Raw genomic sequence first — 288,358 nt, forward strand, 5'->3', positions numbered from 1 at the left:
CTTCTTCTATATGTTATTCTCATTCTTCTATTTGTTGTCCTTGGTGTTGTCTACTTGAGGATGATGCAAAGCATTGAGATCTCTCAGTCTCTCTCATGTTGACTCAAAAGACACATGTGTTCACTTCTTCTAGGTGACCTTCCTTGATTGGGGAATGAAGAACAATTATGCATACATACATATGATATATATACATGAATTATCATACAGCATACTGACCCCGAGGAAAGTGAAGTCACCTCGTGCTTTATGTTTTGTGTCTATTATCCTTGGGTTTATCTCACACTTGGGGGCTAAATCCTTGCGATAACGTGCTCCTTTCTCATTTCTTATGTGTATCACTACGTTAAAACAATCACCCCCGGTGAGGCGTGTGCGATCGCTTTAACGTAGGGGGGCATACATCCCGTTCATATCTTTTCAAGATACTTGAAAATTTCTTGGTAAATTTAACCTTGCCTTGAAAATTTTTGATATCTTTCTTGCATGACTCATAGTGAGGGAATCTTACTACTGACAGTCATGGTTCTCCCTCATGATCTTCCCTTTTACTTTGTCAATCGAAGTTGTAAGATCCTTAGTCCACTGGGGGCTTGGTGTATCTTGCCTCCTTGACGTGGTGAAAGTCTTTCAATGTTGTTTCCTTGTACTTTACCGGAAGTATGAGCATACATACTGCCGCTAAAGTGGGGGCTAAATGTAGCGTCCTAAAATTGCGACACTTGCAATTTCAACTGCATTTCGGTCTTCACGATGGCGACGCAACACGCAACCTGAATGGAGACCCCAAAACTTGCTCATGACACTGAAAACTGCATTTTTCAAGCACCCTGGCCTGAACCTCCTTGCACTTTGCTGTCCCGGGAGGTGGGACCAGAGCGCCCAGTGCCCTGGTCCTTCAGGACCAGGGCGCCTAGCGCCCTAGTCCCCAGGACCATGGCGCCCAGCGCCCTGGTCCCTGGGTCCTATTTTGGGCCCGGTCTCCTAAGGGGCTCGGGTCTTTTTTGTTTGCAATTTGGAAATTACATTTCCTGGTCGGCCTAAGGTCGGGAAAATCAGTCTATCAGCCCTAAATGACAAGTATATAAACTACATTTTTCTCTCTCATTTGGTATGAGAAGGATATGTGCACAAAGCATGGAAATTATACTCAAGCATTCAAGCAATTGATCATTTCAAGTCTCCATTCAAGGCTAAGTGTTGCATTCAAGTCAAGGATTCAACCATTGAAGAGGAGATCACATACTACATGCTACAACATACAACATACAACATCTATACCTTCGCACATAAGGATACAAACATCCTTAGAACAAGGTATTAGTACTTGTTTTACAGTCATTTACATTTACAGCTCTTGCTCATTTCTTGGTTAATTCCAAAACCGGGGTTTGACCTAAAGGCAAACCCCCAATCCCTAACCCCCCAATCGTCTTCGCTTTTCTGTGTGTAGGTTGCAGGTACGCGGCTGAAATTGAAGATCTGGAATCCTTGTGCAGAGACGAACAGATCCCCCTTCGTTTCGCGGATTTTTCGGAGGATCGTGGCGCCGGGTGCCATCGTCCCAACAACTTTTGCTCAAATTTGCAGGACAGCCCCGTATCAACATTTTACTGCTAATTCCAGGTCCACAGCTTCATCCTATAACCCGAACTCAATTTATAAGCGAATCTTTATGACTTTCTATGTATTCTTAGCTTAATTTCCTTAACAACATTCTTTACAAAAGAGGGTAGCCTTGCTTTCCTAACCCTTGAAATTCATTTAGCATCCAATCTTACATTGTGTGGGATTGGATCTTATGAGTTTCAACCCCTCTTTTGAATTTAAAGTCTCTCCCCTAAGTGAAAACCATCAAATCCTAGCAAACCTCCCTTCTCTCTCGTCGGAGTTGGAAGAGGGGAGAACAACTAGGGTTTGATCACAATTTTCCACTTTACAATAGTCAACTTGATTAAGAAGGAATTATTTACCTAGTTTGGCCTACAATCATTTTTTCACCCCAAAATGATATGTATATAACCAAGTTGTCATCCCTTATTTTAAGAGATATGACAATATGATACCAATTTGATATCTCAAGTACTATGAAGAATGATGTAAGGCATCAAGGCATTGAAGGTTAGGAGTAATCTATAGATTATTGTATTTTTTATGGCATGCATGATCATCTAATGCTAAATTCATTTACAATCAAGTCAACATGAAACATTGTTTTGAAAACTTTGACATAAATAAGGTTTATAAAGGTATAATCATTCTATTTTTAGTTCTATCCTTTTCTCCCTAACAAAACACTTTTAATTCAATTCAATTTCAAGGTTAATTTCTAAATCAGGATTTGACTTAGCAAAACCACTTTCTATAAATAGGTGGAGATTTACACTTCAATTTATTCAAGCTAAAATTATTGAGAGTGAGCTGAGATGGGTGCCTTATTCCTTGGAGAAAGGCGAGCTATGCAACCTACTCCCTCTTTTTTGACTTGAAATTCAATTTGCAAGTTAGTTACAGTATAGTCTACCAGTTCATCTTCTGGAATTAATTTGTCAGTTAACTAACATTTTCTATGTGGATTTAGGTAAGGCCTCAATCCATACACATAAAATAGCTAACATTATTTACAATCATTATTTAAATACTTCTCATAATGAAGATGACTCCTTAATATAAGTGTCTCCTAACCAAGTAGGAAATCTTGTTAATGATTTGAAAACAATGAACATTGGATGGGTCAAGAACACTCAAATAGTGAGGAAATCCATTTAATTGAGGGTTGACAAAGATGGTTCAAACTGATGGAGATGGTGTGGATTTGTTGCATGAAATATCTCATATTGTGATTGATAATATCATGTCAATAATTTTTTTGCCAAAACCCTTCAATTTCCTTATCCTCATGATAATGTTGAAAATTCCATTCCTACCCCAACATAATTTCTTAATGTGCCTACTTATACTTCACCTATCATGGCCACATCTATAAAAACTATCAAATCCTACATGCATTTTTTTTTGGTGACTTAGGGTATCCCTGCCACGCATGCCCAATACGCAACCTACCTTACCTTTGGTTTACTTGCTACCAAGTTTAATTTAGGAGGGGTAGAGCCTGAGGTGAGACTTATCCTTGGGTATGTACCAAGCCACCCATATGGTGGGCGCATCAAGTTATTCCAAGCCTTAGAGTTGAACCCGAGACCAATGGGAGCAGAGCCATGGTCTAAGCCAATTCTACTACCCGTCTGAGATGTGTATTCTACACGTGTTATTATTGGAGGAATTCCTACCATACATCCTTTTGTGAGTGTTCCATTTATTTTCCAACCATCTCCTATACCTACTTACTAAAATGTTACACTTTCATATTCAAATACTCATCTATTTCCCATAATATTCCATATCCTTAATTATCAAATATGTTCAATACCAACCTATCAACTAAAGCAACAATTAGTAACCTACACCAAAGTGCTTCATCATTGCAACAACAACTTTCTTCCATGACACAATCCAAATTCAACATTCCCACTTGGGATATTGCTAGCCTACTTTCCAAATAGAGCATTTGTACCATTGTCTCTAAATACATGGAAATCCCTCACTTGGAGATATATAATGAAAAATGTGATCCCATGACTCATGTGAAAAGATTCCAAACATTTTGTAGTGACTTTTCAAATGATTATATACTTGTAGCTAAATTGTCTACTAAGACATTTAGAGATAAGGTCACGCAACAGTTGTTGAACACTACTAAAAGATAAGATGGGGGTTGAATCAACATTCACAAAAACTTGAACATATTAAGTTATTTGACCAACAACAATTATCCTAATACATGTGCATTAAAGTAAACAAAAAAACATCCTAATACTCTCACAGTAAGACCAATATATTTATGTGGTTAACCCAAACTATAAAAAACCATGGTGAGATTTATCTCACAATATATAATAACTATTTTACAATAAACAAGTCTTCTGACCAGAAAGAGTTTACTACTCTAGACTTCCAGATTGAGGTGCAAAACCTTGGAGAGGATACAAAAGAGAACTTTCTCAATTGAAGACCACTTCTTTAGAGAACAATACAAAACTTCTCTCCCAATATAATATAAAGAGTAGATCAAACTGTATACAAAATATCATCTTTTAATATATGCAAATAATAGTTCATAGTGTATACTCATCTGTTTGCTCAATACATTTCAGAATCTTCACACGATTTTTGATTACTTTCACATCATCTCACACCCATACTTGTCTTAGGTAATATCAACCCATATTTCTGTACTTACATCCTTAACTAACACAATGAATTCATTCAATATATCAATTGGATACATATAACCTTCACTAGGTCGGTCAAAAAAGTATGAAACATATACATAGCATCTACCCAAATATACATTATCCAAAAGGTATAAAAAATATGTGAGGGTTCATACCAAGTCAACCCATGTTTCAAATAATAATTCCAAAATTCTATATGCACAATCGATCCAACCAATATGCAAAAACTGGCATAACAGTTGATCTAATATACACATATTATCTTATTTCATACCCAAAAAAGAAATGGTTCATCCCAAAGGAACCATAACATCTTGATCAACAACATATTCATTACAAATTATAATCAAAGAAATCCAAATGGACAACATTATAATCAAAGATAAATTTGGTACAAATATTTTTCCAAACCACAATAAGTTTCACTAGAGTAGATACAAAAGAGAATTAAATTTCTTTGAGACTAGATAAGGAACAAAAAACTCTTATTAAATCATAACCATACTTTATTTCATCAATATAACATGAATCCACAAATAGTTTTGTGTCACAGAAACATAAAAATAGATATATTTTCCAATAACCTGATACACCATATAGTAGGTGAACATATATACATATATCTGGATTACCAACAACAAAGGTTTCACATCAATGACAAAAATGGCATCCATATGTGCAACAATATCCTTCTTTTTCATTAATGGAAAACCAAAACTTTTGCAACAAACTCATTCCTTTGTTTCTCCCCCTATCAATATTTTCCACCCTTTGATAACAATGGAAAAAGATAACTCCTTAAGTGAAGAACAATACCGATTATAAACTACAACTCTAGAAAGAAAATAGAAATACTTTTCAAACATTGTAAGGAAAAATATCCTTGTATTTTTTCTTCAAATAAATAAAAGAAGAGTTCCACGCACAAATAGTAGTAGACAAAATCTTGCTCTAACAATTGACACATAGATTTATTGCAATATGAAACACATCTATATTAATTTTTGTAAAGCCTCCCAAAATATCGTGGAGAAATCTAACCAACTAACAAACAAATAGAGATAATATTTTTTATTTATTTTTTATTATTTTAAGTATCCTATTTGAAGATATAACTTGAATAAACATAAAAAATAATCTAGGCATGATCTCAAATATTGCATACACCATCTAAGCATGCACATAATATTTTCTATACATAATCATAATAACACAAGTACACTAGTGGAAATATCATCATCACATAGATTAACATTCCCTAGGGTATCTCAACGCCATCACTTAACATGACACTAAGAAAATAAACATCATAAAACTCTACGTCATTAACCATTATTCTAAGCCATCATACTTGTATAAGATATTTTTCCATCAATGTATCCATTTCCTAGAAGGTAAATCATACAAATACATTAAGAAGATTACTCTTGGTCTTTATTTAAGATTATATCTTAATTAAAAATTTAGCCCACTACACAAATTTTATTTCTTTATGATCATAGCCTAGAATATAAATTATGTCAATAGTCGAAGAAGATCATCTTGGGATAAGTTGTTTGGAATACAATTTTTGAAATGAGATTTCTTTGGTTAATAATAAATGAAAAATGAGCTTGAATTATCTAGGAAAGAGTGTAAATTAACAACCTAGATCAATAATACCATACAAAGCTTTTGTAAACAATAAAACTTTGAAAACAAATAAAAACTTGTGAACAAAACTTAAGATGAAAAAAATATGTAATTTGTGGTTTTTGTGTGTTTGCCCGATGATGTGGTGAGTAGTTATAAATATATATTTAAATGTTGATTTTAATTCCATTGATGCATTATCACTTGCTAGCAACAATCATTCATATTAAAATAGAAATATTAATATTGTACAAAATGTTATTTTATTGTCTTGGATTGTGGCAATATTAATCCAATAATATATGAAAATTTTGACTAAAGAAAATATCAATAAGTACTATTCATGAGTTTTAAATTTTTATTTTTTTAATTTTCTCTTTAATTTAATAAAAGATAAATATTTTTGTTGTTTAATATGAAAACAAAAATAAAAATAATAATAATTAATTACAAATATACATGTATTTATCTAAAAGACATGATATTTATTTATAATGCACATATTTATTATAATATATAATTGGATAATGCTTTTTAACATGATATTCATCATTGGTTATATTGCATTTATAATCCTGCCTAATTCTCATGCCATTCACACATACGTGATGAACTACTTTAATGAACGCCTATTTCAACACACGAATTTGTCTATGCGAGCAGTACAAAGGTAAGGGATGTTTCTCTGCACCGAATGCTCAAAACTGGTCTTTTGCCATCGTTTCAATCACCATAATTTATTCGTGTCATATTGCATGGAATTTTCGTACTTCAACATGCCTTTAATACTTTTCATGAATGGAAACAAACAGTTTTGTAGTGCATTGCAATCAACTATTTATCCCAGGTTCAATTGGAGAACTAGGCATGACCGGAGGCTTTATTAATTCTTGGGCTTTGTTCATGGAGCACAACCCCGTGTCTGCACTCCCTGGCCCAGAGATATGTGCAAATACTACTGTTTTTCCAAAGTACAACTAAAAATACAGTGCGTCTCAATTCCCTTAAAGAGGAAATGTGAAGAATTTGTTGTTTTATATGGTAAAATTATTATAAAGTAGTGATGAATTCCTCGCATAAGGCGTGACACGGATAAAGTTATTAGTGTTAATAATGAGGTATTGGAGGTATTGGGAAAAAAAAGTTTTGAAGCATATCGAGCTGTTTAGTACGTATGTTTAGTGAAGCTCTTTCCCGTCCCACATATATCTCAGGCCTTTACCTAAAGGGATTATCCGGTGTGGGTTCGAACGGTGGAGAACACCTCGATGAGAAAGTCTTACCTTTGGACACCATGATTCCGTCTTCTACATAGAACCAATCCTTCCGAATACCAAAATCATTTACTTCTAATTAAAAGTTCAATTTATTTTTTGTTTAATATCATGTAATTTGAATGAAAATTGTAAGGATGCAATTTCATACATTCTTCTTAGAAAAATTTAAAATTATCTTATTAAAAAAAAAAATTGATTCTAGTTTTAACATTTTCTTAACTTTTAATAGTTCTAGTTTTTTTTTAGAATATTCATTTTAACAAATAAATTGGTGTACTTTTGTAGTATTAAGTTTTTTTCAAAGTAAAATCTTTGTTGTCTATTAGAAATAAATTGTAATATTATAAGATGCTTTTTTAATTCTTTCTCTTTTTCCACATCAATACCACTTGTTCTATAAACATATCTTTTGTATGTAATATATTAGGGTTTTGTTTGAGTTTGAACATCATATTATTTTAATATTGTTAAGCTGTTTTTAAACACTAAATATTTGGATTATAATTTTGTAATAAAAAATTGTCAAATCTTATGATCATTTTTTAATTTTTTATAAAGGGGTTTGAATCTTTGGAAAGAACAACACCAATAGCATTTCCAATCATCCCTAACAGCCTCCATTACATTTAGACTAGATCACTTAGTGGTTCTATCTATCACAGTGAACTTCAAATTTCAGTTCTAGATTCCTCTTTGTATATCCATCTTAGATATGCCATCCTATTTCTATTTTTTATTTTGTATCTACTACAGATTTAATCATTTTACCATTATTCAATGAGTTTACTCGCACACACTTCACTATCTCAATCTTTCACAACAACAAACCAAGATCACTCACAGACACTTCACTATCTCAATCTTTTTATTCAAACTTATTACCAAATAAATAAATTCTAATTATTATGCAAGAATATTTCTAATTTCTTTATTTATCTACCAGCCTTCCATATATATATATAAACACAAATCGATTAAATGTACATGTCATCCCTTAAGACCATGGCAGACCTGCACAAAAATGAATGCATAATCTTATATTTGGTAATTTTGTTTTATTAGTCAAAGCAAGATGCAAGATGATCTTATATTATATCTTTCGTTTTGAGTCGCTTCTTTCAGCAATGCATATCAAATATCCTTGGTAGTTGGTAATGCAGTTCAACTAACTGGTAAATAAACTAGTAAGTTACAGAAACTAGTAAATTACAGGCAAGTTTCAAGAACAGTACAATACAAACGAATAAATACAATTCCAAAATATTCGAAACACAAATTTATTTATGACTGTCAAGAGCTATTTACAGCATCTCTGCAATTCTTCATCAAGTTCCAATGAGATTTAAAGGCCAATTTTGTGCCCAAAATCTTTACCCTATTTTGTTCTGTTCTTGAAATTATATTCCTCTTCTACGCACTGCACACAACAGTGCAACCACTGCTTACCGATTTAGGCCACTTACTTTATAATTTTTTTATTCTCAGCATGGACACTACCTTCGTGCCCAATCTACTTCAGCTGGTACAAACTTCTATTGTCTTACTCTGCTTAAGTAGCTGTTGGATTCAGCTTACACCCTAACTTGTGATTTTTTCTCTACCTTTGGCCCTAGCGTGCACCATACCTTTTATTTTCTGTTGTTACTGTTTGTTATCACCCGCCCAGCATAATGTTTGTTTTTCCCTTTCTCTAGCGGTTCTCACACACTTTCTTGTTTTATGATTTTTATTCATAGATTGAGTGGATAGTTAGTAAATTTAATGTTTTTATTTATAGATCTTATGTTTTAACTTAATTGATTGAATTGAATATTTACAAATTTATGGTTTTACATCAATAAATAAAGTTAGAAATTTTTATTAATATTTTGAGTTGTTTAAAAGAAGATTTAAACATACATTATAAAAATAAATGAAGAGATATCTTTTTGAAGTGCTTAAAAATACGTCTTAAAGAAAAATATCTTTGAATTTATTTTATATATATTATTAAATATATATAAACTAATAATGATAAATTGATTCTCTAAAACGAAAACATGAATTTTCAGCATCCCCCGAAATAAATGATTATTCCCTGGATGAATATTTCTGGTGCCTATTATTGCATAAAACACGCTCTATTGAAGGGAGTTCCCCATTCTGGTGTCGCACGTGTGTTTTCTAGAGCTGCTCATGATAGGACCCAAACATAGTTTCTAAGAAAAAAGGCCAATTAGATCAACTATATAATAATTGGGATTGGAATCAGAGTTTTCATACACTACTATATATATATGTAGATATAAAGATTAAAAAAATATTCCATGCTATATCTACCTCAACACCAACACTCTTATTTCCTTAATAACTATTATCATACGGCCAATAAACCCTAAACTGATTGGAACTAGAATTTGTCACTTTGAGGTGACAGTGGCCTCTTTCTAGAGCACTGATCCCTCATTTTAGATTGGTAGTCTCTCATGATATAAATAAGATTTATAAGGAAGACATATTTTAGTTTATTTAATAATATATCCATAAGAGGATAATCATGTCTACTTTCTAATGATAGTGACATAGAAAATAGACGAGCATGATTATGAAAAAGATTTAAATTTTGTATGGACTATAATTCTAAGTTTGAGACAATTGTTGAGTTTAGGAATGATAATTTCAATTCATATAAAGATCGTCTGTTCATAAAATATATTTTTATGTACTAAATTCACATTTTATGAATCTATTTGAAATTCTACATAACTCTTATTCTCCTATTAACAATCCTTTTGAATCTTTTTTCAAAATTTGAGTTGTAATTTATGATCCATTTCATGATTAATCGTGTTCTAGAATATATAAAATGTTAGTATCTCAAGAAGATCAGTTTAATTAAATTTCTTAAGAAGATTATTCTTAGTCTTTATTTAAGATGATATGTTAACTTAAATTTTAAATCATTTCACAAATTTTAATTTTTAATGATCATGACCTAGAATATAAATTTTGTAAATAGGTCAAGAAGATCATGTTGGGATAATTTGTTTGGAATACAATTTTTGAAATGGGATTTTTTTAGCAAGTAATCAATGAAAAATGAACTTGAATTATCTTGAAATAGTGTAAATTAACAACCTAGACCAATGGTACAAGTACAAAGCTTGACTAGTCATTAAAAATTTGAAACCAAATAAAAACCAATAATGCTTAAGTGAAATAGAAATCAAGGTTTATCCTCTTAAACAAAAAGTTTAATGAAAAAATATATAATTATATAATTTGTGGCTTTCAGTGTTTGTATGATGGTGTGATGAGCAGTTCTATCACTTGTTACTAGCAATCATTTATATCAACATTGAAATATTAGTATTGTACAATATATTAATCTATTGTTTTGAGTTATGTCAACATTCCACTAATATACAAAAGTTTTAACTAGATAAAATACCAATAAATGCTAATTAATTGAGTTTTTAATATTTATTTTTTTTTTAATTTCCTCTATCATTTTATATAAGATAAATATTTGTTATTTAATATTGAAAAAATATAATTAATAAAAATTAATTACAAAATCAGAGATACAAAAGCATTTATCAAAAAGACAACTACTCATAAGATAGAAATATATTATAATATAATTGGATAGTGCTTTTTAACATGATATTCGTTATTGGTTATTACATTTGTAATGCTGCCTAATTCTCATGCCATTCACACATACGTGATGAACTACTTGAATGAATGCCTATTTAAACACATGAATTTGTCCACGTGAATTTTTGTGTTAAAGGTACACATACCTTTAACACTGTTCATGAATGGAACCAAACAGCTTCCACTGCATTGATATCAATATTTATCCCAGGTTCCATTGAAGAACCTTTAACATTGTTGGGCTCTGTTGATGGTGAAGCACAACCGTAAGTCTGCATTGCCAGGCGCAGAGATATGCGCAAATATTACTGTTATTCAAAAGTACAACTAAAAATACAGTACTTCTCAACTGAGTAAGGAAAAATATGAAGAATTTGTTGCATTAGATGGTAAAATTATTATAAAGTAGTCATAAATTCCTTCTCTAAGGCGTGATGAGGATAAAGTTATTAGGGGTAATAGTAAGGTATTGGAGTTATTGGAAAAAATGAGTTTTCAAGCATATGTGGAGCTGTTCCTCACGCATGTTTTGTGTAGCTCTTCCCGGTCCCACTTAAAGCATTGGCCCCGGCTCTATATATATCTGGTCTTTACCTCGACACGAGTATCAGGTATGCGTCCAACCGGTCGACAACACCTGGATTACAAAGTCCCACCTCCTCGACAACAGCTAACCCTCGAACAAACTAGGAGCCTTATGATTCCCTCTTCAACATAGGACCAATCCTTAGAAATACCAAAATCTCTTTCATCTACCAATTCCATAAAAAAAGTAAAAGCCACTGTTTTATCTCTCAATTATCTTTTATGTTATCTGTATTTTAATATTTTATTCATTTACATTTTGATATTATTTGGAATGATAAGAGACTTTTAAGTGATGCTATATACAATTGTTTATGTTTATTAAATTTAATAATAAATCAAAAGAAAAGTTTAATTTTGTTTAATATCATATAATTTGAGTGAAAATTGTGAGGATGCAATATCATATATTCTTACTATTAAATTGTGAAATTATTTTATTTATTATTTATATTTTTATTTCATTACAGTTTTAACATTTTCCAAACTTTTAATAGCTCAAGTCTTTTAGAATATTTATTAAAAAAATAAATTGGTGTTCTTTTTATATTGTTAAGTTTTTTGTCAAAATAATTTTTAATTTTTTATTAGAAATAAATTCTAGTATTATAATATCCTTGTTTTAATTCTTTCCATTTTTTCACTTCAGTTTCACTTGTTTTTAAAAAGTTATAAGATTTCATAAACATATATTTTGTATATAATAGATTCGAGGCTGGTTTGAATTCATTTATTTATGAACATTATATTGATATAATATATTTAAGTTGTTTTTAAACACTAAATATTGTGATTATAATTTTATAATAAAAATTGTTAAAGCTTATGATCTTTTCTTTTAGGGAAAAAAGGGGTTTGAATCTTGATGGAAAGAACAACAACATCATCATCTAAAATTATGTATCACAACCTTCATCACCTCTAGACTAGAGCACTTAGTGCTTCTATCCATCATAGTCAACTTCAAATTTCAATGCCAAGTTCCTCTTTGTATCTCCATCTAGGATATGCCATCCTATTTCTATTTTTCATTTTTCATCTACTACAAACTATTAGATTTAGTCATTTGACCATTATTAACTGAGTTCACTCACACACACTTTTATATCTCAATATTTCACAACAACAAAATAGAATCCTAACATCTATCTCTCTCTTGAGGATAGTACCTGTAGAGGGGAAAATTTGATTTGGCAATTTGTAACATAGAAGGTAGAAATAACCAAATCAATTTCACTTGGAAAACCTTTACATTCAAAAGAGGGAGGGGAATCCACTAGATCCAACCCTAAATAAGATAAGAATTGAATACTAAGTGGATTGGATTGATTTGGGTTTTCCTTGTTTGTAAATTGAATTGTTAAAACAAGTAGAATGTTGAAATTGAAGACAAAATAGGTGGATATAGTGAGTTATAGGTTTGGGATTCCATCATGCACCTAGATCTGAGTAATATGAGCGATTCAGAACTACCCTGTGAAAACTGCTAATAATAGCAGGGACCGAGTGCAAGGACCAGGATGCTCCCTCTTGGTCCTTCAAAATTTAAAAAGAGTTTTTCCATCTCTGTGTCTAAAACTTAATTCTAGAAGTATAATTGTGCACTTGTTTCCTACACAGAGAAGGAAAGGGGGATTTTTTGGGAATAGGGGTTTGCCTAAGTCAAACATTGGTTGAGGAATCAAGTCTAAATGAAATATTGCAAATACTGAAGTAAATAATGGAAAGTTATACCTTATATTTGCAATTATTGATAATGTTGCTTTGCTTCTTTATTGTAATCACATATGTTGTATGAAATGGCATGAAGATGACAAAACCCTAGCACACACATGCTTGCAAATGAATGATGTAATGTTTCTCCAATGAAGAATATGCATCTTTGATGAATAATTCTTGAATTCTTGATGTATTTTCCTTGTCTTTTCCACCTTGATCGCCTATATGCTCCTTATGCTTGTTGTCATGCTATCCTCCTATATCAAAATGAGAGAAGGAGACCTCCTTATATACATGCATGTCATCAAAATTTCTAATTTTTTAACATGTGCCGACATGAGGGATTTTTTACCCACTCAAACTTGAGATAGGGCCTAGGGGCCAAAAAGGGTCCGAATTAGGGAGGAGTAGGGCATGGTACCTTGGTCCTACCCCAAATTAGGTCAAGAACATAAGGCTATCCAAGGTTCAAGATAGAAAAATGAAGCTCGGTTGCATGGGAGAGGCACAAATAGGTCCTGATCAAGCATGAGGATGAGACCACTAAGGTTAGGGCCCCAAATGCGATCAAAATTGCAAGGGGTACAATTTTACGATGCTATATTTATCCCCAACTTTAGCGGGACTATGAGCTTATGCAAATACTCATGGTAAACTAGAAGAAATAGAGATGAAAAAGATGAAGAATATGGAGAAAAATCAAAATAAGCATATCATGTTGCTAATCTCAAGGAACTAAGCCCCTAGTATTAGGATCTTAACTCACTCAAACATATGCAAGGGCACACAAAAAAAAAGACAAACAAAAAGGTAAACAAAGATGAAAGGAGAAACAAATGCAAAAGACCAAGGCTAAAAATCAAAACAAGACCTCAAGTCAACTAGCCAAAGAGACATCAATATCAAAATATCTCAAAAACTAATATCATTCTTAAAAAAATAACATCTCGTGAACAAAAAAGATCACATAAAAGGGAAAAGAAAGCATCATCCATGAACTATCAATAGAAAAACTATGCATCAATGAGAGGAAGAAGATAGAACATGAATACAATCTAGAGGTGTTCATGAAAGTGATCCATGAGAAGAATGATGAGAGAGGGCATGGACTACTCATCCCTATATGTTTTTATCTAGGTGATCAATGGTGGGAAAGGATGTCATCAACTCGCCCATATATGTTTTTATCTAGGTGACCCATTTAGGGAGGAGAGTAAGAATAGTCTAGTTGTTTTTAGCTAGTTCCACCCATCCTCATGTGTGTGTGCAAGTGATGTCTGGTTTCAAGTTTATAGCACCTTGTGTAAGACTCTTTTCTCTATTTTTTAGTGTGCTTCAACCTGTTTAAGACATGTAATATAAATATGAATGCCAAGTGTGAATGATAGATACATGCCTAGTTTTAAAGCCAATCTCATTTAAGAGTCTTTGCTCTGGTTTTAGTGATGTGTAACCCTGTCTAAGACATATATCAAATGTTGCATCTGGTTTCAAGTGTAAAGCATATCACTCTAATATTTTTACTCTAGTTTCAAGAATGAAAATCCCATTTAATAAATGCAAGTATGATATGTAAAAATATAGTACACTATGACACAAAGGGAGCGATATGGGTGCCCTCCCTTAAGATGTCAACATAGTTTAATGTTGATGTCCTAAGGAATTTTAGCGACAAGGACACCATCCTTCAACACAAATAAGATATCCTTTAGGAAACAATATCATAAATCCAAGAAAGAGAGGGAACACTCTTCAATCAAGGATAAGATAGTTGAAAAAGAGATATCGTGCAACATGTGTAAAGGAGATCCTTGGAGGAGAAGAGATATTTTATCAAAAGAAATCTACCTCCAAGAGGAGCTATCTTGAATAAACATAACATCTTTTACCTAAAGAAAGGAAGGAGAATTTATACCTTCCTACTATTGCTAGGTGAAAGAGACTCTTGATGAAGGATGACACACCTTTTGACCTAATGTGAAGGGTAAGTTTTATGATAGATATACATTCCCAGGTGAAGAAGAGGTTGTAGACAAGGACTTACACCTCTTGTATAAGAGAATTCTTGAGAAAACAATAATTTCACACAAGGAATGACACCAAATTATGAAATAAACACCTGTCAACAAAGGAAAGCTGGATCCTTAGAAAGGAGAGAAAGAGAAAAAAATTATTTACCCCCAAGTAGGAGGACAAAGAGAAGAATTACACAATCCTCTAAGGAGATATTATGCATTAACAAATGCACACAATACCTAAATGAATAAATATCCAATACAAGAAAATACATTAGCATTTATAAAATGCAACTCAGAAGAAATGATAATCTTCAAAGAGAGAGAGAGAGAGAGAGAGAGAGAGAGAGAGAGAGAGAGAGAGAGAGAGAGAGAGAGAGAGAGAGAGAGAGAGAGAGAGAGAGAGAGAGAGAGAGAGAGAGAGAGAGAGAGAGAGAGAGAGAGAGAGAGAGATCACATATTCCCCTAAGGAGGTATTTATCATAAGAGACATACCATTGCAAGAAATCATATCAACACATAAAAAATACAACCCCTAAAGAGCATAGTGATACATTAGATAGAAAGAGAGAGAGTGAAAAAGCCATCCTTGCTCCCCAAGGAAGAGGACAAGGAAAAGAACTACATATCTTTGAAAGAGAGATTATTCATAAGAGATGTGTCATTTCAAACAAGGAATAGATCCTAACCAAGGAACAATCATGTTCTTGTATGAAGGATACCCCTATGCAACAAATAAAATCATGTTATGAATAATGCAACAGAAAAAGAAGAGATAATACTTTCAAAGAGAAAGAGGGAGATAGAAAAGGGATCACAAAACCTCTCTAAGGAGAGATTATTCATAAAAAATGTACCATTTCAAGCAAGGAATAGGTCTTGACCAAGGAAAAAGAATGTTCTTACATGAAGGATAATTCCATGCCATAAAGAACATGAATTTATGAATAATGCAATCCATAAAAGGAAATGGTGAAAAAATTAGAGATTGGATAGAGATAAAATAGGAGTATGATGCTATCCCAAGATGTTTGAAGTTGAAAAAGTGCCACCTCTAATGAAAAAGAGTCCATAATTAAGTTAACTACATGTATCATAGGGTGAGGAGCAACATGACCGTGAAAGGAGTTCTAAGGTAGTACCTTTTCACCAATAAAGTGAGAAAGATCTATTGAAAGATATATACAAGAATGATCATATTGTTCTTGAACAAATTCCTTAAATTCTTTACACTTCCAAGAGAATGAGAACCACCATGATGAAAAATACAATATTCATTTCCTTGTTTATGTATATTGCTACACTTCAAAAAAAGAAAAACAACATGCTTGTCACACTTCAATTTCCAAAATATTCTAGTTATTAATCTTTCTTGATGATTAATGAGTGTAGGCTTATTCTTTCGAGATTGATGACAAGAGTTATTATTATAAGAATAAACATTGTCATCCATGATTTTAATTTTACCACTATCAATAAGTTCGTTTATTGAATTTTGAAAATTGAGACAATCGTCGACATGCTGATCATGAGTTTGATGAAATGAACAAAAAGGAGCTTTCGAAGAAGAACTTTTAAGAGAACGAATGGCTTGTTGTCGTGCAAGATCATATTTGAAGTCTTGAATCCTAAGGAGTTCATCTATAGGAGATTTATTATTATTTCCTAGGCCTTTTGTGGTATCTTATGTAGGAGGGTTAATGGGGACTCGAATTTGTTGATGGTGTTTTGATGCACTATCAAACACATAATAAAATATGAATGGTTCTCTATCCTCTCTTGATAAAAAGACTCTCAAAAGATGAAGATTTGCATAAGGACCATTTGAGATGACTCCAAGGTTCTCTTATGTCAGGTCTTGACTGGTTAGATAGAATCAGTTATATTCATGTGATTTGTTGTACCTACTAGTCAACTTACATTGAATACCTAAATGCTTGAATTACTTTGGATATCTCTAGAATGTGGGACTTCACTGACTTGATTTTAAAAATAGGGAAAAAAGGATAAGGGTTAGAGAGACTATTCTAGCTCTAAGAATGTAGGAATAGTGAATGATCTTTGATGAAACTATAACAAAGTCTTTCTTCAACATGCAATGTACATCTCCACAAGACTAGTGTGATCCTCTAAGGATAGCTTTATCATTTTCAAAACATCACTACAAGCATGGACACCATAAAGTTGATGCATATTGACAAAGAAACAATAATTAAAGTTAAGCTTAAGCTAAATGACTCCCATTGACTACACAAGGCACGTTAGCATCGAAAAGGTGTTAGTAGTATGGATATAAAAATTTCACCATTAATCATACAAAGTTCTTCCATTCATCTAATTAACTTGAAATCAAATTGAGAAGTATAGAGACAATGCAAATTGTTGAATCAACACATAGAATTCACCATACCTTCAATGAGGTTTACATGTCTTTTCCAACAATGTCTTGGCAACAATCTTAGCCTTCTCTTTCTACTCTACTCTAAAATGCTATCTATCGAATGCCTATTGACTATTAACTATTCTTGAAATGTTGACTATTATCCTGACAAATGAAGAAGTGAGGATTTTTATAGTGCTCCCATTATATTTAGTGGCTCAGATTGATTTAATATCAATGGCCAAGATTACAAGATAGAAACCCTAATTAGGGTTTATTGAACACATTACAAAACATTTAATGCTTGACCAATGGTACAATTACATTTAATGGGAAATGTGTCCTTCTTGGAAAATTCAACCAATGAATGACAATGGTAGGTACATCGATCTTTGCACCCTTGTAGTTGCTATCTGGATGAGCTAGGTTCATTGAATTTGGATGCCTTGCCTTGAATAATGTGATTGGATCTAATGATGACTAGGCGCCACCATAGCTTCAACCTTTGGTAACTCATCGCAAGTGTGTAAATGACTAAGGGAATATCTCTTGATAATCAACATGTATGAGTGCTTGACATGATGATGACTCTGCTCATGTCGATCTTCTAACTTTGATTAACTCTTCTACAACGATTGCAGGTCTTGATCACCTGTATTTGCGAGCTTTCATTTGTCTATACTGACACTAATTCTTGGATTTCCGAAGGAAATTCAAGATTGTAAAACTTCTTCTCATCTTGAGTGCGTGACACTGACGGTTCCTCCTTACATTGATTGCTTGCATTTGATACAAACCTTGTCTTGCTTATGCACCTTCAAGATTTGGCTAAGTTAGTATAACGTAATGATAGTTGATTATATTAATCAATTACACATAAAAACCTTAATGAGACTTTACATTCTCAAGTGACGTGCTTAACCACTGATCGAGCATAATCATCTTAAGTCAATAATAATCCTTTCAAAGCCTCTAAGATGATCAAAATAAAATAAAGGAAACCTTTATGATTGGTCAAGTTAGAATATATCCAAAATGCAATATGATCTGATCCTTGTACGTCAAAATGCCTAAATAAACCTTCTCAGATCTGCAATCTTTCAAAATAATCAGATATATGTATTTTGATCTAATTTAATGATGAAAATAATTGCAAACTCGCTGATCAAAGGCGTCCAAAACAACTAGGTAGGCTTGTTTCAACACGTCAATTGGGTGCCTCTTAATGAAGTCGCTGTTCACTTGTGAATTGCTGATCAAAATTTGCTGGTGTTCAAAGTCGTCTTCACAGATAAAAATTACCGCTTGGGTGACTTAATAGTTACCGGCCTCAATGAAGCCTCTTTCCTGAAGATAAAGCAATACGTTTTGTGAAACACTCATGATACTCAATATCGCTGCCCCTGTCAAAATTAAAGGCATAAATCGTTGCATTCAAAATCGCAATGGGTGAAATGAAGTCGCTGAATGTCTCTTGTGAAGTCACCGATATCAATTTGGAAGGGTTTTGATGAAATCGCCACATGTAATTGAAATCGCCCCATTTAATTGCTGATGTATCAAGCTGAAATCGATGATGTCAAAAAAGAGTCGTAGAATGAAGAGATTCGTTAATGTTTGGAGATTATACTTAATGTCTAGATCGCCTCCTCTTCAATATGAACCGCTGTCCAATATATTAATTTCAATTCACCCTCCACATATTAGAATTATCTCATGATATGCGATTGCCATATATCAACGTGTTGCAATCAATACCTCAAGAACTTCAATCTTGGCAATTCAAATCATTAAATGGGATCGCTGGGCCCAATAGAATTTAATAGATTGCATTCATCAAATCGATTCATCTTCACATATTGAAGACGTTCTTTTGGTTTAACAATTTTCATTTAATGCGATGTCATCTTTGCATTGGTTGAATAAGCTTTGTTCATATTTTGCTATCGACTTCTCTTGTGCGGCGACCCGTATTTGGATAATGATTCGAATTTAGTCAATGTGCCACCGTTATTATTTTTTTTGTCAAGAGGCCTCAAATCTTGCTTTTAAGCGTCCAATCATAATTGCCTTGCAATCTTCCCACAAAGATAAGTATTTCCTCTTAAATATATTGTGACCACTCATTTGCCACATAACATTGAACTTGAAACCATTTAATTAAGGACCTTGCATCACATTAATACTTGAAATCTTCATTGAGTTTTAAAATTTGTTACTGAATGCACTCCTGAAATTGCATCATGGAAAACTTCCATGTCTCGAGATAACACCATCGATGGTTCACCAAGTCAAACTTACATTTGCTTCTCGCTGATTGGATAATAAAAATCATTTTGGGGTGATTTGCATTGTTAGGAGTAGTGAGGAGCAATGCATAAGAGTGCAATGCTTAAAAGTAGTACTTATTTTCCATGCCTTAGTCAAAATTTTATTAATTTCAATTTCATTTTTGGCTTTTTGAAATTTTAAGTTTTTTGTTTTTAGTTTTGAATTTTTGATTTTTTTTAATTTTTGAATTTTATTTGGATTTTTTAAAATTTTAATTTTTTTTTGTATTTTTTAAATGTTTTACTTTTTTGTATTTTTTTATTTATTTTATATTTTATTTTTTTCTTTATTTTTTATTTATTTATTTTATTTTTTATTTTAAGAGACACTAATTATAAATTAAACTAAACTAAACTATGACATCATATTTACAACTATGCCAAAAAAAAGTGGGCATCCCCATTTGCAATGGGGTGATGTGTGAATACGTCACAACATATTTTCTTGTTCAAATTTTCCAAGTCCTTGTCCTCTAAAACCTTTTTTTGATATTATGTTAAAGCCACTCCTATAAGGGTCTTTTAATTGATAAGGTGAGTGAACATTATAATAAGTTTCTTTGAAGTTTGTAGTGTAAGGATGTTTGGAAAGAATGAAAGTATTAGCAGATGAAGAAGGAGTATCTTGTAGACTAGGATTTTCCTTTCTTTCATCATGCATATCTTCTTTGGTAGATTGGGAAGGAAGAACTTATCATCTAAGGCCTCATATTTGCTTAATCTTATATGGGGAGAGAGATCATGAATGAAATGTGTGCCATCATCTTCTCTACAAATGTTTTGATGCTTAAGATAGGCTCTAGGAGAATAAGGAGGATCTAGAGAGATAGAAACACCAATATTTTGACCTTGCCCCCCTTGTGCAAGGGTATGTGTATGAGAAGAAGATGGGGCCATGTTGCTCTCCAATGCTTGCTCTCCATTAGAGAGATCATTGATAGGAATATTAGATCTTTCTTCATTCACATTAGATACCCTAGGAGAGGTACAAGTACTACGTGTACTGCCCCTTCATGTTTTTCTTCAGATACATGCTACTTCTACCATGTTTGAGTTATTTGGGTGTGGTTCATTTTAGTGATCTATGTGAATGATTACATTCTTGAGATCCATTTTGTTATACTATGATATGTTACTTATGTATTTCAGGACATGATTATTGCTATCTTTCATTGAGATGGATATTCATGTTAGATCGAGATACTTATGACATGGATTCTAATTTGATGATATATTATGATGCATTATATGATGTTAATCTATGTTTTTTATGATATCATTTCATGTGAGATTATATGTATGGTTTGCATGGGGTTTAGGGTGATAGGAATGATTTCATATTACTCATTCATGAGCTCCATAGGGCTTCACGATTTCCTGTCACTAGTTGAGGATTAGAGATTTATATGTATGTTTGTATACATGTTTTGAGTGCAGGTTTGCAGGTACTAGACATCAACTCCACCTAGTTCCACAAGTTTAAGTGTGTCTTATGATTACCAATGGTGGTAAAAGGAGATAGTGCAAGGCCCAAAATATACCTAACCCTAGCCATTGTCCTAATTTAGGGACAATTATCTAATTTTTATGAATCTCATCAAATTTGTCATGTGGGCAATATTTGATTACCCTATTGTTAGTAGTGAGTCTTGTTTAGATGTTGGCACTATTTTATAATTTTCTTGAGTGTGATGTATTTTATGCTTATGTATTGTAAATTAAATTAAAGATTAATTAAGGGTTATTGTGACTTTAAATGTAATTTTGATTTATTAAATTTATTTATTGTTGATTATTTAATTTTTTATTCATTATTTCTTACTATGGTTTATTATTATTGTTTATAACTTATTATTTATTATTTATAATTTATGATTTATTGTTTACAATTTACAATTTATTGTTTATGATTAATTATCTATTATTTATTTTGTTTAACTATTTAATTTATTTATCATTTAGTAATAGTTTATTGTTTATTATTTATTATTTATTGTGCAAGTGGCTATTTTATTATTTATTTATTTTTCTTTGAGGTGAACTAATTATTCAATTTATGGGGCGGCTAAGGGTAACCTGGGGCTTGCTGGGAGTGGGGGAGTGTTAAGAGACAATTATGGCAATTTTGTTTCAACTGTGGCACTCTCCTTGGGCTCACAGTCCAATCACATAGCTGAAGCCATAGGAGCTTTCCAAGTTATTTATCTTGCTAATAAAATGAATATAAAAAACATATCGATTGTGGGGGATTAAGAGAACATTATCGAATGCCTTTAGGAAATTCTCCCCCATCATGGACCATAAAAAGTTTGATTGATGAGGCTAAATCCCTCTTGTCCAACTTTGAAAAAGTTAGAATTTCCCATCCTTTTAGGGAAGCTAATGCAATGGATGATTATTTTGCCAATGATGGGGTCAAGCTTATAGGATGATGAACATGGCGTACCTAGAATGAATTAGGAGTTGATGTCAAATCCTTATTCAACTATAATGTCACACATGGAAAAGTTGTCATTTTTGATAATGATTAAGCTGAGCAGAGAATGGTAGTGTTTCATCATTGAATATAGTGGTGGTGCCTTAATTATCTTAATGAGTTGAGAAGCTTGACACATTTTGTGGGTGCCTTGGTTTCGGTGTTGGCTTACTACTAAGCTTATTAGCTCTGGTATTGAGAGAAGCAAGTCTATGTAAAAATGTAGGGAAATAGGAAGAGGGTTGAGACAAAAAATTGTGAGAAGCATAAAAAAAATTAGAATTTTTGAGGCAAACTGATAGGGGGGCTGAGTCCTTTCCTTGAGAAACTCCATGGTGCTAACCTCGAAACTATAAAGTATTTTACCAAAAATTTGAAGGATGAAGGAATTGTTGTATCTGGGAGAAAGGTGAAGATAGATGAGAATCTTATTGGGAAAATTATTGGGCTTTCTACAAAGGGGGTGGAGTTCCTTTGTGATAGAAAGTTTTCAGATGAAGCGGTTATCAAATTTTTGAAAACCGATGAGGAAAGGGAGGTTCTTGTCAAATTTTTGAATAGCTATTTTGATGTTGGTAGCATCAAGAAGCTTTGGAGGTAGGCGTTTAGAGTGATTATGGAATACATCACTGTGGACGACATATTTACCACAGTCTACGGCTACCATTTTGTTCTTCTCAATCACTTCTGGCACAAGGTTAGGATTTCCTTTCCCTACTACTTGTTGTACTCTCAGAAACATTGTCTTCAAGAATACCATAATAGCCCTATGAACTACCTTGGTCTGCATGCTAGTCTCATTCAGTGAATTCATGAGCACTCTGTAAACATGTTGGCTCCATCTAATCCCATTTCGGCTCTGACCTCAGAAGGGTACGATACTGATACTTGTTTGTCTGAGGGTAATGATGAATGGGATATTCAATTAGAAGAGGAATATTCTCTATCATCTAAGAAGGTGCCTAAGAAAATTCGTTTGAATAAGCCTTCAAGAAAAAATGATTTCTCTGTGAAAACCCTTTCAAAAGCTAAAAAAAAGGTGAAGTCCCCTCCTAAGAAGAAGTTAGTTTCTTATTCTGAGGACATACTGAAAGATTCCTTTGCTACCAATAATCCCTCTAATGGATCCTACTCTTCTCACCCTGCCACTGACAGAGAGAATAGGCTCAGATTCCCTAAAGACCTCAAACCTGAAGACCATTACTTTAAACTGGTCCAAGAAATTCCAAATGATATTTTGGCAATTGCAAGAAATGGTGTTGTGGATTTCTTTACAGTTTTTAAATGGTTTTTCATGAAATAAAAGATATTAAAATAAAGAAAAGGGTGATGTCTTGCAAATTGGATGAAATGATTGCAAATAGGTAGCCTTAGAATATTGTAGGGGTAGTGTGTATTGAAGAAGAGAATTTTTTGATGGCAGGATGCCTCCAAAGAACTGTGGAACTAATGGATAAAATGAAAAAGGAAAATGAGAAAAAGATCATGCAGCTTGAAGGGGAAATTGGTAAAATCAAGGAAACGATGAACACCATTATGAAGCAAAGCCACAAAATTGTGAATAATTTTGCTGTCGTTATGACCACATTGGTGGATAAGTTGGATAAAATCCACTAGGGTACCATGTTAGTGGACTTGGATGCTGACAAAGATAAAAGCCAGAAAGAGGATTCCTATCCCTCAAAAAGAACAAGAGCCAACCTCAAGAGAAAAGTAGATTATTCCATTCAAGAGTTCCATGACTTGAAGAAGGTGGCTCAAGAGATGAATATCCTGAAAGCTGAGATTGCAGAGACTTAAAATTCCTTAGGTTAGTGTCTATCTTGTTTCCGCTTTTTGTCATCTTTTGGTTCGGATTCCTATCCTTTTTCTCTTTATTTTAGTGGACTTTGGATGTTTATTTTTATGTAGCCTGTAACTCTGTGGATGTTTATTTTTAGTGGACTTAAAATTCCTTAGGTTAGTGTTTGTCTTATTTCCTATCCTTTTTCTCTTTGTCTTATTTTGTGGATAGTTGTATTTTAATTATTTATTCCTTTTTTTATTGATTTGTGAGGAATTAACTTTTTATAAAAGAAATTTGTGATTGGTGTTTTGTTATTTGTTATTTGTTAATATTAATTAATTATTTATTTATTTAATATCTTTAGGTTTAGGTTTTTTTCTTTTTCTTGTGTGCTTTATTTAGGAAATTGTGTTTTATTTATTAGGATGGATTGAGAGGTGATTATCATTATTTTTTCTTTCAAGTTTTGGAAAAAATTGAGAACAAGAATTTGCAGTTTTAGATTTTATTTGAAGTGTAATTAGAATTTCTTGAGCTTAATTAATTTGAATACTTGGTAGTTGGTTGAGAAGATTTTGTATTTTCAGAATTTGTCATCGACATTCTCTTCTGTTTCTTTAATCTTTCATAGATTTTCAAGTAGGTATTCTTTTTTTTACTCTTGATTTATGTAATTTGATTCTAAATTATTATTAGGTGGATTGGGGTTTGATTGAATTATTTTTGTCATATGTGATTGTGTTCTAATTGTTGTTCCAAGATTTGGGTTTGCATGAAGTTATAATTTAAGTTTTTTGTAAACTATGTATGATTTCCAGTCTAGGTTGGTCCTTTTATTTGTGGATTGAATTTTTTCCTGAACCCTAGGTAATAGGTTATCTAGGAACACATAGTGGGAGTGGATCACTATGGAAGTCAGGGTCTGGATGTGGCTACCGAGGTAACCCATAGGTGAGTTTTGTAATAAGTGATAATATTAATACATTTTTAGTTTATTTACACACTAGCAAGATAATTATATGCCGACCTCGTGTGCTCATATAGGTAGAGGGTGAGAATGGGAAGGCATGGCCATCTGTTGATACATGGAGCTAGTAAACCCGAGTGTCTATTAAGATGTTGAGTTGGCTAGATAGTGCATTGCCTTGTCCTCACAAAAGCAATGTACAGTTCCACATTAGTTGTTGAGACTATGTGATGAAACTATTCCCCTTGTGTGCCCTAGTTGACTATTGTGTCAGTTTTAAGTGAAACCCTCAAGGAGTTTCTTTGGATTTCTTTGATGGTCTTGTGTTTTGGTATTTTTTTTTTCATTTGGAATTGTGTATGTTAGTTTAATTATCCCTGTCCTATAAATTGTGTTTGGGGCCTTGTGTCTATCTCCTTGCATGAAGGGTGGGCCTACCAATTCCACATGGTTGGGTGGTGATTCTTTTTCCACCAATTCGAAATACTTTAGAGGAATTGCATGTGAGTAGCTAAGTGGACCTATACCTTATGCTCAGAGTCTTCACATCTCTGTTATGAGATGGTCTACCTTTATGATGTAAATTTAATGTATTTTCCAGAATATTGTAAGAGACATGTAAATTTCATAATTTTATTTTTATTCCAGGGTTATTGTTGTTATTTCAAAAGAAAAGGATGGAAAATATCCATGTGTTTTAATGGATGGTTTGCATGTTATGGATTTATGTGTTTGCATGTGATCATGTTATCAATATACTATTATCATAGGAATCTTTCTTTTGGTATTTTAAAATGAAAATAGAATAGATAATTATTTGTGAAGTTAAAAATTTAAATTTAAATTTATTTTTTTTTGTAAAATTACATTATTAGTTGTTTCTTTTTAGAGCTCCCGAGCAAGGTGTTACACTAGGTTTCTCATTGCCATCTCTAGGATTAGGATTTACAAAATCTTTTAGGTGATCTACTTATGAAATGCATTTTCCCAAACACATCACCATAACACAACATGCATGATAAATGCAAGCTTTGAGATCTAATCTATGAAAAGGAATCAACTCAAAAATTCAAAGAATACAATGTCCAAGAACTATGAATGAAAATAAGGAACATGGAGTGCAAGAAGTCATTATCCAACACATGATTATAATAAATATACATAAAAAGAAATGTAATCATATGTGAAATAACATATAGATCAAATCCATTAATTTCCACGATGAATATTGAAATTTAAGTCCAAACAAATAAATCAAGATTTTACAAATAAAACCCCTTAATTTACGTAAATTTATGAGATTAAAATTTGATTGATTTTTTGGTTTTTGAGATTTAAATTTTAAAAATGTAAAATAAAATTAGAAAATGAGATCTTGAAAGTCGAGGTTTGGAAATTGGAATTTGGAAAATAATCGAATAATGCAAAATTTTAGAAAAATGATTATTCAATTTTTGAAAAAGTATGCAATCTCCTAAGAAATTTAAATTTATAATTAGGGATTTGAAACAACCTCTTAATTTAAATTTAAATTTACCCACTAGAAGATTTGAAGTTTAAAATTAAAATTAGGGCTAAATATAACCTCTTAATTTTTAAAAATAAAATTGAATTGAAAGTTATCTAAAAGAAAATTTAAAATTAGGGCTCTCATAATTAAAAATTTAAATTTGAAATGATCCTCAATAAATTAAATTTTAAATTTAGGTCTTCTAGAAAGAGCCTCCTAATTTTGAAATGTTATAATTAGGGGCAATGTTGAAAATTGGAATAACTAAAGGAAAATGGGGAAATGCACAAGATTAATTTAAATTAAAAAATTAGGGTAATTTTAATTAACCATTTAGTTTGAAAATTTAAATTTTAAATTGGAGTTTGATCCAAGATTGCAATTTTAAATTTTGAATTGAAATTAACAACAAATTTAAAGAGGGAAATTCAAAATTTAAACAACCCACAAGGTCAATTTTAAATTTTTTGAAAATTAGGGTTTTTCAAATAAACCACTTAATTTTAAAAATTAAATGTGAAATTTGACTTGCAAGTGAAAATATGAATTTTTAAAATTGAAAAATACTTAGATCCGAGTCAATTAATCCAAATTGTACAATTCACAAGCTCAATTTTGAAATAAAAAATTAGGGTTTTAGTGAAATGAACCTCTAATTTTTTAAAAATTTGTAAGGAAATCAAACTTGTAAAAGAAATTTTTAATTTTAAATTGCATACACTCAAATCTGAAGACAAAAATCAGAATTAATGGAATAAGGAATCGAGTTCACCAAAATGTAAAGGGGAAAATTTGATTTGGCAATTTGAAACATAGGAGGGAGAAATCACCAAATCAAATTTTCTTGGAAAACCTTTACATTCAAAAGAGGGAGGGGAATCCACTAGATCCAATACTAAATGAGATAAGGACTAAGTACTAAGTGGATTGGATTTATTTGGGTTTTCCTCTTTTGTAAGTTGAATTTTTAAAAATAATTAGAATGCTGAAATTGAAGATAAAATAGGTGGAAATAGTGAGTTACGGGTTTGGGATTCCATCATGCACTAGAGATAAGTAACATGTGAGCTGATTCATAACTACCATGCGAAAATTGCCAAAAATAGTAGGGACCAGGATGCCCCTTCTTGGTGCTCCAAAATTTTTGATGGTTAAAAAGGGTTTTTCCATCTCTATGTCTAAAGCTTATTTCCAGAAGTATAGCCATACACTTGTTTTGTGCACATAGAATGAAAGGGAAATGTGTTGGGAATATGGGTTTGCCTAAGTCAAACCCTAGTTCAGGAATCAACCTTGAATGAAAAATTGCAAATATTGAAGTAAATAAAGGAAAGGTATACCTTAGATCTACAATGATTGATAATAACGCTTTTCTTCTTGAATGTAATCACATATGTTATATGAAATGACATGAACATGACAAAACCTGAATACATAGATTATTTCAAATCAATGATGTAATGTTGCTCCAATAAAGAATATGCAACTTTGATGAAGAATTCTTGAATACTTGATGTAGTTTCCTCACCTTCTCCACCTTGCTCGCCTATATGCTCCTTATGCTTCTCATCATGCTATCCTCCTATATCTAAATGAGAGAGGGAGACCTCCTTCTATACTTGCTCATGTCAAATATTTTAATTTTCTGGCATGGGCCGACATGAGGAATTGTTTTCTTACTCAAATTTGAGATAGGGACTAGAGGCCAAAATGGGTCCCAATCAGGGAGGACCAGGGTGTGGTACCCTAGTCCTACCCAAAACTGGGTCAAGAACAAGGGGCTATGCAAGGTGCAAGATGGAAAAATGAAGCTTGGTTGCATTGGGGAGGAACAAATAGATCTTGATCAAGCATAAGGATGAGACCTCTGAGATGAGGGCCCTAGATGCGGTGAAAATTATAGTGGGTGCAATTTTTGAATGCTACAGTACCTAGGCTTATTTATGTTCTAATTCTATGAGAGAAATTTGGATCTTTAGATTTTATTTTTTACCCTAGAAATCCATTCCCACTACCTTCCCCATTTTAATATAGCCTATAAAAATTCAAATAAGGGATCGAAACACCAAAGGAAATAAATATTAACTAACAATGAGAAGATGGACAAACATGGGTTCCTTAATAGTGGATCCAAGGGTTGGGGAGAAAGTGGTGAAGGATACCATGGATGTACAAACCATTTTCTTGCTAGATAGAGCACTTGAGGTGGTTGTGAAGATTTGAGGGTTGAATTCCAAGATCAATGACCTTATTGCTAGACATAGCACTTCGAACACCCCTTCCTTAGACAATACAAACAACCTACTAGACCTCAACGAAAAGCTAGTGATGGTTGTTAAGGCTATAAAGATTGATCATGAAGAAACTGTTATGAACCTAGAGATGGTTATGAATAAGATTAATGAGAAGCTCTGAGCTATTATTGATGTTAGTAGAACAACTATGACTAACAACACAAAGGGTCTTTTCAGAGAGTTAATAAAAAAGCTCAATCCCTCAACCTCCCCATCGGATACTCATTCTTCCCCCTCCATCTCATTCTATGGAAAGGGAAAGGAGAAAGTCTCTATTCTAGAAGGTGATATGTAGACGAATTAGGCAGCATCGATTTGCACATGCAGTAGGGATAAAACTAAGCAGGTGAATACCAGTGATATAGAGGATCTTGCTGATATTAATAGGATTTTTTTTGATAAGAATGTTAATAATATTCAAATTTTGAGCAATATTGTATAATCTCTAGGTTGTTTGACCCTTTTTTTGGTTTCTATTGGCCTATTGTGGCTTGCCATCTAGTTTGTTCTTGATGATGGGTTTTGTTTGTTTGGGTTTCAAGTTTTTGTAAAACTTGTTTTACAATAATAAAAAATAACATGAAATTAGGGGCATCATGAAAACAACATAAATAAATGGCAACTCTTGGAGAAAATAATAACAAAACACTAAGAATATAGAATATCTCATGAAAAGAGAGAAATAAAATAAAATAAAATAATTACATCCACAAAAACTAACTATATTTGAATGACACCTCACTTGCAAAAATAAAGAATTACACTTTCTTAAATTAGATCATGTGTACATGTGATTCATGTGATCTTCTCAAATTTAATGATGACTAAATTCATGAAAAATTAATTTAGGTAAAAGAGTACAATTGGTGCAATCACATGCCATGTATTGCTCCATTGCCATCTAAGCATCTATAGTCTTGATAAATATATCTCTAACCTCATCAAGGCATAGCTTGATTGTTAGGAAAACATTCATATTCTCATTAGGGATGCTTGAGTCAACCAAAAAGGATTTATTACTAATATTTTCTTTTTTCGTGTCTCAATTCTTATCCTTTATCAAGATTTTTTGTTGACTCTTTTCTTCCTCTTTAAGTAAAAAATATTGGGATCTAAATCGTGGATTATAATTGTAATGTGAGGGGAGCTATTGGAAAATAAGAATCCTAACTACCTAAATCTATAATGGATCATCCCAAATTATAAAAAATGCATGTTCTTAAGTGTTTGTATTTAATAGAATGATCATATATATTAGTAAAATTTGTGTAAAATTTAAATAAAACCTATAATATTTATAATTTTATTTAGTTTAAGGATTACCTAGAAACAAAGAAGAAAAATTTAGAACACATAAAATATTATCCTAAAAAAGATCTATGGGGTGACCAAGAAACATATCATTTTAGGGAGAAGGTTCAAAATAATAAAGTTTTTTTTCTAAGAAAGGGGTGGTATATAGGTTCAATACACTCTAGCCCTAGTATGGATGGGAATATAGAGATTTATGCTTGTCCAAAGAGCTTGTTTGTGGTTTGTTTCAATTTTGACTCTATTTAATATGTCATTCTTAACTATTTCTCATATTTTAGGGGTATATACATATTCATTCTCAAGCTTTGGGTGGCCCCTTTTATCTTCACACCAAGTACTTCAACCAACCTATAGTTTGGATTTACCTCCCTAATATCTCACTTGATTTTTTGTTGTAATTGTTATTACACGGGTATTGGTAATTATTTGGGATATTTTGTTATGGTATATATTGATATTGCCATATTCTCTCATACTACATGTTCTTGTATTATAGTGGAGTTAAAGGTGTATTCTCCTATCTAAAAGGAAATTTATTTATATATTGGCAATTATTTGTGTTCCTACTCTTTAGATTATGTAGACATCTAATTATTTTGTAGGTAATTATTTTCTATAGGTCACATGGTTTTAGATTGTCCCTTATAGAATGTTTAATATTCTCCTCCCAATGAAATAATTTTAATCATGAACATCTTATTATTGGATATTGCTGCTGGTAGGATATGTTGTTGTTATTGATGTCAACATATTTTTGTGTTTTGTTATTGTAGTGAGTTGTTTGGTGATCCGATGATTGCAATGAGTTGATATGGTTGGCTTTTCTATTTTTTTATTCTAAATCAAGTAGAGATACTTCATTCTTTATTGATTTTATGATGATATGTGGTGATTTGATTGAACTGAGGATTCTGATATGGAGATTGGTTTTTAGTGTTTAGTGTTGCAGTGTTTTGGTATTTGATCAGTTGTGCTCCGGTATGATCATATCTCATGTTGCAGATTTGGGTGAGTATTTGGGATTTCCATGTGTATCTTCATTTTAGGTGATCATATCTCGTGTTCTTGAGTATTAGCATGTTAATCAATGAATATTTGATTAAGTGGTGTTGGTGCAGCTATTGTAGATAATTTTAACATGCTTGTTGGTTTTTCCTAATCATGTCCTATTTATTTTGGTGATTCACATTGATCATTGTGTGAGCTCTTGAATATCTTATGGGTCTGGTGATATTCTTTGTGTTTTGCAGTATTTTTTATGGTGTAACATGTTGTAGTTGATCTTGGTGAGATTTCCTATGGTGGTGCATGTTCGAGGAGTTTATTTGGGTCCATGTTATGTTGTTTATGACATTGTATTAGTCTAGTGGTTAATTTATGTATCGTGTGATGTAATTTTGTTATTAGGTGTTGAGGGTTTGGTGGACCTTGTAGTCAAGGTTAATGATTTGTATAAGTAGGTGTTATATTCATATAATTTGGGTGTTGGTGTTGAGTTTTCATTGTCAAGGAGTGGTGTATGCATGAACAAGTGAATTTATCCTTCGGTGTGGTGTATTAGGTAGAGAGTGTTGTAGAACAAACATTTGTGCTTAACCAAAATAGTTATCAGGCATTAGCAGATGCTATTTTTTAAATTAATTTTAACCGGATTATTGTCCAAATATCTTTGTAAGGTAGTGAACCTTCCCTAAGGGTTATAACCTTTTGGTTTATTGTATTTTGAGTAGTGAGCTCTAGGCAGTGTGCTTGAATGAATGTGCATTCCCCATTGCAATATTTACACACTACTAAAGAGTATCATCTCATTGTGGGTAGGTTCCTACTGTGGTTGTTATGTGTTGTTATTATTGTTGTTATCTTTCTTTTAGCTACAATTGATGAGATCTAAGATTGTGCTTAAACTGTTTAATCTGGTGAAAACTAATTCACACCCCCCCTCTCAGTTTTCCTTCACTATTGTTTCCAACACTTATGAATATAAATTATGAGGTTAAAATTATTAAAGAGCTCTTATTACTCTTATCCTTTTTAAGAAATTGGTTCTTGATATACCCTTACAACAAGTTATTACTAGTTTCTCATTGGTTCTTGGTGTTGTTATGGGTGAGCTTCTTATATATTTCTTAATTTCATCTCAATGGTGTACATATCTTTTTTTTAATTCTCTTTGTAATTGTCTCCTTCTAGTTCCAATGAAATGGGTTCTCCTCCCCACTCCCATATTTGGTGGTGATGTTGATGGATTTTCTAAGATTGTTGTTCAATGTAGGAAGAAAGGTTTTCAAAGAATGTATCACAATACCTTGCTCAAATTAAGGGTGTCGTCCTATATCTAGGTATAGATATATAATATTTTAGTTGTGTTTATTGGTTGTTATTAGCTAACTAATTTATTAAAGGGCTTCATCACTTGTTTTACTTTAGCTTGTATTTCCCTATTCAACTACTTTTGTGTTGTTGATCTTTTTTTTTTTTGCATGCTATTCCATTTTTTATTTTTTTTTGTCTTTAGTAGTTTTATAAATGATTAGGACCCTTGTTTCCTACATTTTTCTAATGAAAAAACATAAATTGGAAAATAAGATAGACCATCACAAGGATCAAATTAGAAACAAAAAAAAAACTACATGAAACTCCAACAAAATAAATTTTTAAAATAAATTTTTTTATAAAACTAATGACATAATATAGAATCAAAGAGCCATGAAAGCAGCTATCAAAATTTTATTTAATAAGTTTATTTGGATTATTTTAGTATAGAGGCAATGATTAGATCCTTTAAATTAAATATTTGGAGAGTATTTTGATTTGGTTCAAATTTAAGTATGCCATCTTACAAGATAAAAAGTAGAAGTAACTCATCACTATCATGCTCAACCTATATGCATCTTCATTTTTTTTATAATTATAATAATAAAAGTGGAAATTAAAGAAAAACAAGGATAAGGGTGGAGAAATAAGATAATTTATGGTATCATAGCTACAATTTCAAATAAAATGATCGAATAGAAATTTCTCCCTCGTTATTTTCTCTTGAAGAACTCATTGGTTCTTCTTATACACATGAAAACCATAAGAAAAATTACTAGCTAGTACTAGATTACCATTGGTATCAATAAGAAAATAAAATACACTATAAAAAATGCAACGCAAAATGATTGGTAAGGTTACTAAATTTCATGGTTTATTAAAATATAAAAAATAGAAAAGTGGAATCCATATGTGTATCCTTAATTTAATCCAAACTATTGAAACTTGGCATAAAAAAAAAATTCTTGCTAGGACCAAAATTATTATAAGCTAATTAGAAAGTAAGAGAATGAATAATAAATTTATATATTTAATATTAATGAGATAAGATAAATAAAGTAATAAGCTAATGTATAAGCTCATTGGATATATGCATTAAGGAGATGGCAATAAAAATAAGTATGACATAAATCATAATATTTTAGTCAAGAGTTGAGTCAACATTGTCTAGTTAAGAAGTCGAGAGTTGAATAACCAATTGGTGGATTAATTTACACAACTCGAGTAAGAATTTATAGATGTGAAACCTAACTAATATTAATCATGACAGAACATGAGATAGCAATGACACTTGTGTACATCAAGTCGAGGTATACCCATGTCTTTATTAGACACCTAGATGAGAATAAATAAATTAAATGGTTACTTTAAATAAGCTTATGAATGTGTGGGGGAAAAAGTGAGGTTATGTATGGAAACCCCACTCCCACTCCCATGCACACTCATGGAATACAAAAGAGCCTAGGGAGGTAAGACATGTTGGCTACTTCTTATGAGAAAGAGAGAGTCGTGGATTACCTCTTAGGTTTTCTATTCCTTTGGTGTAAATGAGAGAGATGAATGATGCAAAATGCAATCTAACCTAGAAAGCAACTAAGCAAATAAATCCTGGTCTGAGAATGCAGATGAAAGAACAACTGATACACTATTGAAAAGTATAGATCAAAAAGAAAAATCAGAGGTGCACCTATGTCTAAAATTTGAGCAGAAATGTTCGGGACCAAGGTGCCACACCACTATCCTGATTTTGCAATTCTGAAGCTGCAACTGAGAGGAGTGATTATGAGACCTGTGAATTGTTGTTTTACCAAGTTCTACTAACAGAGGGTAGGACCAGGGTTCCACACCCCTATCCTTGATAGGGTTTATGCACTTTTGAATTTTCTGGGTGATGTGGATGCCTATTCCAGATCTGTACCTGCTTCCAGATTCTTGTTTCTACACCTACAATCTGAAAAGGGAAGTTTTGGAGTGGCTATATAGGGTTTTTTCATATTCAAACCCCCATGTTGTTGATTTCCACCTCCATGAATAGCCGATAATGTACTGAAAATGCATGTACAAGAACCTTGTGTATATGCAAGATCCTAAGAATGAAAGTAAACAAACTAGAGCAACCCTAAAGAGTAAAGCCGAATTGCTTATAATTGAAAAAGTAAATGATCTAAATCCATAATGAAAAGTGATCTAAAGCATGAATATGAATTGAAATGAAGCTTATGCAAAGATCTGAAAACAACATGAAACCATACCCAACCCCAAGGGAGAGGTACAAGCCAATTGTCAGTCAGTGACCTCCTATTATTCTTCTACATCTTCAAAAGCCCCCAAATGATAAAATGATGCTTGATGAATTTTTGATGGACAAATGATAAATGTTGTTGAAGACTTCAAAGATCTACTCTTTCGCTACAAAGAAGGCTCTAAAAATTTAAAAACCTTCTCTTAGATTCTTAGAAGAAGACCCCTTTAAATGAAGAAAGAGAGCTCTTAAGTATGAAACCCTAGACCTTAATTTCATGTTTAGGCCGACCTAGGATTTAAATTTTCTGCTAATATTTTGGGGTTAAGCATTATCATATAATAAGATTGTGCTCCCGAAATTTTGGGAATTGGACCATGTGCATTCCCACCACGGTCTTACCAAATTTTCATTGAATTTTTCAAGCCGTTAGATATGATGATATTAGAGCACATCCCAAAGTTATAGCTGATTTTGAGGTGTTTTGATAGGCAAAATTGGGCCTAAATGATCAAAATAAGACATAATTAGGGTTTATGATTAAATGATTCATTGAAGGAAGAAAATGAAAAGGGGCACGCTTAGAGTAAAGAGCCCAAATTTGTACTGTGTAAAGTGATGAGACAAGAACTTAGATTTAATTAAATTAATTAATTAAATTCTTAAAGGGGAATTAGAAATGTAAGATGCAAGACACACTAAGGCGTGTGCTAACCTAAGTGTGAAATTGTACCACCCTAGCAAGAGTGTACAATTTACGAAACTACATTTAGCCCCCACTTTAGCAGTCATATGACACTATGTGCATATGCAAGCTAAAGTACAAAAAAGTAAACATCATTTGAAAAAGGATATATCCACAAGTTGTCGAATGAAGCCCTTAGCGGTATCTGTAGTACACAGTTAGGAACTACACCCTACAAAACCACATGTTAGATCACAAAATCACCTAGTGCTTACTAAGGACGGTAATGAAATTCGTAGGTAGCTATATGCCCCCCCTGTTTCAACTTTCTTATTTGTGAGGTGAAATAGGGCATCATGTTTTCCATAGTGAATTATGATAAAGATCATGATGAAGCAAGTTCACAACAAGGCTTGATGATGGGATTGGGTATGGGGTAGACTAGCCTAGTCTATGCTCTTTGATCCTCTCCTTGGATCACCAGGTGTTCTAACCACACTCTAGGGTCTCTAGGACTTCCCTTGCTTGTGGAATCCCTTGACCTTGCCCAATCCACCCACCAAGAACTTGCAATACTTCTCCTAAGGTCTCACCTACTCATGAGATTCAAAAGAACCCTTATTTAGGCTCATAAGGGTTTTGCTTGTCCTACACCTTCTTAGGTACTAGCAAGGATAGGATAGGTTTTAGGCATGGTTTACCATCCATTCATGTTCCCCCAAGAGGTTTAGGCCTTCCTATTTGTTACCGATCTCACAATTTTGCTCTTTCCCTACAAAATAGGGCTACAAGGAATGAGCCCAATTAGGCCTCCATTACGGACTTTTAGGGCTCTCTCTTGCAAACGATGACCCAACTTGTGAAACTCCCCAAAAGGACTGCTATTGAATTGGAAAAAGCTCAACTATTTTCTAGGTTTTGGGACTCCAAGTGCCCGTACACTGCCCTAGGTGAATTTTGGGGTTTTTAAGGGTTTTTAAGAGGGTTTTTAGACCTGCTAGGGTCACAGTGAAGGTTTAGTGTTTTTACCACCATGTCTAGATTAGTGGAAGCTCCTCCTTCTCACCAATGGTTCTCCGCACACCCCTCTACAACTCCTCCAAAGGGTGCATCCTCCTCTAACCTTCCTTGCTCTCATGGACCTCTGCAACCTTAACCCTTCCTAGTCGGGCACTGTCCAGTCTCGCCTAGGAGTGGGTCTTTGGATGGCTTCCCTGCATCTTCAAGGGCCCTGCTTTCTTTGAGGTAATGTACAGGGTCTATACTCCTATTCCCCATGGTTTCATGGTGATTCCACAATGGGGATAGGAGTTGTTAACCCATTGACACAAAACAGTCCAAAACTGGATAGTGAGAGAGTGTTTTACAAAATATTTACAAAGGACTCAAAACTTGCACAACACACTAAAATTAATTGCTCAAAATGGAAGAGTAAACACAACACAAATCTCTCAACATAGTTTAGTGTACAAAACAATCCATTATCACTCTCTGATGCTCCATTTGTGTCGACTAGCAACAAAATCACTATCACAGTCAAGGTCTCTTTTCTTGGGCCGTACAAAAACTAACATCCAACCCATCATTTTAGGGTTTTTAAATATATATAGTATCCTTTCCTTAGTCTATGTGCCAAAATTAGGGTTTTGCATGATAAAATTAAGGTTTTTGACCTATTAGGTGGAAAAGTTGCTTGACAACTTTCAAAAGTTGTCATGCAACTTTTGAGCAACTTTTGCAAAGTTGCTTTTCAAAAGTTGCTTGACATCTTCAAGGGCCCTTCTTGCTCTAAGGTAATATAAAGTGTCTGTACTCATATTCCCCATGGTTTCATGGTGATTCCATAACGGGGATAGGAGTTGTTAACCCATTGACACAAAACAGTCCAAAACTGGACAGTGAGAGAGTGTTTTACAAAATATTTACAAAAGACTCAAAACCTGCAGAACACACTAAAATAAGTGCTCAAAATGGAAGAGTAAACACAACAAAAATCTCTCAACATAGTTTATTTTGCAAAACAATCCATTATTACTCTTTGATGCTCCATTTGTGCTGACTGGCAACAAAATCACAGTCACAGTCAAGGTCTCTTTGTAAGGAAGTTAAGTAGCGGAAACAACTTCCTACGCTAACCTTGAGAGGAGGGTAATGCAAAACTTTTTCAGATCATTACAACAGTTGTAGAAAATAGAAATAGATACAATAGCATTCATACCACAACACAATGATTTACGTGGGGAAAACCCTTTCGGGAGAAAAACCCCACCCTCCAAAAGCAGCTCAATATTTTATTCAGCAATCAAAGACAGATTACAACATACTTGCAGAGCAAGCTCTTCACAGGAGTATCATTAATCAGAGATCCAGAGGCAACTCAATAGCCATAGGACTCTTACACACAACCTCTATCTCACACACCTCATAAATAGGAGATACAATACAAGAAACCGTCAAACGGTATTACAAAACCATGGGCTAAAACCACCCAATAAGGTGTAGCCGACCTTATCTCCCTTCTAGATGCCCTATGACATGTTAAAGCACACATCAACACGTGTCGCTCCCTTTTATAGCTCATTTATGTATCCTATACAAATTATTTTTCCTATTTCAGGAGTACAAACTTCCGGAGGCCATAACTTGAGAACCGGGTGTCTGATTGACGAACCGTTTGAAGCGTCGGAAAGCTCGCGAAGTGCTCTATCACCTCGTAACCCGCTTTTCCAGTTACAGCCACTTTTCAGGGCGTTTCAGAGCCTCTAAAGTCCCCAAAATTAAGTTTAAACATTTTATTGCACCCCTCCAAGACGAAAACTTTAATATCTTCAAAACTAGCTGTGACCTTGCGATGAAACTTTACCGGAATGCTTATCTAGCCAACCAGAAGCTTCAGGGAGAGTTTCGCACCATTTCATGCTCAAATGAAAACTTACTATAAATAGTAACCTCACATAAATGCAAGGTTGAGACACCATTTTTCCCAACAAATCTCCCACTTGTCGAACACCTTGCATGAGCGGAAGGGAATGTCAACACAATGAATCAATTGCTAGGGGCCATAAGGCCCATAGACTCTGAACACCATCTGAACTTCTCTATGCTCACAGCCTTAGTTAAAGCATCTGCAACATTCATCAAAGTTTCCACCTTAACCAGCTTCACCCTACCATCTTCGACCATATCTCTAACAAAATGATACTGAACATCAATATGTTTGGTCCGGGCATGAAATGTCGGGTTCTTAGCTAGGCTAATTGCACTCCGACTGTCACAGTAAATTATCACTGTACCTTGTTTTATTCCAATATCCGAACACAGTCTCTTAAGCCAAATGGCCTCTTTACAAGCATGAGTAGCTGCCATATACTCTGCTTCAGTAGTGGATAGAGCAACCACAGCCTGTTGCTTACTCATCCAACTAATTGCACCACCAAACAAAGTAAACACATAAGCACTGGTGGATCTTCTTCTATCAATATCACCTGCCCAATCTGAATCCACATAACCATGGATATCAAGGGAAGTCATGTCTCCAACTGAATTACCATGATAACACAAAGAATACTCTGAAGTACCCTTCAAATATCTGAAGACTCTTTTGACTGCATCCCAATGAACTCTACCAGGATTAGACATATATCTAGAAAGTACTCCCACTACTTGGGCAATATCTGGTCTAGTACAGACCATAGCATACATCAAGCTTCCAACCGCACTCTGGTAAGGCACTCTACTCATGTCTTCCATCTCCAATGGCGATGTAGGACAATCTGAAATAGATAGTTTCATTCCAACTGTAAAAGGAACACTCAATGGTCTATAATTCTGCATGTTGAACCTCTGTAACACTAAATTCACATACTTACTCTAGCCTAGCCATAGCTTTCTGTTTATCCTATCTCTTCTAATTTCCATCCCAAGAATGTGCTTTGCTGCACCAAGATCTTTCATTTCAAATTTAGCAGCGAGCTGAGACTTCAGTTCTAAAATCATACCTTTCCCTTTACCAATGAATAACATATCATCAACATACAATGCAATGAATAAGAAATGATCACCATAAGATTTATAATAAACACAGTGATCTGATTTAGAACGTTCAAATCCCAAACTCAACACATATGTATCAAATTTCTGGTACCACATTCTAGGACTTTGTTTGAGGCCATACAAAGATTTCTTCAATTTACAGACCAAATTACTTTTGCCTTTCACCACATAGTGCTCTGGCTATGTCATATAAATATCTTCCTCCAAATCACCATGAAGGAAAGCAGTTTTCACATCCATTTGCTCAACCTCTAAATCATAAGTAGTAGCAATAGAAAGCAAAAATCTAATGGATGTCATTTTTGCAACAGGAGAAAATATCTCACCGTAATCAACACCCTCAACCTGAGAGTAGCCTTTTGCAACCAACCTTGCTTTATACTTCTCAATGCTTCCATCTGAACCAATCTTTTTCTTGAACACCCATTTACAACCAACAGGTTTTCGTCCTTCAGGCAATGGTACAAGATCCCATGTATCATTCTTTTTCAAAGCTATCATTTCTTCCTCCATAGCAATCTTCCAGGATTCTGCATCATTCATACCTAATGCCTCTTCTACAGATTTCGGTTCATCCACACTAGTATTCAGAGCAAAAATACATCTCCAATCATCAGGTGAATACCTTTCAGGTGGTTGTCTATGTCTTGTAGACCTTCGAACAAGCTGAGTTGGAGGTTCTTCCTCCTCTTCTGAAGATTCAGAGCTAGATGAGCTCTCCTCAAATTCTTGCCTATCTAGGGGTCTTGATTCAACTCTTTCAGGTGTAGAAGGAAGTTGAATCACATCTTCTTTTTTAGTCTGTTCTGGCTGCAATGTAACAGAAGGAGACTTAATTTCTCTAAAAATAACACTTCTACTATGAATTACCTTTTGTGCAACAGGCTCCCAAAGCTTGTATCCTTTCACACCATAACTATACCCGATGAAGATACATTTCACAGCCTTGTTCTCCAACTTTGTTCGTTTCTCCTTTGGCACATGTGTATATGCTTCGCAACCAAAAACTCTAAGATGTCTCAATGAAGGCTTGTGACCTGACCATGCTTCCATAGGCATTTTATCAACAAGAGCTGATGTAGGAGACCTGTTAATCAGGTAGCAAGCAGTGGCAACAGCTTCAGCCCAAAACTTTTGTTCGAGACCTGCACCACTCAACATACTCCTAGCCTTCTCCATCAGTGTCCTGTTCATTCTTTCTGCAACTCCATTCTGCTGTGGAGAATACGGAGTTGTCTTCTGCCTGTTAATTCCACAGTCTTTACATAATCTATCAAAATCATTAGAGAAAAACTCACCGCCATTATCAGTTCTCAAACATTTTATTTTCTTTCCAGTCTGCAACTCAACCATTGCTTTAAATTCTTTAAAATGACTAAAAACTTCAGATTTACTCTTTAGAAAATATACCCATGTCCTTCTACTAAAATCATCAATAAATGAAACATAATATGTGGATTTTCCAATCGAAGAGACATCTACTGAACCAAACACATCAGAATGGATAAGATCCAAAACACCACAAGTTTTATGAGAACTCGAGTAAAACTGAACGCGGTTTTGTTTTCCATAAATGCAATGCTCACAGAAATCAAAGTCAAGATTACAATCATTCAAACCTTCAACAAGATTTTTATTTTTCAAGGTCCTTAGACCCTTTTCTCCAATGTGGCCAAGTCTCTGGTGCCATAACATAGTCTTCTCTGCAGGTAACTTTGCTTCAGACGAAAGAGCACCCTTAGGTACCCAAAAACCATTTCCATCTGCTGAAGGTGAAACCTTCAAATCTTCCAGTGAAGTATCCACAGATTTACTTTTTACAGAAGTGCTATTACACTCAACAGTGTATGCTTCAAGCTTATACAAAGTGCCAAACCTGACACCTCTAGCAACTACCATAGCACCCTTAATCATCTTACATCCTACTTCAGAAAAGACTACCTGCACACCCGCATCTATCAGTTTGCTCACAGATAACAAGTTTCATTTTAATCCAGGGATATGCAACACACCATTAATCCTTTTTATTCTACCATCAGAAAACCTGATTCTAACTTTACCTCGACCAACAATGTCTAGATGTGAATCATCACCCAAGTACACCTTACCTCCATTAAATCCTTCATATTTAGAAAACCAATCTCTATTGGAGGTCATATGAAAAGATGCACCTGAGTCAATTAGCCAGGCATCATTACCTGTATGAGTCACCAAAGCCACAATAAATGCATCGCCATCTTCCTTGTCGGACTCAGAATCAGAATCGAACTTTTTCTTTTTCTTCTTCTTTTCTTCTTTGTAGTCCTTACGGATGTGACCCGATTTACCGCAATTCCAGCAAATGACTTTGGACTTTCCAGGAGATTTCGATCTCCCTTTGGATTTGGACTTGCCACGCTTCTCATTCTTCTTGCCTTTCTCCTTAGGTCTTCCACGAACAGTTAGGGCTTCCTTTGAACTGATGGATACCTTCCTTCGCATCTCTTCACCGAGTAGGGCACCCACCACATCTTTAGATTTCAAAACAACAGAAGTACTACCGATAGCCATAACAAGAGAATCCCACGAATCAAGCAAAGAGCAAAGCAAGATCTGACATTTTTCCTCCTCATCCATCTTAACACCGACGGATACTAATTGAGCCACAATCATATTGAATGTTTCTAGGTGGTCTGCAATTCGTCCACCCTCTTCCATCTTCAAGGAATACAATTTCTTTCTTAAGAAAATTTGATTTAATAAAGATTTCACTTGATACATCTCACCAAGCTTAGTCCATAGCTTCTTTGCAGAGTTTTCTTCATGGACATTGATTAGAACAGAGTCTGCCAGGCACAGTCTGATTAGACCCTTGGCTTTTCGGTCCATAACATCATACTGAGCTGCCGTAGTAGGATCTGAGGGCCTTTGGACATTCGCATCAACAGCATCCCAAAGATCTCGATCTATTAGCAGATCTTCCATCTTCAGCTTCCACATCTCAAAATTACTTCCATTAAATTTCTCCACCTCTATTCTCCCTGACGAACTCACCATCTGAATATTCCTGCAACAAGATCACAAAGTGTCTTCTGCACAAGCTCCCACTCAAATCTAGATTAGTTCAAAAAACCCAACTGCCCACAATTGAAACCAAAGGTGATCAGGCTCTGATACCACTTGTAAGGAAGTTAAGTAGCGGAAACAACTTCCTACGCTAACCTTGAGAGGAGGGTAATGCAAAACTTTTTCAGATCATTACAACAGTTGCAAAAAATAGAAATAGATATAATAGCATTCATACCACAACACAATGATTTACGTGGGGAAAACCCTTTCGGGAGAAAAACCCCACCCTCCAAAAGCAGCTCAATATTTTATTCAGCAATCAAAGACAGATTACAACATACTTGCAGAGCAAGCTCTTCACAGGAGTACTGTTAATCAGAGATTCAGAGGCAACTCAATAGCCTTAGGACTCTTACACACAACCTCTATCTCACACACCTCATAAATAGGAGATACAATACAAGAAACCGTCAAACGGTATTACAAAACCATGGGCTAAAACCATCCAATAAGGTGTAGCCGACCTTATCTCCCTTCTAGATGCCCTATGACATGTTGAAGCACACATCAACATGTGTCGCTCCCTTTTACAGCTCATTTATGTATCTGATACAAATTATTTTTCCTATTTCAGGAGTACAAACTTCCAGAGGCCATAACTTGAGAACCGGGTGTCCGATTGACGAACCGTTTGAAGCGCCGGAAAGCTCGCGAAGTGCTCTATCATCTCACAACCTGCTTCACCGATTAAAACCACTTTTCAGGGCGTTTCGGAGCCTCTAAAGTCCCCAAAATTAAGTTTAAACATTTTATTGCACCCCTCCAAGATGAAAACTTTAATATCTTCAAAACTAGCTGTGACCTTGCGATGAAACTTTACCGGAATGCTTATCTAGCCAACCAAAAGCTTCAGGGAGAGTTTCGCACCATTTTGTGCTCAAATGAAAACTTACTATAAATAGTAACCTCACATAAATGCAAGGTTGAGACACCATTTTTCCCAACACTCTTTTCTTGGGCCGTACAAAAACTAACATCCAATCCATCATTTTAGGGTTTGTAACTATATATAGAATCCTTTCCTCGGTCTATGTGCCAAAATTAGGGTTCTCCATGCTAAAATTAAGGTTTTTGACCTATTAGGTGGAAAAGTTGCTTGACAACTTTGAAAAGTTGTCATGCAATTTTTTGCAACTTTTGAGCAACTTTTGCAAAGTTTCTTTTCTCGACTCCTAGGCCTTCATTGGGCTATCCTATGGACACCACCATGCTAAAAGGACCCCAAACTCATCAATGGCACACATAACCTCTCCTCCACAAGAAATGAGAACCTAGAACCTAATTAAGACTAATGAGCTCATGGCTCTTATTACATTTACAATGGCTTCTTAAAGAAGCAAAACACCAACAATATGCAAAAGGAGGAAGACCTTAGAAGGGTTCTCCTACACCATACTCCCCTTCTGCACAAAATTTAAGGAACTAGGGGAGAAATGAGAGCTGGGTCAATACAAGGTTTCTTGAACCTGCCCTCTTCAACCCAAGTGGCTTTAGACTTAGGTTGACTTGCCCACTTCACCAAGTGTTCCATATAGACCTGGTGTCTAGTAGACTTTTTCATCCTTGAATCCAAGATCTCCTCTGCTATGGGCTACTTCATTTGAGGTAGGGCATTCAAATCCAAGTCCTACAGTACCTTGTCCTGATTCTCAGTTTGCCCTGCTATTTCACCCTTGTATAATATCAGATCAACAACATTAAAGACTGATGATATAGCCAAATCTGAAGGAAGATTAACCTTGTAGGCATTCTCACCATATTTTGACAGAATCCTACAAGGTCCTAACCTCTTCATTTGTAGTTTAGTAGGCTTTCTGCTTTGCATTCTAGCTTTGCTCAGATGGAGCATCACATAGTCACCCACTTTGAATTGAACCTCTCTCCTTTTCTCATCCACTTTAGCTTTCAATTTTTGAGTAGACTCTAGGATGGCTCTCTTGACCTATTCTTGGACCTCCTTGATGGTTTGAGTGAAGTCCTCTACTTGGCCACTCTTCATATCCATGGAACCAAGTTCCCTTAGTTCACACACTCCCCTTGGATGTCTACCATAGACAACCTGAAAAGGACTCCTTCCGGTGGTCTTATTTACACTATCATTGTAGGCATACTCCACTTGTGGAATGAATAGATCCCATGTCTGCCCATACTCCTTGGTTAGACACCTCAACAAGTTGCCTAACACCCTATTAATGGCTTTAGTTTGACCATCAGTCCCTAGTCTTTTCCATAAGGTTTGCCAAAAATGGCCCATGAACTTGTTGTCCCTATCTGAAACAATACTTAGTGGGAGTCCATGAATCCTTACAATCTCCTTAAAGAAAAGATGTGTAACATAGCTAGCATCATGAGTACTTTTACATGGAATGAAATGATTCATCTTATAAAACCTGTCTACTACCACATAGATGCTATCCATACCTGTCTTTTTCGTGGGGAGTCCTACTACACATTCCATGCTCACACACTCCCAAGGCCTATTTGGGACCGGTAATGGTTGATATAGGCCTCCATTACTTGATCCTCCTTTTGCCCTTTGACACACACCACATTGCTCCACATACTTTCTCACATCTGTTGGCAACTTAGGCCAATAGTAGTACCTCTGTACTAGATCCAAAGTTTTATTGACTCCAAAGTGTCCACTTAGACTACCATTGTATTTTTCTTGTATGATATTTTCTCTCATGGATCCTCTAGGCACATATAACTGATTACCTTTGAACAAGAGACCACTTTGAAGAGTGTATTCTACATACTCACCATGAAAATGATTCTCAAACTCCTTGCAAACCTTGTAGGCTGATGAGAAGTCTTCATCTACTTCATAGAGGTCCTTGAAACCTTCTATTCCTATGCTCTGCAATTGTAACTCTTGGACAGTCAACAACTTCCTGCTTAAAGCATCTGCGACCTTATTGAGCTACCCCTTTTTATGCTTGATGGTAAAAGTAAAGGATTGGAGGTATTCCATCCATTTCAAATGTCTATTTCTAAGCTTCTCTTGAGTGTTAATGTAACTCAAAGCCTAGTTATCTATGAACACCACAAATTCCTTTGGGAGTAAGTAATGCTTCCACTATTTGAGAGATTGAACTAGTGCATACAACTCTAGGTCATAGGCTGAGTACTTCTTCTTTGCCTCATTAACCTTCTCACTGAAATTGCCATAGACCTTCCCTCTTGACTCAAAATATCCCCTACTGCAATGCCACTTGCATCACATTCCAATGTAAATAGCTTGTCAAAAGTAGGTAAGAGTAGGATGGGTTTTGTGGCTACTTCTTGCTTCAATAATTGGAATGCTTTATCAACCTATTTAGTCCACTTGAATTTGGTTTTTAGGCCTCCTTTTATGGTGTCAAGTACTAGTGCACATATGCCACTGAAGTTCCTCACAAACTGTCTATAGAATTGGGCTAAGCCATGGAAACTCCTAACTCCAGTCCCTGTTTTAGGGGCAGGCCAATTCAAGATAGCCTCCACTTTGCTTGGATCCATCTTCAAGTTTCCCTTAGACACCACAAATCCCAAGTAGACCAAATCTTTCTTCAAAAAGTCACACTTCCCTAAGTTGATTTCCAACTTCTCTTCATGCAACCTCTCTAAGACTAACCTCATATGTTCTAGGTGCTCCTCTTTGGTTCTGCTATAGATGAGTATGTAATCTAAGTACACCACCAAAAATTGCTTGTGAATTCCTTTAACACCTCATTCATCAACCTCATGAAGGTGCTTGGGGCATTAGTAAGTCCAAATGGCATCACAAGCCATTCATACAACCCTTCTATGGTCTTAAAAGCAGTCTTCCACTCATCACCCTCCTTAATTCTAATCTGATGATAACCACTTTTAAGGTCCAACTTGGTAAAATACATGGCACCTCCTAAATAGTCCATTAGATCCTCTATCCTAGGAATAGGAAATCTGTACCTTATGGTGATCCTATTGATTTCCCTTGAATTAGTACAATGTCTCCACTTGCCTCCCTTCTTTGATGCTAGGACTATCGAGACTACACATGGGCTGATGCTCTTGTTGATCAGTCCTTGATCCAGCAACTCCTACACCTACCTTGCCACCTCCTTGTTTTGATCAGGTATGAGCTTATATGTAGCTTTATTGGGTAGGGATGCACCGGGAACAAAGTCTATTTGATGGCTTATAGACCTTCTCGGTGGAAGTGTTGTAGGTGCTCCATCACTCACTATGTCCTTATACTCTTGCAACATTTGCTTCACCTCCTTGGGTACCTCTCTCTGCAACTTGTCTTCCTTTTCCTTTGGCTTCACAAAGATGGCACACCTCACTATCTCCTCCTCATGTAGCAAGTGTAAGAACTCTTTACTAGTAGTCAGTAAGACACTAGGTGTTCTTGAGGTTCTCTCATCATTCTCTATCAGAGATTGAATCTTAAAGGTTATACTATCCTTCTTGAAGGAAATAGAGTTCTCCTCTCCATCATAGATCACCTTCCTAGCAAATTGCCAGGGTCTACCTAGCAGTAGATGATAGGAATCCATGGGTAACACATCGCAAAGGATCTTATCCTTGTATCCTCCAATAGATAACTCTACCCAAGTCTGTTCATTGACAAGCACACTGTGCTCTTGATTCGACCATGTCACCTTGTAAGGGCTAGTGTGGGGTATCCTTGTGAGTTTCAAATTCTTGGCTACCTCATCTGATATGATGTTATCAGTTGACCCTGAATCAACTATCACCTTGCAAACTTTACCAAGGATCTTGCATCTCACCCTAAACAATGTTCTCCTATGCTTAGGTTCATCCTTAACCGGTTGTCTTATTAGGACTCTATTGAACATCAGATTCTCCCCAATCTCTAATTCAATATGGTCCACCTTAGGTGTTTCGCTGCTTGATGTGTCTTCATGAGCATAAGCAACCCTCTTTCCACTGTTTGATGAGGTAGGTTTGTCAGGGCATCTATAGGCTAGGTGTCCCAATTGACCACAGTTGTAGCATTTCATGGTTGCAAACTAGGAGTTACCCCTACCAGTACCTCTACCCCTACTTGGACCCCCTTGTGCACCTCTTCCTCTAGAATGGCCTCCTCTGAGATTGGTTTCACTGCTATGTTTAGTTAACTTGGACTCTCCTTCATTCCTTTGCTCATTTGCCTTGCTTTGGTAACCACCTCGGTGATTCATTTGATCTCTACCTCTGCCTCTACCCCTATTGTTAGAGTCTCCCTTCCTTTTGTTCCTTTCTTCCACCTTAGCAGCAAGCTGATGACATTTTTGGATAGTGGTAGGAGTCCATAGGCTTATTTCCTCTTGAATGTTCCACTTTGGGCCACTTATATACCTAGACACCTTGATAGATTCCTCTTCTTGGACTTTGGATCTAAGACAAAGCTTTTGAAACTCCTCTATGTAGGAGGTCACATCAAGGTCTTTTTTCTTCAATCCCTATCTCTTCTTATGAAGTTGGACTTCATAATCCTCTGGTAAGTAGTTCTCCTTGATCTTACTCACCATGGCCTTCCAGTTGGCTATAGGTAGCTTTCCCATGCTAACTCTCTCTTCTTGCAGGTACTTCCACCATGTCAAGGCTGTTCCCCTTAGTCTTGATTTGGCAACCTTAACCTTTTGAGGCTCTGTCACACCTTCACACTCAAAGTGGTTCTCCATACCCTCAATCCATTCCATGACGGTGTCAATATCCATCCTTCCACTCAAATGTGGCAATCCTTTAAAATATTTAGTATTCAAAGCCTTGATGGCCTTTACAAAAGGTTCTTCATTGATCAAGGGGTCTGGTTCAGGTATAATGTCATCTATGTCAATAGTTTTCTTGCCTTTATCCTTGGTGTCCTCACCCCTTATCTCACTCATAGCTTCTTCAAGGAGTCTATTTTTCTCCTTCTTCTCTTCTACCTCCCTAACCAGCTCTACATTAGTGACCATTATGTTCTCCCCTACTGATTCACCAAAATATAGAGACATGCATGGTCCACCAAATCTTTAACTTGCTCTGATACCAATATGATGGGAATGGGTATTGGGTAGACTAGCCTAGTCTATGCTCTTTGATCCTCTCCTTGGATCACCAGGTGTTCTAACCACACCCTAGGGTCTCTACAGCTTCCCTTTCTTGTGGAATCCTCTAACCTTTCCCAATCCACCCACCAACAACTTGCAATACTTCTCCTAAGGTCTCACCTATTCATGAGATTCAAAAGAACCCTTATTTAGGCTCATAAGGATTTGGCTTGTCCTACACCTTCTTAGGTCCTAGCAAGGGTAGGACAGGTTTTAGGCATGGTTTACCATCAATTCATATGCCCCCAAGAGGTTTAGGCCTTCAAATTTGTTACCGATCTCATAATTTTGCTCTTTCCCTACAAAATAGGGCTACAAGGAATGAGCCCAATTAGGCCTCCATTCCGGACTTTTAGGGCTCTCTCTTACAAATGATGACCCAACTTGTGAAACTCCCCAAAAGGAATACTATTCAATTGGAAAAATCTGAAATATTTTCCAGGTTTTGGGACTCCAAGTGTCCGTACACTGCCCTAGGTGAATTTTAGGGTTTTTAAGGGTTTTTAAGAGGGTTTTTAGGCCTTCCAGGGTCACAGTGAGGGTTTAGTGTTTTTACCACCTTATCTAGATTGGTGGAAGCTCCTCCTTCTTACCAATGGTGCTCCACACTCCCCTCTACAACTCCTCCAAAGGGTGCATCCTCCTCTGACCTTCCTTTCTCTCAGGGACCTCTACAACCTTAACCCTTCCTAGCCGGGCACTGTCCAGTCTCACCTAGGAGTGGGTCTTTGGATGGATTCCCTACATCTTCAAGGGCCCTTCTTGCTCTAAGGTAATATAAAGTGTCTGTACTCATATTCCCCATGGTTTCATGGTGATTCCATAACGGGGATAGGAGTTGTTAACCCATTGACACAAAACAGTCCAAAACTGGACAGTGAGAGAGTGTTTTACAAAATATTTACAAAAGACTCAAAACCTGCAGAACACACTAAAATAAGTGCTCAAAATGGAAGAGTAAACACAACACAAATCTCTCAACATAGTTTATTTTTCAAAACAAGCCATTATTACTCTCTGATGCTCCATTTGTGCTGACTGGCAACAAAATCACAGTCATAGTCAAGGTCTCTTTTCTTGGGCCGTACAAAAACTAACATCCAATCCATCATTTTAGGGTTTGTAACTATATATAGAATCCTTTCCTCGGTCTATTGGCCAAAATTAGGGTTCTCCATGCTAAAATTAAGGTTTTTGACCTATTAGGTGGAAAAGTTGCTTGACAACTTTGAAAAGTTGTCATGCAATTTTTTGCAACTTTTGAGCAACTTTTGCAAAGTTTCTTTTCTCGACTCCTAGGCCTTCATTGGGCTATCCTATGGACACCACCATGCTAAAAGGACCCCAAACTCATCAATGGCACACATAAACTCTCCTCCACAAGAAATGAGAACCTAGGAGCTAAACTAGGACCTAATGAAGACTAATGAGCTCATGGCTCTTATTACATTTACAATGGCTTCTTAAAGAAGCAAAACACCAACAAAAACCAAAAGGAGGAAGATTTTAGAAGGGTGCTCCAGCACCACTTGATTACTCATCCAAGCACATTATGGATCTAACACAGAGTGAGAGGGTGAAATCATGATTCCAACACTATTTATGGTGCAAGAATAAAAGTTTCCTAGCTGAAGATATGATAGATTGTAGAAAAAAATGCAGAAATTAGGGTTTTAACTTAGAAACATAAAGTCAAAATGTGCATAACACATTAATATGAAAGTGACACTGTCGTTTGTCACTTTCTAAAATTTTGTCACTATTCACTACAAAGGAGCCCACATACAAGCCATAATGCCTCAACACTAACCTAAGCGACCAACGCGGATGGAGATCTTGCACCAGTCCTCCTAGGGCGCCATGGTCCCCTCTAGGTGCCATGGTCCTAGTAGGGTGCCATGGTCCTAGATGGCACCCTAGTCCATACAGAGAGACTTGGTCCCTGTACAAGGTGACCAATGACAAAACTAGATTAGGCAATGAATGATAAGAATGATAAAATGATTCCTTTTATTAGATGATGACAGATAATTGATCAATTTCTAATGAGAGATTTCTTTGTGTTTTACAGACACTACCTTACATTCACGAGCATACCATTGACCTCACCTTTTAGAGCCTTTGAGAGCAAATCCCAAGACTGATAGTAGGAGAGAGGGATTTTCTACATGCAATGGGTTTGTGGGATGTGATGACCATGCCGACCATCCAATTCTATTTTGCTATGCTAATGGAGTTGATGGAGAGGTGGGATGTAGATACTTCAACATTCTCACTACTAGTGGGGGAGATGATGGTCACCCTAGAGGATTTATACCATATTTTTCATCTAACCATCAGAAGAGAGACTGTTAGATATTGATCCGACCGCACAAAGGAGGAATGGGAGAGAGCAGGTATATGCTGTGGGGAGAGTGATATGCAATGAGATGCGGGGTCACATTATGGTCAGATGCCTCCTACACCCTAGAAAGGAGGTTCCATTCATGGGGCAACTCATGATTGTGACCCATGCATTAGTTGTGTGCCCCAATGGGTGCTACACACATATGCATAGTGGACTTGTCTACACCATATGAGCTATTGAAAGACACAGGAGAGTATACTCTTGGGGTCAGAGTATGCTTGCACATCTTTATCATGACCTTGGAGAGTATGTATTCAGACAGGGATGCAGCCTTATGACATGCACACTACTGCAGGTGTGGATGTTTGAGCATATCACATACACTAGACCTGGTGGAGACCCTATAGAGTTGGTCCCAGAGCAGTTTAGGGTATATGCTTATCCTCTTACCCATGAGTGGTGATTTAGCGATCTCCTCTATTAGAGATTGAGCATGGATAGATTGACAGTGGGTGAGATCATATAGAGACCCTACCTCAGGATGTCTATGTGGGTAGGGCTACATAAACAGATGTTCAACATGTAGAGGAACTATCTACTAGAGGGATAGTATAACCAGATAGTCATTCCTTTCTACTTTGACTGAGCTTGGTAGTAGCTTGGGTTTGAGCAGTTTGTTCCTACTTACGTGCCTATATACATCTGACACTCATGAGTGATCAAATCGACATCATAGATTCAGATCAGGACATAGCGATAGATTATAGAGATGACTGAAGTGCACACCCACGATACATCACATGGTGGAGGAGGACATACCATAGAGCCATCTTCCTAGTAGACTTTCCTAGAGGCAATCCTAGACAATGGAGATAGGCAGGCGATAGAGAGGGATCTGATGCATCAAAGGAGGATTTAGATGATCGGGGTGACGACATAGAGGAGCAGAAGGTAGGTGGAGGCAGAGCACACCAAAGAGGGAGATCAGGATGGAGATGATGATGAGGATGAGGATGAGGATGAGGATGAGGATGAGGATGAGGGTGAGGATGAGGAGGAGGAAGAGGATGTAGAGGATGAGGATGGGGATGAGGAGGACGAGTCAGGTGCAGTTCATCACTCTAGAGAGGATACTAGAGCCATAGATCCTCTGAGTCTCCGATGACAAGAAGAGAGGGGTCCCATAAGGGGTCATGATCTTGATCCTCATCAGCCTATACTGACTATACAAAGACAGTACGAGTGGGGAGAGCCAATAGATCCTAGGCTTAGGCAATCGCTATCCCCAATCCTCACTAGGGAGAGTGAGATCAAGGTAACGTGCTATTTTATTTATTAACATATGCCTTCTACCTAATTTAGATTTGATGATATAGAATGTTACTGATAAAACATTTCTCTCTATCCTATTGCTAACATCCAAGAATGGCATTCTCTGATTGAGAATGCAGTGACAAACCTTCTTGTGAATGAACACATACAGATATTGCATAGACCCTAGAGGAGTGTAGAACGTCACGAGGACCTTTTCTCCCCTATTTGAATGGAGGTGGAGGACTTACGAGATAGATTCTGATGGACAGAGTGTGACATAGCAATGGTGGAGATAGAGATAGCCACATACTGAGGGATCATGATGAAGAGAGATTGTAGGAGATCCTCACAGTCCATATCATGGTACACCCCCATGGGGCCACCTACATGGCCTGATTAGGAGGGAGCATCTGACCACCATTCTCCTACTACTAGTCCCAGGGATAGGAGATGATTTTGATGTATTGATGTATATATGATGATATTCATGATTACATTATTTATAATGCTTAAACAATGTACATATGGCTTACATTAGAAGTAACATAGTGAGTAATGAGCATGTATATCTGATTTAATTTCCATGTGATCAATTTCTCAATACTTCATGATTAAATTGATACATGTGTGATTTAATTAAATAACTAAGTATTTAATCAAATGCTACTATGATGATGTAAAGGAAGGATGCGTTAAGCATGCAAACTATATGACTAATTTAACTTTATTTACTTAACTCTAATTAAACACAACATGATATAACTATACTTAACACATAATAAATTGTATAATATGCTAACACATATCAAATGTAAATCCATTACAATTTACATAAAAAGAATCCGGGACAAACAATATAGTAATAAAACATGTTTGTAAAGAATTCTTGTAAAGAATCCAAGACAAACAAATTAGTAATAAAACATACTTTAATGAAGATATGCTAACATATTACCCAATTTTGAAGAAAAAGATATAGAGAGGACATAAAGAAGACTAGAAAAAAAGAGAAAAAAAGAACTAGGCATAGTATCTATGAAGGTGCATAGAATTTATGGGTTCCTTGAGAGGCGTACCTTCCACATCTACTATCCTATAAGAACCTAATCCATAGACATCCATGACGATGTATGGTCCAAGCCAATTAGGTCTGAACTTTCCTTTCTCCTCAAATAAGGCATTCATGTTACGTTGATTCTCATTAAGAATGTTGAATAACCTTATCATTGTAGCTTCATTGCAAAGTTTTATGATAGGCTTGAATATGTTCACGGGCATTGATACACCGTTCATAGAGCATCTCAAGCTGTTGAAGTCTTTGCTCTCTATAGAAATCATGATCCACTATACCCTTAAGAGAGACTCTTAAAGAAAGAATTTCTAACTCCAAAGGCATAATGGCATCAACACCATAAACTAGATTATAAGGAGTACAACCCATAGCAGCATGTACACTTGTGTGATAAGCCTAAATAGCATAGGTTAATTGAGTATGCCAATCCTTACCATGATTGTTTATAGTCTTCCAAAGAATTTGTTCAATTATCATATTAGAAGACTCAACTTGATAATAAGGTGTAGAAAATTTATGTTGAATATGATATTTCTCGATAAATTTCTCCACATCCTTATTTTTGAATGATGTTCCATTATCTGAAACTAAGATGAAACATATCCCAAAGTGAGAAATGATGTTTTCTAAAATGAATTCATAAATTAATTTAGTGGTAGTAGATCTAAGAGGAACGACTTCCACCCACTTCGTAAAGTAATCAGTAGCAGTTATGATGAAAGTATGTCCTTGAGATGAAGGAGGAGATATTTTACCAACGAGATCCAAACCCAATGTGGAAAAGGGACAAGATGCTACCTATGATCGAAGCTCTTGGGCAGGGGCATGGATCAAATTTCTATGTTGTTGACATTGATGACATCATTTAACAAACACAAAGGAATCCTTTTCCATAGTTTGCCAATATTATCCCATTTGGAGAAATCTTTGAACTAAAGATCTACCCCCAAAATGCCCTCTAAAAGCACCTGAATGTGATTCTTCAAGAGCAATAGGGGCCTCAGCTTTGTTTAAGCATTGAAGGAGAAGACCATTATAACCCCTCCTATAGAGAACATTAGAAAGGATAATGTATCTAGCAGCCAATTTGCGAACCATAGCCCTAGTATTATTATTCACAGAATCAGGAAAGGTACCATCACTCAAATATCTACGACATGCGAGTACCATTCATCAGAATCTATAATGTAACAATATGCCACATCACCAGGGTTATCATCAATAGTCGGGGAAGTAAGGTTATGAATAGTGAATTGAAGATCAACCAAGGGGTCCTCTAGAGACATAAGAGAGGTGACACATGCCATCGCATTAGCATGTCGATTATCCTTTTGAGGAACGGGCTCCATAATGTAAGAATCAAATTTTTGTAACAAGGATAAAGCTAGATCTTTATATTGTGATAATTTATCTTGTTTAGCTTGATAAACTCCTATCACTTGTTTAATGATTAGTTGATAATCTCCAAAAATATGTAGATTCTTCACACTTAATGATAAGGATACTTTAATTCCAGCTATAAGAGCTTCATATTCAGCAATGTTATTGGTACATAAGAAATTGAGATAATATGATAAAGGAATAGGCTTCTTTCTAGGAGAAATTAAGACCAACCCTGCTCCCGATCCTATACGACACTTAGAGCCATCAAATTATATTTCCCAAGTCTCATCAACATAAATGGAAAGAATGTATTCATCAGGAAAAGAATCCAAATTAGGTAGAGAGAAGGGTGAAGGAGCATCAACAAAATGATCAGTCAACGCTTGACCCTTTATTGCCTTTTCTGAGACAAACTTAAGGTCAAACTCGGACAACATCATAACCCACTTATCTAACCATCTAGAAAGATCAGTTTTGGAGAAAAGATGTTTAAGAGGATGAAATTTAATGATAACATGAATCTCTGCATTCAAGAGATAGTGCCTCAACTTCTGGGTTGTGAAGATTAAAGCAAGAAATTGTCTCTCTATTGCAGAATATCAGACTTCATAATCGAGTAGAATACGACTTATGTAATAAACTAGGAATTCTCTACCATCCTTATCACATTGTGCCAATAAGACTGCAAGAGCTTGAGGGGAAGCAACAATGTATAGAAGAATAGGCTTAGTAGGATCAACAGGTTGAAGAATAGGAGGATTGGCCAAATAGGTTTTTAGGTCTTCAAATGCTTGATGATAATCCTCATTCCATTCAAAAGTGATATTATTTTTAAGCAATTGTGTGAAGGGAAAGGTATGATCCACAAGAAGAGAGACAAACCTATGAATAGCTTGGATCTTTCCTTGAAAACTCTTTAGTTGAGAAACATTATTAGGAGGTGGCATGTTAACAATAGCATCTATCTTTTTCGTGTCCACCTCTATGCCATGATGTGAAACTATGAATCCTAATAATTTTCCACTATCCACACCAAAAGCACAATTTTGGGGATTCAAACACATGTTGTACTTACGAATTCTCTCAAAGATTTGAGGAATGATCTTAACATGATCTGTATGAAGGACAGATTTGGCTAAGATGTCATCAATGTAATATTCAGAGGTCTTATGCATATAATCATAGAAAATTAGAGTCATAGCAAGCTAACAGGTTGCACCTGCATTTTTCAATCCAAAAGGCATCACAATCCAACAAAACGTACCCCAAGGAGTTGTGAAAGCTATTTTATATTGGTCTTGGGGATTGATGAAAATTTAATTTTATGTCATCCATAAAGGATAGTAAAGCATGCCCTGCTACCGAATCTACTATCATATCAATATTTGGGAGGTGAAAGTCATCTTTTAAAGAGGCCTTGTTCAAATCATGAAAATCAGTACACATCCTAATATTTTTTTCAGCTTTAGCCACCACCATGATGTTCAAAATCCATGGGGAATAGGCAATAGTACGAATGGATCCAACATCCAACAATATTTCAATCTCAACTTTAACAATTAATGCCACTTTAGGGTGAACCTTTCAAATCTTTTTCTTCATAGGTTTGGAATCGGGAATTAGGACAATGTTATGAGTGACAATCTTAGGATCTACACCAGCCATGTCAGAATATATCCAAGCAAAGATCTCAGGGAATTCATGTAACAACTCAGCATATTGGTTTTTCTCTTCTTCATCAAGATATTTCCCTATCTCGATGATCTTATCTTCAACACAACGATCCATCTTGATATCAATTGTTGGACACAATGGATCACTAGGAGTGGGGTGGGGTGAATCAATGATTTAAACACTTTTTACTTAATTAGAGCTATACTGGTTCAGTGTGAGATACACAAGATGTAAACCGATTACCAAAGAAATGCAAACAATATGTGTAGAAGGAATAACTAAAGGATTAATACATCACACACATGAATATGCAAAAAGTAACACCAAATGTATGAGGAAAAGCCAATGTGGGAAAAACCTCAGTGAGAATAGCTGCTAGAGATCTTCTGCTCCAATCCAGCCTCACAATGTAAAAGATTTGATTGCAATTTTATGGCACCAAACCAAGGAGTACCAACCCCTGATTATGAGCACCAACCCCTGCACAATTTATATGCTACAACCTAAAGGAGCTACAACCCTTGCACTAAGAACCTACTCAGTGAAAACAATATTAACGCTCAAATATACAAATGAGATCCTTGCTGCAAATGAAGTTTTGCAACCCTTCAAAGTTCTGCACTATCAGTTTTTAACTTACTGGTTTGTATCAGCTCAATACACACTACCACTTAGCCTATCTATTGGTTATAGCTTTGCTTAATCTTCTCTCCCTTTGTTCTCCTAAATTCAAATCACACTTGGTTACTCTCTATCATATATTGCTTCCTTTAGTTTTCCACCTTTGCATTCTATGCTCACTCTATTGATATGTTCCTTACACCGGTTTGTCCTACTTCTCCTTACTGATACAGTCTTCAGTCATAAATAATTGAAGTGTTTATCTCTTCATCTCTCAGATAACAATTTCATACTCTCCTTGACTCTTCAGCAACAACACTATCTGTCTTAGGTCACAATATGTAAACTAAATTTTTCTTGCCAAAAATCAATTTAAATAGAGGGTGGATAGGGTTTCCTTCTGTAAGTTATGATACTTAATGTAAAGTACAGATGTCAATAGCTAACAAGATGAGAGGGGGGGGGGAGTGAATCATACAAACTTAATCTTCCATAAAATCAACAGATTCAACCTCAATAACTTATACTTCAGCAATATAACCAAAACTACTAAACATGCAAACTCATAAACACATAATCATCATAACACTCATAACACTAGATTTAACGTGGAAACCACTATGGGATTTTAGACCCACTAACAAATATACTCTTCTAAAGTATGCTTGTTTAAAGCGAATCCTGTTAAATATTATAAACACATTGCTAGATGTGACCTGGTTAAGGGATTTCCCTCAGATCTATTAGGATCTTCACTTTGTTAGAAGTGACCTTGTCAAAGGATTTCAAACACTCATTTAGAATGTTACCTTGCTAGAGGGTTTACAAATAAGACTGTTAAGTCCACTCAGTTAAGATATTTTCTATCACTTACAAAATAATAGTAATAAAAATATATCTGCAACTTCACATCTGAAATGCTAAAGCAGATTCTTATTTGCTCAAAACAATCTAGTCATAGGACTTATCTTGTCCCTCTACTGGGCTCTCTACTCTGTTAATCAAATAGGTCTTCAAGCTTCTATGCTTAGTAATCACTATGTAGCATCCCTGTGCTTACACTTGCTCGCATACATTGTTTATCAAAAATTCCTTATTTATAAACAATTGCTAACCGCTTAATCTCCTTGATCACATTTCCCATGATCAATCTTAGCCATCAAATCTTCAAACTTGACTAGGTTCAATGTATCCTTTCGATCTAAAAATGTTTTACCTTGCCTCGAGACTTGCATTCCTTTCTAGGAACTTGCACAAGGTTATTGTGGTTCAATCTGTGCTGTAGATCTTCCTATCGATTTTCCTTTGCCATATATCCTTAACAAACTTCATGCACGACATACCAATCATTTATACATCTCCAGCTAATCATTGTCCTTCATTAAATAATGCTTTTATCCATCCAATGCGATCGGTCATAGCTCGGTTGCAACTCGGTAAATACTAAACTTTACTCGGTAGACTTTCCACATTCATTAACCGATATCGATAACCTTAGGGTTTACCGACTAGGTTCTTTGCTCGGTGACATAGTATAGTATTAACCTTACAATCAACAACATATGTAGGATATCAAAACAATCTAAACATCATAATCTCATCATTGTCTAACTCGGTAATAACTGCCCATTGAATAATTTATTCCTCCTCTTATTCATCACATTCTTTTTGTGTCTTTTACCGACATCTTAATTCTCTTCAAATCAATCTTCTCAAGATATGGCAACATCATACTGAATCAAAAAATCAATTTCTTGACATCAATGACAAAATAATGTTATAAAAATAGTTATCATCCTTCATCAGTTATATCAATAATCATCAACAACCTTCTCAATATACTTAATGAATATCAACAATCTTTCTTACTGTAATGCCAACAATCTCCCCCTTTGGCATTGATGGCAAAAGAACCAATTAAATGGTAATACCAACAATATATTCAAATTGATTCGGATTCAGATTGCTATTAGACTTCTCCTATTATCCTTGAGCTATTAAAATCTTCTGAAGTCTTCATTCGGCTTCATAGTTGTTGTCTTGCATTTAGTCTTCTCTGTTTTGCAATCTTCTCCCCCTGTCATTAGTCTTCTGTTATTTCATCATTCAGGGCTTTACCATTCAGTCAACCATTTAGTCTTCCAACCATTTAGTCTTCTCCCACTTTGACAACAATGCCAAAAAATAAAAGAACTAAATCATGATTTCTTCCTCTGTGAAGTGATTTACCTTGCCATGTATCATCTCAGTCTCGGTCAGAGCAACTTGTCTCTATTCACTGTTTCTTGCATACTTTTAGAAAACCTTCTAAAGTGCATAAATTAGCATCAATCCACACATAATATTCTATAGATTCATCGAATTGATGCTTTCATCGAACTCGGTCAGTGAGTAGAAGATAGGGGTAGGACCCCTAACTTGCTTCTGAGATACTCAAAAGTGTCCCTTGGCAATGGCTTTGTGAAGATGTCTACTAATTGCTTCTTTGAACTGATATATTCTAGCACAACTTTCTTCTCTTGAACTTCTTCTCTAAGATAATGATACTTTATAGATATATGCTTTGTCTTAGAGTGCATTACTGGATTCTTTGAAATGTTAATGGCACTAGTATTATCACAGAATATAGTTACTGGCTCAGTAACTCTCTCATTTATACCTTCCAATAGTTGTTTGATCCATGCTATGTTGGTACAATTCAATGCTGCAGCAACATATTCAGCTTCTACTATTGACTGTGAGATACATCCTTGTTTCTTGCTAAGCCAACTTACTAGTCTTTCTCCTAAAAAGAAAGCTCCACCACTCGTGCTTGTCCCGTCATCTATGTTGTCTGCCCGATCAGCATTAGTATAAACTTTTAAATCAAAATTCTTCTTCTTTTCATATACTAAGCCATAATCTTCAGTTCCTCTTAGGTATCTGAAAATTCTCTTGATTGTTGTCATATGTGTTTCCTTGGGATCTACAAAGACTCTTGCTACAATAACTACTGCATGTGCTATATCTGGTCTACTATGCACAACATATTGCAATTTTCCAATCATAGATCAGTAAAGTGTCTCATCAATAGATGTAGATTCATCATTCTTTGATAGTTTACAGTTAATAGTCATAGGAGTACTTACTGGTTTAGAATCCTCCATTCCAAATTTCTTCAAGATTTCCTTTATGTACTTGGATTGAGTAATGAAAATCTCATCTTTCATTTGCAGTATTTGTAAACTTATAAAATACTTTATCTCACCAATTAGTGACATCTCAAATTCTTTGCACATTTCATTACCAAAGTTCTTGCATAGAGAGGGGTGAACTCACAATAATGGTTCCCACTTTTTTGCCACTTTTGACACTAAGATGTACATTTTTAAAATAATCTTCAACTTTCGAGAACTATAACTTTTAAACTATTAAAAATTTGTAGATTATGTAAATTAGTTATTTCTAGCATTTTGTTTCTAGATTCTATATACATTTTTTTCAAATTTTTTTGAAGGATTTTTAAAAAAAATTTCCATCTCCCTCGAAAAGTAGTTTTTTACAACAAACTACATTTTTTAAGAGTGAGGTGCCTCCCGAAACATATAACTTTTTTTCTATAAATGATAAAAACTCAATTCTTTCAAATTTTGGTTTGTAACATCAATATCCAGGGCTTGCATTTGGTTTTATAGTGATATGTTCAATATTTTTCATTTTATAAAGTTTTGAAGTCCAACTAGTCATAATTTAGACATAGGTTTACGTTTGAACACATAACTTGTTCTATATAAATAGAAATTCAATTTTATTTTTTTTGTTAGAAATAAGACATCAATACCAAGGGCATAGATGTTTTTCAAAAAAATTTTGAATTAGTTTATTATTTTTCCCAATGCATTGAACAGAGAAGTTCATGTTCGATGAAAAACCAATTTTCCATAAAATTAAAAAAACAAGAACATAATAAATTCAAAATATAACAAAATTATACTCGTTGGAAAGCTTGCTCTGAGTACTATAATCTAATATTTTTGGATTATCAAGATTATTTCATTCTTTCTTTGAACCAGAGCTCCAAAGTCATTAATTCTTCAGAATTCTAAAATTTTTTGGGAGAAACCTCAAATTAGAGGGTTCCAATGAATAGTACTTCGAGCGAATGGGGTTTGCTCGAATCCATTTTGGTTCAAGAAAACCCCCATTTGCTCAAACCAATAGGATTGATTTCAGCCTGTACAAAGTCACCCATGATTCGAGTGAACCCAGGTCTGCAACGTGATTCACTCGAACTCCCAGGGGTAATTCGAGCGAATACCACTATTTCGCTCGAACACCTAGAAAATCAAAGTTCCCACTTTCACCAAATTCCTTCATTGGCAAAAGTGGGAACCAGCTTTGTGAATTCACCCAGAGTCATTTCCACAAAATATAATGTCATCAAAAAATATGGTTGAGATCAGTATTCCATTGTCCTCATCTTTCTTCATGTACATATTGTTGTTTTCACTTGTCCTTATAAAACCAGTCTTGATTAAGTAAGAGTGCAGTCTTTCATACCATGCTCTAGGTGCTTATTTCAAACAATATAAAGCTTTGTTCAGTTTGCATACCTGATCTTTACTCTTGTCTTCAACAAATCCTTCAGGGTGTTCTATATAAACTTCTTCTAGTATACCATTCAAAAATGCAGATTTAACATCCATTTGATATACCTTAAAATTTTTGAAAGCAGCATATGCCAACAATGATTTTACTCCCTCAAGTCTAGCCATAGGTGCAAAAGTCTCACCATAATCTATTCCTTCTTCTTGAGCATAACCTTTGCAAACTAGTCTTGCTTTGTTGCAAATGACCTCACCTTTTTCATTTAGCTTGTTTCTAAAAATTCACTTAGTACCGATTACACTTTTGTCCTTTGGTCTTGGGATCAGTGTCCATGTGTCATTCTTCTTGATTTGATCAATCTCTTCTATCATAGCATTTACCAAATCTTCACTGTTAAATGCCTCTTTCACCATTCTCGGTTCAAATTCAGATATTAGACATGTGTTCTATCTCAGTTTGTTCCTTGTCATCACTGGATCATCCTTATCTCCTATAATTTGACTTGATGCATGATGTCTTTTGACATATTTGGCTAATATAGGCTCGGTAGGTTATGTATGATCTTCTTCATCACTCGATAACTGGACATTATCTTCGTTTTCTTCAACAGCTTTCTTGGTAGGACTTCTCGGTTGAACATAAACAAATTCTTCATAATCTTCTAGTTCTTTGGAATTTCCTTCATCATTTCTTTCTGCAAATTCATCAATTTTCACATATGCACTTTCCACTATTTTGTTAGATGATTTGATCAGACATTTAAATGCTTTAGTTCTAGAAGAATAACCAAGAAATGTTCCTTCTTCACTTTTTTGATCAAACTTTCCATTTCTATCATCTTTGTGAACATAGCATCTACTTCCAAAGATTTTAAAATAACTTACATTAGGTTTCTTGTCATACCACATCTCATATGGTGTCTTCATAGTTTCTTTCTTCAATTGAACTCAGTTTAGGGTGTAAATTGCAGTGTTGATTGCTTCTCTCCAAAATGTTTGAGGTACCCTTTTTTCTATCATCAAGGCTCTGGCATAATCCATAATTGATCTATTTCTTCTCTCGGCTATTCCATTTTGTTGAGGTGTTCTCGGTGTAGATACTTGCCTTTTTATACCGTGATCATTGCAGAATAAGTTAAATTCATCAGAAGTGAACTCTCCTCCTCTATCAGATCTAAGACATTTCAGTTGTCTTCCTATTTCATTTTCAACTCTTGCCTTGTACCATTTAAACATTTGAAAAGCTTATGAGTTTTCTTTTAAAAACATGACTGACATCATCCTTGAGTAATCATCTATAAATAATATGAAATACTTATCACCGTAATAACTTTGAACTTTCATGGGACCACAAATATCAGTGTGTATTAGATCTAAAATTCCTTTAGAAGCATAGGACATACTTGTAAAGCTTGATCTTGTCATCTTACCCATCTCGCATCCTCAACACATAACATTCTCAGGTTTTTCAAGACTCAGTAGACCTCTTACTCAATGCTTCTTACTTATTTTGATCAGATTATCAAAATTTACATGACAAAACCTTTTATGCCATAACCAGGTATCATCCGTCTTAGCATAAAGACACTTGTTCCGAGTTGAGTCAAGATGAAATGTATTACCTTTTGTTTGTGTCTGAGTAGTAGCTAACTTTCCATGCTTGTCATTCACTTTGACAATTCCTTTCAGAAATTCTATTTGATATCCTGTATTATTTAGCTGTGCTACACTCAACAAATTGTATTTCGAACCTTCAACCCAGTATACATCACCACATTTAGCATTGTCAAGAAGTGTTATAGATCCTTTACCTTTCACCAGACATGGTGCATCATTACCAAATCTTACATAGCCTCCATCATAGTCTTCTAATTTAACAAACTTGTGTTTATCACCTATCATATGATGTGAGCATCCATTGTCTATGATCCAAGAATCATTATTATTTGGCTTTTTCTTCATACCTTTCTTCATCAGATCCATCTTTAATAGCCACATAAACAACTTCGTCAGTATCAGTTTCATCAGATTTGTCATTGTTGGATTCCTCATCAGCTACTAGACATGTCTTTCTATCTCTCCTTCTGAAGTCTCGGTGTCCTCTATATTGGTTGTCTTTCTACCTGTTATCTTGGTATTCTCTCTTTTCACTAGATTCTTTGTCAGGACAGTTAGAAGCCATATGTCCTATTTTATCACAATTGAAACATTTTAAAGGTAGCTTTCCTTTATACTTACCTTTGCCTCTAGATAACCTTCTGGCTAATAATGCTTCAAACTCTTCTTGCTTCTTGATTTCCTCATACAGTTTGTGCACTTCTTCCATGTTCTTACGAAATCTTTCTCTTGCTCCACTTTGATTCCCTTCAGAGTACTTACTCATTCTATCATCGTAATCATCAGATTCACCAATATGAAAAGAACTGAATACAGATTCTACTTTATTTACTGAAGACCCACTATTATCAAAATTACTTAACTAAAATGCATGTAGCTTACTAATAGTAGCATCCAAAGAAACTGGTATGTTAGGTATAGACCTCAATTCATTGATTGTAGAGAATCAAATAGCATAAGATGTTAGAAGGGTTCTCAACTACTTACTTGTTACATCCTTTTCTTGAATAGTCCCTCCTGCTCCTTTAATTTGATTGACAATCTCCTTTAGTCTTGTACTATATTGGTTATGTTCTCACCTTCATTCATTCTCATGGATTCAAGTTGTCCTCTTAGACTATCTACTTTTGCTCTTTGAACATGTTCATCACCTCCTTACAGAGATATGAGCTTAGTCCACATTGCCTTTGCATCATTACAGCCTTCTAGATCATTAAACTCTGAGTCGGTCAATGCTGATGTTATTTCAATCATAGCTTGAATATGTTCTTGCTTTACCTTTATCTCTTCCAAGGTCATAGGGTTGGTGCTCAGTGCAATGTAATAATTCTCCAGATAATATGTTGCATATTCTCCAATTCCTAATAAATGCAGCTTCATCCTTTTCTTCCATGTGGAGAAACTTGACTTGTTCAGTTTATACATCTTCGGATCTTTGCCTCAAGTACCTTTAAACTTTTTTTCTGGAGTCCAAGGCTCAGATACCAATTGTAAGTTCTGATACTTAATGTAAAGTATAGATGCCAATAGCTAACAAGATGAGAGGGGGGGGGTGAATCATACAAACTTAATCTTCCATAAAATCAATAGATTCAACCTCGGTAACTTATACTTCAGCAATATAACGAAAACTGCTAAACATGCAAACTCATAAACACATAATCATCATAACACTCATAACACCAGATTTAACGTGGAAACCCAAATAGGGAAACACCACTATGGGATTTTGGACCCACTAAGAAATATACTCTTCAAGAGTATGCTCGGTTAAAAGCAAATCCTATTAAAGATTACAAACACATTGCTAGATGTGACCCGGTTAAGGGATTTCCCTCAGATCTATTAGGATCTTCACTTTGTTAGAAATTACCTTGTCAAAGGATTTCAAACACTCATTTAGAATGTTACCTTACTAGAGAGTTTACAAATAAGACTATTAAGTCCACTCGGTTAAGAGATTTTCTGTCACTTACAAAATAATAGTAATAAAAATATATCTGCAACTTCACATCTAAAATGCTAAAGCAGATTCTTATTTTCTCAAAACAATCTAGTCATAGGACTTATCTTGTCCATCTGCTGGGCTCTCTACTCTGTTAATCAAACATGTCTTCAAGCTTCCGTGCTCGGTAATAACTATGTAGCATCCCTGTGCTTACACTTGCCCGCATACATTGTTTATCAACAATTCCTTATTTATAAACAATTGCTAACCACTTAATCTCCTTGATCACATTTCCCATGATCAATCTTAGCCATCAGCTCTTCAAACTTGACTAGGTTCAATGTATCCTTTCAATCTGAAAATGTTTTACCTTGCCTCAGAACTTGCATTCCTTTCTAGGAACTTGTACAAGGTTATTGCAGTTCAATCTGCACTGTAGATCTTCCTGCTAATTTTCCTTTGCCATAAATCCTTAACAAACTTCATGCACAACATACCAATCATTTATACATCTCTAGCTAATCATTGTCCTTTATTAAATAATGTTTTTATCCATCCAATGCGATCAGTCATAGCTCGGTTGCAACTCGATAAATACTAAACTTTACTCGGTGGACATTTCGCTTTCATGAGCCAATATCAATAACCTTAGGGTTTACCAACTAGGTTCCTTAGGGTTTACCGAGTAGGTTCTTTGCTCGGTGACATAGTATAGTATTAACCTTAAAATCAACAACATATGTAGGATATCAAAACAATCTAAACATCATGATCTCATCATTGTCTAACTCGGTAATAGTTGCCCATTGAATAACTTATTCCTCCTCTTATTCATCACATTCTTTCTGTGTCTTTTACCAACATCTGAATTCTCTTCAAATCAATCTTCTCAAGATATGGCAACATCGTACTGAATCAAAAAATCAATTTCTTGACATCAATGACAAAATAATGTTATAAAGATAGTTATCATCCTTCTTTAATTATATCAATAATCTTCAATAACCTTCTCAATATCCTTAATGAATATCAACAATCTTTCTGATATTGAAATGCCAACAATCTTTCTTACTATAATGCCAACACCTTCTATCGACCAAATCTGTATCCAATCTGATCCGATACGACTTGGATCACACACTTGTATTGGAGGAATAAGCCATCACACACTTTTCATCTCTCTAAAGTGTGTTTGCCAAAAATAGCAAACTCGACCATGATTTTTGGCCTTGAAATATGTCGACTCATTTATGACCTAGTTGTTTCCTTCTCAAGGTCCTCCTACAATCAGATTTGCTTGCTTTGATCCATGTGCCAACAACTCCTCGATCTTTTTCTATCTTTGATTCTTCCTCAAGCCGCATTTATATGTTATCAACTCGTGATTTGTCATTGTTTCATTTAATATCGACAAAACTACTCCAACAACCATGTCAATAGACACTTTACCGAGTTCTGCATGCTAGCCACCTCAACTCCGTGTGGCAACACATTGACATACACTCAGCTCATCGACAAAAATTCAGTTTAAACTCGAACATACAACAAACTCATACCAGTACAAGCCCTTACCGGTGAGACCTTCTCCTTCTACTAACCGGTAGTGCACACTACACTGGTAGCATAGCTTCACCTCTGATGGTTTGTGATCTCTTTGTCATTCTACATCTTTATTACAAATTATCACAAGCAAACAACTAACCTTTATACCGGTTATGACTTGTCATGCCAACACACAAATTCATATCACCTTTTACTAGTGATGTCACTGACAGATACAGTATCTTCCACCATACCGGTTGACAAGCCTTCATATCAATCTTCCTTATGTCGGTTCAATCTTCTTCATACCGGGTTGACAAACCCTGCTAGTATCCTGCAATACCAGTTGACATCAATGAGAACTCAATGCCAATAATCTCCCCCATTGGCATTGATGTCAATATTATATGTTTTGGTTTCTCTAGTTTCTCCCCCCTTCTAACACCAATAATCTCTCCCTTTTCTACATCCGATTAGGACACATACTCCCCATATATTAATGCTTCATGATTGAAGAGTCATAAGATAGTAACAATTGTTGACTCCCTCTAAACCATACATCCTTCTACACATTTAAGTGTTGTCAGATGGCAGGACTACTCCCATATTTTGCCTTAAGTACTCAAATGGGCCCAAAGGAAGTGGCTTGGTAAATATGTCAGCAATCTACTCACCAGTGGGAACATATTTAAGAATGACCTCCTTGTGAGCTACCTTCTCCCTCAAGAAGTGATACTTGATTGCAATGTGTTTTGTTCTTGAGTGCATTACAGGATTCTTGGAGATGTTGATTACACTTGAATTATCACACCGGATTGGAATAGGATCCCGTATCTTCACTTCTATGTCCTTCAATTTTTGCTTCATCCATAGAACTTGTGAGCAACATCTAGCAACAACTATATATTCGGCCTTACCAGTGGATAATGACACTGAATCTTGCCTCTTGTTGTACCATGATACTAACTGGTCTCCTAAGTAGAAAGAACCTCCACTTGTACTTTTTTGGTCATCAATACTTCATGCCCAATATGCATCAGTATAAGCCTACAAAGAGAAGTCTCCTTTCTTTGGATACCACAACTATAGCTTATAGTTCCTTGCAGATATCTGAAGATTCTTTTGACTGCACTTAGGTGAGACTTTTTTAGGAGCATCTTAGAATCTTTCTACGATGCAAATAACTTGTACAATAGATCCGGTCTAGATGTTGTTAAATATAACACACTGCCAATCATATACCTATATAGTGTTTGCTCAACTTTTGGTGACTCATCTAGTTTTCTCAAATTGCAACCAGTAGCCATGGGATTACTTACCAGTTTGCTATCCTCCATTTGAAATTTCTTCAGCATGTCTTTCGCATACTTGGTTTGGGAGATGAAAATTCCTTTCTCCTACTATGGTACCTACAAACCAAGAAAATAGGACAACTCACCCAACATGGACATATTAAATTCTATCTTCATCTGATCTACAAATTATTTGTACGTGATGTCATTGTCTCCACCAAAGATAATATCATCCACATATACAACCACTATAATCATGTGATCTCCATTTACCTTGTCATACAAATTACTATCTGCAATCCCTTTGTGGATCCTTTCTCCTTCAAGTATTTATCTAACTAGAAATACCATGCTCTAGGAGCCTGCTTCAAACCATACAAAGCTTTCTTGAATCGATATACAAAAATTTCATCATCATGTAAAACATAACCCTCTGGTTGTTCCATATATACCTCTTCTTCAAGGTTACCATTCAAAAAGGTAGATTTAATGTGCATTTGGTAGACTTTGTAACCTTTATAGGCAGAGAAAGATAAAAACATTCTTGTTGCCTCTAACCTAGCAACTGGTGGAAAGGTTTCTTAGAAGTCAATACCTTCCACTTGAGCATAACCTTTGCAAACTAACCTTGTTTTATGCTAGATTATCTTGCCTTCTTCATTCATCTTATTCTGGTAGACCCACTTGGTACCTATGACATTCTTGTGTACTGGTCTAGGAACAAGTTCCCATGTTTGATTCTTCTTAATTTTTGTCAACACTTAATCCATGGCATCTACCCATTTCTCACTTTTTCTAGCTTCATAAAAAATTTAGGTTCTAGTTCTGCCATTAGGAAAAAATTTACCTCCTCATCATTTCGCGCTATTTTTCTTCTGGTTTGTACACCTTCATTTTTATCTCCTATGATCTACTCTTCTGGATGGTTCTTCTACACATACCATTTGGATTTCTTAGTTGGTGCTTTCTCTACTGGTCCATTTTCAGATTGATCTTCATGCTCATCATTTGAAACATCAATATAGGGGTGTTGATGCAGATTATTTCTTATGTAGGTCTTCATCTATTCTCACATTTATATTGTCAATCATTTTTCTCAAATTCTTGTTGTAGCATTTGTAGGATTTTCTCTTGGTTGAGTAGCCCAAGAAGATTCTTTCATCACTTCTCAAATCAAAACTTCCTAATCCATCTCCATCTCTCTTGATGAAGAACTTACTTTGAAACACTTTAAAATGCTTGAGTGATGGTTTTCGATTGTACCATAACTCATAGGGAGTCATTCTACTATTCACTATTAGTTGTACCCGGTTTAATATATAGACAACAATATGAATTGCTTCCTTCTAGTATGTATCTTGTAAGATAGGTTCATTCAATATTGTTCTAGCCATTTCTTTTACTATCCTATTTTTCTTTTCTACCACACCATTCTCCTATGGTGTTCTTGTTGTTGAATACTGTCTCTGGATTCCATGTTTCTCACAGTAGTCAATAAACTCATTTCAAGAATATTCTCCAACCCGGTCTGATCTTAAACACTTTAACTGGTGTCCACTGTCATTTTCAACTATCCTTCTAAAGATCTTGAATCTTTCAAATGCCTGTGATTTTTCATGCAAAAATGTCACCCAAGTCATCCTTGAGTAGTCATCAATGAACAACATGAAGTATCTCTCACTAGTCAGAGCCCTTGTCCTTGATGGCTCACACAAATCTATATGAACTAATTGTAGAGGTCTTGAGGTATTGTACTCTATTTTTTTGAAACTTACTTTGATTTTCTTTGCTCTGATACATTCATCACAAAAAGTACTTGTTGGTTTTGTTATTTTTGGAATGTTTCTTACATACCGGTTCTTTCTTATCTTCACAAGATTGTCAAAGTTCACATGACCTAATCTCTAGTGCCACAACTAGCTTTCATCAAATTTTCCTATCATGCATTGGGACTCATAGCATTCCTTCAGATTGTAGATAATACCATATGTTCTCTTTCCTTGTGCCACAACCTGACCAGTACTCTTCTTTCTTATCTAACAACTTGTAGAGTCAAATGTGAACTTGTACCCTTTGTCACGCATCTGACTTACACTCAGTAGATTATTCTTCCTTCCTTCCACGTAGTACACATCATAAGCCTTAAGCTTTCCATTGATATTTAATGTACCATGACCTTTAATCTTTATGGAGTTGTCACCAAAACCGACAGAACCACCATTTCAATCATCAAGCTTGATAAAAAATTTCTCGTCTCTGGTCATGTGATTTGAGCAACCACTATCAACTACCCATAAATTCTTCCTTTTAGCATGTAGAGCAGTTTGCACAATCAAGCTTGACTCTGTCTTGTTCTTCTCCTTCTCTATCCAAACCTGTTTCTCATCTTTCTTCTCCTCTTCTGTCATCTTTTGTTTCAGTTTAGTCTTTATCTTCTGATCTCGCACTATTTTCTTTTGCTTGTCAGTTCTCAGCTTACAATGCCTTGCTATGTGACCAAAATTTTGACACTTGTAACATTTTACATTAGCACTAAAAGATGTATTCAAAATATTCTTGTAGGACATCTACACATTTCTCCTACACTCATAACTCTTATGATCAGACTTATTACAATTATTACATGTGACATTTGTACTTTGTAATGTAGTAAATGCATTTCTACTCTCAAAACTGTGGTTGACAATCATTTTCCTAAAATCTGCCATTTTATGACCGAACTTATTACACCGGTGACAATAACCATGAAAATTAGAAATATACCAGTTGGATTGTCTTGGTCCTACAGATGACTGCCTTACCAAGGGTCTTCCTTTCATGTTGTTGACTCTGGTGAATCCCTCATTATCAACTCTTGCATTCCTCCTTGCATATGCATGTTGGTGAATTGAGTATGGCCTCCATTTTATTGATTGTGTATACCGATATGTGTGGCAGTTCTTAACAACATATGCATATGTCTTCTTACCAGTATCCTTTCTTACCATGAATTTCTTCTTCTCTTCACCTTCATTTGAAGAAGTAAACTATATCTCTTTGCTGGATGTATCTTTTCTATTTGAACTTTGACCCTCTTCAAATCCTAAGCCACTGGTATCCTTAGATTGCTTCTATTTTCTCAACATCTTGTCTAAATCTTCGGTGTTGCCTTCATATTTGCTTCACACTTTCATTTCTTCCTTTCATTTCTCTAATTCCTTCTAGAGCTTGACAATTTCCTCTTCTAGGTTCTAATGCTCCTTCTCCTTTTTACTCAAACCGGTGCTAGTAACTTCACATATTCTCTTGGCTTTCTCCAATTGAAATTTTAGATCTACAATTATTTTCTTGGACTCTTCAAGATATTTCTCCAACATCTCTTGTTCTTCAGCTGCAGCCTTTTTCACCTTCTTGAGATCTCTTCTTGTTTTCTTTAGCTCTTCCAAGGTATTGATGATCTCTTCTTCAAGATCTACTTCTCCTTCTTTCTCTTCCTCTTCTTCTTCTTTAGGTACCAGAACCTCTTGGGACATGAAAATGGTTGCACTGACATCACATTCACTACAACATTCATCTAAGACACTCTCCTCATCTGTGGTATCATTTTCATGTGTGTAAAGACTGTTCTTATTTTGATTTCCTCTTCTACCATACGAGTAGTCATTCTTCTTCCTGTCCTTACCATATGATCTACTACCACTTGATTGATCATCTTCATTCTTATCACCATTGGGACATTTGCCAGTAAAATGTCCAATCTTTCCGTAGCTGAAATATTTCAAGGGAAGTTTGCCTTTGTATTTGCCTGAACCCATCTTGAGTCTTTTGACAAAGTTTGCCATGATATCATTAGTCTTCACTGGTTCTATCATGAGAAAACTCTTCTTTTCCTTTTCTTTATGTTTTGAATGTAGATTCTTTCTTCACAACCTCAGTACAAGCAGTCCTCATTTCATAAGAAGTTAGGGAACCATACAACTCCTCCATTGTAAAGACTTTCAGATATTTTTCTTCTCCTATTGCTGAAACCTTTGTATCATACTTAGGGGTGAGGGATCTAAGTACTTTCTTTACTACCACCTCATCTTTTATTTCTTCTCCAAGCCTTCTAATGGTGTTTGATGTTTGATCAATCCTTCGGAGATAGTCAACAATCTTCTCTTCATCTCTCATATTCAAACCCTCAAGTTGTGCTCTTAATGTCTATAACTTGGATTCCTTGACTTTAGCGTCATCTTCAAATACCTTCTATAACTTATCCCAAGTTTCTTTTGCAGAGGAGTAGTGCATGACTTTAACAAACTCATTATCAGATAACCCACTAAGAATGACATTTTTAGCTTTAGCATTGTTCTCATATTCCTTCTTACCATCTAGATCAGTCGGGGGATTATTAGGGACTATATACCCATTCACAACTTATATCCATGTATCACAACCTAGAGAGGACAAATAGGTTTCCATTCTTCTACTCCAAAAGGCATAGTTGACACCATCAAATATAGGGGCTTTTAGGGAGGCTGATTCATTTCTTGCCATTGTGAACACTTAACATGTTCTACCCAAGCTAGATAATGCTTTGACAAAATAGAGTACCTAGGCTTTGATACCAATTGTTGGACACAATGGATCACTGAGAGGGGGGGTGGTGAATCAGTGATTTAAATAGTTTTTACTTAATCGGAGCTATACAGGTTCAATGTGAGATACACAAGATGCAAATTGCTTACCAAAGAAATGCAAACAATATGTGTAAGAGGAATAATTAAAGGATTAATACATCACACACATGAATATGTAACACATAAAACCAAATGTATGAGGAAAACCCAATGTCAGAAAAACCTCAGTGAGAATAGCTGCTTGAGATCTTCTACTTCAATCTAGCCTCACAATGTAAAAGATCTAATTACAATTTGAGGGCACCAACCCAAGGAGCACTAACCCCTGATTTATGAGCACCAACTCAAAGGAGCACTAATCCCTGCATAATTTATAGGCTAAAACCTAAAGGAGTTGCAACCCCTACACTAAGCACCTACTCAGTGAAAACAATATTAAATCTCAAATATACAAATGAGATCCTTACTGCAAATGAAGTTTTGCAACCCTTCAAAGTTCTGTAGTACTGGTTTTTAACTTACCAGTTTGTATCAGCTCAATAAACACTACAACTTAGCCTCTCTTCTGGTTCTAGCTCTGCTTAATATTCTCTCCCTTTGTTATGCTGAACTCAAATCATACTTGGTTACTCTCTATCAGATATTGCTTCGTTCATTTTTCCACCTCTACATTCTATGCTCACTCTGTCGTTATGTTCCTTACACCGGTTTATCCTGCTTCTCCTCACCAATATAGTATTCACTCATAAATACTTCAAGTGTTTATCTCTTTGGGTCTCAAACAACAATTTCACACTCTCCTTCACTCTTTAGCAGGAACACTATCTATCTTAGGTCACAATATTTAAACTGAATCTTTCCTGCCAAAAAACAATTCAAATAGAGGGTGGCTAGGGTTTCTATCTACTGACCAAAACTACATCCAATCTGATCTGATCTACCTTGGATCACACACCTATATTGGAGGAATAATCCATCACGTGCTTTTCATCTATCCAAAGTGTGTTTGCCAAAAATAGCAAACTCGACCACAATTTCTAGATTTGAAATTTGTCGACTCATTTATGACCCAGCTATTTCCTTCTTGGGGTCCTCTTTTAATCTGATTTTCTTGCTTCGATCTAGGTGCCAATAACTCCCTAATCTTTCTTTGTCATTCATTCTTCCTTGAGCCACATTTATTTGTTATTAACCCATGATTTGTGGTTGTTTCATTTAATGTTGATAGATACTTCACCAACTTTGGTATGTTGGCCACATCAACATACACTCAGCTTACCGACAAAAGTAGGTTTAAACTCAAACATACAACAAACTCATACCATCATAAGCCCTTACTGGTGAGACCTTCTCCTTTTGCTAACCAATCATGCACACTACACCGGTAGCAAAACTTCATCTCTGATGGTTTGTGATCTCTTTGTCATTCTACCTCTTTATCACAAACATTATCACAAGCAAACAACCAGCCTTTATACCAGTTAGGATTGGTCATACCAACACACAAATTCATATCACCTATTACCAGTGATGTCACTAATAGTCCCAATACCTACTTATCTTCCACCATACCAGTTGAAAAGCCTTCATGTCAGTCTTCCTTATGTTGGTTCAATCTTCTTCATACTGGGTTGACAAACCCTACTAGTATCTTGCAATATCAGTTGACATCAATGAGAACTCAATGCCAACAATAAATGGTGTCATTTATTAGTGATTGCTTTGTTAAGGAGTATCTCTCAATTGAGGAAATTCTTTAACTATCTCATCGTTTTTCCTTCCCTTCCTAAAGTAAGCTTTCACATTTAAACAATAGGGAAAACTATGACTATGGTGATAACAAGGAAGGTTGTCATAAGCTCCCAAGAATTCAACTAAGGAATCATCGGTAGAAAAAAATCCAAAGCAAAGACACAACAAGGATCAAAGTCAATATATTTTGGATATTTTAGTAAGAGAGAAGAACAAATGATATTAACAATAATAGATGGTCTCTTAGAGACTTTAGAACACTTGAAAGGATCATAACCAAGCCCAAATGTCATATCATAAAGGTTGTTTTCCAAGGGAACTTTAATCCCTTGTTCTTGACCACCACATCTATTTCTACTATACCCACACCTAGGTAGGATGTGAAAACTAGGACTATAAAGGTTAGTCATTTCCGAAGAAGAAGGAGGATTTTCAAAAAGTGAAGGATCAAAATCCTTTAAACTAGAAACTAAGGGAGATGAAATCTAAGAAGCCACCAAAAAGTTATTACACAATGGCCCAGATAAAGTAGATTTATTTTTAGGTTCTCTAGGGGGAATTTTGTATTCCCCTAAAAAAGTAGGATTGAAATCAAGGGTTCCCCAATCATCTTCTACAATAATTTGTCCAGGAGAGAAAGTATTCTCAATCGTAGAGTCAGGTTGAGAAGATTCTTCCTCAAGAACTTTAGGTCCACTTGAGGAAACATCAAGGATCGATCCAGATATAGGAGACAGGTTTGATGAATGATTCTCACTAATCATAGTAGAAACTTTAGAGGAATTGTCTAAGATAGTTGGTGAATAATTGATTGAAGAGGATTTAGAACTTGATGTTTGTAAACAAGCCTGAAATCTCATGTCTTGTAACAAGGTATATGTTATATTGTTGTAAGTGAATTTGATTTTCCTATGCAATGTAGAGGGAACAATGAGCATCCTATGAATCAAAGGTCTTCTGACCAACAAGTTGTATGTCAACTCTCTAGACATAACATGGATAGGAGTAGGTAAAGTAACAGGACCTACCTTAATAGCCAAGGTGATGATACCTAGTGAAGATTTAGCAACATTATCAAAGCCATGGATATTGAGAGAATCAGGCTTGATAAGAGATGTATCAATATTAATCTTATACAACATGTTAATGCTACAAACATTAAGGATAGAACCATTATCCACTAATGTTCATCTTATCGCACTATCATTTATGATAACCACAATCATTTAGGGATCATATTGTTGTTGAATTTCACTAGAAGGCAACTCATCTTAAACACAATCTGAGCCTTAGGTGATGTAATAGATCGAATCAAGGAGGCCATATTATTGGATGTCACTATGGGTGGGACATTCAATGTTTTCAAGGCATCTTATAGCATTCCATGATGAGTCAAGGAAGTTTGAAGAAAACCCCAAAGGGATATCTTGGCAGGAGTAGCTTTAAGTTATTCGACAAGATCATATTCCTTACCAAGGGTTTGTGAAATACAAGGTACTTGAGGAAGAATGAGTTGAGGATCAGGTAGAGGAGTTGGAACAACTGGGGAGGGTTAGGTTGCCTATTGTTTCTTGTGTTATAGGTATGGGTAACTGCATTATAACTCTCCTTAGTAAGTTATCTAGCATTGCTTAAGGACTCTTAGTGGGATTCCTTCCTTGAACCGTAATGGTGGGTTTGTTTGGAGTGCTATAAGAATCATGACCATATCCACCTTGAACCATGAAAAGAGGTTGATTAGGAATAGGTGAAGTTGGAGAAGCACAAGTGCCTTGGACAACAAAAAGTGGTTTTCTATGTTCATTCGCGTTGATCATGTTGATTAAATTTTTAGATGCATTATTCTTGTTTTGGAAGTTTAGGTACAGATATAAAGTCATCAAGGGTATCATCCAATAAAGCATGGTCATAGTGATCGAAAGGATTATCTTTGGATTCAAAAGGATACATAACCATGGGAATAAACTATGTGTTGGCAATGTGGGGGAATTGATTATGTGTTACATTGATGTTTTGTCATTGATGTCAACACTAGCTATTATGGTTGGTTATCAACATATAGGTTTTGGTTACCGGTAGAAGAACTAGTGTTACTGGTAAGGGTTTAAGGTTTTACTGATAGAGCCTTTACTGAGAATCTTTGACAGGATGCACAAGTGGTGTTGGTGCGGCTTCTAGATGGAATTCAGGATACAGAAGGTGATCCTTGATCGTGCCTCGACTGATTGGAGACATCGCTTTGGTGTGGTGGACCCAGATTAGGTCCGATACCTATCTAGGTTATGGATTGGTATCATTTTAACGTGTTCTCTACATGTTACCGGGATGATTTATTGATTGGTTAATGTTGTTTTTGTCTTAAGCCGACATGGCATATCATTGTAAAATGGATGTATGTAATGATCTTATTGTAATATATTTTAGGTGGCCGACCTAATTGGTTTAGGCCTTAGAGTTTGTATAAATTGATATAAGATCTCATTGCAGATCATGTGTCGTGGTCGTGGAATGAAATATCATATGCAAAGGAGATTTGGTCGATCATAGGTGATCAAATTGGGTTTAAGTAAGAAGTCAAAGGTCTCCAGTATTGAGCTTAACTAGGACTGTAATCAGGCATGGTAGATGCTATCTCTGGCAGTTCGTTCTTCTAGATTGTTGTCCAATTATCTTGAGGTGGTTATAACCTCTCTATAGTCAGTGAGACTCCTTTGTAATGAGCAGTACGCTCTAGGAAGTGTGCCTTCCTCCATGTGCAGGCCCCTTATTGTATCACATACTTTCTGCTGAAGTATCATCTAACTGTGGGTAGGCTTCCCACCATGGTTTTTTCCTTTACTGAGTTTTCCACATACAAATAATGGTGTTATGTGGTATGGTTGCACTAAGTTAATTCTTTGTTTCACTCTTAAATTTTATTGCTTACTAGTATCTATTTCTATTATTCTGGTATTCAATGTTTATGGGCTTCGGTTAAAGGTTATAAAGTGGTTTGATTAATATAATCTATTGAAAATTGATTTACCCCCCCCTCTTAGTTGTCCACTAGTTATCCAAATAATTGGTATCAGAGCCTTGGTCATATTTTATAGAAGCTTAACTACATGAGGTAGATCCTATGGTGGCTAATACTTCAAATCCACTAGCAACTAGTTTCAGAAGAGAAATTCCTAAGCTTGATGGAACAAATTATGGGATATGGAAAATCTGAATGGAGAGCTAGAGAATCCCTCTTGTGTGCACTTACTGACCATCAAATCATGGGATTGAGTGATAAATCATCGGTAGAGGTTATGTGGGATAAATTGCAAACTCTGAATGAAGGTGACCCTACTATCAAAATTACTAAACTTGATGTTTACCAGGTAAGGTATGAAAACTTGAAGATGGAAGATAATGAAAGAATTTCTATATTTATGGAAAGAGTAAATGAGATTGTTATGGGAATTCAATATTGTGGAGGATCTCTGATTGAATATTAAATAGTTTCCTAAGTCTTGAGAGCCCTTCCACTAGCTTACAAGATGAAGGCAACTGCAATAAATGAACCGAGAATAATGGAAAACACTTTAGTTAACAGAGACATTTTGATTGGGAAATTATCTACTTTTGAGCTTGAAGAATTTGGACCCTCTAGAGCTGCAAAGTCTGAACCTACTTTTCTTGCATCAGCATCTACTGGCAAAAGTGATTGGAAAGCCTTATATGCAAAGGAATTGGAAGATATGAGGAAAGAGGATAAAGAATTTGAGAAACTTGAAGCCTTATTTGCTAGAAGAGTGCCAAAAGGACTAACAGGAAGTAAGTATGAAGGAAAGAACCTTTTAAATATTTTGCATGTAATAAGATTGGTCATTTTGCATCTAGATGTCCTGAAAGGAATGCAAGATTTGAAGAAAGAATTAAGAAATTATTTAAACCTAATCAGAACAGATACAGATTCAAGAAAAGCAAACAATGCTACATAGCAGATGAGGAAGGAGTAATTGATGACTCTAAGGATGAACTGGCCGCAAACTCTGCTAGTGGATCCGGAAATGGAAAGGAATGGGGGATCTATTCTTTAAAGGAAGATGAACTAGAACTGGCTATCAAGAATGAAGAAAAGGCCCTAGCAGCAAAAGTTAAAGACAAAGATGAATGGGTAATTGATAGTGGATGTGTTGGGACCCTAAATTCTGGCAAAATTTAAAGTCCCATGAATATGATAATTTTGTGAACGTTTCCAAAATGCATCCACAAATCCTGATCCCATGAATAATTTTACAGTCCATAAATAACCTCAAATATTATGGTCTATATGCCTTCTACACCTTTGATTCGGTTCTAATGAAATCCACTAAGTAGCTCATAAACTTATGTAATCAAGAAAGAAATCATATCCTGCAAAGAAAATGAAAGTTGATTTATCGACATAAGTTACCCTGATAAGATCGCCTGAAGAGAAAAGGGGTGCATGTTGATCGGTACAACTTATACTGATGAATCCGATGGCAGTTTCCCAGGGTGCAAACGATAGGAAAGGGTTCGACAAGTTACACCAATGAGGATGGTCTAGCTGGGCTCAATGAAGGAAATTTGAGCAGATTATGTTACCCCGAGGAACGCAAAACATTGAGCAAGGTAAAAGAGAAGCCTATGGGATTTAAGCATAAGGTGTTATCCCACATTGGTTGTGGGGAGAGAATATTTTGCATTTAAGTGCAAAGCCACACACAATGATAGTGTTGAAATATAAATAGCTTTTGGAGTGAAGGAAGCTTGATGATCCAATGGACCCCACGTGCAAGCACCCCTCCCAAACAAAATTGAAGTTTTATAGACTGGCAAGGATGAGAGCTAAAGGTCGAGTGAGTTGGGAATATTAGATAGTGATTGTGGATAATCCAACGACGGTCGCTATGGCGCAAGGAGAAACAACTCACTAGATATGGTGGTCTAGTGGTAGGTCAAGGTGGTGAACAAGTGGATCTGTGAGTCAAGAACAAGGTAACACGTGGTAGGGCATTGAAGAAATAGGAGAGATTTCCATCAATAACTTGTTATCAATCGAATATAAGAGATCAAAGGACGGTTTTCTTCTTTCACCGTAAGGGGAATTTCATCTATACCGGTACAAAGGCCAAATAGTGAAACTATTTTGATGAAATTCTAACATCAATAAAATAATGGAGAGACTTGGGGAGGAAAGGATTTCATCAAAAGCAAGATTTTGATAAAATATTACATCCACACAGACACTTGAAGTGAAGATTTGGCAAAGATAAAGATATCGATGAGATCGAGAGATGCGTCGGCGATGATGTCAATTTCACTGAAGTAAAGAATGATTATCGATGGAATATGATGTTTTAGAGAAACAAAAGGTTATCAAAAGAAATTGTGCTGAAGTCAAATGGAGCAAAATGCATGTTGAAAATCCATCGGGTCATCGGAGATCACCGTTTTGCACTATCTTAATACCCGATGAGTGAGGCGATATGGGCAATGTTATCAGAAAAACCTATTCTGACTAGGGCAATAGAGAAGATAAATGATGATCCATTGGGAAAGGTTATAGCGATAGCATATCAGGAAGGCTGAATCATCGGTAAAGGGATCACTATCAAAAGCACTAGAAATTTGTTATGCCGATAACCGATAAAGCTGTCAATATAACCTTCGCTAATAGAAAGGAGTGCATGGTCAAAACAACAAAGTCATCAGATCATTACTAGGCATGAAAAAGAGTCATCCCAGTGCCCGATGGGATTAACATTCAAGAATGCAATGTCATCAGTGTAATGCACATTATCGGGAAGAGGTAAAAATAGTTATTTCGATACCCGATGGACAGAAGAGGAAGACATATGCCGATAGATGGGAAAATAAGAAAGGAACCTATGTCATCGAGCCATCAAGGAAACATAAATTGAGTCATTCTGATGCCCGAAGAGATGACCCAACAAGGGAAGAAAGGTGCAGACCATGAATAAAGACCTATCGGGGTAACATGCATCATCGGAGAAACATTTTCAGAGTTGTGCCGATGCCCGATGGGTAGAATGCCATAGAGGGATAGAAGGTGGATGTACCAGAATAACTTGTTCCAATAGACATAAAGGCAAAAGTAAAACCCAACCGAGGGAGGATTCATCAGGATGACTTGGTCCATCAAAAGAGAGATGAATATGTTGTGTCGATGCCCGATGAAATGATTGGGGAGACCTACACCGATAAAGTAAAAAAGACTTCGGATTGAAATATTCAAAGGGATGAAACCTAAAGGTGCTGCACTAATGATAAACCTGTTGGGATTAATTAAATACTTCCAGTGGTTAATAAAATATAATCAAATGTCCAAAGGATGTACCTCTTCAGGAAGGCATATTTTGGTCTCATATATATATAAGAACTTTTGTAAGAAGAGATTGGGATAAGAATTTTAGAATAATAACTTTTGAGACATTTTGTACTTACAAAAACTTGTATCAATATAATCATATGCATTTCTTTCTATAGTGTTATAGATTAATCCTCTCCTATAGGTAGTGCTTTTGTGGTATTATCTCAGAGAGATAAAGTTACTTTAAAATCTTAATAGTGAAGTTTATTTCCTTCTTGTTATCGATTTGAATAAAGAAGTGCCTGTGAAACATAATTGTTCCCTGCATTTCTTCCCTGAATGGTCTCCTAGGATAGGGGTTAAACTCATTTAGGAAAACTATTGCAAAAGTCAATTGAAAGAGATCTATTGGACGAAGGATAGCTGACACATTCATCTAGAGGGTGTGTTTAAACATTGTCGGATAAGAGTTACACATTAAGTCCTAGTAGAAATTTAGACTTTATAGCCCAACAAGAGGTAAGGCATTGATCATTTGAGAGAGACAACCTTTTCAGATCAATTACACTTTTACTTTCAAGCATAAAATAGTTTCCATTAGGATATCAGGTAGGAATGGGAGTAACATAGACATTTAGATTTATAGAATAGATAACAAAGACCGAATAGCTTCTATTAACTGACAATCTTGAACTCATCTTCTATATCTCTATCCCAAAACACAATGCCATTTTGAGGTAGGAGTGAAGCTTGAGTAAAATCACACAATCTTCTATAAACAACACCAAGTGAACAACTAGTGAATAGGTAGACCCGCCTAGGTCTTGCAGAGTCTAAAGTGAGAGAGTTAATAACTTTATAGTTGAAAAAGTTAGTTGGGAAATTTAAATATAGAATTTGGCATATTCTTAGAATCCTCCAATCTGCTGATTTGAGATCCAACAGATTGGAGACTCTTCTTGGGAACACATTCATTTAAGAAAAACTCTGCTGTGGGAAAGAACTCATATATAAAATACAATTTCCTTTCAAGGAGAAAGGTGGCAACTCTGAAATAAGAAATTTTATGTACGGAAGGAGGTCAATAACACAAGGCCATACAATTAAACTTTGATTAGAAAAGAAATAAGAAGAATCCAAAGAAAGAATTAATAGACAATCTAATGGAACATAGGAATGACTTCATGAATGAAATGTATAATTAGTATTACTTTGAAAAATCATTCACATCTAGCTCTGAATAAATAGAACCACATAGTTCCTACATAACTAGGAAATGAGGACTTGACAACTGTAGATAAAGCATAGAAAGGAAAATTCCCTCCTAGTTTTGAAAATCACCGCCCGAATTCAAGGACAGGTACATCAAGTTCCTCAGGTTGAATCAAGATGGATGCATCAAACCATATGAGAGATTTGATGAAACAAACATTAGAAGTAGCTACTGAAATGAAAGATAATGGATGGATACAGGAGTGTGTATAATTATGTGCTAATTTGGGCATGAATGTCAATGAAGATGACATTGATCATGACCTGAATAAGTACAAGGTGAGGTGTGAACATGCAACCCAAGGATCAAACAAGGGGGGAAGCAATAAAGATGAAATCAATGTGAAGAACAATACCTATAAGATATCTAAAAACCCCTTATATGATCATAAACGCAACAAATTTACATACACCAATATACCTCCTGAACACCAGCACAATCATTTCAACAATTTTACATACACCAATATACCTCCTAAATATCAACACAATCATTTTAACAACTTTGCATATAAAAACCATTTCCAACCTTAAAGCCAATTTCCCCCTTGTAATAAAAATGTGGGTAAGAACCATGGGAATTTCTTCTAGGGAGGATATGGATTGATTTATACAGAGTGCATTAGACAATTTGATTTTTCAAGAATGATGGTGTATCCTCATCCCAATCCAAATAAAATTAGAACTGCAATACTAAAATTCACTAGGAGTAATGCTATCATAGGAGAAGCACATTGCAAACCTTTTGATATAGTCATGGAAGATTTTTGCCTCCCATACAAAGATGTTAAAATGAAGTTATTCATGCAGTCTTTAACAGAAGATGCACGAGATTGGTTCATAACATTACCTGATTTTTCAATAGGTAGCCTTGCAGAGTTTAATAGACTTTTTCTCGAATAGTATGGATATCAGAATAGACCCGAGTTTGCATTGCACGAGATCATAAGTATCAAGAAAGAGTAAAATGAAATAGTGGTTGAGTTTAACAAAAGATTTAATAAAGTTATGAGCAGAATACCCAATAGGATAAAGCCAGTTCCTGAAGTAAGTATTCTTTATTACATCAATGCTTTTGATAGAAAAATGAATTATGAGCTTAGGACAAAAAATATTACAACCCTTCAAGGGGTAGTGAGGGTAGCTATCACCATAGAGAATAACAGGAAGGCTACTGGAAGGACTAGGAAAAGAGATGATACAAGATTATTCAATCCTAGAGCTCCCAAGAAAGTTATAGATGAAGACAAATTTGATAAAGTACTCAATGCCTTAAAACATTTGTCCATGAAGGTGAACAAGATAGACAAGCATCAATTTTTCCACCATGATAGACCCAGACTGCATGATATGCCTTACAATACAACTTGGAAGGACGGAAAGCCTATGGAAAAAGGCCAAAGAGATAACATCCAAACCTCAGATCCTTTGAATAGACACACAAATAACATGGTAGATGATGGTATGTGGTGGTTTGCCAGTGACATGCCACATTCTCTTTCCCAGTGCATAGTAGCAAAAATGTTGTAGGAAGAAGAAGAGAACTATGAGGGGTACACTGATGATCAGACTATAAACATGATATCATTTGGAGAATATGACTCATCCAAAGAGAAATGAGATTATGATATAAAATCGAAATGCATTGGTCAATAGTGTTATGTTCAACAAGTGTATTTAGATGAAGAGGATGAAGTCAATCTTAGGATTCTTACTGAGGAAGAAAGGGAGAAAATTACAGCAACTACAGTCAAACAAGCTAAAAGAACTTATAATTTAAGGAATAGAACCATAAATTCTGAGTAGAGGAAGCCATCTGGCATGTTCATGAAAGAAACTAACAAAGTATCTAAACCAGTAAGTAAGCCAAATGATATCCAAGACAAGGATTCAGGAGAGACAAAAGAAAAATATGTCCATATAACAAAACCATAGAAGGGAGAAAAGGAGGAAATAGCAAAAGTCTCCCCAGTTCCCACCAGCACATCATTTGACAATGCTACTATCTTGACACAAATGAAGGTTACTGTCCCTTTGCTGGAAATGATGAGATTTCCTAAATATTGGGAGAAAGCTCTGAAAATGATCACTGATGTCCCAAAAAAAGCAAAGGATTGAGACCCTTTTTATCTAACTCTAATGATCAATAATAAAACGATAAAGAACTGCATGATTGATTCGGGTGCAACAATAAATGTTATGCCTGTAGGAGTTATGAGAGAACTCGGAATGGGGGTGTATACAATATTTGGCAAGTGTTATGCTTTGGACAATAGATCTATTATAGTGGTAGGCATCATGAAAGATGTGGAATTCAAGTCAGCAGCATGCCCTGAAGTGTCTTATAAAATAGATATCACAATGGTGGATGTTCCTCCAAATTATGGGATGCTACTATCTAGATAGTGGTCTAATCTGATAGGTGGATATGTCCAATTAGACTTATCATATGCTACCATACCAGTAAATGGACATGAAGTAAGGATTGATAGAGAACCTCATTCTTTGCACATTGTTGATGAGGTGGAATCTCTTGAGTCAGTATGTTTCATTCAGTTGGATGTGGATAACTTTAAAGTACAACTAATGAAGCCAAAAGTAGAAGAGTTATCTCCAATCAAATCTTGCATCCAAGAAACTGAGAATCAATTGTGGTGCATGTATTTTGATGGGTCATGCAGTAAAGAAGGAAGTGGAGCCAGGATTTTGTTTATTTCACCAAATGGGGAAACATTCAAGTATTCTTTCAGACTAATATTTGAATGTATAAATAATATTGTTGAGTATGAAGCCTTGCTCACTGGATTGAATCTGGCAATTAAGAATGGAATCAAAATGCTTAGTGTATTTGGAGATTCAGAGTTGATAGTATCTTAGATTAGAGATAAATATGCTTCTAAACATCCCAGGTTAAAGAAATACAGAAATGCAACATGGGATACGATAGAACTATTTGATGCTTTTCAAATCAGTTGGATTGATAGGTCAAGGAATATAATGGCGGATCTCCTAGTGAATATTGTGTTAAAGGAAAATGATGTAAGACTGAATGGAGTATCAGAGGTAGAAATAAAAGTCAGACCCTCTATTCCTGACAATCTGTATAATTGGCAGATTTTCCAAGATGATGTTGATTTACTAAACTTCTTGCAATGTCTGGATCACTACCAAGTATAGGCCATTAATTTTAACAACTTCTTGGAAAGGATTGATGGGAAAGAAACTTTGTTTGGACAAGAAATTATATAGTTAAAATGCAACAAATTTCCAAGAGGCTTGGTTGCCTAAGAGAGGAATTTTAATGTACAGGATGAAATAGAAACAAAAGTGACTCCAACTAAGGGAAGTGACATTGAGCAAGTTAATCTGGGGAATGAAGATTCCCTAAGGCATGTGTACATTGATAAGAGGTTGTTCACATTTTGATGATGTTTTGATTATCATTCAATGACACACACTTTCTTGATGTATGAGTTATGCTCAACCGGTATTGTATGTCATTGAATCTATAGTCTTTAGACTATCAGTGTTTTACAAAAAATGGTTTACTGGTCACAGATTGTATGAAGACCCCAAGTGGTTTGAGGGTACCAAGCAGTTCAAGGATCTCAAGCAGTATGAAGGATCCAAGCGGTAGTTAACTTTTGATCAGAACACTATGATCTCCTAGTCTTCATTTTGACAATCGGTAATTGGTATATTGTATTAACCAGTATTCATCTATGATGAGTTACTAATCGGTATTACTGTAATGTGTGATTAGTTATCATCCACCGACACTTTGGCAGTGTGTTTGTGACGTGTTACCAAATGTGGCTAGATGCACTGTACCTATGAACTTGTAGTCTAATCCTATTGGACCGACATGAAATCAGATTCCTTTATAAGGACATCATGTCTAGGGTTTGTGTATGTGAGATATAGAAGAGAAAAGGTTATATGTGATCATTGGAGAGAACATTAGGTCTGTGTGAAGAAATAGAGTGTGGAGATAGTGAAGACTAAAGTAATGCTGAAATGCATTAACAAGGAGTTGTCAAGGATCTAATTAAGCATATTGTGCTATTATCTAGATCATTCACTTGCTGATTACTAACATCTTTGACAAGTCTGCAACCCTTAACTGGGTAGGCTCAGCAAAGCCTTTGTAAATCCTCTAACAAGGTAGTTCATAACTGTGGATCTTAAATCCTCTAAATGGGTAGTCTTTAACATGACTTATCTCCTAAGAGAGATCTAGATTCCTAGCAGGATCTATTCTGGTGAAGAACATTGTATGACCCTTTGACCTTAACTTGTCTAGTTACTATTCTGTAGATAGTTACTTCTGAGTTTCTGCTCACCATGGTTTTTCCCATTTGGGGTTCCATGTCAAATATCTTGTGTTATGGTGATTGTGCTCTTGTGGGTGAATTATTTGTTTCCTATTTGGTTTGCATTTATCTTAACTGGTTTATTAGTGAATCTGCTGCACCGGTTATCTGCTAAACTATTTAGGAATTTGTTTATAGTAATTTTTGGCATACTAATTCCACCCTTCTCTTAGTATTTATAAGAGGTTAACCCCTAAGATAATGAAAGAGTTGGTGATTTTGCTCAGGAAGTACAGACATGTGTTCACTTGTTCGTATGATGAGATTAAAGTCTATAGCAAGGACTTATTCCAACATGAAATACCACTCAAACCGGATGCTAAGCCATTCAAGAAGAGGCAAAAGCCCATTAATCCTACATTGTTAGCCAAAATGAGAGAAGAAATAATTAAAATGAAGGATGCAGGAATAATTAAACCCTGTAGGTATTCTACTTGGGTATCAAATTTGGTGTCTGTAAGAAAAAAGAATGGGGAAATCAGATTACATGTGGATTTTAGAAACCTAAACATATCATCATTGAAAGATAATTATTCTTTACCCAATATGGACAGGATGTTGTAGAAAGTAACTGGATGTGAGTTGTTATCCATGATGGATGGATTTTCAGCTTATATTCAGGTAAAAGTCAAATAAGCTGAACAGTACAAAACAACTTTTACAACTCCCTGGGGTACCTATGTATATTCTAGAATGCCCTTCGGGTTGACTAATGTAGGAGCCACTTTCCAAAGGGCAATGGATGTAGCATTTGCAAAACTTATCGATGTAATCATGGTGATATATCAAGATGATATGACTTCCTATTCAAAAAGGGCAGAGGACCATTGCACTCACTTGGAGAAAATTTTCAAAAAAGCCTTGTAGTATGGGATATCACTCAACCCAAAGAAATGTCATTTTGATGTTGAGAAAGGTAATCTCTTCAGGCACATTGTATCCAAAGAAGGGGTAAGAATTGATCCAGAAAGAGTGGCAGAAATCAATGAGGTCCCTATTCTAAAAATGGTCAAGGCCATCCAATCATTCCTAGGACAAATAAACTTCGTTAGAAGATTTATATTGAACTTTGTAGATATTGTAAAACCCATAGTTCATATGCTGAAGAAAGGAGCTACAACCGATTGGACTATTGATGCATTGGATGAATTTGTTGCCATTAAAAGGGAAATCACTGAGGTGCTTGTCCTGATATCACCAGACTTCGCTAAACCCTTTTTAATTTTTTCTTTTGCCTCTCTTCACACTATGGCAGTCGTGTTGCTACAAAAGAATGCACATGGTCACAAGAAGCCTATTTCTTACTATACCAAATATTTGTCACCCACAAAGGTAAAGTACCAGATAAATGAAAAAATGTCTATGCATTGGTGAAAGTGGTTAAACATTTTTGACCTTATCTAGTTGGTGCGGAGGTAATTGCCTAGGTCCCTAATGCAGCGGTGAAAGACATTCTCAGATAATCTGAAGTGGTAGGGAGAAGGTGTAGATGGATCAACCAAATTCAGGAATTCAGTATTGATATTAAGATAACATAATTTGTAAAGGGACAGGGATTGGCTAAATTCATAGCTGAAGCAGACATGGAAAAGGCTCAAGTAAATGAATTAGGATGGGAAGAAACTAACCTTAGTATTGAAAATACATCCTAGTATACAAATATAGTATGTTACCTTAAGTACATGAAGTGTCTCAATAGTATGAATGACACCCAAAAGAGGACTCTAAAGCTACAGTCAGCTAAATATGTGATAGTCGATGGAGATCTATATTGGAAGAATAGAGACGAAATCTTATTACTTTGCTTGGATGAGTCTCAGGCTGAAAAGGTATTGAAGGAAGTGCATAATGGACTATGTGGAGGACACTTCTCTTCCAAAACCATTGCTCACAAGATATTAAGGGTAGGGTACTACTGGCCACATTTTTTTAACGATTCTTATAAATATGTCAGTTGGTGTGAGGTGTGCCAGAAGTTTTCAGGGAAAATGAAATACCAAGGGGCATTTCCTCTAAGACCTATGCAAGTGGAAGAACCTTTCCAGCAATGGGGTCAAGATTTCATTGGAGATATAACAGATCATTCGAGTGGAGGGCATAGGTGGATATTCGTGGCCACTGACTACCTTACTAAATGGGTAGAGGCAATCCCTACCAAACAAGCTACTAGTAGGGTGGTGATTAAGTTCATGATGGACAACATTATTACCAGGTTTGGTGTCCCTACAAAAATAATTATTGATAATGGTATGTGCTTCAGATCTGAAGAATTTAATGCTCTTTGTGAGGAATACGACATTAAGGTATCACACTCATCCCCATACCACCCTTAGACCAATGGACAGGCAGAGTCTAGTAATAAAAAACTTCTTAAGATCATTAAGAAAACACTTGGACATAACAAAAGGGCTTGTGATTCAAAGTTGAATTTAGCACTTTGGGCAGACATGATTGTAGTGAAAAGGTCTAGGGGAAAGTCTTAGTTCGAGCTAGTGTATGGAAAACAAGCCAGCATTCCTCTTGACAATTTGTTGCCAGTCCATAAATTCATGATTCAGGAGGGAATCGATAATTTTGATCCTCTACAGGAGGGGTTTGTACAATTGGTTGACTTAGATGAGGTAAGAACCGAAGCTCAGGAGCAAAATATCAAGGCTCAAAGGCAAATGAAGAGCTTATATGACAAAAATGCCTGAGACCAAAAATTTGAGGAAGGAGATTGGGTTTTAATGTGGGATGCCAAAAATCAGGACGATGACAAGCATGGGAAGTTTGAACCCTTATGGTTAGGACCATACATAATTATGGTTAAAGCAGGAGAGGATTCCTATTTTTTACAGAATGCTACAAGAGGAATTTATGAAATACTAGTGCATGGACAGTTCCTAAAAAATTTCTTTTCTTGAATAACAAGATATTTTCCATGTACAATAGATTAGGACCCATTTTTGTATATACCATGGCCTTTTCATTTGTATGTTTTCCTTAAACCGAAGATACTAGATTCTTGAAGGTACCCGTAGCATACCCCCATCCCTAGACAGAGCCACTGTTGGAACCCTAAATTCTAGCAAAATTTAAAGTCCCATGAATAGGATAATTTTGTGAACATTTCCAAAATGCATCGACAAATCTTGATCCCATGAATATTTTTATAGTCCATCAAGCACCTCAAATATTATGGTCTATATGAATTATGCACCTTTGATTCAGCTCCTATGAAATCCACTAAGTAGCTCCTAAAATTATGTATTCAAGAAAGAAACCATATCCTGCAAAGAAAATGAAAGTTGTCTTATCGGAATAAGTTGCCTCTATAAGATCCTCTGAAGAGAAAAGGGATGCATGTTGATCAGTACAACTTATACTAACAAATCCAATGGTGGTTTCCTAGGGTGCAAATGATAGGAAAGGGCTCGATGAGTTACACCGATAAGGATGGTCCAGCTAGGCTCAAGGAAGGAAATTCGAGCGGATTATGTTACCTCGAGGAATGCAAAACAATGAGCAAGACAAAAGAGAAGCCTGCGGGATTCAAGCATAACGTGTTATCCCACATTGGTTGTGGGGAGAGAATATTTTGCATTTAAGTGCAAAGCCACACACAATTATAGTGTCAAAGATAAATAGATTTTGGCGTGAAGGAAGTTTGGCAATCCAATGGACCCCACGTGCGTGCACACATCTTGAGGAAACTGAAGTTTTACTGACTAGAAAGGATGAGAGATAAAGGTCGAGCAACTTGGGAAAATCAGATGGTGATCGCAGATAATCCAATGGCAGTCAGTATGGCGCAAGGAGAAACAACTCGCCACATACCATCGCGACTTGGCGACAAAGGGGGTGACCTAGGTCTAGTGGCAGGTCTAGGTGCTAAACAGGTGGATCTATGAGTCAAGCACAAGGTAACACGTGGTAGGGCATTGAAGAAACATGAGAGATTTCCATCAATAACTTGTTATCGATAGAACATAAGAGATCGAAGGAAGGTTTTCTTCTTTCACTGAAAGGGGGAATTTCATTGATACTAGTATAAAGGCCGGATAGTGAAACTGTTTTGATGGAATTCTAACGTCGATAAAAGAATGGAGAGACATGGCAAGGAAAGGATTTCATCGAAAACAATATTTTGATGAAATATTACATCGACGCGGACACCTAAAGTGAAGATTCGACAAACATAAATATATCAATGAGACCATGAGCTGTGTCGGGATGATGTCAATTTCACCAAAGTAAATAATGATTATCAATGGAATATGATGTTTTAGAGAAATATAAGGTTATCGGCAGAACTTGTATCGATGTCAAATGGAGTGGAATACATGTTGAAAAGTCATCAGGTCATCGAAGATCACCATTTTGCACTATCCTGATACCCAATGTGTCAGGTGATATGAGCAATGTTATCAAAAAAACCTATTCTAACCGAGGGGAGAGAGAAGATAAATGATGATTCATCAAGAAAGGTTATAGTGATAGCATACCAGAAAGGTAGAATCATTGGCATAGAAATCACTATCAGAAGCACTAGAAATTTGTTATCCTGATTGCCGATAAAGCTGTTGGTATAACCTTCATCGATAGAAAGGAGTACAAGGTAAAAATAGCAAATTCATCGGATCATGAGCAAGTGTAAAAACGAGTCATCTCAATGCTTGATGGGATTGAAATTTAGGAAGGCAATGTCATCAGCATATAATGCACATTATCAAGAAGAGGTAAAAATAGTCATTTCGATACCTGATGGATAGAAGAGGAAGACATATGCCGATAGATGGGGAAAGCAGAAAGGAACCTATGTCACTAAGCCATCAGGGAAACATAAATTGAGTCATTTTGATGCCCAAAGAGATGACCCAACAAGGAAAGCAAGGTGCGGACCATGAAGAAAGACTTATCGGGGTAACATGCATCATCAGAGAAATATTTTTAGAGTTGTATCGATGCCCGATGGGCAAAATGCCACAGAGGGATAGAAGGTGGATGTATCAGAATAACTTATTCCGATGGACATAAAGGCAAAATTAAAACCCAACCAAGGGAGGATTCATCGGGATGACTTGGTTCATCAAAATAGAGATGAATATTTTGTGTCGATGCTCAATGGAATGATTGGGGAGACCTATGCCGATAAAGTAAAAAAGACTTCAGATTGAAATATTCAAAGGGATGAAACCCGAAGGTTTTGCACTAATGATAAACATGTTGGGTTTAATTAAATGCTTCCAGTGGTTAATAAAATATAATCAAACGTCCAAAGGATGTACTTCTTCGGGAAGGCATCTTTTGGTCTCATATATATATAAGAACTTTTGTAAGAAGAGACTAGGATAATATTTTCAGAATAATAACCTTTGAGACATTTTGTACTTGCAAAAACTCGTATCAATATAATCAGTTGCATTTCTTTCTATAGTGTTACAGATTAATGCTTTCCTATAGGTATTTCTTTTGTGGTATTATTTCAGAGAGATAAAGTTACTTTAAAATCTTCATAGTGAAGTTTATTTCCTTGTTGTTATAAACTTGAATAAAGAAGTGCCTATGAAATATAATTGTTCCCTGCATTTCTTCCCTAAATGGTCTCCTAGGATAGGGGTTAAACTCATTTAGGCAAACCATTGCAAAAGTCGATTAAAACATATCTATTGGAGGAAGGATAACTAACAGATTCATCTGGAGGGTGGGTTTAAACGTTGTCCCATATGAGTTACACATTAAGTCCTTGTGGAAATTCAGACTTTGTAGCCCAACAAGAGGTAAGGTACTAATCATTTGAGAGCGACAACCTTTTCAAATCAATTACACTTTTACTTTCAAGCATAAAATAGTTTTCATTAGGATATCAGGTAGGAATGGGAGTAACATAGACATTTAGATTTATAGAATAGATAACAAAGACCGAATAGCTTTGATTAAATGACAATATTGAACTCATGTTCTATATCTTTATCCCAGAACCCAATGCCATTCTGAGGTAGGAGTCAAGCTTGAGTAAAATCACATAATCTTCTATAAACAACACTAAGTGAACAACTAGTGAATAGGTACACCTACCTAGGTCTTGTAGAGCCTAAAGTGAGAGAGTTAATAACTCTATAGTTGACCAAGTCAGTTGGGGAATTTAAAGATAGAATTTGGCATATTCTTAGAATCCTCCAATCTGCTGATTTGAGATCCAATAGAATGCTCACATCATATGACTAGAGATAAAATAAAAATTGTGTCCTTGCAAGAATATAATAGTGGTCAAGTCAGATTTGGGGATGGCAAAGCATGTATGATCAAAGGTAGAGGTATTATTTCTCTAGATGGCAAGAATAATACTATTAATGTCTATTATGTAGAAGGTTTAAAGAATAATCTTTTAAGTGTTGGTCAATTGGTGGACAAGGGATTCCAACTTCAGTTTAAAGATGGAAAATGCAAAATCATTAACAATACTGGTTTGGAGATTGCAACCGGTACTCAGATTGGTGGTAATATCTTTCACTTGAACACTGGTAATAAGACATGTTTGATTGCTCATATTGATGAGAGTTTGTTATGGTATAAGAGGTTGTGTCATGTTAATTTTGGTTGTATTGTTAAGATCATTTCAACAAAGGCAGTTAGATATATACCTCAGATTATAAAGCCTCGTAATCTGGTATGTAAGGAATGTCAATTGGGAAAGCAAGTTAGAACTTCTTTTAAGAGAATACATGATAAATTTAATGATGTGCTTGATTTGATTCATACTGACTTATGTGGTCCAACAAGGAATACAAGGTTTCAAGGTGATAGATACTTCATGCTGATAATTGATGATTATTGTGGAATGATGTGGGTGACTTTTCTAAGGGAGAAGTCTAAAGCTTTTGAGAAATTCAAGATCTTTAAAGAAAAGGTGGAAATAGAAACCGGATTGAAAATCAAATGTTTGAGATTAGATCAAGGCAATGAGTTCACTTCTCATGAATTTAATAGTTATTGTGAGACAAATGGAATTAGGAGACAATTATCTGCACCTCAGACTCCTTAGCAGAATGGAGTAGTGGAAAGGAAGAATAGAACCATTTTGGATGTAGAAAGAACTATGATAATGGAAGCCAAATTGCCTCACATCCATTGGAGAGAAGCAGTAAGTACAATAGTCTACACATTCAAAAGAGTTCATATCAAAGGTGAAACTGGTAAGACCCCTTATGAATTATGGTTTGGACGTGCACCTACTGTTAAATATTTCAAAATTTTTAGAAGTAAATATATCAAAAGGGATGATTCAATTGGAAAGTTTGATCCTAGATGTGATGAAGGGATATTTCTTGGATATTCAATTCAAATAAAAGCATATAGATGTTATAACAAAAGATTGTAGAAAATTGTGGAGAGCGTAAATGTGAAAGTGGATGAGAAATACAAAAATCAATCTATATCATATGACAAGGAACTGACAGTGGAAATGATCATAACTAAAGCGGAAATGCCTCAACTGGCACAAGACACTAAGATAATTACACTATTACAATCATAAAATTCAACTATGACTGATGATCAACACAGTATACCTAAATTTTAGAAAACACCAAGGCATGTAAGGTTAAATCATTCTTAAGATCAAATCATTGAAGATAGGAACAAGGGAGTTATGACAAGAAGAATACTGGCAAATGAAGAGGTGTGTCTTATTTCTCAAATTGAACCTGCATTTGTTATTGAAGCTTGTAAAGATAAACAATGGTCAAAGGCTATGGAAGATGAATTAGATCAAATAGAGAATAATGAGACTTGGACTTTATTTCTCTGACCTAAGAATAAGAATGTTATTGAAACTAAAAGGGTTTTTAGAAATAAACTAAATGAGGATGGTCAAGTTGTAAGAAACAAGGCTAGATTGGTTTGTAAAGTATATTCTCAAATGGAAGGAATTGATTATGGTGATACATTTGCACCTGTAGCTAGAATTGAAGCTGTTAGACAATTTCTTGCCTATGCAGCATATAAGAACTATAAGGTCTATCAAATGGATGTTAAATGTGCATTTTTGAATGGTCAACTTGAGGAAGAAGTATACATTAAGCAGCCCGATGGATTTTCACTAACAAATGACAAAGATATGGTTTACAGGTTAAGGAAAGCATTATATGGATTGAAACAAGCTCCCAGAGCTTGGTATGCAAGGTTGGATAAATATCTTTTGAAGCTTGGTTTTACTAAAGGAAGTGCTAACAGTAATTTATATTACAAGATCACTAATGATGATATTTTGATTATTCAAGTATTTATTGATGATATCATTTTTGGAGGTGAAGATAAATTGTGCATGGAATTCTCTAATAATATGAAGAATGAATTTGAAATGTCAATGATTGGTGAGATAAGATTTTTCTTAGGTTTGCAGATTACTCAAACTAAAAAAGGCATCTTTATGTCTCCAACTAAGTATCAAAGGGAATTGTTGAAGAAGTTTGGTATGGATAATTCCAAAGCGGTAAGTAATCCTATGGTGACAAGTGAAAAATTATCTATCAAAGATACATCTGCACCAATAAATTCGACAAGGTATAAGTGTATGATTGATGGCTTGTTGTATCTAACTCAGACTAGATGAGATATTATGAATGCAATAAGTATTGTTTCAAGATATCAAATTAATCCTAAAGAAAATCATCAATGTGCAGTAAAGAGGATATTGTGGCATTTGCAAGGAACAACAGAATATGGCTTATGGTATTCTAGAAATGATAACTTCACTTTATGTGCATATACAGATTCAGATTGGGCAAGAGATACCGATGACAAGAAGAGCACTTATGGTGGAGCTTTATTTCTTGGAAATAAATTGGTTTCATGGATCAGCAAAAAACAATCATGCATTTCTTTATCTACTACAAAAGCTAAATATGTTGCAGCAACAACTAATTGCACTCAAGTCTTGTGGATGAAGCAAATGTTGAAGGATATCAAGGTAAATTGTAGTGAGCCAATAGTTATCTATTGTGATAACTCTGCAGCTATTGACATGTCTAAGAATTCGGTATTTCATCTAAGACTAAGAATATTTCAATAAAATATAACTTTCTAAAGGACAAGGTGGAAGAAAAGAAAATCAAATTGGTTTATGTGAACACTAAAGAGCATATTGTAGATATATTCACTAAACTACTATCTAAGGAATTATTTGAGTATTTGAGAGACAGGGTAGGGGTATCTACCCCTCCAACAAAAACTTAATTGATGGAGAAGACCATCAGTCTAACATGCATCATCAACTTTATCCTTTGCTCCAGGTTGATGTAGCGGTGCTACCACTCAGGGGGAGTAGTCAACTTTGAGATTCACAAAAATTTTATATCTATGTCATATCTTTGGTATTGATGTCAAAGGGGGAGAGTTATATGTGAAAAATATGTTTATGGGGGAGAGATTCAAATTAGTTTCGGATTGGACTGCACTCCTTAGGGGGAGTTGGTGGGATTTTTTAGTTTTTCATTGTTATATCTTCTATGAGAAAGGTTTGGCACTTCTAGGCACTTAAATGTTTTCATTTTCACATCTAGTGTTGCCATCAATGCCCAAGGGGGAGATTGTTGGCAATATGGGGGAATTGATAATGTGTTGCATTGATTTTTTGTCATTGATAACACTAGCTGTTATGGTTGGTTACCGTCAAATAGGTTTTGGTTACCGGTAGAAGAACTAGTGTTACCATTAAGGGTTTAAGGTTTTACCAGTAGAGCTTTTACTAAGAATCTTTGATAGGATGCACAAGTGGTGTTGGTGCGGCTTCTAGATGGAATTCATGATGTAGAAGGTGATCCTTGATCATGCCTCGACTAATTCGAGACATCGCTTTGGTGTGGTGGGTTAGTGCAGGATCAAGAGGAGCCAAAAAATGGCGATGTGAAAAAAATAGCTTTCTTCACTCGCCTAAAAACGCAAAAATCCGTGTTGACTTTTTGCTTGGCCTAGTAATTACCTATGTAAATCAGATATCCGACAAAATCGGATATCTGATTAAATTGGATTTTTATTTCTAATTTTAATTTAAAAAATATATTATATATTACATATTATATAATATATTATTATATTATATAATATGTATTATATAATATATTATTATATTATATTATATTATAATATAATAGTATATTATATAATATGTATTATATTATATATATTATATTATATTATATATATTATATAATATATAATATAATATAATATTATATATTATATAATACGTATTATATAATACAATATTATATTATATATTATATAATATATAATTGGGTGAACTCACAAAGCTGGTTCCCACATTTTTTTACGTCCTGAGTTTTGCTGAAATCGTACATTTTTTAGAAAATATAATGATTTAAGCTTTAAGAGGTCCCATTTGAAGTAATTAATTTAAGAGAGTTAAATCAAAGGCTCTTAGATCAAAATTTCTTAGATAGAACCTCTCTACTTCTAAATCATACTTACAATGGAGTCTCCTTTGCATCTATCAAATGCTGATTAAAAACCAATTTTACATTAGCTTTTAGGGGGTCAAATTATTTCATTTTAATTTATTTTTTAATGTATTTAGTCCTTATTATAAGCTTTTCAAATAGTATAACTTTTAATATATTTAATTTCATTAATATATTTTTATTTTATTTCTTATGAATGTAGGTTTTTCACCGAACATGAACTTCTTTGTTCAATGCATTGGGAAAAATACTAAACTAATTCAAAAAAATTCTGAAAAATATCTATGCACTAGGTATTGGTGTTTTCTTTCTAAAAAAAGAAAAGAAAATTCAATTTTGATATACATAGAACAAGTTATGTGTTCAAAAGTACACCTATATCTGAATTATAATTAGTCGAACTTCAAAACTTAATAAAATGAAAAATATTCAACATATCACTATCAAATGAACTGCATGCCTTGGGTATTAATGTTACAAACCAAAATTCAAAAGAATTAAGTTTTTATCATTTATAGAAAAAAAAATTATGCATTTCGGGATACACATCACTCTTAAAAAATGTTGTTTGCTGTAAAAAACTACTTTTTGAGGGAGATGGAAAAATCAATAAAATTTTATTCAAACAAATTTGAAAAAAACATATTTAGAATCTACAAACAAGATGCTAAAAGTCACTAGTTTATATCATCTTCAAATTCTTAACGGTTTAAAAGTTATAGGTGTCGGAAAGTGAAGGTTTTTTTCAAAATATTCATCTAAGTGTCAAAGTTGGTCAAAAAGTGGGAACCAGTATTATGAATTCACCCAATTATATTTTATAATATAATACAATACATATTATATAATATATAATATTATATTATATTATATATTATAATATATATAATATATAATTATATTTTATAATATAATACAATACGTATTATATAATATAATAATATATTATATAATATAATATATTATATAATATAATATATTATTATATTATATTTGTTATTTTAAAATAATTGAAGTATAAAATCGGATATCTGATTTTCTGAGACTTTTATATTTCGACAGTGACAGCCTATGAGTCATTTTTAACTCATGGGTTGCGCGATTTTATCAAAATCCGATATTCGGTACACTCGATATCCTATGTTTTGGCAAAAAACTGCTAAAAAATAGATTGAAAGGTAAGAATTTTATCGTTTTCAATCATTCTCATTCATTTTATTTTTATTTTTTGTTAATGTTTATTTTATTTTTCATTTAAAATATGGTTTTTTTATGAAAACTAGATTTTTTTAAATCAAATACCTAATTGTTTGAATTTGTTAACTAAATTTAATTGTTTACATTCAATTAGGTTAAAAATGGGGGTTAACAATGAAAACACTGACCAACCACAACTGCAACAACCAAACCCTCATTTGCCAAACCCCCCCTCAATTTAGGATTTGATTGTACAAAATTTAAATGAATTGAGGGGGATTGCAGAAGTATATCGTAGGATCCCTTGTCTAAATCCAATGTTTGATCCTGTCACGTCGATCATAAAGAGTATGGAAACCATGACTGAGGAGCACAATGCCACCCTTTTGTGGCGAGATTCTATGAGGGAAAAATATGCAGATGACTTGTCATATAAGGATATCAAGGATCTCGAGATATCCAAAGTCGAAATCACCTCATTGTTTGTCAATCCCCCCACTAGTCAACCCGTAGATCCCAAAAAAACAAAACTTTCTATTAAATGGTGCACAAATGATGGGATTGTGAAAAACTTTTGGGATCGTTGGTGGGTGGTTTTTGACAAACCAGCCAACAACAATCTTGATATCCCCTTCTATTTCATAAAAAAATTGTATGTTGAGCTTTTTTAACATAAACATGTGAACTACTTTGACATCCAACCTTTCCACGGTGTAGGTTTAGGTATGCCCCAAAATAGACCTAGGGCAGTCAGAGTAGTCCAGGGACCATATGTCCCACCTCCTCCTGTTGATGCCCCACCTGCAGTGTAGCATCCTGATATCATTTGTGAGGCAGCTTCACAGACCATATCGACTATTCACTCTTTGAGTAGCCTTTTGGTTTCTTAGGCTGCGTCAGTAGGTCAGCCTACTCTTGATGGTAGTGGTGCATCCGGTGGCGTTGACATATCATCCTCGGCTCCACACATATGCGTGCCCCATAGTTGTGTCATGTGTGGGCACGTATGCTTGGGTCCAGTTGGACAACCCGTTGATCCTCCTATGGATAGTGTAGATTATGAGGTGCATGAGATGCATGATGCACCAAATATTATTACACAGACTGGAGGATACCCTGGGGAGTCCTTGCATGCTAGAGGAGAGGAGGCATCATCATCATACTTTGATGATGTAGTGGTAAGATTTGTATTTTCATAGTTAATGTTATATTTTACTAAAATATTTATAAATTAGATAATATTAAGTACTAATTTTTATTTACATGGTCTATTTAACAGTTGATGACTGAGGATGAGTTGAGATAGATTCAGGAGGGCACCTTGTCGGCCATTTCATTTGGCCTTGTTAGCTTGATGGTACATATATTATTGCATCTAGTCATTTGTATTTTATTGTACATACATGGTCATCATTTATATTGGTATTAATTAGATTATGTAGTAACTTGCATGTATATCTTATTTTACTCTTGTAGGGCACGAGTGCGGGGCAGTGTGATTTAGGATCTGGTAGTGCAGTTGGAGATAAGGGAAAGGTAATTGAATGCAAATATGATTGAATGAATAGTTTAAATAACTTATAGTGATTATACATGTCTAGACATAGATTGATAGTTGCATATACTTGTTGTGTATATATACAGAGAATTCTTGGCTTCACATCCTTGATGACTACACCCAGTATACCTGAAGAAGAAGAAGAAGAAGAGATGCCTCGAGTAGATGTGTGTTTATTTTATTTTTTGATTAGTAGATATAATTTGTTATTATCAGTGACAATTATATGTTGACTTGTATCAATGTCATGTTTCTGAACATATGTAGGTTGTGTATGAAAATATTCAAAACATACCTCCTCTACTGAAGACATACATCAAGAGTCTTGCAAAGCTAAAGAGAAAACGTGGAGATGAGGTAAACATGAATAGTTCAATTATAGTTCATTTTTATGTTTAACTTTTCGAATGTGAATTATATAATATAACTAATATTAATCGTGGTTTGTTTTTCTTATGCAGGATCCTTCAGAGTCGAGCAGTGCGGCGAAGAGGATCTATTTTGATGATCCATCAACAACTTAGGATGTTATAGATAGTTTTGGGATGCTTACATGTCTAGTTGGCATGTAAATTTTGTATATGGACATACATTCATGTATTTAGACATACATTTGTAATCATTTGACATTTTTATACATACAGAAGTTGATATTCGATCATATAAATTATTGCTCATCTATGTGTGGTATTATCATGGAAACCTTTAATCTTCATTCCAATAATTACCAATGGTTAATAATGGTTATTTAATGAACAATACAATTCATTTCATTTCATCATAACTGTTGTTTTTATAATGAACAATATAATTCATTTAATGAACAATACAATAAAATTTATTTAATGAACAATACAATTCATTTAATCAACAATACAATACATCATTCAATGAATAATACAATTCATGAACAATACAATTAATTTAATGAACAATACAATACAATTCATTTAATGAACAATAATTGATACAATTCATTATTACCCTATGCATGGTCCTATTTTTCCTCCCACCTCAGTCGAATGTTTGGGGTTTTATTAGGGCAGCAATTTTTCTGTTGGCAAAAAAATCGTCAGTCTCACTTGATCAAATGTTGTCGCATGGCCAATTTCTCGTTCAACTCGTTGTGATGACAAACCATCAGCTTCGACATGTCCAATTAGGCATTATTACCCTGTGCATTCTCCTATTTTGCCCCCCACTCAATCGAACGCTCGGTGTCATACCCTACCGACGTCGTCCTTTGAGCGCCCTAAGTGCTCAAAATTGTCAAATTTAGACAGCCCCTAACTTAGAATCAATGGCACACGCGAATGATCCATTTGAACTTACGGGTCTGCAACAGGGGTCCCTACAAAAGTCTATCTTGATTTTTCAAGTTTCCCTACAGTTTTATTAGGGCAGCAATTTTTCTGCTGGCAAAAAAATTGCCAATCTCACTCAATCGAATGTTGTCACGTGGCCAATTTCTCGTTCAGCTCGTCACGATGATGAATCATCAACTCCGACATGTCCAGTTAGGCATTATTACCCTATGCATGCTCCTATTTCTCCTCCCCACTCGGTTGAACGCTCGGGGTCATACCGTACTGGCGTCGTCCCTTGAGCCCCCTAAGTGCTCAAAATTGTCAAATTTTGATGGGCCCTAACTCGAAATCTGTGGCACCTATGAACAATCCATTTGAACCTACAAGGCCACGAGAGGGGTCCCTACAAAAGCCTATCTCGGTTTTCAATTTTCCCTATAGTTTTATTAGGGAAGCAATTTTTTGGTTGGCGAAAAAATCGTTAGTCTCATTTAATCGAATGTTGTCTCATGGCCAATTTCTCGTTCAGCTCGTCATTATGATGAATCGTCGGCTCTGACATGTCTAGTTAGGCATTATTACCCTGTGCATGCTCCTATTTTTTTCCCCCACTCAATCAAATGCTCGGGGTCATACCCTACCGACATCGTCCATTGAGCACCCTAAGTGCTCAAAACTGCCAAACTTTGACGGGCCCTAACTCCGAATCCATGGCACTTGCAAATGATCTGTTTGAACCTATGGGGCCATGAGAGGGGTCCCTACAAAATCTTATCTCGGTTTTTGAATTTGACCTATGGTTTTATTAGGGCAGCAATTTTTCAGTTGGCAAAAAAATCGTTAGTCTCACTCAATCGAATGTTGTTGTGTGGCCAATTTCTTATTCAGCTCATCTCAATGATGAACTGTCAACTTCAACATGTCCAATTAGGCATTATTACCCTATGCATGCTCCTATTTTTCCCCGGCACTCGATCAAACGCTCGGGGTCATACGCTACCGGCATCCTCCCTTAAGCACCTTAAGTGCTCAAAATTGTTAAACTTTGTCAGGCCCTAACTTGGAATCCATGGCACCTACAAACGATCTGTTTGAACCTACGAGGCCACAAGAGGGGTCCCTACAAAAGCCTATCTCGGTTTTTCAAGTTGCCCTACAATATTATTAGGGCAGCAATTATTTTGTTGGCAAAAATATCATTAGTCTCACTCAATCGAATGTTGTCACATGGCCAATTTCTCATTCTGCTCATTGCGATGACAAACTGTCAGCTCTGACATGTCCAGTTAGGCATTATTACCCTATGCATGCTCCTATTCCCCCCCCCCCCACTCGATTGAACGCTCGGGGTTATACCCTACCGACGTCATCCCTTGAGTGCCGTAATTGCTCAAAAGGGGACATTGCCATGTGTATTTAAGTATTGTATATTTTTATGGTGTTATTTGACACTTGTGTTGTAAAGTGATTTGGCAATGACATGTCCCTTGGAGGTAATTTGTATAACCAATGTATTTTTCATAATACCTTAGTATAGTCCCAAGAGAGTCTTGGATAGAGAACCATTAGAAAGGTCAACTCAAGCCATAGGTAAAATTTAGGTGAGTTTCTAGAGGGTCAAACTAACTCCTAAAGTTAGGTTAGGGGTATTTTTAAAGGTCCATATGTTATACCTATGGGTAAAAGTCATTTTTAACCATGTGTCCACTCACATGTGACTGTCAAGTCACCTCAAAAGTTGAGTTTTCCAAGATGGCCGAAATTTAAATTTTGAAGATTTCTCCTAGGTTAGACAATCTTCCAATTGTGTGATAGTTGCTCTTCCCCATTTTCTTTTACCTTTTTTAGCTACCTTATTTACAGAGTCTGTAAGAGGCTGGGAAGACCAACCTATGAAATCTCACACCATTTTTAAAAGGTTGGAAAGTGTGAGAAGAGTCTACTTAGGGAAGGGATTCAAACTTAGGATTTTGATCACCCACTCTCCATTTTTGGAGACTGAGAATTCTTATTGGAAGTTTTAGTTTTTGGAGTTGTATTTTTTCTAAGTTTTCTAATCAAAAATTTAGTGTTAAAAACTATGTTAGATGCATTTAAATAATATCAAATAGAATTTTCATAAAATAACAAGTTAAATCCAATTCTTGATCTATTACATTCAAAGAGAACGCTCATAGAATCTTCTAAAAATATGAAAATAAGTGAAAATAAAATAATTAAAAAAAAAAAAATCAAATATTGGTCATCATTAGAATTTCAATTATTATTATTTTTTAGATAAAGAACATAGACCTAATATATATATTAGGTAAAAATAGAAAATATTACATAAAATAGATAAGAAAAGAAATAGAAGGGAAAAAATATCAACTCTCCAAATAATAAACTTAAAATCTATCAATAAGAGTGCCCAGCCACAAAATGAAATACACATTTTTTACAAATCATTTTTTTACAAATCATTAGAAGATTCTTTGAAGTAGCCAAATCTGAAGGAAGAGGAAACAAAGATGGAACCCCATGTGAGTCAACTTCTGCATGATCAAAAAGCTCATGGATAGCATCAAAGTATTTCAATGCAGCCACTCTATAAGTATAAATCCATTCATGAAAGGGACCAAACATCAGACCATTAATAATACATATAAGGAGTGACCTCAGAATTGAATTTTCCAAAATTTTATTTCTGTTGAGGACAACTCTATAAGTATAAATAACAATTTTACAGTTATTTCTTCAGGTATCTTGAGTATTTCATGTCAAGAAAACCAAAAACCTAGAAAACTATAACATGAATTCTGCATCATTTAAACCTTGTTCTAATCTGTTTATATGAGGTTTTTATTAGTTTCCATTCGGACACTACAGTGTGTGATTAGTCTAACTTGGTGTCAATCCTTAATTTCATGTACACGATTGTATAGGATTCAAAAAATTGCAGTTAATTTTACATATATTTTTAAATAACAGAGTTTATCTTAACGTGTGCAACTATAAATTAGTTTCTATTTATTATATATTGGAATTCATTTAGGTGGAGCTGTTGGACGGTTCATCCTTTTAAGCTTGTACACTTAAGATTTTTCTTTTTTTAAGATTTTTTAAGAAGTAATTTAATTATGGGTGGAGACGTAAAGGAATTTCATTATTTAATATTCATTTTATAATGATATATCTATTCAATATGAAAATAATTTGAATGTGAACAATTTAAGTGGTTTATTTCGAGAAGTAAGATTTAGCAAAATTAAAGTTTTCTATCAAAATCTATTGTAGAAAATCTTAAATAAAAAAGAATTATTAAATATCTTAAGACTGCAACTCTTGATCTTTTCAACTATTTTGATCCGGTAGACATTATTGAATTTTTATTTTTTTTTTTAATTATTCATAAAATCAAACTATACTTGATTATGTATTTATTATTTCATGTGTGGCCCATTTCCTTTGTAACATGAATGTGTTTATTTGTTGTAACACTTGCAATCACCTTCCTCTACTTTCCAACAAAGAAATATTTAAAGGATGTGTAGCCTATTTCTTCTAACAAAAAGGCAACCTCCATACATTTGTATGATTTAGTAAAAGTGTTTTTCTAGTTTTTCTAATCTATTTAGAATTTTAGGTTCAAATATAACAAGGTTTACTTCTCAAAATTGAGTACGAAATAGTTCTTTAAAACCAAATTATTTAAATTATTGCAATGTAGAATCATTTGTGTTGTGCATTACATTTCTATAATTTTCTTTAAGTAGTGTGAAGAGCTTAAAACACCTTACAATCAAATTATTTATTATTTTTGTGAATATTAAATACTTTCAAATTTGATATCTCTTGATATATTTTATAAAAACATGTTAAACATGTCATATCATATACATACCTATATTAAGCTTGTAAGAGATCATGTATCACTAATGCACAATATACTTGCATTTGTTGTGCATTTCAATCATTCTTCTTGATTTCATCTTTGGCAAGAAAATAGAAGGAAAATAATACTAACTTACTTGACTAACTGGGTTGAGAGATTGTACTACTTAGTCACAACCTTTCAAAAATATATAATTGTTAAAGAAAGAAAAAAAGGTGAAAATATACAATTTCCACGCAAAGAAAATGTGGTATATTAATTAATTGAAAATTATTTTGAAAGAAAAAATAATCATGAAGAAAATTATTTTGAAATACATATAATCATGGTTTCAAAAATGAAAAATAGTTGTTAATCTAGATTAGGAACGAACTATATAGTGAGAATATCCCTATAACCATTTTGTGTTTTTCAAAAACAAATCACATTTAATAATCATTTTGAAAAACACAAAATTATCACAACAAGACTTTTACCACAACAAAAATTCTAAACAAGCTTCACAAAGATCAGACCATCTTATGAAAGACTATCACACTAATGAAGAAACAATATAGAATTTAGTTGTGGTGGTATTGTTCTTCCGATCAAGGTTTAGACCCCACTACGAAATTATTGTTGACTGTTTAAATGGAGAGAAGACTCCCCATTTGTGACCTCACCAATTCATAACTCTAGTTCAAAAGTCTTCTCCATTTAAAAAAAAAATGTTTACAAACTTTAACAATTTTTTTATAAAATTATAATCAAAATATTTGTTGTTTAAAAACAACTTAGATATATTAGGTCAAAAGTGTTTTCAATTAAAAAAAAAACAAGATCACAAACTTTAACAAAATTTTTAATAAAATTATAATCAAAATATTTGATATTTGTTGCTTACATATATTAAAAGAAAAAGATATTTATAAAACATTGAATTTAAACAAATCTCTAATCTATTAAATATAAAATATTTGTTTATGGAATCTTCTAAAAACATTTAAGACAAATGAAATTGAAGTGAAAAATAAAGAATAAAAATAACTATTGCATAATATTAAAATTATAATCAACAAGAAGTTTTTATTATGCAAAATATTAAAAATATAAAAAATACACCAATTTATTTTTCAAAATGTATATTCTAAGTTATTCTATATTTTTTATGAGTAAATTGTTAGAATAATGTTAAAAATATAATAGAACAAATATTTACTTTTTGTATTTAAAATAATATAATTTTTTTTTGTACTAATAAGAAGAATATATGAAACTATGTTATCAATTTTTTTATTCAACAAAAACTTAACATTAACTTTTTACTGAATTTAATAAAAAAATTTATATAACACCACAAGAATCTCGTTACATTCAGAATAAGAGCACAATCTAGATGAATAACAAATCTACAGAGGATAAATTTAACTTAGTTTCTTGCACCATCACAATATCACACTTCATTAAGTCCAATTGTGACTTAATCAAGCATCTTTTGTTAGGGGCATTTAAGCTCTTAACATTCCAAGATATAATCTTCATTGGCCCAAAGGGGAGGCATCAATTCTGCTCTTTTCACAAAAAGAATTTTGAGAGACCTTTCCCTCAATAAACGCCTTATGAAGACTCCTTTTACAGGCCAAGGCTCTTGTAACCAGTGGGCTAAAGGCTCTTGTAACCAGTGGGCTAAAAGGCTTTGTGGACCACTTATTTTTGGAAGACTCCAAATAAGAAAGAAGGGTTGATTGGATGCTAGCATCAACTTCCAATTGAGTCTTGACATATTTAGGCTTTCGGCCCCTCTTACCAGGAGTAGTAAAAGGAGAAGCGGGGGAGAGGGGGGACTGAATCAAGGGTAAACCATTGAACCCAAGAGTTGTAGTATCAACAAATGCCTTATACTTACCTTGATCCAAACCACCAAGCTTAATGGAATCCGTGGGAACCCCAAGATCTGATGAAACAATTGCCCTCTCTAGATTAATCAATTCAAAAGAGTTATTTGTAGGGAAAGTAGCTAAGTAATTATCCAATCTGCCCAAATCAGGTGAAATCAAAGTAATTACTCTATCAGCTAAAACAAAGTTTAGAGCAATGTTACTATTGCTAAGAATATTTTGCACCCGAGCAATAAGATGATCATCCGAAACAATAATAGAATTATCAACCTCCTGGGGAGTTCACCGTTTTTCTTAACCAAAATAGAAGGACTAACAGACAAAGGAGTACCCTTAGTAACCTTCTTATCTTTCTCCAAACCCCCAGAATGCAAAGATAAATTACCAACATTACACAAGCAATTAACAATATCCACATCCACACTGGAGACCTTATAAAAGCCCTCAACAGGACAAGGAACAGAGCAATTAGCTAAATATGAATTAAGCCTAGCTGAAACATTTTTATCCAAAGGGGGAATAACAAATGCAATATGTGACTCTGTAATACCTGCTTGCACCTTATTCCAAGAGAAAAATTCAATATTTTTATCAACTCGAGAATCAAGGGTTCTTGAAGCAAATTTAATCTTCTTCATATCAAAAAGTAAAGGTGAATCCATAACAACAGAAGTGCGACCAAACTCCTCTGAATCCCTAACAAGGCCTCGATGCCATATACCAAAAGAGGACTGAATATTACAAGTTCTAGGAGGAGAAAAATTCACAGCAACTAAGACACAAATTTTGACCACAAAATAGCCATCCTCAAAAACAAAATGTGACAATAAAAATTTGCCAAAAGAGTCCCCAATCCTCCTCAAAATATCAGATTTAACAAATTTGAAGGGCAACATAGGGAGTTTAAGATAGGAAGGAACCTATTTAGTAGAAACCCCAGAGGGCTCAAAAAAAGGTTTCCAAGTTTCCACAAAAATCAAAATTTTTCCTAGCAAAAAAATGGAACATCCAGAGCCTTATCCGTAGAGCTTCAGCAGAATCGAACATAATAATAAAAGAATTTGTAGATAAAACTTGAAAATGTAGGGTACAATAGTAGTGTGAATGGATCTTACACTAGAGCTTTGAAAGAGGAATGGTGTCACCCCAAACCTGAATAATGACCGTCAGAGCCTGAAGATCACGAGCCTTCTTTCCCAGAACAATATCAAAGGCATCAATCAAGGGAACTGGAAGCCAAAAAGAGTGCAACTGCGATGACATTTCAGGGTTTGGCATAGGGCAAGCAACTTCCCCTGAAATTGCCTTCGGCGAAGGAACACCCAACTTTAACCTATTTTCCTTATTCACTGTTCCTTGTCGTGCCTTATTTTCAGGTTAAGAAGCCCTAACATTTGCAGGCTCCCATTTCTTGGCCCCGATCCCCCCCGCTAATGAGAAAACCCTCGAAAATAACCAGAGGAAGGGAAATCATGAAAATCTCGCCTGAAATGTTTACCCGAAGACAAACCCTCATTACCATCACAAGCACTAGAGCGAGGAAGGCCAGAAGAAACCATTTGTTTGACTGCTATATCCACACATTGCTCACTTTGAAATACCCATTGAGACACATGGTTTGTGTTACGGCCAAATGGATCCTTGGGGGGAAGCAGGTCTGTCCCTGCTTCATCACCCCACAACACATTCTCTTGCATGGCACACTTTAAAAAAACCCTAACTTCGCTCCTTCGAAAAGTCGCTGTGTGAAATGGGATATTATCATTTCTAAGAGTTAATTTATTTTTTTCTTTTTAAAATAAAATAAAATTTTTTTAACTAATAAGAAGAATATATGAAATTGTGTTATCAATTATTTTATTCAAATTAAATTATATTCAACAAAACCTTAACATTAACTTTCTACTAAATTTAAAAAACAATTTTATATAACACCACAAGAGTCTCTTTGCATTCAGAATAAGAGCACAATATAGATGAATAGGACATTTTAAAAGAGACTCCAATACCCTCGAGACAATTTTGTGCCACGTCTATAACCCTTCACCGGTCGCTTCTATTACCTTGCCTCTCAAAGGAAAGGATTTTCGTATTTGTAAGAAAGAGTTTTATGAAGCCTGTTTTATGTGGAATGAGTTAACATATCTGAAGCCAGCACATTGCGATTAGCGACAAAGAAATATTTAACGGTGTGATATACATTAGAAAAAATCCTGATCCAACACCCTTGAAATAAGACATCACTGATCTTTTCATATTTCAAGAGATTCTGATTCTTCTCTCCATTTATGCCAAGTTCAAAATCTCCCTTTTCCCAATACCTCCGATACCTACCTTGTTAACTCTAATCATTAGATACTCGCTAATGTCTTAGAGAATGAATTTGTCACTGCTTTATATTAGTATTACCAAATAACATAACAAATTCCTCATATATGCCTTTTCTCACTTACGAACTACTACATTTTTACCAATACTTTTGTAAAATAGTGATGTTTGCAGATATCTCGAATGGCCAATACCATCAGCAAAGCTCAACGAAGGTGGAAACTAACTCTGCAAACCACTATCAGTTGTCTCCTTCTTGTTTTCCAACACCTCCAATACCTTACTTGTTAACTCTAATTAGTATCACCACATAACATAACAAATTCTTCATATATGCCTTTTCTCACTTACGAACTACTGCATTTTTAGCAATACTTTTGTAAAATAGTGATGTTTGCAGATATCTCGAATGGCCAATACCATCAGCAAAGCCCAACGAAGGACTATTCACACACAATAAAGCCTCACGCTTACTTTTCAAATGGCACCTCTGGATAAATAGTCGATTCCAATGAATTCATGAACAGTGTTAAAGACATTTGTACGTACAAAAATTCCATCCAGGATAACACGAATAAACTATGATGACTCAAACAATGAGATTGACAAATATCGAACATATGCTGCACATAAACATTCATGTACCTTTGTAATGCTCGCATGGTCTAATTCATGTGTTAAATAAGCGTTCATTCGAGTAATTCATCACATATGTGTGATTGGCATCCGAATCAGATGGTATTATAGATGTACATGAGCAAACACAAATTTCATGTTAAAAGGCATTATCCAATAATATCCTATAGCATTTTTGTGCATTATTGTAAAAAAGAAATATATATCTCTTATTAGTACTTGTGTATTAGGTAAATACTTTTGTATCTAAATTTTAATTAGTAATTATTATTAGTTATATTTGTCAATTAAAAAATATATAAATTTTCAATGTAAAAAAAATATTTATCTTTTATCAAGTTAAAGTATATGCTTTTAATAAAAATATTTAAAAATTCAATTAATTGTACTTATTATTGGAAGGTTATGTAATCAAAGAGAATTAAAATAGTATCTTATATAATAGTAATTTTACAATGTTCAAATGCATGATTGTTAGTAGCAGTGATAATGCATCAAATGAACTAAAATCTTTATTGATATATTTATTTACAATTACTCACCACATCACCATACAAACACAAAAAAAACTCATAAACTATATAATTTGTTTCCTTTTTATTTTTGTCCATGAAGGTAAATGTTTGTTCATACTTCAATTAAGCATTCTAGTATTTTCTATGTGCTATTTGACAAAATATCTATTCTAGAACATGATTGATTAAGAACTAAAATTTGTGGGCCAACCTAAATTATCTATTAATATTTTAAAGGATCTTAAGAAAAAGACTAAGAAATTCTTTTAGAACTAAAATTAAAATGATCTTCTTGAGATACTAACATTTTATTTATTGCAAAACATGATTAATCAAGAAATAGATCATAAACTACAAGTGAGAATCAAAAGAATATTTGATAGGAGATTTTATAGGTGATTAAGAGTTAGATGGAATTCTAAATGGATTAGTAATTTTTTATTATTTCAAGTTTGAGACACTATTTTCCTAACACATTCTTCACATTTCATATGCACATCATTATCACATTTGATCTATACTATATTTATATATATTATTGTAAATTTGTGCTAAATTCTATTTGATCTCTTGTAGAAATATATTTTAGTTTTTGTATGTGATCCTAGGATCTTGAGTCCTTGAATCTAATATTGAATTAGATCTTTGGATATGAAAATCCCTTTCTTAGATTTGAAAATGAATTTAATAGCATTCCTATATTATTTTTTTCCAGTTTTGGTCAAAGAAGAAATTTAATAGAATTCCTATATTGTTTTTTATCATCATGAAATAGAGTAGGCAAAAGTAAACTTATTTTTTGTTATAATGTTTATTGAAAAAAATATATATAAAAATGAAAGGGTAGATAAACATTTAATTAAAATGCAGCTTTATTTCTTGACTTGGTTTTATGGTGCAAACTAGCTTAGTATGAAACCTAAACATGTAGTGCTCAATAAATATATATTTGCAATTCATTTATTTATTTGAGCATATTCCTATTAAAAAAAAAATGCTAGTAATAAATCTACAGTAGGAAGTAAATATTTAGCATAATGGGTAATCAAATAAGTTAAAGTTTATATTTAAACCTAGTGATTTATTCATTATGTTCACTATGTGTTAATGCTGGTTGGTCTTAAATAAAATAAAATTATTACTATTATATATAAGCTATTCTAAGGAAGATAAACATTTTACTTGTAAAGAAAATGATGTTGTAATTCTAGAAAATACATTTGTACAGGAAATGAATGTTGTTGTAAATGTAACAATACCATTCATGTTAATAATTTAAATAATACTACTAGTATGCAAGCTGTAAAATACTTTGGATATCAATGAATGTATTTTGTTGCTCAACTCTATATATATATATATATATATCACGTGTATATATAAGCTACTGTACATTTTTAATGAAACTACTCTAAGACTATGAATCTCATCAATTCAAATATTATAATTTATAAATATGGATAAATACTCATATATATATATGATTCATTTAAATGTGAATCCGTTAAATAAAATAAACTGGTTCATTTACAGAAAAATATATTCATTGATACATTTGTAACCACAAAAGATAACATCTCCTATGCCTGAGTATAGTTCCGGTTAAGCTCAATACTTGAGGACTAAATCCTCTTACATAAAACCAATTCGATCTCCAATGATCAACCAAATCCTCTGCCTGAATGATATTACATTATTCGCACATTGCATTCCTTGACCATGACCTCTAACAATAACCATGATGATCTACAATGAGATCTTACATCTATAAATACAAACCCTCAACCATAAATAATCAAGTCGGCCACCAAACAATAAACTGATCACATAATTACAAACCATGTCGGCCTAAGACCAAACAAATAATATCCAACACATAAGACATCCCAAAAAAAAACATCAATAGGTGCTATCCACATGTTACATTAAAGTCAGTCCATAACCTAGATCAACCTAGACCCATTATAGGTCCACACGCTACAACAATGATCTCCATCCACCAAGTCTCAAACATGATCACCAACAAAATATTGGAACGCCGCTAGATATTGCACCAACACCACTTACACAATTCATCAAAGATCTCCACCAAAAGCTTTGTTGGTGAACCCTCGCCGAAACCAGAAACCAAGCTTCTAAGCAAGCAGGATAGCATCTAATCTCCAGAGAAAAACCAACTATCCAAATATGAGCATGAGTATCATGAATATGCCAATTCCATCACCAAACTATACAGGAGCCTACTAGATCATGTCGGATCCAAGTTAACCATCCGACATGATCTGATAGGCTTCGGTATAGTTTGGTGCTGGAATTGTCTTATTCTTGATACTCATGCTCATATTTGGATATTTGGTTTTTGTTTTGAGATCAGATGCTATCCTACTTGCCTAGAAGCTTCGTTTTTGGTTTCGGGGTGGGTTTCACCGACAGAGCTTTTGGTGGAGATCTTTGATGAATTACATAAGTGGTGTTGGTGAAACTTTTGGTGGAGTTTCAGGATGTTGTTGGTGATCATGTTCGAGACTTGGCCGATGGAGATCATTATTGTAGCGTGTGGACATATACTGGGTCTCAGTTGATCTAGGTTATGGACCGACTTTAATGTAACATGTGGAGAGGACTTATTGATGTATTTTTCGGGATGTCTTATGTGTTAGATATTATTTGTTTGGTCTTAGGCCAACATGGTTTCTAAATATGTAATCGGTTTATTGTCTTGTGACTGACCTGATTGTTTATGGTTGAGGGTTTGTATATATAGATGTAAGATCTCATTGTATATCATCATGGTTATTGTTAGAGGTAATGGTCAGGGAATGTAATGTGCAAATAATGTAATATCAATCAAGCAAAGGAGTTGGTAGATCATTGGAGATAGAACTGGGTTTAGTAAGAGGATTTAGTCCTCTAGTATTGAGCGTAATTGAAACTGTACTTAGGCATAGGAGATGTTATCTTTTGCAGTTCATTCATACATTTGTAACCACAGTGAGAGGCATCACTACCACCACTGTGAGTAACCATAGTGAGAGGCACCATAGCCGCCACCATGGGTATCCACAACGGTGCTTGCATGCCCACTCGGTCTCCATTCCTTCTCCCCGTCCGTCGTTCGACCCTGCAATCTTCCATCCAAACCTACATGCAAGCTTCCATGGAAATATGGAAACATAAACTTAAATTTCTTGAGTAATGAAAACCCTAACTCGACTTAGGGTTAGGGTGAGTATAAGTAAATAAAATAAAAGAAGGCCCTAACCCAATTTTGGGTTAGGGTTATGATATTAGGTAAATAGGGAAAGAGTAAGGTTAAATATGTTTCGAAAAGAGAGAAAAAGCTAATCAGGGTTATATAAAAAATATATATATTATATTAAGAGAGATTTTAAAATTTGGATTAAAGTGAATGTGAAAAGTCCTCATTTTAAATAAAGTAAGATTTTTATCATAGAGGGGTTTCTTTTATTTTATATGAGAGGTTAATTAATTTTTACAAAAGTATAACTGAAGTTATATTTTCTTATGTAAATATAATTTTTTGTTAGGCAAAAGTGGCAATCCACTCGAATATATATATATATATATATATATATATATATTTATATATATTAATAAAAACTAGTTCAAGAGCTCAATAGGGAAAGAAATAGAAAGAAAACCCTATATTCTTGCTCAATTACAATGAACAATGGGGAATCATAGCTCTAAGAAGAACTGCCCCCACTAATAGTTACCATTAAACTTGAGCACCGGTTTTCCATTTTGTATGCCAGTTCACTATAGATCTACCTCGACAACCAGACACCGGTGAGAAAATTCCAGTTTGATATTCTATATACTAGTTCATTGTAGATCTGCCTCGACAACCGGACACCAGTGAGCAAATGTGTATAGTGGACCGCGGCAACTTGAGGATCCCATTTATCGGTTGACTATGTAGCTAGTTTTGTTGTCGGTTGGACTACACCAGATTGGGTAAACTAGTAAAGGTAAACTGGATAGGGAGCTAAATGAGCCATACTGACAAAACTATATTTGTTAGGTTGTGGAGGTTTGGAAGAACCGGATATGGTAGACTGGAAGGGCTGAAACTTGCCCCCCTTAGTCTTCCAAAAAGAGCACAATCAAAGGAAGAACCTATTGTAAAATGAAACATTGGGATCTTTGAAAAGTACTCTGTATTTAGGCCATATTTTTTGGTGCAAAATTGGAAAAAATCGGCATAATAAAAAAAAAAGCAAAAATTTTGAGCCATATTGGTTGCCAATAGATTCCTTATACACCAAAATGAAGCATATTCAAAGCAGCAAAAAATAGATCCAGAATCAATCTACTCTTCCATGGCTACGCCACCTAGGATTTGATTTTTGGAGGCTTTGAAGGCTGGAATATCTTTCTCCCATTCCGTCAGCTTGACTTCTTCTTGAGGGCAATGAAAGACCTCCTAGAGATTAGCCTCTGTGTGTTGTTGCAGTCAGGAATCTCTCAAAGGATTTGATATAAATTTATCCCACTCCTTTGCCACTTTGGGTTGAGAGGAGCTAGTCCATCCTGAGGCCCCATCTTGCACTAGTGCATTAAGGTTTGGCACCCTATGTGAAGCCCATCCCATTTCCTTCAGTTGCGAAATTGGCAGGCTGGGATCAACATTTTTTAGTTCCAAGATCACCATGAGAGCCCCAACTTTGATTTTGACTCTATGCACAATATGCTCATCTAGTTGTCTACCAAATTGCTGTAGACCATTCTTCACATGATGGAAGTTTTTCCTTTCAAGGGCATGCTTGATTCGGTCATAAAGCACTATGTATGCATGGCTGGATTGAATAAAATGTCATGGAAATAGCTGCCCTAAGAGAGCCAACCTCTACCATAGATTATAATTGACCAGGGCTTCATGGAACGAGGTAGGAGCAAGCACATTCTGCCTTACTGGCTTATAAAACACTAATTCGAGCAGGGGGATCAATAGCAAGAGGTTAAGAGCGTTGGATAGGAAAGAACTAAGTCAAAGTTGGTGGGGAAATAGAATTCTTTTGGCTGGAGGGGCAAAATATCCTCACCAATGAAATCTTTGACTACTCTTCTTAGTTGTGGGTTATGCAGATGAAATAGTTGATCAGGGTCCCCATTGTTGATATGTCCATGGAATGTCACCAAGGGTTCTATAATTCCCATTTGATCACAGTCATTTCATGGCATGTACTCCTAATGAAATTGCCTGCACCCTTCTTAAGAGCCATTCTCCATATTGCTAAAAACTAAAATCTTGAAAGGCAATAATTAGTCAGTATTTAAAATCAAGTTTGAGATTTATTGCATTAACATGTAACTGAATTACCATTCAGAGGATGTGTGAGAGGCCAAAATCTTCTTTACCCCATGTGAAATTACATCATGAAAATCTCAAAGTACTCACACTAATATTTCATTCATACCATCCGCAAGATACAATTAAATACATATATGCAATTGTCCCGTCAGTCATCCTGATTGCAGGCTTCAGGTTAAAAGCATACATGCGAGTACTTAATAAGATGTAATTTGTAATTTAAATGTTGTACTTTCCTTTTGTACCAAATCAATCAGTTTGGGGAATAAGGATAGTTTGATGGGAGATGCAACCGACTCAACTGAAATGCCATCACAACCCATATTTGCTAATTTGACAGCTATAGAATTGCCTTCCCTTAATGTGTGGCTGACAATGTAATCCAAAAATGTGTCAAGTAAATCCAAAATACGCTTCAAAACATATGATAGATGCCAAGTCATAGATCTTTTCGAGGTAATTGCATTGATGATAACTAATGAATCCCCTTCTATATGAATGTTGGAGAGACCACATTTCCTTGCTTGCACTAGGCCAGCTAATAAGGCATTTGTCTCTGCCAATTTATTATTACCTGAGGGGATGGAAGATGCTAGGAAAGTACACATTTTGCCAAAATGATCTCGAATGCAAACTCCAATTCCTGACTTCCCTAGGTTTCCATGGGAAGAGTCGTCAAAGTTGATCTTAAAGAAATTAGGTGTAGGGGGTACCCATTATATGGAAGCCTTATCTCTAACATGAGCTGCTGACCAATTTGGAGGAATCCCTATTGGAAAAATAATACTATTCCATGATTTTACCATTACCTTATCCCACTAGGTGAAAGACTGAATGTCCTTGGAATTAGTGAGAGAAGAATTTATAATTTCTGCAATCAAATTCTCCAAATTAATCAAAACTTGATCCACAGAAGAGGATGTTTTTTTTAAATTCTTTTACTCCCACCGGATGGCTCAAATGATGTGAGCAGGATCACATTTCCAGATGCCTAAGAAAGTTGATGAAAAAAATAAAAGAGGCTAGGAGTTAAACATATCCCATAAAGATTTCGGGAAGGGCATCATAACTTGGAGTTTATTCATGATGAAGAACCAACAATGGGAGGCAAAAGTGTAATGTAAAAATAAGTGATCAACTGATTCTTCCTCTAAGCCATAAAGTACATAGTTAAAAGTTTGTGAAATGCCCAATTTTACTAGTCTATCTATTGTTAGGATTCTTTTGTTCAAAGTTAACCATGCAAAATTACCTGCTTTTGGTAGAACAATATCATTCCAATAGAATGAGTATGCCTGACTACTCACCTTACTACTACAACCTTGTTGTATGGCTTTGTAACCTTCTCTAATTGAATATTACCCTAATTTAGAGGCTACCCAAATTAACACATCTTCCATGTTAGACATGAGAACTATCCTATTCAATAAGATATTTACCAAGGAAGAAGATTGTTGAGTGGATATTGGGAGAAGAGTTGGGTCTTTCTAGATTATTTTTCCTGAAAAAATATTTCTAAAGTGGACATATAGTCACTCAATTTTGTACCCCAATGAGCTATAGCTTTATCCATAATATCTTCCATATTATCCATTTGAGCAATTGGAGGATGCCCACACCATGAGTCTATCTAGAAGTTCACACTAAGACCATTATTGACTTCCCATGAAACATACTTAGATACTAGATCTCTTGAATCCATCATAAAATTCCAAATAGTTGACCTCTTTGGAGGATCCAAAATTTTCAATACTCTAGATGATTGATTGTTGTTCAGATATTTAGCTTGCATAATCTGGCACCATTTGGAAGCAGAATTAGTGTACATTTACAAAATCAGTTTTCCTCCAAAAGCCTTGTTGTGATGCTTTAGATTATGAAGACCTACTCCACCTTGTGATTTTTGACATGACATATTTTTTAGAGAGGCTAAGGGGATTTTCCTTTCATTTGTCATATTACTATTCCAAAGCAAATCTCTAACAAGTTTCTGTAATTGTTGAATGACAGATGAGGGTGCTTTGAGAACAAACATGTAATAGTTCATTATTGTTGTTAACACTGACTTAATAAGAAGAATTCTACTTGATAATGAGAGCCACCTTACTTTCCAAGCTAAAATTTGAGCCTTGATTCTACCAATAACAACAGACCAATAAGTAGATTTGTTTGTCCCCATAAAAAAGGGAATGCCAAGGTAAGAAAATGGCACATGATCCATTGGGAAGCCCAAAGTCTTGGATATTTTTAGTTATAAGATTGGAGGTGTGTTGAAGATGAAAATCTTAGACTTGCCAGCATTAATTTTCTAGCCTGAAGTAGAAGAATAGACTTCCATAGTTTGCTTAATGTGCCTATCTTCTTTTATAGAAGACTTACCAAATAATAATGTATCATCAGCAAAAAGAGACTAAGTTACTACTATTAAAGTACCTAGAAGACTGGCTCCAAGCCAAAGCCCTTTTGAAGACTGAAAATTGATGTATCTACTAAAGGCATCTGCCATAAGAATGAAGAGAAAAGGTGATAAAGGGTCCCCTTTTTTTTCTCACTCAGTACCCTGAAAAAACCATGAAGGATGTCCATTTATAAGAATCGAAAAGTGTGCACCTGAGACACAATATTTGATCCATTTGCACCATTTGTTTGAGAGCCAAATTTAGATAACACCTTGAAGAGAAAATCCCACTTAACCCGGTCATATGCTTTCATTATATCAAGTTTGACAACAAAGTTTTCTTGTTTGTTTTCATGGAAAAAGTGTAAAACCTCATGTGCTACTAAGGCTCCTTCCATAGTCTCCCTAACTGGAACAAAACCCCTTTGTTCTTGCAAGATGATCTTAGGTATGAGATAATGCAGTTTGAGGTAAATGGCCTTAGTGACAATCTTGTAGATCATGTTGTAGAGTGAAATAGGTCTGAACTCTACGAATGTTGATGGAGAGGGTGTTTTTGGGATGAGAAAAATATTTATTGCATTAAAGCTTTTTAAAATTGCTCCCCCTTTCTTGGATTCTTCCATGACTGCCAAGAGGTCAAACCCTATAACATCCCAACAATTTTAGAAGAAGAGGGCAGTGAACCCATCTGGACATAGAGCTTTATCTAGGGAAAGAGAGAATACCACTTTGTGGACTTCCTCCAAAGTGAAAGGGTCTAGTAAAACTCTATTATCCTGGTGGGATATCAAAAGAGGGATAGATTGCAATAAAATCTCAACATTATCCTTCCAAGAAGGATCTAAATCAGAAGGTAGAGGGGATAATAGATTCTTGACAAATTTTACTACTTCATCTTGAATATCAACTAAAATTTTTATCAATACCCCTGTGTCGGCATGCTTGATTGAGAATATAACATTTTATGCTTTTCTTTGTTTTGTGGATACATGAAAGAATTTTGTGTTCTTATCTCCCTGTTTTAGCCAAAGCTCTCTTGATTTCTGTCTCCAATATTCTTCCTTTAACTTACAAACTTCTTCCCACTTGCTTTGAAGACCCTTCAGTGTAGAATGCAGAAGCTGATCCAATCCCTTGGAAATTATATTTTGGTTAACTTCTTCCAATTATTGTGCAATGATTTTTTTTGGGCAAAAACATTCTTGAAGACCTTTCCATTCCACTCCTTAGCTTGAACCTTAAAAAAATAAAGTTTCTTAAAGAATTGGTACATCTTTGTTCCACTACATGTAGGGGCGGATACCAACCACTATCTTAATAAAGCCTGGAAGTGTGGATGTCTAAACCACATGTGCTCAAATTTAAAAGAATAACCAAAACAAGACATGGAGTTTTAATTTAACCATTCAAGAAAAAATTAAACTGCAAAATGGTCTGATTCTGAAATAGGAAGAATATCTTAACAATAACTGAACTGATTAAGGCACCATTCCAAAGGAATAAAAAACCTATCAAGTCTCTCTACAATATGAAGGAAGCCTGATCTCCTCTTAGTCCAAGTGAAGAGACCATTATTGGGAATCACATCCAATAAGTTGTTTTTTGTGGTGAAGCTTATGAAATCCTCCATAGTTTGTGGGGGTGGGCTGATTCCTCCTTATTTCTCCTTATGAGATAAGATTGTATTAAAATCTCCCTCAATGATAAAATTTTGTGCTTCTTCTTGTTGGAACATAAGAGTCAGTTTGTCCCATAGATCTTTCTTTTCCTGACAGGGGGTAGGACCATAAACATTGAATACCATAAAGGTCATGTCATAACATACTACTTTCTACATTTGCCAATTATGATCTTGATCTAATAGGTGAACTTAAACTTTTTTGAGATTCCATAATGTAAGTAGTCTACCTGAGGCCCCAACACCTTGCCTATGGGCCGATCCAAATTGTGTCCATTTATCAACTATTTTGTGATATATTTTCTGTGATAACTTCATTTATTGAAGTAAAAGGATGTCATCCTTTGAAGAATCAAGATGTGACTTGATTCTCCCTCTTTTATTAGGAGCATTAATGCCCCTGACATTCCAAGAGATCATTTTCATTGCAAATAGGGAGTTCCTTTTTCACTCCTTGTAAATATTTTTGATACCTTGAATTTTCCATCTAAAGTACTCTGAACACCTACCTCTATTTCTTCTCGAATCTTCACAGATTTAGGTTTTCTACCTCTCTTTTTAGGGGTTGTAAACACTTCTAATTTCAAATTGGGGCTCTGCTCAACCGATAAGGATTGTGCATAGTCAAAAAAAAAATTCTTTGTCTCACCATCATGTGGAGGGTTTTCCATTTCTTCCTCCCTAATTTCATGCGAGTGGAGATCTAAGTGAGGGTACATGAGAGAGAAATTTTGGTGGGTCTTGATTGGAGGATTTAACTCAACAGGTTTACTCAAAATAGGAGATTCATTCACCAAGGGAAGTTTCTCTTTCTCTAAGAAGCCAGTAGATGAAAAACAACACCTCACCTTTCGTAAGGGACACATTACATTTTTCATACTAACACCTTCCACCTCTGCAATTTCCTCAATCATAGTGGCAGCTAAAGTGGATAGGATATCATCTACTAATTCTTGAATATGATCTTCTTTATCTGAAATAGTGACCCATGAAACTGATAAAATCTGCATTAAACTCTAAATGTTAATTGGGGATTCATTAAACATTAGGTCCTAAATTATAACTTCTCTATCATTAGATGTTTTGTCACATAATTAGAGAACTGGTGTGGATGTGAAGGAAGAATTATAGCTATAGAAAATCCAGCTATACATGATAAAGAAATTGGTTAACTGAATAATCCACTGAATGTAATATGGCTCGAGACTTGAGTCATCATAAGGCTCAGAGGGGTCATTACATGGTTGTGTAGAGTTAAAAGAAAAAACTGCCTCATGTTGGTGGATAGTGCATAGTAGAGGGTCTAAGCAATGATTTTTACAAACTAAAAGCTCTGAGAACTTGAGACCACTACATGCATTAGTAAAATGTCCTAGTTGATGTTGATAATTGCAAATGAACTCTATGTTATCCATAACAATGTCTTGGGACCATAAACCCCATTTTGATGTGATAGAGAAGTGCCTTGGCATGGTTTTATTTGAAGCCATAAGAAGGAAAACTCTAACATCTCTCTGGATTACTTCAAAGGGTATAAGATCATGAGAAACAAATATTCCTAGTGTATTAGCCATGATCTCAAAAACATCTGGATCTGTATATTCCAAAGGCAATCTTAGGAAAGAAATCTTGTAAGGATAAAATATATAAAGATTAGTATCTGGTTTAAATTTTGGAATCCAGGGTAAGGTAAAAAGACCAGCCCCCTGACAAAACCAGCCTTTGTTTTTATGAACTACGTCTGTATCTTTAGATGAAGAAAATAGAGCAATAAAAAACCCCAAATGACTATCAATAAATAAAATATCCTGAAGGCCCAACCAATGGCTATTAGCCCATTAAAGCAGAGTTTCAAAAGGGATCGAAGAACTAAAGTTACCGATGAGAGCCGACTTTCAGAGAAATGAGACCAACTGAGAGAGAACATGCTCAAGAAAGGTTATCTTGATGGAGGAAGCATTCTCTAGTGAAGCCGGATTCAGAAAAGGGTTATCCACCTCCTTGAAATTGGCCTATTTTCTTTTCCACACAAGATGCATAGGTTTTGACTTGAGGGGATCTCCGTGGTCACCTTGCTGCTCTAGTTCATTATTCCCTTCCGCAAGTTTTGACTTGAGGGGATCTTTGTGGTCACCTTGCTAGTCTACTTCATTATCCCCTTTGGCAATACAACGATTGAGTAAAGATTGTTAGGATACAAATGAAGTTGGTTTACAAATGTCAAAAATCGGTTGTTTTTCTTGATGTTTTGACCGACATTCTTTCGAAGGTGGAAAATTTTTGATAGGGTTTTGAAAAAAATTTCCTGCCCGGATGATTTTTTAATGGATGGGAAGTGGCCTGAGTGTTCTTTGGAATCCTTATGAGCCCCTTAGATGTGTGAAGCTCCCTGATCATAATTGTTGAAGTTCAAATAATTCAGCAGATTACCTTTTTCTTTGTGAGGTTGTTTATGAAAAGATTGGGTCAATCAAGCAAAAGTTCAATTGAAAAAAGTGTCAGGGATATCTAATTGATGTTGGAGACATGCAAAATGATTCAACCATTATTTATCTAGAGGTAAGTCTGAAACCGGTTTGATAAAAGGTTTATTTCTAAAGATTTTTCCAAAGCGATTGATATCCAAATTTGAATATTGGGCGAATCGGAGGGCACCCTTTGTCTGTCATTGATGATCCTGCTAAAGATCACTGAAACCTTGCCGCCATCTTCCAGTTCCTGCAACCCTACTTTGAAAACCTGCTGCTTCTTGCAACCCTTCGCTGACATCTTGTCGCCATCTTCCCTTACCTACAAACCTACTCTGAAACCCTACTACACCCTGCGACCCTCCTCCCATTTTTTTCTAGTTGCTTGCATTGTTATCCAATTCCATGGAGGAAATTTATGACATAAAATCTTCTTATGTAAATAATTACATATATATATACAAATATATATGTATATTTATATTTAATTTAGATTAACATTTATTATTGGGTATTTCAATTATAATGATTATTTAATCCCCAAAGGGGGTAATCTAATTGGATATGACTAATTTATATTTTAAGGGGTTGATATAATTATTAATGCTCATCTAGGGGAAGATTTAACTTCTAGGAAACTTTATTTATGTTTTAGCTAAATAAATGAGGTATGGTACCTTGCTTTTATTTTCTTTTTAACAAGCATTGACACAATGATTTGGTATTAAATATTAATTTAATAGATTAGTTAATTTAATGATGATTTGGAAACTTTGCATTCCTATTCTTATTTAATTAATTAATATTAATACAATTAATTTGTATTAATGTCAATTAAAGAATTTTGGAGTTATTTAAAAATTGTATGGGATATTTAATTAATTAATATTAATACAATTAATTTGTATTAATGTTAATTTAAAGAATTTTGGAGGTATTTAAAAATTGTATGGGATTAATGATAATTCATAATTAAAATTGAAGTATTTAAATCAAGCGAATCAATTAACTAAGAAAGTTGTGATGACTTTATAGGCTTAGTGAAGCAATTTAAGTAATGGTGATTATTGAAATTATTATGTAAAATAAAATAAATATGATCGCTTAGGAGTTTGAGATAAGACCTAAGTCTTCTAGTTAGAGTATATTTTCATCATTCACTTTAGAAACCCATTCTTATTGTCTAATAAGATTTCCTTTAGTGCAATTTATCACGTTGTCACATCTAAGTAAACGTAGGTCACTAGTAATTAAGTGTTTAAAAAAAAAATTGTTGTTGTCTTTTTGTCCAAAAAGTTTGGGCATGACATTTTGATTAAGCAATTTAATTAATGGTGATTATTGAAATTATTATGTAAAATAAAATAAATTTGATCGCTTAGGAGTTTGAGATAAGACCCTAAATCTTCTAGTTAGAGTATATTTTCATCTCTCACTTTAGAAACCCATTCTTATTGTCTAATAAGATTTCCTTTAGTGCAACTTATCATGTTGTCACATCTAAGTAAACGTAGGTCACTAGTAATTAAGAGTTTAAAAAAAAATGTTGCTGTGTATTTGCCCAAAAAATTTTAGCATGACATTCTTGTAAATAGAAATTTGACATTTTGAAATGAAAATTGCATCAAACTTAAACACACAATCCAAGGAAAATGAAAGAAACCTATCTCTTTTCTTTGTCTCTTTTTTTTCTATTTTTTTTCTTTTATGTTTTGAAAGAAAATAAAATTAACTAGATCTACATCTAACAATACAATACAATGCAAATGAAATTGGATTCACATCGGGTTCACAAAAGATGTGTAGGGGAAAAAGTGAGACTAAGTATGGAAACCCTAATCCCACTCTCATACACACTCATGGAATATGAAAGAGCCTATGGAGGTAACGCATGTTGGCTACTTCTTATGAAAAAGAGAGAGTCATGGATTATCTCTTAGGTTTTCTATTCCTTTGTTGTAAATGAGAGAGAGGAATGATGCAAAATGCAACCTAACCTATTAATCAAGTAAGAAAAAAAATCCTAATCTGAGAATACAGATCAAAGAACAATTGATACACTGCTGAAAAGTACATAACAAAAAGCAAAATAAAAGGTGCACGGGTGTAAAATCTAAGCAAAAATGTCTAGGACCAGGGTGCCACACCACTGTCCCAATTCTATAATTCTAGTTGCAACTGAGAGGAAGGATTCTGAGACTTGTGAAATGTTATTCTGCCAAGTCCTGCTGATAGACGGTAGGACAAGGGCGCCACCCCCTAACCTTAATAGGGTTTCTACACTTCTAAAGTTTCTGAGTGATGTGGATGTCTATTCTAGATCTATACTTGCTTCCAGATTCATCTTTTTGTACCTATAATCTGAAAAGGGAAGGTTTGGGGTGCCTATATAGGGTTTTGTCATAGTCAAACCCCCGTGTTGGTGATTTCCACCTCCATGAATAGTCGATAATGTACTGAAAATGTGTGTGCAAGAACCTTGTGTATATGAAAGATCCTAAGAATTAAAGTAAACAAACAAGAGCAACCCTAAAGAGTAAACCCTAATTGGTTATAATTGAAAAATTAAATGCTCTAAATCCATAATACAAATTGATCTAAAGCATGAATATGAATCAAAATGAAGCTTATGCAAAGATCTGAAAAAAACATGAAACGATACCCAACTTCAAGAGAGAGGTACACGCCAATCCTGAGTCGATGATCTCTTATTGTTCTTCTACATCTTCAAAAGCCCCCAATTGATAAAATGATGCTTGCTAAATGTTTGATGGATGAATGATGAATTTTCTTGCAGACTTCAAAGATCTACTCTTTCACTATAAAGAAGGCTCTAAAAATCCAAAAACCTTCTCTTAGATTCTTAGAAGAAGACCCCTTCAAATGAAGAAAGAGAGCTCTTAAGTATGAAACCCTAGATCTTAATTTCATGTTTAGGATGACCTAGGATTTGAATTTCCCACTAATATTTTGGGGTTGAGTATTATCATATCATAGGATTGTGCTCCCAAAATTTTGGGAAAAAAGTTGCGGACCATGTACATTCCCACCACGGTCTGACCAACTTTTCACTGAATTTTTAGGACTGTTAGATATGATGATGTTAGAGCACATCCTAAAGTTACAACCAATTTCAAGGTGTTTTGATATGTGAAATTGGGTGTAAACGGTCAAAATAAGACATAATTAGGGTTTGTGATTAAATGATTCATTGGAGGAATAAAATGAAAAGGGGCATGCTTAGAGTAAAGGGCCCAACTTTATAATGTGCAAAGTGATGATACAAGACCTTAGATTTAATTTAATTAATTAATTAAATTCTACAAGGGGAATTAGAAGTGCAAGATGCAAGACACACTAAGGCGGTTGCTAACCTATGTGTGAAATTATGCCACCCTAGCAAGGGTGTAAAATTTATGACACTACAATGAAATAGATATTTATTATTGAAATTAGGATAGAATGTATCCAACTTATTTAAAATATTTCATAACAAACCCATGAGTTCAACTTAGAAGAAGACATAAAAAATAAATGGATCCTTGTAGCTAAGCATTTTTGTGTACCCATGTATAAGATAGAAAACCACAAAACAAGATAAAGACAAGAATAATAAGGAAATAATAAATCCCCAAGAGAGAATATAGATGTGATATTCACTAGATATTAAGTTATAAGAGATAGAATTATAAATAAATTCATCCACATTGAGCCTATAGTGTCATAAATTATAACTCGATACAATTTTACACTCATTTTTTGATCCTTTCTTTAGTATGTCTTCTTTTGGGTCTTTTTGTGCTTATTTTGGCCTTATATCATCTAAACTATCATTATATTCTCATGAGATTACTAGATCCTATGTCTTGTGACTTTCTACTCTATAACCATCCTTAGTTTACCCTTTTTGAGGTGGACTTAGGTGATTGGGAAGACAACATTATAGTATCAATGAACTTGGAATATTTACTATATTATCTAATTCCTATCTAAGTGTGGTAAATAATATAATTAGGGATTATTAGATCACTCTCCTAGAGATTAGACCACTTCTTGATACACAAGCCATACCCTAGGTTGTATGATGCTCAATAATTTTGCCAATACCATTGATTGAATAGTCATGATGTCAAGCATTGTGTGCATCTACATTATGTGATGCAAGGCTACATAGATAAACCTACCATCTTACTCGATGATAGGAAGTGGGGTTTGAATAAATCTATTGCTATGACAAATAGTCAGTAGATTTCCATAGATCCCTTTCTAGCTCATTCTTAAAATTTCATAAATGAGCCTTCTACTACTTCTATTTCTGATAATTTTTAGTATGTCAAAATGACAACCATTAATATGATTTACATGCTTTAGTTTTAAGATTAATATGCAATATGATTGATCCCACTAACAGTGTTAGTGTCATAGAAATAAATACACTCTTCATTAATGCATTGCATAAGATGAAATATGATGAGTCTAAGGCCACTATTATTAGTCATTTTTTTCTTTAGTTATCTCCTCTTAGTTTTATCTCATAATCAATCACTGTGTGATGCAATATAATGTCTACTACATTTTTCATGATTTTGGAGTTTTACTTGTTTAAAGTGAAGCTAAGAATTCCTTAGCTAGTTTCCATGAATGTGGTCACTTTAGTGGTTTAGAAATCGTTAAATTTTCATCATGAGGGAAATGTATACACTATCTATGACACTAGACAAAATCCATTGGTATCACTTGGGAGATTTTATCTTGATCTTTTCTCACCTAATTTCTTAGGTCCCATGCTTCCCTATAGTGATTTGTTATACAAGGTATATTATAGATATAAGACTAGTGCTTATTTATCCTTCTTTTGTAATTTCTCCTTCACAATCAACTCCTACATCATATGTTCTTTGGCACCTTTTCCTTCTTCCTCATGGGCTAAGGATAAGAATTCTCTTTTGAGTAAACCTCCCCACCTTTCTAAAATTTCACAACCTCCATTGGTATCTGTCTTTTCTTCAACTATGTCTAACATAAGAAGGAAAAAGGAACTCATGTTGCTGAAATCTAGGTCACAAGTCTTTCAATTTTCTATTCTTCTCATCACCCCTTTCTTAATCTGTATAGGTACTTTCTATTTAACTCCTACAACTCAACCACGAATAGCCACTCTTATTCCTCCCACTTTCCCTAAGGTAGGAAGATGAAAGGATCCCATGGATGTGGCTAAGTTCTATGCTACTACAATACCTCCAATTCCATCCATGGAGCTTGTTCTTTAGATGGTAACAACTACAATGATAGATTCACCAATGGAATAGGATGGTTTAACATTTTCTCAAATTTTTGCTCCTATTCCTCAACTTTGTCAAAACTATCTTGTGCCTAATTATGAGCATTTCCAGGTCATGCCATGGCTTGTGAACCTAATTCTATATAGAAGATTGATGATGAGTCTCCTACTTCAGCACACGAGTTCTCTTCTATTTATGTTCCAATTTCTTTTTTTGTTGTCGCTTCCCCTATTTCTTCTCTTTTCGACTACTTTTGAATAGTTTTGACGAGCCTCACCCCAAAAGGATTTGGGTATTGATTGATCTCTTTTGAATTATACCTTATTATGTTTTTTCTTGATGCATCTCCTTTTGTATAGCACATAGAGATACTTCATACAAAGGGTTTTACTAGTGTGGCTCTATCTACTCCTCCCACTTTTTAGAAAGCTCTTCATGCTAGCTTTCCCAATATCATTCAACCTATCATATTTAATGTAAAGGTTTTACAACAACAACCTAAGTGCAAGTTTGAGGAGGTCCCAATCATTTAACTCCACTATAAGAAGTCTAGTTTGACTGATCTTCCTCCTACTAGCCTATCTTTTTCAATCCCTTTAGTCAAGGAGGTTTCTCCTTCTCTAGAGTTTGTCATTTCTCCTCTCCCATCTAGGTTTCCATTAAGGCCCATATTATTCCATAGCTTATAGTTGAGTCACCTCATTCCTCTCAAGAGAATTGTATGTTTAAATCTCTAGAGGATTTTTTTACATTGTCAATTATATTTACAAGATCATTGGCACTCAAGCCATATGAGTTCTTGGATGAGGATACTTCATCCCTAGACCCTACTATGGTTAACTATAATTTTATCCTTCATATATTTAGATTAGAGTTTGTACATTTTATGTGTCCACATGTCCTTTCATGTATTTATTTTTGTTCTCTCTTGGAAGACACAAGATACCCTCACATTTATTTGGATATAGGAGAGACAAACATTTGTTAATTCTTCTTCTATTTGTCCCATCATTATTCTCTTTGTATTTATTTGATTAGATTTTTGACATTTGAGGATTTTGCAAAATGTTGGGGCATTTAGGAATCCTTCATGTTGTCAAATTTTTTTTTGGGGTTTTATGTGCCCTTTCTTCATTTTCCTACATATTTGGCAATATGATGGCGATTAATATGTAGTTATATACAAATAATTACATGATATGAATCTTATTGACCCTAATTACTAGGATCTCTATGTCCTCTTTTGTATGTTGTTGTTGATGTTGTGAGTTTTTATGAGTTATATTAATCGTAAGATAGCATTCCATGAATACATCTTGTTATATATTTTGTGATATAAAATATATTCTCCTTTAATTGGTTTGTGCTTGTTTATATATCAACATTCAAAGGAGTTGTCATAACCATATCATTTGAATTACCATTCTCATTTTTTTAAAATTGTGTCTTATTGGATAAACTTATTCTACCATGGGAGTACCATACAAAAAAATTTCTATATATATGTGTGTGTGTATATCTCTTTTATGTGATTGCCTTGTAGCTTATTTTGTAGTATTCATAGGTTGATCAGATTGTTGTAGAGTCTCTAGATCAGAACAAAACTATCTAGCCATCCTTATCAACATTTTTATATGTCTAATGAACTTTTGATGGTTGTTTTTTATTTTTTGCTCAAGATGTTTAACTATGACTAACTTGTCTATGGTGATTTTAAATCTTCATAATTTTATGCAAGATCAACTTAGTTTTATTCCATGGGTTAAACTCCATATAACTAGAAGAGTCTACATCCCCATTGCATCTCTGGTAAAATACTCTTAAGCCATTCCTGTATACTTTCTCTGGTAGTTTTTCTAGAACACACATGCTTACTGAAATGGATAAAAAATATAATGTCGTAAGTTGCATCCTATACAATTTCACATTATTGGCATTTGATGTTCCTGTGATGCTACGGTGAAGATTGGTAGTCTTTGATGATTGCAGATGCTAAGGAATTGGCATTGATGGTAACTCAACTTGTTGCTTTGATCTGGTATAAAGTTTTGGTAAACCAGTAATCTAGAATATGTCTTCTATGACCAGCTTGCTTGATTAAGCCCATTGTACATGTTTGAGAGCACTTTTTCAGTTTTGGTGAAGTAGATTTTGGTTTTTGCCATTAGGGTCAATTGGTTAAGTATTAGAAGCTTGTTATCATGCAAATATATCCTCTGATATTTATTATATCCCCTGTTTGAGGATCCAGTGTCTGATAGAGCAATAAAGAAGAGTATTCTTCATGTTTGTTGATGTAGTATGTGTCTGGATTGTTTAAGTTAATTCTGGTGGTTGGAATCGTGTTTGGGAGCTATTTAAGACCTATAGGAAGAATTTGATAATATATTTTGTGTCCGGTACAAAGTTTTTGATAAAATTGAAGATGACTTGCAGCTACATGTTCCATGTTGTGTGTTATGCAATTTTTGGAATTTGACCTATGGACGATTAATCTTGCTAATCAAATATATATATAAGACCGATTTGGATGATGCATTATGAACATAATGTTATAAGGTAAACTATTTTGGATTGATTGAGAATAGTTTCACATGTGCACTTTGATCTTAGTTGATCTAGTCAGTAGTTGCAGATCTGAACAAAGTAGATAAATATAGCAGTGCAACAGACCATTTTGTGTCTAATCAAAACTAATATTTGGCATCGTCAAATGCTATTTTCCAGTTCTTTACCTATTGTAATTAGTTTGTAATCTCTAATAAGGCAGTAAACCTTCGTTTGGGGTTGTAGCCTTATTTTGTAACATGAGTAGTGAACTCTAGGCAGTGTTCCTGAATAAAAGTGCATTCCTCTCATGTAATATTGTTTTGCTACTAACCATAGTGAAATAATATGTGGGTTCAAATGCCACCATGCTTTTTCCCATTTGGGTTTCCATATAAAAATCCCAATGTTATGATTTTGTGGTTGATCATGTTGTATTTCTGCATTTTAGTTTCTTGCATATGCTTCTAGCGGTTTCAGAATAAGTCAGAAAACTTGTTTTCCAATAGATGAATGATTCACCCCCTCCCCCCTCTTAGTGATCCTTGAATCCAATAATTAGTATCAGAACATAGTTCCTCCAAGGAAGACTAACCACTTGAGGAAGGTCCGTGAGATTGAATCAATGGATTCTAGTTTTTCAGAGAGAGCTTTGTGTGGCACTTGAGGATCTTGATACAACAAGAAATGAGATAAGATCCTTAAAGAGAAACCTAAATGTAGTAGAAGACTTCATTGATGATTTGAAAGATCAGGTGAGAACTTCAAGAGGCAAGATAAAAGAGATGATGGACAAGCTAAAAGAGAAGGAAGAATAATGCATGGAGAATCAGGACAAAGTTGATGAATTTGAAAAATTTGCTAGAGAGAATGTTGCATTGAAGAATGATATGCAATCCATTGTAATGAAGTTGGCTAAGGAGATTGAAGATCGGAAGAAGAATGAAGAAATTTTGACTCAATCATTGAAAAATAGATTAGATGAGTGCTTTAGGATTACCTATGAAAATGACCAATTGAAGGTTGAGTTGACACAATCAAGGAATGATGGACAAGAAATTGAAAGACAAATTGTTTCTCTAAGAGATGAACTTGCTAGTGCAAATGAATATAAAGACAAATTCAATGCTAGCTCAGCAAGGCTTGATGAGATATTGGAAAGTTAGAGACATGGAAAATACATGCAAGGACTTGGATTTGAGAAGGAAGAATCCTATGGATGAAGACAAGGCAATGCAAAACCTAATCACAGGAAAAGAAAGAATCCACTTGTAAGACAACCTAATGCTCATAAATTCAATGGTAGATGTTTTACTTGCAATAAATTTGGTCATATGGTGAATCAATACAGAAGTAAGATGAATAATGGAATGAATAATATGAAAAATGGTCCTACCTTTATTGGTCAATGTTTCATATGCAATAACTTTGGTCACAAGTCAAATATGTGCAGAGCTGTAATGAATATTTTTTAGAATAAGAGATGTTATGATTGTGATGTTTGGACATATCTCTAACCAGTGCAAGATGAGACCAAATCAAATAAATTTTAGACCTATGCAGAGCAATATCGTTTGCCATACATGCAATAAAATTGGTCATCTTACAAAGTATTGCTAGAAACAAGATTAATGATCCTATAAACAAAGGAAAATCAGATGACAAAGGCAAACCGAAGGTAGAAGACATCAGAGAAATGCATGAGAATATGTGTGTTAGAAATGATGAATCCAAGATAGACAATGGATCTACACCTAAATCCAGTATAGGATCTTCATCTGGTAACTAAGGTTTTTTGGCCTTAGGGGGAGTTTTTCATGCAGATTCATAGAACCCCCTCTTCAGACATTTGTGACCGATTTTAGAAGGTTGTTGAAATTTAAAATCATGTATGCAAAAGTATGAGGTAAATCAAACTCAGGTTAGAACCCACCCAATAGAAGACATTCCCAAAGAAACTTTCATTCTGGAAGTACATGTAGAGGTCTTCAATGGTTAGATGGATTAGCCATATATTGAGAAGGTTGAGAAAGAAGATGGCAGAAGATGTAAATCTAGTTGCAAATGTCTTTGGTGATGCTACACAGGATCCTCATGAGATTGAGGTAATTGACAAAATGATAGAAGAGGAGATTGACAAAGGTGAAAAGGGTGAAAGGGTAGAGGTACAGAAGGAGAAGAGTGATGAACCTTCAAAGGAACATCCCGTATACATGACTATGGCCAATATCTGTCACAAATGTAAGCAGATTGTTATTGAGGATGAATTTTCCCATGGTTTGGTGGACTTAAGCACTCTTTCCCCTCTTCAAGAATCAAGACTTGCTACCCAGTCTCAAATTAAGGAAAGTGAAGATCTATTGAAATATCAAATAGAAGAAAATGATGTTATTACTCTTTCCACTAAGGTTTTGGAGAAATTCTTACTATTTTTCTCAATATTTTGGTGCTTCTCCATCTGGAAAGCTTAAGAATTTATTAAGTATTGTTAATACCAATTTTGTATCATTAGAAAAATTTGCAGATGAAACTATATGAAAGAGGTTTAATGAGATTAGATTGCAAGAAAAGTTGAAGGAAGTAGAGACAGATAAAGCGAGCCTAAATTTAGTGATGAAGAGTGTAGAAGAGGCATTAGATAAAGGCAGAAATTTTTTCAAATCATGTCTATTTTTTCCTAAATTCATTGCAGACATTGATCCGAAGATAAGAGAACTTGAGGGTAAACTAGCTAGTTTAGGACATTCCTTTACACCTCAATCAACTTTCCCTAGTACCCTTGAAGCCTAAATTTTGGATTACACAGCTAAAATAAAGGGTTTGAATCAAGACAAGGATAGAATTTTGAGCAAAGTTGGTGAACTGAGGAGTTTGATAACTCCCTGGATGGATACCTTACTGGGAACACAACAAGATGTAATTAGTGCTTTAAGTAAACTAGTATTATCCAATCTACTAAGTGTTGAGGTTCATGCATTCATGTATAGTGCTTTAGTAAATGTCTTTGATTGTTTTCTAAGAGGATGGACTGAGTATTTGAAGTCCTTAAAGGTGACTTACTCAAACATCTTTAAGTTTATGTAGATAAGTACATTCATTCATTCATTCTTTTGTTCATAAGTGTTGGTGGATTCCCACCCTTTACCATTAATGTCAAAGGGGGAGAGAGCACTAAAAAATGGAGTAATCAATTCATGGGGAGTCAGTGTAGATTGATTGTAGAGAATTCAGATTCAGATTTTTGGTATTGGCATAATTTTGGCATACTTATCATTTTTCATCTCTATTGCCATCAATGCACAAGGGAGAGATTATTGGCATTTGATGTTTCAGTGATGCTCTGGTGAAGATTGGTAGTCTCTAATTATTGCAGATTCTTAGGAATTTTCATTGATGGCAAATCAGCCTGTTGATTTGATCTGGTATGAAGTTTTGGTTAACCAATAATCTGGAATATGTCTTATGTGATCAGTTTGCTTGGTGAAGCCCACTATATAGGTTTAAGAGCACTTTTTCAGTTTTAGTGAAGCAGATTTTGTTTTTTGTGATTAGGATTGATTGGATAAGTATTAGAATCTTTTTATCATGCAAATCTACCCTCTGATATTGATTATCTCACCTATTTGAAGATCTAGTATCTGGTAGAGTAGCAAAGTAGAGCATTCTTCATGTGTGATGATGTAGTGTGTGTATTAATTGTCTAAGTCAATTCTGGTGGTTGGAATCATGTTTGGGAGTTATGTGAGGCCTATAGGAAGTGTGTGATAATATTTTTTGGGTCTGGAGGGTACAAATGTTTTGATAAGGTTGAAGTCGACTCACAGCTATAAGTTTCATCTTGCGTATTATGTAATTTTTGGAAGTCGACCTATGGGAGATTAATCTTGTTAATCGGATATATATAAGAACAATTTGGATGATGCATTATTAACATAGTGTGACGCGTTACATAATTATGGAGCAATTGAGTGCAATTTCACATGCACATTTTGATCTTGGTTGATCTAGTGAGTAGTTGAAGAGTAGATATATAGAACAATGCAGCATATCATTTTGTACCTAACCAAAACTGATATTTGACATAGTTAGATGCTATTTTATAGTTCTTCACCTATTGCAATCATTATGTAATCTCTTGTGACACAGTGAGCCTTCCTCTAGAGTTGTAGCCCTATTTTGTAACCTGAGTAGTGAACTCTAGGCAGAATCCCTGAATGCTAGTGCATTCCCCTCATGTAATATTGTTTTACTAATAGCCATAGTGGAATAATATTGTGGGTTCAAATCCCACTATGGTTTTTCCCATTCGGGTTTCCATGTAAAAATCCTACTATTATGATTTTAGGGTTGATCATCTTGTGTTTCTACATTTTACATTCTTGCATATGCTTCTGGTGGTTTTAGAATAAGTTAAAAAATTTGTTTTCCAGTAGATCACTAATTCATTCCCCCTCTCAATGATCCTTTACTCCAACCCACATCACGTAAGCCTTCCCTTCAATTAAATTTAAAATGATTATGATCATTTCTCTTTAAGCTAAGAAAAACAATTCCAAATTTTCTAAGGATGTCTAATTCTAAGACTATTAGTGTAATGGTATAAAAATTAGGGTTTCAATACTAAGAGAAATAAGGCTACTAATTTTATTAGACTGCCAGACATTAAGGGAAGGAAATTGAATTTGATTAATCCAACTCTAGAAAGATTAAATATAAATTAGATTAATTCCTCCCTTTAAAACTAAATTTAAATTAGGGTTAAATTGAAATACTAGATCTACGAGAAACAATGATAAATTGACATAAATAATAATAATACAATGTTCCAGATATCATGTAGAGCTATAAACCTAAGTTTAAGGATGGGAAATAGATCAAAATCTATGATGAAAAGTTCAAGAAAAAATATTGAGACTAGGTGGAGTAGGTAATCTGAGTCCTTTTAATATCAAGGGTAGACAAATTCATTGTTTCCAACATAGGATGATATACAAAATCCACTAACAAAACATTTTCCAAAATTCTTAGGACCAAGGGGAGAAAATCGTCTTGGTCCTTCACTTTTCTTTCCCAGAAAAGATAATTTTCATTATTGCCATCAATACAATCAAATTAATCACTCACATATCCTAAGATATTTCCTTGCACATAGAAGGAGATGAATAGTTTTTATTGATAGGGGTTTGCCTTAGGTCAAACACCTGTTTAGGAATTAAATCTGAAATTGAAAAAGAATTCAAACAAAATATTTTCGTTATGATGGAAAGGCTATATATTATCTGTAAATTCTTGAAATTAAACTTGATACCTTGATTAAGGTTCCTCGAATCCTCATAGAAGGGCTTTGAATGCAATGCAGATTGTCTTCATAATAGGTTGATCATAAATTCTTGAACCTAAACTGACTTCTCTTTCACTGGTTAATGAATACTTAATTTCTTTCTCACTCAGGCTTGAAATATTTTGTAATTGAAATCTCACTTATAATTCCTTTGAGTTTTAGGTTACCAAGTGGGGTCAGTTAGGCTTCCTTTTATGGTTGATCATACATCAAATATTTAAATATTAGATTAGGTTAACATGGAGCCAAATTTATGTCCCATAAGAGATGGTTGTCGTGAGGTCCTATTTTGGGTCCTGATTGGGAGGACTAGGACACCTAGGACATCCTAGTCTAGAGCTAGGACTAGGGTTCCTAAGGAATCCTAGTCCTATCAATTAGGACTTAATATTGGACAAAGGATGGATATTTGTTGAAAATAAAAATTTCAAGAGGGTGTGAGCAACATAAAATAAGGTATTGAGTACTGGAGTTTAGAATATGATGATGAACGATAGGTGAGGATGAATTAGATAAGGATACAATTTATGATGCTATAGTTATGTCTATTTTTCATCTAGATGAATGTGTTGTACATAGACGTTCATGCAACACACTACCATCTTGTAGAAGAAATTGACAGTAGTACTCATTGAGACATTACACTTGCCATGTTTTGACAATGTAATGCCTCTTCCTTGACCCAAGCCATTATAATAAATCCTCTAAATGTACTATTCTAGACTTTTGAATGTTCCTTGTTCCTATACGTTTCACTTTTGAACTTCATTCTCACATTCTAAATATTATAATATTGTTTCTGTCACTTACAACAACATTCTCACATTCTCACATCATATTTTCTACAACTTTTATTCTCTCTTAGATAACAATGCAAAAATCTCTATTGCTTGTATTGAAGAACACTTCAAATGAATTTTCAAGGCAATTTTTACTTCCTAATGGTGTTTATATGAGAGAACAATTATATTGTAGTATATTTAATCTATCTCTTTCCAAGGAAGTGTTATCTTTACCATATTGTTATAGTTTTGCATTCGATAGCTTATTATTTATTTAGATTACATGTTTATTATATTTTCATTTGTGTTGGCTATCAATGGAGGTAGAAATAACAAAATGTGGGTATGACTATGGAAATACCCTAAACAGTCACCCCAACAAATCTATTTGGTCTTTTATGTTTAGGTTTTAGAGAGAAGCTAGCTAGTGAAGGTCCATGAAGTTGTTTAGCATTCTTGTTGATTTATGTCTTCTCTCTGTCATTTCAATTCTTAGCTTCATTTGATGTACACATTTTATTTTCTACAATCTATTTAATCTATTGTGCAATCACACTTTAGCATTCTATATATTTAGGACATTATGTATCCTATTTTACCATATTCCCTATTGGTAATCTTTATTTTTTTCTATATGAAACACGAGTGTAACACAATGTCTTTTTCACCTCTTGAAAATTTCCTTGACAAAGAGTTAACATGAGACTACAATTCTCCATACTTTCTAGTCCTAAAGACCCAAGGATTTAATTAAAATCTATAATATTTGAAACTACACATTTTTATAATATTTGAAACTACACTTTCTAATAGTATGAATCTGATCTCTTGAAGGACTAACCATCCTTTGTAGTAGTTCCCTTCTCTCTCTCTAAACTATGTTCTATCTTTCTATAAATTTCTATTATTGTTTAAATAATTCATTTTTCTATCATTTAACCTAGCTCAGTCACACACACACACACACACACACACACACACACACACTCAATTCCAATCACATTTAATGAATAGCAAGTGAGTGAATATAGAATACCTTGGCTCTTAATGGATGCATTAGTCTAGGATCACTTTTCCTATATTCTAGAAACTACTAATGAAGAGGGGTTACATTGAATGACTATTGTACTAATTGTCATTTGGTCATAAAATTTAAGAAATTAATAGCATGTAGAAAATACTAGAATGCTTAATTAAGTATGAACAAACATTTACCTTCATGGAAAAAAATAAACAGGAAACAAATTACATAGTTTATGAGTTTTTTTGTGTTTCTATGGTGATTTGGTGAGTAATTGTAAATAAATATATCAATAAAGATTTTCGTTCATTTGATGCATTATCACTTACTACTAACAATCATGCATCTCAACATTGTAAAATTACTATTATATAAGATATTATTTTAATTCTCTTTGATTGCATAACCTTCCAATAATAAGTGAAAGCTTTAACTAAAGAGAACATGAATAAATACAATTAATTGAACTTTTTAATATTTTTATTAAAAGCATATACTTTGACTTGATAAAAGATAAATATTTTTTAAATTGAAAAATTATATATTTTTTAATTGACAAATATAACTAATAATTATTATTAATCAAAATCATAAATACAAAAGTATTTACATACTAAGCAAGTACGAATAAGAGTTATATATTTCTTTTTTACAATAATGCACAAAAATGCTATAGGATTTTATTGGATAATGCCTTTTAACATGAAATTTGTGCTTGCTCATGTACATCTATAATACCGTCTGATTCGGATGCCATTCAAACATATGTGATGAATTACTTGAATGAACGCTTATTTAACACATAAATTAGACCATGCGAGCATTACAAAGGTACATGAATGTTTTTAGGGACATTCTCACTATATAGTCAGTTCCTAATCTAGATTATCAACTATTTTCATTTTTATTTAATGATCGCATCTTGATTTCTATGAAAATTTGTTTTCGTTTTAGCATACAAGAAAATTTGTAAAACAAAATAAATTTATACCACAATGACTTCTAATTTCTCTTAAAAATGTACTTTTGGTTTTTCTTTTAAATAATGTTTTGATTTCTAATTGTACCGGTGATTATTATTATTTTTTCTTTCAAAATAATTTTCAATTAATTAATATACCACATCTTCTTTGTGTGGCAGTTGTGTGGAGTTGTATATTTTCACCTTTTTTTCTTTCTTAAACAATTATATATTTTTGAAAGGTTGTGACTAAGTACTACAATATCTCAACTCAGCTAGTCAAGTAAGTTAGTATTATTTCCCTGCCAAAGATAAAATCAAGAAGAATGATTGAAATGCGCAACAAATGCAAGTATATTGTGCATTAGCGATACATGATCTCTTAGAAGCTTAATACAGGTATGTATATGATATGACATGTTTAACATGTTTTTATAAAATATATCAAAAGATATCAAATTTAAAAGTATTTAATTATCATAAAAATAATAAATAGTTTGATTGTAAGATGATTTAAGCTCTTCACACTATTTAAGAAAATTATAGAAATGTAGCACACAACACAAATGAACAAAATCCATAAATCAATGATTCTACATTGCCATAATTTGTCTAATTTGGTTTTAAAGAACTATTTCGTACTCAATTTTGAAAAGTAAAGCTTGTTATATTTAAACCTAAAATTCTAAATAGCTTAGAAAAAATACAAAAACACTTTTACTAAATCATACAAATGTATGGAGGTTGCCTTTTTGTTAAAGAAAAAAGGCATTACATAGAGAAAATTTCGACCACAAACATTTGTGGGCATGAGGAAATAGGCTATAGATCCTTTAAATATCTCTTTGTTGGAATCTAGAGGAAGGTGATTGCAAGTGTTACAACAAATAAACACATTCATGTTACAAAGGAAATTGGCCCCACATGAAATAATAAATAAATAGTCAAGTATAGTTTGATTTTATGAATAATTAAAAAAAAAAAAGATTTCAATAATGTCTACGAGATAAAAAGACCAAGAGTTGTAGTCTTAAGATATTTAATAATTCTTTTTTATTTTAGATTTTCTACTATAGATTCTGATAGAAAACTTAAATTTTACTAAATCTTACTTCTTGAAATAAACCACTTAAATTATTTACATTCAAATTATTTTCATATTGAATAGATATATCATTATAAAATGAATACTAAATAATGAAATTCCTTTCTATCTCCACCCATAATTAAATGACTTCTAAAAACTCTTAAAAAAAGAGAAATCTTATGTGTACAAGCTTAAAAGGATGAGCCCTCCACCAGCTCCACCTAAATCAATTCCAATATATAATAAATAGAAACTAATTCATAGTTGTACACGTTAAAATAAACTCTGTTATTTAAAAACATATGTAAAATTAATTGCAATTTTTTCAATCCTAAAGAATCTTCTAGAAGAATACATATTCATATGCTAGAAGAATAGATTTCTCATCCTAGTTTAATAATTTAATCAATTTTTCGTAATAACTACATATCATATTGTTGACTAATTTTGATTGATAGACTCTTTTATGGTTGACTTATATCTATAAGAAGCTTGTTTACAATCTTTTTTGTGCTTTCTCCATATTTTGACTAAAGTTTCTTATAAAGAGAGGAGTAACCTTTTATTACTTTGAAAATCAAAAACCATAGCAAGCATTGGCAGAGGTGAATTATATAATAGTTTATGCTCTATAAATAAATATATATTTTTTTAACTTATTAAGGTTATTCAATTAAATTATTTAAAGAATAGAGTTTAATTTTATAACCAATATATTGTTACAATTTCAATAAAATATTTAAATTTGAAAACAAAATCATCTTCCTATGACAACAATCAAGGATAGATTTACAATAAACTTTAAAATTTTATCAAAACTACAACACACATGCATAAACACATAATAAATTAATCAATATGAAACATAACACATACATATTAAGAGAAATATATATTAGGAAAAGAATATCACAATCTAAAGTAATCCAATGTATTATTTAATCAACAAGATTATCACCACAAACTTGAAAAAATAAATTAAATAGATATCACCAATATATATTCTTGATTGATTTTCTTTACATTCTAATAGTCATAAATTCCTACAGCAGAATACAACTACTCAATAACCTAATTTATATGCATATGAATGAATAACAGATAATAAATTAAGTTTGAATAAGAGAGAAATTAACATAAGCCATATTAATAATGATTTCATATACTTTTATTCTTTAAATTTTGCATTTCTACATGAGATCACTATTTTCTATTTTATTTTTCACAAAGGTGGTAATTCATTTTGAATCATTCTCTATCATAATATTTGTGGGAATTTCACATAATCTTAATGTAAGATTTTAATTATAATATTTTAGTTTACAATTATCCAATTATCTATTTTCTAAAAATTAAGAAAATATTTAAGAAAAATATATGTTTCCATAAATTCATTTATATTAGCCTTTCACTATATTTTGAAAATACTTTAACTATTATTTGCATAGAACCTTAAGTATTACTTCTCTTGATGTATTGTTTTTGATATAGATAAATGAGTTTTACATAGAACCGAAAGCAAAAGTTTTACAAAAGTCAGCCATCAGCCAAACATACATAAACCAACAGCGCAATAGGAGAGCACCCCAGAGCAGTCATGACAGAAAAACAAAACAAAAGAAAAGAACTCAATAAAGAGAGTGCACTAGGTCCTTGTTCTTCTGGATGGAAATATTGTTGATTTCCTCCAGCTCCTGCATAATGAATCTGGAGGTGTCCTTATTGCTGCTCTTGCTTCTGGTCCTAGAACTAGGGCTTGTGGTTTTATTATCTCCAACAGCCATGTCTTCACCTCCAAGATCTTTCTCAGGTTCACTACGAATGGATCTGTATTCCGCAACCATGGCATTGATCTTTTTGAGCCCCTCTATAATATTTTTCATGGCTTCTTTGCTTATGTTGACCAGGTTCTTGAGGTTTTCCCTTATCTCCGCCATAGACTGTTCCACCTTTTCAATTATTTGTTTGTGATTTCATTTCATGACCTTGACATCTTGGGAGAGCTTCTAGGTCATAATCATGAGTTGTTAGGTTTGCTAGGCTCAGGGGAGGCTGTGAAGGTATCAATAAAAACCTTAAGCCCCACTTTGAGGGTATCAATTTCTCTCTCCACCCACTTCCAATAGCTCTCCTGGCTTCTGGTTACTTCCATCACCAGGTTCATGCAAGTACTAGTCCTCTAGAACCCATTGTTCTCTTCTTTCACCATGGTCCCCTTCTTTTCCTTCAAGACATTGATTGGAATGTCCAGTTTAATTGAACCTGATCTGAAGTCTTTGGACCATAGTCCTTAGCCGCAAGCTTCTTCTTTTTAGAAAGGGGGTCGGCCTTAAAAATTAGTTTGTTGGTAGATTTAAATTTACTGGCCGCCCATCTAGGAGGATTCTTACTGCTAAATGTCCTAGGGGTGACCATCATCTCCCCTTCTTCCATAGGCTTATAATCAGGGTCGTCAAAAGGAATGGCACCCCCACTATCCTCCAAATCCATTTCTGAGTCAGAGACATCTTGAATATTAGTATGTTGTCCTTTCAAAGATAGAGAGGGCACAACTTCAAGGGCGTTAGCGTACTCCATGATGAGAATAATAAGCCCTTCATGAAGAACAAGATTGTTTTGATTCTCCATATGTTTTTCAAAAATATTTTCTAAATAGGAGGCGAGAAAGAAAGGAACAAAAATGATTTTACCATGCCTAAAATGATTCAAAATGGTAAAATGGTAGAAAAATATATTGTCATATCTACCATCGAGTGTAATATACCTCATCATGAATTCATCCATGTCTGCATAGGGAGCCATAAGATATTTTTTATTGTAGCCACCATCAGCCATCTTGTTAACTCTTGAGCGCTCCTTGTCTTTGTCAAAAGAATTCGTCAAGTCCTCCTTAGTTTTCCTGTCCCTATATAACCTTCAACCATTAATTGCTAGACTAGTAAACATTTCTACCAGGGTTTCATCTAGCTAGTACTTAGCACCATAAGCCCTCAGGATGCCTTTCTTCCACCCATTGACAAATGCTTCCGTGAGTAGAGGAGAAGGGCCATGAAGTCTATCCAAGAAGGGGACAATTGCCCCATCAAAAATTTCCTGCCACACTTCCATATTTTTCTTCCATTTCTCACAAGTAGATGGTTCTTTCCTATTGTTTTCCTCACCCATTATGCTCTGGGTCACTGAACAATAGGAAATGGGCCACACTAGAGAAGTCCCTAAATAGTTGCAGGAAATGGGCCACACCAAAAAAGTCTCCAAATAGTAGCAGGAAATAGGCCACACAATTAGATAAAAAATCCAGGCACAAGGGAAGTTTCTAGATCTTTTGTTAGGGAAAACAAAAAGGAGTCGTTTCCCCATCAACTTAATAAAATCATGATTAAATATCATTGATTAATGCAAGTGGGTGGAACCATCATAAGCCAGATCGCATAGGATTTTTTGGAATGAATCCCTACTACTCCACCATTTAGTCACCATGTAGCCCTCCACTAGATTGGCCAATAGATCCTCCACTTTGTTGCCTTCCTGATATACATGCAAAATTTTGAATTCTTCCAACTCATTTATTATATCTTGACAATCCTTGATCAGATTAGTAATTGTCCAACTATGATCCATGCACCCATTCAAACAATTGACAGTGTTTAGTGAGTCAGACTCCAACCAGACTTTTGTAAAGACTTCTCTTTTAGCCATGTGTAACCCAATGTGGGCAGCGTTGGCCTTCACAAAGTGGTTAGACTGGGTGCCTAGATATCCATTCTATATATTGTTTTTGTTGTCATTTCAATTTAATTTTGTGTTATTTTGTAAGTATAATATTGTGTTTCTTTTTGCAAGATCCTCATTTTCTCATAATGAATTATGTTTATCTTGTTGTCCTCTTTTTTTAATCTACTCATGATATCTAGATTCTCACTATTCCATTATGAGATACATATCCCAAATAAGTGTTAGACTTAATGTGATGTCCTAATAATTTCTTATACCCCAATTCATAGTGAAGGGGACATAATTCATGTGTTAAGTTTACTTGGGTATTATTTGTCATAAGTAGATTCCATGAAGTTACTTTGTGTAACTTGCTATTTAATATTGTTGAGAAGACCATGTTAGTTATCCTAGGTTAAATTCTAGAAGCTAATTAATAATAGGGACAAGTATCATTATTTACTTTTAGATCATAGGAATTTATTATTATGCATGGGACATTTAATGTTTGTATCAAGGGTGATTTTCATCCTACCTTATCACCTTACCTATATTAGAAATTCCTATTGTATATTCTAACATATCAAGTCTTATTGGATGGAAAGGGAGGGTAAAAGTATGGTATTATCTCTCTAGAAGATGGTTATGTAAGGAAGTTAAGTAGCGGAAACAACTCCCTACACTAACCTTGAGAGGAGGGTAATGCAAAACTTTTTCAGATCATTACAACAGTTACAGAAAATAGAAATAGATATAATAGCATTCATACCACAACACAATGATTTACGTGGGGAAAACCCTTTCGGGAGAAAAACCCCACCCTCCAAAAGCAGCTCAATATTTTATTCAGCAATCAAAACAGATTACAACATACTTGCAGAGCAAGCTCTTCACAGGAGTACCACTAATCAGAGATTCAGAGGCAATTCAATAGCCATAAGACTCTTACACACAACCTCTATCTCACACACCTCATAAATAGGAGATACAATACAAGAAACCGTCAAACGGTATTACAAAACCATGGGCTAAAACCACCCAATAAGGCGTAGCCGACCTTATCTCCCTTCTAGATGCCCTATGACATGTTAAAGTACACATCAACATGTGTCGCTCCCTTTTACAGCTCATTTATGTATCCGATACAAATTATTTTTCCTATTTCAGGAGTACAAACTTCCGGAGGCCATAACTTGAGAACCGGGTGTCCGATTGACGAACCGTTTGAAGCGTCGGAAAGCTCACGAAGTGCTCTATCACCTTGTAACCCGCTCCAAAATTAAGTTTAAACATTTTATTGCACCCCTCCAAGATGAAAACTTTAATATCTTCAAAACTAGCTGTGACCTTGCGACGCAACTTTACCGGAATGCTTATCTAGCCAACCAGAAGCTTCAGGGAGAGTTTCGCACCATTTCGTGCTCAAATGAAAACTTACTATAAATAGTAACCTCACATAAATGCAAGGTTGAGACACCATTTTTCCCAACAGGTTAGGCATATTGATCACATGAAGACTAATTATAAAGATCGAATTTCAAGGCTAGAAACTAAATACAAAAAGACTAATGACAATTTGACCACTCTAAGTAATTTCAATTATAATGTCATTAAGAGTAGTGAAGAGAGTACAAGGGACATGATTGGAAAATTTGAGAGTGTAGAAAGCTAGAGCCCAATTTATTGATCTTGATGTTTTGGATTAAGGCAAAACCAGGTTTTTAAGGGACCCTGAAACCCTTTATAAAATGATTCTAAGGAATAGAATCAGAGATTAACATCCAAAACAAAATGGGCTACAAGAATAAGAATAAGAAACAACAACCAAAGAGACAACAAAATCCTAGCTAGGCACAAAAAGATAGCCAAGAAAACAAACCCAAACATAGACAAAACTAGCAATCAGAAAACCCGAAAACATGAAAACATCACAACCCAATTACATAAGACTATTGAGGGTCTCACCGCCTTCAGCCTCAAGGACATTCACCAGATCAACAATAGTCTCAATATATTTGTAGTCCACATTCTAAATGGCCACCATTTTCTTCATATTCCCACAGGTCCTTTTGTAGGGTCCTTCACCACTTTGAGCTGCCTCAGCATCATCCACAATAATGACAACAACCCTATCTTGTTGTTCCAGACTATTCACCATAGTATTCATAACATTTGTAGTCTTTTTTACAATCTTTTGACTACTTGCCATTATATTTTTCAGGGTGTCTTAGATCTTGTTATAGCCTTCCTCAACATGGGTGATATGATCCTCCAACCTTTCTTTCAGCTAATCAACCACTTCACCTATCTTCTTGATGTAGTACAAAGCTAACTTTTTGTCATCCTCACTCCAATTCCCCACATTCGCCACATTGTCCTGATTACCTTGAGTAGAAACAATTAGGATCACTTCCATTTTACTTCCCAGGTCTCTTTGGTTGATCCTAATCTCCTTAAGTACATGGAACAACCATTTGAACATACTAAAAGTGTCAATAGCATATTCATGAGCCATGCCCAACACATTATCATAATCCTCCCTCTTATCATTAAGCTCGACACTCTTGAGATGAAGGTCTTCAACTCCAGCTGCACCCACATTACCAGCCTCCTTATTGGATGAAGGAGAGGTTGGGACATTGTGGCCCTCATGGTCTGTGCCCTCTTCTTCCTTCGTGCTAGAAGAGGGGGAGCCAATCTTAGCAAAAGTAGAGGAGGGGGACAAAAAAGATTATTTTGCCCTTTTAAACCCTTCCTCACTTTAGGTTTGGAACTTGAAGGTTTTTTAATTTTATCCTTTTTGGGAGGGGCGGGATTCTCTTCAAAACTAGATCCAGAAGCTTCATTGTCATATTCACCCACACTAGTATCTTCATTCTTAGAGGCATTGTGGAAAAAACATTAGGGGAGGAAGAGAATGAAAATGGGCATCAATAAGGACCAACAGGCCTTCATGCAAGATAGGGAATTTGGAAGGGTTCTTGTGATGGTCACTAAAATTAACCCTAAGAGCAGACATAAGATAGAAAGGGAAAGACATCTTCACACCATAGTGAAAATGATTCAATATAAAAAAGTTATGACCATAAACCCTAGTATAAAGACCATCTAGAGTAAGGTAGCTCATGATTACCTTAAGGATCTTCTGCCAGAAAGATTTAATAACCGCAATACCATAGTAACTAGCCATCTTTTTAACAATTTTGGCATGCTCATCCTTAGGAAAATTTTGCACAACTTGCTCAGTATATGCTTTGTCTCTGTAATACTTCATACCCTCCATGGATAACCCTATGACCTATGCTATAAGGGCTTCATCAACTAGGACCTTCTGACCATGAAGAACAATCATTCAATCCTTCTAGTTCTAAGCAAAATAGTTCATGACATCTTGATTATACTATTATAGCCTCTCAATGTAGGGAGTAAACCTTCTTTTTTCAAAATCTGCCATAGCTTCTTTTCATTCTTCAACTACACATAGCTAGCAGGCTCAATTCTTTTTCTTGCACCACCCATTCTATCTTGTTCTCTATAAAACTCACTACAAATAATTTTAAGAGTGAAAGTTAGACTCCATAAAATGTTATAATCGCCCACAAAGCATGCAAAAAAAGTTTGCATCGATTCTTATGTCCTCTCTTGCCACCTGTCTCAATAACGAAAGTATCAATAATTTAGGAAACACCCAAAATCATTATGGAACGAGTTATCATTAAATTTACTCCCCAGACTTCGCTTGTGTAACAAATGCATCACAAATTTCGAGTCCAGTCTGTCACCTCTGCCCCAACTATGTTGACCCTTATACATCACCCCTCTATAGGCAAGAAGTCAGCTGCCACATTGCCTTGTCTGTAAACATGAACAATAATGCATCTATCAAAGGTTCTTATAATATATTTTTCCTTCTTCATCCATATATCAACATTCCAATCTAGTGTAGATTTTCCCTTTACGTAGTTGATAATATTATTTGAGTCCCCCTCAAGCCAAACAAGCTTATAGTTGTGCTAATTAGCGAGTTTTAAGCTGTGATAGGCTCCTATAGCTTCAACGACATTATTAGTCTATTTACCAAGAGGGAGAGATATAGCAATAACGAAGTTGCCAAAGTGATCAAAAGCACCCCCCCACAGTCGGCCTCACCAGGGTTCCCTCTAGCCTCACCATCAAAATTAATTATCACCCATCGTTGGGGTGGGAAAATCCATCTAATGTTGTCCCTAGGACCGATCTTGGGTTTAACCAATTACAGAAGATGACCAAAATCCCAATACATGACAATGTTGGTTTCATACTCCTTAAGGATGCTACTTTGAAGATGAACACTAGTCCTAACAATCGAGAGCTTATCAGAGATGGCTCTAGAGATTTTATTGAAAACAATATTAGGAGGGAGATGGATATTTTAGAAGAAATGATTATTCCAATCTTTCCATAGACCCCACACCATGTGAGGGAACACAAAGGACCATATCTTCTTCAAGAGAAGTTTTCTTTAGGGTGGGTTCCATTGGTGAGTGAACTTCTTTATAGCCCTCCAAAGAGTCCAGCAAAGACTCCATTTCTAAAGCACTAGTCCCCAAATCTTAGAAGTGTAAGAGTAGTGTAAAAATAGATGATCAACCGATTTATCTTCCTTCATGCATAAGTAGCATCTATTTGGGATTGAGCTTGATGTTGTTGATATAGGAAAGTAGATTCTTTAGAAGGAAGACAAGGGACCCAACACTTGAACTAGAGCTCATTGCAATAAAATGGCCAGCCAATGCATCCAAGATCTAAAGGATGTGGTAAAACTATCTATGAACATTTTTCAACGTTAAGTCAAAGTTGTTGAGTTTTTGAATATCTTAGAGTAGGTGCGCCTTATTGTTTTCCTATTTTTGCTTTCTAGTTCCCTCTTTTGCTTTGTTGAGGATTGGTTGCTTCTTTCTTGTTTGTTCGCTGATGTTTTGCTAATAGAAACTTCTTGTAAATAGGGTTGTCAATCCCTTCAAAACCCGTTCGAACCTTAAAAAAAACATATCATATTTTTATATTTTATTGAGTAGTTCAATCTCATTGTCCGTGCAAGCTCATGTTACAACATTCTCTTATGACTGACATCTTTCTTGGTTGATCCTTTAAAGTCTATAGCTTCATGATGGGTTCATTAGACAATTAAAAAATGCTATCAAAGCCATTTCCTGGTAAAGTTCTTGTCATAATGGAGGATCGAGCTATTTCAAGAATAGATTTTCCATTTGTGATACTTCCCAAATAGAGACCCAGTGTTTCTCATTATTGTATTCTCTTTTAAATTTACATTTTCTTCAATGGCTTTGACGATGCTTCATTATCAAGGCACCATGTTACCTCTATATTTCCCTTTATTGGAAAGTTGATTGTATTGTATCTTTTTTTATGAATGTAGTAATTAGAAGGTATTAATGTTGAGATCTCCATACATAACTTGGTATATCACTTGTACATGATTTTCATTATCTCTTTTATTGAAAATATTTGTGTCCCATAGATTTTGTCCCTTTTCTCTAATTGTAAGAGATTACTTACATAATTATTTGTGCAAGGGTACCTAACATTACCTAGTTGTCAGTACCCATATTTTATTTTCATTTAGTCTTTCATCCTTTGCATAATAATTTTTCAGCCAAAGTTTCAATTAAGGGAGATGTTAGATTGTATAACATGTACCTTTATTCCTAATGAAGGGGACATATTTCACATGTTATGTTTACCTAACAATTACTTTTCATACATTAGATGTCATGAAGTTAATTTATGTAACATATTATCTAATATTGCTCATAAGATCATGTTAATTATCTTAGATTGCTTTCTAGAAGCTAGCTTATAGTAGTGGCATGTCTCATTATTTATTTTTAAATCATAGGGATTTATTATTATGCATTGGGCATTTAATGTTTGCATCAAGGGTAGTTGTCACCCTACCTCATCACCTTGCCTATAAAAGAAAGGCCTATTATATACAATAACATGTACCATTATTGTATCTCATTATGTATGCAAGCTCATGTTGCAACATTATCTTGTGGTTTACATATTTATTGGTTAATTCTTTGAATTTTCTAGCTTGATGATAGGTTCATTATGATTCAAGGAATAATAACTAATATTTCTAACCACATTGATTATTTTAAATTATCCTTCTACCCATATCATTTCATTTATCATTATTGAGATATTTAAACTTCCTATATAAGAATACCTTTCGTCTATTTCACAACTTTGCCCCTTTTTCCTATTTTAATGTTAAATTTTTCTTTTCGAATATTCGTTTCCTTCAAGATCAAATTTTCCTTTAGTTTTTCATGTCATCAAGAGTTTTATTTCAAGTATTCCTATAATTTGAATGCTAATGTCTAGTACTAAAAAATTTCATATCAAAAGTATCAAAAATGCATGTGAAGCTATCAAAGCATGGTTGAGATGGGTCAGATATGGTTTCTTCAAAGTGGTATTCATTAACCAATAGCACATATAGGGGTCTCACATTTTCATTTATCAAGGTTGACCTTGATTCAAGCTACCTTGGATCCATTTGATCTTCACATTGTAAAATGCAAAGTGTGGACTCTATTAAATCTTATTCATAGAGTCACCAAGAATTTTCTTAAATGACCTAAATTTAAGATTAAATTCAGGCTTACCTATTAAGACAAAAATAATATCCAAGCTATTTTTGTTTATATTCTCTTGTATATACCTCATAAATTATTTGATCTTTCAAACCCTATTGGAAGGATTACAGGCAATATGAGCAAATACCCCTTTATTAAATGAAAAGACCTATAAAGTCTACTTGTAGATTTCTCCACATCTTCCCATGGTTGAACAACTCACCCATTCTTGGTAGCTTTATTATTCCCCTAGAACTTTGTATCATTATATTAATTTTATCTGGTCTAGATTATGGTGGAACCTAAACTAGATCATTCTTCTTGGTGCATTGTCCACCAAAATATTTAGATTAGAAAATGAATATTAAACATAGATATCCCTTGCCCTTGTATCAAAACTTGGAGAACCTCAAGCATTACTTCTAGCTTTGGCCCCATGTGGAAGAATCTTATAGTTGGATTAATAAAACTTGGAGAGCCTCAAGCATCATTTCTAGCTTTGGCCCCATGTGGAAGAATCTTATAGTTGGATTAATGAACTTTTTAAAAAACATGTTCCCTGCTCACTCTCTTTGCATATAATTTTGGTTGTCGATTGACCTTGTTTCCAAGATAAATATGCCTAGCTCTGGCATCCTTTCAAAGTGAAGAGTTTATTGTATATTTGGAAAGATAAAAATTTTGTTTTATTTTCTAATTATAATTTAGATGTTAATTTATATCTTTACAACAATGTTATGATTGTTTTAATACTTTAATGTAGACTCAAGTGCAAGATATTAACATTGTACTTGATTTTATTTACCTATAATATTTGTTCGGCCATTATGGATCACTCCATGTACTACTTCTAAGGTGCCTCCAAAAAAAATTATTTTAAGGGGCATCAACATGATTGTGTTCAGTTTTCCAAGATAGGTCATAGACCTAAATCCTTTGGGATTTAGGCTCATAATTCTCAAGGCTTTGATACTCACAATTATCCCTAATCTCATAAGTATTTCTCCAAGAAATCTTTTCCCTCTTCAAAGGTGTGTGGAGTTTGGTTGGCCTAGTTATAGGAAATTCCCTCATATCCAACCGACTATCTCTCAAGTCTACATGCAACAACTTATTGGAGACACTCTTGAGGAGAAAGATGTGCTCATTGGTTTGAAGCCTATAAATTATACTACCTTTGTTGGTGATTGGTGTTGAGATCTTGATGATAAATATCTACTTAATTTTGGAATAGCATTAGCGAGCTAGTTATGTTGTTTATTTTCATCTTTGTCATGGAATTTAACTATTTGAATTTGTGGGTGTGCCTTTCTACCACCCTAATTGTCTTTGTGAATAATGCACTATTTTTAATTTAATAAAACATGAAGAAGGAATATTCATTAAAAAAATTGAAAAATGCATAGGTATATAGTTTGTAAAATAATGCAAATGGTAGGAACTTGGCAGAAATGACTATCTAAAAATGTTATTCTTTATAACTTTCAATGATTTCAAACAACTTTATAATACTCCTATCAATGTGAAATCTAAGGGTGGATGAAGGTGGTGGGTGATTTCATTCTTGTTTTCTATGGTAATGTCATTTGTGATTGATAAGATATTTTTTCAAGTTATTTATATCACGATTCATTAGTTTTTGATAAAGATAAATGTGTTTTACATGGACCTGAAAATAAAAGTTTTACAAAATCTGGTCATCAACCAAACAAACATAAACCAACAAAAAAATAGGGGAGCAACCTAGAACAGTCACGAAAGCAAAAGAGGCACAAACAACAAAACAAAAAAAAAAAAAAGCACTCAATTAAGAGAGTGCACCAACTCCTTGTGATTCTGGATGAAAATCTTGTTGATTTCCTCTAGTTCCTCCATAATGAATCTGGAGGTTCCCTTATTGCTGCTCCTACTTCTGGTCCTAGAACTAGGGCCAGTGGTTTTGTTGTATTCAACAACCATATCTTCACCTCCAATATCTTTCTCAGGTTTACTATGAAAAGATTTGTAATCCGCAACCATGGCAGTGATCTTTTTGAGCCCCTATATACTATTGTTCATGGCTTTTTTTGTTATGTCAACTAGGTTCTTGCGGTTTTCTTTATCTCTTCCATAAACTGTTTGACCTTTTCAATTCTTTGTTCATTGTTGCATTTCATCACCTCGACATCCTGGGAGAGCTTCTAGGTCATAATCTTGAGTTTCTCGGATTTTATAGGCTCAACGGAGGCTGTGAATGATGGTATCATGAAAGAATAAGTATCAGGTAGATTACTGAGTTGGGGGGGGGGGGGGGGGGGGGGTGAATCAATAAACTAAAAAATAGATACAAACTTCTTAATCTCAAACTCAAACCCACAAACTAAAATTTCACTATCAAGATAAATACTTAACATCAACTAGTCAACTATTATAACAACTTAACAGTAAACAACATTCAATATTGTAAAAATCCAAATGCTTAATCATAAATCATCTCTCAATGTTTCCAGTTATCATGTCTTATCAAAATAGTTAAGTAGTCAATCAAATCAACAAATAAGATCATAACCTCAAAAACATTCACCACATGACACAAATGTTTATACGTAGAAAACCAAAATAGGTAAACACCATGGTGAGATGAGACTCACAAGATAGCTATCTGAACTCTTATGAAGTTTTCCTTGTTAGGAGCCAAGCCTGTTAAAGCTTTTATAATAAGTCTTGTAAAGAACTGATCCTATTAGGAACCACTCGGTTAAGGGATTTACAAAATGCCTTGATGAAAAGAAGATACCCTGTCAGGAGTAAACTTGGTAGAGGATTTGAGAATCCAAGCTAATGGACCACCTTGTTAGAGTATTTAAGAAGTAACCAAGCTTGTTAGAGCTTACCTGGTTAGGAGATTTCAATTCAGCTGTAATTGTTAGAAAACAATAGGTTTTCTTGATATGTCTAAATAGCACTACATATGCTTGATTAGATCCTTTTAAGATTCAATCTGCCTTTACAAAAACTATAGATCCATTCTCCAGTTAGGCAACCACACACTCAACTAATTTATGCCAACACTTTGCCAAAACTTTTACAAACAATTTCATTGACTTTAAATACAAATCAATTAGGTCGGTAACACAACAAAAACCTAATTCCCTCATAGAGATTACAAATAAATTGGTTTAAGTGTGATCGTTTGATTTACATAGAAGTCTATACACATTCTTCAAGAAAATTCCAACCACTGTATGATCACTGCTTCATCAAACTTTGTAACTCATCATGCGCTATGTAATAGATGTAGTCCACTTTGCTCATTCCCTAGACAATAAAACAAATGAACAAACAGGCCAAAACAACCTGAACTTATCCTCATACAATGATCACACGTGTCTCCATCATTACCGCTCATCATTAGATCTTAAACCAACAAACTTGATTGGTTAGGGTTTAACAAAAACAAAACAATTGGTAGGTTTTACCAATTACATTGCATAGAAAGGTATTAACCTTATGCACTAGTTTACTAGTTCAACTCAAAAACTTACATACCGGTTTACAACATCTTCCTCAAATCTCTTCCTACTGGTTACAAGATAATATCAATAACAACAATAATATCAGCAATATCATAAATAACATTACCAGTTCAATTGACATCAATTACAACATAACATATCATTAATGCAATCTTCATGCAAATTCCAACAATCTCCCCCTTTGGTATTGATGGCAATATAAATATCAACGCCTTTGATTGATGTTGTGATTGGTGAATAGGAATTGTAATTTACATTACCAAGTATTCACCATGGTCTTTCTGTCTCCATCCTGTCGCTGGTTTTCCTTTGTCAGTCACTTAATTCTTCTCCCCCTTTGACAGCAATTCCAAATTGAAAGTAAAACATGTAATTTACAAATTTTCACTATGCATAAACAACATACTGCAACTTGATGCTCCCCCTGTGGAATACATCCACTTCTTCATCAATCCATGTACAATTCTACAAGTGATTTCGGGACTGATGCAATCAACATCATGCTCAACTAACTTCATGAAGAGGGACAACCCCCAACTGACTTCTAAGATACTCAAAAGTGGTCTTAGGTAGAGGTTTGGTAAAGATATCTGCAACCTACTCCTTGGTAGAAACATGCTCTAAGATAACATCTTTACTTTGAACTTTTTCCCTCAAAAAGTGATACTTCAATTCAATGTGCTTGGTGCAATCATGCAAAATAGGATTCTCAGAAATATTTATGGCACTTGTATTATCACATAAAATATTTATAGGTTCTGAGATCTTCATCTTAAAACCTTCCAAAATGTGCCTCATCCAAATAGCCTATGTGCAATTCATATAAGCTGCAACATACTCAGATTCAATAGTAGATTGTGAAGTACAACTCTTCTTCTTACTACTGCACGAACCTAGCCTTCCTCCTTGAAAGAATGCTCCACCAGTAGTACTTTTCTAGTCATCAATATTTCCTACCCAATCAGCATCTGTGTATGCCTTTAAATAAAAGTTTCCTCCATATGGATACCATAATCCATAGTCACCTGTACCTTTCAGATACTTAAAAATTCTCTTGGTTTCTATCAGGTGTGTTTCCTTTGTATTATTTTGAAATCTACTAACTATACCAACTGCATGGGAAATATGTGGTCTGCTATGAACAACATTGTATAATTTTCCAATCATTGACCTGTATTCCTTTTCATCAATAGGCTTAGATTCATCTTCCTTGGATAACTTACAACCTCTAACCATTGGTGTTCCAATTGGTTTACAATCACACATGCCAAAAGTCTTCAAAACCTCTTTCACATACTTAGATTGAGTAATGAAAATACCATTCTTCATTTGCTATATCTACAAGCCTATGAAATTTTTTATTTTCCCTACTAAAGACATTTAGAACTTATTTTTCATTTCATCTACAAAACTATTGCTCATGACATCATTACCTCCAAAAATAATATTATCAACAAATACTTCACTGACCAATATTTCAACTCCTTCAGACTTGAGATAAATATTACTATCATGTCACTCATTCTTACAAATCCTATCTTCATCAGATGTGTATGAAGCCTTTCATACCATGCTCTGGGTCCCTATTTTGATCCATACAAAGCTTTATGCAATCTGCATACCATGTCTTTCTCATCACTCAAAGCATAACCATCTAGCCGCTCTATGTATACATCTTCTTCCAATATACCATTTAAAAATGCAGATTTAACATCCATCTGGTATACCTTGAACTTCTCATGGGCTAGAAATGCAAGTAAAGTTTTCACACCTTCCAGTCTTGCTACTGGTGCAAAAGTTTCTCCATAATCTTCTCCTTCTTTTTGAGCATAACCCTTGGAAACTAATCTTTCCTTGTTGTGAACTACAACACCATATTCATTTAACTTGTTTCTGAATACCCATTTAGTAACTATAACATTCTTATTTACCGATCGGGGTACCAGGGTCCAAGTGTTGTTCTTCTCAATTTGATCTGATTCCTCCTCCATAGCTTTAACCCAATGATCATCACCAAATGCCTCCTTCACACTTCTACGTTCAATGGTTGAGATCATGCAAGATTTCTCTCTTATTCTCCTTCTATTTAGTACTCCAACATCCTTAACCCCAATAATCTACTTGGGACTGTGGTTTATTCTCAATACCTAGGAAAAACATGATCATTCTCTTCAGGTTCAACTTCTTCATTATAATTTTCTTCTAAATTTATTTGTTTTGATTGAGTGAGAACAACCAAATTTGCTTTATTGTTTTCTAATTTCATAGTTTTAGGTTCCAAAAGCAAAATGCAAGGATCTTCATCCATTTTCTCTAAACTAGTTCCTTTTGAGACTTCAGGATATTCATCTACTCGAACATCAAAACTCTCAACAATTCTTTATGTTTGGTTGTTGAAGCATTTATAGGGCTTACTCTTGCTAGAATAGCCAAGAAATATGCCTTCATCACTCTTAGCTTCAAACTTTCTTATGTAATCACCTCTTTTCATAAAACATTTGGTACAAAATATCTTAAGATAGATAACATCAGGTGATCTTCCATACCAATATTCATAAGGGGTCTTGTCCTTACCTCTTTTCATTAGAACTCGATTCATAGTATAGATAGTTGTACTTATAGCTTCTTTCCAAAATGTTTTCGCTACATCTCCTTGTATCAAAATTGTCCTAGAAGCTTCAACCACTAACTGGCTGTTCCTCTCTATTATACCATTCTGCTATGGTGTCCTTGGTGCTGAAAGATGCCACTCGATACCATTCTCATCACAGTACTTAGTGAATTCCTTAGAAGTAAATTCACTGCCTTGGTCTATTCTCAAAAATTTTATCTTTTTGCCAGTCTCTTTCTCAGCTAAGGCCCTGAATGCCTTGAACTTACCAAAAGCTTCATTCTTATTCTTCAAAAATCTGACCCACATCATCCTTGAACAATAATCAGTAAAGATCATGAAATATCTATCACCTTGAATTCTTTTTGCTCGTATTGGTCCACATAGATCTATATGAACCAAATCTAACAAGTGCTCTACTGAGAAGGACCTTCTCTTTAAAGTTGAAGAAGTCATCTTTCCTAACTGACATTCTTTACAAAGGGCATTAACCGGTTTGTCTAGCTAAGGCAAAACTCTTATTGTCTTGGACTTGCTCACTTTAACAATGTTATCAAAGTTTATATGACAAAATCTCCTATGCCAAAGCTAGCTATCATCTATCTTTGCAATCAAATAGTTGCTAACTTTCAGATTCAGATGAAATAGATTAATTCTAGTTTGTTTCCCAGTTGCAATCAGTTTGCCTTTGTTGTCAAAGATTTTGCACATACCATTTCTAAACTCCAGTGGGTATCCTCTGTCATTAAGTTGTGCCACACTCAAAAGATTGTGCTTTAGACCTTCAACCCAATAGACATCATCAGCACTGCTCTTCCCATTAAGAGAAATAAATCCCTTACCTTTAACCATATAGGGTGAGTCATTGCCGAATCTGACAACACCCCTATCAAATTTCTTCAAGGAAATAAATTTGCTCCGATCACCGGTCATGTGATGTGAAAAACCACTATTAATGATCCAATCATCAGAGTTATCCATCATGGACACTAGTGCCTTCTAATCTAATATCTCTTCCCTAATAGCTACAAACACAATATCTTCACTAGCATCATCATCAGATTCTTCATCAGTAATACCATTGTGAATCACTATAAGACAATCTCTCTTGCCTTTTCCCTTATACTTCTTGAATTTGTCTCTCTTGTATTCATTTTTACCATTAGGATAGTTAGCTGCTACATGACCAGTCTTCTTGCATGCAAAACATTTTAAAGGTAGTTTACCTCTGTATTTCCCAGTGCCTCTAGGTATTCATTTTGCCAACAATTCTTCATGTTCCACTAAGTTGTCTTCATCATGAGCATCTCTGCTGGATCTAGATTCATAACCATGACAAGTATCTCTACTTTTTCTCACAGATGGGTTAGAGACAGAAGCTTTGAATGCAGATTCTAATTTTTGTACACTACCATCATAGTCATTCAATTCAAAAGAAGTAAGTTTGTCAATGATAGAGTCAAGAGTTATGCTAGTTTTGTCAATGAACTTCAGCTCCTGAATAGTTGCAACTTGGATAGCATAGATTGGTAGCAGGGTTCTCAGTACCTTACTCATCACTATGGCATCTTCCACTTTCCCTCCTACACTCTTTATTTCATCTATCTCTTTTATCCTTTTACCATACTATTGGATATTCTCATCTTCAAACATTCTCATGTCATCAAACTTTCCTCTTAGGCTCTCCTCTTTAGTAATTTTAACATGTTCATCACAGCTATAAATATCTTCAAAGTTTTTCCATACTTCATATGCAGTTTCAAGACCATGAACATCTACATATTCAGCATCACACATGGAACTGATAATAACCTCCAATGTTTGATGATTTTCTTGTTGTTCTTTCTTCTGGTCATCAGTCAGAGTTCTAGTAGCTGTAACATAAAGAGTTGCTACATGATCTCAATACTGACTTCCCAGACTCTTAATTCAAATCTTCATTTTGTCTCTCCATATCCTATAGTTATCTTTGTTGAACTCCAAACCTTCATTCTTCATCATGATCTACAAGATCTTTTCCTCAAGTTGTTCAGCTTTTAGGTTAAAGAGGACCTAAGATGCTTTGATACCAATTGATGGTATGATGAAAGAATAAGTATGTGGTAGATTATTGAGAGGGTGGGGGGTTAATTAGTAAACTTAAAAATAGATACAAACTTCCCAATGTCAAACTCAAAGTCACAAAGTAGACTTTCACTATCAAGATCAATACTTAACATCAACCGGTTAACTGTTATAACAACTTAACAGTAAACAAAATTCAATCTTGTAAACATCCAAATGCTTAATCATATATCAACATATTTCATCTCTCAATGCTTCCAGTTATCATGCCTTATCAGAATAGTTAAGTAGTCAATCAAATCAACAAATAAGATCATAACCACAAAAACATTCACCACATGACACAACTATTTATACATGGAAAACCTAAATAGGTAAAAACCACGGTGAGATGAGACTTGTGAGATAGCTATCTGAACTATTTTGAAGTTTTCCCTGTTAGGAGCCAAGCCTTTTAAAGCTTTTACAATAAGTCCTATTAAAAACTGATCCTATTCGGAATCACCCGGTTAAAGGATTTACAAAATGCCTTGATGAAAAGAAAATACCCTGTCAGGAGTAACCTCGGTAGAGGATTTGAGAATCCAAGCTAATGGACCACATTGTTAGAGGATTTAAGAAGTAACCAAGCTTGTTAGAGCTTACCCGATTAGGGGATTTCAATTCTACTGTAATTGTTAGAAAATAAAAGGTTTTCTTAATCTGTCTAAATAGCACTACATTTGCTTGATCAAATCCTTTTAAGCTTCAATTTGCCTTTACAAAAACTGTAGATCCATTCTCCAGTTAGGCAACCACACACTCAACTGATTTGTGCCAACACTTTTACAAATAAATTCATCGATCTTAAAGACAAATCAATTAGGTCAGTAACACAAAAAAAACCTAATTCTCTCATAGAGATTATAAACAAATCGATTCAAGTGTGACCGTTGGATTTACATAGCAATCTATACACATTCTTCAAGAAAATTCCAATCGCTCCATGAGACTACTTAATTGAACTTTGTAACTCATCACGTGTCATGCATTAGATGCAATCTACTTTTCTCATTCCCTAGACAATCAAACAAATGATCTAACATGCCAAAATAATCTAAACATATCCTCAAACAATGATCACATGTGTCTCCATCATTACCGCTCATCATTAGATCTTAAACCAACAAACTTGATCGGTTAGGATTTAATAAAAATAAAACAACTAGTAGGGTTTACCAATTACATTGCATAGAAAGGGTTTAACCTTATACATCGGTTTACTAGTTCAACTCACAAATTTACACACCCGTTTACAACATCTTCCTCACAACTCTTCCTACTGGCTACAAGACAATATCAATAACAATAATAATATCAACAATATCATAAATACCATTACTGGTTCAATTGACATCAATTACAACATAACATATCATTAATGTGATCTTCATTCAAATGCCAATAGTGAAGATATCAATAGTCTCCTTAACCCCCACTTTGAGGGTATCAATTTCTCTCTCCACCCACTTCCAACAACTCTTTCCTAGCTTCTGGTTGCTTCCATCACCAGGTTCATCAGATTACTAGTCCTCTATAACCCATTGTTCTCTTCTTTAGCCATGGTCCCCTGCTTTTCCTTTAGGACATTGATTGGAATGTCTAGTTTAGTTTCCTGATCTAAATTCTTCGGACCATAGGCCTTGGCCACAATCTTCTTCCTTTTAGAAAGGGTCTCGACCTTAGAAATCAGTTTACTAGTAGATTTATATTTGCTTGCCGCCCATCTTGGAGGATTCTTACTGCTAAACGTCCCAGGGGTGACCATCATCTCCCCTTCTTCCATAGGCTTATAATCAGGCTCGTCAAAACAAATGGCATCCCCACTATCCTCCAAATCTATTTCCGAGTGAGAGACATCCTGAATATTAACATGTTGTCCTCTCTCAGATAGAGAGCGCACAACTTCAAGGGTCTTAGAATACTCCATGATGAGCACAATAAGCCCTTCATGAAGACAAGGATTGTTTGGATTCTCCATATGTTTTTCAAGACTATTTTCTAAAGAGGGAGCCAGCTAAAAAGGAACAAAAATAATTTTACCATGCCTAAAATGACTCAAAAATGGTAAAATGGTAGGACAAGATACTGACATATCTACCATCGAGTGTAATATACCTCATCATGAACTCAGCCATGTCCACCCATGGAGCCATAAAGTCTTTCCTATTGTAGCCACCATCAGCCATTTTGTTAACTCTTGAGTGCTCCTTGTATTTGTCAAAAAAAATTGTCAAGTCGTCCTCCCCATTTTTTTGTCTCTATAGAACCTTCTACCATTCTTTGCCAGACCAGTGACCATCACCACCAGGGTTTCATCAAACTGGTACTTGACACCATAATCCCTTAGGATCTCTTTCTGCCACCCATTAATAAAGGACTCCATGAGTAGAGGAGAAGAGCCATGAAGTCTATCCAAGAAGGGGACAATTCCCCAATCAATGATTTCCTACCACACTTCCTTGTTTTTCTTCCATTTGTCATAAGTAGACGGTTCTTTCCTATTCTTGTCCCCACCCATTATGCTCCAAGTCACCGAACAATAGGGAAAGGGCCACACTAGAGAATTCTCCAAACAGACGCAGGAAATGGGCCACACCAGAAAAGTCTCCCAACAGTAGCAGGAAATGAGCCACACAATAAGACAAAAAATCCAGGCACAAAGGAAGTTTGTAGATCGAGTTAGGGAAAACAAGAAGGAGTTGTTTCCCCATCAACTCAATCAAATCATGATTAAAGACCATTGATTAGTGGAAGTGGGTGGAATCATCACAAGCCAGATCGCATAGGTTTTTTGGGAATGAATCCCTACTACTCCACCATTTAGTCACCACGTAGCCCACTGCCAGATTGGCTAGTAGATTCGCCACTTTGTTGCCTTCCCAAAATACATTCAAAATTTTGAATTCTTCCAACTCATTTATTATATCCCGATAATACTCGATCAGATTAGCAATCGTCCAGCTAAGATCCATGCACATATTCAGATAATTGACAGTTTTTAGTGAGTCAGATTCTAGGCAGACTTTTCTAAAGCCTTCTCTTTTAGCCATGTGTAACCCAATGTGGGCAGCGCTGGCCTTCGCAAAGTCGTTAGACTGGGTGCCCAGAGGGAGTGCCACCATAGAAACCAGCAAACCTGAATGATTCCTAGCCACTCCCCCGCACCCAGCTGGCCCAAGATTCCCTTTAGCCACCCCATCCACATTGATTTTGATCCATCCCATAGGGTGGGGATGCCAAAGAATATTTTTTTGCACTACTTTGTTTTGTGCACTGGAATGGCAATATTCTAATCAATTTTCCACCGACTGATAGTATCCCATTCCTCCTAGAGAGTAGGGAGGGGATGGTCATTCTTTTTGCTAGGGTAGGAGTGCAAAATATTCTCCTTAGTAGAAATGCAAATTTTATTAGCCACAACAAGCGAAGGAGTTTCCAAATCTCTAAAGACTCTATTGTTTCTTTCTTTCCAAATACCCCAGACCATATGAGGAAGAGGGAAATTCTAGAGGACTCCCAAACCCTGATTGTCAAAGGGGCACTTCCATTCAAACTACATTCTTGGAACTTATTTAGCGAAGACCCAATTAGTGTTCAAGATGTTAGGGAAGAAATTCTAGATATCCCTGACAAAAGAGTAGTGAAGCAGTAGATGGCCATCATTTTTCTACACCTTTTTGCAAAGAAAACATCTATTAGTAAGAGAAAGACCTCTTTTGTAAAGATTATCAATGGTAGAGATCTTACCCTGCATAAACAACCAGAAAAAAATGTTAATTTTTGGAGTTAAGTGCTTATTCCATATACCTGCCCAAAAGGGAGAGGGGGGAGTTTCTGGATATGAACTTATAAGCATCGACAACGTTGAACCTCCCAGAAGAGGAGAAATTCCATAACACTTCATCCTCCACATGGGAGTGGGGGATGTGTATACAATTCAACCAAGGTTGCATAGGTATCAAAGCATTATCCATAGAATTGAGGTCCAACCAGGCTCCATCTCTAAAATAATAGCTACCCAGGCGCTAATTTTTTTGAGACATAATTCTTTGAAGGGAGAAGCTCAAATAGAATCCAATAGGGGGCCATCACCAATCCACCAGTCATCCCGAAACCTGATTTTGGTGTCATTCCTAGCACCCATCTACAACCATGCAAAATAACTTTGGAGGAGCCAAAGAAGTTACTCCATAAATCAGAAACAACATTGGTAAGATCATAAGATTTGAGAGTATTTTGGATATCCAAAATGTGGTATTTATGTTTGCAAATGTCAATCCATTCATTATTCTCTTTAAGACATCTCCATAATTGCTTGGCCATAAGGGCTTTATTGAAATCTCTCAAATTCCAGATGTCTAGCCCCCCCATGGACTTGGGAAGGGAAACCTGATTCCAAGCCACAAGATGTAATCTATTCTTAGATTTATTTCATGTCCACAATTTTTTTTTTGTATTCTTTCCAGTTTATTAGCAATTTTGGTTGGGATTTTGAATAATGTCATAGCATAAACTTGGAGACTCTGAAGCGAAGCTTTGAGCAATTGGAGCTTACCAGCTTGGCTTAACAAAGCACCTTTCCACCCAGCCAACTTATTCTAAAATGTATCAATAAGGTTCGCCCAGAAGGAGTCTAAGGCTGGACCATGGTAGAGGGGGAGACCTAAATAAGAGTCGGGCATAATTCCAACTTTACAACCAATAATCGAGGCAATCTTCTTTTTCCTGTGCTCAGGGGTGTTAAAAAAAAATTGAGCTTTTAGCTAGGCTAATTTTTTGCCCAGAACCTTGTTCATAAATATCCCTAGTCTTTTTTAAACTCTTAGCTTCTTTAACCAAGCCCTCCCCCATCAGCAAAGTATCATCTATGAATTGTTGATGAGAGCATGAGGAGGCCTGAGAGAAAGGTCCTAATCCCATAATATTGCCTTTTCTAACTTCCTTGTGAATAGTTTTACTGAGAGCTACACTCATCAAAATGAAAAGGAAAGGAGATAGAGGATCCCCTTGTCTAATGCCCCTTTACAATAGGTCCAAAGCCAGTTTTTTATTGATAGATAGGGAGTGGATGTTCTCATGCACCACAATAATGAAATCTCAGATTTGCCTCCTGGGAACAAACCCATTTTGATGCTTAAAAATTAATGAAGGGATGAAAATCTTAAGTCTGAGCACCAGAATTTTGGTGAAAATTTTATATAAAGAATTGCAAAGACTAATAGGTCTAAAATCATGAAAAAGAGCAGGCATCAGATTTCTTGGGGATGAGGACAAGGAAGGTGGCATTCAACTCCTTTAGGAGAGAGCAGGATCCAAAAAATTCTTGAGAAGCAATGACCACATGAGAGAAAATAATCTACCAAAAATTTTGAAAGAAAAAAAAGAGGGAAGCCATCAGAGCCAAGGATTTTGTTACCTTCAAAAGAGAAGACCGCATTGCAAACTTCACAAGGAGAGGGGATTCTAGTAAGCTCCAAGTTCATATCCTAAGAGATAATGGTGGGAACCTCCTGCAAGATTTCATTTTGAGCTAGAGGATCAAGAGGATCTTCCACTAAAAGGAGATTAGAGAAAAAACTGATGGGTTCCTAGCAAATCTCTTCATTCTTATCAATCCATCTCTAGCCAATCTGAATTTTGCTTATTCTATTCACAGCCCTATGTTTAAGAGTCATCATATGAAAGAAATTAGTGTTTTTGTCACCACTTTTAAGCCATAAAGCTCTAGATCTGTGCTTACCAAATTCCTCTTCTTTGGAAATAATGTCGTGCAATTTAGTCAAAATCTCAATTTCTTTGTTTGAGACATCTTTATCAAACTTGAAAACTTGAGTATGGTTTTGAACCTCCTTAAGATCTAGTTTGAGCTAATTTTAATTTTGAAGATATTGCCAAAAGAGGACTTGTTCCAACGTTGAACATTAGACTTGACATTAGATAGCTTCTTAGCTATACAAAACATGGCCGTACCCTGGATATCAAAATTCCACCACTCCATAATTTTATCTTGGATGTTAGGGGCCATCAGCCACATTTTCTCAAATCTGAAGGGGTACGCCTTTCTGCCAGACAATGGAGTCACTGAACGGGAAATAGGGAACTGGTCTAATCCAACACAGGGCAAGGCATTGAGTCTACAAGAAGCATTCTAAATCCAATCAGGAGAGACAAGTTCCCTATCAAGATTAACCTGAATGAGATCCTACCCACTGCGTATGTTGGACCAGGTGAACTTAGCACCAATAAGATCTAGATCCAAAAGGCTCAAAGAGTTGATCATGTCAACCAAGTCTTGTCTACTATCAATAGAGATAGGCATACCCCCAGATTTCTCCAACTTTGAGAGTGGGGTGTTGAAATCACCCAGAAGAACCCATTTCTCATTAGGGAAGAGCGATCTAGCATGGCAAATGGAAGACCAGAAGGCTATCGTAATAGATCTTCCATTAAGAGCATAGATGTTGGAAATAATCCAGGAGGATCCATCTTTAAAATTAAAGAATCTAGTAGCAATGTTAATCTTAATATAATCATGGTATTAAGATTATGAATTTAATAAAGGGGAAAAATACATCTTATATTAAGATTCTATTAACTAACAATTAATTTTGAATCATGATATTAAATCATAACTTGACACATTATAGTAAAATATCTCCTATTTATACATTGATAAATTAAATGTTGTTCACAAGACACAATACTTGTCGAATGTTGTACAAACATATTAACAAATTAGCTAGACTTGAGCTTATGGAAATACTCATGGTTTCAGATTTCATAATTTATTCGTGTCATCTTGAATGGAATCTTGGTACCTACACATGCCTTTGACACTGTTCATGAAGGAAATATGTGCAAACAGTACTTTTTGAAAATTACAACAAAAAATACAGTAGTAGGCAAGTCAAATAAACTGAAGTACGAAGAATTCGTTGTGTCATAGGGTAATACTATTATAAAGTAGTGCTACGTTTAATCTCAAGGCATTGCCATTAATACAGTCTTCACAGTTTATTCATGTCATCTTGCATTATTAAAGTCTTCATAGTTTATTCATGTCATCTTGAATTGCGGTACCTACAAATGCCTTTATCACTGTTCATGAACGTAAACCAAAGAGCCTGCAGTGCATTGGAATCTACTATTTATTCCGTTGGGCTTTGTTGACGCTGATGCACAGTGGAGGCAATGACAATTCGAGGTATAGACAACCGCAAAGAGATATCTATAAATGTCACTATTTTACAGAAGTATTACTGAAAATAGAGTAGTCCGTAAGTGAGAAAAAGCGAAATATGAAGAATTGGTTGTGTTATCTGGTAATACTAATATAAAGTAGTTATAAATTCGTTCTCTAAGACGTAAGGGAGCATCCAATTATTAGAAACAACAATAAGGTATTGGATGTATTGGAAAAAGTGAATTTTCAGCATCTATTTATTCTATCTTCGAGATCGCTTGACCATATGTCCCGAATCAATAGTCCTACTTCCCTCAAAGTAAGATTGACCTGTCTGATTGGATCACAGTAAAAGTCACATTCTCTTTCAGGTATGAGATGATCGCACATGCATCTGCGATGATCTCATAACTCAAAGTGATTTTCTGTCTGATAAAATCACTTTCCAATGCACAAGCATGGGCTTTTATCGAAGAAGATGCGGCCGCCTAACAAGTTCCCCAATATGATCCAAACTGCGTTGTTATCATCGATCTCATCTGCTTCTACTTGCATTGCAATCTTCTTATCTGATCTATGGACGTCGAAATTCAAATAGCTCAGTAATAACGGTGATGTTGATCTCACTCTGAAAATGAATCAACAGACTTTAAAGGACACACACATTTTTAAACTCTTCAGAAGGTCATCAACATGGCACCAAAACCCATTCTTATCCAAGCTAAGCTATGATAGAAAAATGTTTGGAGGCTGGTAAAATCTCTATTAAAATATTTTATTCATTTGATTGTCTTGTTATTTCAAATGAAAAGAAAATTTTGAGTGGTGTTATCTAAATTTGTTTCTTAAATTTAATAAAATATAAATGTTTATTTTGACAATTTCGTATCTTCTTTTCATTATAAAAACATTAAATTATCTTATTTAAAGAAAATAAAATTACCTTTGTTCTATTATAGTTTTAATATTCTTTTTATTTTTAATTCATAAAAAATCCTGATTATCCAAGGCTTATTGAATATATGCTTTAAAAAAGTACATTGGTGTACTTTGTAAATTATAATTTTTTTGGACTAAAAAAAAATTATTTGAAATAAATTCTAATATTATCAAATGCTTGTATTTACTCTTTCTTTTTTCACTTCAATTTTTCTTGTTCTAAAAAAATGTATAACATTTCATACATATATGTTTTGTATGTTCGTAGTGCCCTTGTCCTATTACATCGACCCAAATTTGTAGGAGAAAGGTATTTAAAGCTTCCTAGTTCCATTTTTTACCATCTCTCAAAGCCTTCATCACACCATACTAGGGTTCCCACTATTTTTTTCCCATTAAATCAACTTCAAATTTTGGTGTCATGTTGCACTCTATCTCCATCTCTCATCTTTTTTATTGTTTCTATTTTATTTTCAATATCTATTGCATATCAATAAACTTATTCATTTTATAGTTATTAGCCTAGTTGACTCTCACACACTTCATTGTCACAATCTTTTAGAAAAAAGAAACTAAAACCTAATAATTCTACTTATCGATTTCTTTAAAAAAATTCTACTACGGTAAATAATTCTTATGGTAATAGTCTTAGCACCATTGTGCCACATTATTGTTATGCATTTAGGTAATGATTTGGATAATATAGTTGAAATTGGGAAAAATCATTTAGATTAATCCTTAATATTCTCTCACGTAGTGACTCTTGCTCCTATGGGCACACATAGTGATCCTTTATTAGAGAGTGATCTTTCGTGTACGTAACTAGATATATATCCTTATACTAGACTTGTAGATCTTTTATTATCTTTCTCACAATCTCTTTATGTTGAGAAAGACTAGGAGGTAAATGATTTTTTTATAGATGTGCTTGTAAGTATAGTACCATTTTTCTTTTATGTTTACTTACATGTACCATTTCCCCAAATAATGCGTTACTTTGCATGTATTTTATTTGTTAATTTTTATTTGGATGACACTTGATTCTTTTCTGGCACAAATAAATAAATGGAGAAACCCTATTGTGGTATTATTATATATGTATCTTCTTTCTTATATTTATTATAAATTCTTTTATTTTGTCTTTTGGAAATGATGTAAAACATTGATACATTTAATTCTCTTCCATTTTTACCGGAAACCTTTGTTTCCTTTTATGTATCATTTCCATTTTGTACCTTTAATTCTGCTATATATCTAGGGAATGAGGAAAATTATACAAGTATCATGTTGGTATCAATTATTTATAAAAATATTAAAGTAACCATAGATACATGGATCTCTTATGTTCTATTGTATGATATTGTGTATACATTACATCGTGGTGACCTACCTATGCTGGGGTCAATTGGTGGTTGTGAGGGTTTCTCCTAGTTGTCATTACTAATTATGAAATAAGGTGGGGTTATAGACTCTTCTATGCATTTTAGTTTGTGTAATGTAACTCCCCACTAGGAATTCCTCAGTAATAACAACTAATAAACCAAAAGACATTAAAAAAAAAATTTCAAAGAAAATATCATACATCATTAAACTCATTGCAACAATAAGTAAATATGCAACAGAACATAGATGAATCACAACAATATTAAACGTAAAATTTAATCACATCTCATAACAAATCTCTAAGGTTTCCCTAATGTCGCTACTAAGAAAAACTTCCTAACATGTACTAAAGATCACTATGTTAATCAAATGGAAATAGCTAAATTCCATTATATTATATCAAATCATATAAATATCTTTAATAGGATACATTGTCTTACTTCATCACATAAGCCCCCAATCATAAATAATTTAACTCTTCATATATAGATCTATACCAAGATCATTTTAAAGCACCAAATGAAAGATTCCTAGGATAACCTTCACAAAGAATAAGAACATACATATAATTCACATGAGAACAATCACTTACAAGATATCCATTATTAAAAATACTTCTATCACAATAGTCCTACTACAAATCATCCACTTGGAATATCTAATTTATAAATAGAAATATACGATTTCATGAAAATAACTAAAATCCATTACAATATATAAAATCATATAAACATCTTTAATATGATACAAACTCCTAATCAAAAATAATTTTACTCTTCATTTAAAGATCTCTGGCAAAATCATTTTAAAGCACCAAATCAAATATTTTTAGGATAAGATTCATAAAGATAAGAATATACATATAATCCACATGAGAAAAATCAGTTACAAGATACCCATTATTACAAATACTTCTATCATATTTAGAAGTACAAACATACAATTACGTGTTCTTTTACAACACTTTGTAAGACACATGACAAATACATCATAATGAAATAATAATTTGCATATGAATGTAAAAACAATGGCATAAAAGGTAAGATTCATCTAACTGATCATGAACAAGAACGTCAAAAAAACTCCAATCGATGGTAAACACTACTTGTTAGACATTGTTATTGTTAGGATATGTTGTTGGCATTGATGTCAACATATTTTTGTGATTCATTTCTCTAGTGGTTTCATATTGGTTTATTGAGATCATGGTTCAGTATATGGAGTATTTCTAGTAGCATTATATCTTTTTTGTATTGGTTTCAGTTATCTAGAAGATTAATTGATCATATCATATGATTAGGTTTGTTGTTTGATTATTTTGATTAGTACTTTGCAAAGTTCAATATTTCCTCTAGTATATTTTGGTGTTATCAGATCTTGTGGTACAATTTTTGGAGAATGTTTTGGATGTTCATGTGTATCTACATTTCAGATGGTACATGATTTGATGTTCTGCAAGCTATCTTTCTAGTCTGAGTTTTTGTTGTTTGAGTGTTCTTGAGTTTCAGGTGTCGATCAATGAAGAATTGATAAGTGGTGTTGGTGCGACAATTGCAAATGGTTCAAACATGCTTGTTAGAGTTTCCTAATTTTGTCCTATTTTCCTTAGTGGTCTACATTGACTCTTGTGCATGTTCTTGGTGATTTTGTTTATCCGATCTTATTCTTCATGTTATTATTGGTGGTGTAGCGTGTTGTGGTTGACCTTGGTGAGATTTCTAGTTGTGATGCATTTTTGGAGATTTGGTTTAGGTCCATGTTATATCATGTGTATCATTATTTTTTTCCGATGGTCAATATTTGTATCATTGATCAATATAATTTTGTAATTGTGAGATGATGGTTTACCCAACCTTGTAGTCAAGGTTGATAAATTATATAAATAGGTGGTATAGTCAAGTAATTTGAGTGTCGGTGTAGTGTCTACATTGTCAAAGAGTGGTTTATGTGGTTCTTAAGAGAATTCATCCTTCAGTGTGGTATATTGAGTAGAGATCATTGTAGGGCAAATAAATGCTCTTAACCGAAATTGTCATCAGGCATAAGGAGATGCTATATTTGTAGTTCATATAATCTAGATTTTAGTCTGATCATTATTGTAAGGTAGTGAACCTTCCTTAAGGGTTGGATGGGTCATCTTATTTTGAGCACTAATCTCTAGGTAGTGTGCCTGAATGCATGTGTACTTCCCATTGTAATATTTACACATACTATTGCAAAGTATCATGTTATTGTGGGTAGGTCTCCACCATAGTTTTTCCCTTAACTGGGTTTTCCACGTCAAAATCTTGGTGTTGTGTGTTGTGCTATCAATTTTATTATCTTTGTTAGTGCAGTTTATCAGATTTGCATTTGAGGTTAATTTTGATAATTCGGTGAAAATTGATTCATCCCCCTACCTCTCAGTTTTCCTTCATTGTTATTGCCAACAATTGGTATCAGAGCTAGATCCTCCAAAAGAATCTGAACCGCTTGAGGAGATCTGGAATGCAAATGGGAGCTATGTTGTTTAAGAAGGGGAGTCTGAGATTTGATGGAAGTAACTATACTATATGGAAGAATCGGATGGAGGTGCACTTGAAATGTCTTGGAGAGGATTACTGGAAGATTACAAAGGATTCCTATTCCATTCTTCAGAATGGATAGGTTACTCCTATTTAGATCAAGGATGCTGAAAATAACATTAGAGCTAAGGAAGAATTGCTAAGTGCCCTAATGGATACATAGATGACTAATGTAATGGGCCTTCAGATTGTACATGAGATTCGGGAGAAAATTGATACCTTGTATGAAGAAGATAAATAATTTAAAGTTGCCAAGTTGAAATTTTGAAATGAAAGTATGAGATGGTGAAGATGGGAGAAGATGAGAACATATAAACCTTCATGGCTAAGGTTAATGACCTTGTCCAAGGTATCAGTTGTGCTGGTGGAACCCTTGAAGAAGCTGAAATTGTTGCTCAGGTCCTAATATTATTCCCAACTACTTACAAATATAAGGTAGCTTCTATTGATGAGATATGGAGTGTGACTAATCTAACAAGAGATGTGTTGGTTGGAAAGAATGCTACATTTGAACTAAGCAAATTTGGTGAATCACATAAAAAGTTTGAGACACTATTTAGAGCATCTATATCCAAAAAATAGAAGTATCATCCAGAAGAATGGAAAGTATCAAGATATGAGCAAGCGAGAGAAAAGAGAGATAGAAGAAAAAGAAAGAGAATTGGGTAAGCTTGAAGCATTGATTTCTCAGAGATTGCCTAAAGGAGTTGCTAAGTATGATGGAAAATTGCCTCTAAAATGTTTCTTTTCCAGTAAGATAGGACATTTTACTTCTAGGTGCTTGGAGAGAATTCTAAATATGATAGGCTTGATAAATATTATAAGCATGATAGGAATGATAGATATGAGAAGCATGAGAAGTATGTTAAGCCTTACAAGTCTAACTAGAATTTTAAACATCACAAGAATTGTTAATATGCTACTGATGAAGGTGTTATAGATGAAGAGTTTGAAGGAGATGAAATATCATTTATTGCCATTAAAAAAGATGGATGGGTACCTATTTATTCCACAAGCTACACTATTGAGGAGAAAGCTTTAGTTGGTAAAGTTGAAGGGAAAGATGAATGGGTGATTGATAGCAGTTGTTCACATCATATGATTGGTGATAAAAGAAAACTTGTATGGAAAAGTATGATGGTGGAATACTAAGATTTGGAGATGAAAAAGCCTATGTGATTCATAGTAGAGGTTCTATTCCCTCTAATGGTAAGCCTAACATCGATGATGTCCTGTACGTTGAAGGTTTGAAGCATAATCTTTTTAAGTGTTGGACAAATGGTTGACAAAAGTTATTATTTGTAATTAAAGAATGGAAAATGCAAGATCCTAAATCCACCTGGCATAGAGATTGCATCGAGAACTAAGACTGAAGGTACTATTTTTCATTTGAATGCTGGTGAGAAAAGTTGTTTGATTGCTCAGATCGATGAAAGTTGGTTATGTCATAGGAGAATGTGTCATGTAAATTTTGATTCAATAATTAATATTAGTTCTACTCAAGCTATTAGAGATCTACCTAAAATTGTTAAGCTTGCTAATCCAGTATGTAAGGAATGTCAAATGGGAAGGCAAACAAGAATTTCTTTCAAGAGTAAGCAATATACATCTGATGGATTGATAGATCTTGTGCATATTGACCTATATGGACCTACAAGTATAAGAAGTGTGTAGGGTGAGAGATATTCCATGTTATTGATTGATGATTATTCTAAGATTATATGGGTTACCTTTTGAGGGATAAATTAGATGCATTAGACAAATTCAACATATTCAAAGAAAAGGTTAGACTGAGACAGGACTGAAGCTGAAATGTGTCATATCAGACAAAGGAGGAGAATTTTATTCCCATGAGTTTGAATTATTCTGTGAGAAGCATGTAATTAGAAGACAATTATTCTCTGAGAAGCATGTAATTAGAACATGACTATCTTGGATGCTACAAGGACTATGCTAGTTGAAGGGAATATTCTGAAGATTTATTGAAGAGAACTTGTTAGCACTATTGTTTACACATTCAATTGTGTACATATAAAAGGTGATACTAGTAAGACTACTTATGAGCTATGGTTTGGTCATGTTCCTACTATGAGATATTTTGGAATCTTTGGAAGCAAGTGTTATATCAACAGAGATGAGGATATAAAAAAGTTTGATGCAAGAAGTAATGAAGGAATTTTTCTTGGCATATTCAACAAATAGAAAATCCTATTGGTGCTACAATAAGAGACTAAGAAAGATAGTGGAAAGTGAAAATGAGAAATTTGATGAGAACTATAGAAAAGAAATCAGAGCATGTGGCTATGATGATCATCAGAATGTTGTCTTAAAGGAAATTCAGATAGAAGAATCGAAGCAAAATGATCTAGTAGAGATGGTTAATCTAGATGTTTATATTGTTGGTGAACAGGTATAAGAACCTGGAAATTAGAATAATTAGAAGGCTCCAAGGTATGTGAGATTGAATCATTCTAAAAATAAGATCATTGGTGATAAAAATAAAGGTGTGATGACTTGGAGAAGACTAGCTTCTGAAGAAGTATGTTTGATCTCTAAAATTGAACCTAAAGATGTTGTTGAAGCTTGCAAAGATGAAAACAAGATAAAAGCTATAGAAGAAGAATTGAATCAGATTGAAAAGAATAACATATGGGAACTTGTGCCTAGACCTAAAGACAATAATGCCATTGGTACTAAATGGGTATTTAGGAACAAATTGAATCAAGTCGATGAAGTTATCAAAAATAAAGCAAGACTGGTATGCAAAGGATATTCATAGAAAGAAGGAATTGATAATGAGGAGACTTTTTCTCTAGTAGCTAGACTTGAAGCTATTAGACTATTTCTTGTATATGTTACTTATTAGGATTTTAAGGTATATCAGATGGATGTCAAGTCAGCCTTTCTGAATGGTGATCTTGAGGAAGAAGTGTACATTGAGCAACCTGATGGATTGTCATTATCAGATGATGGAGATATGGTATTGAAATTGAAAAAGGCTCTTCATGGACTAGAACAAGCCCCTAGAGCCTAGTATGCTAGATTGGATAAGTATTTACTGAAATAGGGATTTAATAAAGGTGTTGTTGATAGTAATCTATATCTCAAGATTGAGAATGATAACATTTTGATTGTTGAAGTTTTTGTTGATGACATTATCTTTGGAGGAGATGATAACTTAAGTATAAAGTTTTATTATGATATGTAGAAATAATTTGAGATGTCTAAGATAAGAGAAATGAAATTTTTCTTAGGATTGTAGATTTCACAGACTGGAAAAACTATTTTTATATCTCAAGCTAAATATGTAAAGGAGTTGTTGAAGAAGTTTGTGTTAGAAGATTCTAAATAGTTGGAACTCCTATACTGATTGGATGCAAATTTTCTAAGAATGATGAATGTCTGAAAGCTAATCAGACCTTGTATAGATCTATGGCTGGTAGACTTCTATACCTAACTTAGACTAGACCTAACATTATGCATGCTATGTGCATGGTTGCTAGATATCAAACTGATTCGAAAGACATTCATGCCATTGTTATAAAGAGGATATTTAGATATCTAAAAGGAACTATGGATTATGATTTATGGTATCCAAGGAATGATGATGTCATGTTATGTGCTTATACTGATGTTGATTGGGTTGGTGATGTTGATGACCGAAAGTGTACCTCTAGTGGTGCATTCTTTTGTGTAATAAATTGATTTCATGGACAAGTAAGAAATAAGATTAAGTTTCCCTATCTATTATTGAAGCTGAGTACATTGTTGATGTCAGTAATTACACTCAGCTAGTTTCGATGAAACAAATATTGAAGGATATCAAAGTTATGTATGATGAGCCTAATGTCATTTATTATGATAACTCCCGTAGTATTAATATGTAAAAGAAACTAGTGCAACATTCAAAGTCTCAACATTTATCAATCAAGTATCATTTATTGAGAGAAAAATTCATTTGAGAGGAAGTGAAGCTAGTGTATGTGTCTACAAAGCAAAAAAAAAGTGATATTTTCACCAAGCCTTTGCCTATAAATACATTTGTCTATTTGAGAGACAAGTTAAGGGTATCTACCTTTTCTGATGGGTAGATGAATTGAGTTGCATCAATCTGGTGGACTTCACAGTCTTATCTTTTTGTCTAGATTGATGAGTTTATGTTTCTCCTCTGATGGAGTAGTCTATTTGTGGTTTAGTTGAGCTCATTGTAATCATGATTTGTTTATTCCAGGGGGGAGAGTAAGTTTGGTTTTCTATTTTCAAAACATTTGTCATTGATGTCAAAGGGGAAGAGAAAGCATGCGAAGGTTTTTCTTAATTGTTGTTGGTAAACCTGATCTTAGGGGAAGCTTGTTGTAGATATTTTCCATCTTTTCATTGATTGTTTTTCACATCCATATGTTGTCATCAATGCCAAAGGGGGAGATTGTTTGATATTATTGCTACTAGGATATGTTGTTGTCATTGATGTCAACATATTCCTATGATTCATTATTTTAGTGGTTGCATATTCATTTATTGGGATCATGGTTAAGTATATGGAGTATTTATTGTAGTATTATATCTTTGTATATTTTTTGAGTGATCTTGAAGCTTAATTGATCATATCATATGATCCAATTTGCAGTTTTGTTTTTTTATCAGTACTTTGCAGAGTTCGGTATTTCCTCTGGTATATTCGAATGTGACCAAACCTTGTGCTAAAATTTTGGGAAAATGTTTTTTATGTTCATGTGTATCTACATTTCATATGGTTTGTTATTTAGTTTTCTACAAGCTATCTTTCTATTCCAATTTTTTATTATTTTAGTGTTCTTGAGTTTCAAGTGTTGATCAATGAAGATTTGATAAGTGGTGTTAGTGAACCTATTGTGGTTGCTTCTAACGTGCTTGTTGGTGTTAATTGATTCTGTCCTATTTTTTTGGTGGTCCACATTTATTCTTGTGCATGTTCTTGGTGATTTTGTTCATTAGGTGATATTCTTTGTGTTATTCTTAGTGGTGTAGCGTGTGTTAGGTCATGGAGATAACTGAGAGGGGGGGTGAATTAGTTGTCAAATAAATTCAAACCAAAAACAACTTAAGCAACTTAATGCTTAATACCGGTAAACTAGTTAAGTATGTCGGTAGATAGTTTTAATAGTTAATTGCTATATTGGTAAAGATTAATGCATGAAACATAAACAAAAAGTCATCCACAACACATAACACCAATATTTGTATGTGGAAACCCTACAAGGGGAAAACCCATGGTGGGAAACCTTACCCACAATCAGATGATACTACTGTAGATAGTAAGTAAATAAATGGGGTTTGCACATGCAGAAAGGCCAACAGCCTAGAGCTCACTACTCAATCACAAAATGGGAGTCACACTGACTATAGTTGGATGGTTAAATTAAATAATAATGTACTGCACAAAATAGCATCTTCATATACTGGATTCAGTACCGGTGTAATGTTGATATGCTTCCACGAAAACCTAGATTCACCTTTGAATGATGTCTTCATGTATAGCTCTGCTTAAACTCGCATATAGCTTCACACAATCCTTTTTCCCATTCCACATTTGATCTTACAAATAAGATCTTACATTTATACCATAACCTAAGACCAATTTTAGTAGGTTGGCTCTACAAGATATTACAATAAAAGCATTTTACAAACAATATAATATCCAATGCAATAACCGATTGAACATGTCATCTTAATGCATTTACAGCAATAAGTAATCATCTCCATAGCGTGCCATGCTGATTTGGAAAAGATAAACCTGCCGGTCTAACCCTAGACCTATTTGCCAGTAACAACAAATATGCAATTGTGAATATACCAATGAACAAAACACGAGGACAAGATGTCCAGATGATGTCTTCGACATAACCATGTGTCTTCCATGCCATTCCTAGTGTCGGTGATCATTATATCTTGTCAGTGAACCATATACCAGTAACTGTGCAATAGTTACTTGTTTGTCGGTGAATGTTGTTGGATCTCCAAAGTGCTAGTGTTTTAGTAGGTGTTGACATCAATGACAAAACCATACCAAAATACCAACAATCTCCCCCTTTGGCATTGATGGCAACACAAGATGGAAAAACCATCAAAGTGCCAAAACAGAAATGCCAAGTATCAAAAACCAACAATCTCCAAAAAGATCATAACCAAAAAGTAATAATCTCTCCTAAGTAACAATCTCTGCCCCCGGGAGCAACATGTGTTTTCCAAAGCTTTTCATACCAATCTCTCTTTAAAAGAACATGTGTTTTTCCATATATCTCTCCCCCTTTGACATCAAATGCCAAAGTTATATTAAAACCAAGTTCATATACAAAATACCAATCAATTCAATATACCAACTACTCCCCCTGAGAAGTAGCTTCCTCATCAAAGACTGGAATAAAAAATTTCTTTGTTAATTTTGCTGGTTGATGACAATTATGAATTGTCTAAGTCTCTACTAGTGGTGGTATGACTCCAAGCTGATCTCTGAGATATTAAAAAGTCTCCTTAGGCAAAGGTTTTATAAAAAATATCTGCAAGCTACTCTTTAGTATTCACATAAACCAGTTTTATCTCCTTTGCTTCAACTTTTTCCCTTAGAAAATTCAGTTTGATAGAAACATGTTTGGTTTTAGAATGTAATACTGGATTCTTAGATATATCAATTGCTGTAGTGTTATCACAATAGATAGTAATAGGTTCTTTGCATTTTACCTTTATGTCTTTCAACATTTGCTTTAGCCATAGTACCTGAGTATAGTTAGTTGCTGCTGCAACATATTCTGATTCTGCTGTTGATAAAGATGTATAACTCTGTTTCTTACTTAACCAAGAAACTAGTCTATTTCCAAGAAAGAATGCTCCATCGGTGGTGCTTTTCCTATCATCCACATCTCCTACCCAATTTGCATTTGCGTGTGCACATAATTCAAAGTTTTCATCTCTAGGATACCATAATCCAAGATTTATAGTGCCTTGTAAGTATTGAAAAATCCTTTTTACTGTTGATTCATGATTTTCTCTAGGATTACTTTGAAATATTGAAACAATACATACTGCATTCATAATGTCAGGTCTAGTTTGTGTCAAATATAGTAAACCTCCTATCATAGATTTGTATCTAGTTGGATTAATAGGTGTAGATTCATCCCTTTGTGATAATTTGTCATTTGTTGTCATAGGTGTGCTTGCCGGTTTAGAGTTCTCCATCCCAAATTTATTTAGTAACTCTTTTAATTATTTGGATTGACTCAAGAATATACCTTTTTTAGTCTGTGAAATTTGCAATCCTAAAAATAATTTTACTTCTCCAATCATAGGCATTTCAAATTCTTGTTGCATTTTAATAGAAAATTCTTTACATAAATCATCTTCTCCTCGAAAGAATATATTATCAACAAATACATCTATAATCAAGATGTCATCATTAGTTATTTTGTAATATAAATTATTGTCTGCATTTCCTTTAGTAAAACCAATCTTTAAAAGATACTTATCCAATCTTGCATACAAAGCTCTTGGGGCTTGTTTTAGTCCATACAGAGCTTTTCTTAACCTGCATACCATATCATTGTCATCTGTCAAAGAAAATCCATCAGGTTGTTCAATGTATGCTTCCTCTTCAAGATCTCCATTCCAAAATGCACATTTAATATCCATTTGATAAACTTTGTAGTTCTTGTGTGCTGCAAAAGCCAAAAATAATCTTACTGCTTCAATTCTAGCTATAGGTGCAAAGGTTTCATTGTAATCAACTCCTTCTTTCTGAGAATGTCCCTTACACACTAGTCTTGCTTTATTTCTGACAACCTTACCATCTTCATTAAGTTTGTTTCTAAATACCCATTTGGTTCCAATTACATTTTTATCTTTGGGCTGGGGAACTAATGTCCAAGTGTTGTTTTTGCCAATCTATTCTAATTCTTCTTCCGTGGTTTTAAACTAAAATTTATCTTCACATGCCTCATTAATAGATGATGGTTCAATTTGAGAAATAAGACATACCTCTTCATTTTCCAATCTTCCTCTCGTCATAACTCCTTTAAACTTGTTTCCAATTATCTGATCTTCAGAATGATTCAGTCTTACATATCGAGGTGTCTTAGTTTGTTGTTGTTCCTCAATTACTGTGGAATCCTCAGATGGTACCAGGGTAACTGGATCTTCATTCTGTACTAGTGGATTTAGAGTAGGTTCATTTTTCAAAATCTATGTTGCCGGTTTAGAGTCTATATACCTTGAAGTTCCTCTGAATTGTTCATCAATCTTTACATTTGTACTCTCAACAATTTTCTGCAATCTTCTATTAAAATATCTATATGTTTTTCTCTTAGATGAATAACCAAGAAATATTCCTTCATCACTTCTAGGATCAAATTTGCCAATATACTCATCTCTTCTAATATAACATTAACTTCCAAAAATTCTGAAATACTTAAGAGTAGGTGTATTACCAAACCATAGTTCATGAGGGGTCTTACCAGTTTCACCTTTGATGTGACTTTTGTTGAATGCATAGACTCCTATGTTGACTGATTCTCTCTAATAAACATGTGGTAAATTTGCTTCTGATAACATACTTCTTGCTGCATCCAAGATAGTTCTATTTTTTCCTTTCAACAACTCCATTCTGCTATGATGTTCGAGGTGTTGATAGCTTTCTTCTGATTCCATTCACTTCACAGAATGTATTAAACTCCTTAGATGTGAATTCTCCTCCTTGATCTGATCTTAAACATTTGATTTTCTTACTGGTTTCATTTTCAACCATTGCTTTGAACAGTTTGAACTTTCTAAGTGCTTCTAATTTTTCTCTGAGAAAAGTAACCCAACATGTTCTAGAATAGTCATCAATAATTAGCATGAAATATCTATCACCTTGTAAGCTTTTAGTTCTAGCTAGACCACATAAATCAGTGTGAATCAAATCAAGAGCATTATTTGATTTTTCTGGAATACTTTTGAAACTAGCTCTAACTTGTTTTCCAAATTGACATTCCTTACATAATGTATTCTGAGGTTTGACAATTTTAGGTAAATCTCTAACTGCCTTAGTAGTACTGATCTTTACCATGCAATCAAAGTTTACATGATAGAGTCTCTTATGCCATAACCAACTTAAATCTATATGTGTAATTAAGCATGTCTTTTCACTGTTATTCAAATGAAAGATATTACCTCTAGTCTGATTACCGGTTGCAATTTCTAAACCAGTTTTATTCATGATTTTGCATTTTCCATTTTTAAATTAAAGCTGAAATCCTTTCTCAACTAATTGACCAACACTCAAGAGATTATGCTTTAATCCTTCAACATAGTAGACATGTCAGTGTTATGCTTACCATCAAGAGATATTGTACCCTTACCTTTGATTTAACAAGCTTTGTCATCTCCAAATCTTACTAATCCTCCATTGTATTCTTGAAAGTTCAAGAATTTACCTTTGTCTCCTATCATATGATGTGGGCATCCTAAGTCAATGATCCATTCATCTTTTACTCCAACTTTAGCTGCAAGGGCCTATACTACCGGTTGAGCAGTAGGTGCCAGTTGATCTTCTGTTATAGCAACAAAAACCCATCCATTATCTTCTAGATCCTCATCAGAATCATCAGTAACACCTTCATCAACAATATAACAAGAGTTTTCTTTATTCTTCTTAAATCCGTATCTCTGATATTCAAGATTAGGCTTGTATATTCTTCTAGCTTCTTCTCTTAGTCTAGCATGTCTATCAGGGCATCTCGAAGCCATATGACCAATCTTATTGCAGTTAAAACATTTAAAGGATGCTTTACCTTCATACTTACTTCCCACTGGACCTTTAGGCATTTTCCTTGCAAATAAGGCTTCAAGTTCTTCAAGTTCTTCATTTTCTTTCTTACTTTCTTCAAGTTCTCTTGCATAAAAGCCTTTCCAATCAGATTTGGCAAATGATGGAGTAGATGATGTTGATTCTTTAAAGGCCAAATCTGTGTTTATAGTAGCAACAGGACCAAATTCTTTAATTTCAAAAGCTAAAAGTTTTCCAATCAATGTATCCCTAGTAACTGATGTATTAGGCATTGTTCTCAACTCATTTATAGTAGTAACCTTCATTTTATATGCCGGTGGCAATCCTCTTAAAAGTTTTGAAACAATTTCATCCTCACTTAAGGCTCCTCCACAACATTTAATACCCAAAACAATTTCATTTACTCTTTCCATAAAAGAAGAAATCCTTTCATCTTCTTCCATTTTCAGATGTTCATACCTGACTGGGAAGCTTTCAAGTTTTGCAATTTTGATTGTGGAATCTCCTTCATTCAGTGTTTCCAAATGATCCCAAATAGCTTTAGCAGTAGACCTATCTAATAGTCCCATGATTTGTTGATATGATAATGCACTCAAAAGTGCTTCTCTTGCTTTGCAATCATTTTCCTCATCTTTTGTCAAGTTAGCTGGACTGGGCTGATCAGGTGTAGCAGCAATATAACCATTCTTTGTAACTTCCTAGATGTCCTTTCCAATGAAATTTAGATGTGTCTCCATTATGATCTTCCATATGCCATAGTTGGTTCGATCAAGTTTAGGACTGTCCTTCCTGAAATAATTAGTAGATATTGGATCTCCTCAAGTTGTTAAACTTTTGCAAAAGAGGACTAATCTCTGATACCAATTGTTAGGTCCCAGACACAACTGAGAGGGGGGGGTGAATCAGTTGTCAAATAAATTCAAACCAAAAACAACTTAATGCTTCTACTGGTAAACTAGTTAAGTATGTCGGTAGACAGTTTTAACAGTTAATTGCTATATAGGTAAAGATTAATGCATGAAACATAAACACAAAGTCATCCACAACACATAACACCAATATTTGTATGTGGAAACCCTTTAAGGGGAAAAACCATGGTGGGAAACCTTACCCACAATCAGATGATACTACTACAGATAGTAAGTGTACATAAATGGGGTCTGCACATGCAGAAAGGCCAATAGCCTAGAGCTCACTGCTCAATCACAAAATGGGAGTCACACTAACTTCAGTTGGATGGTTAAATCCAATAATAATTTACTACACAAAATAGCATCTTCATATGCTGGATTCAGTACCGGTGTAATGCTGATATGCTTCCACAAAAACCTAGCTTCACCTTCGAATTATGTCTTCATGTATAGCTCTGCTTAAACTCACATATACCTTCACACAATCCTTTTTGCATTCCACATTTGATCTTAGAAATAAGATCTTACATTTATACCATAACCTAAGACCAATTTTAGTAGGTCGACTCTACAAGATATTACAATAAAAGCATTTTACAAACAATACAATATCCAATGCAATAACTGATTGAACATGTCAACTTAATTCATTTACAACAATAATTAATCATCTCCATAGCATGCCATGCTGATCTGGAAAAGATAAACCTACCAGTGTAACCCTAGACCTATTTGCTGGTAACAACAAATATGCAACTGTGAAAATACTAAGGAACAAAACTTGAGGACAAGATGTCTAGATGATGTCTTTGATATAACTATGTGTCTTCCATGCCATTCCTAGTGCCGGTGATCATTATATCTTGTCAGTGAACCATATACGAGTAATTGTGCAATAGTTACTTGTTTGTCGGTGAATGTTGTTGGATCTCCAAAGTGCTAGTGTTTTAGGAGGTGTTGACATCAATGATAAAACCATACCAAAATACTAACAATCTCCCCCTTTGGCATTTATCTTGATGAGATTTTTGGTGGTGGTGTGTATTTTTAGATTTGGTTTAGGTCCATGGTATTTCATGTATATCATTATATTGGTCTGATGGTCGACCTTTATATCGTGTGATGTAATTTTGTAATTATGAGATTAGAGTTTACCCAACCTTTTAGTCAAGGTTGATGAACCATATAAATAGGTGGTATAGTCACGTAGTCTAAGTTTCAGTGTAGTGTGCATTGTCAGAGAGTGGTTTATGTGGTGCTTAAGAGAATTCATCCTTCAGTGTGCTATACCGAGAAAATATTATTGTAGGTTAGACAAATATGCTTAACCGAAACTATCATCACGCATAAGGAGATGCTATATTTGTAGTTCAAATAATTGGGATTGTAGTTTGATCATTATTGTAAGGTAGTGAACCTTCCCTGAGAGTTGTAGCCTTCTGGGTGATCTTATTTTGAGCAATGAGCTCTAGGAAATATGTGTGAATGCTTGTGCATTCCCCATTGTAATATTTACACATACTACTACAGAGTATTATCTTATTGTGGGTAGGTTCCCACCATGGTTTTTTCATTAACTAGGTTTTCCACGTTAAAATATTGGTTTTGTGTGTTCTTCTACCAATTTTCTTATCTTGTTTGTTAGTGTCATTTATTAGATTTGCATTTCAAGTTTAGTTTGATAATATGATGAAAAATTATTTAGCTCCCCTCTCAGTTTTTTTTCACTGTTGTTGCCAATACTACCACCCGATCATGTGGAACTCAGAGGTACACCCCCTATGCTAGAGATAAACACAATGCTCCAACACAACAAGCAAGAAAGCTAGGGATAAAAGAATCAAGCACAAACCACAACCAAGATACACAAGATATGATTGCACAAGCTAAATAAGTAAAGATAAGAACCAAAGAAACATCTAAAGAACATTAAAAAAAATAATAACAATCAAAAACCTCCAAATAGCTAAAAAGAGATTCCTAGAGGCTTTCACATAAAAAGTTAACACAATAGGATACGGGGGTACATAAGGAGAGAGTGTCATCACATAGATTGTAATGAGTTACCCTGGTCATATAACCCTCTCCTAACTCCAGACCCAAACCCCCATGGAGAACTAATGTGGTACTGTACAATCCTTTCATGAATACAAGGTATTGTACAATCTCTTTTGATGGATAGGGCTTCTCAACCTCATCCTGTGTCTATAGATGAGTACATGAGGCCATGAGTGGGGAATAAAAATATATATTATTAGTGTATAAAACCCAACCCAAATTTTTATTATTAATGTTATCACATATTAATCTACTCTCCTATAGGTTATCCTGGCAACCACTATTGGTTATATTGGCTTATTTTATTTTATCTTTAGGTAGTTTTGTAAATGGTTAGGACCCTTGTTTCTTATGTTTTTCTAATAAAAACATAAATTGGAAAGTAACATAGAAAATTACAAGGACCAAACTAGAAACGAAACAAGACTATCTGAAACTCAAACAAAACAATTTTTTTAAAATTATATATTTGTTTATAAAACTAATTGCATAATATATAATCAAATAGCCATGAAAACTTCTCTCAATATTTTTCATATTCTTCCTTTTCAAGGAGTTCATTAAGGCTATATGGATTATTTTAGTAGAGAGACAATGATTAGATCTTGAAATTAAATATTTAGACAATATTTGAATTTGGTTCAAATTTTGGGATGTCATTTAACAAGATAAAAAGTAGAGGGAACTCATCATTATCATGCTCATTCTATATGCATCTTAATTTTTTTAAATTATTAGAATCAAAATGAAAATTAAAGTATAACAAGGGTAAGGGTGGAGAAATAAAAGAATTTATGATATCATAGATAGAACTTTATATAAAATGATCTAATAGAATTTTTTCCCTCACTATTTTATGTTTGAGAACTCTTTTCTTCCCCTTATACACATGAAAACCACAAGAAAAAACAATAGCTAGCACTCAATTAATATATGTATCAATAAGAAAATAAAAACCACTATAAAATGGGTAGCAAATTTTTTTTTGTATGGTTATTAAATTTCATGATTTATTATAATATAACAAATAGAAAAGTGTAATTAATATGTGTTCCATTAATTTAATCCATACTATTAAAAATTGACATAAATAAGAGTTCTTGCTAGGAAAAAAATTATTAGAAGCTAAATGAAAAAAAAAAGAAAGAGAATCAATGATAAATTTATAAATTAAATATTAATGTGATAAGATAAAAGGGTTTGTGCACCAAGATGGTGGAAAAAAAGTGGACATACACCATAAAAAAATTGAAAAAATAGATAGCACGTAAGTGGTTTTTGAATTTTGAATAACCCCATACATGCTTTGGTTCATTTATGTTGAGCCTAAAGGGAAGGAACCACGCACATGGTCCTTAAAAAATAAGATCACGTACATGGTCGATTAGAAATTAGGACCACGTACATGGTGTTAGTGTTTTAAGACCACGTAGGCGCTGCTTGTCAATATATTTTTTTTTGACACTGACTGGGTCTCATTTTCAACTTGCGGTCGAAAGCAATTTGGAGGGGCCGTTTCTTGCAAAACAGCACACAAGCTCCTGATTTCCACTTCCCAGTGCCATGGAAAGAGGTAGGTTGTGAATTATTTTTATTTATTTTGCATATTTTATAAATTTAATTCACATTTTGAATTTAAAACCATTGAATTTGATTAGTTTTTTTAATTTTTGTTACAAATTTATCAGATTCTCAAAATTGAGAACCATAACAAGATAAAAACCCATAGGGAACCCCATAGAAAAACCCACAAAATACACCTCCAACTCCTCCTTTAGAGCGTATACCAGCTACACAAGAGCAATTGCTTAATCAATTACAAAAAACCACTAATAAAATAACTAGACTCATTAATAAATTTAAAACATATAACCTTGCGCATCATTTATCCCTTACCACTAGAATAGAAACATTAGCTAGTGGTGCCACTGTAGTTTCCACTTAGATTACAAAATGGGGAAACTATAGGGATATGTGTCATATAATTAATGAGAATGGATTATCATATGAGGGAGTGAAAAATGAAACCATAAGTAAAGCACAAATATGTGCTCCTTTTATTGATCCTAGAACCAGTGAGTCCTTACCTCTCAATGCAAAGAGGTTTCTCATACATTGGTGTACCAATGTGCAAATGAGGAATTTGTTTTGGAATAGGTGGTTGATGGTTTTTGACAAACCACCTTGTAATAATTATGAGGTTCCATTGTATTTGTTGAGAAAACTATATTGTGATTTTTTCCTTAATGAGAAGTCTAATTATTTTGACATAAGAGAGTTCCATGGTAGAAATGGCAGCTCTGCCCAAGATAGACCTAGAGCTCGTAGGGTAGTAGACCTGTAGAGTCGTCATCCCCTAGCACCCAAATCAAAGGTGCATTTGACTATCCTGGTAGCCCTGAAAGATTCGATGGAGCTACAAACTCTTCAGGCAGCCACAACATTGATTGATTCGATCATCCAACATGGAACACAGTTAGTACACCCTCTTGTACTAGATGATGATCCATTAGCTAGGACAGCTGGCGTTGATCAGCCCATTTAGCATGTGTGTCCCACTTCCTCAGGAATATGCATAGTGATGGATGACAAGACCACTACAGATGGCTCCACATTCCATTCATGCATGATTTGTAGGAGCAGATGTAAGACTAGCATGACTGAGGATATGACATTGATGGATGAATTGTTGGACATGTTGTTTTCTAGTCAGCCGCAGACACAAGTGTGTTGATTTGAATTCATAACATTTTATTTATCATACTTAAAATTTATTATTATATATAAATTTTCATTTATAGATCAATTTAAATTGATAGAATAAATATGAATTCCAGGATGCAGCAATGACATCTCTTATTCCTCCTATAGTTATTGCAGTTGCAACTTTGATGTCTGAGGTATAAATTTTGTAACATGTTAAAATAGAATAGTACACTTTGAATTAAAAAAAAATACAAGATATACTAGCTCTCTTTGATTCTTGAATTTTTTTAGTTTTGTAGGCATTGTCAAGGGACCAAATATCCCAGACTGACAATGTCATACTCTCAACAATCGATTTTGGCCTATAGAGCTATGCGGTATCACATTTTGTACACCTTATTTTATGTATTTTTGTGATGAAATTTATGCAAGTCTTTTAATTTTAGATTTATTAGATTATATTTAATATTATCCGTAACTAATATCTCATGTTAATTTTGGTTTTTTAGGGTACCCCCTCTGTGTCTAGGTCTAGTCCTCACCGAAACAAATCCTCGAGGATGCCTAAACATGGGAAGAAGGTAATTTAATACTTTTTAAGTGTACAAATGTTTGGAAATGTTGAAATTGTCTTAGTTGGAATTTGTAGATTAATTAGTGTTTTACATGCAACGACCATTGAGCTTTGTAGATATGTTTAATGCACCTAATACGCCCAAAGATCAAGAGAGGGCAGAGGTATGTATCTCTACTTTATTTTATTGATTTGATGATTGTATGCACATGTACATGTGAACTTGTGATGAATTATAATCTAATCATTTTTCATATAAGAAATATCCATAGTTGCTTCATGAATGGCAAGCCCTCCTCCATGTACTAGAGAAGCATCTTAGGCTCCGATACACATTTTTTTAATAAATTACATTAATTGTTTTGAACCTACAATACTTATCATTATATTAATTGTAGTTAATCTTGATCATTTTTCGTACGGGTGATGGCGAGAACTTCTCCATCGATGGTGAGCCCTCCTTAGTCTATTGGAGAAGCATCTCAGGCTCTACTTTTGTTCTCTATATCATAGATTTTTAGGTTTTGATGCATATATGTTAGTACATTGGATTAATTATATTTAATCGACAATAGCCCCCTTCATGGTTCGACCATAACTCAGAGCCCTTGAAGAAGGTATTCAAGAGAACTCCTAAGGTTGACAAGGAGAAGATAGAGAAGATAGTAGATCCTAGAGCAGTAGATGAGGTAATCTACATTTCTATTGCAAATAAATTGTAGTTAAATGCATAGTTATGTTGATAATTATGAACTTTTTTCTACAAAAGGATTCTAACTTAGCTTTTTAATTGTGGTTTTCTAGCTATCTATAGAGTTGTGTACTACATCGAAGAGGCTCAATTTTGATGATCCACCATAAACTGTATATGATTATATAGTGTTAGTTGTGGTCATTGAACAACCAAAACATGTAGATATATTTTACATTTTTATTCTATATCGATTTGGACATGGAATATGCCATATTTTTGTAAAACTTGTAATTACTTGACATACCTTTTTAATATATATATATATTGATATTCAATCCAATAAATATCTATTATTTTCCTTATCAGGCATTTCATTGATATTGATAGAAATTCTTGATACATACAAAAAAATTCATTATGTTGATTATTGTGTATTTTGATATATATATATATATATATATATATATATATATATATATATATATGATTAAATAATTAGTGATACAGTTAAATGAATATTTGTCTATGTAATAAAAAATATGAATATAAACAATAAAAATCTATAATATAAAGTACTGCAATCATTGAATATGATTTGATTAAATTTCTCAAATATTGAATTAACCCTACAAAACTCCTTGTCTCAGTGAAAATGAAATTTAATGGTAATGGTCAGATTTGATCCATGGTAATGATCAGTGGATGCTTTTGATTCCTTTCATTAGTATTTGTCAATGTGAGTTGTACGATAGCACCCTCATGCTCACATTGGTCAAATTTTGGTTTTCATATTTTTCTCCATTTTTTTATCTAAATAAGGTGATTTGGGACCATTAATGGTCATTTGAAGTCATTTGTGAAATTTTGGGGTCATTTGGATAAAAGATGTAAAAAAATTTCATTTGTGAATGTGAGAAGCTGAACATTACTTTCTTGTCTACAAATTCAAAAAAGATGAAGATAAAAATGGCAAATGATGTTTCTTTTGTTCCCCTCAGACGTATTACTAGTGTTAAATTTATTTTATCCATTTTTGAAGAAATAGTAAGTCTCTTCTCTTTTCTTATGACCTTAATTTATGCCAATAAAATTGAAAGATGTTGTCAAAGTTGTTGTCAAAGTTGTAAGGTAGGCTAGAATTGTTTTCATTCATCATGGACACAAACCAATATCACAAGAATATTTTGGTGGGTAGGTTTATGCTAGGCATACTCATGTTGTGCCTCCCAAAGCATCGTAATGTCGAGAGCCATACCCTACTAGTGCGATCTCTCAAGTGCACTAAGTCCAAAAAAATGTTAAACTTTGATGAACTATTTCTCCCAATCTATGATGCATATGATCGATCCATTTGAACTTGCAGGATCATGTAAGGCTATTCTACAATGGTCTATTTTGGTTTTTGATGACTAGGATTCATTTTCAAATGGTAGCCTTTTTTGCCTGCTGCAAAAACCATCAATCGCATGCAATGCAAAGTTGTAAGGTACGCTAGAATTGATTCCGTCTATTGTGGGAACAAATAAAAATCACAAGAACCTCCGAGTGGTAAATTTTATGCTATGCATGCTCCTATTGTGTCTCCCAAAGAGTCAAAACATCAAGAGCCATACCCTACCGATGCAATCTCTTAAGTGCCCCTGAGTCCAAAAAATTGTCAAAATTTGATAGACTGTTTCTCTCAATCCATGACAAATATGATCAATCTGTTTGAACTTGTAGGGTTACATTTGGCTCTTCTACAATGTCCTACCTTGGTTTTTGACGACTTGGACCTATTTTCAAATGGTAGCAATTTTTCGTCTATTGCAAAAATGGTCCAAGCACAAACAAACATCATGAGCACATCTAAGTGGGAAGGTTTACGAGAGTCATGCTCCTGTTGTGCCTCCCAAAGTATCAAAACATTGAGATTCATACCCTACTGACATGATCTAGAAGTTGTTTGACAATGTTTTTGACAACTTTCTTCAAAATAATGACATTTTTTTCTCAAATTCTATCTAGACTCAATCTATGACTCCAATGACCCAATAATGACCCAAATAATTATCCATGATTATACAATATACAAAATAGATCTCCATGATTATTTCTTACATCACATAAAATTAAATTCCTTAAGATATTTAAAACATAGACACATATATTCACATTTATTCAAAAAATAGTCACAAAACATAGTCACATGATATATTAAAAAACTTACCTCTAAATATGGACAAATCAGCTCTTGGCTATTTAAATATACAAAAAAATGTATTACAAATCATCTCATGGGATTTTATACAAAATTTGGTATTTAAATATGTGCGAATCAGGTCATCGCCATTTAAATATGCAAAAAATTAATATAGAACAATTCACTGATTATAAATACAAAATTCTCAAAATCATTCTACCTAGAACCGTAGAATCAATCAATTCAGCCTTATCAGCTCTAACCCATATTGTGTCAAGTAATGCCTCGTGGTCAGATTCATGAACTTTCCATAAAATTTTGTTATGAGGTCTACCACGATACATAATCAATAGAATATTTGTTGCAACAATAAGGTTAGAGAAATGAAGAATATGTTTGTGTGTTTCAATGTCCTCGAAAAACCAAACTTCAAAATTCTTGATAGGGTATCTCTTAAGCTATGTTCCTTTCATGACAATAGACCCTACTAGATACTGAATACCCTTTCCGTCAATGATTGTGGTAGTCATTTTTCTCCTAGGCTCAATACAAGACACAAAAAGTAATTTGTTCCTTCTTCATTATTCTCTTCTGCAACAACTATGTACACATGACCTGCATATTATAAAATGATAATTAATACCAAAAATAATGTTTGATGCCAAAAAATGAGCCAAAAATATTTCTACAATAAAATTAACCCTAAAATCACCTGCTTCCACTACATGGGTTACATGATCGATATCAACTGATGCTTCAATTTGGTTCAACTGCACTGCTCTGGGAATTTGATAAGTATCAATGAGAACCAAGAGTCTACAAGACCATTTTTCAACCCAGTCTTGTGATTCACATTCTTCCCACAAAAAATACATACATGAAGAGAAAAAAACATACAATCTATCTAGCATTAATTACTAGTGAACTTGCATTTGAACTTGTACATGAGTGCATGTCACTAGATCCTGCAACTGTACAACAAGCTTTATATTTTTCAATGTCAAATTTAGTGATCAACAAAAAATATCTATGAAACATTGACGTACCTACATTACCTGGTCCCATTGTAGAGTTACACCATCGCACAATTGTTACTGTAAACACCTAAAAATGGTCTAAAGATAATTAATTAAATAAACAATTATTTAATTAATCATCCTCCCCGATTTAATTGAATTCATCAATAAATTTGATTAAATCCTCCACTTTCATCTACTTATTAATAAATCTAAGGATTTATTAAATAGGTTCATTCCAATAATTCCTTTTAATTAATTAATTCCCTCCATCAAAATCATTTCTTCTAAATCTCCTAATTAATTAAAAACAAATAAATTATGAGTTGTTGAGATTAATTAGCCTTTTCCTATTATTTGAATTTTTAAATTTAAATTCTCCTAACTTCTACCATTCCTAAACCTAACCCATTCTACCTACCTTCGTGTCTCCTTTCATCCAACCTCTTCTAGAACCTTTGTGACACTTGTCACTAAGTGTTCCCTTTCATCTTATCCTTCTAGATTCCTCTTGACACTTGTCACCATAGAGATGGCCGGTGCTCCCTTTAATCCAACCCCCTTTGCCATCCTCCTCCAATTTAACCATTGATATCTTCAGATTGATCTTGACCATTGATTGCTGCCACCTCACACATAGCCTTGAAAAATCCTATAAATAGACCTCATTTTGGAGCAATATGGGTCCCAATTTCATATCATTTTTGCATCCCATCTCATTCTTATCTTATGCATTGTTATTATAGACATCTAGCTTCTAGTTTATCATTCTTAGCAATATTATCATGTTCAATTTTAGCTTAATTGCATCTTAATCTTAGTTCATTTTATAGATCAATCATGAACTCATATAGCTTAATCATTATATTCTTGCTAGATCATGCATTTTCATCATTCAAATCCTCCATCTAAGTGTAGTCAAGTCACTGGAATATGCATAATCAGATTTGAGAGAATTTTTCATACTCGCATTTACGAGGAGGCAATAAGTTGATTAGCTATGGTTTTGTCTTTCATTGTTTTAATTTACTAACCATTGCTTGTAATGATTTATTGAGTGCATTGTGGTTGCAGGTACAGGTGCACTTCACAGAGCATGACATTTTGGCACCCACCGTGTGGCCGAAATCATCTCTTTTGGCCTCTTAATCTTCAGCAAACTTCATCTCTATCCGAATCTATTTTAGAAATTCATACGAGGTGCTTTTCCAACTTGTACAAACTTCCTTTCATCACAGGATGACCGACCATCCTGACTTGTATGAGGTGATTTTTCTGTCGCACGACATCATTTTAACCTTCACAAATTGTTGATCCTATGTCATACGAGCTCCTTTTCATTGTCATACAAGAGCTAAATCTTTGTCGTACGAGTATCTACTTTAGCATTTTCTGACTCATTCTAGCTCATTCCTATGTCATACGAGTGTGTTTGTATTCCCATGTGAAATCTAAAGTTATTTCGTACTAACTGGAAATTTGTGTCGTACGAGTCTCTAGCTTTCTGGTTTTTAACAGATTACATTTTAGGGTTTTCTGGTTTTAATCTGAAATTTTCTAACACTAACCCTGACTGGTTTGTGAGATTTTGGTAGCCTAACTCTTTCCTACAAGACGATTGATGAAGATACGCTTGCCAAAGATATAATTCAAAAACACAATCATGACTACTAATGAATTTATTTTGCATGTTGCCTAAGGATTCAACAAAAACTATATGTATTCTTTAAGATTTTTAGGCACATTTCAATTTGGGATAAAAAATGAACTATCATGTCTTATGTGTATTTGATGATAGGCAAGGATGCTCTAACCTTTCTTAGGTCAATAGAAAGAAAGACTCACCTTTTTCTTTCATTAGTACATTTCTTTAGCTAGCTTGCCCTCCCAAGGAGTAATAAATCTTAGCCCTTAAGGCTGGTGAGAGGGGAATGACCTAAGTGGGAATGGCTAACGCTAAGTAATCCAACCCACTATAAAATAAATGTGTTTTTGATGAAAATCAAAGCACTAACAATACTTGAAAATAACTCTCCTCCATACCTTCAAGTATATCAAACCTTGGTTTTCAAGTCTGGGAGACCTCTTAATTGAGTTTATACCCCGACACGCCGAACGGATCCCTTACTAGTTCCGATTAAAATAGAATCTACCCAATTCACCTCTGAAAGGGTGATAATATTTGTGCAAGAGAGATAGTAACTCTCCCAAGACACTTGCCATATCATGCACCCATTAGTGTTTGGAGTCAGATAAATGGCATTGAGAATCCATTGCGTGAGACTCAGCGGCCATATTCTAATTAGCTATTGGGTGTGTACCTAAGTCAATAAGAAAAGCTTTTCATTCTCAACCAACTTCCTTAGGGTTTAGCTTGATTGGAGTCAATTATCACATCATGTGTTTACTATGTATTCATCCCTAAATGAGAAAATCAAACACCTCAAAAACTGGAAAACATCAGCAAAACATCATCAGAATTCAAAGATCAAAATCAGGAAAATAAACACTTTGTATAATTCTCTGGAACTTGTTGCACAAGCTATAATTCTCTATAGCATGAGTCATAATCTCTGTCAGATAAGTTAAGTTGCATAAAATCATTTGTGATACTATCTGCTATCCTGTGTTGTACGAGATAGGTGTTTTGTCATATGGTCTATAATCCCAAGTCGTACAAGTTGATATTGTTTATATGAAAAACTTTGTTCTGTCGTATGACTTTGTATCTTGTGTCATCCTAAGCTAAATCTTATGTCATACGAAACTCTGCATTTGTCAATCCAGAGCTATGTCCTACATACCTGTTTCAAATTTATTATTTATGCCTGATCAATTTGCAGTAAGCATAAACACCTATTATCTGTCAATCTGTGCTTAAATTGTCTCCTTGGTTCACTTTGTCAAAATATCACCCATCAAAATCAAACTCTAGAAGATAAACACCCTAATATTTTCAAGTGCTCACCCACAACAAGTTCAAGATCTAAACATCTCATAGTCCATTATCACCCTCTTTGATAAACAGATCACTCAAACATAGTTTCTCATTAGGATCAATCATCCTTTATCATGAAACTAAAATGTTTGGTCAGGATAATCTTGTCCCACATCATAGGATATATCATTCCTACTGGACTTGGTTCTTATCAAACTACCATCATTGCACTCCTAAATAAAAGATCGAAAAACTTGCAAAATTTTAAACACTTGAATTCTCTTTTAGTGTCATATCACTATGTTGCCTTGAAATTGATAATTGATCACTTACCCAAAACAAATTTTAGACAATCAAACCCTTCAAATGGAAATAGAAACATTTTCAATGGCTGAAGATCATATCAACATGACATACCAAAGCAAAATAAAAGTAAAAAGACAACATATTAGAGAAATCAAACAAGTTCAAAATAAAAATCCAACTATGTTAAAACCTCACAAGGATTCAAATACATCTCAAAAGAAAGGTGTCTCTTTTATGCACCTCTTAAAGAGATGCCTAAAGGATTTGGATAAAGAAGATAAAAATCATGCACCCATGTCTAACAATGATCCATCCATCCATAAGAAAAATGACTCTCCAAGGGCATCGATTCCTACACCTCCTGAAAGCTTGCAAGAACCTTCCATAGCATCCTTGCCAAATAATGCATCCAGAGCTGAAGTTCCCCTAGGGATATCCATAATTGCCATCAAACCTATTTTAGAGGATCTTATTCAAAGCTTATCTCCCTCATATCCAAGCATTAATTCATTGCAACATCCCCATAGCGCTTCCTTGCAAATTGAAGTCCTTATTCATAGAATACTTATTAAACATGTCCTAATAGATGGAGGAGATGACTTGAATATTTTCTCTATGAATCTTGTCCATTCTCTAGGATATTTAGAAGATGTAGTTGATCCCCAGAAAAAGATAAAAATCAAAACACATAATGAAGCAGAGAATTCATCTAAAGGAATGGTGATATTACCCATCATAGTGGGTCCTTTGCAGAAGGACATAGCATGCAAAGTTATAGACTTGGACCTACCATGCAATATACCCTTGGAGAGACCATGGATACATCATATGCAAGCTATACCATCAACAGGTTATTAGTGCTTAAGATTTCCATAGAATGGATAAGGAAATACAATATCAACAGACTCAAATCCATTGCAGTGTTGTAATAATCTTAAATTAACTCAAGAGATCATAATTTTGCATAACAAAGAGGCAACATCTTCAAGAACACAATACAAGGAACCATCATTCACATCAATTTTGTCAAACATGGAAAAAAAAATACAGCTAAGAGATCAAGGGACCGGAGAATATTTGCTATCATGGAAAAACAAACTAGAGCAACTTGAAATTGAAAGGGAAGAAGAAGATGTAGAAGTCGATATAGTTCACACGTATCCAAAACAAATGTTAGGAAATAGCCTACTTGAATCAGAATCACATTCGACTGACATGGACTTAACCGAGGGTGATCAAGATTTTCTTGTGCGCAATCATTCTGATGAGAGTACCGTTCTAGATGGTACTCTCTTATGATGTCTTGAACAAGAAGAATCTGAGAAGGCGTTAGATGAAGTCCATAACGGAATTCGTGGCACTCATTCAAGTGGTCTTACCCTTTCAAAAAAACTCATACGCTTGGGTTACTATTGGCCGACTATGGAACAAGATTCTTTTAAGATAGCAAGAACATGCAAACAATGTCAAATCCATGGGAATTTGATACATGCACTAGCACAAGAACTACATTCTTTAGTAACATCTTGGCCTTTTTGCCAATGGGGTCTTGATGTGGTAGGAAAGATAAATCCTTCTTCATCTAATGGACATAAATTCATCCTGGTAGCTACTGAATATTTTATAAAATGGATTGAAGTTGTACCTCTCATAAACATCACAGGAAAACAAATTGCTACATTTATCTTGAACTACATCATCTGTCGCTATGGAATATCAATGACCATTATCACTGATAATGGGCAACCATTTAAAAATCAAGATGTACCAGAGCTATGTGAGAAGTTCAAAATACAACACAGATTATCCACAACACACTATCCACAAGGAAATGGGCAGGCAAAAGTATCTAACAACACTATTATGAAAATCCTCAAAAAGACAGTGAACGATGCTAGGAAAGATTAGCATATTCAACTAAACCCTGTTCTATGGGCCTACCGCACTAGTATCCACACACTGATAGGTGCCACACCTTTCTCTCTTATATATGGATCATAAGCCATATTTCCAATCGAAGTAGAGATACCCTCTCTACGTGTATCACTAAAAGGTCTCATCGCATATGAAGATCAAAGAGTATCTAGACTACAAGAGTCAGAACTGATCCATGAATGCAGAAAAAATGCTTTTGATCATCTAAAGGTATATCAACAAAGAATGTGTTAGAGCTATAATCACAAGGTTAAACCAAGAATATTTCAAGTTGGAGAACTAGTACTAAAGGAAAATCCACGCAACCAGGCAGATCGAGAAAACAAAGGAAAATTTGAACCAAACTAGTTAGGTCCATTTGTGGTCACAACAGTATTTGGGTCAGGAGCATATTAGCTATCAACACAAGACAATGATCAACTTGAAGAACCTATCAATAGCATGCACTTGAAGAAATTCTATGTCTGAAAAATCAGAAAAATCAAAAATAGTGAAAAATCAGAAAAAATCAACAATAGTGAAAAATTAAAAAAAAATCAAAAAGAGTGAAAAAGCAGCAAATCCAAAATAAAAATCAAATATATGAAAAAGTGCAATAAAAACAGATGGTGAAAACTTGGCAAACAGGTGCTATCTGTCCGCTAGCTCTTCCATCTATTAGTCCATGCATTTTTCCACTTGCATTCATTATTCCATCAACGCTATCGATATCCATCATAAGCATTTATACAGACGCAAACATCCCAGGTGGCTTCTTGCCATGGTTTGGATCATTGGATATATCATAACGACTTTGTTTCTAGGCTTCAGGCAAAATCTTATACCTAGCTAGGAGCAAAACTATTGATCACTTTAAGCTTAACCAAATAAGTAAAACAAAAGTTAGACAACTCTTATCAAGTGAAAACTGAGACACATCCAACATTGAACATGAGATCAAACTATCAACTATCAAGCTATCACGAAATCAATCTAAGAACATCACATACTTTTCAATGGATAATATCTTTTTGGATAATGATTGTAACATGATGTTTCAATTTTTCTATATTGCTTTTTACTATCATGATTTTTGAGTGACTCCAGGATGTCATTGACTAGAGGAACAAACAAGAAACATGATATTTTTCTTGTCTATTGTCTAAAAATTAATCATTAATATGTGCAAATTTGTCTCAAGACATGATCATCAGAATAACATAGAAGACATTTCCTATTTGCGTATTGAAATGATTAATACTACCTATTTTATGCAAGCAACACTCTGGTCATCTTGGTTCAATTATACCTCGATGCTTGTGTGAACTTGCTATATCAAAATCCAGGAAAGAAGTGCCCAGGTCATCATGGTTTAATTATACCATCGATGTTTGCACTCACTTTCCACATTTCAAAAATCTCAATGAGGACAAAAATGCAAAATAATCCAGTGACTGGTCCAGTCATTCCATTTCATTTCATTTGCATTTTAGCTTGCATTTCATTCTTGCATGGGATCCAACATGCTCCTTTTATCCAAGGTTAAATCTATCACAGGAATCATCAAAGTATCATCACAAGTGTATACACAATCAGAATAATGACTCACATTTCTCTCATGATATTGTTGACCTAGCCCAAATCTTATGCTATCTCTCTCAACAAAATCAACAATCAGCATATCTAAAATATTTTTGTAACTTGATATCAACAAACTGTTAGTTCTTTATCTAATCAACCTTATCAAATCAAATCAATCAATCAAACCTAATCTATCCTATCACGTCTTATACAGGATGAATCCTTCCTGAAACTAGACGATCTGATTCTGATTCATGTCTTATATAGGATGTATCCTTCCTAAAACTAGACATTCTGATCATGTCTTATACATGATGAATCCTTCCTGAAACCAGACACTTTGATCATCTTTGTCTTATATAGGATATATCATTCCTGAAACTAGGCTGAATCTCGACCTTATCAATCTAATCAACCAATATTTTTCAATCTTATCAAACTAAGCAATCAAGCTAATCAAAGAACTCGCATTTTCATCAAACACACTAGTAGAAATAAAATCAAATGTATTGGGATATCAATCTCGCAAAAACTCCAAAGATCAATTATCTCAATTGATCTCCCGAGGGGGCATCATTGTACCAGAATTTAGCAATCAAGAGCTCGGGCATCCTACCAAATCAATATCATCATCAAAATGAGATTATTCTTTGAATGAACATGTCATCACACCTTACTTCAAAGAGGGGTAAAATGTATACACCTAAAAATGGTCTGAAGATAATTAATTAAAAAAGCAATTATTTAATTAATCCTCCTCCCTAGTTTAATTGAATTCATCAATAAATTTCATTAAATCCTCCACTTTCATCTACTTATTAATAAATCTAAGTATTTATTAAATAGGTTCATTTCAATAATTCCCTTTAATTAATTAATTCCCTCCATCAAAATCATTTCTTCTAATTCCCCTAATTAATTAAAAACAAATCAATTATGAGTTGTTGAGATTAATTAGCCTTTTCCTATTATTTGAATTTTTAAATTCAAATTCTCCTAACTTCTACCATTCCCAAACATAACCCATTCTACCTGTACCTTCATGTCTCTTTTCATCCAACCTCTTCTAGAACCTTTGTGACACTTGTCACTAAGTTTTCCCTTTCATCATATCCTTCTAGAAGCCTCTTGACACTTTTCACCATAGAGATGATAGATTTTCCCTTTAATCCAACTCCCTTTACCATCCTCCTCCAATTTAACCATTGATATCTTTAGATCAGCTTTGACCATTGATTCTTGCCACCTCACCCATAGCCTTGGAGAATCCTATAAATAGATCTCATTTTGGAGAAATATGGGTCCCAATTTCATATCGTTTTTTCATCCCATCTCATTCTCATCTTATGCATTGTTATTATAGGCATCTAGCTTCTATTTTATCATTCTTAGCAATATTATCATGTTCAATTTTAGCTTAATTGCATCTCAATCTTAGTTCATTTTCTAGATCAATCATGAACTCATATAGCATAATTATGCTATTCTTGCTAGATCATGCATTTTCATCATTCAAATCCTCCATCTAAGTGTAGTCAAGTCACTGGAATATACATAATCAGATCTGAGAGCATTTTTCATACTCGCATTTACTAGGAGACAATAAGTCAATTAGCTATGGTACTGTCTTTCATTGTTTTAATTTACTAACCATTGCTTGTAATGATTTATTGAGTGTATTGTGGTTGCAGGTATGGATACACTTCATAAAGCATGACAGTTATTGCATTTGTCAATTCAACACCACCTTCGTAATTCAATTATTCTCTAGCTAGTCCTCTTTTTAGTCATGCTCATGCACCATTGTGCTCTCCCTCTCTCTATCTAGCCTTAGTAAAATTCCAAAAAAGTTGTACATCACTGGTCACATTTTTCCTACTCAACCAATATAATATCCTTGAATTATTGAATTATGAGGTGCAATTATCTGACCTTATTAAGTGTTGGTTGTATCATATGTTCCTTTCCCTTAAACTATAATAAAAAAATTGAAAGAATCCTTGCACAAAATCTGACAAATATGTATGATCATCACTTATGTAGAAGTGATACTCTCTTACAACCTTTCTATCCTCCTATGTGTTATCATTTGAATGTATGAATGCTATGTGTACAAAAAAAGAAACTTGTGTAGAATGGTAAAACATAGATTGCACTTGATTTTGAGGTTGTACTATATAATTTTTAGAAAAATGAACTATAGAGATAATGGTACCAAGAGGAAATGTGTCCTTGCATAACTTGAATTTTTCATATAACCACCCAGCTCTATGTGTGTGTATTATGTACTCATAAACTAGTTTCTCTTGAAATGTTCTCATAAAATCAGCTACACATGTCATTTTTTGCTAGCTCACATCTCTTCACTTCTTTTCAATCTACTCATATGTCACTGTCTTGTACTTTCCCATAATATGGTGAAAATTGATGAGAGGAGATAAAGTGGAAATCTTTACTCCCCTCAAAACTGGAATGAAATTTTCACAAAGGATTTCCTTTAATTTTTCACACATTACATTCAAAAGAGGGCTTGAATTTGCTAGATCCAATCCCCAATGGTAAGAGATTGAATACTAAGTGAATTGCAATAAATTTGGAAAGTATTAGGAAATTAAATTAACCTTCTTTTGTAGTAGACTAGTTGAATTAAGAAAATTGAGACTAAGTGCAAAAATGACAAAGAAACGATTATATCTTGAGATAGAGATGCGGGATGAAGTTGTGCACCTCGAATTAGCAGTAGAATGTCTAGACAAAGCTTCCCTATAAATATAAGAAAATTTTGCAGGGACCATGCATAAGTTATGCACGGTCATAAAAAAATTTGTGTACCAAAAAAGGTTTTTCCATCTTTGAAAATGAAGCCTAAACATGTAATTATAGTTGTGCACCTATAACCTACACACATAAAAGAGAGGAAAATGTTGTTAGGATTAGGTATTTGCCTTTACATCAAACCTCATTTTGGAATTTACCAAATGGTTTTAAAATGCTACAAGTAAATCAAAGGAAATGTCTAAAGTAAAATCCACCTCAAGAAGGGGATGTAATTGAGATGTTGATACCTTTGCAGATGAATTTTCCTAAATGGATATGTGAAATAGGATGTCTTGAGTGTTGATATAAATCTCCTCTTCAATGGTTGAATCCTTGTCTTCAATGCAACACCTACCCTTGAAAGGAGACATGAAATGCTCAATGCTTGAATGAATGCTTGAATACTTGATGGTTGATGATAATGTCGCCTTGTAATTTCACCTTATGATCCACTTATTTTCTCTTATGATAAACTTATTCTCACTTTCCCTTTCACCTATGTAAATAGGAGGTTAATTTCTCGTTATATACTTTCCAATTAGGGGTGTTTAGATAATTTCCCATCTTAGGCAGACATAGCAAAAAAATTTCCCGCTTACAAATTGACAAGCCCAATGCAAGGGGGGATCAAAGGGGGCCCAAAATAGGGCCGGGACAAGAGTTCCATGCCTCTATCCTAAGAGGACAAGGGCACCATCCCCTTTCCTAGGGGGGACATGGGCACCATGCCCTTGTCTTGCATAAATTTAGGACCAACAATAGCAAAAAGGAAATGCAAAATGATGAAAATGTAAGTTTTTGATGTCATGAGAATGTTTCAAGTCTCCAATTAGGCTTAGGGATTCATCTGCTAATACAAAGACTGAAATGTGGTCAAAAATTACAAGGATCCCAATTTTATGATGCTATATTTCTTGAAGAAACTAGTTTCTTACCAATTTCATGTGTGCTATCCAAATGTACACATCTTGGCAAATTTTGTAAACCACCACATGTAGCACAAGAACCTTTCAAACACAACAACTTATAATAACTGCAACCATCATATCTTTTACATAAAATAGAAGTAAATTCTCTTGATGACTTAGGAGGTGTTTGTATATTGCATTCCTACAAAACACTATTAGTGTGCAAAGTACAACATATATGACGATAAATATCTATTGGCATTGTGTTGTCATTGATGTCAACCGGTATAGGAGTACCTACCAGCATGACAGATGTATTTGCAACATTTTCAAGAAGCAGTATAGGCTGAGATATCTTAGATATCACCTTCTATTGTAGAACACCGGTAAGGTAAGGAAGATGACCCCGAGAGTCATTGGGACATGATTTAGTGCTTGACTTATGTAGATAAGATGGTAAGGTGATCAATATTGGTATACTATATCACAAGTAAGGAAAGGATGTCAACTAGTAAGTGATGTGTTGACATGGGGAAGGCATATCAACCAAGTGATTGGTTGTTAGCCTGAAAGGTCATGACTAGTGTACAAGAAGGATGATCAAGGTGTTTGAGTCGTTGTTTATGATGAAGAGGCAGAATGTTACCTAAATCACATCAACACAGGAGGAGAAGAATGAATAGGTATTATGCTATAAGGTTTCAGGACAAAAAGACTCCCACCTGATGCAGATCCAATCACCATATGAATAGATGACTGATAATGAATGTGTCCACACTGCATCACATGTACTTGCACAAATAGGGAAGTCAAATGAGAAGACTGCAGGATGCAAAAGGCAAGATGCCACTCCCCGGTAAGTGGAAATTCTCTCTAGGTATGCATGGTGTGCATCATGATTTTTTGAGATAAGAGAGAAGAGGTAAACACATGTTGAAATGCCAATACAGAAGGAATGTGATGTGTTTGTCATCTTGAAAAACTGATTGTGATATAGTCCTAGTTGATCAAGGAAAAGGCAAGGCTGAGTAGATGCAAACAGAGGAAGTGGCCTGACTGAAGATGGTGTTTGCTGAAGCTTGATCATAGAGTGTCATCAAGAAGGTTTACCAATATGTAAGTCCATGGGTAATATGTGCAAGTTCCAGATGTAGATGTCTTCCCACCTCGTGGGAATGAGCATGCTCAAGAGAGACATCTCTGACGATCGGTCAAGGTTTTCCACTGACAGTTAAGCAGAGAGCAGACATAATGAGTTAACCAGTAGAGTGTGAGATGCCGACAGGGATTGTATACTAGTAGAGAAGAGAAATGGGTAGAAGGGTTTGGTTGGTGATCTGATCTGGACTGTCATGAAGAGCCAAGATGGCAGTTGGTTGACATAGATTCCACTTGGAGTCAAGCTTGGATAAAGATGGAATGTACATAGACAAGGTAGTTGCAAGGTTGGTTGACATTAATGGAAGATCCCACAAATCATGAGATATGTTTCAGATCTATTGCAGTGGTTAGAGGCTTGAGGTCTATAGGACAACTACGAGCCAACTAAGAGTGATTGAGGAAATTGACGTGGATGAAGGAAATAGTAGAACCAAATCTTGGTGTTTAACCAAGAGACGAGTCGATAGGGTAAAAAGCATATCACCAAAGATGGAAGGCATGATCTAGGAGTTGTGTAAATAGAAAAGTTGTGCAACTCACAATCTAGAAGATTAGATCGGATAGGATCTGATTGGATTTGGTTTTCCTCGAGGATGGTGAAGGAACCCTAACCACCTAGAATTTGAATTGGCTTTTGGAGGGAAAACCAGTCTATAAATATGAAGGCAAAAGACATAGTTAGGTGTTGTTGCTGAAAAGAAGAAATATATTATGCTATTGTGAAGTGACTAAGTGTTAATTCTATATGTCTAATAAAATTAGCCGAGTGCTCAGAGAGAATCTAAGACAAGAGGGAGAGTGAAGAGAAGAATCGATTGTGGTTATACCAATAGAGAAAAAGTGAAGAGAGTTGTAGAGAAGGTAGATAGTGGATTGATAGAGTTTAGCACTAGTAAAGTGTAGAGAAATGAGGAGGATGTCCTACAGAGAAGAAGAGAAGAAGAGGTGTACTAGTAGAGAATTAGTAAGTGAAGAGCAGCAAGAGAAGTGAGTCAGTGTTGCAAAGAATGTATCTCACCAGGAGAGTAAGGTATATGAAATGGTTGAAAGATTCACTTGTAACAAGATAACTACTTTTGTATTTGAAGTTTACTTTAAGAACACTAAGTTGTAGCTCAATGCAGGGGTTGGTGCCCTAAAGTCAAGGGTTGGTGCTCCTTTGGGTTGTAGTCCATAAGGTCAGGGGTTGGTGCTCCTTGGGTTGGTGCCCTAAAATTTGTAACAATGTTTTCATTGTGAGGTTGGATTGGAGCAGTAGTCTCCACTAGCATTGCTCACCGAGGTTTTTCCCATCTTGGGTTTTCCTCGTATATATTGGTGTTATGTGATGTTCCTTTTGGAGTTGAGAAACACAACACCATAGGAGCCTAGTGATCTTCTGCAAGCTAAAACAATCTATTACAAGGAGAAGAAATGAAGCAAAAACTAATTTGAAGAACAAAAACACAAAAAATATGCTCAAAAGAGGAGAGCTCAATATTCACCAAAAAATGTGTAGTTTCATAATGATACAAAGAAAAGAAAAATAACCTCTAATAGGTCAAGAAACCCTAAAAGAGAAAACCTAGTCTTTCACATAATAATTAATAAAAGAATTAATTATTATGCATCTAATGGTAGATTAAGTCTAAAAAGATAATAGGGAACTTAAAGAATTAAACAAATATTGTTTAATTAATCAAGTAAATACCCAATTACTCTAACACCCCCTTAAGCTACACTTAGGGAGAAGCTCAAACCTAGAACAACTACTAAAAGAAGGAAACATGGGTCTTGATAACAAGGCCTAATTAGGTACCCAAATATAATGAAATCTCTATGAAATGGAGAAAGAGGAGAAAACCCAGTGGGAAAAAAATCCACTCCAAAAAGAGATAAAAGAACATGCTAAAATAAGAAGGAAGGAAGGCCTCATAAAGACCCCCCAAGGAAAATTTCCTTCACCCCAAGCATAGAGCACAACTGAAGATAGCGTGGCGATGCAAGAGGTTTCGTAAAGATGTCTGCAACTTGCTCGGTAGTGGGAATGTACTCTAGAATGAGAACACCATCCTGAATCAACTGGCGGATGAAATGCATGTGAAGATCAATGTGATTCATCTGCTAATGCTCTAGCAGGTTGCGGGAAATATGAATATCACTCGGATTGTCACACCAAAGAATAGTGGGACTATTAGGAGGAAAAGCAAACTTAGTCATCAACTATCGAAGCCATAAGATGTCCTGACTAGTGAGCACATCAGCTCGGTACTCAGCCTCTATAGATGATAATGTTGTTGGTATTTTGGTATGGTTTTGTCATTGATGTCAACACCCATTGAAAGCAAGCACTTTGGAGATCTAGCAACATTCACCGGCAAGCAAGTAACTATGGCGTAGTTACTAGTATATGGTCCACTGGAAGAATTAAAAGACAAATCTTTTACTCCGGTCTTTGATGAGGAAGCTACTTCTCAGGGGGAGTAGTTGGTATTTTGTATGAACTTGATTTTTGTAACTTTGGCATTTGATGTTGAAGGGGGAGAGATATCTATGGAAAAACACATTATCTTTTGAGGCTAGATTGGTATTGAAAATAAATCTTTGGATAAACACATGTTGCTCCCAGGGGGAGAAATTGAGATTGTTGGTTTTTGGTATTTGGCATTTCTGTTTTGGCACTTTGATGGTTTTTCCATCTTGTGTTGCCATCAATGCCAAAGGGGGAGATTGTTGGTATTTTGGTATGATTTTGTCATTGATGTCAACACCCACTGAAAACAAGCACTTTGGAGATCCAACAACATTCACTAGCAAGAAAGTAATTATGGCACAGTTATTGGTATATGGTTCATCGGCAGGATATAATGTTCACTGGTACCTAGAATAATATGGAAGACAATTGATAATGTCAAAGGTATCATGTGGACACTTTGTTTTGAAGAATTAATCATTGGTATATTCATATTTACATATTTACTTTTACCAACAAATAGGTTCGAGGTTATCTAGGGTTACACTGATAGGTTTGTCTTTTCCAGATCAGCATGGCATGCTATGGAGATCATTTATTATTGATGTAAATGCATTAAGCTGACATGTTTAATCGGTTATTGCATCGGATATTATATTGTATGTAAAATGTTTATTGTAATATCTTGTAGAGCCGACCTACTAAAATTGGTCTTAGGCTATGGTATAAATGTAGGATCTTATTTGTAAGATCAAGTGTGGAATGCGAAAAAGAATTGAGTAAAGGTATATGCGAGATTAAGCAGAGGTATACACGAAGACATCATTTGAAGGTGAAGCTAGGTTTTTGTATAAGCATATTAGCATTACACCAGTACTGAATCCAGTATATGAAGATACTATTTTGTGTAGTACATTCTTATTGGATTTAACCATCCAACTGTAGTCAGTGTGACTCCCATTTTGTGATTGAGTAGTGAGCTCTAGGTTGTTGGCCTTTCTGCATGTGCAGACCCCATTTATGTACACTTATTATCTACAGTAGTATCATCTGATTGTGGGTAAGGTTTCCCACCGTGGTGTTTCCCCTTACAAGGTTTCCACATACAAATATTGGTATTATGTGTTGTGGATGACTTTATGTTTATGTTTCATGCATTAATCTTTATCGGTATAGAAAATTACTATTAACACTGTCTATCAGCATACTTAACTAGTTTACCAGTATTAAGCATCAAGTTGGTTAATTGGCTTTTGGTTTGAATTTATTTGACAACTAATTCACCCCCCCTCCCCCCCTATCAATTGTATCTGGGACCTAACAAATTCATGAGCAATCTGCTTCTTGCAAGACCATGTGATAGGACAAGAGACAAGACAGAAAACAAAGCCAGAAGTAGATTTTTGATCAGTGACATCACCAGCCTAATCTGAGTCAGTGTAGCCAATAATATGAGGGTCCCTTGATGTATAGTGAAAGCCATGAGAACTAGAGCCCTGAATGTACTGTAAAATATGTTTGGTTGCTTGCCAATGACTCTCATGAGGATCATGGGAGAATAGAGAGACAAGACCAACCACAAACAAAATATCAGGACGGGTGTGAATCAGGTACAACAAACTACCAACCAACTACCGGTAAAGTGTAGAATCTACTAAAGGAGTGGGGCAAGTGGTGATCAAAGCAACCCCTGATAGAAATGGAGTGGGAACAGGCTTTCAATCAAGCATGCCAAAGAGCCAAAGCATGTCAAGAGCATACTTCTGCTAGTAAATCTAGATCCCATCAGAAGACTAAATCACCTGAAGACCAAGGAAATAGTGCAGAAGACCAAGATCTGTCATCTCAAACTCATCCATCAAGGCTTGTTGGGTATGTTGAATCATAGAGGATGAGCTACCAGTGATGAGGAGATCATCAACATATAGCACAAGAATCATGATCTCACCCTCAAGAAGCTGAATGTACACTGTGTGATTAGAGTGACTGCAGGTGAACCCAGTGGAGAGAAAGAAAGAATCCATTTTCATAGTACCAAGCTTGAGGGGCCTGTTTGAGACCATACAATGAACGTCAAAGTCTACAAACCAAATAACTATCCTACAAAAACCCTTGAGGCTACTCCATGTAGATTTCCTCCTGTAGATCCCCATGCAAGAAGGCACTCTTCACATCCATCTCAAAAACAAGCAAACCGCGAGAAGTTACAAGAGATAGTACAAAGTGAATGGATTTCATCTTAGCAACAAGGGAAAAGGTCTCGAAGCAATCAATACCCTCAACCTGTGAGAAACCCTTTGCAACAAGACATGCTTTGTACTTATCAATGGAATCATCAGCAACATACTTGGTGTGATATAACCAGCAACACCTAACCATCTTTCTGCCCTTAGGAAGAGGACAAAGATCCCAAGTATGATTCCTCATCAAAGAAGAATACTCCTCCATAGCACAATCCCACTTAGGATGACCGATAGCCTCTAAAAACTTCTGAGGATCATCTGAAATAGCATGAATCAAAAGAATAGAACCCATAGTATGAGAACAGGTTTGACGAGTATCTGAAGGATCATCGACTAGAAGACCCACGACCTTAATAGTAAAGAGAGCCCACTTGGGCATCTGAGGTGGAGCAGGTGGAGGTGGAGATGGTGGATCATCAACACCATCATCAGAATCATCCTCAAAAGATCCTGAAGAGATGCAGTTGAAGGAGTAGGTAAAGGAGTAGATATTCGAGTCGAGGTATCCACTGTGGTAAGGCACTCATCAAACTGAACATCCTGTCAAAACAGGAGCTCTCTTGAATTAGGATCAAACAACCTGTACACCTTAACATCCTCACAGTAGCCAACAAAAATGAGTGGTTGGCTCTTCCACTCCATGGCTTTCCCCTGAGAATCAGGAATAATAGCCCATGCCTCAGTACCAAACACTCGGAAAAAAGAAACATCAGGCTTGTTATGAGATCAAGCCTCCTCAACAGTCATATGTTGAATATCCTTGTAAGGCATCCGATTCTAAATACAGTTGGCACAATTGACTGCCTCAGCCCAAAAAGATGAATCCATGGACCTAGACTGAATCATGCAATTTTCCATCTCCCATAAAGGTGTATTCTTATCCTCAGTGACCTCATTCTGCTAAGGGGTGTAGGGAACAGTAAACTGATGCTGCAAACCATGCTCAGTGCAAAAATATCTGAAAGCCTGATTCACATACTCCCCCCCATTATCTGTATGTATCCGCTGAATAAAACAACCTAACTACTTCTCAAAAAATGTCTTGAAGATTCAAAATGAATCAAAGACATCAAACTTGTACTTAAGAAAGTACACCCATGTACATTTGGAGAAGTCATCAATAAAAGTGAGCATATACTTGGCGCCAGAAAAAGGAGTGGGAAATGACATGAGATCACTGTGAATAAACTCAAAGGGTGCCAAAGAATGATAGGCTCTTCCCTTTGGAAAGGGATCTAGGTGATGCTTGCCAAGCACACAACCATGACAAACACCATCAGTGCAGGAAATCTGTGGGAGCCCAAGAACAAATGCCTGTGTACTCATCTGCTGAAGATATCTATAATTGACATGGCCCAAGTGCTTATGAGAAATCTTACTCACTCAATCTGCATGTGCTATAAGAGATGAACCATCACCCCCAGAGGGCTCAAATCCATCAAATATGTACAAATGAGAAGCAATATCAACAATCCTAGAAGCAACAACTAAATCAGAATCATGGAGGTCCTGAATAACCACATCATGTGGTGAGAACTCAATTTTCTTTCTAGAGCTAGAGTGGAAAATCTAATAAATGGATAGGAGGTTCGTCGAGATGTCAGGAACAACTAGAAAATCCTACAGAGTACCCCCATCCAATGAGACAAAACCTAAACCCAAGACTGAAAGCTGAACTAAGTCACCCACTACAATCTATGAAGTACCACAAGAGGCAAGAGAAATAACCAACTGCTGAGTGTGAGTCATATGGTGAGAAGCACCAGAACCTAGTATCCATGTGGACCCATAGGTCAAAGCTCGAGAAGTTAGAGCATGACCTTTCCTTGTCGAAGGAGAAGATGCCTGAGGTGAGGAGATGTGATGTTGCTGCATGGCTTCCTCTAAAGCCTCCAAACATTTCCAACACCTAGAAACTGGATGTCCTTCCTTGCCACAAAAACTACAAGTATCTCTTGATTTTTTCTTAGTCTTGGAGGAAGACTCACCAGACTGTGAAGACTTCCCATGCTTGGGAGGAAATGATGGTTTAGATTCAGACTTAGAAGTAGGCTTGGAGGAATGCTCACTTCTTGCAAAAGGCTTCTTCGGCTTCAGTTTTTGCTTTTGTTTCTCCTTAGAGGACTAAGCAATCAATGCTTTGTTCTTGGATCCTGAAAGAATATCTTGGTGAGAAAGATGAGACTACTCACAAGACAAACACTCACAAAAGACATCAAAGGTAGGCATGTTGACATGAGCACCTAAGCCATCCATAGTGGAGTAGAAAGTAGAGGCAAAAAGCTGAAAATGATCCAGAAGCTTTGAAAGAATCAAGTGAATGCACTCTGTGTCTGTCTTGATCTTGCCATAGCCCCGAAGAACAAATTTGGTAGTCTTAAACTTGTTCAAGAAATCCTCAATGGTGGGAAAGGAATCAAGGGATAAAGAAACCAACTCTACCTCAATCTGTAATGCTTGAATCTCACTAACCCTCCCAAAGAGAGAATCAAACTTCAACAACATAGCCCGAGCAGTGCACAACTCATCAAGGTGAAATAATAGACTATCTGAGACATGCAAGGAGAGAAAACCCATGGCCTCATCCATCTTGTTCCTATGCTAAAGAATCTCATAAGGACACTGTAATACATGTTGAACCTCGTCCAAATAAGACCACAACCCTCCTGCCCTGAGAAGCCTCATGGTGCTGGGATTCCAAGTGTGATAGTTGTGTGAAGTAAACAACTCAACTGAAGGATCTTCCATGAGAACAAAACTCTGTACCTGCACCTCCACTTGCTTGTTGGTTTTTTTTATTATGTGATCTTTCAAAATAGACAGAAGATGCAGAAGGGTTTGTTTGTTTTGAGAGTTTTGGTTTTTGTGATTTTTGATATAAATTATAGAAAGCAAGAAAAAACACCCCCCACAATAGATAAACCCAAACCCTAATACATACTGATGAGAAGGAAGTAGTGCATATGCAAAAAAAATTCAAACTGATATCTCATGTACCTAATGAAAATTCTAAGAAAAATGATCCCAATTATGAATAGAGCATGCTGAGAGCTTTCCAACACCTATTCATTTTCAAAAAATAGAGTATGTTTGCCCATTCTATGCCCCTGGAAGTGCAGAAAGGAAGCCCAACTTTCACTGGAAAAATTACAGTCAAAAAGAAGATTTGGAAAAAAAATCCACCACCACAAGGTCTGGCTTGGAATCAGCTTTCTGATGCCTATTCATTTTCCAAAAAATGACTGTAGATGCTCAAGATATGACCAAAAAAAAACCCCCCTTCAAAAAGGCTAGAGGGTGGTGGTCTGGTGGAGGAGCCAAAAGGAGGTGGCAGGATGGCGGCGGTGGTGGTGGCTGGGCTGGGCAGAGGCAATGATTACCAGGCCGAGTGGAGGTGGCGAACTCACCAATGGTGGTGATCGGAGGGCCAGTGGGGCGGAGGGCCGGTGGGGGCCGGAAGGCAAGAGCTGGCATGGGCCAGAATGTGGGGGTCGATGAGGGGCCGGAGAGGGTGCCACCGGGGACCGGAAAGGGTGCTGCTGGGGGCCGAAGCCAGCAAGAATACTGTCGAGGGCCGGTAGCTTGCAGGTAGGCCAGACTGGTAGGGTAGGTCACCATATGGCGGCTAGACTGTCGGTCTCGTACCTTGTGCAAGCCCTAGAAAACCAAAAAAAACTTGTGGAAACAACTGCCTTTTTCGTCTATTTTCTTTTTTTTGATTTTTTGATTTTTTTAAATGATTTTTTGAAAAATCAAAATCTGGCCTGTATGCCATAAAAAGGCAAAAAAAATATTTGAAATTATTTTCTCGATTTCCATGCTAGAGTGGTATGGCCTAGTTTTGGAGAAAAAATTCACCCAAATGCTCAAGAGTAAAAAATAGACAAATTTTAAATGACTATAGGGGTTTTTGGGCCTTGTGAGCACGATGGTGAGGTCCTTTTAGGCCCAAAGTGCTCAAAAAAAAGACCTCTCCCTAAACACACAAAAAAATTGCTTGAAACCCTAGATCTGCTTCCAATGCAAAAATTCTCAAAAAAGAGAACAAATAGTTGTAGATCTGAGCTCTGATAATATGTTGGAGTTGAGAAAAATAACACCATAGGAGCCTAAAGATCTTCTGCAAACTAAAAAAATATGTTACAAGGAGAAGCAATGAAGCAAAAACTAATCTAAAGAATAGAAACACAGAAAATATGCTCAAAAGAGGAGAACTTAATATTCACCAAAAAATGTGTAGTGTCATAATGATACCAAGAAAATAAAAATAACCTCTAATAGGCCAATAAACCCTAAAAGGGAAAACCTAGGCTTGTACATAATAATTAATAAAATAATTAATTATTATGCACCTAATGTTAGCTTAAGTGTAAAAAGATAATAGGGAACTTAAAGAATTAAACAAATATTGTTTAATTAATCAAGTAAATACCCAATTACTCTAACGGTTCCTTGTGTGATTTCTCTTGTGTAGGTCTCCCTACTAAAATGGTAAATATGCACAGAGTTAGATCCATTAACCAACATGCTCACAAAGGACAACAAAAGAGAAAAGTTTGAGAACCACTAATTCACCCCCCTCTCAATGGTGCATTGTGTCTAACAATATCATACTGCATGAAAAATTCAATATGCATCTTACAACAACACGTGGTGCGTACATGATTAATCTTAACGTAAAATGGTTTTCCCATTTCAAAAAATCTTTGACTAATTCTTATTTGAGGAAACTTTTCAAGGAATCTTTTAGAAAATTTTGTTTGAGTCATATCCAAATAGTGTTTAGCATGTGGCTAATGATTTCTATATCTGATTCTCCTTCTAACAACATCTCTTTGGTTAGGCAAAACCCGTGTGTTGTCATGCCAAAAATTTTGAATTAATGTTCTTAGTGAATCAACAACAACCTTGTCTTTGCGTGGTAGTCTACCCAAGAATACCCAAAGAGAATTATTGTTAGAATCCTCTATTTTATCCCGCCTATCTACTACTTTATGTAATGTTGCTCTACTAATGTTTACTGACTTACATATTTTACCTATCAAATGATTTTATTTTATTTTCTTGCTCATTATGGTTAATGTATTGACATCTAGAGTAACATGAGAATGTTTAGTACGTGATTTTAAACCAGTATCTTGATATGCATCAAATAGAATTCTCACAATAATTCTTTTGCTATTAGTTTTGAATGATCTTAGGCCTAGAATCCTCATTGTCTCTCTAAAATTCAAATTTTTAATCATTTCAACAATTAATTGGTATCTTATAGATTGATTTAAGTTTTCAAAATAGTTTTTCCATATTCTTTAAACCATTCTCCTACAAGTTCGTTCTTTCAATTTATCAGGTATTGGCTTCAAAATATTCTCATTGATGTAAATTAGATACTTTGGTTTCCTACGAATGATTATAGAGATGTTAACATCAATGCATTGTGTGCATTCGGTACATTCAATTCATCAAATAGAGTTGGTGTGTGTTCACAATTTAATTGATTATTCAATGTGTTCTCTTATTCAATTGCATTAGGTTCATATGGTAAATAAAATATCTCTTCTTAAATTGCATTAGGTGCATTATGTTGTAAATAAAACTGAGATGTTGAGAATGATGTACCTTCTTGTCCCATTGTTCTTATGTCACACAATTTCTTCATACATTTCCTTTGTCTTTCCCTTTTAGCCTCTCATTGTTCCATCGTTCCTCGCTTGTTCTTTCACATCGTCAATACCATTATCCTAAATAGAATCATTTTACATATATATGTAAATTTAAGTTCTTAAACAATCAAATAATCATATAATTGAGCATTATCAATATTTTTTTGAATCAAAACTATTAAACAATCACAATATCATCAACCAAACTAATAAGAACAACAATTCAATCATTTGAAATCATGTAAAATAAAAGATCACTTACTTCAACATATAAAACAGTCACATAAGCATAGTAACAGTTGTAGTGGGGCCTTCAACGACCTCAAAAACTTCTTTTGAGGTCATTGAGGCTATTGGGAAACTAAAAGTATGCCCAGAACCACCCACACTATAGTTTTAGTAACCCCATAAGCACTTTTAGCAAGCCAACATTAATATTCCTAGGACCTCGTACACAGTTTTAACTCAATAAAACCCTGTACGTGCTTCCTTTAGTAAAGAAAATTTGAAGGAAGGGAGGCAAGGAGAGGGAGGGAAGGATAGGGAGAGGGAGAGGGGGAGGAGGAGGGAGCGAGAGGGAAAGGGGGAGAGGGAGACATAGAGCGAGGGAGAGAGGGAGAGAGGGAGAGAGGTGAAGAGATAGAGAGGGGGAGAGAGGATGGAAAAGGGAGGGAGGCAGGGAGAGGGAGAGGGACATAGAGAAAGGGGGAGAGGAAAATAGAGAGGGGGGCAGAGAGAGGATGGAAAAGGGAGACAAAGGAGGGGAGGGAGATAGGATGGAAATGGGAGAGAAAGAGAGAGGGGGGATAGGACACCATATGACCCCTTAGGGAAAGGGAGACAAAGGAGGGGAGGGAGAAAGAGAGAATGTTGGTCATGTTGTATCTTATGACCCCTTAGGACACCATATGACCCCTTACGACACCATAAGGTGTTGTTATGGGATGTATGTTGTCCTTAGGGGTCATGTGGTATCATGTGACCCCTTAGAACACCATATGACCCCTTAGGTGTTGTTATGGGTCATATTGTGTCATATGATCCCTTAGGATACCATATGACCCCTTAGGTATCGTTAGAGGTCACATTATGTCCTAAGGGGTCATGTGGTATCTTATGACACCTTAGGACACTATATGACCCCTTAGGTATCATTATGGGCCATAATGTATTCTAAGGGGTCTTATTGTGTTCTATGGCCCCTTAGTATACCATATGACCTCTTAGGTGTCGTTAAAGGTCATATCATGTCCTAAGGGGTCATATGGTATCTTGTGAACCCTTAGGACACCATATGACCCCTTAGGTATTATTATGGGTCAAATTGTACTCTAAGGGGTCATATTGTGCACTGTGACCCCTTAGGATACCATATGATCCCTTAGGTGTCATTAGAGGTTGTATTGTGTCCTAAATGGTCATGTGGTATCCTTTGACCCTTTCGAACACCATATGATCTCATAGTTGTCGTTATGGGTCATATTGTGTTGTATAACCCCTTAGGATACCATATGACCCCTTAGGTGTTGTTGGAGATCATATCATGTCCTAAGGGGTCATATAGTATCCGCTAACCCCTTATGTGTCATTATAGTTCATATTATATTCTAAAGGGTCATATTGTGTCGTATGATGCCTTAGGTGTTGTTAGAGGTCATATTGTTTCCTAAGGGGTCATATAATGTCCTATCACCCCTTAAGACACCATATGACCCCTTAGGTGTCTTTATGGGTCATATCATATTTTAAGGAGTCATATTATGTCATATGAGCCCTTTGGTGTTGTTAGAGGTCATGTCATGTCCTAAGGGGTTATATAGTATCCTATGACCCTTTAGGACACCATATGACCCCTTAGGTGTCATTATGGGTCATGTAATGTGTCGTTAGGGTTCATATTGTGTCCTACGACCCCTTAAGGCACCATATGACCCCTTATGACACCATATGGTTTTTCTATGGGTTGTATGGAGTTTCAAGGGATCATATGGTGTCCTATGACCTCTTAGGACACCATATGACCCCTTAGATGTCAAATTTTGTAAGTAGTATTGGCACTATTTTTTATATTTTAATAAAGGTTCATCTTGCTAGCTCAGGAGACCGTAAGACCCCTTAGGACATGATATGATCCTAAAGGCTTATGTGGTGTTATGTTGGGTCCTAAGAGAGAGAGAGAGAGAGAGAGAAGGAAGGGAGGGAAATGGGGGGAAAGAAAGAGACGTCCCATGATGTCGTTAGGGGTCACGTGGGGTCCTAATTGAGCCACACATGTGTTCAAACACCATATTACCCCTTAAGACACTATTTGACACCTTGAGATATCATACATGGTCCAAAGAGGTCATATGGCATCATTCGGGGTCATTTAGGGTCATAATGGGTCTACATGTGTTATTATATCATATGACCCCTTATGACATCATCTGACCCTTTAGGACATCATATGGTGTTAAGGGCTCATATGTGTGCTAAGGGACCTTACATTATGTCATTAGGTGTTATGTGGGGTCCTAAGAGAGAGAGAGAGAGAGAGGAATATAATGTACAATACGATATTAAAAGACAATAGTATCAATATACATGTACATATACATACACATATACAGATAATACACATAATTTATCAAAAGATAATACACATACATACATATTATATATATTGTACATGTATATATTATAAACATACATATATGTATACATATGGCATACACATATTATATACATATACATAAATATTACATACACACACATGTGTGTATATATACACATATTATATATACATACAATATATACATATTTTACATATTATACATATACATATATGTATGCACGCACACATTTTAAACACACACATTAATATTTTTACGATGGACTATCACATGTAGAACCACGTACATGCTATTTTATCTTTAGAACCGTGCACAGGTTTCTTATTGAAAAAACACCCCATACGCAGTTTTAGAAAGAAAAAAAAAACCTAGATGCGGTCTCTATACAAAAGAAAGTCATACACGCTTTTGACTATGTCAAAGATGCGGGTTGGAAGTTTGATTTCCCTCCATTTCCCTCCTTTTTAGCTTGTATTGTTTTATCAACTTGGTTTCTTGACTTTGTCATCATCAAGTTTACACTTCATAAATTGGGTATTTCTAAAATTGCCACCATATTTTCACCTATCTTCTAATCTTTCTTACCATAATTTTTTTTTAAATTTGAACAACAATTACATATTATAATTGAATTTCTTTTACTAGTGTTTCCATAGTTCTCAGAGACATACATGTAGCATTTTTTTAATAACTTTTGATCTACTTATTCAAATTTTAAAAATGTTGTATATTATTGTAGTGCACTTGATTATTCATAATTTAAAAAAAAAATTGCATTTTTGATTGTTTTGGTGTAAGTTATATTTCGCACACGTATATGTACCTAATTTTTAGGATGTGCTCGTTTGGAAAAATCATTAAAAAACCAAATACTCAACAAAAAATTACAAAAAGTATACAACTTCTAGTACTCACTCTTAACTATCTTTCTGCCAAAGGATTTGTTAAAATACTAAGTCTAACTATATGACTTTTTTGATGCACACCAAGGATAACTTTAAGAAACCACCCCCTGGGCAACTGTGTAAAATCCTAGTGAATCAAACATTATTTTCGGGGTGGAATTTTCATATTGATGGCAAAAAAAAATTTTAAAAATAGGAAAAAAAGTTATTTCGTATTGGCGATTTTTTTCTAGGGTACGAAAATTCCATAAATTTATGGCGAATAATACCTTGTTCTATGGGAAAAATATTTTTTGTGGGAGGCGAATATTTTTTGTTAAAAGGAACAAATATATAATTGTATGAGAATTTTTTTTTACTTCGAAGGAAAAATTATTTAAATGTATTGGCGATTTTTATCTACTGCTTGAAAATTATTGAATTTGTTTTAGTGAATATTTTGTTATTTATGGAAAAATATATAATTTATTGGCAATTTCATGAATTCATTGTCATTAATAGACAAGGAAAATCACATCAAATCACTACATAATATCACATAAATTCACAATACATTGAGTGCGGACTCTGCATGATGTATCAATAACTGCGGCCTTTTTGACACGTGAAGGATGACACATACCTAAAATCTATCAATGATTTTAAACCGTTCGATTATCGTAGATCAATGGTTGAAGTTTTATTTCAACCCAATTTTTTGAAGAGAACATAGCTCACCAAAAAGTGCCTAGAATGGAATTGGATTTAATAGACATGTATCAAATGTCACAAATCATGATCAATAATTTCATTCATTTAATAAATATCTTTTCAGTAATTGCAATCCACTCTTTCTCCATGACTTCCAATGTGATACTTGCCAACTTGGTACTAGTTTATAGTTGTTTCCATTTTCGCACAATAGTGCATTTATGGGAAAGAGTTGCAGAGATAAGAAAGATTTTAAAAAAATTAAAGCAACTAATACGGTTTAACAAGTAATTATCACAATCAAGAGCTTAAACTATTTATATATGATCTCTACATCTTTCATCTTCAATTAGCCTTTGCCATTTGGTAGATAAATCATCAGAGTTGTATTTAAATTCTTCCTTGGGTTTAGGTTTATAGGCTTAGGTTGTTTAATTTATTAATCTATTTTCTCAAGATGGACACTCCCATCTGCTTGAGAAGCACTTTTGCATAGGACCAGAGGGCCTTTCTAGGCTCCATTAGAGATCCAACCCTCCAATCAGTCTGCAAGGAGGTTGGGTCATTCACCAATGAGGCTTTGCAGATGGTGCTAGGCAGAGAGTTTCTGTGAAACAAAAAAATAGGTATCATGTTAACACAGACAATACATCCTGTTTCTTAGCATCTCTTCTAGACCTTAGAGGAGACGAGGTGGATATGCTAATGCTATTGAGGAAGGTTTTTATGGAAGACTTCCTTGGAGATGACATTACTGTTTTCATCCTTGCAAAAGTAGGGGTGGGGATCCCTTGGGCGAGTGAATTATCCAAGCTTCTCCTCCCTGACCAATCAGTGTCAGTGGCCAGGCAACCATTTCTCTTGAACTTGAATGTAGAGCAGTTAACGCGTCATAGGAAATGGGCATGGATTGGCAGGGACTTCCTCTAAAAATGGTTTCTCCTAGATGACTTTCCAAACTACAATTGGCTTGAAGAATTCTCTTAGCTTATGTTGTCTGAAGAATTCTACATGGAAGGAGGGCTGGATTCTTAGTGCTAAGTTGTAAACCATCCACTTCCTATGCCCTAGCCCTGCCCCCTAGGCCCCTAGTAGTTTCTTTTCCCTATGTCCTCGAAACATAACAGGCTAGGTGGCTCACTCAGTTTGGCTTTTAAGTTTTTTAGGGTCTCAAACTTGAGATGAAAAAAATTGTAAATTTTCAAAGCATAAATATTAATGATAATTTTTGAAATTCCAGTTTGTTTAAGTTTGCCTCTTATGGTGTTATGGATATAATAATTCTTTCTATAATTCTATTTCATTTTTATTAATTAATTTATTTCAAATGCATTTTGTATATGACCTACGTTATTTCAATTATTTGTTAAACAAAGGAAATAAATTTAATACTATGAGCTTTCTTATGTATTGCTATTAAAAAAAAATTCAGTTCGTTCCATTAATTATTAATTATAATTTTATAAATATAGTCATTCAAAATATAAAATTTCAAAAGTTTCAAGACACAAAAGTTTATCGGTAAAGGTTTTTTCATTCTATTAATTCAAAAGTTTCAAGATACAAAATTTGTAGTCATTCATGCATAAACACAGACAGAGAGAAAACCATACTGCCCACAACTTATAGAGAGCAAACAAAAAAACCAGTTCATTGCTGGATATCCATAACAAATGTTCCAGTAGTAATAAATTATTTGGAAGCAAATTAAAAACAATGGCCGATACAATAGGCCTCTCATTCACTAGTCACTATCCCCCTAGGTTGCCTCCTCGTAGTCCCTTCCCTCCTCGGAGGTTGATGCTTTCCCTTTTGCCACTTGAGATTTTTTTGGAATGTGGTTTAGGCACCCAAAGTCAAGGTCGCTCTCCAAGCTTGCCAATAGCTATATGGCCCTTCCTTCTTCAGCCCTATCTCTCAATTCCCTACCAACCTCCATCCTTGCTACCACATGCAAAGCCTTCAAGACTTCATCCACCCTGGTTAATTTCACAAAGAGTTTCATCGCTTCCTACTCCGCTCGGGCACATTCATAACACTGGTATTGATTTCATCCTCTGGGCCATGAATAAAAGGAAGCAACTCCTCCTAGTCATCCCCTTCCTTAATTCGAATGCCAACTCTCGACACCACCCACTCCAAGATTGAATGCAGGTTAGTCAAAAAATACCCATCAATCAATTTGATCAACGTAAGTTTTACCTTTTCCACCTTCGGTTTGAATTCATAAGCCCAGGCTAGAATCAGAGAGTAAACATCCATGTTAGTTCGATACTGGTGACTGATATGTTCCACCTCCTTTGCAAGAATCAGTCAAGTTGTCACCCACAACTTATCCTCCTTAAACCTAAACAGTCCTTGCATTTGTTTATCAGATACTTTTTCTCAAAAAGGGCACCAACTTCTTGTATGTTCGTAGTGTGAAATTGGCCTCCATGGTCACCTACAATTTCAAAAGAAATTTGTGCAAAAAATGTCTTACAAAAGCTATGAACTACAGATTTGTTCTGCCTCAAAGTAAAAACTAGCACAAAGATCAAAAGGTTATAAATTTTGCCTTCATCTTATAGGTCGGGTAATGAATGTGTACGATAAGGCATTAATTCCATGAGATCAAGAAAAGATTTCTTGTCATCCTCCCCTTCCTCTATTCGTGCGACCTGCCACAGGAAACTCCTTCTGCAACAATTAATCACCACCTTGGCATTTGTACTTTCCAAATTTGCTCGCCTTAACAGGTTGAAGATTGCACATTTTTTTAAATTAATACACTAAGTTTATGTTGAACTTTGATATATATTTTTAAACTATTTTTTAATATTATATATCATAAACATATTTTGAATGTTTTCATTTTTATATTAAACTTTTACCTTTCAAATTGTATATAAAAATTTATATTTTTATTTATTTATTTGTTTTATTCTAGAAACTAAGTTTCATGTTTTATACTATTTTTGAATTTCAATTTTTTTAAAATAATATTAACATTGTATTTAATAGTTATCTCAAACTATTGCACATCTTTAAAATTTAAATGTCTCTTATTATGGGACTGACAACATCTGACAACACTCAAGTTCTCAATAGGTATTATCATCCCTTAGATGAGCAAAGATCAACGGCTTAGGGTGGATTTCGGCCCAAATGTGGGTAGTGAACACATTGGTGAGAACTTTGGCCAGAATTGAATATTTTAAATTTAATTAAATATAATTAAGTCTATAGTCTATAGACTATAACTCTCTTTTTTGGGTGGAAGTTTAAAATGATTAAATATAAATAGACATAAAAAACAAAACTAAAAAGTGAGTCGTGATACAAGTATGGTGACGTGCAAGAAAAATGGCAGAAGTCATGGGACCCACTACATCTGTAAACAAATACCATCATCTGTTGGATGAACAAAGATCAACAGCTTAGGGTGGATTTCAGCCCGAATGTGGAAAGTGAACACATTGGTTAGAACTTCACTTGGAATTGATCATTTTAAATTTAATTAAATATAATTAAGTCTATAGTTTATAGACTATAAATCTCTTTTTCGAGTGGAAGTTTAAAATGATTAAATATAAATAGACTAAGAAAACAGAACCAAAAATTGAGTCGTGACACGAGTATGGTGACGTGCCAGAAAAATGGTAGAAGTCGTGGGACCCACTACATCTGTAAACAGATAGCATCATCCATTGGATGAACAAAGATCAATGGCTTAGGGTGGATTTTGGCCCGAATGTGGAAAGCGAACACATTGGTGAGAACTTCGCCCGGATTTGAACATTTTAAATTTAATTAAATATAATTAAGTCTATAAAGCTCTTTTTTGGGCTGAAGATTAAAATGATTAAATAGACTTAAAAAATGGACCCGAAAAGTGACACGAGTATGGTGACTTGCCCAAAAACTGGTAGAAGTCATGGTACCCAAGACAACTGACAAAAGGTACCATTGTCCATTGGATGAGCAACGATCAACAACGAAGGCTGGATTTCGGCTTGAATGTGGAAAGTGAACACATTTGTGAGAATTTCACCAAGAATTGAAACGTTTTAAATTTAATTAAATATAATTAAGTCTATAAAGCTTTTTTTCAAGCAGAAGTTTAAAATTATTAAACAAACTTAAAAAATAAACCCGTTACATCACAACAGGTACCCTCGTCCCTCATTCATTTGATGAGAAAAGATCAATGACTTAGGGTGGATTTTGGCCTGAATGTGGGAAGTTAACTCATTTGTGATAAATTTGCCTGGAATTGAACGTATTATATTTAATATCCTAAAAATTTATACTGAAGTAGTGAATGTTTTGTCCATCGGCATCGAATAGTTATTAATAATAATTAATAAAATTACAACATGATTCTTAATATCCTCATAATTTATACTGAAGTAATGAATGTTCTGTCCTTTAACATCGAATAGTTATTAATAGTAATTAATAAAATTACAACATTATTCTAGATATTTTTCCCTTTAGGTATTACTTTTCTAATTTTTAGAGTTTTCAAAATAAGAGACTCATAAATCATAATCGTATTTCATTTCATGGACAAACCTGTAAATCGAGGGAGATTCAGAACTAGCTACTAGATTGAGGAATGCAAGTTGCAATAGAGACTGTCTGTGCCAATCTAGTGAAACAGAAATTCTGAGTAAAATCTAGAACACTTACATCCCGCCTTTTCTTCTTTTGGTAATCTCGTGGTCCAATTTGAGGACTAGCATTTTCAAGTTTTTATCTAGCATTATTTGGAATTATTAACAACAATAGTGATGGGGAAAACGGGAAGCAGTAGTTCAACAAGAAGCCAAGTAAAAAACTAAATGTACCTAACCGAACTGGTAAAAACACCAGGTTTCACTGATGAATACCATGATATTTATGAGCCTGCTATCCATGCTAAAAGGTGTATCATAGATATTAGATATGCATTGTCTAGTAAGGTGGCAGATTCATGTAGGGAAAAAATTTATTATTTTCAACCCAATGTTAAAGCAAAGAACATATAAAATCGCATTGTGGGATGTTGGATTGGGAAGCGTGGTGTTACCTGAAGTATTCCCTTGCTGTGATTTTGTCATGGTCTGCACCAAAAATTATGATGAAGATTAAAAAGAAATTGTCAATAAAAATACAAAAGAGGAAATTCTATCCATAAACAAGGAAGAATTTGATCATTTGTTGAACCGAGGATTTGAAGCCCAAAACTCAAATGTCCAAATTAACCTTGAAAAGATGGCAGGGCATTATTAGAGTCTCGATCCAAGTCGCAAAGATTCATTTATCAAAGGTCTAATAAAGAGTGGTACTGGTATTTTGTTGGATCATAATCATAAGCCTCCTTCTGATTCTAAGATTTTTGTTCCATGGGTTGGGGATACTATTTCCTTGCTGTCATTTTGCCTGGGATTGGAAAATGATAGGGAAGTGGGTGCAAGCCTTCTTGAAATGATTAATAATATCCATTGTGTAGGTCAGCTAGTAAGATATTATTTTATTGAGCACATTGTAAAATCAATGCAAAAACAATTACTAATGATCAAAAAAGGTTCCTGTAAGACATTTAGGTTCTCATCCTACTTGTGCTATCTCCTTCTATCCAAGTATTGTGCAATATTCAAGACCAACAAGCTTCAAATTGTGAGCTATAAGATTGATGAGAAGACTGGGAAGAGAACAGAGTGTCCAATATATGATTGGGCACCAAAGATAAGGATGCATGATAATAGAAAGAACTACAACCATTTTGTAGACTTCTTTTTAGTACCAATGTATAATGAAATTACAAGCACTCCAATGCCTAGGTTGCCTATGTCTTCTAGAGATTGCATTCAACTCGAAAGTCAAATAAAATTGCCTAACTGGTTCTTCGTGGAAGAATTCACTGTGTCAAGGTTTTACTCATCGATAGTAAAACCATATAGACTTCCAATACATGTGACAGAGAGGGTATTTGCACTAGAGTATGTATGACAATTGGAGAGCATAGATAGGCATTTCCATGGTCAGCAAAAGAAGAGCATATTTCCTTCCTTGCCTTTCTCATGTGGAGGGTTCACATTTGATAGAAAAGCATTCAATGTGGCATATGATTTTTTGACAGTTTTTAGATGAAGGTCTATGGCAGTATGGTCCAATCAGTGTAGTTCATGCAAGGCTTAAGAAAAATGGGAACCCTTCAGCATTATGTCAACATGAAAGTAAACCATTGCTAGAAAAGCTTAGAAACATGGACTCCTAGAATGAGATTAAAAAAGAGATGGAGAAAATTGCAAATGACAATAACATTTCAACTAAAGAAATTTCATCACAAATGATGGCCTTGCACATAGAGGACAACAGAGGAGGGCCAGGGCATCCAAAATAGGAGGTCCTACAATTTCTACCTAAAATCTGATAATCCATCTAAGAAAACTATTCCCAAATCAATTTTGCATGAATGTAAAGAGAATTATTGGACTCAAACCAAAATAAATGATTTTTGGACTATGAAGAGTAATCTTGGTGAACCAAAGATAAGTGTAGAATTTGAGACCATCAACAAGGATAAAGAGTTTAGAAAATTGTGGAATATGGAGCATCCCACAACAACACATGACAAGAGTGAAGATGATGATTAGTATGAGGTTGAGCCCACTCAAACAACTACTATAGTCCCTAAAATATTAGGTGTTGTCACTGAGGCAATAGAAGACAAATATAGAAAAGGGGCAAGCATTGTGGAAAAAGTGGGTTTTGAAGGTGGTGGTCTAGCTCCCATAGGAGAGGGCATTTTGTATCCACTTTATGTACAACTTCCATCAGGGTCAAAATGAAAAGGTCTTGTTAAACCATTCATTGGACTTGATTCTTCAGATTCATCACTGATAGGTACTACTCATTACCCTCAGGTTCCACCTACATTTGTTTCAGGTTCAAATCCACAACCACCACCACATCATGGTATTCCCATTGCTAGTGAATCAAGTGCCACTTCTACTAGTGGGGAATCTGGGGATAGTATTCCTATTATTGTTCAGTCAAGTACCATTGTGATTGGTGGGGTTGGCATGGGTACTACTATTGATACTAGTTGTATTGGTGTTGGACAAGGGCAACAACAAAAAATCTCTCGCAAGAGGCCACTAGTGGTAGATACTCAATCTCATACTATTGAGAATCCTATATCAAGTGCCACTGGCACTACAAATCAATCATTTGTAGCTTCAGATATCACACCTCAAAAGATTATGAAAACTACACATGAAAGTGTCAATGGGAGTGGTACTAGATCAGGAACTATTGTTGGTAATCCTAGTCAAGCATTAGTTAAAACCACAGGAATAAGTGGAACTGGAGCCTATGGTATTCCTATGTCACCTTTCAAACATTCAATTGCTTCAGCAAGCCCAAATTTTCAATTTTGTGATTACTATAAAAATAATGAACACACAAAAAAAGCAAAGAAAGAAAAAAAGAAAGAATTTTATAGGGTTTCCTTGACTGAAGTTGTAAATGAACAACCTACATGGAACAGGGTATTTCCAACATATGACCCACATAAAGATATGATCAAGTTCATGGTTGTTATGCCTCCGGCCACAACTAAAGATAAAAATCCACCACACAGTCAGATAGATCCCTTTGAATTTCAAGTTAGCACCCTCCAAATGGATTATTCCAAAGTACATAATATGGACAAAATTAGTGTATCAAAAAGGACTAATGAAGTGGTCTACACTTCACTGCTAAAGGTAGAGAGAGAAAAATAAACTGGAGAAACAAATAGAAAAGTTACAGGAAGACCTGGAAAATGAAAAAAATTAAGGATGAAAGCAACAGATAGCAAGTGCAATGATTTACAGAAAAGGATAAAAAATTTGGGCTCTACAGTAGAAATTGCAGAGTAGGAGAAGATGGATGCAGAATTGAAGGACCTGACATAAAAATTGGTGAAAAGCAGTAAAAAATTTGATGAGGAAAGAGCTAGTTTTCAAAAATTATACAAAAGTTATGAGACTATTGCTGCTGAAATGAGAAAATTATAGGACCTATTGGATCATGGGAAGGAAAAAGAAAAACATTTGCAAGAGGAAGTAGAGGAAGAAAGAAAAAAATGTGCACAAATGAATGAAGACCTGCACAATGCAAATGATAAAATAAAAACTTTCGAGGATAGATTGAAAGATAATATGAAAAATACAATGAAGTATAGACAAGAAAATATTTGGTGGCAAATAATGTAGAGGAGTGACAAGATGTGTGAATGGTTTCAATTGACTGAAAGTCTGAGACTAATTTATATGAAAATCAAAGGGCACTATGAGAAGAGCATAAATGTTTATTCAAAAGAGGATATGGCAAAAAATATTTTGAAAGTAGTCTACAGTTCTAGTGACAGCTACTTGGCATCCAAGGGATTTAAGAGCCGCATTGATGTCACAGTTGAGACATCATCTATCATTCAAAAATTCTAGTAGCTAAGGGAAACATCAGAAGTTATGGAAAATTATGGAAAAAAGATCTTGAAGCTGCAAGAAAAGATAAATAATTTGATTAAACTTGGTTTGCCTAAGACTATTGACCCATCAAATAAATTCATTGGAGAAGAAGCTTACAGAAAAAGCATGGAGATAAAAATTAAGTCTAATTTAGACTTGCTTCCAAAGGACACAACTCCCCAAAGCTTTCTGGAATTCATCCAACCATTTACAACTCTAAATTCGGTATTGGATGTAACAGTGATGTCAAGTAAATCTTCTAAATATGGAATGTTGATGAAGTTGGAGTTGACTTTCCATAGTTTACAGAATATTGACCTTCCTTCAGATGAAGAGTGTAGCACCCTATAAAAACTGGCATAGAAAGCTTAAGAATCATAGTATGTATTGCACAATTTTCTTCTTTTACTCTTAATTTCAAGGTTTTATGTTTTTTCTGTTTGCTATTTTGCTAATCCAGCCTATGAATCTATGATGCACAGTGTAAAACTTCAACTAGTAAATTTGTATTCTCAAATTCTCCCTTGCTTTAACATTTATGCATTTCTCTATTTATGATTAGTAGGTTTTCGACACTGCTATTATCTATGTTTAATTTGTCATGGCGTGAATTAATATTTAATTTTGAACTCTATTTTTTGAACAGGAGATATCAAACATGTAGCAGATGTTAAATTGCTAATATGGCCTATGATGGTCATATAAATCTATGCTGAGTTTGTGATTTTGACGTTCAGTCTTCACATGTTGCAAACTTGCAATTCGACCTGAACCTATTGTTGCTCCCTTGTTTCTATAAAAGGGAATTCGGGGTAATTTGCAAAGGGTTCTGAAAATTTGTATTCACTTTTGCATGGACATTGGAGAATCAAACAGGAGTTGTTGTTGCTCTCTTGTTTCTATAAAAGGGAATTCAGGGTCATTTGCAAAGGGTTCAGAAACTTTGTATTCACTTTTGCAATTTGCATGGAGAATCACATAGATTGGTGTATTACTATTGAATGAATTGTATCATATGGCTATATTTTGAAAGAATTAATGAAAATCTAAGTTCTTGACATATGTATTACTATTGGATGAATTGTATCATATGGTTCTGAAATGTATCACATAGATTTGAGACTCAACATGTATAAATAAATAAGAAGTTCATCTATGTATCAATAAACACATTATGGTTTTTTTTTTATTATGCTATTTTAAATCTAGAAATAGAAAGTTGGAAAATACAATTACAAATCAGTATTAAATTCTAATTGCAAAATGTAATATGCTTTTGTAATATGAATGATGAGATATAGTAATAATTTTAATAAATACCACTCTTTTACAGTTGCCATTCATCCTCATCAAATTCAGAGCTTTCTTGATTCTTGTCTATGGTTTGAGTTTCTTCACTCTAAGTCTACATACCTTCATCAAACTGCATCTCAATGCTACCATTAGGCCCAGTAAATGGGGTGATAGTCCCACTGGCACTTTGGTTTCAAGTGTTTCCCAGACCTCTTCTTTCACATTTGGACCTCCAGCTTTGCAGTGCCCTATTGTAAGGAAAAGTGTGGACATCATACCTAGATGTATAGAGACTGAAGCAATTTTCCAAATTTTTGTCTAGTTTGTTTCTTAGCTTTGATTTTAAGAACCCCAAAACACTGAAAACTCTCTCATCTTCCACCAAACCCTATATCATGGTAAGACATAAATCAGCAAGCTTCACATATTCTGGCATTGAATCACGTAACATTTTGTTCTCAACTATAGTTTTTGAAAGCCTTGTTATTGATCTCTCTTCACGAGGGTTCTCCATTTCAGCATATTGTTCTTTCATATTGTATGCAAAATGAGATGATTGCTCTCAAAGATGAGTTTCATCTAATATTTCAGTTATAGTTACTCCATTCAATTCTGTGGATGTGCAAAACTGTTTTATCAAAATCAGTAGCTTACTTCAAAAATTAGATGCAATGTTGAGGCTCCAATAATGAGGAAACAGAATAGACATGGCTTCGAGAAGATTGTCAGGAGGGAATCTACTTCTAATTTGTGAGGAAAGATCATATGCAATTTTCTTCACAGAAGTAGTTACAGTGTCAAAAATCTTGTCGAAATCTTCCCTTGTGACTCTTGCTAGTTGCTTCCTGGGGCGCTTTCCTAGTTCCTTGGGGTTGATTGTGGCATAGAAGTGAATTGGTACCTCAACTCCCCATACATTGGCACATACCTTCCCATCTGCACTGATTTGTAAAAAGTTATCAGGATTATTCAAATCTATGAGTCTCTGCCACTTAACAAATTTTTCATCAGGTAGTGTTGGTTGATTTTGATAGAGATTATTGAGGGTCATGCATGTCATGTTACGTAGCGTAGCATATTCTACAATATATAGAGCTCTTTTTTGGCTAGCCTTCATAATATTCCTCATTTTCTATAGTATGGGCAGAAGAGCTAGTAAATTTAAGAGTGTCTCTAAATTTCTTAACCTGTGAAGAAGTTCAGGAAATTTCAGTTCATTTTATTCGTCATGAGGTGTGTGAAATAGTCCAATGAAGGATGGATATTCTGAAAACACTCAATGTGTAGGACCATCCAAAGAGATCCATCTGGTATCATTATCCTTGATAAGCTTGTTCCCATCAGTTATTCCATCAGCAAAGTGTTGAAATTGCATAAATCGCTTGGGACTTCGACATAAGTGTGAGTAGAGGTCTCTAATTAACTGATCTGATTTATGAAAACCAGATTACAATACCTAGTGTGATACCTATGGTATTGTAGATTTCAACACAAAAATTGACAACAAGAAGATTGCAAACCAAAAACTGTCTCCATTCTATTCAAAATTGTAGTTTATACAAGTCGAATGTATCCCAAGGGTCACACAAATCCCTTGGAATTGAAATGAAGAGTCATCATAATGTTTATTACAATTAAACTATTAAAACTATCAAAATTATCAAAAAACTAAATATAAAATTTCAATCCACTTTGAGAAGGCATAACTTTCTCATCCTAGCTCCGAATTACAAACCGTTTGATGCATTGGAAAGGTATTCAAATAATCTAGAACCAAATTTCGGAAACATCACCATATTTGTCCAGAAATGCACCGAAGACCCTCAAAATTGCAATTTACTAAAACATATAAAATTTTGGAAAAATTAGATTTCAATATTTTCCCAATTTAATCCTGATCATTCCTCCCCGCTTAAGAGGCAATGGGCCCCATTGCACTAATCTGCTGCAACAGATGAGGAAATTGTTCTTCAATTTGTTCCTTAGTAAGCCACTTGCCTTGATGAGAATGTTGACCAACTCGAACCACCCGATACAAAGGAATTTTCTGATTTCTCAAAGTCTTTAAAATGGCTTCAGTAACATGGTCACACTGGACTGGAGCAGTAGTAGAGGGGTTTAACTCTGCAGCTTGAATGTATTCAGTAGCTTGGGAGATATCCGATAAAGGAGGAAAATAGGGTCTCAACAACTCCACATTGAAAACTGGATGCAGTCCCAAAAAGGATGGCAAATTAAGTTCAAAAGCATTCTCACCAACTTGTTTCACAATAGTGTATGGTCCATAATGAAGAGGTCGAAGCTTCCTATTTGGTCCATGCAGGCGCTCTTTCTGAAAATGTAACCATACCTTGTCACCAACCTAAAACTGATGGGGAGTTATATGTTTATCATGTCTTTCCTTATACTTCTGATTACTCTGCTCCAATATCTCATAAACTTGTTGTTGTAGGTGTCTAATGTTATCAATGAATTTTTCTGCTTTATCTACCTCCTTGTCACCATTCAATGGACTACTAGACTGTATAGATGGTATTGCTACATCCATAGGTGCCAATGGCTGGTACCCAAGAGAAACCTCAAATGGACTGTGCCCTGTAGTACTATGGAGTGCACGATTGTAGCTGTGTTGCACATAGGGTAAGCTTTCATCCCACGTGCGAGGATGTTTTGAATGATACATCCATAAAATATGAATAATCATTCAATTCACCACTTCTGTCTGCCCATCTATTTGGGGATGGAATGCTGTGGACTTTGTCAGTTTCGTGTCCATTTTAGCCCATAGTGCAGACCAAAATTTGCTGATGAACCTGCTATCCCTATCAGAAATAATGGTTTTTGGCAAACCAAAATGAACCCACACATGTTCAAAAAATAGCTTGGCAGTATCTTCTGCAGAAATCATCTTTTTACATGCCACCATGATAGCCATTTTAGAAAACCTATCTACCACAACATATACACAATCATGCCCCTGCCTGGTAGTTGGAAGCCCAGACATAAAATCCATTGAAATAGACTGCCATGGCTTATCAGGAATAGGTAATGGTAAGTATAGACCCAACTTACGGTTTGTTGGTTTTGCAATCGCACAGGCTGCACAAGCTTGTATATGTGAAATGATATCTTGCTTCACTTTTGGCCAATAGAAATACTTTTGAAGGATAGCAGTAGTCTTACCAATACCAAAATGTCCTGCAACACGACTGTAGTGAGCTTCCCATATCATTTTCTTCTGTTCTTCGGTGGGTACACATATGTGACCATTATGGCAAAGAAACCCATCCTGCAAGTGAAAATCAGAGACAGATTTTCCTTCTACCAAATTACTATAGATGTTAGCAAAATCAGGGTCAGTACTATATAGTTGTTCCCAAGTGGATGATTGATGACCGCATGAATCCAACACTATTGTCAAACCTGCAATTGGAGGCCTACTCAAACAATCTGCCACCTTGTTATTGCTTCCTTTTTTATGACGAATGTTGAGGTGAAATTGTTGTAAATAGACTGACCACCATTGATGTCTATCATTCTGTAGCTTTCCTTGTGTTTGCAAGAATTGGAGTGGTTTATGGTTTGTATGTATAACAGTTTCTTTTCCCAGTATATACTGTTTCCATTGTTTGCAAGCCTGAACAATGGCATACAACTCCTTATCATAGGTGGGATACTTACGTACTGTATCAGAAAAAGTTTCACTATGATAGGAAACAGGATGCCCATTTTGTGTGAGTACCGCACCAAGAGCATAATCTGATGCATCTATTTCTATCTCAAATGCTTGGTGTAGATCTGGAAGGACCAATACTGGTGCTGAACATAGTCTTTTCTTTAACTCCTCAAATGCTTGTTGTTGTGCCTCTGTCCACTGAAATTTTGCTTGTTCTCCACCCCTAAGTGATTGATTAAGAGGCCATGATATGTGTGAGAAACCAAACACAAATCTACGATAGAAGTTGGCTAAGCCCAAGAAGCTGCGAAGCTCTGTGAAATTTTTAGGGGATGGCCAATCTTGAATTATTTGAATCTTTGCTGGATCAACATGAACACCCTCAACGTCAATGATATACCCTAAGTATTGAATACTTTGCATACCAAAAGAACACTTCTCAATGTTGGCATAAAGTTTGTGTTTTTGCAGAGTTGAAAGAACTTGTTCAACATGCTGCAAATGCTCAGACCAAGTTCTGCTAAAGATGAGTATGTCATCCAAATAAACAACTACAAAAGAATCAATGAATGGTCTAAGCACATCATTCATCAATCTCATAAATGTGGCTGGGGCATTTGTTAGGCCAAAAGGCATGACCAACCATTCAAACAAACCTTCCTTAGATTTAAATGCAGTCTTCCACACATCTGCTGGATCAATTGGTACTTGGTGGTATCCAGACTTCAAGTCAACTTTTGTAAAGAATTTAGCCCCCCTAAGTTGGTCCAACAAATCATCAATTCGAGGGATTGGATATCTATTTTTAACAGAGATTTTGTTTAATGCTCTATAATCAATACAAAGCCTCCATGTCCCATCTTTCTTTTTAGCAAGGACAATTGGACTTCCACAAGGTGAAGCACTTGGATGAATGTGTCCTTTTTGAATCAACTCCTGAATTTGTCTCTTAATCTCATTATTTTCCAAAACTGACCTCCTATATATTGGCTCATGTGGTAGCGGTGTGCCTGGAATTAAATCAATAGAGTGCTTGACTTGACAGTGTGTTGGTACTCCCACTGGTGGTGTAAACACACTGTGATATTCTTTCAAAATTTTATCTATTTGATTTTGTTGATTCTCTGTTACCTTAGCATGTGTATTAAGAACAACTGACTTTGTTTGTTCAGGGCGAATCATGAGTACAATAAAAGCTCCAATTTGAGCAATCAAGCATTTACATTGTTTAGCACTAATTAAAGATGTAGTTTGTGTTGGACATACCTCTGGTATTCGGTACCTCTTCTCACCAAGCTTGATTGTAACACTACGTGGCCTGGACTCATACACCCCATGCCTCTGATACATGTATGGCTGCCCCAGCAAGACATCGCATACATCCAATGGTGCTACATCACATATCACTTCATCCTTGAAAGGCTTGATTGAATATGGCAAACGACATTGTTGATTGATTTGAATATCTTGTCCCTCATTCACCCATCCCATAGAGTATGGTTGTGGGTGTCTTGTCACTTTCAAATTTAATCTTTTGACTGTCTCCCTAGAGGTCAAATTCTTTTGACTCCCAATGTCAACAATAAAATGTAGAGGCTTTCCATCAACCCACATCTATGAATGAAAAAGTCTCTCTTCATATTCACGGGAAAATACTTTAGCAGTTCCAACTACGGCATATGGGTTTGCTTCTATGATGGAATCATTCTCCTCTTTCTTAGAATTATCTATTGGTGATGATTCAGGTTCAGCTTCCTCCCCTCGTATTTCTGTCATCAAATTTTTAATACTTCGACAATCCTTTGTATTATGGGTTGAGGACTTATGCATCTCACACCACATGCCTGTGTCTGTCTTTTTAGTAGACCACCATGTGTTCTTGGGTGAATTTGAATGAGGTTCCTTAGTCACCTGTTTCCCTGCAAATTTATTGCCACCTTTAGCCCTTGGCTTGTTGTTTGCAAAGTAGTCCCTCTTCCCTTTTTGCTTGGATTTTTCTTCAATTTTTGTAGCATATTTATAGGCAGTTGCCAATGTCTCAATATTTAAAAAATCCATCTCTGTTTGAATATACTTGTGAAGTCCACTCTGATATTTCAAAATTCTATGCTTCTCTGAATCATTAATACCGATTTTTGCTGAAAGTGAATGGAATGTATTGGTGTAATCTTGCACAGACTGATCCCTCCTTTGGTGAAGAAGCTGCCATTCTATGTATTTTTGTTCATATACATCCTCCGGGAGGTAGGATTCTTTTATATATTCCACAAATTCTCCCCATGTGGGCTTCTTATCAAGAGATAGTATAAAACCATCTTCAGCAACTGATTCTTGTTCTTTATTTGCTACTTTGGTTTCCCATGCTAATTTCACATGGGTTTCAGCTTTGAGGACAGCAAATGTTATCTTTTCAGCATCTGAAAAATTATTTACAGAAAAGTACCTATCCAACTTTGATAACCAGTTATCAACAGCTTCAGCATCAACCTTTCCTTCAAAATTTGGGATGTCGAAATTGACCTACACTTTGAAAGGGGTATTTCCATGAAATGGTGTTTCAGATTCAGAGGGTTTTTGCTTCTATAGGAGGTATGAAAATTGACTCATCATCTCCTCTCGTTGCTTATTTAAAGCTTCCTCGACCAACTTCTTAACATCATTGTCTGACATCTTCGATTGTGTGCGTCTCAAAGGTGGGTATTTTGACAAATCTTGTGTATCCAATCCTAATCTTTGGTAGGAAGACCTCGTGTAAATTGGCATAAAGGAGTGTTCCCGCTCTGATACCACTGATCTGATTTATGAAAACCAGATTACAATACCTAGTGTGATACCTACGGTATTGTAGATTTCAACACAAAAATTGACAACAAGAAGATTGCAAACCAAAAACTGTCTCCATTCTATTCAAAATTGGAGTTTATACAAGTCGAATGTATCCCAAGGGTCACACAAATCCCTTGGAATTGAAATGAAGAGTCATCATAATGTTTATTACAATTAAACTATTAAAACTATCAAAATTATAAAAAAAACTAAATATAAAATTTCAATCCACTTTGAGAAGGCATAACTTTCTCATCCTAGCTCTGAATTACAAACTGTTTGATGCGTTGGAAAGGTATTCAAATAATCTAGAACCAAATTTCAGAAACATCACCATATTTGTCCAGAAATGCACCGAAGACCCTCAAAATTGCAATTTACTAAAACATATAAAATTTTGGAAAAATTAGATTTCAATATTTTCCCAATTTAATCCTGATCATTAACATTTCAATTTTTTTAATTGAAGGAAACTTGCTCATAATTCCAAAAGCTAGATTCATTCTATGAGCCATGAAGTGAATTGCACTAATTTATGGTGCAAATGAAGTTTCAATCTTTGTAGAAAAACCGTTCCTATGACCTTTCATTACTGAAGCTCCATTTGCTCCAACACAAACCAATTTTTTGGCTACCGTCATGTCATCCATACCTCCATATTCAATTAAACTTCTCTTTACTAGTTGAAATAAATTTTCTGTTGTCGCACTCTCCTTCATTTTAGCAATAGATTGTAGATGAGGTTGGTAGGTATGATTCTGTATAGTATAAACATGCATGCATACACATGAAGTATTGTCTACTGCCATAACTTTGTCTAAAGAAAATGCAATAAAGTTTGACTCTCTTATTTTTTCTTTTACATCTTCTTTTTCAACCTCAGCAAGACAACTTGCCCATTCCCATCCACTGTTTACTGACCAGTTTCCATTAGGATAGTTAGGAACTTTCAAAAAGTGTAATAAATCACTAATTGATGGGAAATCTGTCATAGCATGCCCTCTGCTCAAAATATAAAAAACAACGCTTAACTGAACAACTTTTTCCAACTGTTCTATTTGCATTGCTTTTCCAAAAACAACTTCAATAGAACCTTTAACTTCAACAGGCTTTGTCTATATTTTCTCATGAAAATAATACTCATCGGCATTCCTCACATGCTTACATTCCTCCTTTGTTTTCCATCTTATCACTGATTTTTCAACTCCGTCTATCATTTGTTTTTCATAAACTTTACCCAAATGCTTTTCTATGGTGTCAAATTTTAGCTGCAACCTAATTTCCTTGTTATGTTTCCAAGTGCAAATCTTACACTTGTATTCTATTGGAGGCTCGTCTTCAATTGGATTCTCCACTTGTTCAATAAATGGATACTTTGATGCCCAAATAATTTCACCCTTTTTTGATATGGCTTTTCTTTTCCCCTTCCATGCATTATCATCAATGGCACTATCACCCAAGTCGATTATATCATTCTGACTAACTTGCATATCTACCAAATAATATTCTTCAAGATCATCTTGATCTGAGATATCAAGTTCGTCGCCATCTTCAACATGCAGTGTAGGTGGAAAATTTTGTACTTGTACTTGTGATGATGTACCTTCCTGATTTTCACCATAATATTTTCCAATGCCAAAGTATGAAGACAATGTTCTGCTTTTTGTTGGCCTCTCCTAGCCTTCCGCACATTCAGGTTTCCTACCCCTCTTCTTGTTTGTCATCTCTAACAAAATATAGGCTACCAAAAAAATATCAATTTGTTGAAGAAGCAATAATAGACTATAATGTATAATATACCACTTCAAAAATATGAGCTCTCACCTTTAGGCTTTAGGTCACTAGCAGTCGCCACTGCACTCAACAACAATGATTTTCCTTGGGCTAAAACTTTACTATTGATTAGAATTCAGAGCCTAGAACCCACCAGATTGTGTTGAGATAGATCTGATCTTTGCATGTATTTATACCAATCCTTATATGGCAAATTCCATGGGAATTTTATATGGTATACAAATATTTGGTGAATCCGGTATAACTATAACACGAATTATGTAATTTTTGAGGCGATTATAGGTTGTCCAAATAATTAGTGAATACAATATAGTTGGAAAAAGTTGGGGTGAATGGAGACACATGTCAGCAAGATGTCGGGTGAATTGGGTCACCTGGCTAACCAATCTTCACATTCCTATAGGCAAATTAAGGTCATCTATTAAGGCAACCTCAGAGAGTGTAGGTGAAAAAAATAAATTTACCGTGTGTTCACCATATATTGTATTAGCGAAATCATCAAATAGAAACATTTAATTGCATAAAATATATGGCGATCGGGCTATGAATTTGATGGAAATTGATAATATTCTAGTGACATGGCCACCCTCAGTTGGTACCAAATATTCGCCATTTCCCAAGTCGTCGACATGACAAATTCGCCATGGGCAAATTCTCCACTAAAGTTATCTCTAATGCACACGTCAAACACTATGTTATATTTTCTAGAAAAAATCAGGGTCTTTTTTTTTGTGCATGAAGGATTTGACCCCCTTAATCCTATCTAATTTTGGAAAAAAATAGTAGTTTGGAAACTAGCTTCAGAGTACTACAATTTTTGTTCTTTGAGTATCTCCATATCTTGAGTGGATAACTCTCAACTTTCTCAAAGTTCAAGTTTACTCGATTTCAGAAAAGAAAAAAAAAAAGGTCTCCATTAATACCCCCTTTTTGGACACCATATTTGTGCAGTTACCCAAAAAGTGTAATATAATAATGTATAAACTTATTGGATATATGCATTAAGGAGATGGAAATAAAATAAAGTATGACTAAATTCTTAATATAGTCAAGATTTGAGTCAACATAGTCTAATTAAGAAGTCAAGAGTTGAATAACCAATCGGTGGATTAATTTACACAACTTGAATAATACTTGATAGATGTGCAACATAACTAGTATTGATGATGATTGAATATGAGCTACTAATGATAGTTGTGTATGTCAAGTTGAGATAAACCCATGCAGTTATTAGTTACCTAGATGAGAATAAATAAATACCCTAATTACTTAAGTAATCTTATGGAATAGATTTTTAATATTGCACTTAGGATTTAATACATCCAACTTAAAAACAATATTATACTAACACCCCCATGAGTTCAACATAGAAGAAAATATAAATAAATGATGGGTTCTTGTAACTAAATTTTTTTGTGTACTCATGTATAATGATAGATAGCGAGAAAACAAGAGAAAGACAAAAATAATAAGGAAGAAATAAATCCCCAATAGAGAAATTGAATTTGACATCCTAAGATATGGTTCATGTTTCACTAGATATTAAATTAGATGAGAAAGCAAGATAATGAAGATAAATGCACATTGAATCTATAACATTGTAAATTATAACCCCTTACAATTTAACACTCATTTTTGGGTCCTTTTTTTAGTGTTCCTTCTTCTAGGTCATTCTAAGCCTATTTTGGTCTTATCTCATATAAAATATCATCATATGCTTGTGAGGAGACCAGATCTTATGTCTTAGGAGATTCTACTTTGCAACCATCCTTATTTTACAAGTTTTAGGGTAGACTTAGATAGCTATGAAGAGAATATTAGAGTATGGGTGCAATTAGATCTTTACTTAGTTATTTAATACTTATCCAAATGTGGTGATTAAGATACTTAGTGATTACATGATCACACTCCTAGAGATTAGACCACTTTTTGATACACTAGACATACCCTAGGTTGTATTGTGCTAAACATTTTACCAATACATTTGATTTTATGCTCGTGACATCAAGCATTGTGTGCATCTACATCGTGTGATACAAGGGTACATAGATAATTGCACCATCTTCATTGATGATAAGAAGGAGGGTTGGAATAAATATTTTTCTAAGACAAATGGTTAGTTTTAGATTTACATAGATCCCTTTTTCAGCCCATTGCTTAAATTTTATAAATGGCCTTCTTCTACTTCTACACTTCAAAAAGTTAGTATGTCAAAATGGTGATCATTACTCTCATTCCCCACCTTGAGTGTTAAGGTTAATATGCCTAACATATCATTCACACTGTAGCATCATAAAATTGTGACCTTGCAATTTTTTACCACATTTGGGTCTTTCCATTGGTGGATGAATCCCTAAGCTTGATTGGCGACCAGAGACATGCTCAAAACATCTAAAACTTGCATTTTCTGCCACCCAACATTGCCTTTCTGTCACTGTCTATCCTAAATTAGGTCAAGACAAGGGCATGTCACCCCTGTCCCATCCCTATTTTGGGCCTCCTTTGAGAAAACCTTATTAGAATTCCCAAAGATACTGAGAGGGGGGGGAGGGGTGAATCAGTATCTTGCCGATTATCAGATTTTCTAAACTTATTAAACAAATTGCATTCCAAAATAGTGTACTGGTAAACCAGAATTAATGCAGTAAATAGGAACATTAAACACAACATAGAAAGAACACCATAACATAAGATTTTTGGCAAGGAAACCCGATGTGTGAAAAACCTAGGTGGAATTTGTGACCCACAATATTCACTCATTGGCCAATAAATGAATATTACTTACAAAGCTAGTGCCTTTACATTTAGGAAGGCCAACTACCTAGAGTTCACTGCTCACTTACAAAAGGAAGTCTCACTGACTTACAAAATGGATTATGAAAATCCAGTGTGATCTACTGCTACAAAAAGCATATTCTATGCCAGGTTTAGTACTAGTTTAAGTGCATACAACAACCATAAACCTTACTCCAAAATTTGCCTTAATATTCACACATTACTTCTCCAATAAACTTCCCATGTTTGCATCTTAAATGATCTACAAGATCTCATACTTATATGTGAGTCTTATTACAATATACCATATCAGCTTACAAAAAGATATTATAATTAAATACAATATGCAATACACAAAATCTTGTCGGCCAGGGTGTCGGTAATCATTTTTGTCGTTGGTAGTGAACTATCTGCCGGTGTAGAGCCTGTCAGTGTTGGTGCCTGTCGGTGCCATAGGATTGCAAGGTTTCCATCAATGAAAACACCTTCAATCACCTACAATTTCTCATTAGAGGGTACATTTTCTAACAAACCTTGCATTGGGATTGTCAATTATGAGCAGGAAGAAGTTTTCCTATATCGGCCTAAGACAAAAAATCAGTTAAAAACCCCTAACTGGAAAGTTAATAAGGAGTGTATTTCCCTACTATTTGCACAAGTTAGTCAATGATAAGCAAAGTTGATTACAAGTGAAATCAAGTGCAAGAATCTAAGCATCCATTCAAGCATTGAGCATTTCATGTCTCCTTCCAAGGCTAGGTGTTGCATTCAAGTCAAGGATTCAACCATTGAAGAGGAGATTCCTATCAAAATTCAAGGAATCCTATTTCACATATTGTTTCAAGCAAATTCATCAATATTTCAATTGCGTCCTCTTCTTGAGGTGGATTTTGCTTCAGACATTTCCTTTCATTTACTTGCAAGTATTTTCAATCACTTGGTTAATTCCAAAACGGGGTTTGACTTGAAGGCAAACCCCCAATCCCAACAATATTTCCTCTCTTTTTTGTGTGTAGGTTGTAGGTGTGCAGCTGTAATTGGAGGTTTAGGCTTCATTTTCAGAGATAGAAAAACCCTTTTTGGTGAACAGATTTTTAGGAGGACTAGGTGCAGCTTCAACTCGGTCTTGACAAGTTTTTCTCAAATTTGTAGGAAAGATTTGTCTCAACATTTTATTGCTAATTCTAGGTGCAAAACTTCATCCCATATCTCTATCTCAAGATATAATTGCTTCTTTATCATCTTTACAATTAATCTAAATTCATTTAGTTCAACTTGTCTATTTTAAAAGAGGGTTACTTTACTTTCCAAATTCATTGTCAATCCCCTACAATTCACTTAGCATTCAATCTCTTTCTATTGAGGTTGGATCTATTGAATTCAACCCCATCTTTTAAATATAATGTGTATAAGAAGTTTAAGGGAATCCTTTGTGAAACTTTCATTCTTATGTGTAGGGGAGTAAAGATTTCCACTTGATCTCCCCTCATCACTTTTCAAAACATTACATTTTGGTGAACCCAATTCTTACATACTTGACATTGAAAATTATTACATATTTTTCATTTACAAGTTTAATTTTCTTGCAATACTTAGTGGTTAATTCATTCAAAACCCTAGTTGTTAAAATTGAAATTGAACTTGTGTTTTGCAAAAAATTGTTAGCTATCGTCTTAGATCTAAAAATTTAATTATTTATCAAATTCAATTCTTTTATTGTCTTCTTCAATTTCCAAATCAAATTTACAAAATTAGGTGATTAATTGTCAAAACCCTAATTTTCAAAAATAAACTTCAATTTGTGCAAACATTGGATTCACATTTAATTTTCAGATTTGGGACTATTTTAAGATTTTTCTTCTTGCCTAAACTTCAAATTTTCAAGTTCCCTGCTTTTTCCAAAATTCAAAATTTCAAAATTTAGTGGTTCGGTTCTAAAATCCTAATTTTCAAATTTACTTGGATTTTGTTCAAATTTCAATCAATTTCAGTTTTTTAAATATTATTCAAGGTGACCCTATCCATTGGATTTTACCTTTTTTCAAAATTTCAATTCAATTTCTTATCTTTTTCAAAACCCTAATAGAGTCCTATTTTGACTTTCAAATGTTAATTTCGCCTATCTAGAGTTCGGAAAATTAATCAAATTTTTTGGGTTAGCTCCCAAATAGTCATAGCTTTCATCCCAGAAAATTTCCAAAAAAGTTGAGCGGACCAAGTACACTTTCAACCTGGTCCTTATCTTTTTTCCCAAAATATTGGGAGACTATTATGACTGTATTTAATTGCTTAAATCTATAAAATTGGCTACTTTTGTCAAATTTTGATCCCTTTAAAATAAAAAATACTTCTTAATTTCAAGATCACAACCTTCAAGGAAACATTTAAAATTAAGTGGTCAATTATAATCTGCCCTAATTTTAAAATCTTTATTTTGTCAATTTTAAATTTTAAATTAAGTGTTATCCCATTGGCCCTAATTTTAAATTTCAATCTCTTTTTATTCATCATACATTTTCTTTGAAATTGTAACATTTCATCTTTCCACAAAGTTCAAATTGTCTAATCATAATTTTCTAGGATTTTTACATTATTCAAATTTTTAAACTTTGTTCCTAAAATTCAAAATTCAAATTCAAGATCAAATGTTCCCTCCAGTGCATGAGTTTTACAACTATTAGTCCTACCTATATTATCTCCATTAGACAGAAAATTATAATTAAGGCTTCCCAAGGTTTAGTTCCTGAAGAGATGGAGACTAATTTGGGTGACTTCTATAATGAGGATATTGCTAATTCTTCCCATCCTAATAACATCCCTATCTACCCAATTGATGATTTCAATAATGAAGAAGAATCTTTGACTAGAGTTTCCATAGATCAACTTTCAAAATTGGACAATCAATTTGACAACTTCCAACAATGGATGTCCCAAGAATATCCTAATAGTGAAGCTATTCCATTAATTGATGGTTGAAGATGCATGATTCAAAGTGATAAGAATGGAATTGATATATTGTGGGGTATTGCTCATATTGTTGATTCTAATGTCATTCCTATAAAGAGTTGTGCTGAGAACTTAGGTTATTCGCAACCTTCTACACAAATCAATCATTATATTCCTTTGACCACTTCAATGACTAGCATTTCTAGTTTCATTTCAAACATCATGGCTACATCAACTCAAAATGTCATACCTACAACCATTAGTCATGGGGGAAATCCCTCTTCTTCATTCAATCCTCCATCTTTATCTATGCCTTCAATGAGCATTCCTATTGTCTCTCAAACAATCAATGTGACACAAGGGCACAATTCATCGAATCATTCTATCCCTCCTTTCAGTGTCCCATTTCCTACTCAATCATTGCCTATTCCTAATTACCATAGTGTCTCACCACCTTATTCTCAATAAATGCCTTGTTTCAATAATATCACACTACCTTTTCAATCAAACATGTCTAGCATAAATTCCTCAACCGAAACAACCATTAATAACCTTTCTCAAACTGTGTTATCATTGCAACAACAAATCACTTCTATGAGTCAATCCAAGTTTAGTGTTCCCACATTTGATGTTTTTAGCTCACTTTCTCTTGATATTGTTAGAGTTGTCCCTCCTTAACATATTGAAGTCCCTCAATTAGAACTCTATAATGGAAAATGTGTTCCGTTAACACATGTAAAAACATTCCAAACTTTGTGCACTGACTTTTCTTATGATCAAAGATTTATTGCCATATTGTTTACTAGAACATTAAGAGATAAGGCTTTACAATGGTATTTATCTTTGCCTTCCTATGCTATTACTTCTTTTCAACAATTAGCAAATGCTTTTATGGAAAAATTTCAAAATAACATAGGTCCTAAAATCACTCTGACTGATTTAATGCATTTTTAACAAGATGTTAAAGAAAAAGTAATTGATTTAATTGGTAGATATGAGAATTTGTGTTCTCAAATTTATTTTCTAGTGCTTGATAATGATATTCAAAGAATTTTCATTTCTAATTTGCAAAAAGACATTAGGGAAAAACTTCTCCTTTCTGAGTTTACTTCCTTTCCGTAGTTGTTGGCAACAGTTAATTATCAACTAGAGCAATCTACTCCTACGACTCGGAGTGATAAGGGTGAGAGTGCTCAATAGCCATTTCCAAAGTTCAAACCGAACAAAGGCTTCTTCAAAATGAATGACACCATCAACAACAACAATGTGAATGCTAGAACAGGTGTGCCTCCTATTTCTAAATTTTTCAAAAGAGAAAGATAATTTACTCCTTTGAATGAATCTTTGCATAGAATCATGTCTCATTTGTTACAAAGAAATGTTATCAAACATACTCCAATAAAACCAGTTGACTCTTCTAAGGCAACCTCACCTACTTTGATAGTAATTCTTTTTGTCAATTTCATCATCAACCTGGTCATGATACTGAAAAATGTTTTGCATTAAAAAGTAAGATTTGAGACCTAATTGATAATAATATTGTATTTGTGAGAAGTGTGAATGATAAGGGAAACAAATCAATAGCTCCTCCTAATCAAAATATTAATATTTTTACTTATCCTTTACGCTCTCATACCTCTAACGTGATTGACACTAAAAATACCTTTGTCTCTCCCTCTGATCTCACTACCATGGCTCCAAATTTGGTGAATATGGTAGAGAAAAAAGAAACACCTAAGGATCCATGTATCACATTTGACCCTAGTGAGACCATTAGAGCACCTGCTGGCTCTTTATACATAGTTGTGAAGATCCAAGGCAAACCTTGTCGTGGTGTTCTTATTGATCCTTTTTGCATGGTTAATGTCATTATTGAAGAATACCTTTATACTTTACATTTGCATGAACTAGTATATGATGATAATAATGTGGTCGTTTAATTATTTGATGATTTTTCTTGTCCTACCATTGGTTCTATCACACTCCCTATTGAGGTTCAAACTAAATCTATAGATGTCAGTTTTGTAATCATTTCTTCATATGAACAATTCCATGTGAAGTTAGGTTACCTTTGGCTATCATCCATGAAGGTTATTGCTTCTCCAATCCATGTGTTTTAAATTTTCCTACAATGGAGAAATCATAACTGTTAACCATAGCTTATTTTGACCAACCAAAAGCAGCCCAGGTGTTCCTATTGATTCATTTTTGCCTCAAAAATTTCAATCTCTTCCACCAAGAATTGATGCTCTCTTTCAATCTTATCAAAAATGGAAGAAAGATATGATATTATCCTTAAGCAAACCTATAACTCCAACACTGGATATTCCTATCATTCTTGATCATGAAGTTCTTCCTCTAACAAATAGAACTCATCTTCCTCGTAAGGAATATTCTCAACCTATTCCTATGGATGAAACTATGCCTTCTCCTAAGAAGAACCATAATATTCCTCCTAAGGTTAGACCTGTACCTCCTCCTCATCATAGACCTGGTCTCCTTCCTACACCGAACATTCCTCCTTTATATGGTGTAGGTTTGCCTCCTTCTTCTTATAGAGAGAAAAGACATGCCTCTCCTCTTATTCAACCTAACCAACCAACTACCAAAGATGAGAATATTCCTCCTCCAGAAAATATACCTCAATCTTCTGAGCCTTCCACTAAGACTTGATGGAATCGTTGTGCAAGAGAACACTGACGAAAACATCATGCTCGATCTCATGAAGTTGTTTCTCAAACTATTCAATCTCCCAAAACACCAATAATTTACATGATTCCATTTTATCCTAAGCAAGGCATTGAACCTAAATCTACAAATCATAACCTACAAAAAAATCTGATGGTTTTACTTCTATTCATGTTAGAGCTCCTCTTTCTATAAATCTTGATGAAGAAATGAATGAAAAATGTTATTCATGATGGCAATAAAACTCCTAATGCTTCTGATAGTGAATATGAATATGTTGATGTTGATAAACATTTATATGTAGAATTTTCAAAATCCTTAATCATAGCTCCTTGAATCGAACAAAGTGACTTAGAACATGAGCATAGTCCTTGTTTGGATCTTGTGATAGCTCCATCTACTATGCTCAATGCTGCTCCTCTAGCATGTTTCCCACCTTCCCAAAATAGTTATCAGCAAGATCAAGAGGTGGATGTTATGCTACACTAGTTGCATTAGCATCATAGACCCTCTACCTCTCTCCCTTTCTTTCTCTTTTGTGACCATTCTTCTATGTACATCCTTGTTCTTCTATTTGTTGTCACTAGTGATGTCTACTTGAGGATGATGCAAAGCATTGAGATCTCTTTTGGTATTTTTCATGTTGACTCAAAAGACACATGTGTTCCCTTTCTTCCAAGGTGGTTTCCTATTTTTTGGGGGAATGAAGACTATTCTATGCATATATATACATGATATACATGAGTTCTAATATAGCATACTAACCCTGAGGAAAGTGAAACCACCTCATTATTTGTGTTTTGTGTTCATTATCCTTGGGTTTATTCCTTCATTAAGGGCTAAATCCGTGGGATAATAGTCCCCCTCTATTTCTCTATAGTAGGTGTAACCTACCTTAAACAAATCACTCCTGATAAGGTGTGTGATCTCTTTAACATGGGGGCATACACTCCGCTCATTTTTTCCTTATTGATACTCAGAGTTACTTAATGAACTTGCATTTTCCTTGTAATTTTTGGTATCCTTTATTTTCATGACTCATAGTGAGGGAAACCTTTACTACTTTTAGTCATGGTTCTCTCTCTCTTGATCTTCCCTTTTACTTTGTCAATTGAATTTGTAAGATCCTTAGTCCATTGGGGGCTTGGCATATCCTACCTCCTTGACATGGTGAAAGTCTTTCAATCTTGTTTACTTGTACTTTCCTGGTAGTACTAGCATATTCTTATACTCCTGCTAAAGTGGGGGCTAAATGTAGCATCATAAAATTGTGATCTTGCAATTTTTCAATCACATTTGGTCTTTGCATTTGCGGATGAATCCCTAAGCCTTATTGGAGACCTTAGACATTCTCAAAACATATGAAACTTGTATTTTCTTCCATCCCATACTGCCTTTCTATCACCGCCTATCCTAAATTAGGGCTAGATAGGGAGGACAGGGGCATGGCATGGTTCCACTGCCCTAGCCCTATTTGGGCCTCCTTTGAGCAAACCTTACATTGGGCTTGTCAATTGTGAGCGGGAAAATGTTTTCCTATGTCGACCTAAGACAAAAAGTCAGTTAAAAACCCCTATTGGAAAGTATATAAGGAGTGTCTTCCCCTTATATTTGCACAAGTTAGTCAGTGATAAGAGAAGTTGATAACAAGTGAAACCAAGTGCAAGCATTCAAGCATTCAAGCATTCAAGCATCCATTCAAGCATTCAACATTTTAAGTCTCTTTTCAAGGATAGGTGTTGCATTCAAGTCAAGGATTCAACCATTGAAGAGTATATTTCTATCAACACTCAAGGCATCCTATTTCACATATCATTTTAATTGCATCCCCTTCTTGAGGTGCATTTTTGCATCAGACATTTCCTTTCATTTACTTGCAAGTATTTTCAATCACTTGGTTAATTCTAAAATGGGGTTTGACCTAAAAGGAAACCTTCAATCCCAACAATATTTCCTCTCTTTTCCATGTGGGTTGCAAGTGTGCAACTGTAATTGCAGTTTTAGGATTCATTTTCAGAGATGAAAAAATCCTTTTCGATGTGCGGATTTTTTGGAGGACTAGGTGCAACTTTAACCTAGTCTCGGAAACTTTTCTCAAATTCGCAAGGAAGCTTTGTATCGATATTTTACTACTAATTACAGCTGCACATCTTCATCATGCATCTCTATCTCAAGATATAATTGCTTGTTTTTCATTTTTACACTTAGTCTCAATTCTCTTAATTCAACTTGTCTATTTTAAAAGAGGGTTACTTTAATTTCCAAATTCATTGTCAATCACCTACAATTCATTTAGCATTCAATCTCTTTCCATTGGGATTGGATCTAGTGAATTCAACCCCCTCTTTTAAATGTAATGTGTGTAAGAAGTTGAAGGGAATCCTTTATGAAATTTTCACTCCTTTCTTGAAAAGAGTAAATATTTCCACTTGATCTCCCCTGATCACTTTTCACCACATTACACACATTGAACAAATTTCCATTTAATGGAGGGTATGCTCCATTATACATGCCTACTCATAAAAAGTAGAATGTCATTATTTGCAATTTGATTGATCCTGCTAACAGTGATAGTGTCATAACAAAGGAGACACTCTTTATTAATGGGCTACATAGGATGAAATATGATGAGTCTAAGGATACTATTCTAACTCTCTTTTGTTTTTAATTATCTCCTCTTTCTTCTATCTCATTGTCGATCCTTGTAGGATGTAAGATAATTGCTGCTACATTTGTCATGATTCTAGAGTCTGACTTATGCAAAGTGAATCTAGGCATTCCTTGACTAGTTTTCATTAAATTCATCATTTTAGTAGTTTTAAAGTTCTTAAATTTTCATAATGAGGGAAATGTATTCACTATGTATGGCACTAGAAAAAATAAAATGGTGTCACATGGAGGATTTATCTTGATTATTCCTGGCCTGCATTCTTAGCACCTATTCTATCATATAGTCATTTTTTCTACAAGACATATTGTAGATATAAGACTGAAGGATCAACAATTTATTGTTTGTTTATTTATCCTTCTATTTTAATTCCTCATTCATAGTCTACTCCTACATCATAGTGTGATTTTTCCCTTTTTCCTTCATCGTCATGGGCTAAGATAAGCATACTCCCTTCACTACACCTTCCCACCTTGCTAACACTTAATAACCTCCAATGGTATCTCATGTTTCTTCAAATATGCCTAACATAGGAAGGAAAAATGCACTCATGTTGCCAAAGTCTAAGTCACAAGTCATTCAACTTTCTCTTCTTCTCATAATCCCTCACTTAATCTTTATAGAAATTGAAAGAATTATTTTCTAGTTGGTCATTTATTTTTATCTCTTTTATAATTTTATCCCTAGTAGCCCCTATTTTTCCTCCCCCTTCTCCTAAGATGGGAAGAGGGAAGAAAGAAATGGTAGTGGCTAAGTTCTATTCTACCTTAACAACTCCTATTCCATCCATAAATATTGTTCTACAAATGGTAGCAGCTACAAAGATACCTTCACCAATGGAATATGATGATTTGAATTTTCTCAAGTTGTTACTCCTAGTCACCAACTTTGTCAAAACTAGCTTGTGCTTGAGTGTGAGCATTGTCAGTTCATGGAATGACTTAGGAACTTGATATTGTATAGAAGATTGAGGATGGATTTGCTACTTCAGCTCCAGAGTTCTTTTCTATTTTGTAATTCACCTTTCTCTATTTCTTCTCACTTAGTGCACCTTTGAATTATTTTGATGAAGCTAACCCCAAAATGGTTTTGGTATTGATTTATCCCTCTTCATAATCTTGCCTTATCAATTTTATCCTAATGTTTTTCTTTTTGCATAGCCTATAGGCATGCTTCATACAAAGGTTTTTTACTATTGTGGCTCTATCTACTCCTCCCACTTGTCAGAAATGTATTCATCTTATATTTCCCAAGTTTCTTCAACCTACCATAATTAGTGTAAAGGTTTGACAATAACAATATAAGTGCATGTTTGAGGAGGTCACAATCCTTGAGCTCCACCACAAGAAGTCTATTGTACCTAATCTTCCTCCCACTAGTCTATCCTCTTGCATCCTTCTAATAAAGGAGGCTCCTCCTTCTCTAGAGTTTATCATTTCCCATCTACCAAAGGTTGGATTTAAATCACATATTCTTACATAGCCTCTAATTGAGTCACCTCACTCCTCTGAAGAGAATTTTATGTTAAAATCTCTGGCAGATATTATGACATTGCCAATTACATTTAAAAAATCATTGGCACTCAAGTTGCATGAGCTCTTAGATAAAAATTTTGAGTTTCCTTCATCCATAGCCCCTACTGTGGTTGAGATTGTTAGTACTCTTCTAGCTATAATCCTCTACAAGATCAACCTCCTCCCCCCTATGATAGATATTAGGAGGAGAATGGTGATTTTTTGGAGGGCTATAATGATATTCTTCATGTCTTTATATTATAGTTTGCATGTTTGTTTGTGTTCCTATGTCCTTGGCTCTATTTTTTTCCCTCTCTCTTGGAAGAGACAAGATACCCTCATAGGTATTTAGATATAAGAAAAACTTTTGATTCATCTTCTATTTGTCCCATTATTCTTCTCTTTGTCTTTCTTTGACTTGACATTTTACATTTAAGAATTATGCAAAGTGTTGAGGCATTTAGGAGTCTTTCATATTGACACAAACTTTTATTTATTTCCATGTGCCCTTTTCTCATGTTAGTGTTTATTTGGCAATATGATGATGATTCATAGGTATTAATATATAAATTATTACATGATATGTCTCACAAACCCCAAATAGTACAATCCTTGTGTCCTCTTTTGCATACTTTTGTTGATGTTGTGAGTTTTTATGTATTATATTTTGCAAGATAACATTCCATGAATACATCTTGTAATGTTTTCTATAACATGAAATACATTTTCCTTATAATGGTTTGTGCCTATTTACATGTCATAAATCATTTAAGGGAGCTATCATAATCATATCATTTAAATTACCATTCTTATATTTCAAAAATAATGTCTTATTGAACAACTTGGGGGTACCCTACTAGAAATTTTCTAGTATGCGTGTGTATATATCTCTTGTATCTTATCACCTTGTAGCTTAGTTTGCAATATTAATAGGTTGATCAATTTTTGTAAGGTCTCTAGATCATTACATAGCTATCTAGCCATACTTATCAACATTTTCATATGCCTAATCAACATTTGATACCTATTTTTTATTTTTCACTCAACATGTTTAACTCTTACTAACATGTCTATGGTTATTCTACATCTTAATAGTTTTCTAAAATATTAATTTAGTTGTCTTCCATGGGGACAATTACACATAAATAGAAGATTCTACATCCCCTATGCATTGTGGGTAAAATATTCTTGAATCATTCCTCTCTACTTTAGCTTGTTCCCTTTTTAGAACACATATGTTTGATAAAATGGGCAAAAAATATAATGTCACACGTTACATCCTATGAAATTTCACATCACAAAATCCTCCCCTGGCTAATACATTTGGCATAAAATTCTGATGGAGGTTTCTGAAAAAGAAGGTATATTGTGACCAAATTGATTTTTTTTTTTAAAAATGCTTGAATTCGTCGGAATTCCGATGATCATTCCACATTTGGTTTCGATGAAGAAGGAATTGGCAATGAAATTTGTGTTTTTTGATTAAAAAAAGTGCCTGCGCTCGTCAAAATTTTGACGATCGCAGGCATTACTTAAAAAAAAAGAAGAGCAAGTCATTTGATAAATCATTAATCCTGCCCAGATTTCATCCCGTCGACCTCTGACATCCACAAAGACACTGGGCATTACAAGGAGGGAATGTGAGATTTTTCCAAGATCAAGAGCTCAATGAAATGTACAAAATAGAGACACAATATAGGACAAGAATAAACTGTATTCTCATCAATAGAAAATGATCAATAATAATGATTCAATAGTTATTCAATTACATACAATGTAGATGAGCTTGCTTATATAGGCAAAGCTAGGGATATGTGAGCACACAAACATGACATGTGGCTCAATAAGAAACAAGGGTAGGTAGGAAATAGGTGTGGGTAGGTAGGAGAAATAATATAATAGTCCACATGAGGTGGATCACCCACTGAATGTGGAGTGTAACAACAAGATCAACACCATAAAAGGTGGAATTTCTCCTACACACACTATCCCAATGTGGCACAAACACCCAAGTGTCTCATACCCAAACTACTATGAAATGCATTATCCTAAGTAAACTTAAGTAAGTGTAATAATATCCATGATGAATAATTATTTACACCAACAGGGAAACAGAACGTTCTAGATTGAGGTCACCTAAGATAGGTAGATAGGGCCTCTATAGTTGGGGGTGGGGGGTGCTGCCAAGATCCGATTGAAGAAAAAAGGTAGGGTAATCAACCAATTCATTCACAGGATGGTTTCTCAACTAAAACTCTTCTAGTAAGTTGGCAATCCACTTTTAGAGTGAATAATAAAATTTTAATTAATTGCTAAACTATAAATGCCAATCCTAAAACTTTGATAGTGAAAAATTAGAATTTTCTTCAAAGATATTATTTTCAAATTTGCAAATAAATTTTGATTAAAACATGAATAAGCCAAATTAGGGTTTTCTAAAAAATTTCAATTAAATCCGTTTCAAAATCTTGATTTATGTCCGAAATTTGATAAAATTGAATTTGGATCTGATAAAAATGATCAAAAAGTATGTCAAAATTAGACCTACAATAAATTAATGATACTAACTTATAAATCGGATGCCCAAAATCTGTTGTTCACTAATCAAAATTTTGCTCCAAAAATCAATATGTTTGTGACAAGGTGTCAAGTTTTCTTGATGTAGTGATGAAATTGTTTGAATTTTACATAGGAGGTTGCATTTGTCTTGGTTGATGATAAAGTTTTATCCTTCTTATAATGAATTTTACTGCTCATAATTTTTTTTCCCATCTCATATTCATTGTCTGGTAGAAAAAGAGATAAATAAGATTGAATTGGATGGTTGATCAAATAAAATATTCAATTATCCACTTTATAGGCATAACCTCTTTCTTGTCTTCCTTTCTCCTTGAGCAGTGTACCCTTATAATAGCTGACTTGCTTTAACAAAAAAAATATTTTATCCCTTCTCCTTGAGTAGTGTACCCTTATGATAGCTAACTTAGCTTTTGATATGTTTATTATTTAAAAAAAATAGAATTTTCAACAGCTGTGCTTGAATACGATTCTCCTTTTAGATCCATGTTAGCCTTCATTTCCTTTTAGCTAGCGCCGATTTCTTTCAATGGTCATCATTTTTAAGATCCACATATCATGAGCCAAAGGATCATAATTCAAGAGTTGCTTCATATCCAATCCTCTACATTTTTAAGATCCACAAATGTGGTTGAGGCTAAGTCTTGATTACTTATCTTGGACTTATGCTTTGCGTTGCATCTATACATGAGCAACCTAAAGGCATAATTTGCAATGCAACTTTTGATAGGACTTACTTCCACCTTGTGGTACTGGGAGGATAAAATGCACAAAATCACATTGGAAACCCTTTCATGGGATACCATTTTGGAGTGCTTCAAATTGTGTTCTATTTCAAAATATTTTTGATAGAGATGCATAGAGGAGTTTCACAATTTACATAATGAGGTTTCATAGTGGCTCAACATGAGAGTTAGTTTTTGGAGTTCTTGTAGTTTGTAGATTACATTCAAGACAAGTTACTTGTCAGTTATTTCATTAGGGTTGGAAAGCCCAAAATTTCAGTTTTCCTACACATGGCCAGTCCAAATGACTTCAGGGTTTCTATGGAAAAGTCTCTTATGGAAAAGAAGGTACATGGGAGAACACAAGAGGTATGAGAGAAGTTTGTAACCTTTATCAAGGGACTAAGGTGCCCATAGGCTTCCCCATCCTTCAAAGGATAGTTTAGGCTTACTATGGGATTTCAAAGAAAAACCCAATAGTATCAATATTAGGGACAAAGGTCTAAAGCATAGTAGGGGCCATAGGGTAGTCACATATGACCATCATCAACACAAGGATATTTTAGGTATGAGAGACTATAGGGCTATCAAGCTAGGTCTTCTATGACTCAAAAACCTTTTAGGAGAAAATCCAGTGGTTTTAGTAGTTAGAATCTTATAATTATGGTGGGGCCTAGCCAACATAGGGTTATATGAGAGGCACATCTGATGTATATGTTAGTATTAGATAGAGAGTTCCCACAAGGTTTTAGAGTAGGTGGACACCATCTTAGGATGTCAAAGTAGATAGTTGATATGTGGGTCTTTACCCTCCCAACCACCCAAAGGTCAAAGGAAGAATTATTGCTGCAACACTCACTTTTTGTGATAGTCTCAAGCAATTAGGACAGTCACTCCTTTCATGGCCATTCTTCTTCACAATACTCTCTAACATTAATTATGATGATAGTGTACCTCCTTAAACCTTCGACCAACACCAAACTCAATACCAAACTCTTTTCCAATCTCTCTAATGGACTAACTCAATTCACTGTCAAATTGTGACAATCAATGCAAGGTTTAGGACAATAGTTAGGATCTTCTAATTATGGTGGGGTCTAGCCAACATAGGGTTATATGAGAGGCACATGTTATGTATATGTTAGTATCAGACAAAGAGTGCCCACAGGTTTTAGAGTAGGTAAAAATCATCCTTGGGTGTCAAAGTAGATAGTTGATATGTGGATCTTTACCCTCGCAACCACTCAAAATATACCACCATGGGTCTTTACCCTCCCAACCACCCAAAGGTCAAAGGAAGATTCACTGATGCAACACTCACTTTTTGTGACAGTCTCAAGCACCTAGGACAATCACTCCTTTCATGGCCATTCTTCTTCACAACACTCTCTAACATTAATTATTATGATAGTGCACCTCCTTAAACCTTCCACCAACACCAAACTCAATACTAAAATCTTTCCCAATCTCGCTAATGGAATAGAAGGCATGAACAAAGGATCAACCAGACTCTTTCCCAATCTCGACTACTCTAGACTTGTAGTAGACCTTATAAATTTTTTTGCTTTTTTATAAAGATCTTGAAGATGATGCTCACTATTTAATATCATTGACTATGCTTCAAATTTAACTGCATCCTATGTTTTTCACAATAGCCATAGATCATCATCTTCATGCAACAATGACATTTTATCAAATAGATTATCATTATTCATCTTGTCTACTCTCTAAACTTGGGCATTAAGGTTGTCCTATGCATTATCACATGACTATTATTTCTTGTTCTTATGGTTTCCTATTGCTCTAAACATGATTAGGCTTTTTCACTATGTTGACTACCACCTTTAAGAGACTTCCATCATGAAGACTTATTACTATTACCCTCTTTGACTGTCAAAAGATGACTAAAATGTGTGCATATGTGACTAGATCTATTCATGTGAGTTCTCTTTATAATATTGGTAATTGTCATACTTTGATCGTAAGGATACCACCTTACCTCTTTATATCTTGACATGATTCTTTGTTCACATAGTTATATTTTTGTCATAAAACCTTGTTTCCTCATACCATTTAGATGATAAAAAAACTTCTACAAGTTCCAATTTCTTTGTCCTTGAACTGTCTTGGACTACATAACTACCAACTTGGCATTGTTCCCATGTGATTGTGGTGAATTTTTTTGTTATCCTTGGACATACTTGCTATGATTTGTATTATTAATCTTTCTTTTTCATTTATATTAAACTTCTTTTGGTTGGCTCCACTTTCTCCTAAATCTCAGCTGCCACCCTTTGATAATTTCTTTTCCAAAAATAGATCTCAAAATCTATCATTGGATTGTCTTTTGATGTTGTGACTACTCTGAGATTCATGCTTATATTCTTATGTTCCTAAGAATATCATATTATCCATTATTGATTCTTTATACAAACCTATATCTTTTATCTTTAGAAATGGTTTGCATGCATTCATAGGAATTAAAGGCCAAGAACAAATATCTACTTCTTGGTGTCAATGAAATCCCTCTAAGCATGTGTTTTCTTCATATCTAAAACTTTTCTTTCCACTCTTGTTGTTTGTAGCACTTCAGACCTATGCATTAGGCATGAGCTTTTAATCTCTATGTTTGGATAGTATAAAACTTTTGTTTGGATTGTAACATTTGCTGCTCCATCTATTTTTTATCATCTTCCCATTGTTCTACTCAATGTCTTCTACCTAATGGCTAACATCTATGTGGTTTCTATGACTATTAACCCTTGGAGGTTGTCATTATATCTCTGCAAACATATTATTTTGGCCCTCCTTATGTAATATTCATAAATTACAATCTCTCCTAAGTAATTGATAAGGATTATATATTTATCAATAAACAATCTAAATTGAATGCAAATACTTTTTTCTTTGCAATGTAAGGTGTTGGCTTCGGGTTGAAATCCTACCTCAATCTCTAATCTTGGTTGAAAACTCTTCTTAACTCGCTCTTTGACTTCTCATTGAATCTTTCGGATTGTCATTCATATGCATGATTCTTCACATCATTCAGCTTATTGTAATTTTTGTGGCTTCTTTGGTGGTGCAATAGGCATATAAGGGTTTACACGCAACTAATTTTTAGTAGTTAAACTCATTTTAACAATGAAGGAGCCCAAATAGGAAGAAAATTTGACATGAACACAAAGATACCCTGAATGCCATGTGAAATGATGATTATTATGGATTTTAATAATTTCCATGAGGCTAAAGCAGCCCATGGGACCCACAAACAACACACACCCTATAAAATTATGGCATTATGACTTTAAACAACATGTAACCTCTTCTCAATACCTTCTCTTCTTCATTGAATTTTAATTAGCAAACTTATCATTTTTTTGAGTTTTGTTTCCTCAAAAAGTGTGTTTAAATTATTTATTTTCAAAATGTCTTCATAAATAGCATAAATGTCACTATATGTCGAGCATTTCATGACAAAATCTCACTTCGTCTCTACTGCTCTAGTATTATAGAATAGGCACATTCTTTTATCCCATTCTTTTATATGTAGGTTATAATGGCAGTTATAAGGGGCAAGGAAAAAGGGTAAGGGGGTACGGTGGTAGGTTAGGATACAGATAGGATATGGATAGGCTAGGATGGGGGTAGATGATAAGATGAAAATGGTAGGTTAATAGGTATGTGGTAGAGGTAATCTTAGGGAAATAAAGGAAGTAAGACTTACAAGATGTGGGTTAGAATAGGTGATTCTAGGGGAATAAAGGGTTAAAGGGGTAGGTATTGTGGAGGAAGTGTGAGATATAAGGTATGAGGGGAAGGGAGATCCTAGGATAGAATAGGGGTAGGGGTAAGCTGGAAAGGAAGTTAGTGGATGGAGGTGAGGATGTAAGATGGAAGGGTAGGTTTAAGTTAAGATTTGAAGGAGGTTAAGGCACGGGGTATGAAAGGTGGTTAAAGGATAGAGGATAGGAAGGTAGGTGAGTTAGAAGGTATGGTAAATGGAAGTGAAAAGTGTTAGGGGAGGTGGGAATGGAAGGTAATGGAAATGGGAGTGATTGGGTTTGGGCACCCACTGATAGGATCAACATAAGTGGAATGGATTATGCCTCGGTTGGGAAAAGTGAATGTTAAACCTCACTTCATTTCAAAGAGAAATACTTGGCTAGCTCCTCAGAAACTACAAACAAAAGGTTAATAGCAAAGACTGGACAACAACCAACTAAGCTAAGACAACTAACCTAGAAAGCGAAAACGTGAGTTTTGGTGAAGATTGGGAATAGTGTGTTTTGGTGAAGAAATGTGATGCGAGAAGTTTGATGCAAAGGAAAGGGTAGAAATTAGTATTTCATATTATGACAGCAACCACATTGATTAGGCAAGTCAAATAAGTTCTCTCCAATGTTTAGGATACACAAGGGCAACATTAGTCATGTAAGTGTGTATGAGCATGGGAATGGATTGTTACTTTCCTTTTAAACTAACTTGGGTCTATGTCTCTCTATAACTTGGGTCTATGACTCTCAATTGGCATATCACTTGCTCTAAATCACCACAAATCCATTAGATATGTTTTGAGATCAAAAAGAATAGTTAAATGGTTTTGGTTCAATTTGTATAATTTATATGTTCAAGTAATTTAATTTGGTGTATTATACTGAAACGTGATTTGATAACTAATATTTCAACTTCTATATAACTAGTTCTATAGATCAATTTTTTTGCTTGTGAAGAAATACCATGTCAGACAATATCAGTGAACAACAAAATAAGGAGACAATTACTAGATTGTGGTCTAACATGAAAAGAAAAGGTGATGGAAAATGTTATTTTCCCTACAAAATTTGTAAGGGGTTAAGGACTAGAAGACTTCTAATCAAAACAGCTAAGAAACATTGTAGGCTACATGGTCACATTGAAGGTGGACATGATTATCATCCATTGGTAAGTTTTTCATTACATTGTTTTAATAATTTATATACATAGGAAATCACTTGATGATGAGATCATGATCATGGTTTATTTATGTTTATCAACTTTATATAGGTCGACCACCCCGGAGCACGTGATATGGATCAACATAACCTGAAGAATATGGTATTCTAAGTGGAGGAACATGGAGGTGTGAATATCGAAGGTTAAGATAATGATCCCATGGAAGATGACGATCATGAGCCACAAAACACAATTGAAGATGATGGTACAAATACATTGATCCATGACACATTTAGTACTCATGTAGATGATCATGATGATGAAGATGACCTTGATGTTGTTCATGATGTCCCTCTACTTGAGAAGGCATTTGAGGCCCTTTACGAAGGCTCCCAGACAACTCTTCTCTCCGTTGTATTGTTGTTTGTGAACTTGAAGGTTATGAATAGTTTATCCAACATAAAAATATCACGTATGTTAAGGTATGTCATATATGTCATTATAGTTAATAAATGGTGAATCATGTTGTACCATTAATATTCTTTATATTAATAAATTATTATTTTTTGCTATAGATTGATAGGTGATTTTTTATTACCACCATCAAATATTCTACCTCGCTTATACTGAGAATTATCTGCCATTATGAGAGATATTGGAATGGAGTATCAAGAAATAGATGATTGTCCAAATGATCATATTATATATCACAAACAACATGAATTTCAAACTGAATGCTCTGAATGTCATATCAGTAGATATTGAATAGATCAAATAACAAAAAAAGTTCCTCATAAGGTTCTTCGCTATATTCTCATTATTCCATGTATGCAAAGATTATTCAAGTGCACTATCTTGGCACAATTTATGGATTACCATGCACACAATAGAAGTTGAGATGACATTATTCAAATGCCTGTGGATGGTTCGACATTTATGGACATAGAGGAAAAGTGGCCACACTTTAAGGAAGAACCTCGTAATCTCAAACTTTCATTGGCAGCAGATGGTGTCAATCCATTTGGAGAGCTTAGATCTATTTACTCAGTGTGGCCTATTTTTATTATCAACAATAACATTCCTCCATGGATGTCAATAAAGAGGGAACACATAATGTTCACAATGATTGTTCTAGGTATTTTATAATGTCATCTACATTTGATTTTAAATATTACAGTCAAATAGTCATAATAATTATGTAATGTTTGTGTTCATTCGATTAGGTAAGTACCAAGTTAAAGATATGAATGTATATATCAAGCCTATTATCAACAATTTGCTGGAGTAATGGAATGGTGTCACTATGTATGATGTCTCTAGACCAATAGGACAAAGACAATTTCAATTCCATGCAATGCTTGTATGGACAATACACGAAGCCCCAGGGCTAACACGTTTTTGTGGTATGTTAGAGTGTTCAAGTTGCACATGATAATTATAATTAAAAAAATTAACATATTTAATCCAATTATACATTATCTTGTCGGTCTTCAAACAAAGGGAAAATTTGCATGTCCAGTTTGTGGTCCAAAGATAAAATCTCATCATTCAAAAAGTTAAGGAAAGAAAGTATTTGATGAGTATAGGCTCATTTTCCACAAAAATCATAAGTATCGAAATACTGAAAAAACATCTTTTCAATGGAAAAGAAGAGAATACATCAAAGCCACGAAGAATGAAACCTCACCTATGGAAGTTGGAATATAATAGAATTAATTGTCAAGGTAATGTCATTCTATCTAATGGTTTATTTCATAGAAAATATTTTCTATTGTATTTTGTTTACTGATGATGTGATTGATGATTGTGAAGGTCATCAAGGCATAAGTGACCACCTTCCTAAGGGACTAAAAAGTTATCCCTGACAATTTAGTAGGTTTCCCTACTACAAGAAGTTATAAATTGTGCATTTGTTTGATACTATGCACATTGGAAGGAATATAACAGAGACATTATGAAAAATATTGGATGGAAGTCATGACAAAGAAAAAATTCTCAAAATTTGCAGTGACATTCAAGATTCGAATTATGCAATGAAAAATTTCATTCAATCAAATAGCCATGGAGACCAAATTAATATAAGTGAGCTTCCTTGGTTATTAATGGACCAGCAAAGCAATGCTATAAAAGAAGTCATACGAAAATTTTTATTTCCCACAGGATTTGCTACGAACCTAAACAATCTCATACCAAAGAAAAGTGAATTTTGATTAGGGATGAAAACACATGATTGGCATACCTTCATTAAGGTAATTCATGTTCTTGTGTTTTACTATATATTTGTATACTACACATGTACTTTTCATTGTATTATATTATAAAAAATTGAAAAGAATTTTATAGTTATTGCAGTACGTTCTACCTCTATCTCTCCCAAACAACCTGGACAATAATGTCAAGCAACTCATATATGATCTTGGAAAATAGATGAGGTAAGTAGTGATATTTGTTTAGTTCGTTGTATAGATATTATATTTACAATTTGTTTTACTTGTTATGTAATATATTTTTTTTGCATCTTGAATATCTTGTAGGTGGTTGTCATGTAAAGAAATCCATAAAGAAGATATAAAATATTGGAAGAGAAAAATTCCTCATCTAATATGTGAAATGTAAAAGTTCCTACCTTCAGCTTTTTTCAATGCACAAGAACACTACCTTATACAACAAGTTGAGGAGATTGAATTGTGTGGACCTATACACACTAGGTCAACGTGGATGCTTGAGAGGCATTTGAAATTTTTAAAGGCTTTGGTTCGTCAAAGAGTACATCCTAAGGGTTCTATGGTGGAGGGATATATGGTATACCAGACTATGGTGTACATTTCTGAATATCTTCCTAAGTTTTCAGCAAAGATCCATGTGGATCACATTTGGGATCTCAACCCCATTAACAAACTTGAAGGGGAGTACTTGATGGGGAAAGGTAGAATGAGGAAAGTGACAGGTAATTATAAGATGTTATTGTAGTTAATTAATTCTTAATCTTCAAAATAAATTGTTTGTAAGACATCTATTTATTTTTTGTATAGTTGGTCGAGAGCGGGATGCACTACATTTGTATATTGCAAACAATCTTAATTGGATGATGGTATAGATTGAACGTTGTCAACATCTTGTTGCACATTAACATGGGAAGGTGTCGCTTCATTGGTTAAAGAAGCTCATTGTAATGCAGATTCCAATGTTACACAAAGGGAAATTAATTTAGCATATGGTTTAAGAGATAAATAGGTATGTATAAATTTATTAATCACCCATATGTTTATCAACTTACGATGCAATAATTTTTACATGTTTGACATACTGCAGGTCAAACACCACAACACTATGTGCTGCAATGGTCATAAATTTCGCATAAAAAATTTGGATGACACGAAGAAAAATTGTGATTCTGGGATAACTGTAGTCTTTGAGGTGACAAATATTTCATTGAGAAAAAACATACATCCTCAAGAGTCTCAAAATTGATACTATGACATTTTGGATGTTTAGCGTCGTAAATTGTACGCACTCGCTAGGGTGGTACAATTTCACACCTAGTTTAACACCCGCCTTAGTGCATTTTACATTCTGCATTGCATTTCTCCTTTAGCACTTAATTAATCAAATTAATTAGGTCTAAGGTCCTATTTCATCATTCTCTATATCATAAAGTTGGGCCCTTTCACTAAAGCGTGCCCTTCGCATTTTATTCCTCCAATACATCACTCAATCAAAAACCCTAATTAAGTCCTATTTCGAGCTTGGGGGCTTAATTTCGGGGGTCAAAACATCTCGAAATCAGCTGTAACTTCGGGATTCTCTCTAAAATCATCATATCCGACGACCCTAAAAATTTGGTGAAAAGTTGTCGGGACCATGGCGCTCGGAGTGCAACATGGTCCCGGACATTTTTCCCGAAATTTTAGGAGCGCGATCCAATCATAAAATAAAGCTTAACCCCAAGAAATTGGTGGGATATTCAATCTCTAGGTCAGCCAAAATATGAATTTACGATCTAGGGTTTCCTACATAAGAGCTCTCTTTCTTCATTTGGAAGGATCCGAATTTTGGTTTTAAGGAACTTCATATGCAGCGAAAGGGCAGATCTTTGAAGACTTCAACATCTTACAACATCCTTCTATCAAGCATCTATCAAATTCATTCATCCACTTAGGGCTTGGAAGACAATGAAGAACAATAGGAGATTACCGACTAAAGATTGGCTTGTACTCCTCCCTTGAGGGTTGGGTATGATTTCATGTTGTTTTCATGTCTTTACATAAGCTTCAATACATCATTTATTCATGCTTTAGATCACTTTGCATCTTGATTTAGAGCATTTACGTTATCATTTACAAGCAATTAGGGTTTACTTTCTAGGTTGCTCTAGTTTGCTTTCTTGCATTTTAGGACCTTGCATGCACACTAGGTCTACACACACAATACATTTTACAAAACAACTTGGCTATTCGTGGAGGTGGAAATCACTAAAGCGGGGGTTTGACTAAGGCAAAACCCTATATAGCCGCCCATACACCCTTTTCCAGATATCACTGCAGGTTTCAGGATTCAGACGACGCTATATCAAATTGCAGAGCAGAAGACTGGGACAGGGGCGCTGGGCACCCTGGTCCCTAGGACAGAGGCACTGGGTGCCCTGGTCCTCCCGACAAACAGTTTGCAGACAGCTTTCCGACAGTGTTCCAGAGTGCAGAACAGCAGTTTCCGGTGCAGTTTTCAGGATAGTGGCGCCCGCGCCCCCGTCCTGAACATTTTCAGTCCGATTTTGACTCTGGGTACACATCTGCATTCTTATTTCATCCTTGTATTTACAGCTGTTCATTGTTTAATCTCAATTCTACAATCTTGTTATTAGTTCATACTTGCATTTTGGGATTAGGGTTTGAACTTGCATTACTTGATCTTACAATTTCAACAAGGGAATAGAAATCCTAATAGATATCCCATGGCTCTCTCTTTCACAAAAAGAAGTAGCCAATTGTGCGATATCTCTAGGCTCTTTCGTATTCCGTAATGTGTGTCAAAAGGTAGGATTAGGGCATGTTAACCTAGTCTCGCTTTTTCCCCCACACATTTTGGTGAACCCGACGTGAATCTATCATTGCTTCCTCTTGCATTGCATTTGTTAGATCTAGATCTAGATTTAGTGTGTTTTCATTTCATTTTCATTAAAAAGAAAAAGAAAAAAAAAAGTGTGTTTCTTTGCATTGGGTGTTTAAGTTTTGTGTAATCTTTTCAAAATGTCAGATTTTTATTTGCAAAATGTTCATGCTTTCGATGATTATTATGAGTATAGCCAAGACGAATTAGATGAAGCTTTAGATGAGTTTTTAAACCCTAAAGATGCCAAACCTTCATTTTACCAAAAACTCATAAACCTTGTTACTATGCCATTTAGGTGTGATGAGAAAGATAAGTCGAATGATTCCTCTCAAGGATACATTCCTATCCACTCTTCCACTAAATCTAGTAACATGGTTGTTTTCAACAATCCCCTCTATGAGGAGATGTCTCCTTTTGAATCAAAAGATAAACCTTTCAATAGATATGATCATGCTTTGTTGGATGATGCTCTTGATGACCTTGTGGCTTTATCGAAATCTTTAAACAAGAACAAAACTTCTAAATTGGTTAACATGATAAACTTGAATGAGCATAAGAAGCCTCTCTTTGAAGTCCAAGGAGCTTATCCTTCTCCCACCTTCCAAGTTCCTAAGACACCTCTCCTTACTGTCCAAGGAGGGTATGATCATGATTCCTTTCGTACTCCGAATAAACCAATCATCACTGTGCAAGGAAGAAAACCTATAAGTCCTTATAATTATGCCAAGCAAATAACTAGAGAGAGTTATCATGCGGTTACCCATACTTATCATACCAGAAATAATAGGCAACCTAGTCCTCCTCCTGTTATCCTAGTTTCCCTTCCTAATCCTCAACCAATTCTTCCTCAAGCTCCACGTATTTCACAAGTTCTTGGAAAGGAATATGATCTCATAGAACAACTTAAAGCTACCCCTGCTAAGATATCCCTTTGGGATTTGATTCAAACTTCTTCCGCTCATCATGGCATGTTACAAGATGCCTTGAAAGATTTGAATGTTCCTCCACCAAATACATCTAGTAATACAGCATCTTTGGTTAACTCTGTGATGAATCCTAAAGCTCAAATTGTGTTTACCCAAGATGAGTTGCCTACTAGTGAAATTCAATATCAATATGATCCCTTGATGATTGTGGTTATCATGAAAGACACGGCTATAAGGCGAACACTAGTAGATAATGGCTCTGGTCTTAATGTGTGTAGCATTAATCTTTTGCATAAGATGAATGTGGATACATCCTTAATTGAACCGGACTCTCGTCCTATTCGAGGCTTTGATAATGTGGCTAAAACTTCATTAGGTACTATCACCTTACCCATCACAATGGGGCCTGTTACTTTGCCTACACCTATCCATGTTATGTCGGGAAATCTAACGTACAACTTGCTACTGGGGAGACCTTGGATTCATAGTATGCAAGCTGTCCCTTCTACATTGCATAGACAAGTTAAATTTATTTATAACAATAAGACATATACCTTGATAGGTGATACTAATTTTCAAGCTTGTTTGCAAGCATCCACTTCTAAGGGGGGTTCTTCTAAGCCATCCTCATCTAGTGATGAATCTTTAAATAAGATACCTATCGGTGAATCCTCGCTCTCCGATGATCAAAATTCTTTGGATGAGTCTGGAGCTCTTGGAGAAGATTCTTCTCGACTTAAAACTACACATAAGAAGGATTTTGATCCTGGGAAGATCCTCGAAGACGACGATTGGGGATCCCTTGATTTTAATCCTACCTTTGTGGGTGAATATAAGGTTCCTTCTAGAGAAATTAAAGTTGAAAAGAAGGAAGAAGCTGAAAATCATAAAGTTGAAAAGAAAGAATCAACCTTACCTGAATCTATGAGTAATAATTTTGTGGCCGCCTCTCAAACTTCTTCTTCTCACATCTCTAATTATGAAGAGTTTGATTCTTTGTCTTATGAAAAACCACCTTCTCTTCCTGAAATGGCTGATCGTTATGGTCGTGGTTTTCGCATTTTTGCTAAGCATGGGTATCATGGAAAAGGTTGTGGTGCTCATGAACAAGGGATAAGAGTTCCTCTAGAGACTAATTTTCACAATTATGCCTTTGGACTTGGCTCTAATCCCTGCAAACGTACTAAAGCTTCTAAAAGACCATGCATTAGTGTTAATCCTATCTCTACATCTTTATCAATACAACATCCTGAGTATATTGATGGGGATCCTTCCTGTGCCTGTGCTTTGGATGTCTTCCCTACCGACGATGCTTTAGTTGAGTTCTTGGGAGCCTATGACACTCTTCCTCGTTATCATCACAATAGGGGACTCCCTTATTGTTTGAACACTGAAGCCTATTTTGGAAAAGAGATTGATAATGACGAGATTGTGAAAGAATTCCCTCAGCTAAAGGATACTCCTCAACAAAGTAATCTTCTCATAAGTGACACCACTGATGTTAAGATGGATCCTTGCAATAAAGAGAAAGTCATTAAAATTGGGAAATGTTTGGATGAAGAGGAACAGAAACAATATGAAGAATTATTGCATGAATTCCCTGAGATCTTTGCTTGGGCATATTCTGACATGCCTGGTATAGATCCTAAGATTGTTACTCATAATATTGTCTTAGTTCCTGATGCTAAGCCCGTGAAACAAAAGATTCAAAAAATGAATCCTAAGGTAGCTTTGCTTGTTAAGGCTGAGATTGAAAAATTATTGGAGGCTGGATTTATTCGCCCTATTGACTATTCCCCATGGATTTCAAATATTGTCGCTGTGGCTAAACCAGACAACAAAATAAGAATGTGTACTGACTTTTGGGATCTAAATAAGGCTTCTTTAAAAGATGATTTCCCTCTTCCAAACATTGACATGATAGTTGATTCTACGGCAGGACATGCCTTGTTATCCGTCATGGATGGTTTTTCAGGCTACAATCAAATTTTTATTAACCCTCAAGATCAATTCAAAACTGCTTTCACCACTCCTTGGGGTATGTTTTGTTGGATAATGATGCCTTTTGGACTTAAAAACGCCGGTGCAACTTATCAACGAGCGATGACCCTTATCTTTCATGATTATATGCATAAGATTTTAGAGGATTATGTTGATGACATTTTAGCCAAATCCTTTCTTTGCATGGATCATGTTAAAATCCTTCGTCAAATCTTTGAAAGAATTCATAAATATCACATGTGCTTGAATCCCTGAAAATGTGTTTTTGGTGTGGATAGTGGAAAACTATTAGGGTTCATAGTTTCGCATCGTGGGATTGAGGTGGATACTAAGAAAATAGATGCTATTGTCAACATGCCACCTCCTAGAAATGTGTCTCAACTTAAAAGCTTACAAGGAAAGATTCAAGCTATTCGTAGGTTTGTGTCTCAGCTTGCGGATCGTACCTTTCCTTTTACTCAACTTCTTAAAAAGGATATCACTTTTCAATGGAATGAGGATTGTCAGCAAGCATTTGAAGATTTGAAAGTGTATTTGGCTAGTCCTCCTATTCTTCAACCTGCTGAACCTTCTAAACCTTTCCTTCTGTATACAGCTGCTTCCTCTCATGCTCTCGCAGCATTGTTGGCACAACATGATAAAGATGGTAAGGAATGTCCGGTTTATTACATAAGTCATACCTTACTCGATTATGAGACCCGATATTCTGCGATAGAAAGACAATGCTTGGCCTTGGTATTTGCGACTCAGAAATTGAGACATTATCTTTTAAATTCAGAAGTCCATGTCATGGTAAAGTTTGATCCTTTGAAGCATCTTTTCTCTAAAACTGATTTATCAGGATGTCTAGCTAAGTGGGTTATGATGTTAACTGAATTTGACCTTAAATTTGTTTCACAAAGAGCAATTAAAGGACAAGCGTTGACCAATCACTTAGTTGAGGCCCCTTCACCTTTCTCCTTCCCTAACCCTGAGTCCTTTCCTGACGACTTCATTCTTTCTATAGAGAAAGATGAAACTTGGGAGTTATACTTTGATGGCTCTAAGTGTCGTACGGGATCGAGGGCAGGTGTTGTTCTGATTTCTCCTACAAAGAAACCCATTCCCTTATCCTATCGTCTAAATTTCCTGTGTACCAATAACATTGTTGAGTATGAGGCTCTTATAGTGGGAATAAAAGCAGCCTTAGCTCTGAATATAAAACACATACATATCTATGGAGATTCGCAACTGATTATAAGACAAGTAACAGGAATATATCAAGCAAAACAAGACAAATTATCACAATATAAAGACCTTGCTATCTCTTTATTACAAAATTTTGATTCTTATACTATGGAACCTGTTCCTCGAAAAGATAATCGACATGCGGATGCAATGGCATGTGTGGCTTCTCTTGTATCTTTAGAGGACCCTGTGGTTGATCTTAAATTTGTTATTCACAACCTTATTTCTCCAGCTATTGTAGACGATTCTAGCTTGGTAACATGTTGTGATTTTATAGACTCAGATGAATGGTACTCGCATATCGTAAGATATTTGATCGATGGTACCTTTCCTGATTCTGCTAATAGAAACACTAGGGCTAGAATCCGCAAGCTGTCTGCTAGGTATATCATTCTTTCTAATGTCCTTTACCGAAGGGGTTATGATGGTCTTCTCCTTCGTTGTCTTAACAAGTCAGAAATCCCTGTTGCTCTTGAAGAGGCACATTCAGGTGCCTATGGGGGGCATTTTGGGGGCAAATCCTTGGTTCATAGATTGCTTCGTATGGGATACTATTGGCAAACTATGCAGAAGGATTCCTTTTCATTTGTTAAGAAATGTCATCAATGTCAACAACACAATAATCTGATTCATGCTCCTGCCCAAGAACTCCGTTCTCAAGTAGCTTCTTGGCCTTTTTCCGCATGGGGTTTGGATCTTATTGGTAAAATATCTCCTCCTTCATCTCAAGGACACACCTTCATTATAACTGCAACAGATTACTTTACGAAGTGGGTAGAAGCTATTCCCCTTCGCTCTACCACTGCTGAAGTGATTTGTCAATTTCTTCTAGAAAACATTATTTCTCGATTTGGGATACCTTCTACTATTATCTCAGATAATGGGACATCGTTTAAGAACAAGGACGTGAAGAAATTCCTTGAGAAGTATCATATCAAACATCGATTTTCTACACCATACTATCCTCAGTCAAATGGTCAAGCCGAATCATCCAATAAGATAATTGAACAAATTCTTCGCAAAACCGTGAATAAGCATGGTAAGGATTGGAGTAACCAACTAATCTATGCTCTTTGGGCCTACCGAATGAGTATACGAATTGCTACAGGAACTACTCCTTATAATCTTGTTTATGGTGCTGACCCTATTATGCCTTTAGAGCTAGAGATTCCATCACTTAGGGTTTCTCTCAAAGGTATAGTAGATGATGATTCTTATAGAGAACAACGACTTCAACAGCTTGAGATGCTTGATGAACAGCATATAAACGCTCTTGAGCATATTCAAGCGTATCACAAAACTCTACAACGAAGCTATAATGATAAGTTTATTCAACGTTCCTTCTCAATAGGTGACTTAGTCCTCTATGAGAATCAGCGCAATGTGAATGCCTTACCTGCAAAAAAGGGAAAATTCAGTCCTAATTGGCTTGAACCATATATCGTTATTGAGGATTATGGATCAGGTGCTTACAAAATAGCGGATGTAGACGGTACGCCTCTTAAAGAACCTATCAATGCTATGCACTTGCGTAGATATTATGCTTAATTGTTCGTTCTTCATCTTTTCAATTCTTCAAACATTGGATAATATGTTAGTGTCTCTTAATTAAAGCAAAATAGAATTAAATGTTATGTTGTTTAATCTATATTGCTTCGTTCTTGACAAGCGTGTCTTCTTACTTCATGGTTTGTCTTGAATTCATTTATGTAAATTGTGAAAGATTTACATTTCCATTATGCTAGCATATTATATAGTGTCTTTATGTGTTAAGTAGAATCGTATCATGTTGTGTTTAAGTTCAAAATTAAATCACATTAGTTATATGATTCTTAGACTTCATGCATATTTCTTCCTTATCATCAATGTTGTACTTGATTAAATATTTAGTTAAGTCACACATGTATCAATTTAATCATGGAGCATTGAGAAATCAATCACATGGAAATTAAATTCTGAACATACATGTACATTTACCAGATGTATTAGATTTAATCAAAGCAAAACATACATTGTTTTAAGCATTAAAGATAACACATTTGAGACAAAAGAGAAGCATGTATATATACATATATATATGTGTGGATCGTATACAAATATAGGTCACTATACATCCAAAAATGTGACCTCTCCTACATCATAAAATCATCTCCTATCCCTAGGGCTAGTGGCTGGAGAATGTCAACTGGACGCTCCCTCCTGATCTGGCCGTGAAGGTGGACCCATGGGTGTGTAGCGCAATACAGATCGTGAGTGACTCCGAGAGGAACTCCTGCGATCCCTATCCATAAGGATCGCGCGATAGGTGGTAGCCTCAGTCTGAGCCACTGCTAGATCTCGCTGCGCCTGTTGGAGGTCCTCTGATAGGACTCTCTCTCTCTGTCGCGCCTGCTGGAGGTCCTCTGATAGGACTCTCTCTCTCTCCCTCCATTTATCTACCTGTACTCGGAATGGGAAAAACAAATCCTCATGCCGACCCGCATTCCCCTGAGGCCTATAGGCAATCTGTGAGGAACTGGGGATCTGTGCTATCGGGGAAATGTCTGTCATTGCCTACTGAATTAAGGAATGCCACTCTTGCACATTAGCTGTGGCAGTAGAACAGATTTTTTGTTAGTACCATTCTATATCATCAAAACATCAATCAATCAATATAAACCTACTATACCTGGATCTCCCTCGCGCCAGTAGGGATCATGATATGGTAATATCTGTGCTTAGGAACTGCTAGGCTCCCCTCGCTCAAATAATCTATCCATGATGGGTGTAGGCTGGACGGTACTAGGGACAGGCCTCCGTATCGCCTCATGTTCCCCCTGTTGGGGAATAAGAGGTGGATCTAGTGCTATGGTATCATCTCCTGAATGGTGGAGAGCTGCATCTGACTCCTCCTCATCATCTCTATCCTCCTCCTCATCATCCTCCTCGTCATCCTCATCCACATCATCACCTGCATCTCCCTCATCCTCCTCTCTATCTGTATCCTCCTCCTCCTCCTCGGCACTGGGCTAATTGCCTGTAGGTGGATCAAGATCTCCCACCTCCTCATGACCCTCTCCCTCCTCTGGCTCCTCTGACTTGGATCCCTGGTCCTCGTCTTGGTCTCCATGTCTCCATGGGCCCGGATAGCCTGTCGGATGATCTGGTGGAAAGATAGGACCTGGATATGATCTCATAAACCATGAGACATACCTCCGCTGTGCTCCAGGCTCTGCAGAATAATCAGTGACTACATCCTGATCAGATCCCTCTAAGTCTGTAGTCTCGATGTCATCTATCGTAGGTCTCGCTACTGCTCTAGGTCTGGGAAGGACCCACAAGTGTCGAGTATAGATGGGCACATCGGCTGGAACACACTGCTCTAGTCCGAACTGCCTCCGTACTCGGTCAAAGTAGAAAGGGACTATGATGTGTGCATATCATCCCCACAGTAGGCGGTTCCTCTGTAGACATGCTAATTGTCTCTCCATCCCATCCCATCTGTGCATCCGTAGGTAAGGTCTCCACACTGTCACCTCGGCTATCACTCTGTCAAAAATCACTCTCCAATATAATAAATCTCCAAATCTCCACTCGCTGGTAAGTGGATAAGCGAACACCCTAGGTCGCTCACTCACTGTACTCAGCAGAAAGCCAACGGGCCTGGTGCATGTGAAGTGCTCTAAAATCCACACCTGCAGAAGTGTGCATGTCATCAAACTGCAACCCTGTCCAAATACGTACTCCTCAAGGTCGTGATAGAGATGCGCAAGCATACTCTGACCCCAAGCATACACTCTCCTGTGTCTCTCCATCGCTCTGATACACCATGTGAGACCCCCATGCATGTGTGTGCCTCGCCCTTTAGGGCAGACGGCTAGTGCTATGATGGCTATCATAAGGCGTCTCAGAAGGGGTACCTCCCTTGTAGGATGTAAGAGCCAGCTGACCATGATGCGACCTCTCGTCTCACTCAGCATGACTCTCCCTATGCAATACACCTGCTCTCTCTGATGATCCTCCGCTGACCGATCGGTCGCGTATGTAACAGTCGCTCCTCTAATAGGCAGACGAAGTATACGGTACACATCCTCGAGTGTGACTGTCAGCTCTCCTACTGGAAGGTGAAATGTGCATGTGTCAGGATCCCATCGCTCCATCAATGCCATCAGCATCATAGGATGGAACCGAATGGCCGGCATGAGGATCACATACCACAATCCCACAATCGATAGTGTGTCTCTCTCTGACTGAGTAAGCTGTGGAATCTGATCTCACAAACTGCGAAGAATATGTCCCGCTGTATGCTCTCTCATGTACGGAAGGCCCTGCAACACAAAAACATAACCGTAATCAGTACTCAATCATCAAAATCGCTAATGCAAACTGTCGAACATCGTTTGCTAGTCCTGAAACCCCTCGCCAGGCCCTGATTGGGGACCATAGTGTCCTGTCAGGGACCATGATGCCCTGTTAGGGACCATGGCGCCCTGAGGGGACCATGGCGCCCTGAAGGGACCATGGCACCCCTGTCAGGGACCATGGCGCCCTGGGGGGACCAGAGTGCCCCACAGGGACCATGGCACCCTGGGTGGGCCCCAGTCAGCCTTCAGGGCCCGCATACAATCACAGAAAAGTCAAACATGCGAAAAATCAAAAGTCAAACGTTCAGTCAACTCACCTCGTCCAGTGGCTCGTTGTCGATCACGGCCTGGCGTAGGATCTCAACCCTCGTGGGACACTCCGGTCATCGTGAAGGCATGATGATAGCTATGTGGGCTCCGCTGTGCTAAATAGTATTCTGAAATTGACAAAGTGACGAATACAAGTGTCACTTTCGAGGTATATACTCTCGTTTGCTTATTCTTACTTTTTGAAACCCTAATTTTCCTCTACCATTCATTTTATCATAACTTGGGTTTGGGAGATGCGATTTTTGAGCTGTTTGTTGCGTTGGAATCGTATCTTCCTTCCCCTACTCTTGGGATGTTCCAAAAAGTGCTCTGATGAAGCCTATTTAGTGAACACCCCTCATCAATACTACCTTACACAATTTGTTGCAAGTAAACATGCTACCCTGTTTCACCTCCCTAATAAGCAAGTCGAAATAGGGGGGGCATATAGCTACTCACAGATTTCATCACTTTCCCTAGTAAGCATTAGGTGATTTTGTGATCTAACGTGTGTTTTGTAGAGTGCGGTTCCTAACTGTGTACTGCAGATGCTGCTGGGGGCTTCGTCCGACAACTTATGGATATATCCTTTTTCAAATAATGTTTACTTTTCTGTACTTTAGCTTGCATATGCACGTAGTACTCATATGACCGCTAAAGTGGGGGCTAAATGTAGCGTCGTAAATTGTACGCACTTGCTAGGGTGGTACAATTTCACACCTAGTTTAACACCCGCCTTAGTGCATTTTACATTCTACATTTCATTTCTCCTTTAGCACTTAATTAATCAAATTAATTAGGTCTAAGGTCCTATTTCATCATTCTCTACATCATAAAGTTGGGCCCTTTCACTAAAGTGCGCCCTTCACATTTTATTCCTCCAATACATCACTCAATCAAAAACCCTAATTAAGTCCTATTTCGAGCTTGGGGGCTTAATTTTGGGGGTCAAAACATCTCGAAATCAGCTATAACTTCGGGATTCTCTCTAAAATCATCATATCTGACGACCCTGAAAATTTGGTGAAAAGTTGTCGGGACCATGGCGCCCGGAGTGCAACATGGTCCCGGACATTTTTCCAAAAATTTTAGGAGCGCGATCCAATCATAAAATAAAGCTTAACCCCAAGAAATTGGCAGGATATTCAATCTCTAGGTCGGCCAAAATATGAATTTACGATCTAGGGTTTCCTACATAAGAGCTCTCTTTCTTCATTTGGAAGGATCCAAATTTTGGTTTTAAGGAACTTCATATGCAGCGAAAGGGTAGATCTTTGAAGACTTCAACATCTTACAACATCCTTCTATCAAGCATCTATCAAATTCATTCATCCACTTAGGGCTTGGAAGACATTGAAGAACAATAGGAGATTACCGACTGAAGATTGGCTTGTACTCCTCCCTTGAGGGTTGGGTATGATTTCATGTTGTTTTCATGTCTTTACATAAGCTTCAATACATCATTTATTCATGCTTTAGATCACTTTGCATCTTGATTTAGAGCATTTACGTTATCATTTACAAGCAATTAGGGTTTACTTTCTAGGTTGCTCTGGTTTGCTTTCTTGCATTTTAGGACCTTGCACGCACACTAGGTCTGCACACACATTACATTTTACAAAACAACTTGGCTATTCGTGGAGGTGGAAATCACCGAAGCGGGGGTTTGACTAAGGCAAAACCCTATATAGCCGCCCATACACCCTTTTCTAGATATCACTGCAGGTTTTAGGATTCAGACGATGCCATGGGATACAGATCCGGAGAAGAAGGTCGAGACAACACTCTGTATCAAATTGCAGAGCAGAAGACTGGGACAGGGGCGTTGGGCACCCTGGTCCTGCCAGGATAGGGGCACTGGGTGCCCTGGTCCCTAGGACAGAGGTGCTGGGCGCCCTGGTCCTCCGGACAGACAGTTTGTAGACAGCTTTCCGACAGTGTTCCAGAGTGTAGAACAGCAGTTTCCAGTGCAGTTTTCAAGACAGTGGCACCTGCGCCCCCATCCCGAACATTTTCAGTCCGATTTTGACTCCGAGTACACATCTGCATTCTTATTTCATCCTTGTATTTACAGCTGTTCATTGTTTAATCTCAATTCTACAATCTTGTTATTAGTTCATACTTGCATTTTGGGATTAGGGTTTGAACTTGCATTACTTGATCTTACAATTTCAACAAGGGAATAGAAATCCTAATAGATATCCTGTGGCTCTCTCTTTCACAAAAAGAACTAGCCAATTGTGCGATATCTCTAGGCTCTTTCGTATTCTGTAATGTGTGTCAAAAGGTAGGATTAGGGCATGTTAACCTAGTCTCGCTTTTTCCCCCACATAGGATGATATACATGAGTGCGACTTTAATTCCTTCAAATTGGGCTTGTTTGTCATCATATGGTACAGACTACGATTGAATAAAAATGACCGTGATAAAACTATTCTTGAACATGATAATGGTTAATACAAGGTCATTTGAACTAGTTGGGGATGAGCCCTATGTTCTTCAAAGCCAATGTGAGTAGGTATTTTACTCAGAGGTTCCATATAAACCGGGTTGGTCATTTGTTGTTAGACATTATCCAAGAGGAAGGCCGATAAAGTATAATGTGATGGAAGAACAAGATAACGAAGAAGTAGAAGATGATGTAGATGATGATCATGATCGACAGTTACTCGATGATGATGATGATGATGATGATGATGATGATGATGATGATGGTGATGGTGATGGTGATGGATGAGGATGATGATGATGATGGTGATGGTGATGGTGATGGTGATGGTGATGGTGATGGTGATGGTGCTGGTGGTGGTGCTGGTGGTGATGGTGATGGTGATGGTACTGGTGGTGATGGTGATGGTGATGGTGATGGTGATGGTGATGGTGGTGGTGATGGTGATGGTGACGATGACAAAGATTATGATGGTGGTGGTGGTGGTGGTGGTGATGGTGGTGTTGGTGGTGATGATGATGATGATCATCATCATCATCATCATCATCATCATCATCATCATCATCATGGTCATCGTGATGAATGAAATGTATGAGGTCATCATGGTCATGATGATGAATGAAATGTATGAGGTATACGATTAGTATATTATCTATTTAATATTGATTTTGTGATAGAAATTTTTTTGATTTATATGGTTACATAATAAATTCATTATGTTTTGAATTCTAATGCCATTACATAATTAATTCATGATGCACCTTTTAATGTTTTTAATTCATATTACATGGCCTCTAGTAGGTCCTTATAGTAGAACTATGCCACCCCAAGGAGATGGAGATATAGAGAGTGACTATTTATGTGACATTTTTTAAACTGTGTTTATTTATGAAATTTGGATTGTTTATTAGCTAGGTGATGGATGCTAATTTAAAATACATATGTGATGGATTACATGTTTATGATGATACATGTGACATTTTTTGAACTTTGTGTTTATTTATAGAATGTCGATTGTTTATTACCTATGTGATGGATGGTGATTTATGCATATGTGATAGATTACATGTTCATGATGACATATATGTGATGCTAATTATGATTCTTAATTACATATATGATGATACATCATGTGATGCTTATGATGCTTATGATACATATCTATTTATTGTTTATCAACTTGAAAATGTAATGCTTATGATGCTCAATTGATGGTGTTGATTTCATGTATAGTCCTTGTGTGATGTTCTCACCCTTGGTGGGAACAGGTCATTGACTACAGACATCATCAACCCTTTAGTTGAGGATATTGCATAGTCTACATAAAGTAAAGGTAAGGAATTAAAAAATTTACAATGATTCTGATGACAAAATCTTTTTTTTATTTAATACTCTTTTCATCTACAAAGTTCATGTTGTTCATGTTGTGTACTATGTAACTTTTAGCTAACATAAGATAATTGAATTACATGTGCAAGAACCTAAACCCCTTTGATGAGGATCCTGCACAGTCTCATTGATCGACAAGTATAAGTCAATACACCCTATAGAAAAAATTTATTTTTTTAAAATTACTTGGAAAACAAACTTCCTCAGTTTTTCAAACCTCGACATTAGCAGAAAATCTAATACAATTATCAACAATTGAGGCCCTAGTTTGACTTATTCAAATTTCAATCTCAACATCAACTTTAGGGTCAACCTCTTCATCATCATTACCCTCATTTGCAAAATATCTCTCTCATTACCAACTAACTCTTTCATTTGATGGAGTGTAGGTACCACCAAATAGGTATTTGTTAGATGTGTCTTCCTTGAGTGAGGAAAATGCAGGAATAGAAAATAAAAGTGAGACATGTAGTAGGTCAACAAGAGGGAGATCAACTAGAGGTCAAAACATTAGAAGAAAATTTAATAAACGCATAAAATTTTTACTTGCTCAAGGGGGGTCATGTTCTTGAGATGATGAGACCAAAGGCGACATTGAGGTGCCCTTGAGGTACAAACATCTACAAAAACAATGGGTACCCAAGGAACTTCCTCCAATAAACATCGATTTTGTGTTAATGATAGGATATATCGCATAGCACCTTCATCATTACATGGTTCATGCCTATTTTCCATGGATGACATAAAGGTCTATTACAACAAAGTTGTTGAATTGATGGAGTTTATCGGACCTTGTTACAATTACAATAATTGTATGCAAATTGTTCAATATAAAAGAATTATACGTATGTATGCACTATTAGCAAATTATATACAACAAAAAGATAATGATGAAAGTAAATGAGTGGTTGTATACATTGATGAAAGGCCAAAAGTAACAGGGAATATTGTAGGTTTTATAAATAGTATGTGACCTTGGTCAACTAATAAACAACACAATTGTTTATTTGAAGTCCGCGAGGGAAGTCATGTATTCGTATGTGCGATAAAATTAATAAGTGCAGAGGAATAGCTTCTAATCAATTACATTTTGAATCGTATAGATACAAACAAAGTTACTATCATGAGGGTGGTACATACTATATACCATTTAAATTAACCAACCTCCAATTAATGACTCCAATATACCATTTTATTATGAAGTTTTTTTGCTAGGTCTATTGGTTTAATTTTACTAACGTTTTTTATATTTTTTATTTGTCACACGGCGACATGGACCCATCACATAGAGAAGATAGGGATGTACATCACAACACTTCTACTGAGTAGGTAAACCTCATTGTAATTGTACAAATTAGATAGAATCAAACTATTACATTATTATGTTCTTTTTTTGAGTGTTTTAGACTAATTTTATAATTGTTAGTGATGATCTTATCACAGACGGATGTTTGGGGAAAGGGAAAGGGAGCTACAGTACCTAAGCACCTCTCTAGTGATCTAGACTCAACAAGATTAAGTGATGATGACCCTGGAAATTCCACAAACCCCATGGAATTCATAAAAAATTCTCTTAGAAAATTTAGGAGAGAGATTGTTCCTTTGGCATCCGTGGAGCCTCAGACTAATGAGATATGAGAGAGGGTCCAAGTATTGATGTAGATAGCAAAAAACTTGCAAGTAAGTAGTAATGAAAGCTTTAATTATAACAAAAGTTCAATAATACTTTATATTTTATTATCTTTTATGTCATTAACTAAAATATGTACATGTTATTTTTACAGCAATTTATGCATCCTCATCAAACCGGTGGCCATGATAAGGGTGTTGTAGGTAGTTCAGGTGATGCTGATTTTCTTGGTTTATCTCTTGTTTGGCTTATCACTCTGATTACCCAAAATACATAATACTTGATACTATCAATGTTCATAATTAAGGTTCATCCTTGTTTACAATTCTTGCACTTTTCATATATTTAATGTTTTATTCTTCAGGTGTTGTCAATGTACCTATGTAAATGTCGTTGGTGCCTCATCAGAGGTTAGCCCCACCTATATTGCCAACTACAATGTTGGCAACATGTAGCATGCAAACATCCTCTACTGCACGTCATATTAGCTCGCCCATTGTTGGTAGATCCCTCTTTTTCTCTATCTTCTCTTATGTGTTTATTTCCCTTCAAGCACTCTTTCTTGGGGGCATTTCATAGTGGATTCATTTTCTCCAGCAGGAGATGCACATGAGGATGTGTGAGAGGTCACTAGTACTAATAACATATCATCATTTCCTATATCTTCTCGTATTGCTAGTATGGGAATGTTGTAGGCCACATTGGTGGTAAGCGATGAAGAAATGATTCCCTTAAAGGTACAAAAGGTTCCAAGTACTTTAAAATTATTATTATATATAGTATAATTTTAATTTACTTTCTGATCACTTATTTTGGACTAATGATCCCATGAAATTTTTGCAGGAAATGATATTTTTTATAAAAATCTTAGTGACATTGCATTGCATATATTTGGGCCCACCATACCTAAAAGGTGGTACATCATATGTGAACTAATCCTAATCCAATATTTTGATTTCATATCATTGCTAGAATAGTTTTCCTTTTATCCATTTCTCAAACTATAATAAATGTAGCTTCAGTTCATCTATGAATCTAATAGTTTTGTTTTTGCTTTAAAAGGTGGAATGACCAAGAAAAAAGGTTAAAAGATGAATTGACAAACCATATGGTTGAGTGGTTTGGAAATTACACCTTTGACAAAACCAAGCTCCTTGAAAAAGCTGATACATATCTAAAGTATGTGAGGGACCAATATAGGACCCCTTTAGAGAAGAACCTAAAGTTCGAGCATCTCCCTATGATTCTAAAGAGGGAGTGGAAGGACCCGATTTTGGATGCCAAGAAGAGAATTGAAAGGAAAAAAGGAAATACACCACCAGATGCCAAAAGAAGGTACAAGATACTATTAAGAATGTAATTATGTACTAATTAATTACTTTTTATATTTATATAATCTAACATATTTCAAACTTTTCATGGACTGGGTGACATGCCAAAGGAAACCAAGGAAAGACAACAAAAGCACAGGTAACACAAACTCAGCTTTGCTGGTTATATGAAACTTGCTGTGTGAATTGTAAGTATGTGTAAATGAAATATCGCATCACAATATTTATAAATTGCAAATAATTTTTTTTATCAAACAATGCAAGAAAAATTCATGGTACCAAGCAAAAATACAGGGCTCTGAATTCAATAGAGAGACCACAGAAGATGACAAGAGAATAGCCTACTAGCAAGGCTATACAACCATGGCTGATCAACTACGAGAATTGAGTGGGAAAACACAAGATTTTGATGCATCCGTCACACAGGTAAATAAGCTAAATGAAAGTTGTTTCAAATTGAATACTTTACCAATAATCTAATTGATGTTGAGTTCCAACATAAAGTGACTATATTTGTTTTAAATAAGCAAGCAATGATAACAATGTGCATGACATTGGAATGCATCCTACTAATCCTGAAACACCACCTGCACTTGAAGGTCTGGATGTGGATCCTAGTAGTGGAGGTATTCATTTACTATTCAAATTTATTTATGTAATTATTAATACAATTAAACATCTTAATTTGTAATTAGAGTAGTATTCAATTACAAATAAGCTCTCAAACTTAATCTTATTAAGGTTTATAGTTATAGTATTCTTATTAAGGTTTATAGTTATGTTATAAAATGCACATGATCTATTTAGTAATAATCCATCTATTAAACCGGTAATCGATATACTGTGCCATTAATGATCTTTATGGGTTTCGTACTATTATGAACTTTTTAGTTACTGTCTATCTAAAAAGTTCATAGTGATATTTTGCATGCATGCATGGACCTAGTATTCATGTAGTTTTATACCTAAGACAAATTAAAAGTCTTTGATAACCATTAAAGGCTTTCAACCTTCAACCACTAAATGGCTCAAAGTCTTAACCAAATGATTAAAGGAAATTGTGTTTTATCATTAAATTTGTATGTTAATGTAAAATTTCAAAGATTTATAGGTTACTAATCTAATACATTGGTGGAGTATTAGATTATATCCGACTTACTCCAACACATTAATGTCAAATAAGTTCATTAATTAAGAATATACCAATTCCTCTCTAGCCCAATTAAAACTTCTATGCACAGTTGTAGAGGAATAGGTACAATGCCTAGAAGATGTTGTTGAAGCCAATGCAATTGTGAGGAGGACTTTGAATAAGAATTTGTTAAATAAGCTACAGATTAAAGTAGGTGTGTGCTTAAATCATAAAGCTAATTAAAACCCTAATTGAACTATTACCCTTAACATGTTTTTCCAAATAGGTACTTTCTATTGCCCCTTAAATAATAAAAAAAATATAAAAAAACCATGTAATTTTATTTCAAAGTCCTCCAACCATGTAAAAACCATGTAATTTTATTTCATTGGCAAAATAGGTTATTTCAAAACAGCTGATTAACAATACATGTAGTAGAGAAAATTTGAGGTATCAAATGGGGAAACCAACACCATGTCTATCTTGGATTGAGCCATCCTCTATGCGTGGATCAATTCCATGAGTGTGCCAATTGGTATTAGAGCCTAGTTCCTTCGAGGAATCCTAAATTAAATAGTGGTAATCATTATTTTGTTGAGCCCTGAAACTTCAATCATCGACAACAGTGAAATAAATAATTTTTTGAGAGAGAGTAGTTTTATTTTATTCTTACAGAGAATATCAAATACATTTGAAAATTTCCTTTCCTACAATCACAGAGAAGTAGACTACTCACAGAGGGAAAATAAGGGAACAAAAGAAATACACACAATTGATCAAACCCTCATTCAAAGAGAAATAAGCTTCTGGTGCACAACTTTATAATCAGAGGTAGAAAGAAAAATTCACTATTAAGGAATAAGATTTTCATTTGATTGATCAAATCCATGGGTGAGTGAAAGATTAAATCACAGGAAAGAAAAAGAATAAAAATAAGAAGCAAGATTCATACACAGGAAATTAATTGTGGTTTCATCAAAATCTATTCCTTCAACTTGAGCATAACCCTTACACACTAACCTTGCCTTGTTTCTCAACACTTGGCCATCCTCATTCAATTTGTTCTTGAAGACCCACTTTTTGCCAATCACATTCTTGTTCATAGGCCTCGGGACAAGTTCCCAAGTTTCACTCTTACGGATCTTATTTATCTCTTTTTTCATGGCTTCAACCCAAGATTTAACCCTTAGGCAACCTTCCATAATCGATTGCAGATCACCGAAGAGGGGATTCCTAGAATCTGCATGAAAATTTCCCCCTAAGGCATGAGGCCCTAGTTACCGGATGAAGATCCTGCATCGGCTTTGGGTGCAAATCCATTGTCTACTTCGAATTCATCTTTTATGACCCACATCTTCTCATGCTTGTCTCTGATCTCTTCTACCTTTGCCTTGCCCTTCTCATCTGATTTGGTCTTGTCTACCAGAACACTATTCTTGCTTCTACAATATTTTGCAATGTGACCGATTTTATTGCATGCATGACAAACAACATTCTGCATAGGTCTGAAGTTCATTTGATTTGGTCTCATCCTACACTGGTTATAAATATGTCCAAACATCCCACAAGCATAGCATCTCTTGTTTTGAAAGTTATTCATTGCTGCTTTGCATATATTTGACATGTGACCAAAATTATTGCATATGAAACACTGACCGATAAAGGTAGGACCATTGTTCACATTATTCATCCTACTTCTACATTGATTCGCCATATGACCAAATTTATTGCAAGTAAAGAATCTACCATTGAATATATGAGCATTAGGCTATCTTACCAGAGGATTCTTACTTTTCTTTTGATTAGGTTTAGCATTGCTCTGTCCAGATCCAGAGGATTCTCCTTTCTCAAATCCAATTCCTCGCATGTCCTTTCCATGTCTTTGATTTTCCAGCATCTCATCAAGTCTTGCTAAGCTATCATTGAATTTTTCTATATTCATTTGTAGTAGCAAGTTCATCTCTTAGGGAAACAATTTGTCTTTCAAGTTCTTGACCATTATTCCTTGATTGTGTCAACTCCATATTCAACTGATCATTCTCATAGGTAAGCCTGAAGCATTCATCTGCTCTTCCCTTCAATGATTGAGTAAAATTCTCTTCATTCTTCTTTCAATCCTCAATCTCCTTAGTCAACCTCATCACAATGGATTGCTTCTCATTCTTTAATGCATCATTCCATCTCTCAAGCTTGTCAACTTCATCCACTTTACCCTAATTGTCCATGATTTGATCTTCTTTCTCCTTCAGCTTGTCCATCAATTCCTTCCTCTTGTCTCTTTAATTGTTCACTTGATCTTTCAAGTCATTAATGAAATCTTCAGGTACATTTAGATTCCTCTTCAAAGAGCTTATGTCATTTCTTATTGAATCAAGATCTTCAAGAGCCACACAAACTTGTCTCTGCAAACCAAAATCCATTGATTCAATCTCCTGGACCTTCCTCAGAGGAACTAGGCTCTGATACCAATTGTTGGAATCGGGGATCACTGAGAGGTGGGAGGGGTGAATCAGTGATCTATCAGTTAATAAATTTTTTGACTTAACTTTAAACCATTGAAAGAATACACATGAAACTGAAATGCAGAAACACAAAGCAACCAACAACAAAATCATAACATCAGGATTTTTACGTGGAAACCCAAATGGAAAAAACTATGGTGGGATTTGAACCCATAATATTACTCCACTATGGCCAGTAGGAAAACAATATTACAATATGGGGAATGCACTTGCATTCAAGCACACTTCCTAGAGCTTACAACTCAAACTACAATAAGGGCTACAACCTCAGAAGGCTCATTGTCTTACAAATATATTACAATGATGTATTACAATGAATGAACTCCAAAATAGCATCTGCAATGCCTGGGTGAGTTTCAGTTAAGTGCCAAATCTTCTAACTGTATCACCTCTGTTGTTCTGCTCTCTTTTTTGTCTGAGTTAGCTATCAGATCAAGAATGCGCATGTGAAACTGTGCCAAACTGGATTCTTGATCACCACTCACTCGCATACTATCATACTATACCCCAAAAAGATCTTTTGCACCAGTCTTATATATCCACAATCACAAAATAGATCATTCATTAAGTCGGCCTACTAATGTAACGTGTAGTCATATGTCAGCTTGACCAGATCACCAAAGATAAATGTGGATCACCAAAACAATGATAAAATGATGTTTCTATGTCAGCCCAATCATCCCATACATGATTTATGATACCACAATCATCAGAAAGCTTCTGAACCAAAATTGCTTTGTTCAACCAAAAATACCGGTTAACTGACTACCGGTTGACGTCCTCTTCCGGATATCAAGATTCGTGATTACCGGAAGGAAATCTCATGAAGAGTTTCCATCAATGACAACCCTAAACCATTAATGAAGCATCAGAAGCTACTGGATGAGTTTCAATTGCCAACAGAGCATGTAGGGTGGTTTGTATTAATGTGAATCTCTTTTTTATCTTCTTTCTTCTTTTTTCATACTTTTGAATTATTCTCCTTTTGTTCCACAAGAATGCCTCTCTTTTAGTCTTGCATTAGGAGATCCATAAGAATAGTTCTACAAAATTGTGTTACGTGTCCATAATTATTCCACTAATAGCATTCAACAATTTCAAGTAGAGGACCAAAAGAATTGTAATTTCTTTTATCAATCCTAGAGGTATTTTATCCTTGTTCCAACCAGAATTTATTATATGAGTTCTACTGGTTATTGCCTTATGACCAAAATGATTGCATGTAGAACAATAACTAATGAAAGGATGTTGGAACTTAGTCATATGTGCTTGGCTTTATGGGAAGAATTTTCAAAGAGTTCCTCTTATCCTTTTGATGTGTGCTTGTTTTTTTATGTAATATAAGTTTCTTTTACTTTGTTGATATGTTGCTTTGTTGCATTCTCCTTTGATAGAACTTTTAAGTGCGTTAACAAATCTCTTTGGCTTTCCTTCATTAGTCTTTCTTGATTTCCCCTTGGATTCTTCTTCATTTGTCTTATATTTTTCTTTATAACCAAGTCATATTTTGTTTGATAGTGATCTTTGCCCATTAATGATATCATCTAGAATTTCAAAGCTCTTTTCAAATTTGAAGCTTCTATTCAACTTGGTGGTTGTTTTCACTAATTCCTTCCTTAGAGGGACAATTTTAGATACTAGTTTTGTTCGGTGAAAATTTTGTCAACTCGAGAGATCTTACAAAATGTTGGTTTCACCATAGTACATGAAACAATATCTCTTAGAAGGCAAGATATGGTCCCTCCTACTTATAAGGGAAGGTTCTTCCTTTGTACTACAAACTATATCCTATCTGAGATAACTTTACAATAATCCAGGATGATACAATTACTTTACTCTCTTCTCTCAAAGTAAGTATTAACCCAATTCTCTATTTAGAAAGGATTTTATTTCCTAATGTTGAAAACACTTCTTATTTGCAATGATATAAAATCTCTACTAACTTTAGAAGAAAAGTGTCAATAAGAGTACAAAACCTCTCGTTGCTAATACAACCAAGAAGCTCATGAAAGCTCAAAGACTTTCTGACTTCTTATAAAGCTTCAAGAACAAAGATTAAATATATGTAGCTCAAAGACTTCAACATACACTTCACCTTAAATGCAAAAATGTAGAAGGTAAAAGGAGCACAAAGACTACAAGTTATCTCTTTGCTTGAGCATGAAACATTAGCTTCAAACGTGATAAGTAGCTCAAAGACTACAAGATCAAGTTTGACAATATATCATTAATTATAAACATAATACACAGCTCAAAGACTACAAGATTGGGTTTAAATCTCTTTCAAATAACACAACAATACTCACAATCAACTTCAGATAAAGTCATCACATTAGAACTTGTTCCAACACAAAGATTGAAAGCAACTTGTCTCTTTTATTGATTGCAATTTGATTTACATCTAAAAGAAAAGTTTAGAGTGCTTCCCAAACTGACAGAGTTTTATTGCATTGCCAAAAGATTCATGCAAATATCAAAAGGTCCAAAAAGACCATTATTACAATGAGCATCCTTATATATATAGAGGAGAGGTGCAACATGAAACTAGGAAAGTTATAACTAATTTGTGACCAAGTCAAAGGTAGAGTCCTATTTTACTTAGGACATGTGAAGTCCTGCATGTGTACTAGTGCATACATAGAATGACACCTAAGGTGTCGATTGGAATTGAAAAATGTCATTGCACTAGAGAGGCATAAAATGACTAAGTGTCCAGAGACACGTCTTTAATATGACCATCCTTCTTCAGAAAATCTTCATATTGTTGCCAGGTAGCCAATATTTCAGAATCATATGGTGTTTGCAATGTTTGATGCCACTTAGGATGAGAAGAAGAGCAGATAGGAGTCCTTCTTCTTGAACTTCATTGTCTTTTACCTGGAGATGGTTCTGTCATCTGAATAATATTGTATCACTGGGGAAAACTTCAGTACTTGTAAGGAACAATTTGTTAACCATCTTGATCATTTATACTAAAGAGGATCATGCATGTGTTGAATTTGGCACCATCAAGATTACAAAATCCTTCATTGTATCATGATAAAACAAGTGCAAATCGGGCCTACAAACTCTATTTACATATGCATGCCATTGGTGTAATTATGGCTCGTAGACCCGAATTATACTTAAGACAAAGTGTGGCTCAAAGGTGCAGTTTGAGTTCGTAAACCCAAACTACACTTGGGGAAAAGGGTAGGTTTAGTTTGGACCTATGGACCCGAATTCCACCAACTACACCTTGGGGAGAAACATGTGATTGGTGTAAATCAGACCTATAGGTCCGAACTACACTAATTGAGTGCATATCAAAATCAGGTGTAAGTTGAACCTACAGGTCTGGTCTGCACCTAAGTGGAAGGATCAAAGTGTATGGTGGGTTTATAAACCCGCCATACACTTGAAAAGGGTAGAACTCAAATTATGGTGTAAGGGCGAGAGAGGAATATACTGAAGCAATTGAGGATGTGGCAGTTGCTGCTAAAGCCAAATTCATGGAATCCAAGTCTCGAATGTCAAAGAGCATATCATTGCCATCTGGCTAATAGAAAGGCCAATTAGATCCTTAGGGGAGAGCAACATGAATTACAATATTCACGGGTTTGTAAACCCGCCATACACAATGGAAACCAAAGATGGTGTAAGGCGAGTTCACAAACCCGACATACACTTACGACATGGCATGTAAGGTTGGTGAGGTGCAGGGTGGGGTCGCAAACCCGCCATGCACCAAGTAAGGTTTTCAGTGTATGACGGGCCTACATGTTTCTTCCTTTATCTTTAATTGGATCTAATTTCTTCTTCAATTTTCTTGTCTTCCTCAATTTGAACTTTCAAATGGATATTTCATTTTTATGATTCTTCAGGTGTTTTGGCCTTTTTACATTCTTGTTGAAATAGTTGCTTGTACTTTAAATTCTTCTTCCTAAGTCTCTCAATTTTATATGTTGCATGATAGAGCTTTTCCTCAAAGCTTTCTTCATCATCATCTTCATAATCAATTTTGATATTCTCATCCTCATGCGGTGCTCGTTTTCTTTATCTTTACTTTCAATGATATTTCCTTCTATTACAAATGCCATAAAAAACATTTCTTCTCTATAGATATCCCAATCAATTTCATCAAATGAAATATCATCTCTATAAGCATTGAGACTCTTCTTGTAATTGAATGATATACTTGTGATTATATTTGTTTCATTTCTTTGTATAAGGTTTTTCTTCTTCGTCACTATCACTTTCTTTCGAATATGGGCATTTCTTATTAAACTATAATTAAAACATTAAAATAGAAATTTTCCCTCATTTTTTTCTTTTTAACATTTATACAAAAAGAGCTTCTTCCTTGTCTGTTTCTTCTTCAGAACTTTCAATTGGGATATATTCTTTATTTTTTTAATCTTTTTCTAGCTTTGAAGATTGCTTCCCTTTTAGGTGTTTGCCTTTTTTGATCCTCATCTCATATGTTGTGAAGATTCCATGTAGCTCATCCATGTTTAATGCATTCAAATCCTTCATCTTATCTATAGTGGAAACCTTAGCATTGAATCTTGAGGGAAGTGATTTCAAAAAAAATTATACTATTGTTGATTATTATATTTCTTCACCAAGACCCCTTATGGAATTAACTATCTCATCTACTTGAAGCAAATAGGAAATAATATTTTCTTCATCCATCAACTTTAGACTCTCAAATTGCCCTCAACGGATTTGAAGTTTTGTTCTCTTTACTTTGTTGTCTCCTTCATAAATGTTTTTTAATGTATCCCACATATCCTTGGCAAATTTACAATGCACATTACTTTCACAAGTTTTTATTTGGTTAATCCACGTAAGTTTGCATTCTTAGCCTTAACATTATTTTCATATGCCTTTTTTCTTATTGAATCAATTGGAGGAGTTGATGGAGTTTTATATCCATTTACCATTGACAAATGTCAAACCCTAGGAAACTTATAGAAGTTCCTATCCTTAAACTCCAAAACGTGTAATTTGTCTCATCAAATTATGGAGTCTTGTTGGAAGAGAGTCCTTCTTGTCTACCCATGTGTGCTCTTTGGATCTACCTTCTACTTTGTTAGAGTAATTTGTAGGAGTTGGCTTTGATACTAATTGATGACCACACAATTATATTGAGAGGGGAGTTGAATCAATTTAACAATGTTCTTTTCATTTTTAAAACTTAATTAATCACCTTGATGCACCTGGCAAGCGGGTTGCTTGGCACATCCCTAGGGACTAGTCTCGCCTCAGCTCACCCCAAATGGGCGCTAGGCTGGGTTGTTCGGATACCCTACAACAACCAAAAAAAAACTTAATTAATCAAATTTAAGATTTAATTAAATTTCGCACATATAAATCAAATAATGAGCAACACAGTTTACATTAAAACACTTGTAGTAGAAAACCATGACAAAAATATTACGTTTATTAAATTTCTTTTTACAAATTCTAGAAGCACCAACCCCTCATTCAATTTGTAAGGACCAACCCTCTAGAGGTACCAACACCTCATTCAATTTGCGAGTAGCAACCCACTAGAGGCACCAACCTCTCATTCAATTTGTGAGCACCAACTCACTAGAGGCACCAACCCCTCATACAATATAGATTTCTCTTTAAAGAATTTTGCTATAACTCTCTTCTCCAATGTACTATAATTATCCTCTAATCTATTATAATTCTCTTCTCCAATCTACTATAATTATCCTCGAATCTATTATAATTCTCTTCTCCAATCTACTATAATTATCCTCTAATCTATTATAATTCTCTTCTCCAATCTACTATAATTATGATCATAAATCTGCCACAAAACTGATTTCAAATACTAGCAAAAATCTAATTACAAATATGCTATAAACTTTCTCACAATCTCCTATAATCTACAAATAATCTTCTCAAAAATTTCTCTTCATGTGTAGGTATATCTAACGTATTTATTTGTCTTTCACTCCTCAACAACCACCTTCTTCACAACTTCTCAAAATAATTTTGTATCTTTCCTAAGAGGGTCGATTCCCTAGATATATTTATTTTCATTACTATAAACATCTCTCCAATAATAACAAATTACACCTTTTCCCTAATTGCACCCTTTCAAACTTATGTTTATGCCGCACTTTGAATATCTTAATTTTCAATATATGGTTGCACCCTTCAATATTTTAATCTCACCTTTCTAATCAAATGCAATTGTTGTCTAATACAATTGCTTGCATTATCTTATTGTTTATTCTTTTTCGTCGTTGCTTTATGTTTATTACTTAAACAATAGTTTATGTTTTTTCAAGTGCCATCTCAGGTATCTCTTTTTGTCTTTTATTTGCATACAAGACAAATCTTTTCTTAACTTTTGTCTTATTCAAATTTTTGTCATATATACTATTATGTCTTATTGTATATCACTAACAATTTTCTCTTCTAATAAATCCAAATCAATGCTTCATGTTAATTGCCTTAAAGGTCTTTAATAAAATCAATACCATTGTTATCATTTATCTTGTCATAAACTGATCGTTGCCTATTCTTTTATGTCTTCAACATGATCAACCCTTTTTAATGTGGAAATTATAGTTGTTTGTATCTTTTACTTGGCATAGTCTTGTTCATCAATAATATTCTTTGATGTGCTATTTATGTGTGTAAACAATTATATAACATCAAAGAAAACTTTTCAACAGTCCTCTACTACCTAGTGTGCTTACTACCTTTCCTTGAGCAATTGACATGGATTTATCCATTTGTTGGTGGCAATTAAGTTTTTGTTGATCAATCCAATTACTTTTTCAAATCAATGACCTTCAAATGCAACATTTTATATTATTTAGTTACATACATTTTGTCATTTTAAAGGAAAAATATTTCTCAACCCAAAAAAAACATTTTTAATTAACTCGCATTTTCTATTAACAAGCCCATTACAATTTTTAACAACACAAGTTCTACTAAATATATTTTAAAAGATTGATCATTTTTCCAGAAAAAATGATCAAAAATAAAGGGTGAGAATAAAACTACTCAAAACAATGGATTATACACTTACTAAAAGAGATTGATAATTAGAAATAAATAAATAAATAAAATTTTAAAAAATGAAATTGTACTTTAAAAATTATTTATACCTATAGCTAATTTTAATGTTTGTCTTTCAGATGATGGAGAATGGCATGATTCACAAAATAGATAATTTTTCTTCTTTTTTTTTTACTAAAACCCTTCAACAATGTTTTATTTTGTCTACCTAACCTCGTGCATGTACATAACCTTTTTGCATATTATAATCATTTCCATTTAAACTAAATACAAACATAGAATATTTAAATATATGCATTCTAATAGATGGTTGCATTAGACTCCACATGTGCACAACTCTTATCCACCCTTCATCTGGGTTATCTAAATACTTATTCAAGGAAAAACATCTATTATTTTCTATCGAATATTCTTCTTTTCTCTCTTTATCTTTAGCTTATTTTTTTCCATCAAACTAAAATTTAATATATTCTTATTTGTCTAACACTGAACTTTTAATTAGGTTGCTAGAAATGCAACGCATCTATTAAATAGATGAATAAAATTAACATTTATGATTTATACATTAAATTTAATTTAACATAAGCTAGCAAAAGACGAAAAATGTTTATCAGAAATGAACCAAGGGTTGTATTCTAGTAGCTAAGTTACCTTAAATTCAAAAAAAGAAAAAAAAAACATTAAAAAGCTTAATAAGTTTAAACAAGATGCCACCAAACATATAGTTCCCTAACATTAATATCAAATAAAATGCAAATACAATCTATTACCTCAAAGAAGGAAAATAGAATAAAATGCAAATACAATCTATTACCTCAAAGAAAGAAAATAGGGAAACCAATTTGTATTAAACTGACAAAAGTAACATGCATTTCCTTCTGAAAAAAGTTTCAATGACCATCATAGTTCTAGCTTTAATAAACCCATTTTAAAAAAGATATTTAGTCCTAACAAATCTTTCATTTGGGGGAGAGGGATCACTAAATATTTATAGAAAATCTTGATGAATCTTGACAAAATAGGCAAATGCATTAATTATTATGACAAATCTTTCCTTTAAAAAAAAGCTTATAAAAAAGTAAGTACATAAAGGTGGCTCAAATAGACTTAATTCAAACCTTAAGGTGCAATACTCATGTCTATAATTACCTAAAATTTCAAATCAAACATTTGAGTAAATATAAATCAGCCCTAAATTCTATTTCACCATCATTGATCTTATTTATAATCCAATTGTTTGGGATCTATTTTAGACCCCATTGGCATTAAAGCTCCGAGTGCATTTTGACCCACAAAATTTTAACCCAATTATTAGATTATAAACCTTTAATATTAAAAAAAAAAAAAAAAAGAAGAAGAAAAAAATTTAATTTCAAATGGACGCTCCTGCTTCCGCCCTCTCCAACAGTCGGGTTTCCGCTACTCCTAGTGACCAGCCTTGGCTCCTGTCGGTGCCTCCTGCCTCCCCTCCTGTTGATGTTTTTGCGACTCTTTTGGCTCCTTCCCCTGCTCTGTTTGCCCCTGCGCTTGGGCGGTCTCTGCTTGGTGGGGCTCTGGTTGGGTTCTCAGACTTGTTGAGCCTTCCTCCTATCGATGCCTTCGGCCTTCACGTCTCTACTCTCCCTCCTCTTGTGCAGCGTTTGGTTGTTGATGGAGGCTCTCTTCCGTCTTCACCCACGGCCTCTGCGCGGGGTTTTCGTGTTGGGTTCCCCACGACTGGTGTCTCTGACCTAGTTTTGGATTTGGAGGCCCTTGCTGTTGTTGGTGGTGATGCTCGGGGTGAAGATGCTCTGCCCAGGGCCTTTGTTGGTAAGCGTAGCTTTGCCCGTGTGGCTAAATCTATTGCCCAACCTTCTAAGGGGATTCGTCCTCTTCCTTGTGCCAAGACCTCTCCTATTGTGGTTTGTGGTCGTGAGGTTATGGAGAATGTTACTTCTATCAACACAGCACTCTGGTCTGCAGATTTACTGGGTTTTGGCCTTCTCTCACAAACCTTCATCGTTGGGTGAGTGATTCTTGGAAGCCCCTTGTTTCTTATGGCATTGAGCTTTTCCCTTGTGCTAAGGGGTTTTTTGTTGCCTCCTTTACCTCTACTCATGATCGTGATTTGATTTTGGATAAGCTATGGACTTGGGGGGATCACTCCCTCTCTATTACTAGACTCCTTCCTTCAACCCCCTTACAGAATCTCTCTATTCGTCCGGTTTGGG

This window comes from Cryptomeria japonica, chromosome 11 (assembly GCF_030272615.1).
Source record: "Cryptomeria japonica chromosome 11, Sugi_1.0, whole genome shotgun sequence".
Classification (NCBI taxonomy): Eukaryota; Viridiplantae; Streptophyta; class Pinopsida; order Cupressales; family Cupressaceae; genus Cryptomeria; species Cryptomeria japonica.